The sequence below is a fragment of the Onychostruthus taczanowskii genome, unplaced genomic scaffold, assembly GCF_017590055.1.
Source record: "Onychostruthus taczanowskii isolate IOZ18803 unplaced genomic scaffold, ASM1759005v1 scaffold122, whole genome shotgun sequence".
Taxonomy (NCBI): Eukaryota; Metazoa; Chordata; class Aves; order Passeriformes; family Passeridae; genus Onychostruthus; species Onychostruthus taczanowskii.
Window position 1 is genome coordinate 979533 of NW_024498374.1, and position 258271 is coordinate 1237803.

Below are 258271 nucleotides of genomic sequence, written 5' to 3' on the forward strand. Positions count from 1 at the left end.
GACAACAAACGATGCAGGAAAGCCTCAGAGGCTCAGCAGCAGTTATCTGCACCCCTGCTGGGCAGAACAACCAGAGGCCATTAGGGCAGGAGGAACTTGACTGGAATGTGAGGACTCAAGTAGAACGCTGCTCCGTGTGGAGCCTGGGTGAAGCACCATGGACAAAAGTTTCAGCTTTGCCTGACAACCACTGTAGAGAAACCTCAGTTATTAGAGCCACAGGCTAAACCCTGTTACTTTGCAAGAGCATGACACATCCCTCATGGCCACTCTGGTCACAAGACCTCAGTCCCATCCTAAAGCCAAGCGCTAACCCTGGAATGCTGTTCCTCCCACACTCCATTTCTGGCATGCAAACAGTACCTCCAGGAGCATGTATGGGATATCTCCTTCCACTTAACCCCAAGAGGATCACCACTGCTTCTCCTGTTCCAGTGAAAGAAACTCGTTGCAGGTACATTGTCCTGATCTTCATGATAGCAGAGCCTAGAGGTTCTTGGAGTTTGCCAACTGTGAGATTTGTTTTCCTGACACTCTTTTATGTCAGTTATTTAATTTAAACTATGAGAAAGTGCACTTTAAGACAGGTTCAACAGTTATTTCAGGAAACTTATAGGACAACACATGAGTAGTAAGGTACAGGTGTTTGTTATGTTGGTAACTTAACCAAAGTGTTATACTTTCACTTTGAAATTCATTCTTAGAGCATAAGAGGCTATTGTCCTGAAATAACTATATCACATTTCTTCTGGAGCTTACAATCTGCAGACAGCATTATGAAAAGGAGTCACATCTTTATTCAGTCCATGCCAGCCAGATTGAAGCAAATTGCCCTCAGAGGCAGGTTAATGTGAAAGGGACCTCCTACATTGTTTGTTCTGCTGGTTGAACATGTAAGTTTTAGCTGTCAGGCAGAAAAAAAACAAAAAACAAACAAACAAAAAAAAAAAAAAAAAAAAAAAAAAAAAAAAAAAAAAAAAAAAACAAAAAAAAAAAAAACCAAAAAGCTATAAAAAGTTGGTAAATTCTTCTCAGCTGTGTGGAAGAGAAAGTCTCTGTGTATGGTCTTCGTGTGACACTGAAGGCCATGAGAATTTGCAAAATGACCTCTACTGCTATACAGAAAGGTGTTTGGGATCTATTTAAAATTTCCTTTTCTACCAAATGCTCTACTAAGAGCATCTCTCTACTGAGAGAATGTACTTAGTGCTAAACTTGAAAATCAGTTTACTGTTACCATATTTTAAGCTAATTAGTCATATAAACGCATTAAGATTTTATTGTAAATTCCTAGTAGGAGTATGGTTTTCACTAGAGCATTTATAAATTTTAAATTTCTTTAAAGTTAAGAACTTCAATCTGTTATATTTATATTTCCAGGGAATGCAAGATAGTGAAAGTCATGCTCTCATATCATGTATGACAAGGAACTTAAGAGACAAGCAGCATACGTTGCTCAGTGGAGTCCTTGCACTACTTGTGTTGCCTCTTTTCATACATACAAACGCAAATCACACTTCTTAAATATAAATGGATTACTGGGCTATTTGTGTGAAATAGATTTGTAAAACTCAGGAATGTTATCACTACTTTTCATGAAACAACCCATTTCTCTGGTGAAACAGACTTATAATGCATGCCAGGCAAGTTAATTGACCTGTTGTCCTCCAGCATTCAAAAACTTCTGTATTTCAGAGTAATTTCCTTTCTATTCTACACCTGCATGGATTATTAAAACACACCACACAAATGAATACAATGGCACTACCTAAGATAAAATGCTCTAAATCCCACTGATAATAGAAATATTAAGCTTTAGCTAATAATATTTGTACTATAATATGTTTACACTAATACATACAAGTGATCTTCATTACGGAGAGGAAACAAATGCAGTCATCACATGAATCCAATGTAATCTAAACCATGACATGTCCTAAACATCTAAACTAAACCTCCAGTACTTTAAAAGCTCAAACAGATTCTAGGAAGAAATTAATTTTACATTCTCTGTTGAGAGATTGCTGTCCTTCCTGTTCCTTAACAGCAGATTTCAGTCACATCTCCAAGAGGTGAGATGAGAACATTCCTGATCTTACTCTTCCACTCTGTCAAACCTCACATTCCTTGAGCAACCCTGGCAAACACCTTTTCAGAGGTCCTGCCGTTTTCACTGTAAGTTTGGTTGTCCAGCATGTAGTCTTGCTCTTCATGGGACTTTCAGAGAGTTCTTCAGATTTGCAAAGCAATTAGAGAAGAGCAGAGGCAGGAAAGCTGAGCAGCTATCGAGAGAGCCACAGACACTACTTTCAGAAATCAGCATCAGGAAATGTAAAGATACAGAAGCAGTGCCCAGAAAAAAAAAAAAAAAAAAAAAAAGAAAGAAAGAAAGAAAAAAAAAAAAACACCAAAAAACCTATTAAAAAATGCAGATTATGTTTTTCCTGAGTACCTCCTGATTCTTTCAGGCCACAAAGCATCATAAAAAAAGCTTGACACATTTAAAATAGGACTGCAATATTAGACTGCCTTCAGTGAATGCAGAACAATGCAGGCAGTACAGACCATAACAAAATGTTCTGTTAAAACATTCCTTTTATCACTATATTTATAATTCCAAAGCAAAAAGTAATAGGGCTGAAAGAAAGCAAATACCTCAAACAAAGAAAAAGCATACATTTTGAGAAAATCCCTTATATACTATATATGATTTCTTCTTTTCTATTTAAGGTTTTGGTAATCAAGAGTAAAGAGTATTAAGAGTGGGTAAATTTTAGTGACACCAGTACCTTCCAAGTCTCACTGATTGCAGCAGGACAAGTGCTACAATAAACACTACCAGGAACTCAGAGTACAAAGCTTGCATTTTTTAATCAAGTGTTCATTTCGCATCCTATTCCTAGAAAAGACTGAAGATTTTCAAGATGTGTCTTTGATCACATGCCTTAGACAAAAGAAGTAAGAATCACTTTAATAGAGATTTATGCCACAACTGAAGACTGCAGTAATTCCCTTGAGTCATTTGGAGGGAAAATGATTCCTCAGCTAAAACCTCATGACCTGAAGAAATTACAGAATCATTATTACTTCTTTTGAAATTTTTTAAATTATGTACAAAGGGAGACAACATTCACAGACTAATTCAGAATAGCCTAAGAACCTCCTTCAGATTCAGCATGAGAACTGAGCCTTTCAACAAAGTCTGTTTAATCTTTGAACAAGAAAACTTTCAAAGACACATTTTTCAGAGTGTATCTTCCATGGAGGGTGCTCAAGGGATATTTTCTGCAATAAGTTTTATAAAAGAGAGTTTTCTAGAATGGCGAATGGCATGCTGATGTGTATGTAGGCAATACAGAGTGTCCTGAGTACAATCTGAGCTTGAGTCACAGTACATTCATCTCCACTCATTTCTGCTAAAATCTGCACATACAGACAGATATAGAATTCTGGAAATTAATCTGACAGCTATGCATTATGTTGCCTTTGTATCCTAAGAAGCAGATTGCAAATCAATAGGGGTTCAGTCAGAAGGAATAGACTCTGCATAAAACAGAGTATGATACTGGATTTATTAGATCTGGTTTAGTGTTCAGTAGACTTTTGGAACTATATTTTCACTTGCCAAATGACCAAAGTATCTACTTATACCAAGAGATATATAAAAACACACACACATCCACATAGAGGGAATATAAAAGTATCTAAATTATATATAGACTATTAGTTCATTATATGTAGCCATCTCCTAGCTTAAATAGACGCGCGGAAGTTTCCCTTTCAAAGAAAATTATTACTGTTGCACTTAATTTCAGCTTATTTAATGGGAACTTGACACTGTGCTGAAAGCTGTCCCTAAGTCTTTTACACTAAGATTGGTACAATTGTATCTGTTTAAAACCAAAATGTGACTGCGGTCAGGAAAATGACCATATAAAAATGACGTCTTCCAACAGCCTTACTCCTGGTTTTCACTGAGTCATAGCTGCTTTTCCTTCTTCTGTTTTTCTGTGATTAAAATATATTTTTCCACCACTTTTAATTTCTGGTAATTGTGTGGAATCAACATAGTGGTAAGAGAATTAGGTAGATAGTTTTCCATTTACGTAAGATAAGCAGATTTATTAGTTAACCTCTGATTCTTTAACTTTTATTATCTGTGACATGGTGTGATCAGAAAAAAAAAAAACAGCTTTGATTTTTGAATACAGGTTTTCAGGAATAACTGCATTAAAGCAATATTAAATTTCTCAAAATAATAAATGCAGGGTAGAAAATCTAAGAAACAATATAAAACACATATGTATAGCCAGTACTGTATAGTTACAGTCACTTAAAATCCATATTTTAAGCACTTTCCCACATAAAATCTGTTATAAAAAATCACCAGTATTGGAAACCTGGGGTGTTCTATCACTGGACTCATCTAAAATATATATTTTTATGTAATACATCCATAGTGCTTCATACAGTCTTATAAATCATGGAAACAATGACCCAAGATAAATCTAATTAAGTTTTCCTTTTTCCAAACCTTTAAGGCTTCTTTTTTGACTTGAAGAAAGGTAGATCACTGACTAAATATCCCACATACTTTCAAAAAAATCTGGAAAATAGATGCTGACATTTAGAGGACTTGGTTATGTAAAGCATTTAAAATAATACAATTTATAAAAAGAAATGGACCAGTATTTTGGTAGCCTTTTGGAAAAACATGGTGTTTTGGGTCTGTTGCACACAAGAAATACCAAGAATAACTTAAATGAAAAGGCCTGAGGATAATAGTTATTAGTTGTCTATAAGATAAGAGCTGGTAAAATGGAGCATTTGATTTATAAGGCAGGAACACCTGGAGTATCAATACAGAATGCAATCAAGGTAACTATTGCAAGTACTTCTGAGAACCAAGGACTGGTGTTTTCACTTTACGTGTCTTTGTTTTACATCTCCAGAAAAGCTGAGAAAAAGACCAGTGCTAATAGACACTGTGTTGCAAAAAGAAGGGATCTAATACCTGAAGACCTAAGCAGGCCTGCTACACTGTATGGAATTAAATTATAGCTGGGCAGATGGATAGCCAGTTGACAGTGCTGTCCGCATAAAATGGCATGGAAACTAACAAAATGACACAAAAAATTTGCACTGAGACATAGAGAATGAGAAAACCAGGACTTAAACCTGTTTATATCCTAAATAGCGTGCACAAAACTGTGTCAAATAAATAGGTTGAGACAGGATGGCTGAAAAACCATGAGAGTTCTGTAATGATCCTCCTTTCTTCATGATCCCATATCTCCAGCTTCTGTACCCAGGCTAACTACTTTTCCCAATCAGGTAATAGGCAAACCTTCCTGTCTGCAACAATGCCCTCTCTACAGAGGTAGTAGCTATTACTGATTTGTAAAAAGCTTTGATATCATCTGGTGCAAAATGGTGTATGTGCTAGGTATATAATCTGTTAACGGAGTGGCAGTGAGTGAACCCCCACACTCTGGCCGGAAGAGCTGGCTATTAATGATCAGACCACCTTTTCTTGCCTCTTCTGTGCTATGATATGTGTAAAGTACTCCAGATTGTGTGTGCCTGTGACCGCGTGCATGAGAGAGAGGGACAGAGAGAGAGAAAGGCAGAACCACTATGTGCATAAGAGATCTCAATGAAAACTAGAACAAAACCAATCTGAGTTGCCAAGAAGCCTAATGTCCTATTATGATCAAAATAATGTCAAAGTAAATCAAGAGGTCAAGCAGCAGCAGCAAAGATTCATCACCACTCAGGGTACAAAGATCAAAAATTAAGTCTTTGGTATACTGTTTCCCAGTGCAGAGGACAGGGTCCAGTTTGAGGTGAAACCAAGAAATGTTCTTTGAAAGATACTACCACATTTACAGTGTTCTACCATCATAAGAAGAAAAAAAAATATTGAATATTAAACAGCAAATGCAAGATCGTCTATTGGTAGCAGATTTTTTCCTTAAAACTGGACAGATAGTTGTTTGTGTCATTACTAAGATGTTCCCCACTATCAAAGAAAGATTAACAATCTGAGAACCCAGTGAGATTAGAAAATGAAGAAAAACTGTAACTGTTTAGACCAAAGATTTGGCAAAACATTATAGTGCCCTGAGGTTTTGGAACATAAAATGCCAAAAGTATTTGTAATTTGAAAATTTTGACAGGCTTGAGATTTGGAATTAGAGAATTGTTAGTGTTGGCTACTTTGTTAGGGGGCAAATAACTTACAATGATCTTAATTTTGTTCTCAAAGCGGGATGTGAACAGATCTCAAAGTTCTGTTGATGGAGGAAGAGCCAGATTAGTCAGCTTCCCTGCAATAAAAAGTTACAAGAAAGCAGGGCAGTCTGCCCGTTCAGCAATTAAGTTGGAATAATAAGCAGATCTGGCTTGTTTCAAATCATCTCTGTACACATTTATATAGCACAAACTTGTAAGTGTACATGCAGACAAGGAGTCCTCAAACAGCATTTAACTTACAGCCCAGAACATTCACTTTTGAGTATGTCTTCCAAAAATAGGTGTACAGAATTGGTATCCCCTTTAGGACATTATAAGGATGGTTAAGCTGTTATATATTTAAGAGAAAATCTGAAACATCCTGAAGCAATCAGTAGTATAAAAGGAAGCTGCTTTGGTCTGGCAGACAACTACATTCAGTTAAAAATTAGTGGAAAGCTAAGGTATCACAAACCTTATTTAGGTTTTATTTCATCAAGTGGTTGTGAGGTGGGGTGTTGTTGGTTTTGGTGTTTTTTTTTTTCTTCTGTGAGTGTGCATGGGGTTTTTGTGTGTGTGTGGGCTTTTTATTTGGCTAAGAATAAATGGTAGGAATAAGTAAAAAAAGAAATAGTGGCAATTAGCACCTCCATCAGAATTTTTATCTACAAAGCCTCTTATCAGTATCACTAACTGAAGATGGCTATCCTCCAGATGAAGACACCAAGTCAGTGAAAATAAAAGGTGTTGATCCTACATGGCTTAAGTATGGCTTTAGACTTCTCACACAAGAATATATTCTTTGAAACCAATGGAATAAGTGTCATGTGAACAGCTAAACATTCAGAGGAAAGTGGTCCAGAAGTGAGCATATTTCCTTAGCCTCTGTGCTTAAAGTTGATGAATATAGCCTTTCGTAAAGCTACTGAAAGTTCCATTTCATGGCAGATCACAATGTTGTTCTTGGAGCCAATGGGACATGTAAGATTTGGGGTTTAACTATATAATCCAAAACCCTTCCCAAACTGCCTTGATGTTCATATAGGTTTTGTCTTGTGTCTCTTACATTTCTACCATATTAATTACTAACAGAGAATCCTTCAATTGTTTCTGCATGAAGAAGAAGAGGATAACATGGTGCTGTTTGTTCTGTTTTAGGAAACTGAGCAATTTGCTTCACCGTCGATGCCTTCAGTGTTTATTTTGGTGAGATTAAAAACAGAGAGCATGTGGCAGTACTTCTGGTGTTCCTTCTTGTGGATGAATCATACAGAACATCAGACACATTCAGAAATCACATTACTGTGTAATTTATTATCAGGAAGGGTCATAAGCAGTAAGTGATAGAAGTTCAAACTCTCAGTAAAAGCAGGAGGTTATATGGTATTGTGGAGCAGATATGATGGAGATCATCAGGTGCAGCCCCCTGCTCAAGCAGGACACCTACAGACAGTAGCCCAGGACTGTGGCCCATCAGGTTCTTCATATCTCCAAGGATGGAGACTCCCCCACCATCCTGGGCTACCTGTGTCAGTGCTCAGTTGCCCTCACAGTAAGAAAAGGTTTCTGGGTGTTTAGACGAAGCCTCCTGCATTTCAGCATGTGCCCACTGCCTCTGGCCCTGTCTCTGGGCACCACTGAAAGCACCAGGCTCTCTTTGCACTGTGCTTTCAAGTATGTACATGCATTGGTGGGATCCCCTGAGCTTCCTGCTCTCCAGGAGAAAGTTCTTCATAGGACTTTCTTCATAGAAGAGATACTCCAACCCTTTGTCTTCTTCATGGCTGGACTGTCTCTAGTATGTCCATGTCTCTTTTACTGGGGAGTCCACAACTTGGGTGCAAACAGTTTTAAAAATAAAATTATGCAGAATAGTATCTCATTTTCCTGATTTGGTATGTTAATTTATAGAAATTGTTAATGAAACTTTAAGTGATGTAACAGAGCAGAGTTCTGAGGAAAAAAGTGAGAGCAGCATGAAAGCTGTTATCAAGGATTGTATGTATGAGCACAGCTGCATACCTTAGTTCAACAACTGAATGTTCTCATCAAACCAAACTAAACAGCACCATTTACCATCTATATAACTTAACCTTTTGTAAGAGTCTCAGTGCTCACTTGGGTGAGAAAGAGGAATTAAAGCCCACTGCAGTCAGTCCCGTTCTGCAGGTCTAACAGCAGAATCTATAACAAATCCTGAGAGAAACAGTGTTGTTGAATTAGTCATTTGTTTTAGCACTGCTTTGCAAGGGAAAAACCAAAATCATTTGTGTATCTGTTGAGTAGAAAGAAAATGGGTACAGAAGCGTCCACTAGACTGTGAGATCCTAGAACTGAGTCTGTCCTGCTATTTTTTAGGGTACATATACATGTTCTGTATAATCTTACATAATAAACTACTTTTCTACTTTCCTTCACCAACATAAAACTGGATCTATTAATAATGAGACTTTTGAGTGAGGTGTTCTGGTTCGCTGATCCACACAATAACTGATCTACAAAGAAGAAGGGTACATTCTCTACCAGATCAGCAGTTTCACATGACCTGTTGCACAGCTGTATTAATAGGATTTCATATGACATAAAGGACCAGATAGAGTCTGTCACTTGTGGAGCATAGGAAGAGAAGGAGGGATGGGATCACTATTGGCAACAGCCCACAACTGAGTCAGATTAGTACAACACAAAAGGGCATCTTAAAAATGAACATGTAATCAATGTGGTTTCTGATTCTGACTTGTCCTGTTGCACCCATATGCACTCCCAGAAGTCTGACTTTTTTATACCCCACATCACAGACCCTGCCTCCCCCAGAGACATTTATCACTGACAGTTCCATGTTATGGATTAGTTCCCCCTTTTCAATGATCAGGGAAAATTCCTTGGAGGAAAAAGCAGATTAAGGAGAGTAGACTATAAAACCAAAAAAAAAAAAAAAAAAAAAAAAAAAAAAAAAAAAAAAAAGTAGCTGCAGTTACATAGAAAAAGGATAATTTGATGTTACTAATTGCCTATTCCTCAATACCTACAGCAACATGCAGAGAAACAATGTAAAATGGGAGGTTAGTGTTATCATTAATAAGTGAGTTACTCAGACTTGTTACCTTTTCCTCTCCAATCCTACTTATGGAAGAGATAATCTGTTGAAAAATTCTGAGTAATTAGGAGGAAACACAGAAAGTCTTGATCTTGCAATGCCCCTTTCCCTTCCTCTGAAACTCAGTAGGAAACATTTCTTTGATGACCTTAGGATGTAATGTTTCAATGATAGCTTCATACGCTTGCAGCTAAGCTAAAATTGCCTGCTGGGCTGGTGGAGTCAGGGAAATTTTCAAGAACTTTCACTGAATAATGATGGCTCTTGGCCACTAGACATTGCACTCAAGAAGGAAAAAAGGGGTCAGTAAAAGCAGCTGAAATCTATCTACAAGACTCATCTCCCAGGCTCCTGTTCTGCCATGTTGAAAGAAGAGGAAGATAGCTCTGTCATTAGGTTTTAGGTGTCTCTTGACTGGCAACTTTTGAAACCCCTACTTCTGTCCTTCTGCAGAAAAAAATTTGTTAGTAACAAAAGAGTGTTCAACTCTGATCTAAGTGACTTCTCCCTGTATCTCTCTATTTTTCTCCAAGTCCAGTTGTGCTATCCCTGTTTCCTATGTGGTTGAACCAAGGTACGAAAACGGAGTAAATAAAACTTAACATAATGCAATTAAGTGATCTATAACAACATTCCCCAAAAAAGGTTATGCCTCCATGATTCATGCCAGCAACTTTTGAGCATATTAATCTGTGAAACAGTATGAACCTGTTTTTCCTAAAACAAAGCACCCCAGATGTATTCTATTAACTAGAATTTTACTAAAGACTGCATTTTATGTCATCCCTTCTGATCCTTACTCCTTTCAGAGTCAATGGTAGCAGCCCCTAGGGCTATATGCAGTCAATGGGAAACTTTAAAACCACGTTTCTTTTGCATTCAAGTGAAAATGGAAATGGAAAGCAGGGCTAAAAAATATATATATTTCTTAGTGTACTTTTGTCTTGTTCTTATTACTTCCATCCATTCTTCTTTTTGTGCTCTTGGCATTTCTTATACAAAATAAACATGAACTACTTGTCTTTTCACTGAGTCTTCTCTTCACACTTATGCCTTATTTCCAGGATAAACAAGACTAAGTCTGTTCTCCAAGTCCTATTGAATTTACTGCACTGATCATGATATGGGGATAAAAAGTGTTGTTAAGCATCTAAGCACTCAAGATTTGATCTATACTGGTTTTGTGGCAACACTGGTCTGAATTAGGTCACAATGCAGTTTTTGACACCAGACTTTTATTCCTGAGTCAGGGCCTCCTGGAGTCAGCTTTTTGTGAAGGCAGCTCTGATGACACCTGAAGTCAAGCCAGGCATTCATGATTTCTGTTATCTCACTCTCTCTAGTCCCACGGGCATCTCCTGGTTACTTTTTTTTCTGACAATTTCTTTCAGAATATCTTGCAGTCCTTTCTAGGCTGATATATAAAACTCTGACTCTGTTTTGAAGGGCAAATGCTCAAAATACAAAACTCTTTTTTCAACAGACAATCTTTTTTAGGAGCGAAATGGAACTGCCACTGCAACTTCTGAAGTTTTACAAGTAGTTGAGTCTGGGTCAGAGATGGATGTGACAGTGTGAAAAGCCTTTTTCCTGCTCCTCAGTCTAAGAGTCCTCTTACATGGATTATTATAATTTCTGCTGCTTCAGGACTGGCAGCTGCCAACATCTGAGGTCTGGTGCTCTTTCCATTTTGTATAGATAATCTTTATAATAAAACAGAAAATAATTAATGATCTGTAGCTATCTATGATCATTTCTCTTGAGAAGGAACTTGTAGCTGATTCTGTAACAGACATCTTCCTCCCTACTTGATGCAATTTTGAAAAACACTTCCTTGGGAAACCCAGAGTTCTATTAACAAACAATTCTATTAATCTGAAGTACAATACCTTCCCAACACATCTGCTGCTCAGAAAGAAAAAATGTAGGTAATTTACAACTGGTTAGTAGACTACAATTTTAGAATCAAGGAAGTAATTTGACTGAATTCAACTGTTTGTCCAGAATACTGAGCATGTTCTCAGTCTTATAACCATTCCCTGCATCACGTTAGTGACAGCAAGTGATATAACTCATAGCAGCCAGGACTGCTCATGCCAAAACACTTGGTTTATTTTGTTGCTTTCCCCTGCTTTCCCTCACAAGGCATCACTATAGCTTCTGCAACTCTGAATGCCTGTGAAGACCCATTGAAAATACAGTTTCTATTAAATTTACTTGCCTTACTGGCATTACTGCTTGGTAGACACATACATACAAAATTAGCAGGAGATAGAAGCAGGAATTTTGGGAAGGACAACTGCTTTCTACCTCATTCCACTCACTCAGACAATACGTGGCTTTGAAGATGATTCTGCTGAAAAAGTAGATGCAAAACTGAATAGGATGCTCTCCTCAAAGCCTGAGGCAGTCAGCGTCAACCGAAGCAGCTGAGATTGTTCAAGATCTTAGCAAAATTCACTGCTGGCTTTATCAGGTACCTTGCCCAGCAGGGAGAGAGACAGTTTCCAGGCAAGATAAATGTTAAACAAAGCAGTTGTAGATACTGACACTATCTGGTTATCCAATTTCAGACAGGATGCCAAGGCTTCACTGAGTGACACAGAGCTCTGTATGCTACTGCAAACAGTATCTCAGGCAGGTAGTCAAAGCATCATCTCACAGCACACTTTTGCCCTTACTGTGATTCAGAACAAGCTAATTGCACAGCAGCTCTCTTGTCAACATCTGGATGTCTTAACAGAGGAGGCAATAGCATCCACTGGAAGATGGAGACACAGTTGTCATGGTACTGCTGGAAGCTGCTGTGGAGGGGGCTCACCATTTTCTCTCACAACTTTTGAAAAATACAGATGGAATCTGCAATGGAGCCACTGATGTATATGTAGCAGTGAGGTAGACAGATAAACGAATTTTTTTTTTTTTTAATCTCTGAAAATGTCAGTGGGAAAAGAAGAGAAAGAAGAAAAAGTGAATGCAAAGCCCTTACTTCTTCTTTATCCCCATTTGCCAGAGTATGAACTTGTCCTGTTAGCTTCTTCACAAATGGTCTGCTCCTGTTCCAGCATTCACAGAGGAAATCTTTCTAATTACTTGATCTGAAATCCATGGTCATCTTATTTACCTCCAGAAATCAGGATTAGGGCACCTTACAATTTTTCTTATTGAGACGATGGCTAAAATACAGCTTGTGATAGTATCTATAGTCACATAGTCCTATTCTAGGTCTGAAAGGGGAAGCATGAATCACACCTCTATCTTTGAACTGGTAAGACAGACACAACTATGGATAAGCTTCATTTAATCAGATCATAGCTGTGTAATGTCTCTTCTACCACTCATATCTTCTGGCAGAAAAGACCACATGTGGACACTCTTAGTCTCACTAGCAAAACATCCTTAGCCAAGTTGATCCTTAAAGTCTGCCAAATATATAAATCTTACACCAGCAAATGTAAAAATCTTACTCAGACAGAAAATGCAATTAATGGGGAAGCATCACAGACAGAAGACAGAGAGAAGAGAAGGTCAGCCAACAAGGACACTCCTGCTGGAATGCTTCACCAGAGCACTGTTCCTATGCTCTGGAATATCCTGCTCTGACAGAGGCAAACACCACTTGGTTAGAACTGAGTTTACACTGATGCTAAAGAGGCAGAATAAAGATCCAAGCTCTAATTTACATTTCACTCACTTTTGCAATTAACTTATTTTGCTTTTGTAAATAGTTTAAATCTAATTTTTTAATGACATTGTAATTTATGAACCACGCCATTAAAAGACAACACTTTAGCTGTGGATGACATTGTTTATCCTTTAGGGGAACATTTGCTGCATTAGCCATAATATACATAGCCAATGTGTTTATGAAACAAGTACCAACTTTGTCTTCATGTTCAGAAAGATTTACTGGTTCAAATTTACAGATTGGTGTCCTAAGTGTGAAAACAGTAGTTTGCACGTCACATGATATATCCATCTGCTTTTACAGCAGTATTTAAGCACAACAGTTGTGAATATACTCTGGATTTACAACACTACTGAGGTCTTCTACAAAGAGATACATATAAAGCTGTCACTTCCCTGACTATGTTGTCTGAAGTTAGAGAATTTTGACGCAGAACATTGCTGAGTCTAAAAAAGTCCTGGCTTTCCTGTCAATGGGGAGAGAGACAGAGCCCCGAAAAGGAAAAAGCTTTCCTAGAAACAAATTTTAAGTATTCATTGTAATCCTGTGTCTTCAGCAGCAGCTACAACTGGCAGTCTTAGAGCTGACTTTTTTGTGCTTGTCAGATTGATGGAAGCAAAGATGTAAAGGAAGAGAGCCGTAAAAAAGTGAGTTTCCTAGAAGCCTGCAATGCCAATGAAATCATAAGAATGCTAATGTTTAAAGGAGCCTCAACATTTTGGAACAAAGCAGTACATGGACTTTATCAATCTGATGTTTTAATGAGAACAAAAATGCCACCACTAGTTTGCCAAGCCAAAATTTTTCTATTTCTGAGAATACCATTGACATATCCTTAGATACAATCAGAGAAACATCTGCTTTGTTTCTGCTCTGATGTTGCTTCTGCTAGAAACCAGGGCTGTATTTTAAGATATGTAAAACCTGACATAAAAATAAGTCAACTTCCAGGTAGCTTTTGCGGGATTACGTTTAAATCCACCAAGATCTGTTTTGAACTGAAAACCAGTAATCAATGCACATCTTTGAGGCCTCTAATGAAGACTATATAGAATTAATGGGTTAAATAAGGGGAGCTCTCCCGTCTGTTTCACCATCCAAATCATTATTTTGTCAACCAAAACTGTGGGATATGCCATCCAAAGCATTATGATATTAGCATATGCTTCCAGACACAGAGAAAATATGGCATCCAGCAAAGCATAAGGAATCTAAAAACTGAAGGAAAAGCAATGCTTTCAATGGTGTTAACAATCACACTAAGTAATTTGGCAAAATTACTTACTTCAAAATTACTTACTTCACACAAAATACAATGTGAAGTCATATTTCCGAGAGCATTTCCCAGTGAGGTGCTATTAACACATCTGATCCTTGAGCTATTTACCTCAGGTTCCTTTGCTTGCAGTCACAAATCTGATCATCTTCATAGAATCATAGAATAGTTTGGGTTGGAAGGGGCCTTCAAAGATCAGCTAGACCAAATGCCTGCCATGAGCAGGGACATCTTAGACTAGACTAGGTTGCTCAGAAACCTGATCTGTTTGCTCGGACCAACTGAAATTTCCCAGACTGTTCCTATTTTTTTCTTACAGTTCTTCATATCAATGGGAGACAAAACCAAAAATCAATAAAACATTTCATGACAATATACTAGGAAAAAGTACTGACATTTATGGCTTAGCAGTCTTGCTTCACAGGAAATACAGAGAACACAAATGTCAAGTGGTAAACTTGCCATCAGCATCAGTTCCTGATGAATTAAATATTGAGAAGTGACAGCTGTATGAGCAAACTTTCATTCCAGACAATTGCATTTCCATACATTATGCATATATTCCATGTATTTTGTAAGATATTATTGTTTTAAAATGTACAATCTTCAGGGCTTAGGGAGTTGATGACACTTAAAAAAACCCAAAAACATTAGAACACTAGTTTTTTCAGTAGCTTAACTGTAAAATCTAAAAGCAGTACTGAAAAGTTCCACCATGGCTGAAAGCTCCTTTCCCAAAAGTGAACAAGGTATTTAAAATCCCCACCTTTTCATGTCAGACTTCCTGGTTTCTCTTTTGACAATGGGAGTTCCATGCTGAGATCCTCCTGGCAGCTCTGAACACCAGAACTGCGAATCCAGAGGTGTACTGTGTCTAGCTGGGACAGGTTCTTTTCCTCACAGCAGCCCTCACCTCGCTGTGCTGTGAGCTGGTGGCTGCAGAGGCGCTGGTCCTGCTCTGGCTTTTTTAATTTTTTTTATTTTCTGGTTAAACTTCCCTCTTTTTAACTCACTAAACTACCCCCTTCTTAACTCATTTAACTTCCCTCTTAACTCACTGCTGTTTTCTCCATCTTATATTCTTCCCCCTCATTCTGCTGAGGAGGGTGATAGAGCAACTTGGTGGGCATCATGTATGCAGCCAAGGCCCTCCTCCCACAGACAGGTCCTGCTGCCACCAGCGCAGCTCTCCAAAACTGTGAGCCAGAATGATTTCCAAATCACCTACAATTCCTTTCTCAAAAATAACCCACTGACACTTCCATTCATTGCAAGCATTACAATGATGAAATGCAAGGTTCACTGCCGGAATAAGTTACTGGACAGAAAACATAGCATTTACAAAGCACTTGAGAGTAGGATTTTTATTGAAAAAAATCACTCAGAAAAGAGACAATTGACTTGGCACGGACAATGCTAAGGGAATGAAGAATAGTTTCAATGGTGTTTATTTGAACATACACAACAAACACCACTAAATTGCCAATACATGCAGAGTTATTGTATCCTGCTCATCAGATTTTTTAATTTTTCTTTTGTGTATGAGAAACCATTACATTTTCCTAGATACTGTGACATGGAAATTCTTGATGGACATCAGTGTAGAAAATTTTACCTGTGACTGACTGTAACACTTTTCAAATAAAAGATACTAAGTAAAAACACCAACTATATATATTTGCTAACAGCTGACCACCTAATGCCCACCTTGTATGCTGGACTATTGTCCTTTCCTCAATCCTTACACAATCTTGGCAGAGTTCCTCTAGCTGTTGCACAGGTTTAATATACAAAAATGTATACAATATTATATCATATAGATAAAGCATCATGGTAAGTATTTCTCAGAAATTTGATCTCTGACTGGCAAGATCTCCAAGAAGAATATTACAGCACTAATAAAACACTTTGCCTTCTTCAGGGTGTATTTTCTGAAAGACCTGAAACATACAACAAATAGGATGGCATCTAAGTCAAGTGTAGGCACTTACCTGTATAAGAATAAGAATAAAATCTTAATAAAAGTTAAAGTAAATATAGAGGTGAAGAACTAGACATAAATCTTTCTTAAGGTAGATTAAGATATCTTTTTTATATAATGTAATCTGTCAGATAGCAAATTGATACATTTTTTTCAGAAACACTGCATCTTACTGAACAGAAATTAGAAAGAAATCAGACAAATGAGGTCTTTGACCAGACGCTACTTTTAACACAGTAATAACAATGCAGAACTTCACGGACACCAAAATTAGACTTATATTTTTTTCCCCTGTACCTTCTAACCCATATTTCCTGGACTAATGAGGTGAGCTTTGTACTTCTATCAGCACAGCAGGCTCCAGAGTGAGTTGGAGAGAGAAATATCATGTATCCTCACTTTTCACTCATCTTGAAACAAACCACCACTATATTTTCCTTCCATTTAAAACTATCCTTGCAGCAGCTTCTTCCCTTGTTCTAGATGCTCAGGTCTTTTCTAAAATGATTGGTTTTCATACAAAATATCTCTAAATATTCAATGTTTTCCTTATGATTTGTAAAGGAAAAACTCTTGTAATTTTCACTTTCTTTTTGAACAGATTCAAGTTTCGTTTTCCCTTTTTATTACTACAACCTCATCTGGTATTTGGCAGGTGAGGGTCAAACCCATTCACATGCCTTAGCACTGCTGATTATGTTTGATTTCTTCTGAGTGTTACTCCTGGGTTGCCATTTATCTCCTGGACAATTAATGAGCTTTCACTGTTTCACTCTTCTTCTGTCCTTCTCTCCCCATATTTCTCATGCTCAGCCACCAACAACAGTAATAATAATTGCAAATATCACATGAAAACAACAAACCTGTGCCTATTCTTCACCAGCGACATGTGATGGAATGCTACATTTCAGTTTCACATTTCCATATTTGAGGAAGGAATGATCTTTTTTTTCTTAAGAGCCTAGAAATACAGACTATATATTCTGATTTGCACCTCTGAGCATTATCAGGCTGGAAGTATAGATTACTGGAACTTAAATTTATTGAGAAAGACATACTTTTGAAACATCTGTGTACTTACCTTTAGGTGTAAGTAGTTCCACAAAAAAGAGATCACAGCCATAATTTAGGGACATGCAATAGTGTTTGAAGAACTGGAATGAACAATGCACTATAATTACTATAATTGGAAGTAATATTTGGGGAAGGGAAAAAAAAAAATAGAACCCTAAGCAGTTTCAGCTTTTTTTTTTTTTTCCCTAAGTTCTAGCTTTTTTTCTTGAAAACAAAGAAATCTTACTGTACATTTCCTCACAGCTATGCTTTACTGAAAAAAAAAAATCAGTTTTGCCCTAAGGGATCTTATGCAGCCACAGATGCTATGAAAACCAGAATTTAAATGAATGACTATGTGCTAAATGAGATGTGCTATTACAGATAGCTCTGATATCCTGTAAATATATAGGTTCAAAATGGTTCTGCCTCCAGCTGCACTATTTTGAAAACACATTGCTGGTATCACCTAAATAAATGCTCTGACCATTAGAGTGGAAAGGGTGGCACTTCAAATCATGTTTGGATACAAAATTTAAAAAGCTTAAAAACTATTCACCAGAAGGAAGACACTTATCCGGAGCATAGGACACATTTACTTTGCATAAGTGCATCAGATGACAGGAGCAGTCTAAGGCATTTTACAAGTGGTTTAATAGAAGAGACAGCACATACAATACACTCCATCTTTCTGAAGTCACATAAAGGAAAAGACAAAAAAAACACAAACAAAACTTCCCATAAACCTCTTCCTTTATTATTCAAGAGGGCCATATACAGTGACTTAGAATTTGCAGACCTTAAGCTGTTGTGGTTTTTTTTTTTTTAAAACTGTTGCATTTCAGAATCATAGATCACAATGGCTCTGATATTTTAGCACTTTTAACCATTTTATAATTCATAAAGTATATAAGATGTAGTGGTGCATTTCTTAGTCTTTATGGGATTAAAGCTTGGCTTTAAACCTATGATTTTATTCTGCCAGTGATACATTAAATAAACAAGACAAGTAACACTATGGCAGTGTGAAACTTTATGGACAAAGATCAGTCCTGGAAGGGATGATGCACCTTCAGTGATTCAGCCTTGAGAATCAAAAACCCATTTCACAGTGAGGAAATAAAAATAAAAGCTCAGTTACAGCAGTCTTATGGAACACAATGCTTGCTCCAAATTTTATCCTGGCAGCTGTCAAGCAGTTAACGCCAATGAAAATGCCTACAGAACCATAAAACATTATTATATGTACCAGAATTCTTTTACCTATATAACATGATGTACTAGAGCAATTTGGATATGAAATATTTCTCTATAACTACAATAAATCATAGCTCATATCATGCCATAGTGCTGAAAGGATGTCTAGAATTACTGCCAATGCCAGCACAACTAGAAATCAAAATCTGTCAGATCCTATACGCTCAATAGTTCTCTCTTATGTACCCATTTTAAATTGTAGAAAGCCTGTAAGAAACAATGAAACCATCTCATTACAGCCTATTACTTAAATCAAAGACTGTCAAACAGTAGCAAATTATTCTTTTAAAAGGTTGGTGACTTCAAGAGACAAGCACCCAAACAGCATATCTGCTAGCTCTAAAACACAACATGTCCTGTACACCATAACACACAACACCATAACACCATAAACAGTCTTTGAATGGGCTACATAATCTTTGCCACAACAGCCTTATGTCACTTGAACTACTTAAAAAAAAAGGGCAAGAAATGACAAAATGTGCTTATCTGCAGCTTCTACTCATGTGTAAGGACAAAGGTATTATTTAAACTAAAAGCTATACATCCAGATGACGCCTGCTCTAATACTTGATCTATGTGGAAAGATAGAAGGAATTGGGGTTGTTTAGTCTACAGGAAAGAAAACTGAGGGAAGAAATGATAACAGTTTTTTTTCAAATCAGCTTCACTGAAGAGGTGAACAAATTGTTCATGGCTAGGAAAGATGGAACCGGAAAGAATGGTTTTCTGTTGTAAACCCTCTCTTAATTTTGCACCTTTAAAAAAAATTTTAATATGGAGAAATTGTCTCTGTGCAAAGCCACAGTGAACTCAGTGTAGTTCTCAGCATACTGTATCCAGCTGGTGTAAAGAGTTTGCAAAGACCTCCAAATTCTTCAATAATGCGATGAATAATTAAAGCAGAAAAATAACAAGTTTTTACACATTGTCTAGCTTCATTGAAAGGATTCCTTTCTTTTCACAGCAAGGACAAAGATTACTGTTTGTCCAGCATTTCTGTACTTCCAATTTGATAGTCATGACATCAAACTCCTACAAAAAGAACATGCACTTCTTTTAGCATCAGGAAGAAATTTTCTGTGTAAAATTGACTTTTCACTGAACATATTAAGTTTCTGCCTCTTTTCAAGATTTCCTCTTTAAACATTGTTTTATCTTCTTCCAGAAATTATTTAGCAGCACCAACAGTATGCATAAACTTTCCAAGATAATATAAACCAGATCCAATCTCATCTTCTCATCTTGCTGTTTTCAAATATCTTCAGTGCTATCAAGCCCTCTTTTCATTCTTTCTGCCTCATACTGCCCTCTTGTACATGGATGAAACATATTTATATGTCAATAAATAGGGAAGTCATACTTGTAAACACCGACATTTTTATTGAAGGAGAGTGAAAGGGAACTCTTGGGAGTACTGTGACGTGACAGTGTCGTTCAGCCTACCTACACCTACATACACTCTGTATGAAGGAGTATTAAATTAAGGAGCCTCTCAGCCAGATCTTTTTTTTTGTGTGTGTCTTCCCAGCTCCTTGCTCATTCTTCTGCTGGTTTGAATCAATGCACTACTCTGACTGAATTGCTCTGAGACAATACAGTCTCATCAGCCAGCCTTGGTCTTCTTTCAAACTCAAAACCTGGAAACAGCCTTGGCACCACCTTTTTCCTTATTTCTTTACACACTCACCTGGTGACCCACATGCATTTGAAGTAAAAAAAAATGTTCTGTCCCACACATGCCAAACTTAAAAATACTTCAAATTAAAAGATTAAAAGGTTTAGGTTAGATCTTAAGAAAATTCCTTATGGTGGGGATGGTGAGGCACTGGAGCAGGCTGCTCAGAGAAGCTGTGGCTGCCCCATCCCTGGAAGAGTTCACAGCCAGGTTGGATGGGCTCTGAGCAATCTGGTCAAGTGAAAGGTGTACCTGTGCATGGCAAGGGAGTTGGAACTAAATGATCTTTAAGGTTCCCTCCAACCCAAATATTCTATTGTTCTATGATTCTTTAAACAGAGATGGAAATTGTAAGATTACACCTCCTGGATTTTAACTATTGAAACTTATGTGATTAGATATATATGTGGACTGAAAATGATTCTGTCACTATGAGACAGAATCCTTAACTATTGTCTAATGATTTTATACAGCACTACAGATTTTTTAAAGTTTATATCCAACTACTGGAACAAACCCGTAAGCCTTTGGACTTTGTTATATTTCTGCAGTAAATCTTAATGCCATAGTTAGTTGAGCACCATTGCTACACATTTGCAGTGCAAGTAACGCAGCTGAATCATAATATTAAATTCTCAGTACCTTATCAAACTGGCAGAGAATATAAACTCATATCCAGTTTACTCTGAGTAACGTCTCATATTAACATACCTGCTGAAAGTGCACTGACATACTGAAGAATATATCATATGAGACACTTTTCCTTTTGGGCCTGCTTTGATATTTAAAGGATATTGTTGTGCAATATTGTACTCATGAGCAATGGGATCAGAGAAATGCCATAACCTCCTACACACACATGAACTAGTTTTGGTTTACTAAAATGAACAGCTCGAAATAGCTATAGGATAAATGTCTTGAATCGTGCCCTGAAGCCCCACATCCCCTAGTGCTGATGGCAATCCCTAGGGGCAGGGTTTTGGTAAAACCCTCAGTTGTACAAAATGCCAGCACATAGGTCAGACATCAATGTTAAGCCCTAGCTTACTCCAGATTGCTCTTGGACTCAGGAATACAAGTATGTTTTACACCTCTTGAAGAAAAAGGATCTATTTTTGTATCTCATCAATTTAGCAAGATGATAATTTGGTGTTTCTGCTCATGTGCTATGTAATGCGGAAGCTGTAACCATGTCCTCTGCTGTGCCTGTGAAATTAATTTTTACTGTAGTCACCTGATGAGAAATCTCATTACACTCAGATACATTTGCGCAGGCAGCATGTGGGCAGAATGGGAAGGAGCAGAAAAGTTACATCCCCTGTGAAAGACAGTCTGTGATCACCCCATAAATTCAAAAGTGAGCATCAGGTTATGCTATGTTTTGGATTGGATGAGGAATGAATTTTGAAGTGGATATTTCCAATGTACCAGCTTACTGTGTTTGTTTCAGAGAAGCCTTGCCTGACATGAACCGGATGCCTGACAAATGTCTACACGAGAGGACATGTTCCATAAGCATGCCTGAACTCTTCAAGTGTTGTAGGCATTTGGTCAGCTGCACAAGCCACCTGAAAACACACAGTGAAGCCATTGTCTGTTCATGGACACCCTTTGCTGCCCAAAACCAGCTGGATGGCCAGGCCCAGAGAGTGGAGGTGAATGGAGCTACATCCAGCTCCTGGCCAGTCACAAGTGCTGATCCCCAGGGCTCAGTGTTGGGACAGCCCTGTGTAAAGTCTTTATCCATGATCTGGATGTGGGGATCAAGTGCACCCTGTGTCAGTGTGCAGATAACACTAAGTTGGGTAGCAGTGTTGATCTGCTGGAAGGTAGGAAGGCTCTGCAGAGGGATCTGGACAGGCTGGATTGATGGGCTGAAGCCAAGATTATGAGGTTTAACAGAGGAAGTGCTAGGTCCTGCACTTTGGTGACAATAACCCCAAGCAGTGGTAACAGGCTGGGAGCAGAGGTGCTGGAAAGTGGCCGAGCAGAAAAGGACCTGGGTGTGCTGGTCAACAGAGGCTGAACATGAGCCAACTGTGCCCAGGTGGCCAGAAAGGCCGATGATATCCTAGCCTGTATCAAAAATGGTGTGGCCAGCATGACCAAGAAAGAGACTGCCACCCTGTATTGGGCACTGGTAAAGCCACCTCAAAATCTGGGTTAAGTTTTGGGCCACTCAGTACAAGAAAGATGTTGAAGTGCTGAAGTGTGTCCAGAGAAGGTCAACAAAGCTGGGGGACAGTTTGTTGCTCAGGTCTGATGAGGAGCAGCTAGCTGAGGGAGCTGGGGATATTCAGCCTGGAGAAAATGATAACCAGGGGACACCAGATCACTCTTTACAACAACCTGAAAGGAGGCTGTAGTGAGAGGGTTAGCCTCTGTCTCGCAAGTAGAAAGCCTTAGGACAAGAGGAAATATGCCTAAACTGTGCCACTGGAGGTTTAAGTCGGATATTATCAAAAATTCTTTCATGAAAAGGGCTATTAAACACTGAACAGGCTGTCCAGGGTAGTGGTAGAACCACCAACTCTGGAGGTATTTAAGAGACATGTGGATGTGGTGCCTAATTACATGGTTAAGTGCTGGGTTAATGGTTGCACTTGATGATCCTAAACAATTCCATGAGTCTGTGGCTATTGTCTCTACTACTTGCGAGCTGAGGCACAGTCTCAAGCTGAGGGTTCGGCAGGCATGCAGTGCGTGTGCGGTGGTGCAGAGCACACACTCCCTTGGGCACTGCACCTGAGCTCTGGGCTGGCTTTGCAATTGTTTGTGTAAGTGCTATGCCATACACCCAGAACCACAGCGCCGCTGGGTTTAACCCTGAGTGTGTTTACATAAGCCACTGACAGCTTCCTACTTGCAGTGTATTGGCATCCATTTAAACTTTCACATGCTGGCAGCTGAGAGGCCACAAAATTTCAGTGTGTGCTACAATTTACAAATTTTCTAGGGACTGCAGCAGCAGCACTATTTGAAACAGGTCATGAATGCAAATGATTTTTTAGCACGTAATGGCTTGGGAGAAATGTTTGTGTTTGATGAATTCCTTCAGCACTGCTGTTTATTGTCCAAAGCCAGAGGTGTGAGCTGACATGGGTGCCAAACACTGCACCACCACTGCTAACACAAACAAAAACAAAAGTATTACAAGTGCCTCACAGGCTTCTGTTTCTACTCAGCACATTAAATACAGCAGACATGAAAGACCAATGACCCACTCCCAAAATCACAGAATCAGAGAACTGGTCAGGTTGGAAGTGACTACATGGTTTACATGGTTGTCATGTAAACCCTAGAGCAGACGACACAGGGTTGTACCCAGATGGTTCTTCAGTATTTCCAGTAAAGGAGACTGCAATCTCTCTGGGTAATCTGTTCCAATGTGCAGTCACCCGCACAGTAAAGAAGTTCTTGCTTGTAATCAGGTGGACCATCGGCTGTGTATCAGTTTCTGCCTGTTGCCTCTTATGCTGTTTCTATGCTTTCAAGGCTCTCAAGCAGAGCCTTGTCCATCCTCTTGACACCTTCCCTTCTGATACGCATAGACATTGATGTGGTCCCATCTCAGTCATCCTTTCTCCAGGCTGAAGAGGCCCAGCTCTCTCAGCCTTTCCTCATAAGAGACATGCTCCAGTCCCTTTCTTGCCCTGTGCTGGACCCGCTCCACTTCTCTTACACTGGGAAACCCAGAAACGAACAGAGCACTCCAGATGTGCTTTCTCCAGGGCTGAGGAGCAGCATCACCTCCCTCCACCTGCTGGCAACACTCTTTCGAATGCAGCTCAGGACATCATTGCCCTTTGCCACAAGGGCACACTGCTGGCTCAGTCTCTTGAGCGTTTAGTGTTTGGCTACTTCACCCACCTGCGGGAGCCTGCTGGGCCCTCAGCCTGAAGGCTGGGCGCTCCTGCCCCTCTCAGGTTCCGCAGGTCCCGCTGGGCGAGGCTGGCCCGGGGGAGGGCACTCGGCTCCCCTTGCACATCAGAACGCACACCACCGAGCCCCGCCAAAGCCAGCTCCCGCCCCAAATCCAGACAGGCACCGGGCCCGTCCCGGGAGCCCCGCACCCGGGAAGCGCCGGGTCTGGAGCTCATCCCCCGGCGGGTCACCCCTCCGGCCAGGATGGGTGACTGCTTCTCCAGGATGGATGACCGATCCCTGGCATGCGTGACCGCTTCCTGGCATGGGTCATCGCTCCCTGGCACGGGTGGCTACTCCCCGGGATGGATGGCCGCTCCTCTGGATGGGTGTCCTTTCCCCCGGGATTGGTGGCCTTTCCTCCGGATGGATGGCCGCTCCCTGGGACTGGCGGCCTTTCCCCGGGAGGCTGGGCGAGCGCCGCTCCCCGGAGCCCCCCGCCCCGGCGCGGGAGGAGCCGCCCCTCCCCGGCGCAGGCGCCGCAGCGCTCGGCCGGCGCCATGGCCCGCGGGGCGCTGCTCGGCGCCGTGGCGTGTCTGTGCTTCCTGGCCCCCGCGGCCCAGGCCTTCAGGAGGAGGGGACCCAGCGTGACAGCCAAGGTGACTCTCGCCCGCTGCCAGGCCGGCGTCTCCGCCGCCGGGAAGCCTCGGGACGGGGCGGGCGGGGCCCGCGGCCGTGGCGGCGGTGCCGGGGCAGCCGGCCGGCCTCTGCCCCGCGCCGAATCCCGGGCACCGAGGGCTTGGGGCGGGCTTGGCCTAACGCCAGAACTTCACCGTTTTATTAGGTTTTCTTGGTTGTTTGGTTGGTTACTTGGTTTTTAACCCCTTTGAGCATGTCGCCTTTCTGTAGGCGCTGGCGCATCGCAGAGTTCGGGCCAGCAAAGCCTCCCTCTGGCTTGCAGATGTGGAAACTTATAAATTCCTCACCCTTCCAGCGCTGCTGCAGCCTCTGCTGCTGCCAGGGCAGTTTGTGGCTGCTGGAGCTGCCAGGCTGCCCCGAGCAGGACGGGGTTTAACTGCGCTGGGGCTTGCGTGTGCCATGGATTTTATTCATTCCTGCCTGCCCTCTCTGCTGAAGCTCTGGAGAGGATCCAACGGGGCGCTACTGAGTTGATCAGGGAGTGCAGCATCTCTCTTGCCGGGAGGACTGAGGGAGCTGGGCTTGTTCAGTCTGGGGGAGGAATGACTGAGAAAGGGCTTTTCAATGTCCATGAGTGTGTGAGGGGAGGGTGCCAAGAGGATGGACCAGGCTCTGCTTGTTGGTGCCCAGCTGATACACAGGAAGTTCCACCTGAATGTGAAGAATAACTTCTTTACTGTGCAGGTGACTGAGCACTTGAACAGATTACCCAGATTACTCCTGTGGAGTTTCCCTCACAGGACATATCCAAGAACCAGCTGGACACAGTTCTCTCCCGTGTGCTCTGGGATGGCCCTCAGTGCTGCAGGGCTCCTAGGCAGGTAGGATGGATGGGCTGTGCGCCTGTTGCACATGTGGACATTGCAATGGCACTGCCCAGGCGATGGGCTTGTGGGCTGTGGGCCTGGCTGGCGGGATAGGGATGCACCTAACTACTGCAGTGTGACAGCATCTCTTTCCAAAAAATGTTTGTTTGGTGCAGGAGGTGGGATGTTTGGTCCAACCTTGGAATTCCATGTTTCAGCCCCCAGGTGTTTTTCCACCTGCAGTCAGGAGAGAATGCAGCCATGCTGGGAAAGACACCTACACTCATGAAAGTGTGGCAGGGAAGGCCGGGGTAGAACTGCTTCCTCCAGCATGGCTTCAGCATCCTAAGCCATGGACTGTGGCTTTATTTCTGTGCTTCATTGCCACTGTTGTCTGCAACTGCTTACAATTTCATTGCCATGGACTTCTAGACCACAGATTTGATTTTTTTGGGGGGAAGGGTAAATTTAACCTCCAAGTAGTGTTCTGGGAATACATTCCCATTTAATTATGCATAAAGTACTCCTTTTTCATTCCTTCTGCCTGGGCTATAATTTTATGCCCTTCTCTGATTTTTGTGGTACATAAAGAATTGCATTGCCAAACTGTCCTAGGCAGTGGTAACTTTACAAAGCTCATCAAATCACACTAGTTTTCTCTCTTGCAGGTTAAGTAGTTTTCTGTAACCTTTCTTCATATAAAAGATATTCCATACCTATTGAGCATCTGTTCTGCCCATTTTTCTACATTTTTTTAGATTGGTTTTATCACTCGGCAGTAGAGAGGCCAAAATTACATGCAGCACTCAGGGTGTGAACTCACAGTACAAATGTAGTTATGCCCATCTCTTTACTGTATCAATTTTAATTATTTCTGGTATTTGTTTTCCTTCTCTGACCTTCACAAGCCCAAAGCCAAACCTTTCACTAAACTACAGGGTGATTCCAGATGTATTTTGGCCCCCTTGTTTTGGCTTTACACCGTATACAGTATTTTTGCATTTATGAGGTTATTACGTTACCTGGTCTCTAAGAATCATGAGATCTTCCTTTCAAAGTCCCTTTAGTTTCCCTGAATAATTGAATGCTCTTGTCCATTTTTTCAATTAGATGTACAGCATCTTGTGTAAATTGTATATGAATATTTTTATGAGAACCAACCACTCTTACTGGTGTGTTCTTTTTTCATTTCAGTCTTGAAATACTTAACTGCAGATTGTAAATACGATTAAATATTTATAAAAATATTAATAAGACTGAAAATTTATAATGTTTGTTTTCTTTCAGAGTTTTTGCTGAAGAAGTTGGCCAGGTGTTTTTTGAGATTTAAAAGTGCTGTATCAACCAGCTCACAAGTGTCTACATGCTTACTGAATTTCCAGGGAACCTGTGGAAATACACTCATGAGAACATGGCTTTTCTATGCAGAAACAGCGTCTAGGGCTACCAGATATTTCCGTGCTTGATTTTGTGGCCAAAAATACGCAGAGACACATTTTTAAAAGTACTGGGTTCGTTGCTTAGGCAAGCAGCAGTGCCACATGTGAAGCCTTGTGGCTGTGCTAGGCTTGCAGCATATGACAAACTTGTCTCCTTGTGCTGTCAACAAAGTGTATGATGTTTGTTCTCTGTGAGGTGCTTGTTTGGTGGCCTTGGTCTTGTCACTTATATGTGCCTATGCATTTCAGGCAGTCCTACTAGAACAACATTTCCAGGCAAAATAGACATGCAGTGGGTTTAGAAAATGTAGGAAGGCAACACCCCTTACCAAGATAACCCCAGCGGCACAATTCAGAGAGGTTTGTTTATAAAACCGTTAAAAAGTTAGTGAAAGTGTGCTGTTAATACTTTGGGAGCCACACTTCTAAGAAGCATGTTATTCAGTGCCAAGTGTCAAGGAAATGAATGAGGTGTATCAAAAGGAACTTTATTTCCTTTATAGTGCTTTTATAGTGTTAGCCAAAAGTTCAACAGTCAAAACCACATGGAAGATCAAGAAATGATAGAAATGTTTAGTAGGAGAGCGTGAAAGAGGCATTCACATTGGAGAGACTGTGGTCATTTATTATCATTATTGGATAAATTTCTTAGCATTACAGACAAGTAATACTTGGTTGAGCGCCACAAGGAACAGCAAATACCACATCATAGGAATACACATTGCTGTTTCCTAGAAGTTGTAATAGCCTTTATGTAACTTTTTCAGAACTTCAAAATGCCTCATTTCCTGACAGCTGTTCCTATTTTCAGTAATTATTGGAACATTTTTGCACATTCAAATATGCATTCATAGATTTTGAACTATATTAAAATGTCTTGTACTCATTTGTCTTTTTGAAGTTGCTTTTCAGTGACATATACATTGAAGATTGAGGCAATCAGCTGAATAATCTGGCGTGGTTATTTCTGTGCTGTGTTTGAATTCATGTTTAGGAAGGCAACTGCTTGCTTGAGCCAAAGGATTTACTTCTCAGTGTTTGTCAGTTCAATGGAATTTAGGCTTTTGTATACGTACTGATGCCTAAAACAGTGAAGATTGTGAGTGGATAGCAAATGGTCATTTGTGGGGAGTGTCAATACTATAGTTCCTTGTTATTTTCCCCCATATGGGAATAGAATTGTTGTTCTTCCTTACTTTCATATTTCATTTTTTCCATTCAGCTTTAAAGACTTACATGTTTGGGAAAAATCTTCTTGAGCACTATCTTCAAACTTGAGATACAGCAGTCTCACCGAGCCATTAAAAGCAGTAAGAATCAAAACATATAGTCACTGGTTCTCAAACAGTTTTCTACATAACCTGATTTTGGTGGCTCTGAAAGGATTTCTCTGAAACAGCACCCTTAGATTGCAGGATACTATTAATACAGACCAGCCAGAAGTAATTTCTTACCACCTTACTCTTTGAAAAACTTGGCTGTTTGCTGTGCTCACATCTATATCACTTTTGTTCCCTTCACAAAAATATTCAGGTGTTCTTTGATGTGAAGATCGGAGACAAAGATGTTGGCAGAATTGTAATTGGATTGTTTGGAAAAGTTGTCCCAAAGACCGTGGAGAACTTCATTGCGTTGGCAACTGGAGAAGTACGTTTGCAGTTTTCTTCCACTGTGTACTCAAGTTTGGCTTGGGAAGGCAGTGTGTATTTAATGCTGTTTCAGTTGTGAACTGTCGATCTTCATTTACTGGAGCCTGTGCGCAAGTGCTGTCCCCAAGGATGTGCACTAGTGTGTGTCTTCTCAGGTCCTTGGTTCACAAGATGTAATTATGAGATGCTGGATAAGAGCACCTCAGTCTGTCCCTGCCTTGCAGATCTAGCATGTGGAGATACTGTGGTCAGATACCAGTCAAATAAAGACAGTGGCTTTGATCACCTGAATAAATATCTTCTTTGTGGCATTGCCATTTAGATGTTTTTACCTGCACTTCAGTTTAATGTCTTTCTTGACAGTATTATATCCCTTGGTGGTATATGCTGTTCACAACTTGTGTATTTCCATATGATTGTATATAGAACTGGATGTTATATTAATTTAAAGAATTATTTCGTTTTCTTAGAGGGGATATGGATACAAAGGAAGTAAATTTCATCGTGTGATCAAAGACTTCATGATTCAAGGAGGAGACTTTACAGCTGGAGATGGATCAGGAGGTAATATACTTAGTATCTTCCAGGTTCCCTTTTCTTTGTTCAAATGTCTGCTGAAAGTATGGGCAAACCAGCATATTCCTTCATAGTTTCTGCTCAAATAAATGAAAAAACACCAAACCAGCCCACATTTGGTTTAGAGCACTTTTAGTACTTTTCCAAGTGTCTTGTTGCCTAAGCTGCAGCTGTTTGGATTATCTGATTTATAAGTATGTGTAGCTCTTCCTTTGTCCTCAATTTTTGCAGATAGCTCTTTTCTGTCTGTGACTTGTCCCCATTCCAGAAGCATGGCTTTGCGTGCTGGGCTGGAGCCACGTGACCAGCTGAGCTGCTCCTACAACTTACCGTCTCCAAAAGATGGATGTCTCCACCCTTCCCCTGCTCTGGCTTTGTGACAGTGCTCCTTCCCTGAGGCACTCACTGATTGCATGTATAGGTGAACCAATTCAAGTCATCCAGCAGACGTCTAATCCGTGATGAAACAGTGAAAGCGCATAGAGGGAAGGCAGGTAGGGAAGGAGGAGGCTGTCCTCTGCCCTCAGCTCAGTCTGTTCTGAGGAACCTCTGAAATGTGCTGTGAGAAGAAATTTCTTAACAGGGAGAGACAAAGAAATTAGAAGATGAGGGTCATGCCCTCTCCCTGTTTTTCTCTTACTAAAACTGAAACCATAAACTTGCTGGTGCTGTGAGTCCTGTCTGTGTGTATCACTTTACCCTCCTGAGCCTACAGAAGAACAGTTCAGTACACTCAGGGGGGCAGTGCCAGCGCAGCATCTCTTGCACTGCACTTACTCTGGCTGCAGATTTCTTCTCTTCCTTTATATGCACATTCTTGACATGCTATGATTTGAACTGTCTGCATGAACTGTTAGTGATTTCCCTGCTGGGATAGAATGGAAAACACACATTCCTTTTTCTAGCAGTCAACAATGGGGAAGACCATAATACCAAAGATGTAGTTTTAGCATTAAAGGTAGGCAGCATTTATTTGCCTGCTGATGTTGTTTATTGAGGTAGCATCTGGTGGTGTTGGGAAAAGTGTCCCCATTGTGCTAGGCACTGCACAAGTAAAGGGTGAGACAGACAGCCTTCTCTTTTCAGAGTGATGGTGGTTTGACCATGACTGATGTGTTTTCTCTGAACTATTTTAGAAACGTCAGAGTCTTTATGTCATGGCTGTACACCTACACACCAAGTATTTTAGTCTGACTTCCATTTGGTCTTCATATGTTTCTAAACATGCCTAAAGCAATTTCTTAGCATAAGGGAAAGGTTTAAATACTGAAATTGTCACAAAACATGGCAGACTTATTGTTAGTGGCCGTAAGTATGTACTTTAATTTGCTCATCAGGATGAAGTATACCGTTGTTCAGTGGTGTCTGTAAACCAGACCCTTGAAGGTATTCAGCTAGCTTAAATTCAAGGGATAAAGCATCATCAGCTTTGACTGTTCTTTCCTTAAGTGTGGTGGTTTAGCTTAGCTTTACACACAAAATGATTTTAGTTACGGAGTTGCTGATAACCATCAGCAGTCATGGTGCTGTGTTTACTCAAACAATGAATCTTCAAGTCCTGAATTCATACTTCATTTTTCCCATTTTTGAACAAAAAGCAGCTTTCATTTGATTGTTTTTTTTAAAGTTTGCTTTCTTATTTTTTTGTCATAGGAAGAAGCATCTATGGAGAAAGGTTTCCTGATGAGAACTTCAAGCTCAAACACTATGGAATTGGATGGGTTAGCATGGCTAATTCTGGCCCAGACACCAATGGATCCCAGTTCTTCATCAGTGTGACAAAGCCTTCCTGGTTAGATGGAAAACATGTAGTATTTGGCAAAGTCCTTGATGGAATGGTAAGTTTAAAGTAGTGGTTGATCGGGACAAATTGTGCTCCATTATACCCCTGTTACCATGGTTCAGAAACAGCTGAGTATCAATGTAGTATGTACATGGTAGAAAATTATTGTGAAGAGCTCCAGCTGGACAATTTAGAACTCAAATAGCAGAAATGAAACATGAACCATGCCTTTGGCTTTCACAGCCCTTATTTCAGATTGCTAAGCACTGAAATCAACATTGACACCTTTGCAACTTACAAATGAAGAAAGTTCAGCTCCTCCTTTCAGTAACACTGTTACCTATAAAATAATTCTTTTTCTGCAGGATAAAATCAAATTTTGTAGTGCATGCTAGTTATGGGTAACACTTTCACTGTTAAGGGTTTTTAGAAGCATGTGAATGTAAAGCAGGCAAACACATACTGATGAGAGGCCAGATAGAATTTTAAGCTAAAAAATTATGTTTTCAAGTGATCATACTTTTATTAGTCTGGTTCTCCTTACAAATTATTCCTTTTTAATCTGTGTTTTGAAATTATTGGGGAAAACATGAACTGCTGGATGGACTTTGAGGAGTTTGAAAACTTCATCAGAATACTTGCCTCTCACTCCCACATTCGTACTGAATTCCATTTTCATGATCTACAGTAGTAGCTGTAAGTTTTTGAGAAGCTATTTAGACTTAAGTTTCAGTTTAGTCAGATTAATGGACAGATATCAAAAAAACAAGTTGTCAATATATATACATAATTAATTTTGTTCTTTAAAAATACTGGTACCACACTAAAAATCTGTATGTGTGTGATATATGATAAAGGTAAAAGCAGTAACAAGATTTCTGGAAGCACAGTTATGCTGTACAATTAGAAAAATAATAATGCTTTCCTTTTGTGATTTCTGGATTCACTTTCTGGTCACAGGCCACAGATAGAATCCTGTATGTGCCCGCTTAATCAGCTGAATGTACATTTTCAGTTGCCCCTTCAAAATGTTTCTGTTGGCTGAAGGATTTTCTAGGAGGGCAAACAGTCTTCCCTGTGCTTCTGTCAACTGTGTTTGATTTACAGAGTGGCACAACTGCTAATGTGGAAGGAAAAGGATGTGGGAAGTTGACAGGGTAAAGGTCTTTGTTCACAAGCTGGTTAATAAGCAGTGATGTTAGGTGCACTTTTTTCTTTCCGTGGCACCAGACTTCAGCCACTGGAATTTCTTTGGCTAAACTGAACCTTTCTGTTTGTTCTTTTTTTGTTTGACAGTCTGTGGTACACTCGATAGAACTCCAGCAGACAGATCAACATGATCGGCCCCTTCAAGACTGTGTGATTGTGAACAGTGGCAAAATAGCTGTAAAGGAACCATTTGTAGTTGAAGTTGGTGACTGGTGAGACCAATAGTCAGAATGAAAAGTAAAACTTAGTCACTTTTCTTTAATGCCAGTTTTAGACCAATCTCAATGATCCACTGAGTTTTCTCCTCAAAACATATGAAGTTACGTATAAGCAATACTTATCAATTGCCAAATACAGAAGGGATATGACAACTATAACAACTTGTTGGAGTTGCCACTCCTTGAAATTTAAGGCATATCCCACCAAATTCTAGATCTTGTAGAAAAAGCCTTTAATGAAAAAATACAGCAGTAATTCTATTTTTACAGGGTTTAAAATATAGTAATTTTGTTCTGTTTGGAAATTTTAGCCATGTTTGTTTTTGTCTTTTCAACGGAAAATATTTACTGTAACACTACCAGCATTTCTAAAAACTTAAAAAAAAAAAAAAAAAGTAAAATATAGAAGTGTTTTGAATAAATAAACTTTGCTATCAGATAAATACTTGAGAGCATTTTTTACTCTACCCCCCCAAGGTCTTTTTTCTCACCTCAACTGATTCCACAAAATATTCAGGGGCTTTTGCTTCTCAAGAGATAAGTTTGTAAGGTTAGAGTAGAGATGGTAAATTTTCCTAATCTAAACATGTCAGATAAAGACATCTCTGTCTTTCAGAGAACCACAGTATTCAGATACCATTCTGTGATCAAGGCCAAGCAGCTTTTCTGTCTTATTGAATAAGGTAGTCTGTTAGGAGCTGATTAAAACAGAAGAATTCTTGTTTTACAGCATGGTGAATTTTGTAACACTTAACTAATGCTACTTATTTTAAAGCTCAAACGCTTTTTCTTTACATTTTACTGTAAGTTTGAAAGCTTTAGGTTCATTTTTTTGTGATGCTTCATAAATAACTCTTAAGCTGACAACTGGTAGCTTTCAGAGGAGGTCACTGTGGGGTAACACTTAAGACACACCTGTGTTAAGTTCAGGGCAGATATGTGGATTTTTTTTTGTTTTGAGTTGACTGTTTTAGGACTCAAGAGGGAAGAGGCAGTGCCAAGATGTGATGAAGGGCTCATCCACCTGTAACACGGGCAGGCAGCACACCGGTGACTCCTTTGCAGTGACTTGTTTCCTGAAGGGTGTCCTGAAAGAGCTCTGAGGTATCCTGAGCCAAAGTGATTCAGGGTAGAAGAGGCTGCTATAGCACAGAGCTTGTAGGTACATACTGGCATTCCAAACTTGTAGGTAGGTACCTACTGGCATTCCACTCACAAGGAAACAGGAAAAAACTTGTGGGCAGGGATTTACCCTAGGTTCTCCTGAGATACCATTTGCAGTTAGAGGATGCTCCTGCTGGTTCTTCAACTACAGCCCTAGGGCCTCTCCTGAAGGTAAATACTGACTCTTCTTTTCAGAGACCTGTGAAAGGATGACTGTCCTCTGCAAACAGAACTGGAGGAGAACTTGGCAAGGGCCTTTAAGTTTGTCTAGTGCTAGGCAATCAGATTTCCATTTTACCCCTGATCACTTTTCTTTCTACTAGCTGGTTTAATTAAAATTCTCTGAAAAGCAGCTCTGGGAGCAGGGTTAGCAAGCAAGAGTGAGAATGCCTCAGTCTGCCAGTAGCTGAAAGCACTCCTGGTGGCTATAGACCTCATAACCTGAACAAGTGCTGCAGTCACAGGCCTAACTTTCTTCCAAGTCCCAGCTTTCCACTCTCCCCAAATGGCTTCCAAACACATTTAGTAGTTAGAGCAGGCAACCCATGTGTCTCCAGGATCTGACTTACGTTTGTGCCCAGCTTTGCCATTGCTGCTTTTGTGTAACACTCCCTTCTGCTGATAAGCCCCATGATTTACTCTGTGTTCGATTAACCTTAATTTTTTTCACCAAGACATATAGTTCAGCTAAGCTGAGACCTAAGAGCTTTAAATGAGCACACAGGTATTTTCTCACACTTCATCTGTGAGACCCATCTCAGAGGACAGAATCTCAGAAAAATTTCAATAGAAAAATATCACAAAAAAAACCCACTGAAGTGGTACATTCATGTCCTAGTAATTTATTTTGTAATGTCCAGTAGCACACATACAAATTTCCAGTTACATCTGAGCATACATACATATCAGTTTTAGTTTGATCATAATATTAATAATATTCTTGCTTTAGTTTACCACAGAGTTGTATGTTGTGTGACTTATAAAATGTTAATATATGGAATACAGTCAGCAAGTTGGTGTGGAGAGTAAACAAACACACAGGTTAGATGTCATAACTGAATGGAGATATACAAAAGCCACACAGAAGCTCCTGGTAAGTAAAATAGTTTCAAGTGAAATGTAGAAAATTTCCTCAGAGAGTGCTATCTGTTTCAGAATGAGAAAGCATGTTTCCAATTTTGCACACACTCTCTTCAGCATTTTTAATCCATCCAGTGCCAGAAATGGGTAATGTGCTGGGAAAAATCCTGGTGCAAAATGGTTTAGTGTTTGCTTTAAGATAAATTATAGAAATAATTAGTAGAACTTTTCTCTTCAAAGGTTAGCATAATTCAGTGTATGACTTAGAACATTTAGTGTTAAATAGAGCATGTCAATATATAGAAAGTATAAATAACTTCAATACTGTTGTTTCCATATCTTTTTTTTAAAAGCAGCAACTGTAATGACAGTGATTTTATTTAAAAAGACATAATGCTTGAACTTAATCTGAGGTTGTGCCTCTTGCTTCTGAGCATAATTTTCACATCACAGAATTTTATTCCTGTTAATTCTATTAACCATGACTTCAGCTTCTTCTTGCCTTGTATTACTTCTACCTGGGCAGTAAGTGAGGATAAAATATTCCATGTAGAATGCCGTCTATAACTACGTTTGGAAAGTCATCTGGAAAAAAAGGGGGAAAAAAAAAAAGAAGGAAATTTACTTTCTTATCCATGCCAGTACAATATAAATGTTTTTGTGAAACTTAACTAGGTAAGGCCTCATTTTCCTTGGGTTACTGCATCACTCAACTGTTTATCCATGTTGAGGATGTGCTATTAGTAATGCTGTTTCAGCACTAAAGCCTCTTTAGGGTAGCACTGGGCATTGCATGAATGCGCTGCCAGATTTGTAGCTTATTGATTTAAAGGGATGTTCTAATACTTAAGGCTGCTAGGCTCCAGCTCTTTATCTGAATCTTTTCTCACAAGGAAGATGGATTACACTGGCAATTCAGTTTCTAACAAAATCTCAATATACTTGAAGAAATTTCTAGATTATTACTGGGAATACTTCAAAGCTGTTTTTTTTTGTATTGTGGTTTACAGCAATGTTTAGACTGAGAAGACCTGAGGATGCCTGTACAAAAATGATTATTTGAGGCAAGAAATTTTCAGGTTATCCAATCAACATAAAATGGCATGTTACAAAATGTCATCCTACAGTACTTGAAGGAAAAAATCCCCACTACTTTCTTGTCATAGATGCAGAGGAAACTGCCAGTTAATTTTCACATTCCATTTGGCATGAAAGTACTGCTTGATAGAACACAATAAGAGATCCATGTACATGGATGTACACTGTTAAGTTGAAAAGATTTTTGAAATGCACCAACAGTCAGGTTTTAATGAAGGGTCTATTTAAATAGGCATTAAAACTAATAATTTCTGATCATATCTTACAACATTAAAATTGTTAGTATACTAGAAATGGATTTCCTGCTAAGAGCAAATGGTTCCTGATGCAGAACTTCCCAAAAAACAAACCTTCAACTATCAGCCTACAGATATTCACAAAGGGGAGATGCAACTTTTATAAAAAAACATTAGTACTTGATAAATTAGATCACTTAGTGTGGGTGTGAATTAGGGTTTGCCCCTAATTCTTTCACATAAATAATTTTGGAAGCAAAATACTGAGCAAAGGTAGATTTGGACCCTCTAAAAGCAATCCTTGTTGTCTTAAATATGTTATTTCATTGTTACTAATAAAGTGATTTCAGAATATTACAGATGTTATGAACATAGATACTTTAGGATGTTTTTATGAATGGTAACCTCCACTGTAAACAATATATGCATAATTCTTCCCAGATTCTCATAGCAAGTCATAATCATATTTTATTATCTACATTATTAAAATTATATCTTGCTAATATTTTGAATCTATTAGTGTCTCCTCAAATCCTGTAAGATCATCTGTCCCAAATTACCATGTCAGAATAACCCTATGCAGTTGTCATTAATGTTACCAAAATACACTTGTAAAGGTGATCGGATGCCTTCCTTGTAGATTAAATGATGCAGTTCCAGAAACCAGTTTTTATTGGTTCTTCTATAACATACAGTATATATAGGAAAATAAGGATTTATTTTCAAAATTATACACCTTCACAACGTTAGATTTAATGTGAGCATTTTCTGCTTAAAAAAATCAAGCATATCAGTTTAAGTTAAATACAACTAAAGTATATATATAACTTAAGTATAAACACAACAAAGCACAGTCTTGCAGATCTGTGACCCTTGCGTGGTTTAAAGAATCATCAGAACAATTTTCAAACAACTCACAGTAAATCTAAGATCCCACTTTTTTAGCTTCCAAAATACCATCTCAATTTGAAGCACATTAGGTTTTTCCTTTATTTTTCTTGAGAACAGTAATTTTTTCTTTCTCCTTATACCCTTACACAAAAAGTAATGTGCACTTGGGCCCTCAGACTGTTAAATACATCGTGAAAAAGGAAATCTGAAAATCAATGAGGTTTGTAACTGTGGATCTTATTTCTGGAAAAACTCTTGCAACTCAACAATGCTTAAAGCCCAGTCACTAGAATAATGGCAAGACTGTATTTCATAAAGACAGATCACAGTGCAATGACAGGGTAAAAATGTTCTTTGAGTTATATTCCAGAAATAGTTTTTTATTTTGTTCAAAACTCAAACTATTTCCTATTTATTGAAATATGTTAACACAGGCATTCCTGTATGCAGGAAAGACTTCTGAAATTCACCTTCTCCAAAGAAAACATAGAACAAATAGTTATTTGTAATGGACACTTCTGGTCATAGGTTGAACAACTTTGGCTGTTTTTACAAAGGAATCAGAGTCTATCAAAGTAAGAAGTGATCTGAGAGGGAAAATTTTAGAAAGCTCATCTATATTTTCTCTGTGCTGCAAACTAAAAACAAAGAAGAATTAACGGCAATGTTAGTTTTGTAAAAACTTTGTTTCTTTCTAACTAGACTTGAGTCAACTAGTAGAGGCTCTAGACTCAGGACTTGGTTTTCTTCTTTTTTAAACTACAACTCACATTCTCGTTTGTGTTTTAATTCATTTAGTTAAAGAATAACTTGCAGTGAATTTGATGTTTTAGGGTTTTCAAATACAAAGAATATTCACCTGCCATGTAGAATTCTAAATACTGTGGATGAAGGTCAGAAAATGCCTTAGCAAAAGTCTGAAATGTCCTTTATATCATATGTCATTAATGAGGCCTACTCAATATTTAAACATGTTACTCATTAGAAGAGGACTTTATCTTAATGCTTTTTTGCATTACTTCAAAGAACAGTTACAAAATTCATTGGGAAGTTCATAATGATGTCACATAAAGGAAACTTAGCCTTACTCAGAATACACATTATGTGGAAGGGAGATAAATACCATCACAGAACTGCAGAATCTTGAACTCTTATAGCAAAATGTTACATGTGGGCTGGAAATACTAAGCACCATCTCAGTTTTTTGGGATAACTGTATATGAAATTAATTTTCTCTCTTCAGAATGGTATGGAGTTACATGATGTTTGTAATTTATACCAGGCTCTTAAGGAATCAAGTATACAATTACGAGGAGCATTAAACACTAAGATTAAGACATGCAGTGTGGCTCACTCGAAATATTAGTATACGCAGCATCTGGACCAAATTTTAAACAGAAGTTACTCTGTGGGTGATTCTCCATTACTGTCGTCACTTGGGTCAGATGTGACCCTGTGCAGTGACCCCCTCCCCTTACCGTGCTTTGGTTCATCGATTTTGTAACTGCACTTCAGCCTCAAATGAACATTCAGTCTGTGAAATCAGACTAGTGCTAACTCAAAGTAAAAGCTAAACAACCTTGTAATGTGTCTTCTGATGTGGACCTGAATCACGTTGAACCTCTGTTCTCTGAGTTGCACTCTAGGTACACATTGGAGTTCAGTAAGACTTCATAGGTTCAATAGTGTTTGGCCCCACTACTAGCTAGCATGGACATTGCCTACAAGAGAGACTGCTTAACCATCTCAAAATATATGAGCTTGTCCCTGTGGTTTTGGTAAACAGCTTGAAAAAACAGCAGAACCACGAACAGCTGCTGGAGGTGATATGGTCCCAACCCCTGTTCAAGAAGGAGCACCTGCAGGCAGTTGCCCAGGACCATGGCCAGGCAGCTTCTGAGTGTCTGCAAGAGCGGGGACCCAATACTGCTCTGGACGACTTGTGTGTGAGCTTGGGAAAATGTTCCTTATCTTCTAGTCCTATCACTGGGCAGCACTGAAAAGAGATTGGCTTAGCCTTCCTTATGCCCTCCCCTCAAGTATCTGTAAACTTATTGAGAAATATCAAGGAAGTACACTCTACTATCTAGGAAAAGCAAAACTGTGTACTTTCCTAAATTTATTCTTAAAAATTTAATGGATTTTAAGGCAATGTGAGAATCTGATTTCTACACAGAATTTTGTAAAATGAAAAAAAAAGCCACATTAAAAAAGAATTAATATGCAGTTCAGGGCGAAAATGCTCTTCTGAAAGCATACTACATTTTTATATAAAATATTTACTAGAAATAACAAGTTCAAACAAGTAAAATGACAAAGCCAAGAGGAACCCACTCTGAAAATGGTACTTTTTTTCCCTGCACACATTGAATTTGAGACAGGGTAAATTCTCTGATTTATTAATTCAAAGAATTTTTTTATATTGACGTTTGTAACAATTTCCAATGCTCTTTTGAACCACGTAAGTCTAATGTAAATGTCCTGTGAAATACATCACTTACACTTAAAGTACACTTTTTTTCCCCCATAAAAAGCTATAGAGGTTATTAATGATAAGAAAAAATAATCCAAGAATCCAAATGGAAATACAAACATGCTTGCAGTAGATCAGCTGGTGTTTAGGGGAAAAGCACTTAAAAAGGACTGGGCCTCCAAGTTCAAATCCTTCAGGCAAAACAGCCAAAGGGTCAACAACAAGAAAAGCAGTGTTCTTCTTTTGATTTGAATTCTCAGTAGGTTTGCCTGAGAGAACAACTGGGGGGAAAATTCTACCCTTTTACAAATCAGCCACTCCACTTAGTGTTTTAATGGTTTCTTACACAAGAATATCATTTTATTGGCAGGTTATTAGATTTTGGACCAGTGTCATTTGACTAGGCTGGTATTCATAATCATAATGTAGTTTATGCAATGCTGTTAACAGATGACAGATTTGATTACCGTTGGCTTTAGGCAAGACATATGGATCCCTTAGGAACAGCAGCACAGGCTGGTGGGACAGTTTGCTGGAAAGGTCAAGAACAGGGATGTCAGTATCAAGGGACAGCAAACAGACTGTTCTACAAACTATCTTTGATAAAGTGAGGTGGTCGAGCTGCCAGGAGTCATGCAGTGGTTCCACACACCAGCGCTGCCCAGAAGGGCAGGCTCCATCTCCGGGAAGCAAAGCTCGCCACTCCTCAGCCATACAGTGAAACCCTCCATGTCAAGCTGGAGTGAAGGGGCTGCATCCAGGAGGACTGGCTTGCAGCTCTGAGACCTCCTGATGCTGCTCTGCTCCCTGGCACATGGTGTCATGCAGGCTATAAGGCCATCTACAACCAGGCTCCATAGGCTCTCCAGGCCACCAAGCCAACTCAACATGTTCTTACAGCCCCCAAAGCAGTTGCTGTATCCATCACAGTGGAGAGAAGCCCTTCGAAGCCCCCCCAGGCTTGACTCTCGCCCTTGGCCACAACATGGACAGCCTCCCCCAGCCCTCTCCATGCTGCTCTGTAATATACGTTCCAAGTAGTGCAACCAGATGCAGATGAAGTTCTATCAAATGCATGGGGAAGAACCCAGATCTTTAATTTCTTCTGCTAAATCTTCTTGCTACAAAAAATACATTCCCAGATATATTTCAGAGCTGGCAGTGTTCTGTCAGTTTTGTAAGGAATTTCTCAACACTAGCATAAGGATGTTCAAGCCACACTAAAAATGGATAGATATAGCACAGCTGATGGAAATATTTAACAAATACAATTTTAATGCTAAACTACTTCTAATTTGTTAGCTGCAAGGAAAAAATAAACGGCAATAATTTAAGTAGTTTATTAATCAGCTGCCCTATAAAGAGTAGAAATTAAGCTCACCTTGATTCTTCAGATTCTGTTTCATCAAAAGAGCTGCAAGTAAAGTGACAGGAAGCTTTGGTTACAACAAAATTAATTTTACAATTAAAACCCCAAAATCCTTTAAGAATCACCAAAGGGAGCAATCTTCTGGTCAGTGGCCACGTAATGCCACATAAGGAAATACACATGAGAGATTGTATCATTTTATAGCCATCACTACTTGAAAATGACAGCATCCATTTTACTGCAGCAGATTAATTTTCATCTATCTGTGAAGTGCTGAGGTGTAGTTCCATTGGCTGACGTCATTAACTGCAAGTGAAAAGTACAAGCCTAATAGCTTCTGGACACTCTGGACACTGCCCTGTGCGATAGAAACTTCCAAAGACAAGAGTGCTTCAAAATGATGTTCAGGTGAGTTTGCCTTCTCACTGCTGTGGATCCAAACAGGCTGCCCCAAAGTGAAAAAGGACCATGTGGCTTTCTGGGGAGCACGTTCTGGTAATGCTTCTGCACTACCAACCACGTCATGTTACAGAGCAGAAGAAATTCTGCCTACAAAGCTCACAGCTGCAGATGGTAACAGAGCTTCCAGTTACACTGGTTTGGGTATTTCTGTAGCTGTTACACTCATCACACCAAGATTCCCTTATGCCACTCTGGTCAGGAACCCTTCCCAGGGGACGGGCAATCGGGTCACTGAGGTAATATCATCAGAAAGATGAAAGAACCTCATTTTTGAACACACAGAGTGAGATCACAATACAATCATGGAATGATGCACTATTTTTTGCAGACATGTTCATAAAAAACATGCAAAGGCTTTCTGGGCAATTTTACTGAGTGCTTATGAATATCTTACATTTCAGTAGATACTTCATGATCTACAAGAAAGTAATATTTTTCTCATCTAAGCTCTCCTTTGCTTTCCAAGAATATTACATTAAACTTCCCTTCTGTTGTTGAACATGCTGGATTTATTTTACGACCTTTTGGGGATATATAAACATACTTAACATGAACCTAATGTCCATTTATTTTACAGTGTTAGAGTTGGCAGCAAGACCATTTTAAGTCAATGGAATTGCATCAGCACTGAGTGGATATGGGCCCTTTGGCCTCCATATATTTTTCAGTAAAAGAGAGCTTACCCACAGCTTTCTGCTTTTGGCAAAGTAGGTACATGACGAACATTCAGAAAATCAAGAAAAATCTTAGGGAGCTCTTCATTTTCTAAAATGACTGTCTGTAAAAAAAAAGGCACAATAGAAACCCAAGTTTAAAAAAATATTTTAGATATTGCACAGTTCCATTCAAGCTACTAAAACATTTCTCTATTGCACTACTTTTCAGTTATCCATTTTTTACACCTATTTTGGAATGTCTCTTTTAATAGGAAAACCACAGTTCTTGAGGAATCACTTAGAAATACATTCACTTATGCTACCACATTCTTTTTCACCTGCCATCACTGGTGCCTACCTTATTCTTCTCAAGCAGAAATGTCTGATTCTGGAACTAAGTTACTGGCATGCTCATTTGTGAATAAAATTGTGTTTATTTAAAATATAAAATAAAACAGCCTCAGCGTAGTGCTTTCATGTTCACCTCATAGAAGACTACCATCTGGCTTATGAGCAGAAGAAGTCTTCACTTTGTGCAGTTTTATTAATGCACATCTTGGTAAAAGACAAGAAGGGAAACTCCTTGCTTGGCTTGACAGGTCAGCTTACAATATACTCCATGCATCTGCACTACGGCTCTGAATGACAAAGCTCTGACCACGCAGCTGCTGGCCACACTTGCCACATTCTTCCACAGCTGTGATACAACGGCCACATATTGGCCAGACTACATCCTCTCTTTTTTCCCTTGATGAGATGATCTGTAGTTTCACAAGGCAAAGAAAAACAGTTCATAAATTCAACCAATGTCTCACCTGAAAGATAAAGCCCCTATTTCTTTACTGCTCATTCTGACATGCATTCTGAAAACGTGTACTTCACAAGAAAAATGAAGCCATAAGCTTTCTTAAAAAGATTTCCATCAAAAAGGCCTGATCTGAAGTGAATGTATGCATGGAAGAAACTTCACTGGATTTAAAATTAAATTGACTCCTAGAAGCAAAGCTTTCCATGTTCATCCTGTTCACCTTCACACCCTATGATAGAAGAAATAAATATAGAGAAGAAACAAGTCTGGAAAGACGTGTTACTCTTACATTCAGAAGCTAACTTATTCCTGTGTGTGTATTCTTTTACATTACAATATCACAAGGGAGACACTGGTACATAGAAGATAGCAGGATCACAAAAAAAAGAAAGGTTGGAAGAGACATCTAGAAGTCATCTAGATTTTATAGCAGGTTTTATAGCAAATGGTTTGGTTATTTGTGTAATGTTTGGTTATTGTGTTTAATATTAAAATTACATAAGACGTGAATGGTCTTAAAAGCATTTAAAAACCAATGTATTTGAGAACTGGCTCTTTTTTTATGTTACATTTGCAAGTGTGAATTCAGAGGCTATAGCTATACTTTCTTAACAGCTGAGGTCATCACGAAAATGTTTGAAAAAAAGATCAGGGAAAAATGCAGCTTTTGAACTTTTCTGTTCTAGATTTTAAGGGATGTAACAAACAAGGAGGTCTAAGATGTTGGTGTTAAGCCTTTCAGTTCACCTCTATATGATCATGCTGCATTAAAAAATGCCCCTCTGTTTGCATTCTGCAAAATCAGCACTCTGCTGCTGAAAAATTTATCCCGTTCTGCATTCAGGTTATGCACAAAAGAAGGTGTGGAGGTGGATGCATATTCAGAGAGTGTGTGAATTGCATAGAAATGTGTATAACTGGCTCAAATAAAACCGTCTTGCTAAATTATATGTGATGAGCATCTGCAAAAAGTTGTATAAATATGTTTAAGGGCATCTGGTGCTTATGTGCAACTTCATACATACAACTCTTGACAGCTTTTTCTAAAAGCTGAGCTGCCTGCTGAAGCTGCTGAATGGAGCAGGGAAGAACAGAAGGATATACCATGTTATAAAAGGAAAACTACTGACAGGTCTTACAAGCCTATTTGCTTCTACTTCCACTCACTTGAGATTAATATCTCATTCTATTTTGTTTTGTTTTGGTTTTTTTTTCCGCACAACATGTATCAAGTCAAGCCAAGCCCTGCTAATCCTGGCCTGACCAAGTAACTTTCGCAAAAAGATGCAAGCAAACAGTACCCATTTCAGTGTGTAATACCACACAGTTTGTTAGCGGTCAGTAACACTGCTTTGGTGATCACTAAACTTGAAAATGTAGAATTCGCAGAGAAGCAAAGGCAATTTTGCACTGCACTGTATTTATACACCACCTCTGCTGATTGGGAATTTTGTCATTTCCAGAACTTTATGAATGAACGAATGACTGCATTGACCAAAGGAGGATTTTGCAACTGATGTAATGTAATGTGACATGGATTTTTAAGCATTAAAAATAAAAATATTAAGTTACAAGTTAATTATATTAATAGGAGGCAAATTATCTTCTGGCTTGACTACATTGGCTTTGATTCAACAAGGGGTGAGGATATAATCTTGCCATTTAAAATACACAGTGGAAACCAAAGGAAAGGAGGAAAAAGGGAAAAAAAAAGGAAAAAAAAACCCCTGATAACAACAACAACAACAACAAAACTAAACCAAAACAAAGAGAAACCAACAAAATCCACACAAACCCCAAACTGACCAACCAACCAATACCAACACAAAACCAAGCACCAACCAGCCACAATGTATTAGGTGTGTGGATCTAGAAAAAAAAAAAAAAGAAAAAAGTAAGCATTCTCAGCTTCCTTTTTAAGTTAAAAAAATTACTCTTAAATCAGAAATGCTATTATAATTGGCTTAATTTACCTGGAACAATCCATCACACAACAGATTTTTATTTCTGTTTGAAAACTTGTAAGAAATACATATTTTGCAAATCTGATTATCTTTACATGATAGGTGTGCAGAAAAGGAACCAGCAGATAAAGTTTCTCAACCATGACCTATAATTTGTGATGTAATATGCTCAACTGCAGGATTTGTTCAAGTGAATATATGATATTGGCTTGTAGGCATGACTAGCTATCTTGTTTGCTCTGCCGTCAGAAACTGAAAGATAAATATTTTCAGAGAAATAAACACTCATATTTAGTTCTTTGTAATGTGAATTTTTGTTGCATCCAATTTCTATCAAGACCATAGCAATGAATTTCAAATATGGGCTCCAGAGTACGAAGTAAGCTAATTTAAGAAAAAATCCCCAGGATGTGTATTTCCTTCCTAAACTAAATAAAACTCCCCCTTCCCCCAAAACTAAACCTAATACAACCTCTAGCAAGTGATTTGGGAAGTGACTCCAGAAATACCTTTTTCAACTCATTGATTTCAGCTGAACTTAAAGTGCCATATTTTCTTAGAAAATTGTAAAGGGTATTTATCTGTTACTGTCACATTTTAATGAACTACTCGGTGCTTCAGAAGAAAAACCCACAACATAACACAACACAAGGGAAAGTCTGATGTTTACATCAGTAGAAATGTCTTTTTCATTGGAAGGGTGCAATTATTATTATGTAAGACAAATCATAAAATCCTCAATTTTTCTACCTTATCAGTTTCATAAAATCATGTTCCCTAAGGATGTCATTGATTAGTTGCACATGTTCTTTCAGTGACATCTGAAATACTTAATTGTCGGTTATCTTTTCTCTTTCAGTAAGTAAAATATAGTCACAAAATTGCAAAGGGACTTGTTCTGTCTTAACCTTAGCTAGATGCCATCATGCAGTGGAAAACAGTGCTAAAATATCACAGGATAATGCTCTCCAACAAGGGAGACATATAAACAGCATAATGATTTCCCATGAGTTTCCTTTTTAGAAAATTGTCACTAAAGCCAGGGTAAATGGTGACATATCTTCACAGAGGACACTGTGAAATCGAACACTGGCATTCTAGTTAGGCCTAAACCTACTCATCAGCCAATTATAACAGTAACTGAACATCTTGCTGAAAATCTGAACAAGATCACTTCACTAACCTTCAGAGATCATGCCACAGAAATGCATCATTTTCTATTATTATTATTACTATTATTATTATTGTTGTTGTTGTTGCTGGTTTTAATGAAGAAAGATTTAAAAATCAATTTCTTACAGTAATCTATCACACTTTCTTGAGGTTTCTGGAAGAACTGTTGGAAAGGGAGAAAAGAGAGTGGGAGCTGAGTTACAGGGTTTTTACAGACTTTTCTATTCAATCGGGTTTAGTTTGAAAAGCTGTACTGTTAGGGTGAAAAAGTTCATGACAGTTTTTCCTCTCTTCACAGGGAAAGATGCTTCACAATACCTAATTCAGTGGTGCAGCTAAACTGGGGGAAAAGAAAATCAATACATTCCAGCTACAGTAAGTAGGCTAGAGTGTCAGTCTCCACTGGGACCAAAATCCACATCTTTTAGAACATTTTAGAGTCTATATTCTTCTATTAACCTGCTTTGCCTGAACTGCTTTACACAGTCCAATGAAATGATAAAAAGGTTATCAAAAGAACACATTAGCTAAAAACCAAGTAGACAAAGGAACGAGACTTGAAAGATTAAGCTTTTCTTTTTTAAAATAATAGCAGATACAATCATGTTTTATAATATACATTGTGAAGAACTATGAAGAAACTCACTCCCTTATTCAGTGAGGCTTGTTAGAGGTTATTAACTGGGATTAATTCTAAAAGAATTTCCACTTTTCATTACTACCACAAGTATTCACATATGTAGGAATAGAACAAGGTTATCAAACGTACTTAAAAACCTGTATAAAGTTTCAAGAAGTGTGCAAACACATGCACAACAACACAGAGGTGATGCTCCATATGAAGCACCAGCCAGTTAACACTCCCACACTCTGTATCAAAGAGAAGTCAACAGTAAGAGTGACATCCATGCAGTGGAGCTTGAAAGGGAACAAATACTGACTACAGGTATTATAAGACAAAATAATCCAACGAAGATCCAGAAGTTCCGACTGAACTATCTGAAAGATAATGTAAAGTCACAAGAGTTTAAAAAAAAGAAGGACAGAGGGACCTCTGAACCTCAAGACTGAAGGATACTTCCTGTGAGCTTAAAACTCCCCTGGTATCTCATGAGTGACAAATCCATCTATCATAGTAATCTCAAGCTATGCAAAGGATAAATTAGATGAAAGGGAAGCCCAATAGGTTAAATGACTCCTGGATCATCAGTGAAAATATGTATGCAGAAATTCATGACAGTGTCTATAACTTACACTGCAAGGCAGTTTACTAATTTTAATTAAAAATACTACCACATAGGTCTAAAGATGAGAGCACTTCAGTTAGAAAGCTAGTTGAAAACACATTTATAGTTCCAACTAATATTTTACTACTAAGTGCAGACTTGTGGCTAAGTCTACATATATAACCCATATATAACCCATTTGATGTGAAAAATAAAATACTGACTTTTTTTTCCCAGAAAACTGGGAACATAATTTAGTGGGAGCAAACAGTGAACTTCTTTTCAGTAAAAGAGCAGACTAGTCCTTGAAAGATTAGAAACAATGTGCAAGAACAGTTCCTTTGAAAAATACAAATGAAAGGAAGCGGTCAATACAATTTCCTGAGACACTGCTCAAAGGATTGGAGGTTAAGACAAAGCTGGATGAGAAATGAAGAAATCAACAGAGCGAAAGGAAAAGAAACAGGCAGAAAGCTAAAAAAAGGGCAGGCCAAGTTAATGACATTATAAAAACTTAGCAGGAACAAGAAATGCTTTTAAAAATAAGTAACAGGAAAAAGTAATACAAAGAATAAATACATCCACTAATGACAGACACAATATTAGATGCTGATTTCAAAATCTCTTTGTCTCTCTCTCTCTCTCTATATATATATAAATCAATAGATCCAGAAAATACACATTCTAGGAAGATACAGTTATTAGGTAATTAGGCTTGGATAAGTTCTCTCAAGAGTACAGGGGAAGGTGGCTTATAAAAAAAGCAACCATATTTACAATTACAATACTCAGTAAATTGCAGTACTGTTTTCTACAAGCTTAAAAAAAACTAAATACAAATATGCTATAGTAAAAAAAACCACTGAACATTCAGGAGAAGCAAGGTTCCTCATTTACCCTGCCCTCTGCCAGTCCCTCTCCCACGGCAAGCTCCAACTGGCAGTGCCGTGGAGCACCAGGATGCTCACCTGTGACAGAGCCAAGATAGGCAGCATCCGAGTCCTCTTACACAAACCCCCAGACCAACAGAGTCACTGGTAAATGCCAGAATTTCCTCATAAAACACTCTAGGTACAAACCAGCCACAAGAACTACCTACACACAGTACAATTCATATCACCAGAACCGCATGTATTCTCCCTGTTCAGGAAGTTCCTGCTGTTCACTACCAGAGCTTTATGAGACACCAGTTATCATAAATTATATTTTGGAAAACGTCAAGGAAAGAGACCACCAAGACAAACAGAAAAAAAAAGAAGAAGAAAGAGAAGAAGCGTAAGAAATGCAGTTGCAAATTATAACACCAGGCAAATTTCAAAATTGATAGGTTTTTGTTTTCTGTCAGTCAGATATTGCCCTCCTTCTATGTTGATCCTTGTGCATCAAGGAGAAGGCTGCATGGGAAGAAGAAGCAAAACCCTGCAACAATTCTGACCAGATAATTAAATACTATCATAAACACATCATCTACTTTAAAGTGGAAATGTCAGTTCTACATTTTCCAAATTTGCAAGTCCTAACCTTCTTCTTCTAAATATCAGGGTTTAGTGTACATTCCTGTCTACTTGGTATGTGACAACTCTTTCTTAGAATTGTAGAATTATTTAGGTGGGAAAAGGTCTTTAAGACCAACACTTACCCAGCACTGCTGAATCCATCACTAAATCAAGTCCCTAAATGCCATGTCTATGTCTTTTAAATACCTCCAGGGATGGTGACTCAACTACTTCCGTGGACAGCTTATTCCAATGCTTGACAACCTGTTCCTTGAAGGAATTTTCCCTTACACCAGATCTAAACCTCCCCTGCCCAAGCAGAGGCCATTTCCTCTTATCCTGCCACTTCTTATCTTAGAGTGGAGACTGACCCGCATTCTGCAACAACCTCCTTTCATGTAGTTGTATAGCGATCAGGTCCCCCCATGAGAAAAATGTTCTCCAGGCTAAATCTGCCTAGCTCCCTCAGCTGTTCCTCACAGGACTTGTGCTCCAAACCCTTCACCAGCTCCACTGCCCTTCTCTGGATATGCTCCAGTGCCTCAATGTCCTTCTTGAATTGAGGGGCTCACATCTGAATGCAGGATTCAAGGTGTGGTGTCACCAGTGTCCAGTACAGGGGGACAATCCCTGCCCTGGTCCTGCTGGCCACACAGTTGTGGACACAGGCCAGGATGCCATTGCCCTTCTTGGCCACCTGGGCACAGCTGGCTCATGTTCAGCTGATGTCAACCAGCACACCCTTGTCCTTTTCTGCTGTGTAGTTTTCCAGCCTGTCCGCCCCCAGCCTATAGCACTGCAGGGGGCTGTTACAACTCAAGGGCAGGACACAGCTCTTTGCCTTACTGAACCTCATCCAGCTGGCCTCAGCCCATCAATCCAGCCTGTCCAGATCCCTCTGCAGAGCCTTCCTACCTTCCAGCAGATCAACACTGCTACCCAACTTAGTGTCATCAGTACACTGACACAGGGTGCACTTGATCCCCACACCCAGATCATGGATAAAGACTTTACACAGGGCTGTCCCAACACTGAGCCCTGGAGAACAGCACTTGTGACCGGCCAGGAGCTGGATGTAGCTCCATTCACCTCCACTCTCTGGGCCTGACTGTCCAGCAAGGAGTATGTCCATCCAAGACATGAACGGCCATTGAGAAGCCATCAGCATTCATCACTGTCAGATTTAAACTCAGAATACCCACACCACACTTCAATTTTCCCTTTTTTTTTGGACCCTCATCAAAGCATTTCCACAGTTGAGATCACAAAACACACAGAAAGGTATTTGCTTGTAACAGTAACACGTCACTATTCCTTCAAAGAAAACCTAACTTATTCATTTTCTGGATTAACAATGGTGTATAACATCTTGTTTACAGATGCTTTAGAACCAGATAAGTTAAAAAATTACAGTAATGATGATGATGATGTTAACAACAACAATAATAGTAATAATAGTAGTAGATGTAGTAGTAATAATAATAATAATAATAATAATAATAATAATAGTAATGACAATAGAGTACCATGAGAGAACTGGGTATTAAAGTGATATGCCTGTACCAGGAAGTTAGTAACTACAATAAGGAGCAGAATTACTGGCAACAAAGATATCCACATCTGAATGGAAATATATCACAGAACTGCTGTGATTGAAACAGAGACTTTGGATAGATGGTTACTAACTATATATTACAACAGAGGAAAGAGACTTAATACTTACTGCAATCCCTGAAAGGACAGAACCTACTTTCGTTTCTAAAAAGCTTTAGATAAACCCTCCCGCCTGAAAAGCCTTAAGGCAAACTCAGCCAAGATAAGTAAGTTGTTACAAGATCCTTGCAAAGATAAATAAGTTGTTATAAGATAGGTTAGGAGAACACTGCTCTGAGTGATGCATATTGGAAAAAATGTAACAAAACAATGATAGACCTTAGAATGGCCATTAGTGATTGGGGGAGTGAGCTGCTGATGGCTATAATAACATTTTCACTTCTTTTTAGCTCCATGAGGAATCTCCCACAGCTCTAACTCATTTTGCTGGCTTTGCTCAGAACAAGGGAAGAGACAGATGTTTGGTAAGATCTGAGGAACTTATCTATGAAAACAAGTCTTGCTTTCCACAAGAATGACAATTTCATGCAAATCTTCTATCAAAATTTAAAATTCATCAGAGCATCATTTCCTCATCTGCATTATTTCTATAAGATACTGTAACAAAAATCCTATTCAACTCTACAATAACTTCTTATTTTGTATCTCTGACATTTTCTTGTCAGATGTTTTGGGTCAGGGTAAACTCTTGAGAAATGATTCTACACTCCCTTTGAAACTAATTAGACTAAGCAGCAGGTACCCACTCCAAAGTCCAAACAAGAGAATGTAGAAAGCCCGGGGAATTCACTTCACCTGGGGGTTAATGAACTCAATTGTGTCATTTTTGCAGAGGTAAAACAGGGGTAACATAGCTGACAAAATATATTTAGATTTATATAGTGGAGGTTTTTGTTTTGTTTGTTAGTTTTGAGTGTTGGTAGCCCTTTCAGCACAAAATACAATGTTGAATAAGTACTCCAGGCTATTTTGTAGTGTTGGAAGTGTAGTTACCATGAAATTGGCAAGCTTTATTTTAAAAATTCTGAAGCTTACTTAAATTTTAGTCGACAAGAAAATACATGTTGTGTGCAAGAAATTTACTTACCTTAATCAGCAAAAGAAAGGTAAAAAATCTGATTTGTGTGTAGGACTGAGTTTTTTTGGTTGGTTTTTTTTTTTTTTCACCTGAGTAGTTAATATACTAACAATTTACTTTGATATCTTGATTCTGTACTTGAGGGGTGGTTCCTAACACAATGGCAAAGAAGCACAAAGTGCATTTTGACCACTGACAAACTTAGAAATGAAGAAAATGAAGAGAACTGGAGTCAGTCCTACCAGTACAGATATACATCACAGGCAGAGAAGAAGAAAATGAATGTATTTGTTTAAATTTGTGAAAGCAAAGGGCTTTCTCATAGCAAGAGAAAACCCTGTTTTAAAACACATACTTATCCATGTTCTTTATATTAACTTCTGTTTGTAAACACTCTTATGTTTCAAATATTTCCTTAGCCCCACAAGAGAGCAAGACCAAATCAACTCAGAACAACACAACAAATGCTGTGCTGATAGTATTAGCAATTGATTAAAAAACATCTGTTTTCTGAAAAAATCATGAAGGTTTGCTTTGAAAAACACTCATAAGAAATGTCTACTATGTATTGGAACCAAGTGTCTCCTTGCCTGCTTATGCTATAGAAACATCATAAGAAATGGTCAAGATGTAGTGACACAACCATATGGATATTAAAAAAGCATAAGACAGCATTTCATAAATTACACAAGCAAACTGAAATCAATGTCAAAGAGAAATTTAAATAGATGAAGTAGTAAATTTTTAAAAGATACTGATATGCATGTTTAAATTAAATTCTTGATAAATAATTAGCTATTAACTATGCTGTGACAATATTTTGCCAGGGGTCATAACTCAGTCATTATTTTCGTTAAAAAGAAACACAATATAAAAGAAATAGAGGAAAATAAAGCAGTCATAATGGAGTAAATTATTTAATTTTTTTATTCTAAATAACCTAAGAACAGGAAGATGCTCAAGACTGTCCAAAAGCTACAGTAAACATTCCCTGCAGTAAGTCACAGCAGAACAGTCAGTTAAGTGTTACATATAAAAGCCTTTGTTTTACATATAAAACTAAGGCTTTTATATGTAACACTTAACTCGTCCAGTTTTGTCACCAAGAGTCTGAACTTAACTCTCATACTACAACACCTGTGGATCTTGACGGATGGGTTATTTCTATGTGAAAACAGACTGATTAAGGACTGTACCCTGCACTTCAGTATCACCCACTAAACTACTCTTTCAGGACTAAGACTATAAGTTAACTAAAATGTTTTGTCTTAGAATAAACATGCTTATACTATATTTGCTGACACCCTCTTCTATCACATATCTGCATTTTGTTAAAATCTGCTGAAGAATTAGAGATCTTGTTCATGCAAAAATTCTGCATTAAATATCCTTCCACATACATTTTCAGAGAAAGCTGACTTTGTCATGCCTGCATGTCCTCCATTACAGGAGAGATCCAGCAGCAAATTATTAAATTCTGTATTCTTCAGTTAAATTAACTGTTTGCATAATCAATCCCAACATATTGCAGTATGATTTTGTCTTCCTAATGAATCAACAGTCTTTACACAAGTAGGACCAAACGTATAAATCAAAATCACAGCAGTTAAGACTTGTGGTGTGGAGCCTGTGATGCTAATTTCTGGCTATTTTTAAAATCCTAAGTACTTGCTTGCTCATGGATTCAATCTGCATCAGGAATTAATGTCATCAGAAATGTCAGAACTGGACAAAGTAATTCTCTTCCTCTGCAAACACAGAGGAAGAGAATTACTTTCTCTGCTTTTTGTTCGCACAAGACTTTTTCTTGTAGAAAACCCACAACCCCAAAACAACCCTCACAACCCCCCATCCTTCCTTTCTTCACTCCTGCCACCCTGGCAAAAAAACTTCACCTCTCTTTCAGAGAAATGAGCATGCCTTGTTACATGCTGCTCTGTAACTATAGGAGCAAATCAATAGCAGCTGAATGCCATCTGCTTCGGGCAGCAGAACAGCACCAAAAGTGTGAGCAATGCATCTTCCCTTATTGAAAGGTTATTTTATGCAAGTAAACAATTCATCGTCTTCTTGCACGCTTGATGCTCATTTACCACTTTTGATCAATAAAATATGCAAAACAACAAAAAAATTGAATCCTAAGAGTAGTTCTGATGCCAGTGTGATAGGTAATCAATACCAGGTCTCTGTTCAGTAAGGCAGCCAGTAGGGTAACTCCTTTATTGTATGAACCCAGGAGAAAGTGTGGAAATGTGTCTCGTTACCTATAAAATGCAATAAGAGAGTGAAAAACACAACTTCTATCCTGGAAATTAAATTAAAAAAAAAAAATAGGAAAGGGGAGCCACTATTTTAGTTGTGTTTTCCCTCTAACTATACAAAGGTTACTAATGTCAACTTGCTTGATCATTTCTTGCAAAGAATCAGCTGTTACCATGTTGATAAAGCTCCACTATCATTAACACAGATATCTGGTTAAATTGTAGTCATTACAATTGGACAACAATCCCTCTTCCTTCTGAAGCTGCTCTACCTTATTAAGCCTCAGTTTTCAATGTATTTATGGTTCAGGTGAACTCAGTTTTTCTGTTAAAAACAAACTGCTATGGGAATTTCTTCTGCACAGTGTTTCTTTTAGTCAGACCACAAACTGCCTTATTACATTAAGCCTCTTGACAATTGATTCAAGTGGAATACTTCTCTCCCAACAAAGAAAACAACATCATTTTTACAGATACTGCAGAACAAAACCTCCAATTTAAACAGTTTCCTAAAATAATATAAAATACTTGAAATAACAGCTGCTACCCACAAATGCTCTCTAGTCTAGTGTACCAGATATCCTAATGTAAAAAAAAAAAAATTAAATTACTACTCTCTCATTTGAACAGCAATTTTGCAGATTGTATCACAAAGACAGAAGTTAAGCTGCACACTCTATTCTGATCTGCATTCAAACCAAATTCTCTTCAATCTTCTTTCCTGCATGATTCTAGAAACACAGTTATTTAGGTATGTGACCTTTACATACATTTGGTTATTTGAACTGCAAAAAAGCTTGACATTCTTCTGTAGAAGAGTATCTTATGCAGAGCTTCCATTTAAGAGAAATAATCAGTACAATAAAAAAAAAAAACCCAACAAAACACCAACCAAAAAGCCTTGATTTTTTAAATATTTGCAATGCAAAGACATTTTCCAATGCACAGGCTTTGAGAAAAGTTCTATTAAAGTAAAACCAAGAAATACTGAATAAAACCCAATTTCACCGTAAGATTATAATCAAACAGTAACTTGTAGTCAAGCAGCAGTGCTTCTACACAGGAAAGGCAAAAAAATCTCTCCTTAGCAGTTCAGTTCTCATCATCATCACAAAAAGAAGGCAACTGGAAGAACATACCTGTAAATCAGCATGTATAGAATTTTTAAGGTAATTACTGGTAATTAAAAAAAAACATATTTGCACATGTGGAAAAAGTCCTTCTGAACAATCAATGAAACTTAATATAAGATAGATTTGGGTTTAGGATTTATTTAAATCTGTGAATTAGATGCAGGCTTAGAAGCAACAGTTCAAAATTTTTCTTTTATTACCTTGTAGGACCCCAAACATTTGTAGTGGTAACAAGCAACTGCCCCTTCTGTATAATGTAGCTTGGATCATGTTCCTCCTGCATCCCTTCAAAAATGCATATGAGTTTATATGAACTTCAATATACAGTTTGCACACATTTATAGAAGCCAAAACAACTCTGATCAAATTAATAATACAGAACATAGTAGTGAAAGTGCAGTAGCTTGGAGTCAATGACCCAACTAGCAGCAAGGGTATAATTTAAAGTCAGAAATTTCCAGTGCATGCACCGTTAGCCACAGTGAACCTGTTACTGCTCTGAAGGGAATTGTTTGCCTCTTATTAGATTTTCTACAGCACAGCCATAAGTGATAAATGTACTGCTGTACTCACTGTCAAGTTAATCAATGCTGCCAAAGTTTTGTTGACCTAACAGTAATCCATAAAGTGAGCGGCATTTTCTCTATCCCTATGACATCTCGGTCCTCAGTGGGGATACAAATCTTACAACAGCTTCTCAAAAAGAAAAAAAAACAAAAACAAAGCAAAGAAGGGAGAAAAAAGATATTTTCAAAATTCTGTCTTTAAATTAGCAGACTGTGAGAATGCCTTGCTTCTCTGACAAATTGCTTAAAAATGATGGCCATACAATGGAATCACTTTGATGGCTAAAATACTAGAAAATGGATGACTTCATGGAGGATAGAGCCTTGATTACTAAAGAGAAGGTAAAAAACAGCTTCATGAGTCTTTCAAGGAAACAGTTGTGAACACGATTTACATGTAACTATAGATTAGTGCACTGGTTGGCACAGAACACATTGCAGCAATTCTGAAGACAGTAATGTGAAAACAATAATAAAAAATCACCACCAATAAAACTTGTCTATTGCTGTGTCTAGCTGTAATTCACAGTCCATGTGAGGCATCACCACTACAAAGAAGAAAAAGTCAGGAAACAATCCCTGGCAGAACAAGCTGCTCTGTAACAAACTGCTGCCATGCTCTCACAAGCAATTATAGACATATGAAATATGAATTGCCATTGATTTTTCTTCTAGAGGTCACTCTGCTCCATGTTTTACGCAGTCTAGGCATTTATTTGGGTGGCAAACTGACAAGTTTCTACAGAATTAACAGACCAATGTAATCCTTGCTCAATCACAGGTACTTCATTATGGTTCTATTCCTTGACACTTGTCCCTCCCAAAACTCACCAGCAAGGGAGTCCTTCATAAAGGTGAGGAACAATGCAATTACTTGTGAAAAGAGACCATCCTAACTTGGTCAGTGAATGCTTATTTACCTTTTCTGTGCTGATGGCACACAAGCAGCATCAGCTGGAAGGCTGTGCTTGTCACATCATAGCAATTCTGTGGACAATGTTCTGATTTGGCTAAAAACTCTCCACATTCTTGAAAGAGAGATGACTTTTCCAAAACAGAGAAAAAATATTACAATTTAGCCTGCTAACAGAAGCAGAAAAGTTATCTGTATTTCTGGTAAAGATAATCATAACATTAGAATGCTGTAAGAATGCCAAGATGTTCTCTATAAATCCTGTATTTTTGATGTTATATTCTCATTTAGCAATTACTTGATGTTTCTCACTCAGCAACAAGAGAATACTTAATTATGGTCAGTAAACTCCACTAAGGAGGTTGAAATTGAGTATCACAGATTAATGAATCATGTATTCTGGCATTTTAGACAGCAATCTTCCTTTTTTCTATTACTCACTTTGGCACAAAGATTTGGTCTCCATGTTTCCCACACAAGAAGAACTCATTAAAAAATGCTGTGTTGCACCTCTTCTTCACAGTGGTTATTCTTTCTCTGAAGGCTCCTGCTTGCTTTATAAGAAAGCTGTTGCATCTGAAGCTAGGTAAAAGTGTTATTTAAGTCAAGTTTCTTGGTGCTTCAATGAAAAGGCAACACAGTACTATATACAGAGAGATTAATCAGACTCTAAACTCCACAATGAGCAAATAAAAGCGAGTATGCTACCAGATGTGGATGTAGTGTAACAGTTCAGAAAGGATTTACAGCAGAACTGAGATCAACAAAACACCTGTCATTGTCTGTTTACTGGCCACAGAGATGATCTTCAGTACATGAATAAAGTCATAGGGACAAAACTAAATATCAGGGAAAAAAAACCAGAACAAAAAAAAGTTTGAAGATGGAGAGCTAAAAGAATCTGAAGAATTTGAAAGAATGCTATAAACAGAAAAAAGATAATATGATGGTTATAATTGGTAAATATGCTACAGGGAGAATAATTTACATGTCTTCATACACACAGTAACAAATCCATGAGTCTTGTCTGATTACAGACTTCTCTCTGACTTCCTTGGTGAGCATCACTGCTCTGTAAAACTGGGCAAAAATAATTGATGAACTAGAGAAATTTTGATTTTTGGAATTTTTTGCCACTTAAAATTTGTGTTGAGATGTCAAGCCTGGCTGCTGGACCTCTTCACTGAAATGTTGTCTATACTTTTACATTAATAATACAGTTCCTGAGCTTCTGCATTGAACTCAGTTATCAAGTTATCTACAACAGTTATCAGTTATCTACAACATTAGAAGGCAAATTCATCATAAAACCCACTAATCTTTATTTCCAATACTACGAAAAGACCCCAGTATTCTGTGGTAACTTACTCATGCAGTACCTGTTCTTGTAATTCCAGCACTTAAAACTGGATAAGTAATTCAGGTCACATAATTAAACTTGCCTGAATTTGATTAATTATAAAAAAATTCCCCCTGTAAAGCAGGTAAACACTACTGCATGGCATCTAAATACAACATCATTACAGAAACACAAATTGCTTCTTAACTGTGAAGTTATACAACTGCTGCTGTTCAAAACTATTAGCACATATCACTGCTTGACCTTGACTGAGCCCAAATACACAGAGAAATGTCTGATGGGATAATGTGGAGATGGCTGCTTAAATGCTGCTGGTTGTAAGACTGTAGACTGAATTCTGTGCATGGTCTTTGTTCCTCCATACTCTCCTGTGACTTTGTGAGTGCTTTTCTTTATGAGTGTTACATCAGGAACCTTTCCCACTGAACTATGTGTGAGAGCTGGATCCCACAGTGAAAGTGCACCTGAAAATCTGGATGCCTTGACATCTGAAGAAACTAAGAGAGGTTTCACCTGTCTAATTTCCTCATGATTTTTGGGAGATTGAGTATTTTTCAGAAGCCAGCATTAAGGGGAAGCTGCTCAGAAGACCATGGTTACACAGAATACAACTGTGATCTTATCCAGGTGTGACTTGCCAGCAGGATACAAAGAAAATACTGTAAATTACCTGTATTCAAAGTCCTATGTCTGTTAAAGCATACACATAACTGGAATGACATTTTCTTGGAAGGTTTTATTGGGAAAGTTATCACTGGCCTTTTCATTTTCCTAGAATAGATGTACCCAGTGGGTTGCAACAGCATAAGAAATAAGATTTTTATCCAACCATTTTAAAACTGTAATTCTGCAAAAGTAGACTCCAGCCACATTGCTGCTGTAAAGGCCAGAGACGCACCACACAAACTGATGCTCTAAGAGAGCAGTTTTAAAAGTTGAGTCAGCTGGTATATTTGTGCTGTCAATTTACAGGAATGATGCCAACATACAGAGCAGCAATACAACTTACCTAGCCAAGGTAGTTCTATAAAAACTGAAGAAATTATTCTATTTTATGTGCTGCCTTCTTGATGGAGTACATTACTCCAAAGCAGAGTATACAAAACAATTACCAACAAGCAAACAAACTCCTAAAACATCTTTCAACATATTTATACTCTGAGCCTGTAAGTTTATTTCAATATTTAAGGTGACAGAGAGACTTTCTCCTCATGATGATGCTGACACCATCATCCAGGTGCTTTTTCTGTTTTGTCATTAAGAGAAATATCCAGAGGACCCATATGCAGAATGATGTTTACACCATGTGGACCAATGCAATTTGGCATGCACAGGCAGCTGGAAGAAAGGAACACCCATCCAAAAGGCCTAGATATATAGGAAACAAAAACAAACCTGTACTAAAAGGGAATCAAAATACAGTGCGTAGGCTAAGTCTCTACCAAACACAGGGGTTACTGATTATTAACATAAGCAAAGCACACTTGGAGATTAATGTGTCTACAAACACAAGTGTTGAAGTATATGCAGGGCTTTCTTATGCTTTAGATGCAATTAGAATAAATCTTGTGATGGTTCTGAATCACATGATCTGTGATTCTCCCGTGTCTTTTATTTCTGTATCACATATAAAATTTTCTTTTGTGCTTAGTGGCTACATTCAACTTTGTTTTGTTGCATCAGTGCTTCTTACTGCTTTACGTAAAATTTGCATTCATTGATAATGTTGGTTCAGTCTAACTGTTATACTGAGCTTTGAACTAATTGCTCTCAATTAATCTGTTCCACTCTTTGATAGCTTATTTATCAGATTGGGAAAGATAGATTTAATGGTGCTTGCTGGAAACAAGTTCTTTAATTGGAAATACCTGAGTGCTTAGCTCACTTCGTGCTCTGGCAATTAAGGACAATTTGGAAAAGCGTTTTTCCCCCTACTTGATTAGATATCCAAAGAAGTAGACAAAACAAATGACAACACCACCTAGCAATATTGGTTAAAATAAAAGCCCAGCAGCCAAATTACTTACTATGAGAAATGTGAACCATCCCCATCAATTCCAATGCTGTCTTACATTCATTTTGCTGTATCTTTGCCTCCCAAGTAGGTAAATGGCAAAATTTCTTTCAAAATGCATAGCTCTATGCCTGCCTCTATACAATTATCCCTTTCCACAAATAAGCCAAATCAACAGAAGAAATTATTTTTCTTGATTAAGCTCCCACATTTCTCTTGGGATGAAACAAAACAAACAATTAATCTTTCCTTATTTGTTCTCAAAAGAACCTGCATCCCTTAAATGTACAATAACCAGGGTACCTGTGGCAGGCAGTCGGCAGCAATTAGGCTTGTGCTGAAAACGAATGGACTAGAGTCAGAATGCCTAATCTGCTGAGAGTTTCTACAGGAGGGCAAGGTTAGACGAGGAAAATTCCCTTGCTGTGGAAACACTGTTAAAAATTACCACCTGACTTCAGCATAATTAACAAGGTTTGGGAATTTATATGAACTGAGTAATTGAAGAGAATTAGCAAGAGATATATACATTAATCTTCGCCAGTTACAACATGCCTAATGAAATTAAAGGTTCTACTTCTGCTTCATGCTTTGTTTCTGCAAACTTTTTCCATCTACAGAAGAAAAAGTATATTAGATAAAGACAATTATAATTATAAGAAATTAAAAAGAAGAAACTGCACCACAAGCCTCAATTTTTACATCAATACTTGAAAATTTTCTTATATATAACTCACAGTGTTTATCATAAGTAACCCTGGAAGTTTCTAATTTGAATGTCCATATTTTCAAAGTCTACAGGAAAAATCCATTTCAGAGTTATAAATTTAGGCATCATTCAATAATGTGTATTTGTTTGCAAATGTACCTTCACAGAAATCCAAGCCTATCTCAGTCAAAAAATTCTACAATGAATGGGTTTAGTAAAATTAGCTTTTTTACATGTAACTAAATCTATATTATATTTGGACAACAGAGACAATACGCAGGAGGGAAAAAAAAAAGACAATCAATAGTGATGTGGGTAGAGATAGACAATGTTAGAGAAGATAACAAGCATTTGTTATTCTTCTAAGCTACCCATGACCACAGGACCTTCCCCCCTTACTTCACCCTGAAATCCTTCAAGATCTTTCAGAAAGGAGTCATCTAAGACTGCATAAATGCCAAGAAAGGCAGCACACACAGACACACGGGAATTATACCTAATGCAGGAGCATTCAGTTTACTACAGAACCAAAGGAGAAGGCTCACTGACTACCCTGCCACAACCTGTCTGAGGAAGACTATTTGCCTCTTCCTCTGCTCACGTCTCATAGCTGCTGATAGACCAGCTCTCATGTTTTGCTTAGCGGTCCTTCTTGCAAAGAATTCTTCTGTTCCTATGCTCCTTCCTTTCAACACCTAAACCAGAAGTTCAAGAATTACTGCTTATTTATTTCAGTATCCTTCTGGTAACCCCCTGTGATTAGTTCCACAGCTTGCTGGGTTTTGTTTGCTTGGGTGTTTTTTGGTTTTTTTTTTTTTTTTTTTTTTTTTTTTTTTTTTTTTTTTTTTTTTTTTTTTTTTTTTTTTTTTTTTTTTTTTTTTTTTTTTTTTTATTTTCAGAATGGTCTATGTTAAATGATACAAACAATCAAACAATATTGGACAGTAAAGTTATTAGGTACACTAGTATCAAGCTTTAATTCAGCTTCCTTATGCATAAGGATTTATTTAACATTGCTTACACATGTAGCATGATCCTACTTTTTCCCTCAGAAAGAGTTCTTTATCCAAAGCACATAATAAATGGTTCAGTTATTCCATATTTTGTTTTTTTTTCCTCTGGCTTCCAAACACAGGCTGTGACTTTTGTGCAGATTGGAATCCTGATGTAAAAAAAAGAATTATTAGCTTCTTCATGAACATTTTTCCCCTGCCCTCATGCGCAATTTAAAAATGTGAAAAGAATATTAATAGTGGATCTTCATTCACACAAAGAGTGTATGCAGAAGAACGCTACCAGATTGTATAAGGTCAATGCAATCTAGGTCTAAACTACATTCTAATTTAGTGCTGTATACTACTGAACAAACTTAACAAAACATAGTGTGTTACACTACACAAGCAATAATAAAATACTGTCCAGTAGAAAATAAGTTTATCCCTTTATTAACAATTCATTAACTTTATGGACTAATTTTGAAGAAAAAGCCCTTAAGATTTAACTTGCTTTGAAAGTCTGATTCAAAAAAGCAATAGCCATTTGTATACCTAAATGTAAGAATTACCTTATGTAAAACAGCACAGAAAAGGAACTGAAAATGTTTTTTAAATGTTATAGATTGATTAAAAAGATGGGGGAAGCCTGAGTCTTTCTACCAAACTTCAAGTGGTGATAATAAGACTGCAGGAATTACTGTCCCCTCCTTCCTTCTTTATTATAATGGACAAACATTTTTTGACTTCCCTCCACCTTTGCCACAGACCTCAAGGAAATGTATTAAATATCTATTAAGGAAAAAGAAAATTTACTGCCTACACATCAAAGGTGGAGCTGCATTCAGGATAAGGAAGGTAACCACATTTTTCTTTCACCACAACTAAATTAATTATCTCACACTTTGTATGGATTTAGAAGGAATCAGGGCAGTTAGGACAGTAATCAGCAGACTACAGGAGTGTGCCAGCCTTTTGAGTTTTAATACACCTAGTTCTGCTTTCATAGACTGTGACTTAGACAGAGAACTTAATTTCTTTCTCTCTCCTCTTAAATATTTTTCACTTATTCTGAGCATGTATAGTCATGACAGAGACCATTTCTCACTGTATGGAAATGCACTGATGAACACTTTGATGTTCATCTTAACTTGGGCAAAATAATGTAATACAATATCATTGTGATACACAGTGTAATGAAAAGAGAACAAGCATTTAGACATGGTTTCTAAACCTGTCACAACTACTAATGTAAATTCTGTGCTTAACTGAGTAAAATTTATTTTGATCACCTCTAACATACAAGAGTAAAATGAGAGTTCATGCAGCGCAATTCTACACAGCAAAACCAAACAGATTATTGAAGATGAAGGAAAAAAAATTAATCATAAATCACAACAAGCACAAGTTTAAAAGCAAAAATTTAACTCCTAAAATACAAACCAGGTAATTTTCTGAGCATGCTTGAAAAATGCTTTCAATAATTCTTCATAAATCTCTGCAGACAGACACTTAATAAATGGTCCCCTTTAAATTATCTACAGAATTATTTTGCTTCCCTGTTTTCTCTGGCTTTCTGTTTCCTCTTAAAAAATATGCAATCCTGAATGTGTCAGACACACTCCTTTAAAATCCACAGCCATGAAACCCAGCTATGTATCTTTACCACCAAAGAAACACGTATGCACAACAGAATCTTAAAAAAGCTGCTCACAGCAATGATGGATTTAAGTTATTAACCGATCAAAAAAAGATGGATGGTGGTCTGCTTTTCTTAATCTACATCATCATCTAGATCTATTTAAGGATACGTGGTACACTAACAAACTTAGTTAAGGTTTCGATAAAATCAGTAGAATAATCTGCCCTGTTACATTGAGACTGTATCAATCAATAAAATCACTTGTACTAGGAAAGTACTGTTAAGTACTGACAATCCCAGCCATTAATATTATTTAACACTCTGCTCACAATCTTTAATGAGGACAAAGAACATTTTGTCTTTTTATACTTATCATACCATTGCTTTTCGAACTCCTTACAAGAGCTGTTCAGCCTCGATTACTGCACACAAAATGGAGTTAGAGACGGAAGACACTGAATAATTTTGGATAATGGAGAGAATTTTCAATGTGATTAATAGATGTGGGTGATTCAACAGACTTTCCAGCAAAACATTAGTTAAATCTTATTTCACTGCATCCAACTTTTTTTTGCAACTTTATAATGCTAGACCCTTTCTTCTCAGCATATTCTCCTGCATTTAAAATAAAACTAGTATCCAGAAACAGCAATCAGGAAGATAAGCATCTGTTCTGCACTTGATGGGAATTTTTTTTTTCCTGCAAATAAGCCAATTTGATCTTAAATTAGTTAGAAATAGATCCCAACAGTGAATGTGTACCTAGGACAAAGGGAAGGACTGCCTCTGCAGAAACCTTTGTGGTGCCTAATGAAAGATACAAGGAAGTCAAAGAAATTTCTATCCACTCCTGCTCTCAGACATGGGGAATGGTTAAGCAGAAGCCTAGTGGGAAAAAACCCCACAGGTTAGGCGCACACAGAATAAGGCAGAGAAGAAAAAAAAAATAAGCCCACATTTTGCACAAGCTTTTATAGCTTAAAATTTCAACCTCTGAATTCAGCTTTTAAGTAAATAACCAATTACCTCCCATGTGTAAAGCATTTGGCCTGCAAAAGCCTTTACAACTGGCTTTGCACAGTCATAGCACCTGCATGCCTCTTCATTATCTATCTATCTATCTATCTATCTATCTATCTATCTATCTATCTACCTATCTATCTCTACAGATACATCTCAATTATTCAAATATGTCTTCTCAACCACATAATTAACTCCTTTTTCTTTTTAGATAGTGGTCATGATATTTACAGGGTTCAGCTCCTGAAAACACATTAATGTTTAAACAAATGTAACAACAAGCAGAAACACAAGCATGTCTCTAACTGCTTTAAGGATCACATAAGAAAAGTCACTGCTTCAGACCAAAGATCCATTTACTACTGTATCCTATATCCCAAAATGGCTATAAATGGATACCAAGGAAGAGTATAAATGTGCACGACTACCATATAAGACATTTTTCTTCAAAACAAAATCAGCTTCAAAAGTTATTTCCAACTAGAGGACCTTCTATACTTGATCTAGGCTATCATTTCATATACCTTGCCAGCCTTCCAATTGAACTAACTCAAAATTTTGTGTTCACAACACCCTCTGGTGAAGGTACACAAGTATGTGGGAACAATTAAATGCTTGATACAGAATGGATTTTTGAAAATATAAAGGAAGAAAAATTGTAATGAATGGATAAATGTGATGTATGAACATGGACAGAATGGATAAATGTGATGAATGTGAACTGCACAGAAATAAAATTTAAATAGTTGAATGATCATTGAATATTTCTAAGATCATTTTGCCACTGCATTTCCATAATTAAATAGTAAGCAACTTGATTCATTTTTATTGAGCAAAGGCAACGAAATGTCCCATAAAAGTGCACGTAACACAGAAAGAGATCTCAATAATTCTAAACATCGCCAATGGCACCAGTCGTCTCTACAGATATTACATATGTAACATCAAAAACTGTTCCACATAGAAAGCACTTAGAGATTACATCTGATCCTAGAGGTACGTACCAGCCTAAGCCACAATCATGATCTTCCTGTCCTTATAGGAAGTCCTAGTTTTTGTTCTGCTTAAGAGAGCTCAGAAAACTTTTGTGTACTACTATGGGACCATTTTTACCTCTACTTCAAAGAGAAGAGAAAACAATGAAAAACCACCAAGCATTGGACATCACCAAGCATTTCTTTCCACCAAATACATTTATTTTATTTTCTGATCCTACTCCTACTCCAGAGGATTTCAGCTGCAGTTGCAGAACAGGCTATTTTGGCTACTGAAAGACAAAGCTCTAGCAAACACACTACGTGGAGTACATGCACACTGGCATCAGGAGCCGGGATGCCTCATTTTAGAGCAGAGATCTGTCCAGTCTTCTTGACAATAAACAAGGTTATAAATGGCTGAGTTCCTATTCCTTCTTGATAGACTAGCAAGAGGTTAACAGAAATTGAATCAGTTAAGCAATGAAGAACTAATGAAACTTCTCACAAGGTGATGGAAAACTTTCTTCTTCACAATTTGATTAAAATCCCTGAGAAAGGAAAATAGTACAAAAATTTTGTTCATACCCACTATCCAGTCAGGAAAGGTTATTTACTTATTTAAACTTTACCACAAGGAATTTTGTATCAATGCTTATTGAAGTAATTAAAGAAAATCATAGTGGCCCATGAAGATAAGACACCTTGAGCCAAATTTTCTATATTGACAGTTTGTCCCCTGCAGTCTAACTAACTACAGAAATAGCTAATTCGTCCTCATTTTTTGCAGTTGCAGTTGAACTGTTCCGCCAAAAAGACTAAAAAAAGGCAATATAATAATGCATGCTTCTCTTCTTTATGTTTCTGATGAGCTTACTCATAAAGCAACTGCACATTATTCATTACATTATTACATCCACTGTTTTCCTAACTCCACCCTGCTGGAAAGTAAGGCAGCTAAGGATTATAGAATTGGATTTTAATTTCTTAAGAGATAACAGATATGGTTTTACTTATGTTTTTCAGGAAGGACTGGTAGTTAAAATATTTTTAAAGAGAATTGCATTCTGAAGAATACTGAAATATAGGTCAAAAGTGCTTCTCAAATCTCCAGATTATTTCCTTAAATGGAAAACAAATCTCTAGTCCAGTTTCATAAATGCCATAATTCATTTTTAAGATTTGGATTCCTGAAACTACTGGAATGTTGAGGTTCATCAAGTCTTCATGTCTCACAGCCAAGGAGCACTTTAACCAATCTTATCTCCAGGAATCAGGACTGTTCTCTTTGTAAAAAGTTCAAGAAATAAATAAAATAAATAAAAGGCAAGTATGTTTTCTTGACCTCAGCCAAGAGAGAAATATTAGCTCTACATATTAGCTCTGGTTAGAGATGTATGTACATAGAGACCCTACATAGATACAGAGAACTTCAGACGGTCTACAACTCTCTGTTTTATATTACAGCCTTGCTAGTCACAAGAAGAATTTCTTCAGGTCACCCAGACCACATGAAATGAGTTAGTATCCTGAAACTAATAAAAAATATGGGCCTCCTTCAAAATCTCTCCCTATAAGTAAATTATTTCAGTGAAGACTAGCAGCAGCTAGTCTCATGCTGAGGTGTGGGTGCCACTTCAAAGTGAATTCTGTTAACAATGCTTGTTATCTTGTTGGACTGATGATATCAGCAAATGATGAGATTTCTTTAGCCCAAGAGGATTGAAAATATCTATTCCATTGAACTTTAAAAGGCAGACCTGTCAAAGGGCAAGTCCCTGGGGCAGACAGACTGGATGGCAATAACATCCAGTGTCAGCTTACTGGGACAAGGATATGACCTAACTCCAAATGAGCAGGTGGCTAGATCAAATTCTTCCCCATTACCAATTCACAGGAAATAAGCTCTGTAAAGACTGCTCCTCCAATAGTATAGAACATCAAATGTATTTGGAACAAATACTGATCTGAACCAAAGCAGCTGCAACTGTTCCAGTGTCAAGGTCCCTCCAGTGTCATCCCTCAACGTTCAAAATGAGACCTCAACTACCTGTTCACTTGGTCCATCTACAAAATGACTTACTGAACTCACACAGTAAAAACTGTGGAAGAAGGAGTCTTCAAGTGACTCATATCTTATTTAAATACAGATACAAATCAAATCATATTTCTGTATTGCTTTGTGATAACAGTCAGTCCAAGACTGGATAATGGATGAAAAAAACCAAAACCAAACAAATACCAACCAGAAGCTACAATGCTGGTTATCAGCCTCCTTCATCATCTTCCACACTTACCTTCACCTTCTGGTACTTCAAAGCAAATACATTTATCTACATTCACTACTATGAGGAGTCACAGGCTCTCAGGGCAAATCCTTTTGGCAGCCCTTCTCAAATTATAGGTGCCCTATACTACCAGCTGCTTAAAATCCTTATCTTCTACCTTTCTTCAACACAAAGCTCCTCATGAAGCTTATCAAGAGAAAATATTTCTCACCATAAATAAAGTCCAAATCTTACTGCAGACTAAAACTACTATCAAGAGAGAATTTTTTGAGCAATAGTGTAACCCAGTGATTTATTTCACAAATTTAAAATCAAAACCACCTGGATTCTCATCTCTGCTCTACTGCAAGCGACAAGCTCAGATATACAAGTAACTAACTATAACGCTACCTAGTGGATGGCCACCATAAGGTAGTAAAAGCTGGTTAAGTGCTCTTCTACTGGCAGTAACAGGTGTTTTGAGATTTAAAGTAGACCAAGGGGAGGACTCATTTTCAACATCCTCAGGAGGGGAAGAGGAGAGCAAGGCACTGATCTTTTCTCTGCAGTGACAGTGACAGGACCCAAGAGAATGGCCTGAAGTTGTGTCAAGGGAGGACACAACTAGGCTGGGTATCAGGAAAACTTCTCCACCCAGAGGGTGGTTGGGCACTGACAGGCTCCTCAGGGCAGTGGTCACAGCACCAGCCTGACACCAGCCCAGGAAGTGTTTGGACCGTGCTCTTGGGCACATGGGGTAACTCTTGGGGCCCTGCTGTGCAGGGCCAGGAGTTGGACTTGATGATCCTTGTGGGTCCCTTCCAATTCAGTTTATTCTGTGATTTTCTTACTTAGCAAAGACTAAATCAGCTCAGCCTTAAGCGCTTTGTGTTGTAGCTTATGCACAGGGACCTTTACCATGACAAGCAGAGTAGCAACAGCTTATTTATTCATACTCATTTGCTTAAATGTTTGGGGCCACAATCTGTCATTCTCTTATCTTTGCATCTGTTTCCTCATTAATAAATTAAACATAATCCTTCTTTCCTCTTGTCAGTCAGTTGATTGTTCTCAGTACTCACAAGGACTCTGTAAATATTATTATACATGCAGTTGAATTACTAAGCATATTAGTGCTCTAGTCAATTGTTTCACAGTATAAAAAACAGAAGTAGCACATTCCAGTCAAACTTGTAAAATATGAAAGTCTTAAAAATAGTGTAAGATAAATCATTCTTTCAAAATTCCATTAAAACTGGTCTACTATAACAAGAAAATTCCTGACCCAACCTTTCAAAAACAGAAGTAAAATAAGCAGTCTTATGATAATTAGCTGCCAGTGGCCACTGATACATTAAAAAATAATAAATAAATACTCTTTATAGCCCACAATTTAATAATACTTCATTTTTTTGTAATTTTGTTGCTCTTCAGAAAGATATAATTAATTGTTTCTGAGCTCCTGTCTATCCACTCCAAGAAACATCTGTGCTGAAAGGACTTAAAAGGGCGGTTTCATCATGAAAAGGTCACACAAAGTAACAACGTCCTGGCAACTGCAGCACCTTCTGTCTTAGACAGGGGAATGTCTTGCTTTCTTTACTATTTAGTAAGGAGTGATTCTACTACCCTCATTTCATGTCAATATTTTTATCTGCATTTAATTACAGACAACTACTTAGTTAAAAATATCTTAAGAACCCAATATGGTTAGACCTTGTCAGGTATTCTCTGTATTCGATGGCCATCTGCAAGGCATGCTAAAACAAACTCACTGAACATTACGTCTGTGCAATAGCTCAGTATTTGTATATGCTTCCGGCTGGTTTTATACAAAACAATTAATGACTGGAATGTCTCCATAAAAGTTTATCTGCTGCACAAATGTCTAGATACAAGCACCACCACTGACTAGTCACAGTAGTAGCCAAACAACTCCTACAGATAAACTGTCAGTAGCACCACCTGAAAACATGCTTGCAATATTTTAAATACATGGTATTAAATAAAAAAACAATCATATCTTCTGAAATTGTAGTATATTTCTACACTGTGCTTTGGCAAATACTTGGCACTATTAAAAAACCTCTCATAACTGAAATGCCTTACTACGAAATTTTCATTGTCTAGAAGAATTATCTTTAAATTATCTAATTATCTTTAAAGTTAAATTTTCACTGATGATTAATTCTGCTTTCTACTAGTGGAAACAGAAATTAATTACTTTGAAAAAAGTATTAACTTTTTTAATTAGTATGCACGTTAGTATGGATATAACTTAGAGGCTTTTCATGTTTTAAATAGATGATGCCCAGCAGTCCTTTCCAACCTAACCCACTGCATGTTCCTATGACATGCAACAGCAACAGAATAGAGGAAGAGTTAATTAAACGGGCAAGACTGCAAAAGAACAAGAATTGACTAACTCTTCCAGTAGGGGGAGATGTTCTTTACAGTTTATCAGCAATTAAAAGTGATAACCAGATTACCTCTCTACCTTTTTAACTAAATCAGCTGCTTAAGACTAACTGGTACATGTGCCTTGGTAGTGATTATGTCCAAAAGAAAGTTGTATGGAAATGAGAAAAACCAAAAATTCACTGCAAGTGGCCGATGTGAGTAAAAATAGAAGGCCGTTACTCTCGCCCTCCTCCCAAAACAATTATGTTTTGACACATAATTTCTATGAACCCCTTCAGTAAAACAGCACTTGCATTAGTGTAGCTGAAAGTGCAATGAACTGGGAACACGTTTACAGGAACAGCTTCATCTGGCTTTGCCACCAGAGAAACAGCTGGGAACGTACACCACAGGTCATTTTTTAAAGTAATCATGATGACAACAGAAATTCCATTTATTAAAAATGAATGTGATTTATTCCTGATATATTTAGATGTCTATACAACTACATCATTCCTGAAGACTCCTTTTATTGTCTTTATCAAAATCATGACCCATCTAGGTAGAACCTAAGACTTAAGGCAAATGTCCAAACCAACTGAGATTAATATGAGATGACAGGTGCCTATTGCAGCTAGAGGAAGAATTCATATACAGGCATGTATAGCAGAGTGATATGAATTCGATGAGCTGATGCTTCCCTAGTCTGTCTGCATAGAGGTGAGCTAAATAAAGCCTCCTTATTGTGCTTCTGCAACACTTTTGATCAGTATAGTTGAAACAACTTTGGAAAGAATAACATTATTTTCCCCATTTTAGGCAGAAGAAAATGAAGGTTCACCAAAGTCAATAAGCAGCCTTTGGAAAAATCAGGAAAAGAAGTGCAAAACAGTCTGGATTTCTAGTTAGTAGTTCTGCTAAGTGAACAGAAATCACTGCTGCTGGTAAATATACAGATCACTTCTAAAACTGCCTATCAGTAAAACACCACACTTCAGACTTTCTAATGCTGTGGAAATAGAACGCTGCTTTTTACTTTCAGCAGGCTGCAAGAAGACACACCTGCAAGTACAACTCCAAGCCTTGTCGTCGCTGCTCCAGGACCTTGGGGACCCAGTTTCTCACGTGCTTTGAAGGGATCTCTGGTGTTCTTATGAACTTCTTGAGCTGCAAGGAAAAAAAAAAAAAACAACAAAAAAAACCTATGCATTAAGAACAAAAGCATGGAAATTAAGTTACTTACAATCATCTCCCTGAAATAATAGCAGCTGTCATAGCTACAGAATCCAGTTAAAAATCTTCACTTCCAGTTACCCTGGACACTACATTATTCCTGCTAATAATTTTTTGTGGCTAATAGCCTGAAAATAAAATGGCAACCACTACATGAGAATATTTGAAATTGGATTTTCCTACTAGTCTACCTGGGACAATACCTCACAACATTACCACAACATAACCAGAAATTACCTTGCTAAGTGCAATGAACACCTGATGATGGCTTTTAACTCCAGACTTAGGCAATTATGAACAGGTGTGAAAAATACAGGGAGGAGTGCTAACCATTTCTCTAGAGAGCTGGCAATCAAGACAGTGAAATATTGATGCTCTCAAAGTGTAGCAACAGACTAAGGGTCTGTGTTTAATATCTTACACAGAGAAATAGCAAGATTGTCACTAATTCTATTTCAAAGACAGCTCCATAACTATTCCTCTAAAGATTCCCACAGGAAACCTTACACATGTACCTACATAGATCTATATCTAATATGTATCTATATAGATCTATATACACACACACACACACATATATATATTTATATATGCATACATATGATTGTATATACATAGACAAAAACATGCAACCTGACAACACTAAAAATCCTCTTGCTGGAGCAACACATTTTTTAAAATAAAAAAAATTAATGTTTTCCTCAAAATTACAGAGGAAAAATAATAACTGAAATGGACTCCATTGCATTTTAATAGAAGGTGGCATTCTTTCTGTTGGATATTGCCTCTGAGTAAATCTGAAGCAAAGAACGCAGGGAAAGAAACTCAAAATTGACTTTGACATGCATACCCATGGGAGACTGAGAATTTACATTTCATCTTTGAGCTTGCTGGGATGTCACTATAGGAAAAAGCAGTGGCAACGTATCAATGTCTTTGCAATCACAAGTATCGAAGCTGCAGCCAGGAAACCTCAATTGCTCTGGAAATATTTTGCAACTTCCTTATTTCTTAACAGTGCTAAATAACAATTAAAAGTGAAGTGAAAAAAAAACAACTCGAAAATAAAACTCCAAACCCAGCTACATTTACTAACTGATCTTAAAAACAGAATACCACCCCCCGTTTTTCCCTCTAAATTGATTTGGGATGTTGAAGAAAGTACGGTCACTGCTGTTGCGAACTATGACAGCACCTGCAAGCGAGCCACAAATGAGGAGAATGCTCCAGATGAAATCTGAAGCTATACAAGCATCCACCAAGACCTAGCTGCTCACAAGATAAATACTCTGTGGCTGGTAACTCAGCTGATGATTAACAATCCCCTGGTGCTCTGTGGCCCTGTTACATACAAAACATCCAAACCTCAAGTATTTAATGTGCTGGCATAGATACCAGTTTTAAGTATAAAGCCAACATTATACAGATATACAAAAGATATAATAAAAGCCCATTTTCTTATGCTTACAATAATCCAGTCATATATATTGCTATAAATAACAATGTCAAAGAATGTTAAGCAAAACTATATATGCATTAGCTGTATTGCTTCAGACTTGTCCCAACACATAACAAAACTTATTTATTTGAGGACTATTATTGTCCATAGTACCTTCCTGTCTGTAACACTGACCTAACGCCTACTGACATACTGCAGTCTCTACTTCCTAAAAGACTTAAAGATGGTGAACATTGATACATATCAAGTAAAGAGTCTTTTGTCCAATTGTGAAAACACAATATGATGTAGAGTATACACTAGTTATTCTAAAATTACAGACAACTTGCAAAACAAGATGTTTTACACTTCAGATTTTTGCAAATTTCACTGCAGTGGTTTTAACACTGTGACCTTCTAGCATTATTGTATTTAAAAAGAACTACCGATATTTATTAAGATATAGGGAAAGAAGTATAAAAAGATATTTGGGAATAAATATGAACAAATGGTTGCATTTTAAACTATGTTATACACCTAGAAATAATTTAATTCTTGCTAAAAAAACTTTCCACATGAGAATAATAAAACTTTTGTTCAGATATATATAATACTATAATGGGAATGGTGCATAGCCTGACAGGCAAGGTTTGCTGTTCATAATCAGGGCAAAGCATAATAATCTATGCAAACAATTTCATAGAAGCCAACATCTGTGGGTTGTTCTGTGAAAAGAATAAATTGTACTCCTGGTGTAACATGGAAGTCTTGAAAATATTTTAAACCTTTTCCACTATAGCCAGATTGCACAGGAAGTGAGGCTTTACTCTTTTACACAACTGGAATCTATGAAACACTGAACCCAAGTCAGAAATCCAGATTTGTTTTAAAAATACAATTAATCAAAACATTGATTGGCATTCTGATGAATTAATAATGTCTTCTATAAGCAACAGTTCTCCTTACTTCCCACAATGCCAGTGAGGCATGCTGTTTCCCAGCAAAAGGCACAATCTTCTCATCAGCCTCTAGGTCCATTTTCTACCATAGATGTTCTCTACAGGAACTTTGTTTCTCCTATCTACAGACATCTCCAACACTAAGGGCACCTTGAATATGCAGCAAATCTAAAGAGACCTTTCCAATTGCCATGTACTCACAGGAATTTAGAATGAAACAAACATTTTAAATTAAAGGGGAAGAGAGGAAGATAAATACCATATTGGCATGCTGATAGCAAACTGATGCAAATACTTTCTCTAGGATTTCTGTGACATTGAAAGCACTAAGGCTCAGAGCATGAGCTGTTCAGCAATATGAACCAAAAATTTTACAGCTTCAAAAAGTAAGACTTATTAAAAAGGTATCTTGTTGCCAAAATATGCTATGTGTTTTGCATCTGTGCAGGGAACAAATAAGGGAAAGCCTCTACTCATCTGCAGAGTAATATAAAGAGCAAGTGAATGAGAAAACAAAACAAATTGAAGTGTGGTGCAAAGTGCCTGGTTAGAATATCTGTTTTTCAGATTTGTTTATTTTGCTGCTATTTTTGCAGACAGAGAAAGGGGGCATCATTTATGGTTTTTCTGGTGTTATAATCTCTGCAAAAGAAGTTATTGCAATGAAAATGGTGTACAAGAAGACAAGAGTGAGACTGCAGACTCATCCATGACTTTTACATGGAGTAATTGTGCAGCTTCAGAAATTACAGCGAAGTTAGACCTGCTGTCCCATCTCTCTGAACAGCCAGGAGTATGCCAGTTATGTGATGTGGACCGTCCACCAGTTCTGCTACCTGTCCATCCTGTGATGGGCTGAGGACAAGCCCAAGTACCCCCCCTGCAAGAGGAGGATACTGTCACAGTCTTGCAATCATTTCAGCTGGACGATCACTGCTTGGAGCACATCACCATACCCCCTATGATATGAGTCATCCACCAGGTGCGAGTGGCTCTGGGACATCCAGCTGCTCAGGACCTCCATCATCCTGGAGCACCACAAAGGTGGGCTTCAAGAAGGAGTGCTCAGGTGTCCTGGGGGTGGCATCCAGCCTCTGTGTGCTCACTGAACTGCTTTCAGAACCATGCTGTGCTCCTCCAGACACTGCAACCATGGATCCATCAGGGGATGGACATATTTGGCAGCAGAGTTGGATGAGCCATGGTGGAAGACGCCATCACAACCAAACACAGGATGAATGCAGAGCTGCTGGGCTGGATGCTGAAGGTGTCCCTCCAAAACTGCATAGTGACATTCATGCTGCAATGTGCATGTGTCACTGCGCAATGCAGCAGCAGAAAGGCCAGCTCCTCCAATCCTGCTGGTGGGGATCCTGGCAGCCAGCCCTCAGCTCCCACTGCCATTCTAGAGAGCAAGAAGAGCCCCAGGTTGAGTCAGGGAAGGCTTTGCCCACGGCTGCCACTTCCAGAGGCACAGTAAATGCTCCCCTGAAGGGTCTCAGAAACTCCTGAAGAGAAGGGAAAGGGACCTTCAAGGCAGGCCTCTCCAGTAAACAAGACCCCAGCACCACATCAGTTATGTTGGAAGGTGCCTTGGAACATGGCTAAAGCAGGACTGGGCATCAGCTGTGGAATGTGCCAGCCCTCAAAAGCTCTCAGCCCCAACTCTTGAAATAAAATAAATGCACAAATCTATAGGAAAAGTCTCAGTGCTATTAGCAGTAAAGATTCTGTTCTCACTCTTTTTTGCTTTTTTGCTAGGTAGGATGGAATATTAATCCTGATGGTTCCTTCTACTTGTGTCAGGTACTGTATCATTGTTCCTCTACATGGAAGCATTCCCCAGCTGATCCTGGGACAGGAACCCCAGATGGGGGTCTCCAGAGAAAGCCCATGATCCACTGCTCATCACCCCAGGCCTGTTTCCTCTTCTCTGTACCTTCTGCTCCACATCCCTGGGCTCTGCTCTCCCACCAGCCTGCACTGCCTGGTGCAGCCTTCCTATAGCAGTGCCCAAATCTCTCCTCTTGCCTGGAGTCACAATTTGGTGCTGCTCTCTACATAATGCCAGAGTCATACCCTGCCACAGCAGGAACCCAAGAACGGGAAGTACCAAGTCCTGCCCCTGTGAAGGGGCACCATCTGTGCCCAAATGGTGAGCAGCCTGGGAAAAGGCTTCTGCCCACAACCACAAGCTTTCTCCTCCCTCTTCCAGATCCAGCCTTGGTGTTGGCTTTTCTTCTCTGCTTTCAAAGGACCTGCCTGTAGGTGCTCAGCAGATAGATGCCAAGTGGCTGAGGACACTGAGTTTGCTCAGTTTGAAGAAAAGTATGAGGAGCGATGTCATTACTTCCTGAGGAGGGAAGTGGAGTGGGAAGTACTGAGTATTTCTCTGTGGGATCCAGTAAGAAGACATGTGGGAATGGCTCACAGCTGTGCCAGGCAAGGTTCAGAGTGAACATCAGGAAACATTTCTTTACCAAGAAGGTGATCAAACACTGAAACAGGCTTCCTCAAGAGGTGGTGGGTGTCCCAAGCCTGTCAGGGACATTTGAACAATGCCCTTAATATAAAGCTGTAATTTCTGGTCATCCCTGCATTGCTTAGGCAGTTTGACTATATAATTGTTGTACATATTTTCCAACTGAAAATATTCAATTATATTTCTAATTCTAATTCTGTACCACATTGCATTATGCAATACTATACTATTCTAACACTAGGAGACTGCCTGCTTGGATAGGGCGCATTTTAAGGATATAAATCTTGATATTTCCGTCTTAATGTTTCCTAGACTATTTCAATGTATAAACTCTATTCATCTGCTTTACCTTCAACTGCAGAATTATTTTCATCTGTAAAACAAAGCACTCATATATCACAAGGCCTAGTGGTGGCTGAGTGAGTTATTTTACTATTTCTGACACTGTTGCTTATTTGGTTTCATATTTAATATGAACACAAGGATGACAATATCTGAGACATATCTGTAGTAAAACAACAAACAAGGAACTAAGTATTAATAAATGGCAGATGATACCACTACTGAGGCAAGGAGCAAATAGGCAAGAAGCACTAGCACATCTTAATTATGGTGCAGTAAAGCAAATGGGTCTTTAGATTTTGATGGGTCAAGAGTTGCCTTTTGCTCAGACAAGTTTGCTTAAACCTATTAACCTGTAAACTCCTTACAAGCCTGGCAAAATCATCCTCAGGTTAATGCTTCTTTCCTGACCTAATTCAGGACCATCAGCAAACATACTGGTGGAAATAAACTCCTCTGACGTTGCACTGAAGGAGCTGTAAATACTCATGCTGATATCTCTGATGTGTGCAGGGGAAGCTCTTCGACAATGAAGGCAAGCAGCATCAAAGTAGCTGATTGTACCCACACTCCACTGCCACTCAGACCTACAAACCATGAAACATTTAGTTAACCTAGATCCTGGGACTGAAGCTCTTCAGTACAGTCCCACAGTGGTAATGGGCTGCAAGAATACCAGAATGGGCCTCCAGAATACCTGGGCTTCATAAAGTAGAGAAAAAACTAAAGCTTGCCTTTCAGCAGCACAACTGCACAGCAGCCTTTCAGTTCAGCTTGGAGAGAAAAATTAATACTTTAATAATGGTCAAAGCAATTTAAAGAAGTATTAGTGGATAAACAGCCTTGAAAGTACTGAGCTCCCTTCTATATGTTACTAAGATGATTCAGCAGACAAGCTTAACAGATATTTTATATTACATTAATTGAGATGCTTTACACAGTCATTTTTGTATCTGGTTTTCTCATGTACAAAAGTTGTTTCCTCATCTTTACATATGGCAGATTAGCAATAAAATGTATAGAACTAACAAATTATTTGCCTAACTGGGAAAAAAATCACTCTGTTTGTGGTTGGTATAGGACTTATTTCGTGACTTTACAAGAAGACAAAAACATACTACAGACAGCATTTTAGCCATACAGCATGTAAACAACAATCAAAAAGAAAAGGAGACTTAGTAACATGTGACAAATAATTACTTCCTTCTAAAAAACAAAGAAGAAATTTAGTTAGTTAGGAATTAATTTCGAGAGGCATGAATCACAGGATGCATTTAAGATAAACCACGTATAGTAACAATTACAAGAGAGAGGAAAACATCACTGAGGCAAAACAAAGCAAAATATTATAAAGAAAAAGATCAGTACCTTTTTATGAAGTGCATGGAATTCACTATACCTCTTCTCCACAAAATGTTTCCTTCCACTCACCAGCACTTCTATTTTAAAGACCTGAAAATTATAAATAATAGAAAAGAGAGTAATGTTACTTGCACAAAACAGTTCAGTGACAATGTGTGTGACTGCACATTTTACCACAGTCATCCTTCCAAGCAGTCCCAAAAACCCTAATGCGCTTCATGAGTTGCAGAAGTACAACAGTGATTAATGGTAAATATGGCTGAATCTTCTGTTAACCTGTTCTTTCAACAAACACACAAAAAAACAGCTTAAGCATGGACTATATGCTTTACATGAAAAACTAAGTATCTCCTTTCACAAAGATGCAATATACTTTGAACTAATAGAAATAAAAAAGAATGGTAGGGACAGAAGAAAAAAAAACAAACAGGGAGAAAAGAAATACAGTTTAATTCTTTTCCCCTTCTTACACTGCAGCGTACTTACATTCACACATGTTCAGTAAGAGCTGGACAATATACGCATTACGTTATGAATGGAAATAGAGAAATAAATGCAAGTACTATATTCTAGGCTAATTTCCTCCTAACCTACAACTTCATCTCTATTCTCAATTGAACTTGAGCTATGCACATTCTATGAAAAAACAAAACAAAACGCACACATGGCAAATGCTTGTTTTCTTTGTATGATACATGTGACAGCTTTTGTTGCTGCCTCTGGAAGGTTGAAAGGCCAGGAGAAGCAACTCTCTGGATCCACTAATTAGTAGTCACTAACATGACATTTTCTTGATTCTCAGGTCAGCAGGTCAGTTTTGAGGGCAAGTGACGAGAAATATTTTGAGGTACTCAAGAAAATATGGTCTATTAAATGAAGACAAAATCAGCAGAGAAGTAATACAGAAAAGGTCCCTGTTCTACCTAGGAGTTCTTTGTTTTCTGTTTTGCCCAGAAAATGCTGGAAATAATTATTTTCAGGACAATGAGAAACAATGTCCAGCACACATGATCACATCAAGACCCAAAACTTAGCCAAATAAAATGTTCTTTGAAATACATTTGCAAACAGTGTTTATGCCTGAATGCAGAAAAAAGCGTTTTCTGTCACAACATGCCCAGCTAGCATTGATCAGAGCAAACACTGGTATACCATACTGGATAAACTATTTCTGTTGTACACTAGAATCTGCCTTTCAAACAGGTCAAAATGCTATGGTTTTCACTGGCTAGCCAAACAACATTAAAAACAGATTGCATTTTATTTAATCCAGACTGAAATGCTTTTATTTTTGCTTGAATGCAGTATGGATAGGACCATAGTAATTTCCCACCAATATTTACATTACCAAAATTCGTTTGGGTTGCTGTAATAACCTGTGCTATATGTTATTACATCTTTGAATAGGACGATGCCTGTGTCCTAACAGTACAAGCAGATGATCTTATATGGGTGCATTGATTTCCTCCCTCCCCCACCCCTGCTCCCCGCCCCCAATCCATTTGGACTACTTTGGAAGAACAGCCACTAGCTATTAAATAATCTTCCTCCACACATGAAAATCTCCAAGACACCTCTACAACTTTCGGTTCAGAGTTGTAAAGAGAATCATATGTAAAGGACAATCAACGTAGACATTTTTCTTTATTTAAGTCTCAACATACTAATTAAATGAGAGGACAATATTATTTATATTTCATATTCTACACACTAGGTGAAAGAAATGGTTCTGCAAGGAACAATTTGGTTTGGAATGCAGAAGAACAAAGGAGTTTTAAGGATAGCTTGTTAAAAAGAATGGATAACAAAATATGAAAGCAGTTAAAAGAAAGGTGATCATGGGTCTCTAGCTGAGGTGTTGCAACAGTTTTGTATTTACTTGATATTAAATCTCCAGGAATTATGAGGAACTTATAACACTCACACCTCAGTCAGCTAAGAGCCACTCACAACTTTAAGTTTAGCACTTCTGTAGGCTACAGGATTTGCCAAGCAATTTGGAGAAGTCCAAGGTGCTTCTGCCTCAGCTATAACCACTCCCTTGGCAGGTAACTTTCTTGTTACTCACAGGTTGGCACGTGCAGTTCTATTTTGGTTTTATTCATAAGTGTCTCTTCTGAGAAATATTTGTCCCTCTGAAATCTAAAAACCCATCTCTTCATAAAGGAGAATAGTTGGATTATGTGAAATGAAATATAAATCCCTATGTGGACCTTGTTTTCAAAGCATGTATCTATTTTGTCCTGTGTTTCATCATGGGTTAAGGAGCCAAATAAATGGTTTCAAAACATCAAAAACTATGTTACATTTATTCTTCCTCCTGTTTTAATAACAGTTTCATAATTTTTGCTAACATCATGACATTGAACAATGCATTTGACAGTTACTTTCACAGAAGGTGAAAGAAAGAAGTATAGCTTTGCATGCAAAGTAATGTTATTTCAAAATACAAACACTGCACCCCTTACACCCTCAACTCCTTGCACCAGTGTAAACACTTTAACTTGCCCATCACTATCCAGAGGCCTCAGATCCAGCTTTAAAAGACAGCTAAAATTTACAAAACCAACAACAACTCTGCTATGCTTGAAGTTGGACATCACTGTTTGAATGCAAATGATGTTTCTAATCTACTCACTGTGGCACCTAGACTTCAGAAATATAAAGAAATTTGTGATAAATAAGTGGACGACCCAGAAATGTTTTTGTTTAATTTAAATTTAAATATTAAACTGAATTACAAAGTAACTTTAAAGGAGAAATGCAAGAAATAGCACAATTATGTTTATAAACTTGTATGATTATATGCCTTTATTCAGACTGCATAAATTTCAGCTTTGCCTCCTCACTCTTTACCAGATAACAATTCACAAGAGCAAATTAAAAACATATAAATTAGTTTATGTGCCACTGTTTCATAAAATGTCATGCCTTGTTGTGAAAGACAAAAAATACATTAAGTTGAGAGAGAGATAGGATCTCTTAATGGATACAAAATAGCTATAAGCAAATCTGCACAAATTTAACTGTGCAATTGCAGGCCCTGGAAGAAAAACAATGTAAGGAAACTGGTGAACATACATGAAAGTGCCAAAATAAAGATGGAAGAACTATGGGGAAAAAATTGCAACAGTGCTAGGAAATTACTTTTCTAGTAAAAATGTTCATGTTCCTTGAACAGATAACTCTGAAAAGATATATGACTTTTTATAAGTGACTGATACGTAAATGAAAAATGCAAGAATTAATCTCTGAATTAGACAAGCAAAATACTTTTCCCATAGTCATTGAAATACCAGAAATTACACTGCACTGAACGATTTGCAGTTCACCCTCTAGGACACATAGGACCACAGGTTTTAAGACACCAATTAGTAAACTCGAAGAGCACTCTGAAACTAGAAACATCTCACTGCTCTTGGTTGCTGCCACAATAGTTACCAATGATGTCTGCACATAGCTAGAAGATCATTATCCATTAAAAGCATTCTTCCAACACACAGTAACAATGTACTAAAAATCTCTGGACTGGGTATCAGTATGAATAATGCTGATTTCTTAAACTAGCAGAATTGCAGCTCTGTCACTATAATTCATAACCATCAAATTTGGGATGAAAATATCAAAAGAATAATTCCTAAGGTCTTTGTTAATAAAATAGTAAAACCTTTCAGGTCTGAGTATAAAACGAATTTACACATAATTTTTTTTCCCTCTTCACTTTGTTCCAATTATATGGATTATATTCAGAACCTGGAAACCATTTTCTTTTCTTATTGTTAGCAACTATGCCTTATTTTGCCATTTTCCTGAATTTATCTGTTTCTGATCATTACCAAACCTCTAAATGAATGGTCCTTTGTTGACACTTTCAAGAAGAACATACACATTTCTCTTCTTGTTGCAGAAACGTGACAGTCCTACATAGCAACTAAACTAGATTGTATATGGGCAAAAAAATTGGTACTGTATCACTGTGAATTTTGAAGACAGAAAGCACAAATGGAAGAAAACAGGAACTAATAAGATGTACAAAAACTGCCCATGGTGCCCACAAGTGCCTATCATGTATTGTGGGTAACAGACACTGCACCCCTTCTGTTCTTACCTATGTCACATATGTACATTGGAAACAAAAGGACATATTTTACCTGATAATCTGATGCAAAAATATGCAGCTCCAGTAACTTAATCTCAAAAAATCATACTATAATCAATTTAACAAAAAAGTGCAGACAAGAATGATAAACATGACAATGAGCAGGGATGAAAACTAACAAGCGTAGTAACATCTCAGCTTGGTTTTCTATTACATAAGAAATGCACAGATGACTGTCACATTCACTCGTGGAAATTATGCCAGCTACATAGTTTACTATTATGATAAATTAATCTTAACACATTGTGCATACTTAAACATTAAAAAGTGAATTGCAATACTTTTGAAAAACTACAGTTGAAAAAGAGATTTGGGGCAGTGTCATTTAGAAAAGGAGATTTAAAAAACAGAAGCAGAAAAAGATAAATTTACAAAAACCAGATACATTTGTCTAAAATTCACCAGGAAAAAAAGACTCCATGAAATTCTGGTGTCATGTTTTTATCTCTCAAGACCAAGCTTACTGACCCTAATTCTATTTAATATATTACTTACAGAAATAAATACATCCCTTCAGATGCTTCAGTATACTTGACAGACTTTTGTCTGAGGAACAGCTAATGCATTCAAAGTGTCAAGAAAACTCAACCTTAAACCTTTGCCATGGCCATATGGAAGGAATTCCAGAGCAAATGAAATGACAGCTACGGTCCATGAAACACTAATAGGATTTCCACGTGTTTAGTGTTTCATTATTGCCCAGACAATGGCACATTTTCTGTCTCGGTTGTGCTACGACTACGACTAGAAGACCACAGAAAAGAGTAGAGATCAAAAGAAAACTTTAAGCCTATTTCCACCCTACTGTTTCAGGGAAAAACAATACTCTACACAATCAGTAAGAGCACCTGGGTGGTGGAGGTAACCACAGCTGCATGTAGTTCCGCTTCTTGGGAGTGTCAGTGCCTCATGGCAATGCTCCATACTTCTGAATGCCCTCCACAGCAGAGGCGGAGACAAGGACAGTATTCAGAGCCAACTCAAACTTCAGAGTAGCCTTGATAAAACTGAATCTCACTATTCCCCAAATGAAAACACATTAACTTATTCTGACTTCATCTTTTGGAAAGCAGGGCAGCAAAACTCAGCTCTGCAGCAGGCACAGGGCAGCTCAAGGGCATGGAGGCTGACATGGGCCAGAAAGGCATGAGGCAAAGAAAATCTCCCTTTGGCTCTCCAAACATATTCCCTCCAGTTCTAGCTCTCCTTTGTCTAGCACCCAGTGTTTACTTTGGTTATCACCACCATTTCAAGTTACTGAGACTCAAGACCTTCTGTTCCTTGAGTGGGTTACTTATAGCCACATCTGTTGACTCCTCTCTTTAGAAATTGCTCTTCTACACAAGCAGCCCTTACATGAGCTCCTGCAGTCTGCCCATAAGGAAAGGTTCCCCTTTCTGCTACAGAAGTGGGAAAATTAGTTGGGGCACAGTAAAGAATGAAGCAGTATAGCCCCAACGAGACCAGTTTGCTCTATGCAGTTTTGCTTCAGGCCCCAAAGAAGAGATGAGAGTGTCTGCCAGAGGCAGTCAAGGAAGAGAAGTCACTGCCTAAGGAACTGAGAGTGTTGGGAGGGAGTATGAACAAGCACAGAGCTAAGAGTAATCCACCCTTCCTGGTAGCATCCTCACACATGCCGAACATTTTCCTGATGGCTATGAGTGGAGGCAGAATGCCAGAGCTGCAGTGGGGCAACTCAGCTAGCACAGACATTTGGGCACCAGTCCTCACAGCTTCTTCCACCTCCCTGCTTGCTGGGGGCAGGTGCTCCTTGCACCTGCGCCTTGCCCTAAAGCAGTACAGGTACAGCTCTGCTCAACACACGTTTCACATCTACTGAGGGGCCCCAAAGAGATTCAGACCCACTGCATTACCAGTTACAAGAGGTGCTTATCTCACCTTAAGTCAGTTCAAAAGTTGGGTTACTCTGAGTCCCTTCCCTCACCCCAAGCACTGTCATGTCTGTTATATGAAATCAGACTGCTGCAGTCCCAAGTACGATGTAAGTTACAGCACAAGGAAAAAAGTACACAGTTTTATTGACTATGGAAATGAAAGCTTGATATTATCCAGTTATGACACTGCTTTGTCCAGAGTTTGTGAGGGAGAAAAACCATGACAGAGAAGTGAAATGTTCACTGTAGGACTTCCAGAGAGTATTCCCAACAGCTCCAGCCTGTGTGAAGCAGTTACACAACCCATTCTGGTCTGGGAAAACAGCCTTACTGTTTTAAACATACAAAAATACATTTTCTACTGTGATATAAGAGAACAAGTCTGTTGTTTCACTGACTCCTTCTGTTAAATCTCACGTTACTGCAATCTAACTTGGGCTTTCAGTGCTAAAAAGAATAACGAAATAAAAAAATGAGTACGTAAGAAAAATCACTTATTCTTATGAATGTGACTCCTAATTCAAATGCCTCCTTACCAATTTATACAACCTTCAGACACTTGTCCACTTAAAAACTTTTTTCTTCCCTAGCAGTTACCAGTTTTACTGGTACCAGTATCTACCTAAATCAGATTACAATCTCTTCAAGAGCCTTCCAGGTGCAGTTCATATTTTCCACCAACAATACAAAATAGTTACACTTACACTACACTCTTTTTCAGTATGAGGCTCCTCCAATTGTAAAATGGCAGTGTTAGCAGGAATAATGTACAAAAGGCATGCACAGGACTCAGCGATATTCTTCCTGAAGATGGCCTTTTAGAGGTGTCTGTCATATTTCTCAGGGTTTGGAGGAAGAGATAGAAAAACAATTTATACTGCAACCCAGTCAGGCAGTTTTGTAATTCTTATAACATGGGAAGCTCAAGGGAGGCTTCTACGGAGCTGTCACTGTTGAATGAAAGAGTAGCTGACATGTAAGAGTAAGTAGTTTTCTGATTTTTTCAACTCTCTTTAAACCAATCTTTTCCAAACACATGCTTCATAAAATCCCATAGGAACCTCTCTGTCATTTCCTGAAAAATAACTTACTTGGCTTTCTAAACTAAAAAAACTACCCCTCGCCAATGATACACTGGCTATGGAAATCTAATTTGTAACCAAACCAAGATGCTACAAGATCTGACTTGTTTTTGTCATTTTTCTTTATTGGCCTTGCAGAGGACAACTGTTACACAGATGACAGACATCATTGCAAAACTGCATTGCCACTGTGGTTACCTGTCTGGCTAACTTCCCTACAGTCAGACTTAAGGGAAAATGTGTTGAGTGTTTACTGAAAAAGGAAAAAGTTTACAATCCATGCTAAAGCCTATAGTTATGCAGACAAAAAAATAAAATCATCCTAATCTGCTCTGGATCATCTCAATGCCTCTTATCATAGATGTTCTACTAATAGAAAAATGATGAGCCTCTTTATAGAAAATATTAGCTTTCCAATAGAAACAGTAAATTGGGATAAAATACTTGAATACTGCAAAAATTAACAGATGCCAGAAGTGCATTTACAAGAAACAGATTAAATCTAAGTCGGATAAAATATAAGGAATCTTCTATTTTGTCACAAAATCCTTTGCTATTTTCTCTGGAGAGTCTGTAATGAATCCTCTCACTTCCCAAGGTAGGATGCAATTCCTAACCACAATGAAAAGTACCCTCATATTGAAGCCAACTAGCAGCAAGAACCTCCTTTTTCTGAGAGGTTAGACACAACATCAAGTTTTTTCCTAGAAACATCGATTCTGTTTGCACTTGAATTTGCTGTCTGGAGTGAATGCACCTGGGTGACCTAATGCCTCCAAAGCACAGATATTTTGTTTACAAACAGAAATGTAAATGGTGCCAAAAACCACATAAAAAGATATACAATCTGTAGAGTAATAAGCATTTCAAAGGAACTGACTTCCTACTGTCTCATTTTCCATGCTATGTCTACCACAGCACATGAATTTAGTCTTTTTCTCTCTTGGTGACTAACAAAACACAAATGAATATGAAACACAATAGGATTTAGTCAAGATACCATATACACAAGCTGTTAAAATCAGTTCCACATTCATAACGGTGATTAAATACCAGGGGAAAAAAATAAGGTACATCCACTTTGCAACAATTCTTATTAGGGTCTCTGCAGTGATCAATCTGAGAAGTCTCTGCTCCCCTTTACCACATAAGTAGTTCATTCAAGCAAATTTTTAAGAGCAGTAGTCAAAAGAGGTTGTTTTTCTAAACATCTGTGCAACTTAGCAAATAAGTTGCATGTATTCATGTACACTTCATGTATTACATTTAAATACTGTGATTATCATATTTTCAGACCCAAAATAGAGGATTCAAATGTTACTCTGTTAATAAGCAGATGAGCAGTCAGGATCCACATAACACCTTCAGGTACTTACTTTCATTGAGTTAAATCATCCATACTTCCATCTAAATTGGCATTGGTCTGTCTTCCAAAATGGAAACCTCATTACCTCTGCAATTGCCTGCCACCTGTGTTACTCCTACACAGAACTAACAACATTGCTTCAAACATCAGCACTCATTCCTGGAAAGACAAGTCACTGCATCAATTTATTAAAGAATGCCAACCTGCTCACCAAAAGTTTCCCCCGCCAGGTCAATCTCTTTGGAATGGTAATTCAAAGTGGGACAAAGAAATAAGCTCAAATAGATATAGGACAGCTTTGTTACTGGACTAAGCCTGCTGTGACTGCAACAAGACCTAAAACAGGTTACCAGGATGTGGTTATCGATGTATCCAGCTGCAGAAAATCCAATGCTTCTTCACGTGCAAGGAAGGTAGAGAATGGAAGTGACAAACTCTGCACAACTACTGAAGAAAATGCAACAGCAGCTATCACAAACAGTGCTCAAAAATAATAAAATATTGTGCCCAAATTGAGATTTATGTTTTTGAGCTTCTGAATTTACATGCTGTGACTAATAGAGTATTTATATAGTTGGCTTGTTGGACACAGTGAATGCAAATATTCCTAAGCCAGTTTGAATCTGGCTCAGGGACTGGTGACAGCATTAACAGTAGCAACAGCATGGGCAGCACACAGTGCAGAACTCATTGTACACTTTCAACAAAACTCAGTGACAAGAGGGCCAGCCTGGGTCTGTTCAAGGTATGTCTATGGGGACTGCAGTCAGCAAGGTGCAGGCATACCACAAAAAGGAGCAGGTAAGCATGAAGTTCAGAGCAGAGCACGGATTTTACTTGAACATAAAGAAACAACACAGGGAAGAGAAACAAGTATTTCCTAACTTCCCTTCCTTACAATAGAAAATACAGCAAATACATAAATCAAAGACACTTCAAAGAGAGAACTACATTGACATTAGTGGAAGAGCTAAGGCAGCACAAATTTTGACTCAAACAGCCATGTCTGAGAAAAGGCAACATCTAAACCAATTATGGAAACTACTCCTAGTACAATTGTGTCAACAGATTCTATCGCTTCAAAGGCAGTAGAAACACTAATACAAATCAATATCACCATAATATATGTAATAAAAGTATCCTATTAGTATTTTTGCAATACAAGATTGAAGCTATCCAAGAACACTGGTTGTAGAGTAATGTATTTATCATTTCAAAGATATGAAAATTGATTCAGTGAATATTATATTATTTTGCAACTGGTCTCTCAATCACTTGGAAGACGGTGAGGCAAACATTAGCTAATTACATGCCTGTGCAAGTATTCAGCCAGATAAGGTTTTATGTATCCAACACATTTCTGAGAGATTTTAAATAAGTTATAAATTGAGTCTGATAGAGGAAATGTGTAAATAAAAGCATATCTACTGCAAGCAAAGCAACAGGATATGGATGACTGAAAATTGTGCTGCTTTTAATTGCTGTATGTTGCTTGAATTGATAATACAATGTGGCAGTCTCTTCAAATGTTAACTCGAAGCATTGAACAGTACTATTCACAGGCCTAAAAATCCTCAACTGCCTTTTCCTCACTGAAGACAAAAACAGAAGACACAGCTCAGCACAGACTACCAAAGAACTAACTTGACTTGAACACTTTCGTAACAAAAGCTAGTATCAACCTAAAAACAGCATTATGAGGAAGTGTATGGATAGAATCCATACACTCATTTTAGCTCAAGTATGAGTCCCATTTCATGTCCTGGGTTCTTGGGTAAAAGAAATCTTCATTTATTTTACTACAAAACTCGATGTTCATCACCAGCAGATACCAGCCAAGTTCCCTATTTAAATACATACAGACTTAAAACCCTAAATTCAGTTGGACAAAAATACTACCAAGAAAATATTAGAGATACCACTAAGAAGTCCTACAGACAACATGATACTGTCACAGGTATCACTCCTTCCTTCATTCTGAGGCTTCAAATTTTCTTCTTGCTTTATCAGGTACTTAGCGAAAACATTACTCGCCTATCCAGACCTCTGAATCTTGCCATTTTCCTGGGTTTTACCTTTTGTACTGAATAGAAAAACTTCTGTCATTTTTATTCACACAAAATGCTGCCATAAATAACATTTTGTAATATTTTTTCTGTTACAAAGGCTCTATTACTATGAAACTGAAGTGCGCCCCTGTAGAAGGCAAGCAAATGCCTTGTTAACTCTTAAGTTCTTATTTGCAGCAGAAGTCCATTCTTCTACACATTTAGATTAAGTGTCACTTTTCTATTTACAGGGCAAACCTGCCCTACCCTCCATATGACTGAGAAGTCATCTCCAACTGCCTCAGCAAGAAAACACTCATCTTTCTGTACAGCCTCTGTCCCTAATTACCTTTTGTTTCACCTGCATGTTTTTCATGGGTAAGAATTCTAAAGGGGTAATGAAGGGGTACATTCATCTTGCATCAACTAATTCCTCACCCTCTCGTTTCATGTTGCAGCTCAGACACACTGCTGTTATTTTTCTTTTTACAATCTCAGTAACATCTGAAGAGGACCTGAGATGGAAGTAATTTAATAAAATGCATTATAGAATTCAATGGCAGAGCCAGGAGCAATTAGAATAATTTAATATTTTCCATTACAAGACTGTTCTCGGTTACTTATAGTTCTGCCAACCTTTAATTTTTGGGCTTAGATTTTCTGTATCAGGTATGTGTTTCAGACAGAAAATATTTTTAGAAAGTTACAGCTGAGACAGTCCAAACACATACTTAAAGAAAAATACATTTTACGTTATCCATGCCAAAAAACCCAATCAAAACTCCAAAACCCAATCCAAAACAAAACCCAAACTGCTTCACTCAAATTTCTCCAAGATGTGGACAAGAAGACCAGGAAGACATCTGGGAGGAAAACTTGGCCAAGTCATAAACTTCTGGAAAACAGCCTAACTACTAACAAAACTTTGCACTGAGTATGTTCATAATGTAGTTTTTCCAGCAGGATAGGCACTGCTGGTGCTCTGTTATTTTCACAGCATGTATGATCTGATTGAAAGCTCATGCTTCTCCACAAAGTTAGGATAAATTTCAGGCCTACAGAACACTTTTCTATTCAGGAGCAGCTATAATGTTAGGAAGCAGAAAAACAATTGGAGGACATTTTAAAGTTTTGTGTAAGAGATGCTGGACAGGAATCTATGGAACAGGGAAACAACACCTGAGAAGACCATACTGTGTTACTGTTAAAATAAGGTGGCCAAGAAGAGTCGGAGAAGGGGCTTAGAGTCTGAAATACTCCCACTCCTGTATTTTTAAAGGGAATGCACAATTCCACTGTGTATGAATCAGAAGTGCATGTCACTGTACCTGCGTGCTCTGAAAACTCACTGGTAGCACATGGTACTCCTCTCCCTCCCTGCACAGCTGGTGGGGCAGCTGGAAGACAAAAACCCAAGTGTCTCTTCGTCAAGAGGTAGGTATTAGGGACCTCAAAGGTCAACATCGACACATGTCTGGGGCCGTACCTATAGAAACAATATATTCCCTTCCCTTCCCTCAATTCCCAGTTACCTGCTCAGGGATGAAAGAAATAAAAGGGTAAGTAAATTAAGTAAACTACTAAGAAATAAGGGTTGTGAGTTTAAATGCTCACAGTGCCATTTAAGCTTTTCACACAACGCAATCCACACTGCTGCACATACCTACTTGCAGCACTCAGTCACATGCTCCTTTTCCCCACTGAGTGCCCACTTGGCTTAGCATGCGTGACCAACTGTGGTGAGAACAAATGAACAAAGGACAACGTCCTTATGGGGTCCTTCTGTGTAAGAACTAAGAAAAATGTATTTAACAAGAAAAAAACACACATACAGAAAAGCATGGCAAATAGTAGCATCATGGTTACTCTGGAAACTTTAGATCTAAAATCCAAGTGCTTCTGAAATGCTGAACAACTTCTTTTTTGTTTGTTCTTAGAAAAACCTACTTAGAGCATCCAGACTGGGCACAATTCAAGGCCTGAAGTTAAATGCATATCTCTCTATTATATTAGGATAGTCTGTTAAATTCTATTCCCACATCTTTCTTTCCACTGAAAACATTTTCTATCAAATCTTCTATCCGTTCTTTTTAAAGAACCAATGAAAAATTACTGCATGCAAAGACCACTCAATTTACTGAGTCAATTTTTCAAATAAGACAAGACTTAGTGCCAAATCTGCCTTATTTAATAGTTTCATTGGAAAGTGTGTATTAGATAAACACTGGAGCTGAGGCCCAGAGAAGTAGTGGAAAAAGCCAAAACATGATAGGACATGACCCTGTAGAATCTGACCTACATTGGCCCTGTGTGGAACAGGGGTGGTAGGGGATGTGCCTGGACCTCCATGGGCCCCTGCCAATCCAAATGACCCTATGATCCTGTGAAAGCTCCTTCCAAGGCAGGAGGAAAAGAAAAAAGATGAAAAAAATTGCTTCTTTTTCTATGCTCATTTTTTGGAAGACACTTAGAAGACTCAGTTATACATTCACAACTGTCACAAATTTTACTGGTTTTTGTTATCAACCAGCAATCTGCTCTTCAGGTTTGCAAAGTTTCTCTGAAGATCTTGTTGCAATATTTTGAAGAAGGTGAATGGGATGGAAGATTATCATATTCCCATTAGCTCTATGCTATTTCTCTTTCTAAGAGTCTTTCATCTTTCCCACCAGGTACAGAAAAAAACCCCTTAGGTCCAAAAGTTACTATCAAAACAGCGATTTATTTGCAACTGACAAATTCCTTCAAATTACAAAGAATGCTGGTTTGGTCTTATGGGAATTCCACTGACACAGTAAGGAAGTTCAAGCATGCCTCACCTTTCTCATTTCTTCCATTTCCTCTGTGACTTCTGAAGTGCTTTCTTATACATTTATTATTTCCATTCCAAACAAGGAAAATATTATGGGCTTTTATGGGTTCTACAAACAGAAGTGAAATGTGTCAAGATGCTGGTGATCTAACAATGGCTTCACTGCTGTTATCACCAAACAGTATAGTACACTGCCTGTAACACTAGCAACAACTGGAGCTTTCCATATGTCATAAAAGTTGCTGGATTACTGATGAAGTCTATCAGATTAGCAACAGTTACTATTAATTAACTTAAAATTATACACTGATTAATATACATGTGTAACACAATGAAAGTTACTATTTAATCCTATGCTACAAGATTATGGTTTAAGGTGAAGTTTCTAGCGGAAGAAGTCTCTTCTACATTCAGAAACCTGCAAACTATCAACCTAAGTTCAATGAGACATAATAAAAATTGAAAGTTCAGCAATATTTTGCAGTAAAATGAATTTAACATCCAATAAACGGTATAAATTTACATAATCAAAACTCTTTTCATGTTTATCAAAACTGATCCACAATGTAATAAAAATCACAAGATCTATGCTGCACTGATCTACAGCAAATTCAAATCACACAAGCAAAATGTGCCTAATTCTGCATATGCGTTCTAAAAATGCAGCAGAAGAAAGCATTATGCAGTCAAAGTAAACTATTATTTAATGTGCAGCATTTAAGAGGAATTGTACTACTGTTGGTTAAAAATAAGGATCTCCAAAAATACAGAAAGTGTCAATCTTTTTTTAGGCCCGGTGTCTGTTTAGCAGACAACTGAAGCAAAAACCAATCTCAAAATGCTACAAAAGACACAAAGATACCCATATGATCTCTATGAACAAAAACCAGCTCAGTTACAAAATGAAAAAGGAAAGCATGTAAGAGACAGAACAGTAAAAAAAAAAAACCAGGAAAAAACAAATCTTTGTAAGCACAAGCTTTTGCATCCGACTAACAATACACAACCATCAAATGATCTTTTTACACTGCCAGATCTATATACATTTAAAAGTTGTTTAGGTTTTGGGCCGTTTTTAAATTTTGAGGTAACACAAAACACCTAATAATTAATGAACACATTGAGCTTAATACATCAATCAATCAATCAATCTTGCAATCCCCTGCCTGCTTGTAATAAGAGGCATTTAAAATATTAGCATATTAGGGATAGAAGCCTGAAAACAGTTTTCATGTTTTCCCTTCTTCTTAAAATGGGAATTCAAATGCCTTAAATTTTTAGTGGAAAGTCCCACTACAGACTAAATGCTGATACAATACCTCCTTTCCTCTACCCCCTTCGTACAAGCTGACACACAGCACTGTGACACCACCCTCAACAAATATTCTTCCTCAGATCTGAAACAAGAAATTAAAACATGTTTCCTCTTTTTCCCACCTTGCCTATAAGGTATTTTAATCAGTGAAAAGTTAGCACTTTCTAGATTTTTGTTAATGTGAAGAAGAAGGTTCTCTGACTAAAAAAACCTCAGGTGACTTGCTTCCGAACCAGATTTCTACTGTCCCCTCTCAAGACACCTATTTACATGAAATCTCTTATAGTTTCTCTGCCGGTATAAAATGCAGATGCACATCAGGCCTGTGTTTGCCTCTTTGCACAGACAGTCCAAAACAGTTTTCCTGATCTGTTTCAACTTGAAATATTGTCAATATATGGATTGTCTTGCTTTCTAATTCAGTGAAAAATCTAGTTTTCCATTAGTCTCTGCCTTTCTAATTTTCGATACAGCTTTACTAAATGTAATTATTAAAGGCAGATTCAAGAAAGCAATTACTGAGCTACTGGTTTGTATCTCTGAAGTCTTAATAAGGAACAAGAAGTTGAAGTGACAGAAACACTGCAAAATCTGTAAATTAAAAAAAAAAAAAAAAACAAACCAAAACAAACCTGGTTATGTGCTTCCTTTATTATGAACAATAAAACAGAGAGAAAAAGGATAGTATGGAAAATCGGTATATGTTTGGGGCCACCACACAACCATCTGTTACCACAAAAAATGAGTTTTAATCTCTTTTATCACTCGGTCATACATTATAACCGCAAGTGTATTTCAAAACTACAGCAGAAATTGCTCTAGAAAGAATCTCACAAATATCAGATCCAGAATGGGACTGTGAACAATGGAAAGTACCATTTTATACCGTCTTTTTGTGGGGATTTTCAATGTAATCTGGAAGTTACAGTATTTGGAGGTGTTGTACTGGGCTATGAGATATCTAATCTCACTTGCCAGTATAAGGAACTAAGTAAAAAAAAAGGAGACAATTACATTAGATTGGTCTAAACCTATAAAGTATCCTAAAGCACAGGCAGGTGCTAAGTTGAAGCAGATCCCTAGAGCCCTTTTGCTAGTTTCTAGAGAACTTGAAAAATTCTCAATATTTGGGTCCAGACATAAAAGACTATATAGATAAGATATAAGAATAACATAAAATATAGAATATCTTCCTGCTGTGCAATGACCTCCTTCACTCCACAAGTCAATCACCTTGCTTTCTACCCTCCCCAAAAAAAGTAGATAATATCCTGGTCACAATGAATTTAATTACCAAAGTCCTGCTTAACAGCTAAAACATGACATCACTCTTGTTGTTACCATTATTGTATGCACACTAAGACTAGCTGTTTTTTATATGAGAAAAAGTGACATTTTTTTATGTGCAAGACCACACTACTGATTCTGAGTGGCTTTATGAGATAAATTAGAAATAAACTCAAAATCATTTTTTTATTTAAAATAAACATCAGCCTACACAGAGCTGTCCAGCAGCGTCTCTTTCATAGCAATAGTTCATAATACACAGTAAATTAACTGAAATATGCTAGCAGAGTAACAATTGATGACTTACCATCACACACTTTGCATTTCATTGTGGTCCTTAAAAATTTATAATGGCAGATGCGTACCTGGTCATTCCCTGTATACAACACAAAGCACCAAAGAATTGACAATATAAAGAAAAGGTAGAGGTATGATCTGATGTCTGAGGAAACAGGGAATGCATGTAATTTAGGATGGTTATGCTTGGCTATTCTTAATGAAGTTTCATGCCATTCTCAAGAAACCTGTTCTAAATGTTCCAGATGAGGACAACTACTGTCTGTGTTGAAAGCCCTGTAGAAAACCCTAGACACAGAGGTGATGGAAACCTGAGATCCCAAACAAAGAACTCCATAAGTCAATGGGAATCATGACACCTGCTCTGAATCCAGGCTTCTTAGCTGAGACATCCCGGTGTATATGAACAGTATGGCCAGCGACTGTTGAAGACCCAGTTTCCAATAGGTAAGCACTGACTTCATGGCACGTGCCCTAAAACTGGCACAGCAGAAGCATGGGCTTTTCTCCATACAAATTATACTTCAACGTAGTGGATAAGAACACTAAAGCATGACAACATTATTAAGGCAGCAAAGATATTAAATAAACACAAAAGGGTTTGGGCTGGAAAGCAGCATAAAGATCATGTAGTTCTAACTCCTCTGCCATGGGCAGGGACACCTTCCACTAGTCCAGGCTGCTCACAGCCCCATTCAACCTGGCCTTGAACACTTCCAGGGACATGGCATTCATAGCTTCTCTGGACAACTTGTTCCAGTACCTTACTACACTCACAACAAACAATTTCTTTCTTATGTCTAATTTAAATCTACTCTTTTTCAGTTTAATTCTATTGCCCCTTGCTTTATCACTACACACCCTTGTTAAAAGTCCCTCTTCATCTTTCCTGTAGACTCCCCTTAGGTACTGAAACGTCGCTAGAAGGTCACTCCAGAATCTTTTCTTCTCTAGGCCGAACAATCTCTGATTCTCTAAGCCTTTCCTCAGAGAAGTGGTGCTCCATCCCTCTGATAATCTTTGTATCATTCCCCAGGATTTACTCCAACAGGCTGGTGTCCCTCCTGTGCTGGGGACCCCAGAGCTGGATGCAGCACCACAGGTGGGGTCTCCCTGGAGTGGAGCAGAGGTGCAGACTGTGAACTCCATTACACTCCTGTATGCACATGCACACACCATCACACAGCAATAATACTCCCACTTTCTCAGTAGTTTTGCCAGTGGCCAGGAGAGCAAGGTAGAGTACAAGCTGGTATCAGTGTCATTGCTATTATAAGTAGGCCAGAGTTCAGATCAACACATCAGCAGGTATTACTTTATGTTACAAAACCCACATATTTTTTTAGAAACAGATTTTATTTTACTAACATATTTAGTTTCTCTTCAGAATCATGACTTCCATATTTTGCTTCTCACATAGCAACAAATATAATAAGGAAATATCTATATATGTCAGGACAGATTATCTATCTATCTATCTATCTATCTATCTATCTATCTATCTATCTATCTATCTATCTGTCTATCTATCTAATCTACTGCATAGGAAGGATTAAACCAACCCTCAAGATGAAAGGCCAAATACCATGCACCTGTTCAAAAAGCTAAAGTGTTTATCTACCCCCAACCATCTATTACAGAAACTTCCTCTCTGCACAGATAACTCTGTTCTGGAACTCATATTGTAGAATTCCAATGGAAAAACAGGAGCAAATATGTTCCACAGTGCAAGACCCATAATACAGCAAATATAAATGAAATACTCAATAGTGCTAAACTTTTTCCTCTTCATCTTAACTCCAGGCAGTTAATCTTCATTGGAATCATGAAGCATTTCAAAAAAACTTCAAACTAGAAAAACCCTGCAAATTCCAGCTAAAATTATCCACTACGGAATATAACTGTTTTCATAGTTAGTCCTCTATTGCCATTTTTAAAAGTATTTTTAAGCTTCTTCACAACTGAAAAACAACACAAGCAACCAAAACACCTCCTGTTTTTTGATTCTGTAGTGAAATACTGGAGCTCTGTAACGCTTTGAAAGAGTATGCTAGCATGAATAGATAGTTTATTCATTGTATGCTACCTAGGTGAACATCTCTAATATTTATTTATTCTTCCTTCATTTTAGCATCAAGTAGGACCCAAGATTTAGTACCAAAAGGCAAGAATAAAAATAAAGGTAATTTGTAAGTGGGCCATTCTATTCAGTGCTGTCCTGCAATACAAAAATCCTTTTTATTCTCTTTGGTCTTTTTGAATGATTTGACTTGTACAAGCCAGGACCATTCTGTTGCATGCTTACGGAAAATGAAAAATCTTGTCTCTAGCAATATCAAATCATTTATACACAGCAGACATCAGCTGTCATTTCTGTCTATCCCAGCAGTACACCCTCTCCCACACTTCTCTCTTTAGTCTAGGTGAGCTGTCAAGTTTCTAGTTTCTGATGTGTATTTACATCACTCAATGACATCTGACAGTAGTGAAAGGCCACAGAAAACTGCTTATTGATCAGAGCAAAACTAGTTGACGGAACAGATGAGGTTGTATCACAGAAATGCAGCCACACTCAGGTGATGACATTTTGCTCCCTTGTATACAAGTGCTTAATGGAATACAACTTCATTATATCATGCCACTAGTGTTTAAAGAATTGCACAGTTCTCATGAGTGTTTTGTCTATGCGGTGATGAGGACAATCTATTTGTACTGGTACCAATATATTACTAACCTGTTTTGCTCAGGAACAGTTGCAAACTACCAGCCAATGCGTCCTGATGAATATAATAAGAGACACTGAAGACTCAATCTTGCCAAAATCTAATTGAGCTGACCTTTAAAAAAAAGATGGAATTACCATTTAGGGAGCCAGATCTACTTGAGATTTAGTTCTGCAGAATACTGTGCTGCTTAGTAAAGACATTTTAAATGACCACTTTTATGCTTGGGACCGGTACAGTTTCCCAGTGGAAGTGATAACTCATCATTAGTATTTCAGAGGTTATTATATCAACTTGTATGAGAGTCTTTCAAACTGTATTGATTTAAATGCTGAGGCATTCACGAGCAGAGGCTCTCCATACAAAATGTCCTGCAGCTAAAATATTAATTTTCTTATTTTCATTACTTTCTTCTTTTGTTATCTTGGACAGAAAACTCATTTTCCACAAGAGTAAACTGTCAGAGTATAATTACACTACACAACCATTTCTTACAAAATCTATGTTTGCATTATCAGTCTAACTGGAAAACTCAGACCATGTTAGCACTAAGTAAACTGCAATGACTCAAGAAAAGCTAGTATGTTACAAGTACTACCTGAAGGGCTTGAAATCATGAAACTTCTAGAGCTACAGCACAGCCATCAGAACTTGCTTTCCATTTCTTATCATACAGAAGGCAGTAGGTTTTTGTTTCCAAGAAAAAATCCAGAAGAAGAGGCTGATGGTCCAAAAGTTGCTCTTTACAGTAGGTAAGTGATGATCAACCTTTTTAAGTTAAGTCTTGCATTTAGGCATTAATACAGTGAATATACATGAATTCTGATTAAAAACACAATTATTCACCACCTCAGACACAGAAATTTGTTTCCATTTCAATGGGGAAGAGATAAAATAAAAGACTCAGTTCTCAGAGAAGGCATTTCCTATACTTTGATTAGGCAAGCAGCATGAAATCAGAGGTTGACTAAAGCCAAATCTCACACAACTAGAGAAATCCAAGCTTTGAAAATAACAGAGAAATGCATGTGAATATGTCTTAAACAAGCAGAATACCTCTTCTGTTATCCCACAGTAGAAACAATATGGACTAATCTGTACAAACTCATTAACAACAAAGGAAAAATATGAAAGCAGTCTTGCTAATTTTCAGTCCAGTTGTTATCACTAAAACTTCTTTCAGACAAAAATAATAATGGTTACAAGTGTTTTGTTCTTTTCTTGGGCTTTTTGCAATGCACTTTCTGCAGAAAACCTAGAAGAATTTTGCTTTCAGACTCAAAAACTGACATTTTTAGAAATCATCTGGCTAAGACTGGTACAGAGCAAGTACTTTTCCCACTCTAATAAAACTCTAATTTCCACCTCAAACAGGGTAAAAAATAAGGTAACACAACACTTACATGATCAAATTTATTTTATTAATTCTGGCAAAACAATTCCTCATTTTGTTGGGGGTTTTTGTTTATTTTTTTCTTTCTCAGAAGCAGACGCATTATCTCACTGAACCTTAAGAATTTCAATGTGTATTAATTATTTGTGATGGAAAATTTCAACCCAGAAGCCAATATTTACAATTATTCACAGAAGTGAAATCAAGAACTCATTCATAGCAAACAGCTTTCAAATACATCTTTAACATTTTTCACAGCTAGCTCAGTCTGCATCTAAAAGAAACTGTGTCATCTCAGATGCTGTGGCTAGCTGTCAGCATTTATTTGCACATACACAAAACCATACATACTTAACATATACAGATCTAAGGTGAAAATGGAAGATAAAGAAACATTCAATGCATATGATGCCAAACATCTAAAAAGCAAACTCCCTGTACTCTTGAAGTCAGTGGGAAGGAAAGAGGAAGTATCCCAGAAAATGGAAAAGTATAGATAGCATGCTATTTCAGGTATATTTATGAAACTTATTTTAGCCCTGAGGTTTTTTTTTAAACAAAGAAAATAAAGATGAGTTCTGTATTCTTCGGTAAATTCTTCTACTGCATACGCTTTTACCCATAAGGATTCAAAATTATTGAGAAGAATAGAAGAATATCTTTAGACAAGAAGTTGAAGACAAATTGTATTTTGCTCTTTCCAAGTCTGGTCTTTGTACTTTGTGCTTATACAGAAAACAGGAAATTCTCTTCATCTGAGTTGTCTGATATGCATAAATATCTAGGCTGAAAGCCTTGACACTGATACTGTGACAGCAGCAATTCCTAACCAAGTATGAAAACCAAAAAATCATATGTGAACCTACTTCAAATTTAACCCTGGATCTAAAACTATTTGTTTTATTTGAAATGCAAAGTATCTGTCCAAAGCACAAGAAACATCTATCTTCATTCAATGAAGTCATCCTGAAAATTAAGGAAACACTACTCATATTAATAATTCCCAAACTGCACTAGTACCTTGGAGTCAGTTCTCTCAGGAAAAATACAGAGTCACACATGTCCACCCTATTAGAGCAGGAGCTAAGAGAAATGGAAAGAGAAACTATAATAGGCTGCTGACATAAGGATGTATAGAGGATGTGCAGAATTTGGAAGCGAATTACGATAAACACACTTCTCTCTTCCAGTCTTTAGATAACCTAAAACAACTTTACATCTCATAATGTTATTACTTAATTTATTTTAGATTCAGCTTTTAATTTGTTATGGCCGATCCTAACTGTATCATGCAATAATACAAATGGCTTGCTCACATTTAGGGCACCATTCCAATATTTCTTTATTTCCTTACACAAAATCATATCACAGGCATTTGTTTCTATTTTAGATGGCACAGAAGACCTTTTCTTCCCTGTGAATAATTCACAGAAAGCCACATCACTTCAAAAGAACAGAAACTGACTCTTTATGACAGGGATATATGAACTGGGTAAATGCCCCAAGCCATTGCTCAAAGCATGCCTGTAGCAGTATCATCACTTCTTCCTGGACAGGCACACTTAGCTGAAGCAATGACTTTTCTGTTTTCTTAGTTAAACTCAGTGGAGTTAAAGTCAAAGTCAAAAGAAAAAAACTAACACTTTGATTCATTATGCATTAGAGGTATCTTCCTTTGTTAGTGAGTAAGTATAGACGGTAGTGCCACAGACTGTTGTCTTAAAAAAGGTTCACAATACACCAAGAACCCAACATTTCTAAAAGGAATCCTGAAAGCCTAAGGAAAACAAATGCATGTAGTCACAAATATAACAATATTTACTATTTTGCAATAATTTACAGTTCTTGCTGTAATTTTGAATTCCAAAGCATGAAACAGTACAACCTGCATCAACCATATAATTACATCTTTCCATTGGCAAACATGACTTAGGAGGGCTCTTTAAAGCAGGGATTCATCTTTGCACTGAAGGCACACCACTCAAAAGGAATCCACATTGAGCACCTATGACAACTCCAGCAGTGTCAGTTTCTGATGCCTCCTTCAGGATCAGTCTTCTTACTCTGCTCCTTGACAAAATTATCAATTTTTGTTTTGTATAAAGTTCAGTGTACACAAAGTAACTTTCAAAACCAGTATGACATTTAATACTACATGATGCAACATGTTTTTTCACTATCTTTAGGTGGCTTGACTGACCAATTCTCAGTTACATTACTGCTTGGGCTTTTGAAATATTTTTCCTTTTAAAATTTTTTGTACTATTTTTTACTTTTTTTTTAAAGTTAAGTTTTAATCTTTTTATATTAAATACATTTGAAAATGAGATTGAGTTTAAAAAAGGTAAATTGATACATCTGTGATTTAAAAGCCTAAACAGAATCAAAATTTAAAATGTACCTACAGAAAAACAGACAAAAGACAAAAAAGAATCACATGTTTAAAAGAAATCACAGAAATACTGTTTCAGTCAACAAAGTGATAAAATATTTTTATCTGCTCAGATTTATAACCTGTTACCTTTATCTGGTCCAAATATACAAATTTGGTGATTCTTTTCAACACTCTTTAAAAAACATTTTTTTGATCTATTTTGAACAAAGTCCATCTCTTCTCTATGGATAAGGAAGCAAAGGAATGGTTTGGTTGGTTTTTTCTGCTATGTCATTCACCAGATTGCTGTGTGAAAACATAGTTCAATATGTTGATATTTGTCATATTCCTAATTCATATCAAACCCCAGAATTCACCAAGTCTTATTTCACTGTGACTCCAAATAGATAGCTTTCATCAAGAAAAAGGTGCATAAATTAATAAAAGTAATCACTGAAACAACCATTTGCTGTAACCAAATACTACCTTAAAAAGACCAAATCAAACAAACAAAAACAAAAAAACCAAACAAAAAACCCCAAAACAAACAAAAAAAAAACCAAAAAAAAAAAAAAACCAAAAAAAAAACCCCAAAAAAACCAAAAAAAAAAAAAAAACCAAAAAAAAACCACCAAAAAACCAAACAAAAAAAAAAGCACCAAAAAAAATCCCCCAAAACCCTATCATCTCCCAATTATCACTATTAATTTATCATTAATTATTAAAATAAATCATCTGCCGTCATGTTAAGTAATGTGGTGTGGTAAGTATTAGCACGACCTAACTGAAGCTAATAATCTCTATGCCATCATGTTAGCAACAATACTGTAAAGCTACTGCAGAATTTTACTACATGCCCCAACTGAAGAGGTGGAAATACTCACAGGTTCATTCTTTTAAAGTTACAATAAACAAAATAAAACATAATAAAGTATTTGAAATTAATTTGAAATTAATTTTGGTGGGGATCTGGAGTTAGACAAGCAGCCATGTTATGGTACACTGGGCCAAAAGGAACTGTGCTTGATCCCCACTACTACCTCTGGAATCCTCAGCATAACACAGACATGAAATTCTTGGGGTAGGGCCAACAGAGGGCTTCAAAGGTTTTTAGGGGACTTGAGATTGTCTCTTACGAGGAAGGCTGAGGGAGCTAGGACTGTTTAGCCTTGAGAAGAGACAGCTAAGAGGGGACCTTATCAATGTCTATGACTATCTGAAGGGAGGATGCCAAGAGGATGGACCAGGCTCTTCCTGGTTGTGCCAAGCAACAGAATGAGGCAACGGGCAGAAACTGATGCACTGGAAGTTCCACCTGAACATGTGTAAGAACTTCACTGTGAGAGTGACTGAGCACTGAAAAAATTGCCCAGAGAGGTTTTGGAGTCTCAAAAGCCATATATTCAAAAGCCATCTGGACACAACCCTGAATAATGTACTCTATGGGGCCCTCCTTGAACAGGGAGATTGGTGAAAGTGACCTCCAGTAGTCTCTTCCAACCTTAAATGTTCTCTGATTCTGTGAAAAGAGGAGTAAGCTTTTCTTTCAAAGATCAGTTTGGGAGAAATAAGGGCTACATATAAAGGTGTTAAAATATATTAGGCTGAGATGACCAGAACAACCAGTACACCTGGGAGCAGAGAGAAAAAAGAAAAGCTATGATTTATTTAAGCCATAATGACTTCACTGGAAATGCAGAGAAAAAAATACTGCAAGAAAAAAAAAACAAGCAGTCTCACTGAAAAAAGCACTGAAGTTGAATTAGTTTTGTGAATTCAAGTAACATTTGCTGGAAAGATGCTAATAGTTTTTATGTTACAGGATTACAAAATTTGTTATTCCGCTCCAATTAAAAACACATCATCATCATTTAAAGACATTTCTCTGCATGTAAGATATAAATTTTTGGACTACTTAAAGAAACAAAGTATCAGTTTTATGAACAAAGAATACAAAGAAAATATCAACTCTTCTTATAACTTATTTCTTCACCTTTCCCTTTCTTCCCTGCTACCACTTCTAAGTAAAGAGACAACAGTTAACAAAAAGAAGAAACAATACTCTTTAATAAAAAATTACCAACATAAATAGAATTTCAACCACTTCAATGAAAAATGAAGACAGACACACACCTGAGCTGATCTTTTGTTTTCTCATCGAAGTGCAATGTAAGCAAAAGTGATCAGCACAAGTTTTCAGATACCCTTATCAATCAAATTAAGCAAATCTCATCAGGCACAAAAAACAAGCAAATGCTGGTCCTTACTACCTTGCTATTACTTTTTCTGCTCCCATCTGCTCTTGCATCAGTATTACTGAAATTAATCACTTTATCCTTAGAGGCAGCCTCTGAAGCAAAAATCATATTACAAATAAGCTCTTCCTCTTTATCTGTTTCACTTGACTCCACGTGGCTATCCATGCTTTTATGAAGCAAACTACCAGACTACTGTGACCTGCCTGAGTCAGAAACTGAACTCTCAGATCCTAGATCTCAGCTAAGCCACCAGATTGGAGTGATTTTTGCTGGGCTTTTTCCACAGACCACTTACATTGAAGATTCTCTGTGGCTTCCAGCTCTTTTGAAATAAGAGCTGAGCTCCTGCGCACAAATGTGGCACAGAAAACACAAGTACATAAACTACGGCAATAAGTGTGGAAGAGGAGGTCATGGAAAGGATAGGAATATAAATAGCATAGCTAGTTCCATCAAAATGTGCAATGCATCCCTCATTAAGAAATTAGTAAAAAAAGTATTATGAAGTATAGATCTCAGTCTTTAATTTAAAACTGGATAAATGCCCCATTTAAGAAAGGATTATGTCCTTTCACAAGCATTAAGACACTTTCAGCTTTCTCCAATCTTATACAGAAAACATTTTAAATCCTAAGATATAGATTTTAGAAGAGAGCAGGAGGGAAAGATACATTTCACAACACTGACACTCAGAAAAACTGGAAACAGACAGATCTTATATATTGGTTTGAAGTGACTGCATTAATCATCAACTAGTCGCACAATTAACTGCCTGACTTAAGACCAGGATATTTTTACCTATCTATCTCATTTAACAGATGCATACATGCTTGATATCCTTCTGCTAGAGTTTTTAAAAATGGCCTTAAAGTTTGACTTTGAGAGAAATGAAAGAATACATCACTGAAACATTTATGTGGCACATTGACCTGCCTCACCAGACTTTCCAGCCTTTTTTATTGAGCTGGGGCATGGAAATACAGCAGCCCCAGCCAGGATCACTTTCTTTTCAGCACACTGTCTTCTAGAAAACGGTGAAACTTTTGAAACTCTTTCAAAAACTCTTGAAATTTTACCAAGAGATATCCAGTCTGTGATATAGCATGCTTCATAGTTAGCTTATAAAACGTTAACTATTGTACATGCTTTGTACAGATACTCCCAGCTCAAAACCCCCCCAGTAATTTAATAAATAATGAGTAGAATTCTCCTCTAGGATTTCTTTTTTTCAAGAGTGCTAGCATATCCAATTAAAAAGAGTAATTAAAATTACCAACATGTTCCCTAAATTCAATGCATAGAGCGACCCCTACTGGTCTGTTAGGCACCCCAGCAAAGATACAAACCGACAAGCGCCAACATTCCCAGGACTGAACCCGAGCTTACTTACATGGACAACCCTCAGGCTGAACACACATACCTTATTCAAGGTGCAGAATGACTAATACTAGTAACTCAGAAGAGGCAAAAATATTCCAGTGCTTCCTATGGCCTTTTAAACTTTAATTCTTCTTGTAATTATAAACACCCAAAATTATCAAGCAGATAGCTTGTAAAGAACACCATCTATATACCAGTATCTACAGCTGAAAACCATATTATTATGAAGAATTTTAAATAAAGGGGGAAAAAGCAACTTAAAAACCACCAAGAAGAAACAAACTTTAGTGTACTAGATGTTTCTGAAGGAGAAAAATGCATACTTCCTGTACATTCACAACTGAACATTAATGTGAAGTACAAGCCGCCATGATTCAGATTTTGCTTGCTACTCTTTTATTTTACACATAAAACACAAGTCACAAGAGCATTTAATTATTTGTCTAAATACTGTCTGCTTTAATGCCCAACTAATAAGTGAGGTAAACAATAGTGCTCCATAACACACACAATTTATCAACTAATAAATTATTATTTTAATTCTGTAGGAGAATCTATTCAAGATCTTAGCACCAATATGAGTACATTAACAAGGAAAGTAAAAGAAGGGTACAGCTGTTTATTTGAACTGCTGAATGTTCTCCTATATTTCTAAACAGACATTAGACTCACACACACATACTTGGATCAGAACCCAGTTAGAATCAAGAACTAGAAAACAGCAAAATTAAGCTAAGTGTAAATCCATTCCTTTGACCATTGGACTTTTTAGTAACAAACACAGGATTACAACATAAAGTGCAGGAGACAGAACAAACAAAACAAATATTTGCTTCTGACTTCACTTCATCTAGGAGTAATCCCAACGACCTAATAAGACAAAACAGTGCTAATTTCCTCTTCTGAGGAAAACCTTTGCTTAAAAAGCTTAAGCAATTTCTCTGCTTCAAAATTTCTGCTAATTAGAAAGGAATATTCTGTAGTGACTGCAAGTTTCCATTGCATCTAAACCAAGTCAGTCCAATGTTACTCAGTATGTGCTCATGCTAAGAGCTTACAAAAAAGGCTGCTCAGGAGTAGCTGAGTTAGTCTCCAGGTCCAGAGGCAAAAACTGGACCTCCAGCTGTTTTAGTGGCCACCAGCAGGATGATCTGCACCCTGGCTCTTACTTCTTACCACTAGTTAAGCTGTTGAAGCAAATAATTACAGTCACAAGTTATTTCTGAAATGCATTCAACCAGTTCTAACTTAGAACACCAAATCCCTAGAGCTCTCAACAGGAGCTCAGCATTTTAGAGAGATTTTATTTTTGGGAGCCATATTTAAATATTTACAGTGTTACACAAAGGAGAATAAAAAGAAGAAAAAATAAACCAACAGTGACATGTTATAAAACATTTAAGAAGCCTGTAATTCAGCTATTTTTCCCCCGAACTATACAGTGAACTTTTCTATTGTTTTCACTGAAATACTGAGTACTACAGTAAAGTATAAATTTAGACATTATTCCACCAAAAGAAATACAACAAAACCATTGAGGTTAAAAGTCAAGAACTCCAAAGTCACAGAATTCAAGAAATAATCCGATCCATATACAATTCAATCAATCCCACTGGGCTTGCCTCAAGTGATAATTAAAAACTTATTCTTCAAGATCTTTGCATTATTAATCGAACAAGTGACCTACAATTGTTGTGGCTGGTCTTGCTCATGTTTGATTCCAGGCCTTGTAAGTGCCCTCTAAACACAAAACTGAACCAAATACCAAGCTGAGCAGCGCAGTTCCTTCACTGAAGAGAAGGAATGTCATCCAGAGGGACCTTCACAGGCTTGACAAGTGAGCCCATATGAATGCCATGAAATTCAACAGGGCCAACAGCAAACACGGGTTCAGTTAATCCTCAGTATCAACACAGGCTAGAGTATGAATGGGTTGAGAGCAGCCCAGCAGAAAAGGATTTGGGCTACTCGTGAATGAAAAGTTGGGCATGACGTTGCAATGTGTGTTCACAGCCCAGAAAGCCAATTGCATTCTGGGCAGCATCAAAAGCAGCATGGTCAGCAGGGAGAAGGAGGAGGTACTCCCTCTCTGCTCTGGTGAGATTTCACCTGAAGTGCTTAGGTCCTCAGTGACATGAAAGACATGGATCTATTGGAGCAAGTCAAGAGAAGGGACACAGAATTCACTAGAGAGCTGAAACACCCCTGCTCTGAAGAGTTGTGAAGGAAAATAGTTGCGGTTGGTCAGCTCAAAATGAGAAGGGTCCAGGGAGATTTTGTGGCCTTCCAATACATAATGGGGGCTTACAGGGAAGATGGAGACAGTCTAGTTTTTACCGATGTTTGTAGTGACAGGACAAGTGGCAACATTAACTCATAAATTAAGAGGGTAGATTTAGATTGGAAACAAGAGGTTTTTTTATTATGAGGGTGGTGAGGCACTGGAACAGGTAGCCCAGAGAAGCTGTGGATATGCCACCACTGGAAGTGCCAAAGGTCAGGCTGAATCTAACCAGGAACGTGATCTAGAGAAAGGTGCTTCTGCCCATTGTAAAGAGTTGGATTAGATGATTTTTAAATCCAATCTTTCCAATCCAAACCACTTCATGATTCTATTAAAGAACACATTTTACATTTCCAAGCTGTCTATGCAAGAAAAGGGCCATAAGTCCATTGGGAAACTCAACTCCCTTTCTGTGGTAGTAAAAAGTGGTACAATGCCAAAACTATTGCCAAGCCAGCTTCTGTCCCAAATGTACTACTAGGATAGATGGCTGTCTGATTGAACTACAGCTTTTTACCTGTTTTAGTTTCAAATCCCTGACCTCTGTACAGCAGTGCATGACCTCTGTACAGCATGGTTTGACAGCATGAGTACAAAACCAAATTTGGCTGACATGGAGATTTCCTTCTTCAGCTGCTTTTCCAAGTATGCTTTCATGGCACCTTGTCTCATCTGCTCTCCGCTAGCAGCTAAGCTGTCCATGCATGCACAGAGCTCTAGGGTTAAAAACACCCAGAAGGAGATTAGTCAGTAATCGAAGTTAAATCTTGTGTCTCTGGTACTTGCAGGATCCAGCACTAGGACCTCTGAAAGGCTGACAGTCAATATATGCAGGCCATAAGCCTGGCTGCAAACTTGGATTCTCTGGGGAATGAAAAATTAGTTCTCAATGCTCTTCTGTAAGTCTGCTCACAATTTGTAAACAGAATCATGTTTTACTGACTACAAACAAGAAATTAAAAATTTTTGTAATGTAGAAGGTAAAAATAGGTTTATAACTGGGGACTGAGTAAATGTCGACTCATGTTGCCTACTTATCATGCTGCTCAGCATAACCCCACCCTGTTACCTTGAGAAGTACAGAAATAGCCTATTTGAGCAACAAGGAGTAAAAAACCAAAAATCACTGTAATCATATTCCTTGTCAGTGACCATGATTCTTGCATACTGGTGATATTTAAATCACTTAGCATCAAACCCCCAACTAATGAGAAAGACAGCAGTGAAATATGAGAGGTTTCTATTTAGCGTTCAGGACAGTGGCACATCACCATACTTCTGTGCATCCAATATTTTGCACCAAGCCTTCTGTTTTAAAGTACTATTCTTGCTGAAACTGCAGAAGACTTTTTGATGATTTCCATGGTGTGAAAGGTAAAAAGCTACATCTACACATGAGCAATAAATGGATTACATACATCAAGAATTAAGTGAAGCTGAACTATCTGTGTATGTCCTTGACTAAGAGTAGCAAGAGATAACCAGAATGGCAAGTGGCAGAGCACTATTTTTTGGCTTTGCTCTGACTTTGACTTCCGGCAAGGCACATGATCACATCATTGAATGGATCACAGCAGTGCTTAAAAGAAAGCACGTGAGAACAAGCAAACAAGAACTTACTACTGAAAGTCATCACATTATGACTTTTGCACCAAGGCAGAGACAAGGTCTGCGTTATCACTGAACATGCAAGAAACATCACAAAATGGAGATAATACTGATGTTTGAGCATACACTGACAAAGCAGCAACTCTTCCCACAAATTAAAAATAGTACATAATTCATTAATCAAATTAAAGACTAGGTGATACCTACAGCAAGTTCTGCAAATAAAGTATATAATTTGGCAAAAAATTGTTGCCCTACAAATCCCTCTGAAATAATCTTTTAAAAATACAATTTTCTCATCAGCTCCTGAAAATACCTGGGGAGTAAGTGGCAAAAATTGCTTGCTTTTCTGTTATTTCTGTAATTTAGTAAACTGAAGAGCCTTCTAACTTGTACAGTCTACCTTCAAGCCCTTCAGATGAGGCAGGCTGAGGTGAAGCACCTGTGAGCAGGACAGGGATTAGAGACTCAGACCTCTGATGGGACTCCTAACCCTCCTGTCTCCACACTGCTTTCTGCTTCACAGCTAAGCCACCAATCTAGTCACCTCTTAAAAGATCACATATCCAGCAATTTAAACACTTAGAAAGCTTTTGTTTTTTAATAAATACTATACACAGGAAGAGGCACACTAACTGAAGTAAAAGTCGCATTGAATTTTTTCATTTTCTAGACTAGCTTATAGAGGGAGATGTCAGCCCTGACACTCTGCACCTCCCTTCACTGCTATGTATATTTACAGTTATGGAACCAGATACATGCAGTCCAATTCTGAAGCAGGAAACAGAAGAAATACCAAACACAAACGTTCTACTGAATAATATTAGCTAAAAATTGGGGAAAAAATCTAGAATTTTTACCTCCCAGGAAGACCTTGAAAAAGGCTTACATGGGCAACTTAACAAATTACATTTTTTTCTCTTGCATGAAGAATCAGAGTTGGAGAAGTTCATGATTGTTTCAGCAACTGTTCCATTATGAGATGCTTCCACATTCCGCAAGAAAACAGGTAGAACTACTCCGTGTGGACTCAAATATGAGTTTTAGAAAACTAAAGAATTTGTAATAGATAAAAGATTAGGACATAGATACAAGCAAAGTTTTTGAAATAATGTAAAAGATGACAGCCAAGTGCCAATGGGGGGCTCACAAAAAGGAGCTTGAGGTCTAATCTGGCTCTATATCTCTTGGAGTTACCTGGCTCTTCCTGCTGTCTCCAGGCTTCTTACCAACTGTACTTCTTACTCTTAACAGAAACTTCTAAACCTCATACAGACAAAGCTTCCATACCCTGCTCCTGGAGAGTGTTCTGGTGCTGTAGTATCTTTAGGATTCAGGACCATTTCATAATTAGCCTTGTACTTCTGGTGGATAGGACAGAACTGCACAGCAGAAGACCACAACACTGTCAATACACAGACCACGTGCCTCTGTAACTCAGCAGCCTTTTGTTGCTGGGGATTGTCATGCGGCTCCTACCTACTGTTTTGTTTTCAATCTAAAGAGCTCTGGATCTAAAGAGCTCCTTCACATTGATCAGAGATCCAGAAAGTAATTAACTTGTTGTAAGTGCTCCTACATAACCTTCTTTTGTCTACAATTTTTCTCATACACTCATGTTTCTTAGCATGCAGTACCTAAAACTGGACAGGGTACTCCACACTTAGTATACACTTCACATCACTGACCTTTTTGTTACATTCGTATTTTGAAACCCCAACAGGCATTTGCCTTGTGACATGGCCAGCTTGTGATGCATGATAACCCCCAGATCCTTTCAGGAATATCTGTTGCCTAATCTTTTGGATGTTACTCCATGTAACTGATTATTTTTTTGATAAATATAACACTTGCTACTAGTTCCCACTTAGCACCCATTTTCCTTTCTTAAACAAACTTTCTGACTTATGAAAATTATTTTAAACTCTACTCTTGCTATTCCAGCATGATCACAGTCACTTCCACCTTGGTGTCGATGGCAAATTGAAATAAGGACTCTCTCATTCTATCATCCGCATCACGAAACATCAAGTCATACTGGAACTCGAACAGACCCTTCAGCAATACAACCCAACAAATCCTTCCAATGCTGACATATGCATGTGCTTCTGTGCATCTGCACCCATGAACATGTGTGTGTGTATGCCCATCTGTGTTCTGAATATGAGCACTGACCACAATACTTTGCTGGTTTTGATGTTGGTGTAGAGGCAACTGATTTAGGTTGCCTTCTGTACAAACAAAGCCTGTGAACACAGCATGCTCAGTGGACTTAACTAACTTGTACACTCCACAACCAGCCCTAGGAAATCAGGCAGAGAAGTTTTACTGATGCACAGTAGCTTACACAAAGCCTAGCACACTGCAAAACTCTATGTTGTTTTTAAGAAGTCATCCTACAAAAAACTCCACCAAGAAATAAAAGCAAAACATGCTTTCAAAAGTTAATGTCAAGCTTAAAAAGGAATTTTACTTCTTTCTTCTTACATGCAATATTGAACAGTGAGTTCTGCTCATAACACAGAATTACTCTGAGGAATTGTATAAAACAACACTATTTTTCTGAACATATTTAGAAGAAAAAAGGAAAAAAATGCAGGCTAATTTAAAAAATTTGCTTAGTTATGCAAAGCTGCTAAGCCAATGTGGAAGTTACTGCAAAAAAAGAAGTGTCAGACTTGCACAGACTTGCTAGCGGGGTGCTCAGAGTTACACTGCTGTCAAAAATTCTCCACGTAAACACAAAAAGAAATATTTGGTGCTGAAGCATTTTTATAAATTCCTCAGAGATACCTTAAATATTAATAAGAACATATTTTAAAACGGTCTTTTAATTATTAAGGAATATTCACGTATACTATATTAATGTATGATTGAATAAAATCTGTTCTTCCCACAGGAGTCACTTCAAAGTGTGGGGATTTTTTTGGTTTTTGGGGAGGTTTTTTGTGGCTTTTTTTTGTGTGTGTGGTTGGTTTTTTTTGTTTGTTTGTTTGTTTTGGGGTTTTTTTTTTGGTTGGTTTGGGGTTTTTTTGTTGTTGTGTGTGGGTTTTTTGTTGTTGTTTTGGGGTTTTTTTGGTGTTTTGTTTTGTTGTCTCTCCAGAGAAATCCTTGTTAACCCAAACTAACATGTTCAAACTAACAAAATCCAATGATCCGGCAGTTTTTAAGAACTGATTACTGACATGGTTTTGAATGTTTCTTAGATGAAATCACTAACTAACACCTTCACATTAATCGATTGGTGTCAGCAGAATTCTGGAGAGCTATGCTGCAGGCTCCAAGACCAAAGTAGTAATCAATTAAGGAAGTCAGCTGAAAAAAATGATGCAAAGATCAGAGTTGTCAATGGCAAAATAATCTCATCTCAGTGGTGTCAAAGGAAGAGTAAAAAAATGCCACACACTTACCTCACAGTGCAAGAAAACAACTTCAAACAAAGATTTAGCAATCAAATCATTGTCAAATAAATACATCAATAAAAATATATGAAGAAATTCTTCAGGAATCTATATTTTTGGTCATATTTATGTAATTTTATAGAAGATACATAATTAGTAGAAATTGCACAAGCCTTTTAAAATTTTTTGATGGTATAATATAACATACTTGCTAAAAATAACCAGGGATTTTTATTTAGAGAGTACTAATACTTCAAACAAATAACAAAAAGGTAAACACCAAGACAAATATAGATCCAGTTTACTTCTTCAAAACTAATTAATATTTTTACACACTTTTTGAATAGGGACAAAAAAGCCTCAGTTTTTCTGCTGTATCTCTCATCCATAAATAATTCCGAAGCACAAATAACCCTGCTTTGCTGAGCTGCTAAGTTCTTGGACCTGCTGAGTTAGCAAGGATGTCCACAACAGAGTGTTGAGAAGGGCAGTGTTAAATACTGTTCAAAACAGGGTTCTCATTTCTCCATACTCTTTGTTTGGCTATCACCATCATGAGGGCCTCCACCAAACTACATGCCATAGAAAGCTACCTGACACAATCTGTAGTGCATTCTTTACCTTCCACAAGCAAACCATCAGAATCTATTAAAATTACTTTACGCCGATAGCACTAGAGACATGACAAATCACAGGCCAAGAGTCAGATACCAAAGAATGTGTCTCAGGGCGTTGGGGCCAGGCCCATTTGCAAGCAAATGATATTGTGCAAAGCTAGCATGCTCAGTGCATGACAAACTGATGCAATTTCAGTACTGTCGGAGAAGCTGGGTGAGATTTCTCTGATGCTGGCTATGGTTAGTGTACAGAATTGTGCAGAGTTCCCAGATTTGAATCACTTGGGGCCTGAAAGGGCTTCACTTGACAAGCCACAAATAATTACACTACACTCTTTCTATTGTACTCTATTACTTTGCCTCTTATCTCTATGCTTTGAGCACTCATGAACAAGCAAGGTCGCTTCTATTTTGACCATGATGCAACAAAACATTGTTCTTTGGTGATATGATAAATAAAACACAGCCCTGCAGACTAAACATTTTTATCAGGTCAATTTTCCACTTTTATAAGCAACAACAACTTTGGGAGCTTGTTAGAAGAGTGGAGGTTGGAAATAACCATGCAGGAAAGTTCATGAGCTTTTCACTTAGGAGTGTGATATAGCTATCTCGTTATTGTAAAAACTCATTTGAGCAATAGGGCATTAAGTTCTTAGCCTGTAACAGATAACAGTTGTATCTGTGATTACTTTAAGCAGGTTTTTACCCCCTTTCAAATCAGCAATTTTTGACAATTTACAGTAGCAAAAAAAAAGCTTTGAATGTGCAGCATGTTACTATTTCTTTCCTACACACCAAACACACTTCAAAACTAACCTTTTCTTTATCACTTCAAAAAATGTATTATTTAAATACTTAGTCAACTAGGAAAGTTTTGTGTTAGTGGTATTATCTTGGCGACTGCATTCAAGGAAAGTAATGCTAACATTGACAATTTATAAAAAAAACCCAAAACAACAACAACAACAACCAAAACAAAAAACAAAGCAAGGAAAAGAAAAAGCAAACAGCAATGACTTTCATGATTTAAGTAACTCACTTCAAGTCATCTTTTCTTAGCATAGAGAACAATTTATTTCAGGAGAAATTTCCTTCTTTCTCCCACTGGTTAGACAAAAAAATCACTCTTTTAATACAGAGTTCTACACTATGAACCAGATGATACCAGGTTTTTTCACCCTTAAAACTCTGTTTAAAGGTTTTCTAAAGCTGCAATTATAAACAAGCCAAGAAAGAAAAAATTCCAATATGAAGACTAAATGTATGTAGAGAAAAAAATTATTCTAACAAGAACCCTCAAATTGTTTCTGACCCCCTTTATCATATTCTCCTTATTTTCCAGATAAATATGTAGTAGCAAGTAGGTAGCAAAAGATAAAATGGTAAAAGACTTAGCTGCAAGTTCTGAACTTCCTACAAAGTATATTTTCCTACTTTGCCTCTAATTCAGGCCAGCATAAGGACTGGGTTATTTTCCACTGTTATTATTTGAGAGAAGAAAATTACTACCCCAAAATAACACTCTCATCAAGCTCTTATTGAATTGTCTCAAAAAATATTGTCTCCCTCTTCCCAAATGGCAAAAGGAATCCATGGCAAAACTTGGATCTCTGATATTGAAACATTTCTGACAAGGGAAGGTAAAACCAAAATTAGGAATGGATTTTGATAGAGAGGAAAAATATGAAAAGGAAATTAATAAATAAAAAAACCCAACAAAACCCACTGACACCCCTGCCCCCAAAACAAACAACAAACACTAAACCAAACAAAACAACAAAAAAATCCACCTGAAACTCAGCTATACTTCAGAATCTGCTTGAGCTTTCTAGTCACCGTGTCAGAGGCAATGGTGCAAAAATGCTATTCCTACCAATCACACAATCACATCCACATTCTGAACACTCAGCAAAAGGAAAGGCCTTTGGCATTTTCTATTCAACACCAAAAATAGATATTGTCACTAATTACTGATTTTTTATGCTCTCTCGCTAGAACATAAATCCGGAAGGGAGGTCTTTGACTTTCAGTGAGAGAATGAATCTCTAACTAGAAATGAGTTTTCAAATGTTCTCCATCTTGTTTGTAAGAATGAAGCATTTAAAAATTTTACAGGAAGTATGTCATCACAGGAAATAATTTTTCTTAGAATTTGGAACAAATCAGAAAAATAACAGGCTAACATGTTTTCTGATTCTATAATGGCATAACTTTCAAATCCAATGTTGATGTGAATTTTTTCTTGAATATCCGTTTCTTCACATATTTAAAGCAAAGCTAATATTTTTATTACATTCTCTGACATTACCATAAATTTACTAGTTCATTAATTTACTATCAAACTGAAGACATATTCCTTTTTTCTTTCTCCACATCTTAAAAGAACAAGAAAGTCAGACTGCAATTGACTGTAATTACCATCACAGTTCAACTGCAAGGAAGACACATGATCAGGGAGTCCTGTTTCTGGTAAGAGCTTGATTACTAAATAAAGAATAGAGAAAGGAATATATACACAAAGAGAGTCCTGTACAAAACCAGATGTAGAGGCAGTTAGCTGTATTTCTCAACACATATGGTCCTTTTTCATAAAAGCAGTGCATTCTAATCAATGCAGACTTGCTGCTGAACAATTGACTATTTCATTACCAAATCAAGACTTTGTTTATCCTTTTGTAAAAATTATAAGGAAAGCTTTAGATTTCATTATTTTCCAATCTGAAGATACTGTATCACTTGAATACCTTCTGCTGTGTTATAAAAAGCAGGTCCATTTTTTAAAAATTAATCAATTACAGGAGAGAAAAGATGTATAAAAAATAAAATCATGAAGATCGGTAATGCTTATCTTATCATTTTCAAGGTAACCTAGTGGGACAGAAGATTTTCACGGAAGTTTTATACTGCTTACACTCTGTTAAAGAAAATATTAAGAATATCTTTTTGGATATGCAATGCTTTTCACAGCATCTCATCAGGAAACAACTATTATCAAGTGCAGGCAACACCTTTCAAGAGTGACTTTTGAAAGCCTGTGTAGCGTGTACATTATTCCATAACTGTCTCATAGAGGCCCTGGACTTAGCTGGGACCCACAAACACTGTGATATCTAAATAAATAATAGATGGAGGTTGCAGTGGAGGTTTGGCTGTCAATTCTCATAAACTACTTACCATAGTCAGTACCCTACACTGAGGGTAAATTCAACACCCAAAATCATCTTCCCAGATTTCCTATGTATACGCACCTAGAACCAAAGGTTTTTTTGAACGAGAGGTGGAGCTCTCACTTCACCAACAGAGGAGGAATGAGAAGAAACATACTTTGTTTCGAACCTGGCATGGACATGGTGCTCCTTACTCATGGTATACTCCTTCTGTCTCATCTTACTTCAATGCCTGAAAATATCCAAGCCTGACTGCTGTGCTCCAAATACTTTATTTAAAAAATCCAAAACCAAAAAAAAAAATCCCAAACCCTACAACATTTATTGGTTTATGAAATGAGAAATTTATAACACAATATATAGGTTGAAATAATTTTAAAAAGACTGTTTACAGGAAAGAGGATATTCATGCTCTAGCTGTAAGACTTATCATGACACCTCAGAATAAGTTTATTAACAGACAACATATACTTCTCCTTTCATTTTCTATTAAAAATAGAATTCCACTTTCAAAGGGAATGACAACACATCTGTTCTGTCTTTAAAATCCTCTCACAGTACATTCTCCAAAATGCTATTTTAGTCTTCCCCAAACCACAAAAATTTCAGGTTTATGGAAAACTGAAAATTAGAAGTTGATATAAGTCCTCATATAATTCCTGTAAAGACAAAAATATAATGCCTACTGATAGCAAGAGTATTCAGAATACAGTGGCTTGAAATCCTCCATTAGCACACTTCCATGGTGCATACCTAAACCACGTATTTCCGCTGTACCCAAATGCAGCAATGAAGTTATCCCACAAAGCACTTTGCACAGAAGCACCTCCTAGGAATCATATTCCAAGTGAAATTCCAAGATAACTTAATAAATCCCATAACAACGGTGACTAACTATCAATTAAACCTGGAATGAATTACATCAGGTGCTAAAAAATTCAAAGACCAATTAAAATTGCATTGCAGTAAGAAAAAGGGAGAAATCTATTCCATCTTCCCTCATGTTGCATTTTAAAGCCTGGTGTGTTCTCACTCCTGGCTAGTGAAGAATGTACTATGCACTTGTTTAACACAGTCTTTGTGGACAAGATTTTAAAATTATCACGACTTGATGCTATCTGGAAACATCACCAGGAGCAGTTAATCATGAATCCTCAGATTAAATAATTCCACTGATAGTATTACATTACTAACAAAATTTTGTCACCAATACCTCCCAAAGATACAGTGGAATTCAAATACATCTTTACTGTCATGCATGTCTGAATGCCCTGCTACCTCCAATCTTTCCGAAAATGTAAATTCCTCATTAAAACTGCAAACCAGTGGATATTGGGAGATGAATGGATAATGGATGCTTTGCAGTTGTAGTGTACTGATAGAAGGTGTCAACTTTTGCTCTTTTAGATGGAAAATTGATAGAGGTAATCACGCTGCTGCTTCTCCACTCAGCTGTCAACCCTCCCATCGCAAATAAAGCTAAAGGTATTTCCTGCTGAGAGAAATCTTACATGGCCCTTTCCCATAAGATTCCACGATTGTGAATCAGGGACCTTCAAGGCAATTGCCCAGCAACTGGAGATCACTGGAGCTACTTGGTCTGATCTGCCCACAGGTCTGACTGGTCACTGCATACAAGTTCAGCCAGTTTTTACTTTGGCCTTACCTTTTCCTATTTTCTTCTTTAGCTGCCATCATGTGCACTGCAAAATTCTTTGTGTCTTACTTTACACTCTTCAAGTTCCCACTGCATGCCAGCTGTCAGTGGTCAGTTTTATAGCACTGACAAAGTCTGTCAAACTGGAAAACTGACTGGAGGAAAGAAATTTAATCATCACTGCTGACAAAAGCAGAAGTTATTCACTAAAAAAAATAGGGGGAAAAAAGTATTTTTAGAAACAGCAATCTGGCTTAAATTAATCTATTTCCTCCCCTAATATATTCCACCTTCAGTGGAACATCAAACCCAAAAAAACCAATGATCAAAACCAATGATCAAAATAGCATTTTTCTGACATTACAGAATCACTGACATCTGTCAAATTATCCTTTATCGTCTTCACCATCCCTGTAGGAGAGGAATGCATCTGAACAGACCTACTCTGACTTCCCTGTAGAGAAAGCAGGACATTTGAAAACCCCCTATGAAGACAGTAAGACTGAAAAAGACTAATTGTATCTAATAGATTGAATACTTCTGTTTAACTTCCTCGAACTTGGAGAGACTGTTGTGTCACTGATTTCAACTTGTGGCACAAGGTTAATACATGGTGAGCTTATAAAAGCCCGAATGGTAAGCAAGCAGTCTTCACATTGGCAGATTTCACACTCAAGGCACTCAAAATGTGTTCAGATTTTTTAAAAACTACCAAGTTTACAGAATCTAGAAGAGTGAAAGGGCTAGAACACTAATGCTTTGAAATCTTTTTACATAAACTCATAATTACTCTCTCCATACGTTATAATTTAAAAAATGAATAAATATTATCCCTCTATAACTTGCTATAGTGGCTTATTCTAGGTTTTCATAGAACAACTAAAAACTTCCCTTTTTGACTCTATGTACATTAATTTTAACAGCAAAGAATGCTGAAATACGTAATCTACACCGAACTTTAGATCTTTGTGATTTTATATTTCCATAAAAAGAAGTACAGCCTTGTAGTTAAACTGCTTCTTCTATGGAGATAAAGCAAATGAATTTTCAAAATCCCACATTAGTTTATGATCTTACATGTCAGTTGTTGCTTCTACATTTGCAACTCCAGGAGCAATTTGGAGAGTAGTATTGGAAGTATTAATTAAAAATGCAGTAAGCACTTGTGTCAGTCAAGTATGCCCTCTGCTCTACAACATATTTAAATGTATGTCACTTTGACCTGCAGTATACCACTGTAAAACTTTTCTGGTCAATATAAAGCAAATGTACACTAATTTATTCAGTAAGTTTCCTGGGATCTGAATCAACATTAGAAATCTAACTAGTATTTATTATTCTGTTATTGACAAAGGGAGCATATTTAAATGACAACAAGAACACGTGGGTGTCATTTTGAAGTTGAATTGTTCTCTAGGGACATCCTTAGTAAGCGCCTACATTTAAAGGTCATTCACTGCCAAATTATGAACAACTGTTGCATTTATTAGCACAGGCTCAATAGTTTAGAAGCTAGTGTCATCAATTTAAACTGACAATGAAATTTAATTGTCCACCAAGAAAACTGACATTTCCCATACTCTGTGTTTCATCATTTTATGTACACTCCAAACAGAACTGGAACAAGTGCAAGTTTACTCTGGGTTCTTTGGGTTTTGTGTAGGGAATGAGGGAAAAAGACTTTCAAGATTTTATATCAGAGGAATAGTGCTTTAGAAAAGCTGAGCTCCAGAAACAAACACTTTTGAAAGAACTGTGTTTCCCATTTACTTTATTGACAGAACCCAATCTCAAGCACTGTATAATAATATTTTCCCCAATTTTTCTTTCTAATCTCTTATATCCCTAGTATTTTATCTCTGTGGTCAAGACCTCCCTTTCTATTTCATAATTGCACTGTAGTTTTCCCTCTGAAGCTAGAGAGAAATTTCCACTTTCTATGGTAAGCCATTTCCTCCCTCTCTGCAGAACTGATGGATCTCTGGCCATTCCACTTAACAAGTGCTGCCTAAACACACCAGGGGAAAAAAGAAAATAATCTGAAACAACAGGCTTAAGCTGAAAACAAACCAATAAATTGGTAATGAATTCCCATAAAGAAAAGGATAAATGCCCCTTTTGTGTGCTGCTTTTCTAGGAAGTAAGAACACATAGTAGTAGCCTGCGTCCAGGGGAACTGGATTCTGTTCCGCTAAAGATAAGGAACTAGAAACACAGGGATGTCAGAGAAGCATGCTATGGTTGCAATGCAGAGCCAGCAGAGAGGAACAACTCTCCCTTCAGTCTCTCATTTCATGCAGGAGGTCACCACTGTCACTGTTTCTAGCAAAGATGCTAGGACAACCACCACTACTCTTCCCAAAAAGCCATCCTTGACTGCTACCTGTCTGCAATGGCCCCAGCAGACACAGCACAGAAGGCACCCTCTGTAACCCGCTGGCATGTGACTGGGCTGGTGGGTAATCTGCAAGTCAGCAATCTTCTATTTGCTTCCATCATCCTTTTCTGCTATTCTCAGTTGCATAAGCTCTGATAGTTCCTTGTTCCAGCTACTCCAGTCGAACAAAACACTTTAATTTTGAGCAAGTTAGCACTTGTGGGAAAGACAACAGCAAAATGATCAACTGTGTAAAGTGGTACTTCTGTGATCACAGAATTGTGTAATAGTTTGGATAGGAAGGGACTTTTAAAGGTCATCTCATCCACTCCTTCTGCAATAACCAGGGACATCTTCATCTAGGTCAGGTTGCTGAGAGTCCCATCCAGTCTGGCCTTAAATATTTCCAGGGATGGGCCATTTGAAACCTCTCTGGGCAACCTGTGCAGGGTTTCACTATGCTCACTGTAAAAACTGTGTTCCTTGTGTCTAATCTGAATCTACCCATTTACTTTAAAAGCACTCTCCTTGTTCCACTGAAAAAGACATACTACAAAGCCTGTCCTAATTTTTCTAAAAAGCCCTGTTTTTTGCAAAAATGGAGCATCAGTGTCCTCTCTTCTCCAGGTTGGACACAAACTCTCTTAGCCTTTCCTCACTGAAAGATGAAAGCAGAGGTGCTTCCATGCCTCTGATCCATTTTTTGTGGCCCTTTTCTGGACTGATTCCAACAGTCCTCCTTCTTGTGCTAGGGACCCCGGAGCTGGATGCGTCAGATGCTTTCCAGGTAAGGTCTCACCAGAGCAGAGCAGAGGGGCAGAATCCCTTCCCTCACCCTGCTGGCCACCATGCTTTGCATGCAGCCCAGGGCAGGTTTGGCATTCTGGGCTGTGAGTGCCCATGGCTGAGTCATGTCCAGCCTCTCACCCACCAGCAAGTCCTTTTCACAGGGCTGCTCTCTAGCCCTTCAGCCCCCAGCCTGGACTGATAAAGGGTTGTCCAAACCCAGGGGCAGCACCTTGCATTTGGCCTTTCTGAATCTCATTAAGGTCCCACAGACACACTTCTGGAGCTTATGCAGCTCCCTCTTCATCCTGTTGTCAGCAGAGTCACCACACCACTCAGCTTAGTGCCATCTGCAAATTTGCCGAAGGTGCACTTGATCCCTTTGTCTATGTCACTGATGAAGATATTAAAAGGGTCTAGGACCAGTAATAAATACTGGTCCTAGACCCTTGAGGGCACCACTTGCCACTGACGTTCACTGGGACTCTGAGCCATTGACCACTACCCTCTGGATGTGACCCTTCTCGTCCATCCAACAGCTAATCTGCAGAATCCATCTCTCTCCACTTTAGGAAGAAGGATGTTACAGGGGACATGTCAAAGGCCTTACTGAAGTCCAGATAAATGACACCTGCAGCCACTCCATCACAGAAGGGCACCAGGCTGGTCAGGCAGGACTCACCCTTGGTGCAGTTGTACTGGCTCCCTGTCCCCCATGGGCCTTAGCAGAGCTTCCAGGAGGATCTGCCCCATGATCTTCCCAGGCATGGAGTTGACACTGAAAGGCTGGTAGTTTGAAAGGTCCTCTTTTCTATGCTGTTTAAAGATGGGTACTCCTTTTTCCAGTCACCTGGGATTTAACATGACCTTTTAAATATCAAGGAGAGTGGCTTGGCAACTACATCAGCCAACTCCCTCAGGACTCTGGCATGCATCTCATCAGCATCCATAGTCTTAGGTATGTTCAGGTTCTTCATGACCCTTATCATCTCTTACAACTTACTTCTCCATTCCCTGCCTTGCAGTCCATCTGCTCAAGAACTGTGGGAAAGAGACCCACAAATGAAGATTGAAGCAAAAAAAGTTAAATAGCTCAGCCTTTTCTGGTCTTTTGTTACCAGTTTGCCAGTAATGTTCATTGGGAGTACACTTCCTTTGGCCTTTAAACCAAACTGTTAATATTGTAAAGCTGTTGATGAAAACTAACACAAAGTGGATTGCCTGTATAATTTCATAGCTAGCGCAGAGCAATGGTAAGCTTTCAGTAACCTCAGTTTTACTGTAAGGAGGACATTTTGCATACCCCTTTGAATTTCTGTACCTGTAATGATACTTATTCAAATTATTTACATAATCATAAATTGGCAATTCGACTGGCGTAAGTTTTTCTCATGAATAGTACATAAGCCCTTTAAAACACAAAGGAAAGACACAATGCTGTTATCAGGACAGTTTTCCATATCCTCTCCTACATGCAAGCCCAACTCAAGACAAACGTTATCTACAATTCCTCATACAGTTTCATGGTCAGCATAAAGTACGAAAATGTTTCATACGGGATGTAGAATAGAATCCCCTCCCCTGACTAAAATGGCAAAACAATCATGCAGGAAAAACTACTAAAATCTACTGAACTACAGCAGCTTTCAGATCCATGAGGCTGACTCACCACCAGTAAATTAACTGTGAGGAAACAATCAACAGTGTTGTCACAGAACATGTTCACTCTCAGGATCATTTTCTTAGAAGACTCCTAGAATCATATAGTTTCACTTCTGATTTCTTTGAAGCTTACACAGCTTAACATTTATAAAATTTTTAAAAAAACTCATATCCTCTAGACAGCAAGAGTCACAGACAGTACTACATTTAAAGAAACAGAAACTCACTAAACGCAAATACTAAAAATAAACATTACTATGAAAAATCCTATTTGTGTAATATGCACATCTTAGAAATCATTCTATCATTTCAACTAACCTGCTCAACTAGGATGTGGTGGAATCAGTCTTTGCTATTGTAATTACACTCAATCACATTCAGTCAAAATGTGTGACAGCCAAGTCCCCACATCACACAGGTATCTACTTGCAGAGAGTCACTTACATTCAAGTTCACCCAAGAGGCAAAAATATTAATGCTGCTACACAGCCATTCTAACACAACTAAAGTGGCTTACCTTTTGCAAGGCCTGCAAACACTTGCTAGTAGTGAGGCCCAAACAATATAGAGCATTAAGCATAAGGAAGATGAGCTTGCTTCATGGAACTATGCCTACATGGATTAATCTTCTAGAAGCTCTACACGATTAATTTTTTGTTTTCTAAGCTACTAAATGAATTTATTTGATAGGGGAAGCAAGCTTTGAATATCCACTTTCAGATAAATACCTTGGGTTTTGGTCCACCTGTCTCCACCCAGCACCATGTGAATGTGCTACTGTCCAACAGTTTTGCAGGGTGAGAAAACTACTGAGAACCAAAAGGACCTCCAAAAACTGTGCAAACTAATCTGCCTATTCAAGGAGAGCCAGCTATACAGCTGGCTACCCAGGATAGTGTCCAGGCAAGTTTTGAGAACCTGCAAGTATGGAGAATTCACAGTCCTCTGGGCAACCTATGCCAGTGCTCGACCACCCTCATGATAACAAACTAGTCTTGCCTTATGTTTAAAGGGCATTCCCTGTGTTCTGATGTTTGCCCACTGCCACCTCTCCTGTCACTGGGCACCAGCACAAAGGGTCTGGCCTCCTCATTCTGGCCATTCAGATCTTCTGTACACATTGAAGAGACCTGTCCCTGCCCCTTTTCTTCTTGAGGATGAGCAGTCCCTCTCTCAGCCTTTCCACATGCAAGAGATACTCCAGCCCCTTGACCGTGTTTGGCCTGTGCGGGACGCGGAGCCCGCAGGGCCGAGCGGCGCGGAGCAGCTGCCTGCCCTGCCCTGCTGCTCTCGCTGCAGCCGCCGCTGCCGCTGCTGCCCCGCAGAGCAGCGCTGCTGCGAGGCAGGGCTGTGTGGCGGGCTGGGGACATCTCTCCCGTGCCCAGAGGGGCACAGCAGGGACGGGCTGCGCTGGGCAGGGCACGGCTCTGTCCAGGCCGGCCCGGGCAAAGAGGACAGGGCTGGGGTGCGCAGAGTAGGAATGGGATGGCTCTACAGGACACGGTTAGCAGGGCAATGCTGGAGAGGGCAGGGCGGGGCAGGAGCAGGGCAGAGAGCGGGAGAAGAGAGCAAGGCTGGGCAGAGCTGGAGAAGGCTGGCGGGGCAAGGACGGGCTGCGCTGGTCAGGGCAAGGCTGGCCAGGGCAGGGAGGACAGGACGGCCCCGGCACGCGGATGTCTGCCCAGCGCCCCAGATCAGCCCCCGCCGGCTGCCGGCACACGGCCACCCCGAGGCGCGGGCGTGCCGTGCCCCGCCCCGGCGCACCTCACCGTGTATCCCCGCTCCAGCTCGCTCTCCTCGTATCGGAAGGACGGGATGAACACCTCCATGCCGCCTCTACTTAGCGCGGCGGCAGCGCCGCCGCCATCTGCGCGTCCGTCACGTGACCATACGCCACGTGACAGGGGCGGGCCGGGAGACTGCCCCGCCCCCGCGGCCCCGGCCCCGACCCCACCCCCTCGCGCTACCGGGATGAGGCGGGAGAAAATCCCTGTGGAAAAAACGTGGGTTAAAACAAACGGTGTTCGACAGCGTCGGCTTCTGGTTCAGCCAGAGCTGCAGCACTACTGCGGAGCACACAAAAACGGAGGGGAAAAAAATTAACTTCCAGAGGAATGAGTTTATCCAGTCCTAAATTCACACCTCAGCTCAAACCTGAATCATAGAATCGTTAGGGTGGAAGGGACCTCTGGAGATCATCAAGACCAACCCCATGCCAAGGTAGGGTCACCTAGAGCAGGTGACACAGGAACACATCTAGATGGGTTTGGAGAGAGGGAGAGAGGAAGACTCCAGGCCCCTCTGAGCAACCTGTTCCGGTGCTCTGCCACCCTCAGTGTAAAGTTCTTCCTCACGCTGAAGTGGAGTTTTTTGTGTTGCAGTTTATGGCTATTACTCCTCATACTACTGCTGGGCACTACTGAAAAGAACCTGGCACCATCCTCTTGGCACCCACCTTTGAGATATCTGTATGCATTGCTGAGATCCTCTCAGTCTTCTCCAGACTAAACAGGCTGAGCTCCCACAGTCTCTCCTCATAAGAGAGATGATCCAGATCCCTTATCATTTTTTGGCCTCCACCAGACCCTCTTCAGTAGTACCTTGTCTTTCTAGTACCAAGACTAGAATTTATCACAACACTCCAGATGTGGCATCACTGGAGCTCCCTACCCTGCTGGCCACACTGTTCCCAATGCACCCCGGGACACCACGGGCCCTCCTGGCCACAAGGGCACTGCCAGCTCATGGTCAGCTTGGCATCCACGAAGACTCCCAGCTGCTTCTCCACAGAGCTGCTCTCCAGTAGGTCAGCCCACAACCTGTGCTGGTACTTGGGGTTATTCTTCCCCAGGTGCATGACCCTACATTTGCTTTTACTGAACCTCACACCACTTCTTGCCACTCAACGCTGCAGTCTGCCAAGCCCACTCAATGGCAGCACAGCCTTCTGCTGACTAGGTCAGTCAATAAACAAATGCAGCACCTTTAGTAGTGCCTGTTGTGAACAGACATGAAATTAAGAGCGGAAAAAAAAGTGGCACTCAGGAAGTTCCCTGTGTTGTGTGTGTTCCCAAGAAGCCACCTCTTAACTTTGTTATTTAGCAGAGAAAACCATACCATTTCAGAGAACTGTAGGTGATTCCTAGCCACTGGAGAAATTAAATAAGACTCCAAAATAGGCAGCCGTTTTGACAGCTTAAAGAATAATGGAGGCAGAAACAGAAGGTGTAATACCAAGTGCATACAGGAGGTCAGGCTGTTGGCACAGGCAACTGCCTTGATTTCACATAAATTTGCCAATTCCAAGCTTCAAACCATTTGGAAGCGCTGCAAAATGTCAACAAACTGCCACTGTATTAGACAGTCATATCTTAAAACTCACCTTGTGAGTCCGGAGAGTCTCAGACACTACCACACTGAGACAACCTCACGCTCTCACTGATCTTTTAGAGTAGCTACTGTGATAAACCCATGACCATAGAGGGTTTGATCTTCATAAGTAGATTCAAGTATGAAAACATACCTCAAAAATGGGCAGAAAACAAATTTATCTGATGTCTGTGGCTTATGCTATGAGCTTTTTGACATTTCTTTTGAAAACTAACTTGTTTCTTTCCAGATTAATAGCACTGGAGAGGGCGAGGGAAAGGGAGAAGGCAAGGGAGAGTGGAACATTACTGTGGTGGTGAAACAGCAGGCCAAAGGCGTACAAACTGAATTCTGACTTGAGCCAACAGAAGCCAAGAGAAAGCTGACAGCTCTTTGTGAGAAGAGTTCTGCAGTAGTGGAAAACAACTTGTTTTCCCTGAGAAAGAGCTCTAAGTCTGTGTGAAACAACTTGCATTCCCTGAGAATGAACTCTAGGACTGTGATAAACACTAGCCAGCTGTATAAACTGTTTTTACACCATTAGACAGAAAAATGAAAACTATCTCTCACCAAGAACTTTTCCTGCGCATACACCCCAGGAGTGTCAGTGACCAATAAATACAGGGTAACAACTTGTTACTGGCTAGTTGGGGATAGACATGGGATGTTCTTTAAAAACACTATAAAAAGAGATGTGCGAAATAAACCAAGATTGATCCTTTCCTTCTTTGCACCAGAAAAGCATGTCCTGCATCTTTACTGAGCACCACAGCAACACATTACATGCTCATTTCCCCTCCATTTCTCTTTATTTTACTGAAAGGTGAATTTAATTATATTTTGCTCTAAGCAAAGAGCTGTGACTTGAAGGATGCAATACAAAGTAGACATCGTATACTTTGTTAAGCTAAAGCCAAGTAACAAACCAAGATTTTTTAAAAATTACTTGAAGTCAAAGCCAGATATTTCTCAAGCATCTGTTTCTGCACAACACAATCCTGGGCCAGTGTCCTCAACTGACAACCAGCAGGATGGTCCTAGCACTGCTTTGTGGTAGTAGTGACAAGAGAAATGTTTCCAGCCCCTGTGTGCTCTCCATCATGCCCTTTTACTGAAAGGTATGTGAAATGAAATCCCATTCTCCCACAAAGCACCCACTGTTAAAGACATTACAATAGTCCTGAGGAAAGAGTAGCCATATGATAATAGTGTTATCAGTCTGGTAAATGTGGGCATACTAGATAAAAATCACCATGCTATCATTACTGTTATTTTCTGGTTAAGAATCCAGTCTTTAGACATAGTTTCTGTTCTCCCTCTAATAAAATCCAGAGGAATAAGTCTTAGGACACCACTTGTGCCATACTGCATTTACACTGAGAAGTCAGTAGAATTTCATAGGAGCACTGTTTGTGGCTGTTTGCAACCTAATAAGCAGTAACTTCAAAAAGATACTTTTCTCTTTAATATCATTAACAAAGAAAAGTTTTAGACTAATCTGGTTTCAAATTCAATAGGATATAATGGAACTTTTGACTGTGCATCAGCCAAGAGGAACAAGGAAGATTACATGGTGAGCTGAATTCAAATACATCAATATGTTTTGGAATGTTAAATACTTAATTTACACAATATATCATCATTACTTGGCTAATCTTTAAAGTTACATCTGAAGAAAGAAAAAGGATTTCTCCCCATGGCTGGCTGGCCAAGATTGTCTTTCTGTCTAACACACCAACGATCAAAAATTTAAGAAACATTAGTTCATAGAATGCTATCAAAGTGTGTTCAAAACCATCCAGGACTTTAAAAGCTAACCACATAGATGCTACAATAATTCTTCCCACAAAGCAAGGTGAAAATACTTCAAATGTAGCTTGACTTGAACTGGCATAACATGTATTAAAATTATGTTAGTAATCCTGAAAGCAAAACTGTAAAATGGTTGAACTCTACTGCTAACAGTGACATAGACTGTCTTCAAATTCATCTGTTGAGCAGACTCTCAAAAGTACTCCAGGAGGTGTTGGTCTTCAGTGCCGGGTGTTGTTGCACCTATCAATATCTTGGATTTTATTCTTAAATTACGTGCATGCAGAATATAAAATTAATTAATAATATACTGTAACTCCAGCTGTAACTATTCCCTGTCATCAGACTCTACCTAACCATCTATAATTACAGAAACTGGGAATCATCAATCTGCCCCTTTACTGGCCACTTCTATGTTTTACTTTTTTTTCCCGAAAGAATCACTGTGCAATTCCTCATACAGGGAGGGGGAGTTTAACATCCATCATGTTAGAATGATTCACAGGAGAGAAAAAAGAACAATTACAGGCAAATCTGAAAGATCACTTCCCACTAATTCTCATGATTCAAGGACTTTCTGAATGGCTAATTTCCAGAATAAACCCACACAAAAATTCTAATCTAAGTGATAAGTAAAATACACATCAAAACAAGAGGCCAAATCAAAAAACAGTCCTTAATTGGATCACAATCTAAGTCTGTGAATTTTTCAATTGCTAAAAAGCTCATTTTAAATCAGCCCACAAAATTCATCCACAGGTTAATTGTTTATCTCTAGTCTTTTCTTGCCCTTCAATTTCCATTGCATATTTCTTTAACTTTAGTTTGCATATGAATATCCTAGGACAGGTCTGCCTACACTGCTTTGTGTACACTTCTTTCTTAATGAGAGAAAAAATATTTGGATTATTTTATACCCCTCCCCTTTGTTAATAATTTCCTCATTGATCTGGTGTGGGGGAGGGGGAAGGGAAGGAATGACTTCAGCAGTAAAGTCAAAAGATTACTAGCAAGTTACAACCACTGCAATCACTATCATTGATTCAACTATGGAAGACAAGAATTTTAAAAAAAGGAGGAATTGTCTTAGCAGGTAACAAGTAACGTTCTGAACAACCTGAAAATTCAGCTTCTAACCTGTTAAATTGTCTTTTTTTTCCTCACATAGTGGACTCATATTTTGCCACAAGATTATTACATAGCCTGTTCTACTCTAAAGTGGAAGGAGAGAAAAAATATAACCCCAAATGTTTTTTTTTCTATTTATTTTTCCTTGAGACAATAATTTCACTGTACACATAATTTTAGCGGATGTTGCCTGTTCTCTTAAATGTACAGGACCTACCAGCCAGCAGCTCGTCTCCACAATTTGAAAGAAACTGATGTATTTGGGGCATGAACTCCACAGATGCTGAAACAAACTCCCATATGAGGCTTTCAGAGGGAAACAACTTAGGAGAGGTAGAATAAAGAATAATTGATGGGGAAGCAGAATATTCTGTTTTAAAAGGGACAGTGACGGAAGAATTACAGACTTACTATACACTGAATGTCAGCTTAAGAAAGAAATAGCAATGTCTTCAATTTGTCACTTCATTTTGTTTATATTAAATTTAAAAAGGACTATGGACATGATGAATAGAAGAATTTGTTGCCAATATCTGCATTTTATTTTAACCTAAAAGGTAAACTGGAATTCAGTAGCACCTTGTCTTTCATACAGTATTCCAAATGCAGTTAATAATTTTGCAAACATTTACTTTTTGCTTATGCTAGTGATTCTTCAGTGGTACATTGGCTTGTAGTTTCAATGAAATACACACTTAAAGTTAGTACAATACCTAGCACTGAGGTCCACAGAGGAAAGACTTCAGTAATACCTCCATTCACTTTAGCTGAGAAACATCAATTAATATGGATGATAATCACACCAGGAAAGAGAGTAACCAAATCTCCAATCTTCACAATGCAGAGGAATAAAAACAAAATAAATTTCCAGATCACAGGATATTCTGAGTTAAAAGGGACTCATGAAGATCATGAAGTCCAACTCTTAAATGAATCATCCATCTGGGACTTGAACCCAGAGCCTTGGCATTATCAGCCAGCTGAGTCAATCTCAGGATTATTGACAGCTTCTTGAAGCAAGAGTTTTATGCTAGCCAAATATAATAGCTGATGTGGATGTTCTGCTCAAGCTAACCTTGCGATGCTAGAAAATCCCTAGAATCTTTTGAATTAACAGCCAACCCTGTGTGAACTCCAGAAATGCCATTATCCATGTTCCCGAAAAGGCTTCAGGTTCTGAGAAAAAACGTGCACAACTCACTCTTGTTACCAGTTTAATGGTATGGATGGCCACACTAACCCTTGCTAGCAGACTTTCTCATTCTCTTGTCACAAGAGAAGAAAACTGATCTATCATTCAAATGAATTCTAACCCTGACAGAAGCAAAAAGAGATCAAGAGCTAAGAAAGCTGGACACTTACAGGAAAAAAAGAAAAAATAAATAAAGAAAAAAGAAAAAAAAATATTGTGAAAGCATATGTCCATCCGTTTCGACCTCGGCATGTCCAAACTGAGTCTTTTAGTTTTGGAAATATCAATTTCAGTGTGAGCAGTATATATCTGAAGTTTAATACTGAGCTGTTGTTCAATTTTAATTAGCAGCAAGTAAGCTAACATTAAGTACACTGCAACACTTTACAGAGTATTATGCCTAGATCAGTTTCTTCATCATAAATCTCCTGCATACTCTTCATAAATCATAAATCTCCTGTTTAAAAGGCAGTTTTAACATCAATGACTGAACAACACTGATGCATAAGGTATTATTCACTTAAGGCTTTAGCATTTAACCATTTAAAAAGAAGCTTGATTTAGGCTTGATAAATTTTGGTGAGGGCTTTTCTGTTCTAATTTCCTTGAAAACTCCTCGAAATACTGAGTTATGAGAGGTATGTAGAGAAACAATAGCAAAACCACTAATCTGTCAAGTTTATACTAACTTTGTCGTAAAAATAGAGTATGACCTTCCAGCTGAATGGAGGTTTCCATTCTGTTCAGAAATGGTATTATGTGCTCTTTTGTATTTGACCCCAAAAAATAGAAATTCATGTGTTTATCCTGCAGTCTTATGATTAGCTGAAAGCAACAGCTTATCTTGCTTTTTTCTGTGATTAATATTTGTCTAAAATTTGTTCACATTGATACTTTCCATTAATACTAATATATCAACAAGCTCAGCATGTCATTAAAATGACAGGACAACACATCTTATGTTAATATTGTGTATTTCAGAAAAATGTTCACTGTGGGATCTCAGCACATCACTGTGGATGTGCAGAGACACCAGGGGAGCCCCTGGGGGGCTCAGAAACCCTGGAATGCTGCCAAAAGGGTTTGGTGGTTGGATTTTGATCCATCAAAAGGAGAAGAACCTGTGAAGGAAAAAATGAGAGCTTCTTGGGTGTGAGTGATACCTTTATGGAGGGAAATATAAATTTTAGAAAAATAGGTACAGGGGGGTCATGAAGGCAAGATGGAGGATTCAGGGCGTGGTCCTGTGTTCTTCTTTCTTCTTCATGTCTTCCATTTTGTGTGGTGATGTTGGCACTTGGGGATTGGTTCATGGTGAAGGTACACTTGTCTATAAGGGTGAATAGTATTGGGAAATAAAGGTAAATATGTCACACGTAATTTTTACTATAAAAGACACAGCCGCCCTGAGGGCGGGGGAGAGTGCACTTGACTGTCCTGCTGAGTGGACCTCGGCTGGGCAAAGAGAAAAACTTTGTAGATAAGAGATAATAAACAGAACTGAAGACCGAAAATCTAAGAGTCCAGACTCATCCTTCGCAATCGCGGCCACCCAGAACCACCTTTCCCCGTGTCGGGGCAGAGACACATAACAGCGGACCCCGACAGTTCACGTGCTCTGATTTCTTGCAAAAGGTATAACCAGGCCCTTCAACATATTTTCTACTGAAGAAAATCCAAACAGAATACTAGCTCTTACAACTATCGAGCACTCAGCTGAATCACCCACTTGTCTTCCTCAACTATTACCAGAATTATTGCAAGACTTTTTTTTAATTTTTGTATCCTGAGACCACTGAATAGAACTGATGCAATGTGTCAGTCCAGCAAGACATCAGTATTTGACTATGCAGGTGATTTTAATTCTGCAGAAGCTTTGTAAAAACTTGAAGAAGATTTCAGTTTACATCTGTCTGTTGCTCAAGCATGTCTTTTGACCCTATGAGTACTAGCACAGTAGACTTTGCCAGGGCAGTGGTACTTCAATAATGAAGAGATTCAGAATTAAAAACCAGAACAGTTTACCACGGATAGTTGTTTGTGCATCTTTAACACCTTCTCCAGCACTCTTTGTGAAATGTTGGGTTTGCCCTGGCTACATCTTAATTTGTTCTAGACAGTACTCCTAAGAACACCAGTAAGTATCACTTAGTAAGAACACCAGCACAGAGTGTTAACGTTTCACAAGGTACATCCCTTTATTATTGTAATCACAAAAACATGATTTTGTACAGGAATGTTTAAGTGAACATTAATCAATGCAATTAAATTTGTTTCATAGAGATCAGGTAAACATACTACAGAACATTGTGTTGCAGAGAACAAAAATATCAGCTTTCTGGCCTTGCAGTGCACATTCTAGTGCAAGTATTAAGACACAATAGTGTTCAATTCAGCAATGTATTGCAGAACATCATGCCACAGTCCACTTCAAAGAGGGTCAGGACATGCAGCTTGTTAATAAAATGCTGTGGTATATAAAAAAAGCCACATGTTAATTCATAAAATATATAGTGGTTTATTTGGATGATTTAGTGACTTCACTGTGGAATTTAGTTTTATCCAGGACAAACATCCAGAGTGTCTTGTCACTTGGAATATTCTTCTTTTAGGCAATGGCTTTGGCTTCAGGTAGGAATGCCTCCCAGTATTTTATTAGCTTGAAGAGAAGGGAGAATCACTTATTAGGTACTAAATATTGAAAACCACAATGCATACCTACCTCCTCTTGCAGTAAACTTGCCTCCACAAGAGAAAGTAAGAACGTAGGTCCTTATTCATTAATATTTTTACATAGTGCAAGAAAAAACACAAGTAATAAATACACATATCTGCTCATAACTATAGATATATTGCCACATGTTGAACACAATGTTATAGAATAAAATTATACAGATTTTTTTTAAAGATCAGTCACTTATTCTTACCACTAAAGATACTGTTTTTTCAGGTTTTTTAGATTAAACAAAGCTGGAGGGTTCTATTCCTGCCATGAGCAGAAGAAAGAGCCCGAACTTTTTCTAGTAACAAGACCTACTTCTCAGACTGAAAACTGTTTTAATGCTTTCCAATATTCAGTACTATTCTGTACTTTTTAAAAAGAGCAATAAATGTTTAAGAATCCAAATCTCTTCAGTAAGTGTAAGCACTTACTGATTACAATTTATTCCAATCTCTAAGTAAAAGTACTAATTCAGTTGGAGAAGATAACAAGACCCTCTGCTTGCCCATATCCCTGAGGGAACTTCTCTGTTGCTTCCTTGAATTACAGTTCTGCATGGGCTGGAAAACTGCAATCATGATGTCATTCACCAATACCGTACAGACTAGTAGCACTTAATGTTTTAGAAACAGCTGTGCTTTAAGCCCATATTTTTCTAACTAACCTAATACGGAATGTATTATTTATTAACTTGTACAAAGCTTAAAATTTATCTTACCTGCTGCTGTGTTTGCACTAACGACTCTAAGTACTCGATAATAACAGTTTTAAAGTCTTTCACTCGTTCCTTCTGTTAATAAATAAATTATGGCATATTAACTTCTTAACAAACTTGACTTGTAATGTCAATATTATGTATTGTAGAACTGTCATTTACTTGGAAAAAATTATACATGCCTCAAATCTTCCCACTTCCTTGCGAATGGTTTTGGAGATCTGTTCAAAATCTTTTTCCCCTTGCTGAACTTTTGTCTCCCACTGGCAAAGGAAAGACATACAGAGGTAAGATTTTGTGTTGTCCATTCAGTCTACCTGTAATATTTTTAGCACACTGATAGTCACTTAAGAGCTAAAAGGACCTATTTGTTTTGGCCTATTTAGAGGAAAATTTTACAATAACTATTTCAGATTTGTGTTATAGGATGTCATCAGATCAATTACAACAAGGGTATATTTAAGGTAATGCTATCTGTAGATAAAACGTAAAAATATCTAATATTAAGAACATTTAACAACATTTTAAAAATATTCTTAGGAAAACAGATGGATCTCAAAGGCTTTACCTACTATTCCCTTTACAAACTTCATACAAAGGAACCTAAACTTGTTCAATCAAGCTTGGAAGAGTCTCAAGTTAGTTCCCCATACTTTCCTAATTCCAGAAGAGATGAGTACACCTTCATCTCTGCCTCTGGTCAAGTATTTGATTATTGCTATCATATTTCTGTTGCAAATGACAAGCCTCTGAGGATGTGTTTATCTGCTTTCCAAAGCACAAGCCTTCTTTTTCAGTGGCAACTGTTTTCACAGAAAGCTGGACTAGAAATGTTACTGCAGGTAAGAAGATCACTAGAAGAAAATTCAAAGGAAGAGATGTTTCTTATGGGTTTATGCCATATTTGGAACATTGCATTTGTATAAATTGTTACATATATGACACCAGATTGTTTCTCCTTGTTTCTGTGGAAAGACATCCAGCTAGACAAGAAGGGATTATCAGCATCTACATGGCCCAGTAACTGCTTTTACACACCTATTACATTGTTAAATTTAGGTTAGTTGTGTAGATAAACGGAGAGCCCCACAGCAGGCAAGCAGTTCTTTGAAATAAAAGTTGAGATCTGTTCATCTCAACGTATTAACTGAGAACAAATGCATTCAGTAACATTTATCTTCATCAGAAAAAAGAAGCAGGGAAGCAACATGCTTCAATGTAGAATCTTGCTGTTAGCAATCCAGTGGTGCTACTTATTTCTCAAAAGCATTTTGTGATGCAGCGTCAAGTTTCTACTGTGGTATGAGATAAACATCATCTATGTTCCAATAAACATCTCCATATTTATATTTTTAGTATATATCTATTCACAGTTCCCTGACTGCCCTTTTAGATATACATTTTGAAGTTTTTTAGTAAGTCATAATAGTACTTTCTTCATGGAAGATCAGCCTGAACAGTTAGCTAATAACTGACATAGTATAAAACACAGCTAAGGAAAAGTAGATTAGGATTGCCCATACCTTCCTACCACATCAAACAGAGGTGCCTGAGATTTCTGTGAAAGCTTCTACAGGCCTAATGAATTCAACACTTCAGTTTCATCATGCCCAGGTATGTGAAGTATCATTGGGTAACAGTTTGCCACTTTATAGTATCTCACAAGGAGAAATTTCTCATTCAATAAGGTATCTCTAGGACTGTCTATTGTCCCTTTATCCACAAAAAACAAGTGAGTCATAGAAGATGCTCAAGCTGCTTAGGCTTCCACTTTGCAATTCCTCTGCCAGAGGGTCCACTATTACAGAATTCAGCAACTCTGAACACATTTCAGTGGCAGTGAGAATTTTTAATTGGCACACTTAAACTGTGTTTACTAAAAATGTTCTCTATCCAATAATGCAGAAAAAAGAATTCCTTGAGAAGAAAGCAATTGCTTTAATATTGGGACTGGGAAAGGACCACTATTTCCCACTACTACCAGTAATCAGGAAATTTATTGTGCATGGTGACATGAGTAGAGGCAATCAACAGGAATGTGGTCACACAAGAGTAACTGTCGGTTTTCTCAGTAAACAAAGGACTTCTTTAAGGAGAAGAAAATCAAGTTAATGAGTAATTTAAATACTGTATGTGAAATATATCAAAGGGCAAAAAGAACAAAGGAGCATGTGGTTAGTGACAAATGAGGAAGCCAAACAAAGCAATTGTGTTAAAGAGCTTGAAATCTGCAATAACATTCTTCCATTATTTAATGGGAGAGCACTAGAGCATACTCAGAATGCATTAATGTTAAATAATTAAGTTGTCCTACCTCTTCAATTTCCTTAGTGAAGCATGATAGAAAAAGTGTATAAATTATGACACTTCAACATGTTAGATTTATTTTTACTGAAATTACACCATATATACATGCACATATATATGGGTAGAAAAGCTGTATATTTAAGAAAAACATGGGAATAGCTCTCTATTAGTTGTCTTTGCTGGATTTACCCAAGTCCTCTTGGCTTTAGAAACCAAGAAATGCTCCTCTGCCTATCCAAGTGAGCTGTTACAGTTAAAAGCATTAACTTGCCCATGTTCCCTCCCTCCCATCTCCCAGACTCTGTAGAGACAGTATTAACTGTCTTACAGATCTTACGAGTAAAAATTGCACACATTTAGTGTTTTAAGTAAATTCCTTTTAAAAATTTCAGTAAACATGGGAAACAGCAAGTAAGTGATTTATAAACAAAAATGGTATAAAGCAGCATTAATGCAGAATGAATGAGCCAATGCAGAAAGTCTGACCTCAAAAATAATGTTTGCTAACATTACCTCTTTTATCTCATCTTTAGCTTGCTGTAATTTATCAGGTTTGTTGGCTAGTTGGAGCTTTGCTTCAGCTTCACGTTTTTTTTGTAAAGTGACCTGAGCATCTTGCCACTTCTGCCAGCATTTCATTCGATGGTCAAACACACCCTGTGAGAACAGACAAACTTATTGAACAACTGGAATTGTTAAACCTATCTAAATTCCCAGTAGGAAAAAAATAATTCTAGGATAAAGCTGAAACAAGTGGTATACTCAAAGAAATCTTACTACCATGTATTGCATTTCACTTGACATCATGCTTGCACAGTTCAATACCTTTCACAAATGACAGGCTGTTCAAGAACCCTCTTCAGAGCAGACACTTCAGTGCTCCAAATCACTTTATGCCCCTTATTTTATCAAAACACTACCAAAACAACCACTATGAAGTGCTCTGTCATGCAGACAATTCTCTAACTGCAGATACTAGCAAACTGCTCATGCATATGTATTACATGCATTTTCAGCAACACGTTTATGTTAGCAATGACTAAGGCAGCACAAGCGAAGTACACGTACCAAAAAAAAAAAAAAAAAGGAGAAATGAAGTCAAAAGAAAAATATGTACTTCCAACAGCCTGGTAAGTTCAAAGGTATTTCTGGAAAGAATTCATAGATACCTGTTCTCATGTCTAAACCTAATCATGCTGTGCACCATAACTTACACTTAAATTCAATATTTTCTTTAATGAGATGTAGATCCACAAACTGATTTTTTGTTCTTATTTAAAGACACTACTGGCTATCTACTAAATATAGAATATCAAATTATGTTCTTCCACATTTATGTATGCTTACTGTAACAGTAAGTAATCTGAAATAAACAGGTGCTGTATGCTTAGACACTGAGTACAGTATCCCCAAATACTGTACACAATCAGTATTGCTCAAAGTAGATTTGCATTTTTTCTGGATCTAACCACTCCATTCACACCTTTGATCACAGCCATTTTTATAATTCGAGTAACTCATGAATGCTTTCACTTTACCCCCCTAGAACATCAGGCAAAAACTTAACTGTGTTACATGAGCAAATGCATACATTCATTTACCCTAAACTTACATGCTGAGGAATGTGGCTTTAAATGCTAAATCAGTATTTTTCCTAGTAGTACTCACTTTTACTGCAGCAATCAGACGAATGTAATCACCAAGCAGTTCTGAGAACACATAGAAATCAGCAAAAGCTTGTTCTTGATGCAACTGATCTATCTTCTCCTCAACCTCTGCAAGCTGAGACAAAGCTCTAGATAGAGCAGTGTGGTCTTCCGAGTTACCTAACATGGCAGCACTTTTAGCAAAGGCAGCAGTGTTGGCTGAAAGCTCTGAAACACAGGAGAAATGTTCAGCATGATTTAGTTAATTTATTATATTACCCTGCAGCACACCAACTGAAATGAAGGTAAAGATCACAGTAAGATACATAAGGACATCACAATGATACCACATTTAGGAGAAAGACTCCTGTGCAAAAAACTCTCAATCAGTAAATGCTTTGCCAAGTCTGTTAATGTCATGCTTATGCCGTTCAGCAAATTATATGAAAAAGAAGTCCCTTCAGTATTATCCAATTGCCTACTTCAGAGAAAATGCAAACCAACAAAAGCAAAGTCACCTACAGAGCAAATTTTCCAAACAATTTTAACAGGTTTACAACACATATTTTCCATTTAGTTCAGTGTAGAAACAAAACCAACCCTTTCACAAAATCACCACTCCCATGAGTGGAATTTATTTCTGTTGGGCTGTTTTATTGACTTAAGTAACTTTTATGTGTGCATACTGTAATGCATTGTCACATTCTGATATGCCTTAAAAACAGCCAAAGCTCACACATCATCAACATCTGTGGAAGTGAAGTTTTGAGCTTATTTATTAACAAATACTGGTGCAATTGTCTCAAATCCCATGTAAGTAATCCTGTACAAAGTTTAGTTCCATGAAGGACCTTTGAACAAATGTTTGGTCCAAATTACTTCAGGTTAGTTTGCAATTTTGCTGCTCCTGCAGAACCATCAGAACACCAGAAGTGATTGCAGAAGGAAGCTGTCTTCGGATATTTAAAACCTTTACAATTTTGACACAACTCGTAGAAAAAACCCAATGATCCAACACTTCTTCAAATCTATAAGGTGTCAAACCAACCGTGAATAAAGATTTCCGTTTTCCATTACTTTTTAAATACTCCTTAGCCTTGAGGATAGGTGGCTAAAGATATTTTTACTGCAGAGAGTAATTCTGCATTAGAATTATGAGAAAACAACTTACTTTTCATGTACTTTTGGAAACACTCAAAGGTGACACCATATTTTAACATACTACAATGTTGTTAGAAAGCACACTTATGGTCTTCTTGAGCTACAAATTCATAATTTAGGGTTTTGTCTGGTTTGGTTTTTATTATGTTTGGTTTTTTTTATAATCTGACAGAAATCTATCTCTGATAAAGAGCAGCACAGATTATTACAATATAAACTTACAGGTTTTGCTTCTCTCTAAAATAAGCAAACAAAAAGCTCATTTACAGGTATTGCTTCTATCTAAAATAAGCAAACAAAAAGCTGATATTCTGTGACTACTTATCATCCCAGAAAAGTTTACTTTAACAGTAGCTTGAGAGTATATCATTATGCAGACTAAATTAAGATTAAGAAATTCCTGTGTAAGCACTTAAACTCAGTTAACAGAGCAATACTGAAACAAAAGATGCTTAAATGGATTTATGCAGCCACTTTTTGTTCAGAAAGAAATTACTCTTGCCATGAGATCTAAACATAAATTTCTGGATTTCTACTGTAGTAGAATCACTTGTTAGGTGTGATAATGTAACTGTGCAAGGGAAAAAAGAAAGCTAGATCATTATAGTGACTCTAGAAATGACAGATATCCTGGTTAAATTTAAAATTAAAGGCAGGTATACAAAAATACTAGAGCAGTTTAAAATAGAAAATACAAGTAGAAAATTTTTGCACTAAAATATGTTGTGCAACTATTTTAGTTAAGAGTTCTGACATGCTGAGCTCTTGTTTCATCACCATTTCCTAAGGTTCATGTAAAAGTAAAGTTACCCTTTCTGTGGCAGACTAATGCTTCAACACTGGCATGAAGCTTCCTAAGTTGCTGATCCAGATTCTCAAATTGCTGCTGTTTTTCTTCAAACCACTGACAAAAGATGAAAGAGTCAAGTATTACAAATTAGATTACCAAAAACATTTCTGGTTCTAAAGAACCAAATTATCCAGGTACTTCCAGGGTGGTCAACTGATACAGCTAAGAATTCAAGCCAATAAGGAAATTAATAACCCATTTTCTACTTCTACAGCTTTAAAATGCAATTGTTGAGGCTCATTAATTCATCTCATTATTCAAGCTGAAAAATCAGCTCTTACTGCATCCGATTCATTCATCTTGATTGTCATTTTGTTGACAGCGTCGGCAGCCTTGTTCACCATTCTCAATATTCCTGCTCCACTCAGAGCCTGGGTGTTAACTGCTCTCGGCAGCTGGAATTGAATGACAAATAAGGGCAAAGAGACTGGTTAAAAGGATGGAGGTTTAACTGGGCGCAAGGGGGAAAGAAAAGGATATAGTGTTTTCTTTGTTCCTACGTGTTTCAATATAGTGGAATCTAATTTCTCAAATTTACGACTTCTACATTCTCAAGAGGAAAACTTAAAAATATAGACTATTTACTTTTCTTCTACATCTTTACATTTAAATGGAACAAACAAACCACTTGTCCAAAGCTGTTATGAACTAGCCAAATGTCCTAAATGGCCACCTATATGCTACAATGAACAGACTGCCACTACAGGAACAGAAAAGCTTAGGTTTGTAACAAATTAGATAAAGGAAATTCTGTAACACATTTAATTGCAATGCAACACATGCACTGCATGCTGATAATAAAAGGTTGATGACTTTTTGCTTTTCAATATAAGGCTATAAACATACCTCAAGTATGTTATCTGCTTAGGTACTGAGAAACACTCGGAGATAAATTAACAAACTTTAAATTTAATTGACATTATTATTCAGGCTTGATAGTATATGCTATACAAGGTGGTCCCTATGTCAGACCATTTACCCTTCATATGATGTTTTGTCTGTCAGCAGCATTGGCAAACCCACTGTAAGTTATCTATTGATGCTGTTGTCAGCAGGGAGGCCTCTGTGACTTATTAGTATGACTAGGATACTGACATTAGCCAAAACACAGTTCAGTATTGGAGTGAAACCACTATGCACATTTATAAAGAGATATGTTGTACCTTTAACAATGAATTTAATATTGTGAAAGGTACCAGATTAATAGTACAGGCGACTGAAATCCTTATACACAAAAATACCTAGCCTGGCCAGCAGCACTGCCAGCATTTTCACATTATCCTACCAATATACCTCAAGCTGAATTCCTAGAGGAGAGAGAGCTGCTTCCAAGCCAGTTTAATTTAAGATCTTACTTAAGAAGTATCAGAACTGAAAAGACTGACTCACTTGAGAAGTCACTATACAGCAAATAGGTTTTTGTCACTAGCACTGTAAGTTGTACCAGAGCCTTAGACACACCATTACCTAAGTAGCCTCTGCCATTCTAGCCCTTGAAGGGTATGGTCTAATTTGATTTCATATTAATTTAGGGGATTAGGTCTCAATACAAAGTGAATATATTGCTTGGTAGGTTACCATACCTAGAAATAAATAAGAGAAGATAAAGGAACATAAATACCTCAGAACTTTCCAAGAATTGTCTCAAATCTGGATCCTGTAGCAAGGTTGGGTGCTTTACTGTTCGTTGTAGATACCTATGATTTTAAAAATTAAAATATCAGGTAAAAGAACAGATTAAATGTGCCTGATTGGACATAATGCAGTGCCATGCAGTCCATATCACAATGTAACATACCAAAGGCTGGGTAGTGTTTCACAACACAGTTTGCTTACACCAGAAAATCCTTAAGGTGGGGCCTGCTGTATCTATATGTTGCAAGTGGTAAAATAATATGGTTCTTATTTTAAACAGCTGAATGAAGACTCCTTTATTAACCAGTTTATGCCAGAAAAAAAAAAAAGAACTTGTTTAAACACTTTTGTACACTGCAGTGGACTGGCTTTTTGTTACAGGTAATTCTTGCTGATTTATTTTAGAATTATAGGAAATCTTGGACAAGTTAGTTGATTCTCATCTAGGTATAAACTATTTATGTGCTGCATAGACAAGAATCTTCAATCCATTTAGTTCTCATACATGCACAAGTACAATTCAATGTAACTCATTCTTTTTTTTTTTTACACTTCTGCTTAGACCTCAAGTGTAATTTTTTATCCACCCTCCATTAGGTATGACCACCAGATCCTTATCTGTTCTTTCCTGAAGAAGGTAAGGACTGCAGTTAAACTATTTTACACTACATTTTTTTTTTTAATTCCTCAACTTTTTTTCCTAGTTCCATACTCTGTATGAAGTACAAGTTAAGGTTAAGGTGGCAGTATACCAGGGATAGGACCTTGTCCTGGCAAAGATACTTGGGCAGTATCAGCTGTGTATCAATGCTGGGTGAACAGAGATCCACTATCTCTAATGCCAAAATTCAGCAAGTCACATCAATGCCATCAATGCACATCATCATAAGCCCATTTTACTTTAAGTATCAAAGGCCTCTTCACTTGCCTTCCTGCCCAACAGCTGATTTGCTATAGAATAAATACATTGCTGTAATTGTCTTAATTCTTTCAACCCAAAATGTCTACAGAAGATGGTAATGGTAGTTTTACTTTCTGAACCTCTGCAATCTTAAGTCTGAAACAAGTCAGCTATAATCATTTTTACGAATAGGGCTACTCTTCCTGTTATTAATGGGAATTAGTCAATTTCTACACAGAAATTTGACAGTTGTATATAGTTTCCAGAATTCACTTAAGTACAGATCACCAGTGTTGCAATCACAGAATCCATACAGTATACTGCAAGTATGTCTGAACCTAAATAAATTTTAGTTAGATACACACATCACCTTTCTAGAGCTGCTCTTCTTTTCTCCACAAATTCAGTAGATGAAGAATCTTCTTTGCCTACTTTAACCTTGGTCATGCCTTGAAGGAAACAGCATCATATTGATCTTATTTTATCACAGATAAATCATTAACATAACTGATGTGATTAGAATATAAGGCTCACCTAAGTTTATATATTTAAATCAAATTACAGTGAAAAACACTAAATAGGAACATAAAAAAAATCAACTCCATGCTGCATGGTTTTGAAAGTAGCTCTATGAAATACTCAATTTCCTGTGACATTAATTGCAACTAATAGTTAAGTAAAACTGGGTTAACTTGCATTTATGAAAACAATATAAACACTGATCAGTCTTACTGGCAACTAACATCCAGAAAAAGAAAGCAGTTAGCCATATAAAGCAGAATACAAAAATGTTATCAGATTATAAGCCTATTCACTGGTAAGCTTATTACCATTATTTTCCTTCTACTATTTTTTCTTTTAAGTTCTAAAACTAATAGTTTTTTTAATTAACTAATGCAAACTAACAAGTTCTGAAAATTCTGAATTGAACTGCATAAAAAACAGAATCAGCAGAATAAAATGTATGTAGCCTTACAGTGCTTTCTCTGATCAAGACAAGAGTGGCAACTAGTTATTGATGTGTCATGGCATAGGAAATAAATTCAACCTCAGCAACAGAAGAACCCTAAGATAGTCAGACTGAACTCACTATTTGCCATGCTAAAGATCTAAACTTGGAATTTAGCAATCTAAGTCCCATCAAAAACACCATGAAACATTGGACATCAATAATTATTCTTATTTCCTGAAAAACAGGAAAAGTATTTTATTAAACATCCAGATGTCTGATTTCTAGCTGTAGTACATTTATTATCTATTGCTTTTGTGTCTCTTTAACTAAAAGTCTTGAGATTCTGACAATGTACCACTGATCTGTCAATTCCCTAAGTTCCTCACCCAATCTCCTTTCTGGACATAGAAGTTTCACACAGTAACCCCTGGAGAAGATAAGCAAGCAAAGCCTTACACAAACAAGAATGAACCCTTAAACTCTCAGCCTTAGTTTTTCCCTCCTATGCAACATGATGGAAATAAATCTGATAAAGATTTTTTTCCAAAAGTATTCTACACAACATAATGTAACTAAATCAATAGATTTGTCAGTAAAATTGAGGATGTCTTCAAATAGAAACTATTAAAATATGCAAGGGACGTTGAGGTAATTCACATGCCTCATCTTTTTACATTACAGTATTACTATAATAATATTTTACTGCAGAAAGAAGGAAATCATGTGGCATAATAAAAAAGAGCCTTCATAGATGAACTTTGAACAGAAGTTCACAGGGAAAAACTGAATACACAAACAAATGACCCACATGACAGTTATTTCTAAATATCTTGCCACATTTTTTTCTCTGCTAATATAAACCTATTTTAACACCAGTGCAAAGACTGCTTCTGTAGACCAAGCGCTCTTCCTTTACCGGAAAAGATCCATGACATAACAGATTATTTTCTTTAAAAATGAAAATGTGATTTTCATACAAACTTATGTAAATAGTGAGATACCTTAATGAATGTCCAATTCCATTTCACAATTGACTCATTTTCATCCTTTTGTTCCACAGTCAGTAACTGAGGGACTTGAATTTGTAGCTAAGATCTAAAATTCCAGCCCCCACCACTCATCAGCACAATAAAACTGGAGCTTTAAACTCCAGGTGTTACCAACAGTGTAACAGAATGAACAGAGCAGGGACTTCTCTACAACACACACTGCATAACACTGAATGTATGACATTATGTATTAAGACTTTAAACATAAACATGCAGAATGTAAGGACTATAATCTTACTTTCAGCTGTTTTCTCAGCTCTCTGCTATAACATGCATTATTTCAAAACAGACCAGAATCAACTCCTCCTTTTCTCCAGAACTGGAAATGTACTGACTTCATGCTCTTGAACAGAACTAAGTAACACCTGTGAAATTCAACTTTAAAGAGGGAGTTTCATGCTCTTTTGAAAATATTCTACAAAGTCGGAGTTTTCCCAACCTACCTGTAGCTTAAAGTCTACACATAAGGCTTTGAAGCATCAGCCAGTGCTTGCTTGTACTGCAGTATGTCCCACCATTTTACCGTCTTCCAGGTGTATCAATTTTTATGCAATTTTTGTTCAAGAGGTAGCTGAAATCCAGTCTAAGCTGAATTTGACTGTGATGAAAGCACTACATTTTCATGTAAATGCACACTGTCATAAATGCCTTAAATTTTGTATTATCCAAAGAAAGATTAGAAACCTCATTCCATTTCCATAAGCCCTGTTAGCACTTGGAATAAAACTTATTTTTATTACAGGAAAAACTGATTATTATGGAATTACCCATAAATTTCAAGAACTACCAAAAAATCAGGTCAAATTTTCAGTCTCACAGCCTTAAAAACAGTGTTTTTCCACAGAAGTAAAATCATGAATTTTCCAAGCCTCTTGCTGTCTCTGTCTACTCAATCTGCCTATCTCCTACTTACATGAAAAACTGCTGCTCTGATTATCTTTACGGACTAAACTACTGAAAAGAAGTTCTGCCATTGTCTGCATATCCAACAGCATTCTAGATCTGAATCACTTATTTATATATAGTAACACAAAAGTGAGTAACACAAAAGTCTTTAACAGGCTTTACTGTTTTAAATATTTACCTATTTTGAAAGAACCTCTCCTACTTAGAGATCACAAAACTAAAGATTGTTTTAATGCACCAGGCATGCTTCTTAGCTCATGGAGAACAGATCTGATCCTTTAAGATATTCAACCCAAGAGTCATTTTTTTGCGTTAAAACTTTGCAAAATTTATGAGAAGTTTTGCATTCACCATGATCAGAAGAAACAAAAACAAGTATGAGAGACCTGAAGTATGTATGAAGCTCTACATATTGCAAGCAACTGATAACAGCTCAACTTAAAAAGAAACTTTCTTTTAACAATCTTGTTTTGGTAGACTCATCAGCTCTTGAAGGGCAACAGCAAAGAAAGAATCATAGATAAGAAACACAAGGCCATGCTTAAAGAGATATCCTTCTCATTATCAACACTAGTCTGAGTTTGGAAGAGGCCACTACATATCTTTCCAGTTTAACATGAACTTTTTGAAAATACAGAACATGAAGACTATTTGGACCACCTGAGAAGAAAGCAGTATTTATGCAGGAGAGTAATTTGTATTCAGTACTTAACTGTCACCATATTGGAACTGCACTTACCTACAATACTTTTTTCTGGAGCTGGAGGCACAATATAACCAATATGCATGTATTTTGTTGCTAATTTGCTGTGCAGGCCAAGAAAATCACTGAATCTTCTTTTAACAGAGAATTCATTTTTGTGGAATATTGAAAGTGATGTCTTAAAAAAAAAAAATTTTGTGAATTACTGATCCATCTCAGCTACAATACAAAGAATTGACAAATTTTTGTTGCACTACCTACCTTTGTTGTTACTCTGTATGCCATATAAGCATTCATGCCATCTCCTGTAAAAAAGTTAAAATACTTATCCCAGGGCAAGGTAGTGTAATCCTGCCATACACTTTTTAGTCGAAAAAATACATTAAATAGATTTCCATTTAGATACTAAAAACTGCCAAAGGAAAACTAAAGAGGAAATCATGCTAAAATCTAGGAATAGTCTTCAAGGAATAAGACAGTCTACAATCTGAATTTTTAGGCTCAGGGAACTTACCAACTTTCTCTGGGTCTGATACATTGATTTCTATATCAAACAAATCTCCATTTGCTTCCTCTTCAATCTAGGAAAAAGATATACCACATTTAACAAGGTAATGGACATCCATATTATCTATGGGTACAAGGATAAGGATATAGAAGGAGGAGAAAAAGTGAGTATGTTTGTGTAATTATGAAACATTTCCAGTCCCCAATGTTAATATACTTTCTAACACTGACTGTGACTGCAACCAAAGTTCTTGGGGTAAACTTGGTAGTTCAAAGTTTACAGTTGGACTCAAATGATCCTAAGGGTCTTTTCCAAACTAAAACTGTAATTTCAGTTTCAAGACCTACTGCAAAAGCTTTCAATACAGGAGATTAGGGGTCTGTGCATTGTATCACCTACAATGCCAGCAGACACTGTGGTTCACAACCAGTCTCATTTGCAATGCTGCCATGTGCATGTAATCAAAGAACAGACATTCCTTTTCATTAACAGTATCTGTAGCAGAAGAGCTTGAGAAGGGAAAAGCAACAGATAAAAAAATTTCTGAGACTTGATTCAGAATACTTCTGAATTCTGTTCTTCCAAAATTTCATGATCCTTCATGTACTATAACTAAATTTTATAAAAAGAGAGATCTTAAGAAATGCCATGGCAGAAGGGACAGTACCAGGGCTGAAGGGGGCAAAATCAGAATCAAATGCCATCATGTGGTATCTGGGGAAGCACACATCATTGAGTCACAGGTAGGTCTTGTATACAAAGTCACTGTCTGGTAAGAGAATGCTCTAGAATGAATGGCATTCAGCAATGTCCATGCTTTGACTGGAACACCAAATGTAAATAGAAATGTTAAGACTACAATTACCCTCAGCTGTTTGTTAGGACGCAGGATAATGCTAAAACCTGCTTGTTCAATTTCCCTGTTAGGAACAGCTTCAGAAATACAAGTTTAAACTGTAATATGCTAGTCAGAGTTATTTTAATTAACAATGTTTCTTATGTATCAAGTTCACAGCTTACTCCTACACACACTTTTTAAAGTTTCTATTCTGAAGGAATAGAACTTACTCCTAACACTACATATCTCAAATATAATCACCTCAGTAGTGAATTCTTACAGCACTTCCATTAGTCATATTCCCACTATACTTTTTTTCCAAAACAAACAGCAAGGTATAATGCCATGCACCAATGTTTAGGATCTGGCATTTCAAAACAAGGTAAAACTTAAAAATCCAAATGAAACATTTCTGTAGTTTAGAGTTTACAGCATACCTCTTCTCTGGATCTATCAAAAATCACTGGGGCCGTTACACTTTTTGATTCCATTCTGGGAGCTACTAATGCGGTAGGTGTTACAGGAGTGACTGCAGGAGTAGGTTCTGGTGAAAGTATTGGATCCCTCTCCGGACTGTCCAATGAAACTTCTTCTGTTGCTTCTAGATAAACATATTGAGTTAGCAATAAGTTTCCTGTGCAACACAGATGGATATGCATCACAAAGACTACAAACATGCATGATGACAAAATAAATAGCACACATTTGTGCAGGATAATGTTTTTCAATACACAGGTAAAACCAGATATGGCATTGGACTTGTAGTGCAGAATGGGTTAAATTAAGACCAATATTGCCCTTTTTTTTGTATACTGCTCAGTAAAGAGTGTTTTAAAGCAGTCACAAGCTACAAATAGTTTATTTCTGTATGACATATTGCTAATTAATTTTTTTTACCACTGGAGCAAGTCTTTTTCATCACCTCTTGAACAACAGCTGATTTAGTTACATAGGATGGTAACTAAGCAGACTAAACCATATAACAAATGAAGCCACACATCCCCACCCCTGCCAAATACCCCACAAACTGTAAAGTAGCAGTATTAGCAGGTGACATCAATATAATCTTTAGTCTATCTCCATGCTCTGTGGAGCTTAAAACAGCTCACTAGAAACTGAGTACTTCCTTTAAACAATGGCCAGTTCACCTACCTTTAAAGACAACGCAAACCCCTGCTCTACAAATCTCACTAACCGGTTTTGACCACTGGCAAACTACACATTTCCTGGGTATACAGAAGTTCCTGTTCTGGCTCAAATAAACAAACAATGTTGTGTTCTCACTAGACATGCATATTCAAGAATTCCAGTTTCTTAAAAGATAACATCAATGACTGTCATTTGATACCAAAATTGACTTTCCAATAGACCTGAAGTCCTTCCACAAACTAGACTTTTGCAGGTAATACTTACCAAACATGTAAAAAGGCATTAAACCAAAGCAGATACTCGTTCTGGCTTGAGACTAACAAAGTTTACTGTCATCATTTTATTTTGGAGGATATCTCTCAGAATTGCTGAGTTTGGAAAGGACTTTTGAAATCATCTAACCTCTCTGCTCAAGCAGAGCTCTAGCTAGAGCAGCTCAACTGGATCACATCCAGATGAATTCTGACCATCTCCAAGGAGGAGAATCCACCTCTTGGATAATCTGTGCCAGTGCCTGACCACCCTAACCAACAATGAAAAAACCCAAAAGCCAGCATCACCCCCTCTCCCCCACCGAAGACAAACAAAATCATAAGATTTGTCTTATTATCAGTGTGTAGCCATTGCCTCCTGTCCTGTCAGAGGGCACTACTGAGAAGTCAGGCTCCCTTTTCTCCATTCCCTACCAACCCAGTATTCATACCCACTATGTTATCCTCCCCACCCCAAGCCCCTACTCAAGGATGAACAGCACTAGCTTTCTCAATCTCATCTCTTATGCCATACATTTTATGTCCTCAATCATTTTCATGGCCCTGCATTGGAGTCACTGCCATCTGTCCATGTCTCCCTCGTATAGGATAGCTCAGACCTGGACTCAACACCTCAGGTGTGGCTTCAGCAGGGTTGAGCCAAGTGGAATGATCAATTCCCCCAGTCTGTTGGCATTGCGTTTCCTAATTTTAAATTACACAGTATTTTCAAACTAAAGTTAAAACCAAGCAGCTCATTATAGTCTCAATTTTTAATACGAATGCAGAATCTACAGCCTTTCTTTGAAAATAATTATTTTCACAGTATTGCTTTATTCTTACTGCTGAATCTTAAAAAACGTAAGTATCTGCTAATGGTTGCTTTACTCAAATGCCACAGGAAGGACACTGAGTCTTAAATCAATAAGGATTTTTAATTCAGAACCTAAGATCAGGTAGGAAGTCATGCTGAGGCAGTTGCAAAAGAGCTTTTAGACCGGCAACACAGCAACATTTCAAGAAAAGGCAGTTCTCTCCTTTGATAGCTAACAGCATTCAACATTTCAATGTTGAACAGCATTCAATATTCCACAAAAACATTTCTCAAAAAAATATGCACATACATATGTAACACGGTATACTATATACATGATAGAATGTAAAATACAAAATATTTCTGAAATAAAGCAGTTGCACTTCAGTTCTTCCTTTTTTCTATCACTAGCTGTATTCCAGCACATTCAGGAAACAAATCATTAACCACCACTATCTACTTCTCTGTATCTTCAAGTTTTAGACAGGTTTATAAAACAAGTTGCTAAACAATTCAATCATTAGCTGAGAACACAATCCTCTTACTGCAAAGTATAACTTCATGAAAAAACTGTACTTAAGGTAAGAAAGCAGCGCTGCTATCAGATGAAACAGAAGAACACTTCTTCTCCAGGACTCCTCTTTTTCAGACTTGTATCCACACACTCTTTAGTATCACAAAGTGATCTAGGTTGTGCATCAAATGAATTCCAAGCAGGATTAGCAAATTTTTAAAGCTGTTGCCTGGTGTTTCTTTTTTATTTTTCTGAAGGAATTTACCCACAGAAAATAGTATCTGTTTGATAGCAGTAAGTCAGTTATTTGTTCAAGAATTGGGAACTTTTGCCTTACTCTCTCTTATTACCTCTCACCCCAGGTTTGGCACGCCACCAGAAACTATACAAATCTAGAAGCATGACATGGAAGAGACATGGAAGGGGATGATGGGACTGAGTTGGACAGGGAGAAAGTTATCATGCTTTTTGTTTAAAACAAAAATATTCAAGGATTCTGAAAGGAAAAAGAAGCATTAGCTTTACACAAAACAACAGGCTCTTACTTCTAGCTGTATTTCCTCCTCAGAAAAGCAGTCTTCAAGTAGTACAGCAGCTGAAGATCTATTTCTTATGAACTCTGGCATTTATGCTTCTTACATATATCCCTTTACTTTGAGCAATCAGATGACATAGTCTGATTAAGAGGTTTTACTGACAATTCTTCTGCTTGTTTTACAGGTGGGCTTTTCTTCCCCATGGAAACATTAATATGGCAGGCTTCACAGTAGAAACCACGGCACTTCCAGAAACATTTCCTTAATCTATTAATTTTAGATCTTCACCTGAAAACTTAGTATGAAGTTGTGGTTTTGTGGTGTAGTTTATTTTTGGTTTTGGGTTTGAGAGGTTTTGTGTGCTTGTGTGGGTTTTGTTTGCTTTTTAAAATACTATCGTACGTATCATTATTAGCATGAAAAATGAAATCTAGATGTCTTCTTTTCCAGGACAGTTCTCAAGAGCTTAAGTTCTCACTTAAAGAGGCAAGCAACTGCTCTGTCCAACTTTTGGGAGGAAAATACTGAGATCTAACACTTAATATCAGCTACGGGAGTTACCAGAACATATTAAGAACTCCCACCAACCTAAAAGTGTAGACTGCTAGACATAAATACATACTTTACAATCTATAAACAGTCTTTGTTAGGGATCACTGTCAAGTTGCTTAGCTCCAAAAGAACATGAAGACATGTCATTCTGCTGTAGGAGACAACTACATATGCTTAATTAACATTCTACAGCCAACCACAACAAATTTCTATCAACACTCAAGCACAGGCCTTAATCTCAGCATTACACAGAGCTTCTTTCTTTATTTTTCACCAGCAGTTTTTGTGAAATATCATCTTAGAAAATGCAAGTTTGCAATTCTTCACTAGCAGCTCACTTCGGCCACAAGTTATTTTTACTAGTCACACTTCCAAATGTCAGACCTTTAACATTCTGACATAGCTTGAATGATTAAATTGGTTTATTATCTTTGAAAGTTTGTCCATTTAAACATATAAATTTGGAAGTAAACTTAAGCAGAAGCTGTTACGTAGAACAGAGAATGAGCTATTAAAAAAGGCTTCTCTGGGCACTGCAGTATTTCAGAGACTTTATTGAACTGAACTGACTGTAAGAACTACTACACCTAAGTCACAGCCTATGGTCCTCATCATTGTACCAGAAGTACTAAACATAACCTTAATGAGAACAGAAATAGTTTTAATGCAACAGTCACACACTAAAATGACCACCTTGTGGCTTCAAAACTGTAGGTTCACATGCTTTGTGCATTTATTTCTTGCAAAATAACTGAACAAGCAGATTCTAAAAAGCAGCAAGGCATTTGCACAAACTCTACATATCAGACATTACATGACAACGGTCTGACAGACACCATCAGCTAGAAGCTTTCCTGTTCAGATGTGCCTAAAGAACATGTCTGGATCAGAAAATTACCACCTCCTTTTCTGTCTCAAATCCCAAGAAAAAAGCCTAAAGGGGGAAAAAAACCCACAAAACCAAACAACACAAAACCCACTAAACAAAAAAACAACGCAATGAAAACAAACATCACCCCAGTCCCCAACACAGTGACTTTTCCTCAGGACACAACAGCTAGACACTTCCATAACATGATCCGCTCCCAAACACATTTCAGAGCTGAAAAAACAAGCAACAGTAATCTTTTTCCCGACAGAGGAGAGGAAAAATTATATTTTCCACTTTTTTGAAGAAGGTTGAACATTGATAAAACTTTACCAAAAAATTCACCATAATGCTCTTCTATGAGAACCAGAAGTAGAAGGCTCATAGAAGAGCCTTCTGACAACTGTGCCCTTCATGGGCAGTCCATGGCATATTTGCGCAGTTATACATTGAATTTTTGGGTCAACATTTTGGAAGACTAGTTCAATATGCAGCTCTTCACTGTACAATAGCAGGTTACTGACAACCAAGCTTTAAGACGTATTTCCAAATCCCTTAAGAAACACCTAATACTGTCTCATTTGAAGCACTGCCCATTAAGGTCTCTGCATATAAGAGCTCTATGAGGTAAGATAAAGTAGTTCTTCTGGCCAAATAATCAACATAGTGACTTTTATTCTAATGGTGAAAGTTTTTATGTGGGTTTAGCAAGACAGTTTTCTTTGTTACAGAACCAAGAACCACAAGAAAGTAGAAAAATTTACTCATCTCCAATGACAGCAGGAAAACTCATTTCTTCCATTTCTGAGACCCCGTTTTAATAGTTCAGTTATAAGCTGCCAGAGAAAAGGTAATGAATATCTATATTGCACATATTTTGTAGCTGCCACAGAAACATAACAGCGAAGAGGTTTTAAGGATAATAAAAAAAGCATAAACCATTTCCCAGGTTCTGTCCTGCATTAAAGCCATTGAGAAAATTTGCACTACTTCACCTGCTTTTCCATTAGGCTGCAATATGAGGTGGAACAATAGAAAATTTTATTAAGTGTACAATAGCTACAGAGGCATACCATCACAATTTTTACGAGTCTGAAAAATTGTCATTATTTCTGACCCTGAAGAATGGCAATCAATCCTCTCAGGAGCAACAAACATGATTTAGTTTACCTGGATTTTAAAGGGTCTAGTAATTCAATATGACGGAACAACAGAAGCTACAAGCTGTGGAGCTTCATTTTTTTCTCCTCTCCACTTAAGTGCTCCTGTAAGATGTGCCAAGTTAAGATTCTTTGGAATTTCAACATGTCAAAGAAAAACCCTGTCACAATAATTTTTAAATTAAATTCTGCTTTCCTAGAAAGCCAGACTTTTGCAATCATGCTGGAAGCAAGAAATTAGGTATCTCATCTTGCCTTTCTCACACTGTTTCCATATTGTCTAGCAAAACAGCCCTAAGAAAGAACAGTTACACTTGTGAGTGCACAGCACTGAAACACAAATTCAACACAGTTTTTCAGAATGTCATTTCAGAATGGCATGAAGTTCATTACTTGGGTTCAACAGCTTTACACAAACTTTTTGCTTACAACAGGAAACTGTGAAAAACATCATATTTTATCTCATGCTCCATAAATCACACTTATTTTTTCCTCTATTTGAGAGTGTTAGACTCACTCTGTACTATAAATTTAACTTCAAACAGTCTCAGCTGAGGTAGATGTGCAGTGTCAGATGCCTTCAGGTCAGTGCTGCAAGTGGTTAAGAGAACAGCAAAACCCAAACTCATTAAATTAATTCCTTGTGTTATTCTCACAGCATTCACTTCAGTTGAAACAATCTGGATGCAAATATTTGTTCCTTCTGTCTGACTCCCTGCAATATTTACTCCAGTCTCCCTTTTACTTTTCTTAATATTATCCAAAGGACAACTGACTTTCTTAAAATATCCACTCCAGATGGCTCTATGGTTATAAAAAGCTGGCTTTATATACTGAAGCTAAATAATCAAATTACTGACTAGTACTAGAAAGCTACATTGCTAAAGCACTTATGGTCTTTGTAAGTTATAAGGCAAAAAAAATGCAGAAAAAAAGCAACATTACCCCTCTATCCTTTATTCCTTTTTTCTCTTAAAACATTTACAGAGAGGTATTAAACTTGTTAATATATTCTAACAGTGTCATGAACAAAGACGTTCAAATACATGGAAATACAAATTATGGAAGTTGAGAACAAATGTAATGGGCATGTGTATATATGCATTTATACAAAATAACCCAGAATTAAAGGTTATAAAGTTTCTTTTGGAATGATTACATCAGGTAATCATTGGATGAGATGACTGCATTCAAAGCAGACTGTCAGCATATTAACTCAACTGAAGTAACAGGGAAAACCATAGTATTGAGATGTGCATCTTATGTACGTATTCCAAATATTCCAGCTCCTTTCTTGAATAGTTAATGTTCCTACAACTGTAATTGACAGCAACAATAACCCATGTTAGTTAGGATAGATGAAAACTGACACCGAAATAGCAACTGATTTGGGAACCTTTAGAAATGTTCTGTCAATTAACAGATCACTTATCAGAACTTTCACATCTCTTTCTAAAGCATGCAATACTGTCAACCATCAGAGACATAACCATGCACTAGTAAATTGATAGCACTGGTCTCATGTGTCAGTTTGTTATCTTTCCATTAAAACAAGAGTATTAACTATACCTGCAATACAATCTGAATTATCTCTCTCTTTAAAACTGGAAAAAAGACTGGGGCAGCTTATGCATGACTATTGAGTAGAAAACAAGAAAGTAACTTAAGTCATGCATTTCCACACAAACAGATTTGAACACTTTGTATCACAAAATTATAAAGACTATTCTTACTGTCACCAGAAAATGTTAGTGACTAGCTTAATGCTCCCACACTACACACTAACAGTACACACCACAGAGAAACTCATAAACAAACTCAACTAACAACACTTTTCACAAGAAAAAACCTGTGCAACACTGTCAAACTACTTATAAGGTTTAAATATTCCCTCTCAGAAAAGCACATTTCTTTCAGTCCAAGAAAGGGTTTGTGCAGGCATGCCAGAAGAAAATAGTCATTACCAGCAAAGAGGTCTTCTCTGTCACCATCCAGCATGATTTCTGCTGGCTTTGGACCATTGGAGTTTGTGCTGAGGTCTTCTGCAGGAAGACTTGCTGGCTCTGGAGATGAAGGACTTGACTGTGTTTAAAAAAAAAAAAAAAAGTGAAATGATTATAAGAGAACCAGTTGCCATGTGTCAGTATGTAAGAATTATTGCAACATTGTTTCATTGCAAAAAAAACAAAAGGAGATGTACAGAAAGGGAACTTTGTCAGCTATTTCCATTTCCTATTCCTAGCACAGCAACAATGAATAAAAGATATGAGCTAGTCAACAGCTCTTAATTTCTTTGTTTGAGAGAAAAAACAGTCAACAGTTTCTTCAGGTTTAATTAATATGAAACAAAAGCTGCTACAAAATAATCTAGAATAAGTTTTTTGTAATGCCAAATGTAACCTGATTATTAGGTTCCTCCTGGAAAGGCTTGGATTTAAATCTGGATTTGTACATAGCCAAAAATCAATAAAGAAATCTTCAAGTGCTCTGCGATTAAACAGAATGTATTAATGACATCCAAATAATTAAAGGCTGTTTGGAGATGTAAGAAATTTTGCTAGTTTACAGGGTTACTGCCACAGAGGATCACAGGATCACACTGTATTGTACATGGAAGCTAGGCTTGCCACAGATACAATTTTTTAACTCACTGAAGACTAGAACTTGCCCTGTTGAAGACACTAAGGAAAACTAAAGCAATATTGAAACTGGGCCACAAATGAGTATGTGTTATACCTAATAGCTGAAGGTTTTAAGCAATTTCACAACTCAAAAGTTGCGTATTTCAGAAGAAATGGTCTGTCTCTCCAGCCAGCGCTGTGTAGAAGTGCTAGTTCAAAACCAACCAAATGTATTCCAACTAGAACAGAAAAGCACGGAAATGCTTGATTTCTCAATGCTCGAGGTTCAAAAAGCTTAAAGTTTTATCAGCAATAGCAGTTCTTCACTGAAACATCACAGGTACTCATTCCAAACCAGTTTTGCTGCTATTCAGCTTTGAACAGCAATCCATTTACATTTTGATAGACTGGAGTTTTAGAACACAGTGGGAGTCTCACAGTGTCACAGATGCAGAATGCATGTAGGTTTGTGCTTGTCAAGTCATTACCATGAAAAACAGCCATAGGGAAGAAAAGCCTTCCTGAACCTTTATAGTACACCAGTAGAGAGCTTTCTGCTTTATCACTTTATCTTCTTGCTAATGAACAGTAGGAGAGAGGCCTTGGACAATGCTTATATCTTCAAGCTACTCCCTCAGTCTATCTTCTCAGTTTTACTGGAAATAGCTATTTCGGTTACTAATGGTTATTTTTGACTATACCTGGCTTCTAATCACAAAACTATTCTATCAGATACAAAATTCACTTTGAACACTTAAATCTGATCAACCCATGGAAAACAGCTGCATGCCTAAAGTTACAACTAACCAAAGGTCGATACAGGGGTATTCCCACTTTAAAGAAAGACACAGATTCCTATAAGAACAGCTATAAATACATGCCACCAACTCTCCTTCTGTTACTGAGCCAGGAAAGATCCTGTCCAATGGCACAGTTAAAGCCAGTATTTCTGTGCTGGGTATCAGGCTTCACAGCTGTAGTTAGTAGAGCAGTTACCAGCAGCTCTCTCCAAACTCCGTACGAGAATATTCGCAAACTTAAACAGACCATATGGGCACCTCAGAAATCTGAAGAGCAAAGCTGACCAGGCAGACATCCCATACCTTGTAAAACCATGCTCAGCAAAGCTATGATGCAGAAGGAGGACAGAGAGGATATCTGGAGTTAGAACACTTGTCTAAGTCACCATTACACTTCTCTCTTCTTGGAGATGGCTAAGCACAGGCTTGCCCATGGAAGAGGTGAATAAATGCAACTTTTATTCTACTCATCAAGTTCTCTTGATCTCTGTCCCCTGGTCTTCTCATTTTTACCCTTCCAATTCTTCTCTCCCATGCCAGGGGGAGTCATGAATGCCAGGGAGAAATATGGAGATGAGACTAACAAAAACCTCACGGTCCAGACAAATAGCATATCTGTTTAAAAACTTTAAACTTACTCAATGCCAAGGATTCACAAAATGTCACAAACACAACAATTTCATGAAATGTACACAGCTGTGAAATTTCTGAACAAGTCCTGAGCTGAAGGTTTGGTGACGCTTCCAATAACTAAGATACTCAATGGCCAGGACATCCAGGTATGCAGGACAGTCAGGATCCTGCCACGTTTTTCTTGAAAACAAGTTTCTGGTAAGATGCCCGTGGGCCCATTTCAATTTACAATGTCAATAGCAAGCTCTATTTTCTGGTTTTTTATTGTGCATTACATCTGGAGGCAACACCCAAGTATTTTACAGCTCTGACTTAGAAAGAAACGAACAAGATCTTGCATTTTCTGCTGGTTGAAATTTTAGCTCTAGACACTTGGACATCATCCTTTCTCTTAACAGTAGGGTACCCCCCAAACTAGTTCTGCTTGCATGAGCCCTTCCTAGCTTCCCTCAGTCAAAACAAAGAAGGCTGACAGAAGGCAGCCATCATAATATTCTAGTTGTTCAGGTTAACCTAGATCACTGTCTGAAACACGGTTACAGGAACTCACAAATCACAGCACGACCAGAGACAATACACTCAACGGCAGGACAGTGTCATTTGCAGCAGAAAGGAAGATGACACAAGCAGCCACACTGGAATGAATTTCCACGTATTTCCATTACAGCTTGGATTTAAAATCAAGCAATGAGACATACATTTCCAGTAGAATTATCCCAATTAATCTTGGCTATAGACTTAGCTTTCTGCAAAGGTATAGTGCTTTTCTCTCTGATATTCCAAAGGGAGCTTTACTGCTTCCTCAGTAATGGCCACTGTTAAACTGAATGGATATTATAAAAGCCAGCTGGACTTCTGTGGCTATCTAGTGTTTTGCCTCATGTACAAAAACCAAAGAGATACTGCAGATCTTTGACATAAAGTGATCAACTGGCAATTAGATTATTACACAACCTGCCTGAAATGACAGTCTGTGATAAATTACCACATCTACTGCTTACTGATTATTTTCAAGTTTCTCCATGTATTTTTCCATTAAAAAAAAAACAAACTACCAACAAACAGGAGTATGGGAATGTAAACGTATGTTTGAATGAGCAGATGGCAGCTTAGGTTCCTGTGTTCACATGGCACCTCCACAAATGAGAGACTGGCAATACAGACGTAAGTGGGAAGTTTTGGGAAAATGAAATAAGAAATGGTGCAACATATAAACAAGGAAGATGACAAAGACATAGACTGGTGCATGAAGGAGTAAGAAGGTAGAAATGGTGAAAAGAGAGTAACAGTGACTGTTTTTTCATAAAATCTAATGTATATCTTACACATGTCAGCAAATTTGACTTTCCTGCAGTTGTTTGTGGATCCTTCCAAGGGGAGCAGAGTACAAAGACAGCAAATTAGCAGTCTGGTGATTAAACTTGTAATAGGGAGTGATTCTTCTCATAATGCACAACTAACTTCCAGAACTTGTTGCTGTGCAAGACACTCTTTTAAAAAAAACAAAACTCAACAACAACCAAAAAAACAAAACAAAACAAAAAACACAAAAACAAATATTAAAAAACCACAGCATACACAAAAAAAAAAAAGACCAACAAAGCTAATCAAAAAACAAAACACCCAAACAAAACCAAAACAAAACCCCACTAAAATCCACACACTTGAAATTTTAGCAAGTAGATAAGTCTACATAGACCTCAGGAAGACACTGGGCTACAAAAACCTGATACCTACAAGAGCACTGCAGATGCCAACCAGCACATATATACAATAACCAGCAATATTATTCACATGGAACTCACCACTGATTATCACCATAAATGCAATTCTAGCTTAAACCATTTACATGATTCATCCTGGCTGTTCTCACTAATGAAAGCTACTCTGGCAGCTAAAAGGAAATCAGTCAGTAATCTTGAATGTAAGAGAGGCAGTTGTCCAGACTCACAATACAGTTGGCACAATGAAAACAAAATAATCATTCTCATTCTACCACTCATAGGCACAGTGGATATCTGACAGTAAAATGAGCAACCCATCAGCTCACACAAGTTGCTGCCCCACCTGGTTCCCAGTTCATTGGTGTCCTAAGACCACAGGAAGGAAGAATCCTCATTCTCTGCCATACAGGAAATTTTCAAGTCCTAAAATGTGTTTCCACTGCACCCTAGAAATCCCAGGTACTACAGCTCAGTGAGATCTTTCTAATGTTTTATTTTCTACAATTGAGAGAGTTCAATTCAAGACATTAACTTTTTTACAACATGCACAGAGAAAATATTCTCCATTTGAAGCCACTGAAGTACCTAAGCCTCTCTGTACTTAAATGGTACATATTTGCCATTTATATACCTACACTGAATGTATATTTTGTCAAAAGCAACTTAGCTTATGTTTTCCAAATGGAGACTTTGTTAATATGGAAGCTATTTGACAGATGTATTAGAAAATACACAGCTTTTCCACTGCACAATCAAATTACAGACAGGAAAGGCTCAGTACACATTTTGTGAACTCCAAAGAGAATGAAAGAAAAATGAAATGGGAAGGAACTGAAACTAATTATGCTAAAAGCAAATAGACCGCTCCAAGATAAAGCAGTTGGGAATCCTTTCAAAGTACCAAAGTCCTCATGTAAGTTGGGTTTGGACCTCAGTGTCCCTTGCCACACTCTCACTTCTGGAATCAGCAACCAAATACATGATTACCTACAAAAAGCATGACACCATTCTGTTACTATACAACTCCCACTGCCATTTACAATCAGTTCATCCACAAATATTTACCAGATTAAAGTAAGACTCAAGACAAAAGTTTAACTAGGCCTACATCATCAGAGAATCATTCCCCTCTGGACTATGGTACTCTATACACTGAATGCACCAATTTATGTTCAAGCTAGTAAGAAGTCCAAAGTCAATTTTCTTCCTTCCAAATTTGCAAAAAAATCACAAGATTAAGGCAGTGCCCTAAATGCTGATGTCAGAAAAAGCTTACTGACACAGCTTGAAAAAGCTTCTCTTTAAGCAACAAGGCTTCCCCTTTCCACTTACTCTATCCCAAACAGACTGTGTAGACAAACAAAGCAGCAGAGTGGAATTGTCAACAATTGATACAAAGCCCATTTCTTTGCCAACGTTTGCAGTTAGAAGAGTTTCAGTAACTTTTTTATCTCATGGTAACTGTGATTTGGACACTAAATCTATCTTATCTCCTGCAGCTTTAGTTCCAGACCACATCAATAAAAACATTGTTTGTGTTACACTGCAGTCTTTCTCCGTGCACTGAAAAAGACTCCAGTAATACACACTGTGTCGCACAGAGATGCACAGAAGACTACTCATGCAATTCTTGTCAACTGCAGATTCACATAATTTCTTGCTCCTTCAGTGCATTTTTTCCACAGATCTTTTTCTACCAATGCAAGAAAGAAAGAAAGAAAGAAAGAAAGAAAGAAAGGCAAAGCTTGAGGAAAGGCAAGTGACTTTAAAATACATTTTAAAGTGACTTTAAAATACATTTAAAACCTCTTTGTATACTGCAGGGTTTCATGTTAAGGACAGACAACAGCCAGAGCAAAACCAAAGAAACATGCACCAATCCTATTTCAGTAAAGGTCAGGGACAGAAAACTCTTCAGGAAAAGAGGAACAGAACAATTTTATTTTTAAATGGTTATCCATGCACAGGAAGAAAGAAGTTCTTGCAGAAGATACTGGCAAGACACGTAGGTGGAACGTGACCACAACAACGTGCCAAAAAGGCTCCCGCTATAACGAAAGAACACACAAGCATTTCTCATGTCTCCTCACGCTTCTTTCCCAGCAGGTCCCAGCAGCCGCCGCAGCCCAGCACTGCGTCGGCTCCCTTGGAAGAAACCTCAGACAAATAAGTTTCTACAAGATTTGCAAACTGAAATGGAGTGAAGCCTCGGAAAGAGGCCAAACAAAGAAAATGGGTCGTTATTAATCCACTCAGAGTCTAAGGCGGAAACACACCCACCCACACACAAATACCCCAGTGAAACTGGAAAGAGGTAAGATGAGAATATTTCCCAGGCAGCACAGGAAGAGGTTAAAAGAAGGGAAAACGGCGGTACTTGGATAAAAGTGTTTTGAGCTTTTCTTGGCAGCAGAAGGCCCCTGCTCTCCGTGAGGGAAGCACCGAGGAGTCGAAGCAGAGGAGGGCGGTGGGACCGCGACCGGGTGGAGACCAGGTCGGCAGGGGCAGCGGCGGGGCGGGGGCCCTGGCAGGAGTGAGGGGGGCCTGGGCAGGAGCGAAGTACCGGCGGCCCGACGGGGAGGGGAGGGGAGGGGAGGGGAGGGCCCAGCGGGCGCCGGGTCGGCCACGGGGCGCAGGGCCTGCAGCGGAGAGCGAGCTCTTCTCACCTCCAGGGTGGACACGGTGCTGGTGAAGAGGTCCTCGCCGTCCTCCAGCTCCTCGAGGTCGGCGGGCCGCATCTCTCCCAGCGGCGGCGGCTCCCGCTCCGCCGCCATCTTCCCCTCCGGCCCGGTCCCCGCTCTCACGTGACCACTCCACCGCCCCGCCGGCACGTGACCGCGGCGGCCGGGCCGGGGCGGGGACGAGACAGCGCCCGCAGGGCCTACTGCAGGCAGAACTGCAGCTCCTGCCATATCCACAGCCCCTGCTGCAGCCACAGCCAGTGCCTCAGCCTCAGCCCCTGCTGCGGGCAGAGCCAGTGCCACAGCCTCAGCCACAGCCCCTGCTGCAGCCACAGCCAGTACCTCAGCCTCAGCCCCTGCTGCAGGCAGAGCCACTGCTACAGCCCCTTCTGCAGGCACGGCCTCAGCCACAGCCCCTACTGCAGGCACAGCCACAGCCCTTGCCATATCCACAGCCCCTGCCGTATCCACAGCCACAGCTGCAGGCACAGCCGCTGCCGTATCCATAGCCACTGCCATAGCCAGAGGAACAGCCTCTGCTGCAGGCACAGCCCCCGCCACTGCCGTGTCAACAGCCGCAGCCCCTGCCATATCCACAGCCACAGCTCCTGCCACAGCCACTGCCATATCCACAGCCGCAGCCCCTGCTGCATCCACAGCCACTGCCGCAGCCACGGCCTCTGCTGCATGCACAGCCCCTGCCACATCCACAGCCCCCGCCGCATCCACAGCCCCTTCTCAAACCCCTGCCACAGCCCCTGCTACATCCACGGCCCCTTCCCCATCCTTAGCACCTTACCCTTCCCAAGAAGAGGTAAAAAGGCAGAATTCCCTAAGTTAGCTTGGTTGGTTTTGGTCATTCATTAAGGTATGTGAGAAGTTCAGCTTCTTTGATTCAAGGTGGCATTGTAATTATAGTCAGGCTAAAGATAACTGTGGCCACAGAAACCTATTATAGGGTTGGTTTATTTTTTTAGGTCAGAGGGATCAAGAAATTACCCGAAGATAACTATATACCTGGATTTTTAACTAATTGATATTCCAGGTTGAAAAACTGGATTAGTAAATCTGTATGGAAAAAGAACCAAAATTAGAGAAAAGCATTCAAGGAAATAAATTGGAAAACAATTAATGCTGCAGGAAAATTTAGAGGGACTGCAAAAAGCCAATCACATATGAGATTGTGATATGTGACTGGAAAAAGCAAAACCGTAGTTTAAACTCAAGCCTCATCCTTGTCAGTGTGGGTATTAATATGTAGGTCATTTGACAAATACATAAGAGCTGCCAGCTCTACCTCATGCTACTAAGTGAAAATCCAAGAGGAAGGTACTTATGGATCCTAATGGAAACTACAGCCACCCCTTCTTCTGCAGCCAATAAATCCACCTCTGTAATGCTGTATGAGATGGATATGAACAAAGCTGCAAAGCTGCAAAGCTGCAAAGCTACTGTAGAAGTAGAAATACCAAAGCTAAGTTTCCATGTGGAGCTTGTGTATATTCCATGTGTCTGCTTTAATTACCTGGTTATGTGATAAGATTTTACAGGAGCCTTCTTCCCAAGGAGCATTTACTACAGTCACAGTTTTTCCTTGTTTCCCAACATCTCCGTATTCATTTTATTATATGCAGTCTCAAGTCTACACTGAAGACAAAAGGATTTGTCTTCTCACATCTATTTCCCTGAGGTCTGTCACTGCCTGTTTCATAGGCACTGATGAACTTTATCTTCAAGGTATGATGCCCATTACACAGGAACTGAGCAGAGATGGAAAAATTTAAACCTAAACTCTTTACTGACCTTGATGCCCTAATTGAGATCACTAGGATTTGGTTGGTGGGGGTTTTTTTTTTGGCTTTTTTTTTTTTTTTTTGGTTTTGTTTTGTTTTGTTTTGTTTTTTTTGTTTTGTTTTGTTTTGCTAGAATACCTAACATTTCAACAGTTTTGTCAGTTTTGTCACCTAGGCAGGAAGCCCCAGTATCACAGTATTGTCCTCACCCTCACCCATTTTTAGGAATAGGCTTTTATTTCTTTCCTTCTCTATTGTGTCACTTTCTTCCCTTTATTGACCCTTGTCAGGTCCCAAACCTTCTTGATTAGCCTTGGGAGCCATTGAGAACCCTCCAAAAAAGGTAATTTCTGGTTTTGGCCCACCAGCCAACAGTTCCTCCAAACCAGTACACCTGCTGCATGAAACTGTCACTGCACCACTCCTGCTTCTGCCCCCAGCATCTGTGGGCTCTGCAAGCCTCTGTAGTCCAGCACGTAAGAGGACATACAGAGGTCAAAAATGTACTCTGCATAAACACTCTTGGGAGCTCTTACACAATAAAAGGCTTCATTTTTTCCCTGCAGAATCAGGTTTCACTCAGGAGTATAATCCCCTTGATTTTAAATGGCTTTTAAAATGAACAGTATACCAGTATTACAGCTCCATGTCATTTCCCTGGTTCAGCTCACAGAGGTGCTGAAGCCTTGAAATAGTTACAAGAGGTTATCTGGGTTTGGGCACTCTACCGTTTAATACCTTCTGCCCATCTATCAAAAACTATTAAGTTAGATGCAAAATAAAGATGGATATGCTCTAAAGCAATGTGAATCAAAGTTTAGAATCAAATACATCAGATTTTCAGTCTTACCTCACTGACTCTATTTTTGGATTGTACTAGTGCAATAGCCGCTGTAATATTGTGTTATTTTAGTAACTGAAATATCAATGAAATGGAAAGAAAAGCATGACTCATGATTTAGAAATAGTTGTTTTAGAAGAGAGAGTGATAGGGAATTATGCAAGTTCAAGGACAGCCTGTGTGGTTTGGATTTGGAGGCAGGCACAGGAGATCACTTAGTCTGTTTGCTGGAAAATGTTTGTAATCTTTTCTTCAACAGCTCCAGTGATGAAGAACCCACAGACAAACTGCCTTAATGCTCTGCTCTCTAGGATCAGAAAAGAAATTCCATCACTATCCTACCAGTCAAACCTCTTCAAACAGTTTGAGGTATGATTTTGCAGCAGCTTGATACTGGCCTTGTTTGGTTTGTAACCATATTAGGACAGATACTGGCCTCATTTTATATGTAGGAAGTGGTTATTCAGACTAGATAAAATCTCTCCCTCTTTAATTTTGTATTTTTACCAACATTACTCCAGTTTGTTTTGATAATTTTGAATTCTTTAACTAAGCTACAGCTGTTTGGTGTCACTCATAAATACAGTATGCATTCTTTGCTTTCTATTTCTGGTGAGAATATTAAATTGTATCAGGCCTATGATAGATCACTTCATTCATCTTTCATTCAGTTCATCCTTCCATAAAAATTGTAATCACTGAAAAATAGCTCTTGAATTTGTTTTCTACACTGGTTTTGTACCTACTCTATAATAGCTTAACATCTGTTGTTTCATTAGCTTTCTTACGAAACAGTCATAAAAAATAAATGTTCAAGAAATACCAAAGGAATGTTTCCTCACTAAGAGATTTTTCAAGAAAATGGCTAAATACAGTGGAGGAAAAACAACCACCAGAATGCTTAGAATTAGAGGAAATACATTTTTGAGATTTTATTTTCCCCTTATATAAAATATGTAAAAAGGAATATTGTGCTCTTGTATAGTGACTGCACTTGCACACAGCAGTAAAGACTTTCAGTGAGTCAGCCTTCCTAAGAAAAATTGCAAAGCACAAATATTTACCAAATCTGTCTATTTGGTTTCTTTGCCCACTTATCCTTTCAGACAAATAAACTTTGCTCTTCAGACCACGATGACTGTTCTTTTGTTCCATCTTTCCATCTGAGTATTTAATTGCATATCTTATTTTTAAAAACCCTTTTTCTGTCACCTTTTTTTTGCCAGTGAGTGGTCAGTGTTCTCATATACTACAGAAAAATACTTTTAATATATGTGAAAGAAACCAGTTCTTCTATCAGTTAGATATTTCATTTGCTTTTGGAGTAGTGGCATGTCCCTCTCTAACAAATAATGGACTGAGAATGTCTATTCCCTAGTTTGTCTGATGTTCCAGTACACTTAAATATAGAGCTCTACTGGCATTAGCTGGGTATGTTTACCCTGTTAAAATAGTGAGATTGTGTACAAGTAGGGGTTTTTTTAAGATTCATAAGCACTAACAGCAGGTGAGAACTAAGCACTGGTTAATGTGATATATGCTGGCCTGCTATTTAGATTTTCCTCCACTGTTTATGATTTACAAGAGAGAGTTTTGATTTTATTTTGCACTGCTAATCTTAGATAATCCAGGTCATTGCAACTTGATAAAATACACAGCAGCCTCTGAGATCCTGATTTGCTTTGGGCTTCAGACTCTTGCTGCTTGACAACTGTCTGTCACATTTCATGGGTTGTGTTCTGATACAGGAGTCATGCTGGAGACAAATACCAGCATGTTGTTAGCGCCTGTTGATATTTACCTGATGTCTCAGACCCGAGACATCTCTTGCCAAAGTAGAAAACATGTATAAGACTCAGAATGGATGGAGGTGGGACAATACTTGGAAGAAGCATCATATGCACTTGCCTGAAGTTAACACTTCTTCAATGATCTGCTTTTGTCCACAGAGAGCAAGCATAGTCTTAATCACATTAAAGGGAACTAAGGGTTCCTAAGTGCCAAGTGATTCTGGCATATTCTGCATTGAAAGAGACCCACAAGGATCATCAAGTGCAACTGCTTTGTAAATGGCCTGTGTGGGTATCGAACCCGCAGCTTAGGGTTATTAGCATCATGCTCTGACCAGCTGTTAATCTCATCTCCCTTACCTAGTTTTTTCAGTTACAGCCCAGTTAAATTTTTGTGCCATGTAATTTCAAACCTGTGGTACATGAATAAGTCAATTTCATACATTTCTATAACTATAAACTGTCTATAACTGTCTTGACCTGCTTTCAGAGAATGTAGCAAAATCTTGTAAAATTTGCAGCTCGTCTCATGTAAGGCATGATCATTTGCAGCATTTTATTAATCAGTTTCAACTCATTTTATCAGGGATAGATTGTTACAAGGTTTTTTATGTCAAATCACTGAAGTCAACGTACATTTTTTTACCATTTTCTGACTTGCTAGGACTTTCAGTTAGATATAAGAACATTAGAAGCCATCAATCTCTTCAAAGATTTATATGCAATCTTAGCTGTTGTCTAAATGATATTTGTATCAATTAATTCCAGTGGCTATTCTTTGACACCTTTTTTTTATAGCTATCTGTTCATATTTGTGTTGTGAGTTGTCTTAATTCTTTCATCCAAAACTGGATGACACAAGAAAAAGGGAACAGTGAGGAAAGGAGGTTGGACCTTCCATATAGTGTCAGAGACAAGTCAGTGCACAGTATCAGTTGGTGCTGTCCCACCACATGATGGTGGCACATCAAAACTTACCATTGGAAAATTCCTCCAGAAAGAGAAGAGGTTTCATGTAAGACAGGCCTTGATCTAAGCAATTTTTCTTGATCTTTGGAATTTTTCTGTAATAGATTCCATGTTTCTTAAACTGTGGAACATTTTCTTTTCCTCAAATGAGAGACAGGGTGAGAAGTGATCCTCTTTTTTGCAGCTAGTTTCTGGTACTGCACTAGGAAATGCTCAGTGCCTCCTAACCCTTAACCATCACCACTTCACCAGTGGTGAATGTAACACTGCTATTCAAACTCAGTCTAATTTGTCTAGGGAAAATTTAATCTAGTGAGAACTTTGAGGTCAGAACCATAATGAAAACAGTTTCAAGGGGAAAAACCAAATCAAACAAAACCCACCAAAAATAAACAAACCAACAATTCATTTCCAAGTGTCTATTTGTAGAAGAATTTTTTTTTAATCACCTGCTGAAAGCATGCACTTTGTAAAAAAATTCCTGAAATTAGATCTACATCTTGTTGTATCTCTATCAGCCAGCAGTACTATCTCCATCTAGTGTAGGACTTACTAAGAGGAGACTTTAAAATGATTTTGTATTATCACTTGATAGATGAAGAAAGTCTATATTGTCTTTCTCTTTCAAAGTGTTATGATTCCTGAGCTGATCTTAGTTTAGGAGATTTGAGGAGCAAGTAAGGCAGAATGTGAATGAAATGGAAATGTTTTGCATATTTTTTCTTCATTGGACAATCATGGAAGAAGTCTAAGGGTAGAGAAGGTGGCATGGAAGAAAATGAAAGTGATATGCAGGAAAACCCAGTATAATAACCACTCCAGCTCACCACTATAAACCTTGGGAGAACTGTATTATTCCATCAAGTCTGCAGCCTGTGGGAAGGAAGCTTATTTCCCTGCTTGCTTGGCGCAAAGTAGAGGCTGATATAAAGATGTACACCAGCCTACTCCTGTGGTATGGGATCGCAGTAATGGGGGCCTTGGTCCATTACAAGGTGACTGAGAGTTTTCAGATGTTACCATCAGAATATATGCAAGTTTTACTGATCACAGTATTTTTATAAAAGATCTGCATTCTAAAAACGTTAAACTATAGTGCTGGTTAATTAATTAATTAATTAATTAATAAAATGTGTGTGGAAGGCAAAGGTGACATTGCAACTATGTCTTTGGGATATATAAGGAACAATATTTTTTATTTATATTCCAGGCACTGGACACAATGTATTTTGTATGTTTTCAGGACTTTGAAGTCATTGCTAGGGATTTGCCAAGAGAGTCTCCAAAGAGATTGTGGAAGGTCAGCTTTTTGGCTTCCAGGTATTCCCTTTCTGCAATTACCTACCCATGTACAAAATGAGGGAGTGGTTGCATCTGGTCTTCTATAGGTGTTTAGTGCTTTTAAATAGTTTGTCCCTTTCAGCTTGCTGAGTGTGGTTTATTAGAGGCAATTCACCTAGACTTTAAAGCAGAAAGTAAGAGAATGGAAATCTGCTCTCTGAAACCATGGCTGGAATTTATAGAACGTGCGTTTCCGACACTTCCTTCCAAAATCCTACACTTCAGTTCTCCCTTTGGTTTTTCATATGCATTTTGGGTACAGATCACATTGAATAACTTCAGCTGGCTAAAAGGTAGCAATCTAATGAAAGCTATTCCACTTAGTTTGGGCTGTGGCAGAAGATAATAAAAATAAATAGATGATTTCTCGGGCATCCTATCCATCTAACTCTTACACTAGGAGCAATTTAATGATGAGTGCCTATTTCCATTGCCAAGAGAGTAAGTTTATACTTAGGTAGATGCTTGACTTTAGATCAACTGTGATTAGGTGAGAAAATCTCATTCTGCAAAACATATGCACATAATCTAAATTATAAACTCTCCAAGTTAATGAGCCTTAATCTTAAATGTAGCTTTCTGGCTGATTATGGTATTTATCATAATAAAAATTATAAAGTGACTGCAGAATTAACTTGAGACAAAATACTATTAATAATACTCAGTCCAAAATTAGCCTGAGAAAAAATTTCTTCACTCCCTCCAGACACACTGGTACATGTCTGCTGCTTTAAAAGAACCAGAGCCCTAAATAAAAGAAAACAAAAAACACACTCCAACTTACAAATATCTCTCAAATATTTGCATTTGCATAGATTATGAGAGTTAGGCACAAGAAAGATTTGTTTCAAATATCTCCAGTCATTTTGTCAGAGTATAGCCTCCAATCCACAGAGTATTTTTTTTCCCCCCCACTTTGTGGATATACAAGATAAAGGCATGTGAAAGCAATTTTTCATTGAAAATTGCACGGTGGATATGCATGAACCAGAATTTGCTCTATTTCAAGTTTCACAGTCCAAATGCAGCTGTAATTTGCATCATTTACAATTTTGCTGTAAACTGACTTGGGGCATCTGTCTACATTATAGCCAAACCAGGCGAAAGATAAGTAGGAAAAATGGAAAACTTCTAACATAATTGATTTCCACCAAATAGCACTGTCTCTGGCTGTTATAACAATTAGTTTATCAATTTAATGTTGATTATGGCTTTCCCATTGAGAAATAGGAAATATTGCAAAACAGCAATGCAAAAGAATCTGGCACTGTTGCCACTAGAGCTGATACAGTATCTAATATATATATTTACTTTTCTTTAAGATATTTCCAGACACGTTAAACAAAAATCTGGCTTTGCAACATAATTCTCCTTTGACAAATTTTATTTCACTCTGCTCTGGCTAATTTTATCCTCTAGAGGCATAAATTTAGGATTTGAAAAACCTATTTCCTTCAAGCTTTTAATTCAAGTGATAACAGATGCTAAAGACAGACTAAGAAAAAAAAAAGATTAATCTCTCAAGAGTGTTGAGAAAACGATCAACATAGTTTCTAAATAAGTTAATAAACACATTTTCAAATTTCTTCATAAGAAAACAGCTTCAAGAGCTCAGTGAAGTAATAAGTTAGAAGGAATCCACTGATGAATAGATGGGAACATAAGTAACAAACCATTGAAATTAAACTGATATCTCAGAAGGGATTTTTTTAAATGCTTGACCTGCATAAACGACAAATTTAGCTATGGACAGGGTATGTGGCTTTTTAATAATCTATTTATCTATATTGCATTGCATCCTAGAGTATATTTTATTTGCCTCGATTAATTTAGTGTTGCATATATCAAAAAACAGGGCATCAAGCATCTCATTTCAATAACAGAGGCTACAAATATGATTTGGCAGTAAGATAATTAATGAAATCACTGACTCTGCTTAGAAATAATTTTTGTGTAAACTGAAAGGGATACTAATAAAATTCAGCATGACTATTCCAGAGTAGCACATAGTGGGATTGTTTTAACTCAACTCTTAAAAAAAGACACCACCACCATAACGAAGCTCATTCTATCTTAGGTTTATTTTCACATTCAGATAAAGACAGTTAGTAAAGAGCTTTTCCTTATCTGTTTTTAACCATGATATTGAATTTCCTTTAATGTAAGTATCCTCATTTTTATATTCCCCTTTTAGTTAGGAGATACGCACCTACCAAGAGGAATCCCAATTTACTCTAGATCACTCCCGCTATCTCTTGTACCTCTTTTAAATGACCATACAGGAAACTTATAGAAAAACTCACCTTACCTTTGGTCCTTTCCTTGGGTAACTGAAGTAGATGTCTACTTTGACACAAGCTACATTTTAGCTTTTTTAGCTTTGATCTTAAATCTTTTACAAAAATATGGATAGCCACTTGGGAAAATCCACATGAATCAATACATAGAGAGCGAAAAGTTGTGGAGGTAAATATATATCACTGCATATAGATAAAGTACTTATACATAATCTATAGTCTATATTTGTGGTGTACAGAGACTCTCTATATATTCTCTCTATATATTCTCTCATTTGAGTACTATATATGTGCACTCTCTAAATATCTATATATATACTCTTTTGGTGTACAAAGTATGTCTATCCATGTATATCTATCACTGTGTGTATTTATCTAGATATATCAATCAAAAGAGAAATATAAATGTTTGAGAAAAATCAAAATATTTAATTAAAACAAAAAATGCTTGTCCTGGAGATCACTAAGTTGTCTTCCTGTCATTGCTAGTGTACTGGCACAATAGTATAAAGATAGTGGACTGATGTCTCAGGTCCTCCTGTTTTTGCAGTTCTAAGATTAAAACGGAAGAAGGAAGAGCCGCCTCCCACTTCCTGCCTGATTCTAGGAATATAGGTGTGAAACAGCTGCCATGCTGATTTCTCAAAAATAACAAACACAACCAGTCCATGGAACTAATTATTTGAATGCATTTGAAATCCTTGAAGATTTGGAATACTTTCTTCCAAGAAACATATGAACCTTCCTCTTCACAGACCAGCTGAGTTTCTACAAAATATGTGCTCTCTTCAAGAGATGTTGAGCTCTGTGGTGTCACAAAGCTGTTTCCCCAGCTGCTCACCTGGGAGCTGCCTCTGGCCATTCGCCTCAGTGGACCTGCCTGCCGTGCCAGTGGGAGTGATCACTTTTGGAATCCATCAGGGGAATGGTCAAACAAGTAAGATCCACATACTGGGAATCACTTGGTGGCAATCATCAGTTCAAGGTGTAGGTTGGAAGCAGTACCTGCTCTGGGCAAATATGTCACCTGGCTCAGCCTAAGTTTGGCCCAGTTTTTTCTGTGTTAGCAGAGGATGCACTTGTGCTCTGGGGTTTTTTTGCCCTCTCCTATGGGAGGTTAATGCTGGCTGAACCAGACATCGGAGAGGCAAGGTTAAAAATTATTTTGGCAGGTCAGGCAGGATCCAGATGGGTTTGCACTCCAAAAAGCCTGACTGATATTGTCTCAGGTGGTCTGAAAACAACTCCGACTTGCACTTGGAGACACAGGACTAAACATATCGTATAGTTCTTGTGTAACACATAAGTAATTAATAGCATATGTGGGTAGACATGAAGAAAACATGATAGTTTTGGAACAATTATTAAGAATAAAGATTCATGTTTAGAGAATATTTATTATGTCATACCTAATGATTGAACTGTTTTTCAGTTGCAGCAGTTTTAGATCTTTAAAAATGAAATATATATGTCTCACTACTAAAATCTATATCTAGACATAGTTGTTGAAATTTTCAGAAAGGCTTGGACATTCATGTGGTGTAGTGTCACCCCCAGCAAAAACAACTTAAATGTTTATAAGGTTAATTAGTTTTTAAGTTTTAAAATATAAATGATCCGGTTGTTGAAATTTGGAAGATTTACCCTATACTACTTTTGGAGTACAATTTTTTTAGTGGTTGGGATAAGACCATAACTGTGTTTGTTGTGAGTGTTGCTCTGATTCTATGTTTGGCTAAATGTCAGTAGCCTACTTAGAAAGGCAGTGTATACAACTCTGATTTGCATAGACATGCAGTGACATCGTGCTATTTTTATCTAAAAACGTAGTTTTCTAGTTTTTTCTAGTGGCATCAAAAGGATTGTATATGCACACTTGTGTGTATTGAACTTTAGTTTCTTTGACTTTTACCTAAACACTCCAGAGAATTCATAAAAGTGCATACTGCCATGCTGGCAGCACGTACCTGCTGGGAAGGGGCCTGCCTCCATCAAGGTAAAGTTCTACCTGGGGCTTTTGGTGCAGCAGGAGCCACAAGCAGAGCAAGCAGTGCCTTCTCTGTGTTTTTGGGACAAGAGAAGTCCTGTCTCCTGCCCAGAAAACAGGGCTGGTTACATGGAGCAGAAGAGGATGAAGCACAGTCCGTGCAGGCACAGGACATGGTCTGCCCCCTCAGGAGACAGTGTTGGTTCCTGTTGGTTGGTCATCCAGGAAGAGACTTCAGGACAGTCTATGTGGTCCTCACCATCACTGCTGTCCCTGACAACATATTAACAGGGGTATATATTTGGTAGGTACTATTACTTCATTTTGTGATAGTGGCGTGTGCCCCAGCATTTACTGGCATCCATCCAGTCCATGTGCCAGGGTGACTTCTATGTGCCTGTTCATCAAGGAAGGGCTGAAAAAGTAATTCTGGCACATATTTCTCTTGCAGCAGGCTGCTGCTGTATCAGGGCTTGTCCAGAGCCAACACTGTCTGTAGAAATGATGTTGGCTGGGGGGACTGGAAGAAATGCAAGTGCACTTCTGGCGCCAGTGCTTTTGCACAGGTGTCCAGGCAGCAGCGACCTATGAAGACAGATGTTTGCTGTGCTCTGCAGCCTGATACACGTTGTCAGGTCCAGGCACTGACTGTTCATGGAGAAAAGATGAGGAAGGCTAAGCATCTCACAAAGAACTGGATCCTACCCTGCTCAGCACTTGCTCGTGTCCAAGCTCCAAGAAATGATGTAGCAGGATCCCTTCCATCCTCTCACTGGGCACAGATGAGTGGATGGGGATTGAAGAGGAACGGTGCATCTTGGGGTGCTGTGAATTCTTGAGATTGTATTTATGGCATACTGAGAATACAGCTGGAGCATTCAGGAGGTGCCTTGAAAGCTGCCAATAAAACATAGGGAGGTGTATAAAGATGTGATTATTTGCTTAGTTTTTTGCATATACAATGTGAGATTCAGGGTAGAATTTAAAAATATATGATACATCTTTCTATATGATCTAAAAAATCGATGTATGCTGAGCTAAGATCATTATCAGTGTGACTTGCTTGAATGTTACATGCTTGACTTCAATTTTTTAGAGGCTCATACATTTTTACTTAAGTTTTTTAAAATATAGGAATCTGTAGTAATTTCTGATGTTTTCATGGATGGAATACTTAAATGCTGACATTTAAGTATCAGAATATTCAAATAAAATAGAATGAAAAATGTTAGTGGATTTGTAATTATGACTTCAGAATGATGAAAATGCATTATGGATTTTCTGGTTTAGAGAGTAAATGTTGTTTCAAAGTCACTTCTCTTAAGAGATCCTGAACATAAGCCGTCAGCATTAAGAAATTCCCATACTATATTTTAACCAGAGTATAAAAAAAAAATGAAGAAAATGCTATCTTGGTGACCTTTTTGTTCTCTTATAACAGCTCTAAGCTATTGCCCACAATATATTTCTTTTTGCCAAGTCTGTATGTTGACATGGAACCTATTATTTTAGATGAAAATGTTACTTCTGAAAAAAATTCATTGGTTTCAGTCAAAGGATTTTATATTATTCTTTCTCAAAGAAAAACAATGTGTTGGCCTTCATTTTTATCATGTCAAAGCTGGCATAAGCAGTAGGTTACTTCATTAATTCAGTAATTTAAGATACATCAACTTGCTTTTCTACCTGCACTTGGTAACACAGTTTATATTCAGAACATACTTCAAGGTTGCCACTCATGTTATTATATTTTGTATTTTCTCAGACTTCCCTGTAGAATCTATGGTCTGAAATTGTTAAATCAGAGCATATTTTGTCCTACATGTGACACTAGGTAGACTCCCTCTGCTGGTAAATTTCAACTTCAACTGTACAGGGTTTACCATTACTCTATGTTGATCAAGTACCTGCACTAGCAGAGAACTATATGCACTAAAACTTGCTGTGAAAATAATGTGACTGGAGTCTGTCTTTGTCCTTCTTTACAAAGTGGGTAACAAAAGTCACAAAGATGTATTACAGAAAAATATAATAAAACATGTGCACCCCTTAGACAGGTAAAAAGTACTTCTCACATTTTCTGTCCCAGAAGATGAGGAATATACAAATGAAAAAAGGAGTAAAAATAACTTGCAATATTGAAAAAATACAAATCTACTGAATCAAAGCCATTGCATGTTACTGAACCAAAACTCTAAGTAATTTTTGTCTTTAGATAAACCATTTCCCTTGATAGCGGTGAGTAATTACCATAATATGTATTCTCAAATACACAACTGCTTCCCCAAAAGTCTATCTGAAACTGGTGGGAAGTGGTCATCCCATCCATCTACCACAACACGGAGTCAACAAGCCGTATCAAAAAGGAACAGTCATTACTTTACATCCAAAATACCAAGATGATATAAAGCTGGTATCACAGGTGTTGGCCAGTCCTTCAAATGTGATTTAGTTGATGAAACAGGTTCAGGATTAATAATATTACACTTACTCTATAGATAAGTGAAAAACTGAAAAATTATTAAATTCTTAATGTAAGAACTTGAAAATTGTCTGCTAGAATTTTAAAAAAAGTATCAGTCAGAAAGAAAATTTGAAACACATAAATGCAAAACAAGAACTAACCATAAGAAAACAAAATGTCATCTGCACTTTCATTATGGGTTTATTAACAGCAGCATTTTACCTAAGGCATGAGAAACAGATTTTTTTTTTAATATATAATATTTAAGCCTCAGGCCAAGAATACTTTGTGTCTGCAGAGGACAGCAAAAAAGATCTACATTAATTAAAAATACTTCAAGGAACAGCAACAAAAAGGATAAAAAAATAAATTACATAATCTCTGAAGAAAAACTAGGGAAGCAATGAAAGATGCGTATTAATGTAATACATGAGAAGTTTTAAACAATGGTGTAAAAAAAAGTGATGGTGAAAAATGTCACATTTCCCTCACAATGTCAAAAGAAGTAAAGTCATATTTGTATATGGGAGAGTTTTGGGCAGATAATAAGAAAACTTTCTAATATGTGCAGTGTTGATGAAATGTGAAGCAACTCTTTCAAGAGATACTGTACAGTATTTTGGACATGTTTTTCATGAATGATCTATGTATATGTGGCCTTAGAATAGTGAGTGGATTGGGTCACTTTCTTCATTCTAGGTGGCAGGGTGCCATGTCTTAATGCTAGACCTACACAACTGGGGTACCGTACTACAGGGTATGCTCAGTTTTAGACTGTAGCTCTAAATGCAAGGGCATCTGATTTCTCTCATTACGTTGGAGATAACCACATTTTATGGATTGTTGAAAAGTGCTTATCAAGAGACACAGAATTATACTGTTTTTCTTTTCTTGCCTCAGAGTTTTTATGAGAAAGGTGACTATTCAGTAATACTTGTAAAACTTGTTATGTTTGGCATCTTCTGCCACTGAATGGTACCAGGGAGTCTGGATCTGTTGTTTTTCCTCCTTCATCCACACTCCACATATTTTTTTCAACTTTATTTATATCTGAAAAAGAAGCCACAGGGGATTTTTTTAAAAGGGAAGCATCCAACAGAAATAAGTGTTCCAGTTCACGTGAAGCAAATAGTAATCCTGAAACATAAACCAAAATCACTTAGGTCATTCTGTCACAATATAAATCCTGCACAGTATTTTCTTAAGAATTCTTTAAAGAATGATCTTGTCTCTCACATTTGTTCAGCACGATCAGTTACTTTTCTCAGTTTGGTATCTGTCTCTGATAACATTCTGCCTTATCATGGGATTGTAGGAGATGGAGTTGGAATGGACCTCAAGAAACTTCTGGTTCATCACACTGCCTTATGTTCATCTGTCTCCTATCTGACAATATACACAGATCAATTTTTAAAACTTAAATTTTTTTTTCAATCTGATTATTGAAGAAGACTAATATGAAAATTTAAAGGTAGAGGGAAAAGTCCTTAACCACACCTGGGACACTGTAGTGATCCTCCCTGCCTGCCTTCCACCTTTCTGCTCTGTTTGAATGTGTATTTTGTTTTCGTTTTATTCTTTATGCTATTTTACAGATTATTTTTCTAGAATTGTAATTTTCTAGCTTCTGTATTTCCTTTGCCCTTATTTTCTGTTATTTTCACAGATGATGGTAGAAAGAGAACTCAGCAAAATGACCATCTATAGATGAGATGTCAGAAGTACAGTATCTGTTCACTGAAGAAAATAGAAATGCAATAAGGACAGAAGTGATGCTGGTAATTGGTGATAATCATCTTGAGACATTCCCAGTCCATTTTTCCCTACTCTGGTTGAATTTATGTTGTGGTCTGGACATGCTGCATAAGGACGCAATGATTATCCAGTCTTGTGTACAAGCAGTTCATTCCCTCCCTCTTTCTTTGGCAGCTGCTTGTGGTTTCCTCTGGACATCAGATTCCCTTGTCTACTCTTTTGGGATGAATCTGATGCCAGTAGCATGACTGAAAGCCAGGCCAAAAGTGATGGCTAACCTCCCACCCTTGTACTATAGGAATGTAGTGTTGGAAAAAAACTCTAGGGAAAAATCCAGCCTGTTTCTTGGAAGGTTCTTAGGTGCAATGTAAACCTGAAGGTAAGAAATAACTCTGCAAAAGAGAATAGTTAGTAAAATTATTGAAAAATGCTTGGAGAATAGCATCCTACCATTCTATGCTCTATGATGATGCAGTATGGGCCGCCCATTATTTATCAGAACTGTTTAGTTGTGCTAAGTTTGGATTTCAATAATGTAAATTTTTGCAGAGTTTTTTGCAATCAATTTTCAACATCCTTTATGATTCTTTTCCCCTCCTTTCTTTCTTTCTTTCAGCAACTGTTGCTGTATCTGCATTGTTCTGCAGCCAGTGCCATTGTCAGGTCTGTGACCGGCTGGAAAAGCCAGTAGCATCCTCTGCTACAGCTGGACTGCTGTTCATTCAAGTGCTGCTCTGGAATGGATACCCAATGTTAGTAGCTGGATTGTGAACCTCCAGTTTATAAATTATGATTAAAGTGAAGAAGAACAAAAAAAAAAAAACTGTGCACAGAGGGAATGTTAAGCATGCTTTTTTTTTTTTTTTTTTTTTTTATGGTGTACCTCAATAGGCTTGGACCTTTTTGTTTAATCTTATGCTCTGTTTGCAAGAAAAATAATTTAAAAAGTTGAAAAGTCTGTTGAATTTCTGAATTTTTTTACCTGACAGCAAAGACCCCTCTGCCCTGAAAATAGAGAAGAAAAGAGATCTTAATGCACATGCAGTAATATAATGCACGTCTTGTAATATGACATTTTCTTGTATAAATGGAAGAACTATGTTGATTTGCAGTTTTTTGCTCTTGACTAATCCATTTTTTTGGGTGGGGACTGTCCATTTCAGTGTGGAATCTGGGAAACACCCACAAAATATTGGGAATTATTCAAAGTACATTTATTTTCTGTGGCAAGAAAAATGAGCTGCTGCAACAGGAAAGTCCAATAGTACCAGCAAGAAAGCGCATAGATCCTTGAAGATGACAAATTTAAAAAAAAAAAATTCCATGGTTAAAAAATTCACAGGAATTCCATTTTTTGGGAGCTGTTAGCCAGCTTTGATGCTGGAAAAGGATTCTTTCTTACCAGTTTTATATGTCTTCACAGTATACATTAGAGAAGGTCTGCTATGTATGAGCTGAAACAGAGACGAAGTGAAGTACCGGAGCCTATGTCTTCATGGATGAAATTGATAAGCTGGTTAACCAGAAAACAGCTAGAAATTTAATCTTTAGTGAGTTTTTCTCTAAGAAACACTCTAAGAGTTGGCATGGACTTTGGGGCAGGACATTTACTTTACTTCAGGATATTCACATCAGCAGTAAATTCAGTGGTGAATTTAGTTTGTTGATAATAAAGTTCAGTTTGGAGATCAGCTCCATCATTTTCTCCTTTGCCACTATAGGAAAGTAGATAAACTTGATACACTTTATGTTGTGGAAATAGTAAAAATCTTAAAGACTTTCTTAATTGATGGCCTAAAAGCTATGAAGAAAACTCTTACATTATAATTCCCAGAATAACAGGAAGTCAAAAACCTAATGTCAAATATGGGTTTCATGAGCTGATTTTCCCCAGCCGAACTACATCAATTTGAGTTTGTTTTTCCAGCTCCTTGAGCATGATATCTCTTTGCATGACTTTTAGTGTTATGAGATACAGAAAGGACTCAGGACAAACCTATAGGAGAGTTCTGCCATGAGATATGATGATGTGAAAACCCTTTCTTAAAGTGGCTGGACCCCAGCTCAGTGGGAATTCAGAAGGGCTTGGATGCCTCTGCTTGTAATTAAGATTGTCTCCTTTTGCTCTTGTAAAACCATCATAAGGTGTTACAGCATCCCAAGTGCCTGGGAGTAAATGTGGCAAATACTGGGGGCATACACATTTTTCTTACCTTATATGCCTTTGCCTTCTGCAGCTGCATCCAGGACTTTTAATACTCTATAGTCTTTTTTCTTTATTTCATCCTCCTACCCTTTGATTTATAAAAGTACTACAGAGGTGAATATTTTGCTTTCATTTCATTTAAGAGCAAAAATTCTTGGTCTGCATTTTGCACTATGAAATTTTTTGACCTCAAAGCAAGAGATCAGGCAAGCACATGTAAAACATATTAATGCTCTATAAAACACAAAGAGAAAAGAGTAACAAATGGAGAAGATTTGATTAGTCAAAATTAAATAATGTGTGGTTTTCCTATGAAAATAATAGTGAGCACTGTCTGTATATTAATTAGAAGAAATAAAGAAAAATAATTATAGTATAGTTGGAACAAAGGGATATTTGCCACAGGAGTACTTAGAGCCTACTGAATGAACACACATTCTGATCCTCAGCAACTGTGTGCACAAGAGTTAGTGACTTTCCGTGAGTAAACCCATTAACAAAATAAATCCATGTTTACTACCCACAGCATATCTGTTTTATATGAACAGATCTCTTAACTGTCCCATTTATGAAATATGTTCTATGCATTAAAGAAAAGGCAGTGCATACATGCTGGTTTATGGCGCATGGCTTGAAAGCAGCACATTTGTCATGTCACTAGATGGTCACCTGCCAAAATTTGCCCACATCCTCTTATCTGCTTATGTGTCAACAATATGCTTATCCTGGTTGTCTAAAGTTCAATGAAATCAGTCAAGTTTCCAGGGAGTATGGCACAGTTTGTATGCTATGAGAAGACTGAAAGGGAATTTGGGTGCAGTGAAAGGAGGTGAATGTATACTTTTAAACTTTTCTAAGACATTCAAGCCTTCAAGCCTTTTAATGTCAACAAAATACCCTAATTACTTAAACAAAAGGACCTTGAGATAAGAGAAGAACTCAGACATTGGGCAGCATCTAAAACATGGAGCTGCCTAACAAGGTTAATATTTTTTATGTGTGCTGGATCTTACTCTGTATAACTATCTACAGTAATGTTGTTTGTCACAAAACTAATGAATCTGTTAAAACTAGGAAAACCATGCGATACATGGAACTGCACAGACATATTTAATAAAGACTGTACATTCCAATAATGAGAAACTCAGACTGATGCACTAAGCTGTTCCCAAAATGCTATCTGAAAAAAACCTCAAAGCTATTTTTCCACCAGACCAGGCTGATAAATGCTATGATGCATCATGCAAGGACAAGCAGTATTTGGAGCAGTTCTGGGAGATGTCCTGGTGGCCTTCCACTCTGGGCAAGCACAGGCAAGGTCAGCAAGGTCCCTGTGGTGTCTGGAGACCACCGACTTGCTGGATAGTGCTCTGGACAGATTCAGCAGGGAGCAGTTGAGTTGGGTCAGTGTAAACACCTGCACTCTATCTGACCTGCTAACTTCTGAAGAGGAATTTCTCCTAATTGGTCTCTATAAAGAAAACTAATGTTAGGCAGCAGGGGAGTAGAGAGCTCACAAGTAAGCAAGGCACATTTCCATTAATCATTTTGGTCAGATAGTAGGTAGGAACCTCAGTCTGACCCAGCTGTGTCTTGTCTGTGACAAAGAAAAGTGAAATGAATTGCAAGGTCATTGCACCCTGCCTGTATCAGACTGTCTTTCATACTCAATAAATGATGTGTGATTACAGTAAGCAGTTGCCTTTGAGGGAGTATATTTTGGCAAAGCCTCTCCCCTCTGTCTTCAGCACTGGTACTATGGCTTTGTGCCATGGTATCCTCTTACCTGTGAAAATACCTCAGTCTGAATGCACTGACTGCTACCAAGTCAGGAGCGAGCCTGGAGTGAGGCAGCCACTGCTAGAATGCTGACAGTGGTGAAGTCTCTGGGCAAAGAGGTCACTCCACCCATACTCACAGTGGTCATTCTGATATCTTTAGGACATCCTTCTCAAACACAGGGAGTGGTGGTTTGGGAACTAACAGGTTGTTTTGTCTAGATGTCTGGTTCATACAGAATACAGCAAAGCAGTTGTCTCCTTTACTTATTTTTCCATTTTTCCCACTGCAAAATGACTCAGTCAAGGTGTGGAGGTTTTTTTTTTCATTCATTTTGGTTCTCTTTTTCTTGGTTTTGGGTGTTTTTGTTTTTGTTTTTTTTTTCATGGGGGTGATTTTTTTGTTATGTTATGGCTTAGGTTTTTTGTATCTAAGGGTTGATTTTACTCATTTCTTTCCCTCAAAAGCTCAACACTTGAATTTCTTTTATGGGTAGCATAAACTGAAGACAGATTTTGTTTGCTTCCCTTTGTTAAACTTCTCTTGTTAAAAATGACTGATGATTGTTTATCCTTTCTTTTGTGCTTTGAACAGATATCAAATCCCATGCTTTGAGAAAGGAATATAGAAGGGATCATGGATTCATCATCATTTATCATGCACTTCATTGTGCATGTGTGTGCCTGCACTGCAAACTGAGACTGCAGATAAATTCATTTGTCTCTTTGCAGTGAGCTGTAATGAGAATTCTGACTGGCTGGAAAGTGACTATTCATTACACTGCAAAACTACAGAGCTAGATTAACTTTTTCTGGAGGCTTTTCAAAAACACCATTTGCACTTTCTGGCATGCACTGAATAATAATGACACAGCGTAATAGCTTCTTAATATTTTGTAATGCAATAGCAAATATGAGCCCATGTCATCCACTGGGAGCCCACTGGCTTGGGTCATGTGTAAGCATCATTTGTTTTGGCTCCATCTAAAAGATGTTATGATCAAGTGAGCAAGACTAAACCTGGGAGAATATGTGTCCTATGCAGTTTTTATTGCCTCCCCCCCAGAGCAGACGGCTTCCTTAGGGCACAGGCGGAGTGCCCCACCATAAGCAGCATGTGGCAGCACAGAGACAGTGGACTAACTGGTGCTGGCCTCTCTTTGGCTGATAGCACACAAGGATGGACACCTTTTGTGCTCACAATCTTTGGCTATCATCTCCATCCATTAGATATGCTAAAAGTTGAGTCAGCCTCAAAAGATATCAGAAGAGAAAATAGTTAAGTGCCCAAAATGTATGAGTGGCTTAAATGAGACTGCCAGTTCCTTTGAAATACAAAGGTGCTCTTGAGACATATCCAAGGATTTAGAACTTTCTATCTAGTCCTTGAAATAACATGGATAACCTTCCAAACCTGTTCTGTATATAGCAGATGCAAATTTCTATTCCCTTGCCTGCGAACATCTTGAAGCAGGAATTCTTCTAGGTCAAACAAATTACATAGCAGCCTTTAATTTGAGGTGTGTTTTCCCCTGTAACTATGTCAGATTCTTATATTTTAGGCTGGAATATGCAGTTCTTTTGGAGTAGTCAGTTTTTCTTTAAAATTTGAACAAAATCGAGGCATGCTTTTAAAGGAGAATAAAATAAAATTGCATGTCTGCTGCTAAAGAAAAAAGAAAAACACAGGAGGGATTTTTCTTCACATCTTTAATACTGAAGCCTAAAAATGTAGAAAATGTAGGAATCTTTGAAATTCCAGTAATAACTTTTAATGCTCAGATAAGATTCTGTTTTGATCAATAGGGTTATCACGTTAAATAATTCTGTGTATATTTGAAACACAGCTGATAGGGACTATTATTTAATTATGTTTTCTCTGTGGTGTTTGTTTGTATAGATACATTGAATGAGTTTCGAATCATACTAAAAATCAATACAGGGAAGTTTTGGTTCTCAATGTGCAAGAGCTTGTGTAAATGAGTGAAGGGATGTAAAGTATAAATTAGGATATTTAGCAGAATGGAAGATGGAGAGTGGTGCTACAATACCTTGAACAAAGACTCAGGTTTAATAAAGTCTGATCTTTCTCCCTTTACCTTTCTCCCTTTACTCTTTTTTTGGCCATGAGTTCTGTATACTGCAGCACTTGACACCATCCAGAGGTGTTCTTCGGTGTCACCAAGTCCTTTGGAAAAACATATTTTTAATGTTTCTATTACTGTTTTAATGTTTCATGTATACCAGGCCTACTGTACCATTTTGTTAACCTCTTCTATTTGTTTGTCTATTGTTCCTTGTCCTGAACTGTAGATGTCTAAAGGCAGTGGATGTCCTTCTGTGCTGTACTCATTAAGGGCCAAAAGAGCCCTCGTTCCCTGTGACTGGGCACCCAAAGTACCGTAATATGGAAGGTTTGCTGTGACCCATATGGAAGACACCTGATTGTTACAGAAGCTGCTATCAGAAGGACTGCTGTGCTACACTGGGAATTAACTCATTTCATCCTGAAAATTCTTGAAAAGATTATCAAAACTAATCTGCCACCAAATTTCAAACTTGAATAAAGGAGCTTGAAACCCTGCAAGGAAACTCACACAGATGCTGTGATTTCTACTGGAGGAGAAGAGCTTACCATGCTATATTTGCACTCCAATTTCTTATTAAGATTGAAACAATTGAGTAATTAAAATAAAATGCAATATAATACCAATAGTAATAGTAGTAGTAGTAGTAGTAGTAGTAGTAGTAGTAATAGTAGTAGTAAAGAAAAGGAAAGAGAAAGAGGAATAAAAGTCAAGAGAAAGAAGTGATGTACAGTACAGCTCACCACCTGCTGACTGATGTCCAGACTGTTCCCCAGCCATATAATCACAGAATCAGCTAGGTTGGAAAAGACCTTTGGGATCAAGTCCAGCGTATGATCTAAAACACCCTTATCAACTAAACATGACACTGAGTGCCACATTCTTTGCTTTTTTAAACACCTCCAGGGACCATGACTCTACCACCTCCCTGGGCAGACCATTCCAGTGCTTAACCGTGCTTTCAGTAGAGAATTGTTTTCTAATGTCTAGCCTAAATTTCTCCTGTCACAGCTTAAGACTGCTGAGCTTAAGTTCAGCAGCTCAGGGCCAACTCCCGCCCAGTTTAAATACTGGACAAGACATTCTGTGGTATGGAGGTATGGAATGGAAGGCCTTCTGGCCTTCTCAGATCAGGTGTCCTGGTTATGCTCCCTCCCAGCTTCTTATGCTCAGTGTCAAAGCAGGGAACTTTAAAAAGTCTTTAATTTAGGGCAAGCACTACTTACCAATGACTGAAACATTATTGACATTATTCTCATACTAAATCCAAAACACAGCACAGTACCAGATACTAGGAAGAAAATTAACTCAATCCCAAAACAAGGACACACTCCTTGGTGGTGCAATACACATGCATAAAAATCTGTTTATGATTAAAAAACTACAGAACTCACTCAAGCAGGAAATTCAATGTTAAAGGTGCCACAAATGGAGCAAGTGATTCCTCAAATAATACTATGTAAGGAATCTCTATGTCACCGATTGATTATTTTCATAGAGGAATAGCAATTACGCCTACATTTTATTTGCAGATGACAGATAGGAGGAATTAAAACATCTTTATTTCCTTTGTTATGGTAGGAAAACCAGCAAAATCTAGACATTCAAAGTTCAGTAGCTTTACTGGTTTTCCACTGAGCACAATCAGAATGAGTTCCTCATTCTTAATTTTGCTGGTTTTAGTGACTTGCTCTGTAGTTGGACTTCACATGTGGCATCATATAATGTTACTTTGTGCTGACTGTGCAGTAGAGGTGGTGTTCATTCCTGTCCCTCAAGGACAACACCAGCTGTGCAGCTGCAACACAGGCTCAAGCACAGTCCCATGAGATATTCTTAGCTGATAAATCACTGTATTTGCCAATGGTTTAAACTAACACCCTTGCACTGAGGCAGGGTCCTAACACTAAGATAGTAAGGCACTGTTCTGGGAGAGCTCAGGGAGCCCTTTTTACCACTGCTGAACTTCCAGGTGCCTGTTCAGAGGATTGCAACCTGCTGGTTGCAGCCCCAGACTGTTTGCACTCTCGCAGTAGGCTTGGTTTCACAAACAGCTCTAATCTTAGCCTTGTTTTGGACAGCTTTATTACAGCTTAACTACAGCTTGCAACATGCAGTATATGTTAAATACCAGACCACGCTGACTGATCAGCTGTAGCCTTAGCAGATCAAGTAACCAACATTAAATAAACTTCCTATGTCATGGAGTTGGTACTGATGTTTAATTTTTTCAGTGAATATGCCCTTTTTATTACTATTTCAATTCAGCAGTTACAGAGAAATCTTTCTACTTTCAGGGAGAAATATTATATAGACTTTTAAAATAGAAAATTGAATCAATTCGCTCATAGTTGATTAAAAATTTTCTGGTTTTTCAGTGTGTTTTATTGTGTATTAAATTATCCTTGTCTTAGAACATATTCTGGAGAAGGCACATATAACATTAAGAGCTGTGGGGTAGCACACAAAATATGACATGAATGTGAATAATAGGTTTGTCATCTGTATATTTGTCCAAAAATGACAATTTTTTACTCTCATGAGACTTTGAAAAGCATTGTAGGAAGTCCCTTAGATATTGAATATCCTTTACATAAATAGCCACAAATAAATATTAAAAAGCAGTTCTGAGCCACAAGAACTGACTTTGGATTCAAGATATGTCTTGAACACACTGAGAGCTTAAGTTTTTGTGTGGCTTCTAGACAGGCTTGTGCTAAAACTGAGATTAACTTGCTTTAGATCTAAACATAACACTTTGCTGGGCATTCTATATTTGATTTTGGAAGATTTAATACATTTAGCTATTTGAAATACCACCTGATCCAAAAGAAAAAGATAAGATTTTTAGGCCAGATGTTAAAGTTTTGATGTATTAAGCATGAAAATATATTCATACCTCTACCCTGAATTTAGGCATTTAAATTATTCCATTTGCAAGTTAATTAAAGAATTCTTATCCCATCTTTCATAACTCAGATTTTAAAATACTAAAGTTTTCCTACCCCTGACTTTCACAGCCCAAATTTTTTTAACCTGATTTAAATCTTTCTCAAAGACCCTTTTCTGTTCAGGTGCAACTGCACAATCAAATGAAGGCATGGCTGTAATTTGTGGTAGTTTTTTCACACCAACCTCATAGAACAAGCGCTGGTAACAGTAACAGTCATGGCATCAGGGCGTTCTTCAGATTTATCAGAAAAGAAGCTCACCAGGGACCCTTAGTTAAATTAAAAGCAGTATACTAGGATAAGGTGCAGCTGCACTTTAAGAGGCAGGCATATCTTTCCTTTCTCATCAAAACCAACAAGAAGTTTAGAAGCACAAATCTTTATTGACCAGCGGTAAACTTTGTTACACTAACTCATTGAGGCACTTCATATGTCTTCCTCTAACTTATCTTCACAGGTTATGCATACCAAAAATATTGTTTTCTGTCCATCTATCAATCAATCAATTAATCAGCAAATGAGGTTGTTTGGGGTAATGGTGAACTAACAATATACTAATGCTTCTCTCTGAAAGAATACAGCATGCTTCAGCTTTGTAAAAATAATTGTTATTTTGCTCTGAATTTGGTAAGTAGGTAAAATATACTACATGATATCATGCTCTAAGAAAATACCATTAACTACTTCTGTATTGATAGGGGTGGGGTGGTTGTTAACAAGAATCTTCTGCAATCATCTTTTGTGCTGCATTTTGTTCTGCTGCTGTAAGAGCCAGTAAATAAGTGTGTGGCATTTACAGCAGTCCAGCAGTTAGTGTGGATCTCTGCTGTAAATGTTACACATTGTAGTCCATGGCCATTATTTTTTAATCTAAGGGGAGCTTGGATCTGTATTTATGCGTGTATGCTGTATTAATCCCACCATAACTTCTCTAAACCAGCCCAGCTTGCCTTCTTTTACTTACATGTTCTTTATGGCCCTGAGTTCTGCTTTGTGCTGGTTCAAGATGTAATAATAGCATGTTAATTTCTCTTCCTTCTGAAGACTTGCAACAGCTTTCAAAGCCTGACATAAAAGCATTTATTTTAAAAACACTCAGATACTGCTGATCTAAGGTCCAGGGAGGTTGAGTGGCATACCTGTAGGAATAATAATGTAGAAAATCATGACACAAACAGTATTTTGAGCCTTAAAAAAAATATCTCTAGGTATAAGACATAGGCTGCAGACATGCAGAATAATTCTTAGAAGAACTAGCAAGTAACATTTTACACTAGACACCTAAATGAAATAGGATTTCACATTTCATTTAAGACCTGATGTTTTTGTCTAGAACATGCAGAAAAATCAATCTGAATTAACTTTTAAAATAGATTGGCTAAACCACTTTAAGTTTCTGTGTAGCCAACTCTCATTTAGAATGTATTAATTTACTTTGGAAGTAAAGGTAGTTAGATTGAATTAGGGCCACTTTAATTTTGAATGAGAATGTGCACATAATGCAGTTAAAGTAATCACAACTTTAAATTCACACCTTTAGTTAATTTGTATTAGTTTTCTTGAGAGTTCCCAGACATATGAACTCTAAATCTCACTGAAGTCAATAAACATTTCTTCAGATGTGCATTGTTACATATCCAGATAGAACAGAGCAAGCCAGACAGCCTAAAGGAAAATGTCCTGACAGCCAATAATGCTGCAGACACGAGGTGAAGGTAGAGTTTCCTATCTAGTAGCAGCTATGGTGAAAGCAACTGTGTCTTGTGAGTGGTATGATCCAGTACCTGAATGCTGAAAACACTTAAAATCACCTACTGTCAACATTTCATTATAGCTGTGATAGCCAAATTTTTGATGGGGAAATAATGTTATCAAAATTGACTGTAGTGGGTTGCTCCCCCTTGTCAGGCAACATCACCTTTAACAACTGAGAGACATTTAATGAACCGTGGGTGTTGATTGCACATGCCAAATTTCCTCCTTTCCCTGCAAACTGCAGGTCTTAATGACCTGGTTTGCTGTAGGCCTGATGGCCACCCGCTGGCGGCGGTGCCTGCACTGTGTACAGCTTGCTTCTTTCAGGAGCTGCAAATGGAAAAGTCTGAAAGAGCATTTATTTGAGCTCCTGAAAAAGCAGTGGGAGATGTGAAGGAAGAAGACAGGGGGCAATACAGTCTCTAATAGGTCTCATTTTTACTCTCACAGTGCAGATTAAAACTTACATGACAACAATCCACATTCCAAGTGAACTACAGGATTTCTGCCCAGAATCTCTGTTCAGAGGTAACAAAATGCAATGGCTGCATGACTGAGAAATGCCAAGGTATGAACATGAAGCAAATCACTTGGCAGTAGCTGCATATGGATAACAGACTGTTCTGAGAAATAAGAGAAAGCAGATGTCTGGCCGTCAGGGCTTGGTTGATTGAAATTTGCTTTTACACATGCAAATTGAAAATATGGTAGCACTATGAATCTCAAAATTTACAAATTAAAACTGGATGGCTTGCAGTGAATTTAACTATGTTTGCTATTTCAATAAGAGGAAAAGTAATCAAAATACTGTTAAAAATTACTGAGTTGCAAACACTGCTATCACTGATTTTTTTGGAAGAAGAAGTTGAAGGTATAAGCAATTCTCATTAAAATATTTTTAGCACAGCTATTCTGCTTCAGTTTGGCTTAATTTTACTTTTAAAGGTTGTCATTTTAAAAAGTTGCATGTAAATAGTCAAACTAAATTCTTCTTTCCCACACATGCATCAGATTTGTAATGAGGAGAGATTTTTTAAACTGTATTAGCTTCTGTTCTAATCTTGCATAATATGAAACACAAATCCTAACATTAATATTTTTAACGCATACAAACCACCTGACAATTTCATCTTAACATGAAACTGTGCACCTAGAGTTAAATGAAAATTTATAGCAGGTTACCGTATTAATAAAACATAACATTCTAAATCCACACTTAGACATTTAAATATAAAACAGTCTTCTTTTAGAAGAGCAACATTACTGTATTTCTAAATTAAAAAATCACAGTGTTTGGTATTCAGGGGCCTATGGATAATTTATTTTAAGTACATCAAGCTTGCTCATACATATAAGTTATTAATGAGAGACAGGAAAAGAAAGAAAATATAGCTGATAGAAAGAAGAGTGTATATATAGAATGCAATGCATGACAGATTACTTTTCTTGCACTTGTTGTAAAATTTTTCAATTTCCACTAAGGCATCATTTTAATTATGCTTGAAAACTAACAAATTTCAAACTAATAACAAATTTCTCTCAGTAGCAAGAAACAGATTAGGGACATGGACTGCAGGCAGCTTGCTCTTGAGTTTTTCAAATCTGTGATCCTATTTTATAGCTCTAGTCTGGTTAAAAGTGTCTAATAAGTCATCAGAAGTTTTGTGTGTATGGGAGTATGAGCTCCAGGCAGCACTGAGCCCAGGGCATCCTTTCACAGGTGTGTCTCCCACTCTCTTCCATGAAAGCTGGCCAACAGAATTGATCCTCCTTTCTTTTAGTTCAGCAGTGAAAATGAAATAGATTAATATAAAGATTTTGCCTGATTTGACTAAATGTTGTTTATACCAGCCTCTTCTTGTAAGCAGTTTATTAGAAGAAAATGTTCAGCAATCTTTTAGTTCAAAAGCCGCATCTCAAGGTTGAGGAAACTTCATGTACTCCAGGGCAAATCATAATGAAAATTCGAGGTTTAGTACCATCATTTTAATGGCAAAATACTTATTTTTCCTGTCCTTGTTTCATTTAAGCCATGGGCTTTCTATTATGATTATTTATGGTTATCATTTTGGCTGCTCTGAGCAGCAGTGTCTTGGCTTACTTGTCTTCTCTGCTCAGGATGAAAAATGAAGTTTGAAAGAATGTTCATTACCTTCACGGCATGTGTTGACTGCACTGATTCTTCATCTGCCAAACTGCATATGCTGGCTTCTGGCTCATCTGGAGACCTCTGGAACTAAAAGTAATTGATCAAATTAATTCTAATATAATCCCACACAGACCCTGCTACCACTGCAGCTTGTTAACCTTATATGCAAACTGTTTATTTAAACTATCTGGATGACATCATGAAAACTACCTTCAATACATCAAAAAAGAATGAAATTCAAGCCCATTTTAACATTTTTTTCAAAGATGTGACTTGTGTTATGCTACATTTTCTCTAAAAAACAGTATTTGGAACCTTAGCGCTTACAGAATTAATTTCAAGTCAGTTTGCCCTACTTCCCAAATACTTGGATTAACCACAACTTTCAAATGATCAAGTTTATCACAGTAGCTTTGTACACAGTGTGAAGTAGCAGTTGAAGGATCCAGGCAGCAATTTTCTGAACTGTGCACTCCCTTTTATATCATATAATCACAGAATGGCCTGGGCTCAAAGGCACCAGAGAGATCATCTAGTTCCAGCCCTGATGCCATGAGAAAGATGGTGATTCTGATCCTTGGATTTAATGATTTTTACATCTAAGTCAACTCCCTGGTAGATCTACATCACACCTTACAAGCTCCAGTCCACTCATTACCTCCCTATAGCAGCTACAATTTCTGCATATGCAAAACATTAAAGCAGTTCTAATAAACACCTTTGCAATTGTTTCCACCACCCTATGTATTTCCTACTTTCATGCTGGCTGCTGGAGGTAGGGTGCTGTTGACACCAGTAATAAATGGTGGCCTTTGCAATGACCTGGCATAATGTGTGAAAGACAAAATATGTCTGATCACTTTGGCACAGCACAACATATAATTCGGTATGAGAGTAACTATTCATAAACCATCAGAAATGCCAAGGGTACATAAGACAACAGAAAATGATTCTCATAACAAAACAAGAGTGAGGAAATAAGTGTGCACATGACTGGTAGTGATTTATAGGTACAGAATGTTCCCTACTGATTCGGGATCCCAGCTTCAACTAGACACAACATGGTGAATTAAAGGTAGCACAGCAGTCTCAGCTTGAAGATTTCCTATAATTTATCACTTTGGCCATGATGAAGTCATGTATATATATATATATATATATGTATGTATATATATATATATATATATATATATATAATTACTTTGTATAATATTGAAAAAACAAAAGGCGAGTTTAAAATGCCATAAATATATTAAGATGATAATCAAAGTATAAAGTACTGTCTTTCAATCATTTGCCTTCATCACTAGTGCTTAGTGGGGTAGCAGCTAAGAACCTGTTAGATATTGCAGTATTGCCTCAGGGTAAATATTTAATTCTGGATGGGCACAATGAAGATTATCATAAGAGCACTCCTAGGAGGATAATACATTATAACCCTGTCCTGTGATTATTCTTCTGCTTAAAAAGCAAAATTGTCCTTTGCAGGTAAGCCAGGCTCATTCTCATAGGCTTTCATGACAGCTTTTTAAATTCTCTTGCCTCTAGCCTAGTAGGCAGTTTCCCAAAACACCACAGCTGTAGCAGAAGGATGTAACACTCATTAAAGTTCATTTCTTGTAGAATTGCTCAATGCTATATATCACAATCTATATCTACTTAGGACTAAATAACAACTTTTAAGTTTTTTCTGAAAGCAAATACTGAGATGCAGCCTTTTTACAAAAACAGGATTTCTTTTTCAGATTTAGGATAAATCTTACAGTCAAAATGAGAGATAAAATTCTGAAACTATACTTCTTGTCTGGGACATAGGAGTCCTCAGTTCAAGTCCATACTCTATTTCTCTTGCAGTAACTTAGGAGCACAGTTCCACCCTTTTAACAACAAAGGAAGGTAATATAATGATTGAAAAAAATATATTATTCTTTAAAAAATTAAAAACATGATGATTTCTTGTTATTCATGCCAATAGCTTCAAAGAGAATAAGATACCAGGCAATAACAGTATGCAAAATGCTCTAGCCAATTATTGAGGATATCAGGATGTGAAATGTGAGGTATGGCAGTTGTTTTTTAGCTTACATTAAGCAAATCCCAACTGTGGAGATATATGGCTACATTTCACATACCAAAATTCCCAAATCTAGTTTGTGTGCTGGAGTCCTACCCTGTTCGTTTGGCGTTTTTTCCTTATTGGTTCAGTTTTTGCAATAAAAATGAATGTGTTTTTCCCACAGACCTTTCTCCAAGTACAGACATTCACAGTAGCCCAGTGATCATTTAGACTGCTTCTCAGGGACAAGTTCTCTAATACCTTAAACTTATTTATTGACAAGCATAATAGGTTGCCTTCTCCAAGCCCTTGGTAATCACTAAAAATCATCATTCAATACCTAAAGAGGGAAATTTAACAGTCTCTCCTTGTGCACAGAGCCAGTTAGTTAGAATAATTTGAAAAATATATCCCTCAAGAGCAAAACTGTGGGTAGGAACCGTAGATTCCACCTTGACGATCCATACAAGGGTCTCCACAAAAGCAGGGACAAACCAGGCTCATGTGGAAAGCATGGAGCCCACCATACTTACTAGCCTGCAGGAGAAGCAAATCCAAGTGTTTCCAGTCTTACAAAGTCAACAGGTCACTCTATCTATTTTTCAGCTGAGCACATGCACAGGCTGGCAAAGTTCCCTGTGCATGTGCTCAGTTCGCCCAGTCTTTCTTGATTTCTTTCCACACAGGCCGTAATTCTATATTAATCTTCTATAAACAGTTCATGGTAGATACAGGCACTTTCTGTCTAAAGCTAGTGATTCTTCAATGCTTTGTGCATATATGAATTCCTCTTGCTTTTTAAATTTTGAAAGGGTAACTAATCCCGACAGAAATATTACTGCAATAAAAAAACTCAGAGGATTGTATTTATGGGCACATCAGTTTCAAGTTCTTGATGGATTAATCAAGAAAATTTTTGCAAGAACTGTAAGAAACAAGGAAATAGGATTATATTTTTATTTTTCTTTAGAAAACAGAAGCAGCATGGGCTACTTTTTTGGAAAGTGCCACTGGTTTATGCATCATTGCAGTTAATAACTTATTCTAGGTATTAAATCTGTCACATTCCTTTGACTTAGAATAGAATTGAAGAATTTACAGCCAGAGACCCAAATCTGACCTAGCAATTTGAAAACATAACAGAGATATGAATCCAATTTTTCTCTGTCCAAACACTGACACACATACCTTGAATCAGAGAAACGTCTGAACAAGTCGTATTTAATATCAGACTGAGATTATTATAAAAATGAGAGCATGAGGATTATTAAACACTCTTTTGCTGAAGAGACTTCACTCCCAAAAAGACATCACCAACAGGCTTTAGTTGATAATGTTAAAAATTTCTTCAAAATACAATACATTTGGTCTTCTCTTATTTCCCACATTCCATGCTCTCATATTTAAAAAAAAAAAAAAAAAAAAAAAAGCTTTCTTTTTTGGCTTTCTGTAAAAAAAAAACCCTAATACACTCATCTTTGCAGATACCTTTGTGACAGCAGCATTATCAACACTACACTAGTAAGATCCAAAGGACTATTCACCAGTTTGGTTTGGGTTTTTTTAATATAACGGGATTATGTGAGAAGAAAGGGTGAAAAGACAACTTTGAAAATCTCATTTTGCAGTGTTTTTTTAAAAAAAAGTACAGAGCGTATTGTCTTCTGCTGGGTTATACTGAATTTTACAGTTGCAGCAATGACTGTAAAACCCTGAGAGCCTATGTCTTCTCTTGAACACCAGCCCAGGGATAGAAGATTTTCATATTACCAAGTAAAGGTAAAATTAGATGTATTCAGTGAAGCACCACTGAAGCAGGGAAATAACCTGCCAAACACTTGCGGTCCCTGGGGACCTAATGCTTGAGCAAGCAGGAAGGCAGGAATCAGGATTGTGACAAAGGTGTACATGTGTGGGTCAGGAAGGCCTTTGAAGGCATGGAGTCGCTTTCCAACTTTTTCCCAGGTAACATTTTCACTTCAAGAGGGTGGAAACGTCCTTGTAAAAAACCGGCGAAACACAGGGTCAGGCCCTCACCTCTTCCCGAAGAGCAGCGAGAGATAGGGCTGCGGCAGTAGCAGGGAACATCTCCTCCCCCTGCATATTTGCCGGGTAGGTCCCGGCGTTATCTCATCCCGCAGGCCATCCTCGCCATCCATCCATCAGCCCTTATCTGCCGCGGGCCCCGCGCTGCCGATGCCGCCGGTACCGGGGCGGCGGTGCCAGCTGGGGCAGGGGGAACGGAGCTGGGGGCTGCTCCCCCGGCCCATCCCCGCGCCCTGAGCCGGCTGAAGTGTCAGTGCGCACGGGTAGGACAAAGTCCCTTGAAAAAGGACAGAAGATGAGGACTTTGACACATTTCAGTCACGTTTAGTGACTTTGAGGCTCAGATGGGCATATCTAATCTCTCAGGACGTCTGCACATTTTCCCTCAGCGGCCAAAAGCTTGCAGACTAGTGCATCGCCTCGTGTCAGAGCAGGGATGTTAAAAGCGCTGAGGATGCCAGCCTTCTCATTGTCTTCATAGGCTGATATTGTGGTATCCCTTTATAAGAGCTTCACTGTGGCACTGAGGATGGAGTAGTTTGCTTTTCAGGCATTCACACGGCTCAACAGAGAGAAAAAATGAAAACTACTTGATATTGCTCAAACAGCAAGAAAAACCCAGGAAGGGACTTTGCTTTTCAGATTGCAGATTCAGCTCTGCTACTGTCTGCTTAAGTTGGGAACTGCAAGTATGGTGTGAATCCTTAGAGGGGCAGCTCTTAGATTACATGAAAGCAGGAAGGTGGTTTGGTAACTAAATACCTTTTTTGTTCTCCAGACGAGGAAAAGGGAAAGGGAAGGACAGCCAAAACAAAAGTCAGGGGTAATTACAAAACAATGTAAAGTGGCAAAGGAATGCTTTTACTCTCCATGGCTGGCAGCAAGATATTTCAGCTGCCAGGTATGACAAGGAAAATTGAGTGTCAGATCTCAAATGAGTGTACCCAGCATAAAAAGCACTTGGTTTCCAATAGATTAGTCTTTACATATGTACAGTGCAAAAAAGGTCAGGTAGCATTTTACATTCTGAGAATTCTGGGAAAATTTCATAAATTAAATATGTACAGAGCAATGAGGGATTAGGCTCTTAAGAGTGTACACAGTTTTTCATGACTGCCAAATTGTAATATGTAATAGAATAGAATAGAATAGAATAGACTATTATAACAATATAAGATATACCAGTAATAGCATTATAATAATTTATAATTGACTTTCATTTTCAGTATAGAAGCTCATTCTTTTCATAGACTCCCCTGTGGGATTCCTGATTTGGTCAGTAAGGGAAACTGAAAAAACTGAAGTCAGAACTTCCTGGAGCACAGGTCCTGAAATTAACATTTTTGAGGTCAAAAGATGATACTAGCATCAGACATACCCAGGGAACTAAATCACAGAGATGAGACTTTCCCAGAGGAAAGACATTTAGTATTTTCCAGAGGTAGTCATCAGGCTCACTACCAGGTTGTTGCATTAGGAAATGACAATGCTTTAAGAGGGGATTTGAGAGGTCCTCTACTTCACGAGCAAGACAGTACACCTTCTGCATTTTACAAACTGCTAGCACTGCGGGCTGTTGGCTTGCCCTCCAACCTGTTTATGTGCCATTCACAGGACATACAGGCTTGCCTCTGCCTGCCTTAATCTCCTGAGTGGCTCAGGTTCCTGTATCTGGGCTACACCGGCTGCCTGTCACTTCTGTGCCAAAGTGGTCCAGCCCAGACACTTTTCTCTGTAGCACAGCTCTTCACTGTCTGATGTTGCAGAGCGTGTGGAAAATTGGCCAGTGCCAATACAGGGACCAGAGGCAAGGTGTTTTGGGCCCCCATCCCGAATCTCAATTTTCTTGTTTGCAAGGATTGGATGTTTATCTGGAATGATGCAACTCTCTGCTGTGGGTCAAGCAAAGATCCTCTGATGTAAACCATTGTCTAAGTGTTAAACACTAAAAAGGAGTAAAATAATAATAATAATTTATCTTGTCATCTAATTGAGTCCAATTATTGCTAAAAGTATCTCACATGCCATTAAAAACTACTTTCAAAATCCTTATGTTTTCCCAATAGGATTCATAGCCCTCAGCTGATTTTTTTAAGTAGTGGTTTAGAATATTCCTTTGAAGATACTGAATTATTGTTTTTGTATTTAATGACCCACATGTCCAATGAAATAATAAAACTTTAATTTGCAAATGAGGGCTTTGTGTTACAACTATCTTCCATTTAAGAAACTGAACTAATTTCTGAGTGCTCCATATATATTTAATTTCTTAACAAATAAATAGGAAAAGCTCAGTAAAGGAAGTGTGCAGCTTTGGATTATCAGCTTACTTTATAAGTGAGAGAAAAAATTAAGATTCTCTCAGAGGAAAATATTATGTAGTAATATTGGGAAGTTTACATGAAACAATGCCAGAAAACACAGATGTTGACAATAATAAAATCCACTATACAGTAAAATCGTTAAAAAGTTATTTTTCTAAGGAGAAGACAGGAAGTGGTTGAAAGCAACATAATATTAGCAATTTGAAGGTGATGGTTTTGACCCTAACACTTTGTTTTATTCTGTACAAGCAAAGGAATATTTTATGCAGACCATATGAAGCAGTTTTATGCAGCAGTTCAGTGCCTCAGTGCTGAAATTGCACATGAGAAAGCAAATGCAGAGAGAACCTGTAGAGTTTTGACACTTGGAAAACTGGCTGGGATTTGTGTGATGTGGGATTAGACTGGTCCAAGATAGAAGCACAGAATATCTAGACACAGAGTACCTGTTGTAAGAAGATAATGCTTGGCTGATGCAACAGCTGCATTATTGAAATGCTTTTTTAAAAAAAAACAGCACACGGAAGAAATCTTGAGGAAATCTCTTGGCTGAGAAAAGAGGGATATTAATACTCTTCTCCTTTTGCTGACACAATGCTTATGAAAAGCTGTAACACCAGTCCCCAAAAGGAACATGTGTACAGCCTGCGCCTTATTAGAAGCAATGTGTTTCCCCAAATTGGCAGGGCTAATGAGAACTTACAACAGTAAACTCATTCATGAAAACACTTAAGAGCAAGAGACAGGAAGAACAGGGAGCATCACTGCTGGTCTGCTGTGATAAAGCCTGAGCTGGGAGAACTCTGTTTAATCTTTTTTAATCACTTCCAGAGGTGGGCTTGAGTGAGAAACAGATTTAGATGATGAATATTTTCAAAGTGAGTTAAGAAAAGGCTGATAACAATCTGCTATACTTTTACTTGTGGATTTATTGATAGCATAATACTAATGGGAAAAAAAAAAAAAAGGTAGAAATAACTCCATTGTATACAGTTTAGGTTGATCTGTATCTAATCACTAGGACATTTTTTGACTTTATTGTTTGGTCTCATGCTTGAGTTATTCTCTTGCATCTGTTCTTCTGAAATTGGGAGCAACAGGTACCTAGACTGAAGAGATCTCTCTGTTTCACTTTTCTTTACAAGTATGTATTAAATGTATTGCTAGGATTACTTCTGTTGCAATTTTACAGAGTATATGATCAGAGGCTGCTACTTCCACAGATACAAGAAAGGTTGTGAACTGATAAGCCAGCTCCATGCATGACCTTCAATCCGTAAATAAAATGGAGATAGGTTTTGTAGGAGAAAACACTGAAAGACAGCCAGATGGCAAAGAGGTCTCAGTTCAGACTTCTCCAGCATTTAGGGTAATGGACTCAGAATAAGGCTATAAGGTTTTGGAGGACAGCTCACCTTCTCTGCTATCTCCTGTCGATGCTGTATGCTGAAGACTGCACTGCTTAACAAAATGTATTGTCTACACAGGTGTCTATTACTAAATAATATTTTTTATGTAGCCCTATATACAAGATTTACTGCAAAGGAAAGAGGCATTAATAGATGCAACTAAAAGTTCAAGCAGCAATTTGCATTTTGACATGGCAGCCTGGCCAGATCTTCAAAATAAGCCTGTGCAAAAGTTAACATCACCCTGGTATTAATAATTTTTTATAACAATTATAACAGTTATAACACAGGTAAGAACGAAATTATGTCGGAAACAGGCAGGAAGTAAGAAATAATAAAATAGAGGCATTATAAAATTCCTATCTTGTGGATTTTTGTTCATTGTTGAAGTTGTTGTTTGTTTGTTAGGGTTTTCTTCTTTTTTTTTAGTTTGTTTGTTGGTTGGGGCTTAGTTGGTTGGGTTGGGGTAAGTTGCTTTTTGTTTGGGTTTTGGGAATATTGCCTGAGAATGTTTTTTTCTCTACTTATTGAATAAGTTTCATCTCAAAAGAATACTGAAACAATAAACATGCAAATAATAAAAATAAAAGTCCTATGGGAGCTAGCAAAAAACAAAAAAATGTCTAAAGCTGATCATTGAGTCTGACTGAACTAACAATTGGTCATACTCCTCTGGCTGATTTAACTAGATAGAATTATAAAAAGTTTGATGTTTCTACTCAGATATTCACCAGAATCATTGCTGTCAGAAGTGCAAATAATGTTTTAGGCAGAGACGTGTTGTGGGGAATTCTTAAAAATAAAACCCGTGTCAGCTCAGTTGCTATGCTGAGGTTTGTTCTGGGGGTGAAACACAAAATCTTCCTGTACAGATTTTGCTGTGCTCATTTTACCCTTGCAGGAAATGTCTGGCAAGTACCTGGCTCACGCCCAGGGGCAGCCAGCACTGCTCTGCGGCTCCAGCCTTCCGGGAGAAGAGAGGGGACAGGGAATAATGCTTTGCTGTACTGGGAAATGCAGGACAGCAACGATGGCCAAAGGATTTAATGCTGTGACAGTGGAGAGCACTGGTCTCTGGGCTGTGACAAGCTGTGCAAGGGTGGAATAGAAATGCCCACCTGGCACTGGCAGGCACTGTCTCCTTGAGCAGAAGAAGGATTGGCACCTGAGAAGTGCCAGGTAAGAGTCACTGACCACCAGGAGATTGGATGGGATGCAGGAGCACAAATAAAATAAGGAGATAATCCTGATTTAATGCTAATTTTCCCTCTAATGACAGTACAAAATCTCCTGGGAAAAGACTGGGAATGAAAAGGAAAGATGCTCAAAATTGCATCTTCTAGAGGAAAGGATGACAAAATGTGGAAGGAAGTCAACTACACAGTTGTTTTCTAGAGAACTTCCCCTATTGGCAGACAGACTGTCCTTGGGCCCCAAGGCATGCAGATAAAAGCACCAGCTAAAGTGATGGATATATTTCATTGAAGAATTTAAGTGTGACTGAAGAGAAGTTACTTAAATGTTTTTGTACTTGTGCAAGAAGCTTACATAACATACTGCAAGAACAACCATTACCAGTTCAAGAGGTGAAATAACAGAAATAAGAGAAATAAGAGAATTGGGCTGGACTAGTAGTCAATCTCAAAGTATTTAAAGGGGTGCTCACCTTGGGGAAGAAATAAAGAAATAATTATAAAGGTTGGGTACGACAGTGACTATAAAGTTTTAAATATTATGCTCTCAGATTTATGCCCTCCATGGCACCATTTTTTATCATTTCTTATATCTTTAGGATTGTTTACCAAAATTAAAGCCAAAGTTACAAAAGACTCTTCTGTAAATACAGCTAGGTTTAAATACCTTCTGAGTGAGACCAGCTATCTAAGGAGAGTGTTGATACAAGGAAAAATAAATATGACCTGGCGAAAAATAAACAGAGACTGGAATTCAGAGTCACACTGGAATTTCTGTCAGAGCTGAGAGGTCTGGAAAAAAGTTTCAGATGTGTAATTAGGGTAAGAAAATGCTTCTTTGACCAATAACATGAAATACTATGTAGCCTTTAACAGCATTCAGTACACAACTTGCCACATGCTCATGCTAAGTTTGAGTGTGGGATTTTTTAAATAAATTATTTAGGTTTTTTTAAATATATTTCAGGTACTAACAATGAAACTGTTGCAACCTGGAAAATCACAGAAGCATCGAACACTTGGTACAGCCAAATCACCTCTCTTCAGAGAAAATCACAGAAAGAGACAGACAAACTATAATAAGATGTTTCCCTACCAGAAAAAAAATCACCTACTAAAGAGTGGTTTGGGAAATGGACCAAGATAATACCACAGGCAGGTAGCAATAGAGGAAAAACCTGCTGTGAAGTATTTCATTTTTGTGATTCTTTAACAATTTACAGAAGAAATGTCACGTAATAGAAGTTTGGCTCTCTTTTGGGAGTCATAAATAAGATACAGTTGTAATCAAAGGACAGAAGAAAAAAGACTTAGCAGATATTTAATTCTTATTTATGCTTACTTCCAGAAATTATGACTTGAGTGTAAATGTGGAAGGTTGCAGCAATGCAATAATTCAAACTCTTATATGTTCTCCTGCTGCACCCTGCCTGCTAAGCATTTCCAAAGCCTGAACTGGCTGATTTAATTTACAGCTTTCTACCCAGTGATTAGAGAAAGGTTTGAAAAGGTCTTCAGAACAAAAAAAAATGGTGAGCTATCCCTAGGATTTGTTACTGTAGACTGTTGGTCTGTGATCAATAACTCTGTAGCTGTCTGGGTCTCCTCCACAGAGAACCTGCACTTCAGCCAGGGGAGCTGCCAGAGAGAGGGTTTCATGCAGGCACACAGATGGTTCATTTTCTTCATGCTGGGGAAGAGATTCTTGAAGTGTAAGGAAAAATTAGGAAAAAGTAGTGTTTCTAGATGAACTGTTAGTACAAAATATAATACTAACCACCAAATTCTATCAAATATCATTTAAACTTAAATAATAAATCTGTCCACTTTATTGATCTCCATTGTCAGAAGTAGACCAAGGAGCAATAAATATACTGAGGAAATGACAAGCTTTGCAGGGATAAACTGTGAAAAACCAACGGGATTACCCTTGATTTATCTCTAAATTTAGTTTGAATCCTGTAGGTTGCATTGATGGCTGGACTGCAAATTGCCTCTAGAGTATTCCCTTATGCTTTTTACAAAGAGCAGAGAAAGACAGTGCTGGGGAAAGAACTGGAGCCTGAGAGATCTGCTTTGCCTCCCTGATCTCAAGACCCAGTATACCCAGACTGAAAATAAAGCAATCTCTAGATCAGTTGCCAGCTGAAAGCTTCCTGAACAGAATTTCATTTCAATCCACACCCAACCCAACTCACCCTTTACAGCAGGAGAGCTGTCAGATGCATTGCATCTGCTGGCATAAGCCTGCTGAAAACTACCTTCTTTCTCTGCAAAGTCAGACATTCCTCGTGGCAGCACAGTGGCATTTTGTACAAGCACTGCCCCTTTGTACAAGCACTAGGGGGAATGGGATCTGTGTGGGACAGGGAGCTAGGAATGTACATTTATTTTTCTTCTGATGCCACAGAGCAGTGCTCTTTGTTTAAAAGGGGTAAGCCCTGCACTTGTCCTTACCTATTACTACTCATCCCTTGGTGGCTGTAGCAAGACACAAGCAAAATTTCCTTCTAAAGCCATAACAAACAGGCACATTTGCTTAAGCTCCTTCTCAGCTAAGAAATATATTGCCATGCTTACATATTTCATACCTTATAGAGGTCCACTCCTAGACAAAGATGACACTTCTGATAGACCTGGCAACTCACTTCAGATAGGTTGTGCTGAAAAGATCCTTTTGCAGTTTTACTTTAAGGTTTCCTCCTAGTGTTACAAGGTCTGTTCAAGTCAGTGTCTTTGCAATTCCCTCAAGGCAGGTGAACAAATGTGAAAAGAAGAGAACCTGTCTTTGAGGTGATTATATTTGCTGGACACCTGGCAGTCAGCCAGGACCAAAGTGGCATTGTGGCACCTGTAGTAAGAAAGAAGATAGAGCAGCCCAAAATAAGTCTTGTTTTAAAATGCAGAATAAGCCAGCATCTTCTGTGTTAATCAACAAAGGTGCAACATATAGATGATTGTCAGCTTTGCCCCCATTCACTGTGGTTGTGTCTTGCCCACTCCTATAAATTCAGAATATGTTGTGCAGTCACTAGTTCTTCCCTCTTTTCTCAGTTCTTACTATGCTGTCCTTATTCCAGTTCATGCATGCATGTCATACCATGGTCAGGTTTAGAAAACAGTTTATATTCGTTTAATTTAGATTTTGCAATGACACTGTTACCATACCTCAAAAGCTGAAATTTTTGCAGAATGAGACATGGAAAGAATAAGATTTGCAGCATCTAGGGGACTTCGCTATACAGTACATCTTTACTTCACATGGAAATGTCTGTGTTCTGTTGGAATATAGCAATAATTATGCTTCTTCACAGAACTGCAGGCACTGCTGTGACCTGTTGCACCCCCAGAGAGTACAAAATGCTCTTTTTCAATGGCCACTGAACTGCTCCCATGCTGTTGATTCAGAACTCAAGAACACTGCAGTGATAGCAACCATTACAACTTTGAGGAGATTTCCTTCAGCTCATACTTAGGAAAGACATAAATTTCTTCAAATGGTCCAGCTTCAGATAAACAGTGTAAGCACAGGCAGCCAAAGCAATACTATGCAGGAATTTATGCTGGTTAACATAACTTCTTGGTACTGAGTACTTAAGAGATTAACCTGCACATATGAATTTACTGAAAGATCATATGGACATCTGAATAAACAACCTATCTGCATCCCATTCCAGCCTCTCACTGGTAAAGTTCCTGCTTTTCTGCACACAGAAGTGCAATGAAGTTTAATGGGTGGTACCAGAATATATGTGTGAGTGAAGGAGGATGCCCTGCAGTGCACAGAGTGGTCCATTTAAGCAAATGTAAATGGAAGAGGCAACTTTCCCTGGAAAGGCAGCTGGCTCATTTGTGTTTTTAATTACAATTTGGTTTGCCTTTTCTTTGTTCACACAGAAGCTAAGGCTGTTCTGAGAGGGCAGGTTTCATTCCTTGTAGGATGTGTGGCCTGAATATGAAACACTTGGTAAGACCTGATTGGTTTATGTCCTTAGGGTGTCTTCAGTATACTAAAACAGTCCATTTTAAAAACAAACAAAAACCCAATGAACCAACCAAAGATACATCATCTTTGAAGCACTGCAGAACAGACAACATTCTTCAAAATTTCTTGCCCTTTTCCTTCCTCTTATGAAGTCTATTCAAATAAACCCTTTCCTACCCTACTGCCCAAGTAGAAAAGGCAGAAAGGCATAGCTAAAATACTAATAAGAGAACATCTTCACTGCTCAGTCAGAATGATAGGGACTCAGCATTGTAGGACTGCACACACAGAGCATGTATGATAATGTTTGTTACTGTGGACATGAGTGAAGGACAAATAACTCATAATATTTTTAATTTTACTGGTGGTGTCACAGGGAGGAGTTCTGGGACTATGCATCAACATTCACTGCAGTTTTACAGAGAGGGCAGAACAAAAAAAAACAAAGAAGAACATAGATTTCAGCTCTTTTGTTGACTTTGACCAGTGATTGTTGGTTTCTTCGATTTCCGTATGCATCTCCACAACAGATATTAATATTGCTAATTGCTTAAAGAAAAATATTACTAAATTCTTAGATATGCAATAAATATGTAAAAATCAAGCCTGATATGTAAATCTCTAATACTTACTTTTATACTTGAACATTTCCCCATTTTGATGTTAGTTTCAAAACAGACCACAATTTAATTATATCCATATATTATTCCTTACAATCATCAGATAATTTAGTTTTGAAACTTCTATATAGTTTGTTTTCCACATACACATAAAATAGTACATTCTTATGTACACACCAAAGCAGAGAAGGTAACTTCTCTAGAATGGTTTTAATTCTTAGTACACTAAAAACAAAGAAACCCTACAAAAACCAAAAACCCCAACCAGCCAACCAACCAACAAAATACTGGCAGAACACAACAGGGAGATTTTTCTAAATCACTGTGTGTGAATTCAAGCATCTTTAATGTTATCCTTAGTCTTTCTCAAAATTGGAGACCCATTCTCAAATAATTTTTTTCCTATATATAAAATGATATTTCTTCTCCTTGAAGGAATCCGTGTTATCTGTTGGCTTCAAATGACCTTCATGTATCACATAACCATGGAAGAACTGAGGTAAGAAGAGACCTCCAGAGGTCATCTGGTCCAGCTTTCTTGCTCAAGCAGGGTTGGTCAGAGCCAGTTACCTAGATTTGGAATATCTCCAAGAATGGAGACTCAGCCATCTCCTCAGGAGACCTGTGCTAGCACTTGGTCATCCCCAGCAGTAAGTTTTCTTACTGTTAGAGGAAATCTGTTTCAGTTTGTGCCCATAGACACTGCTTCTGTCACTGGGCACCCCCAGAAAGAGCCTGGTTCCATCATCTTTGAACCCTCCCTTCAAATGTTTATATAGATTAATAAAATTCCCCTGAGCTGCCTTCCTTTCTCCAGGCTGAGCAGTCCCAGGTGTCTCAGCCCTTCCCTATAGGAGAGGTACTTCATTCTTTGGTGCATTCTTCGATCAAGGCTTTCAACATGAAACTCAAGCCTTTCAGACTGATCAAGAAAGAAGCAAATGGTTTTGTTGGGACAAGTATGGAAGATTAAAAGGGGTTCATACTGGAAAGGTGCTTGCTGTGTTGGGAACTAAACTAGACTACCTCGATAATCTGCAAGTTTTGTGCATGCTGGCATTATATCTGATGTCCAAACAATGGAATTTACTATGGTTAACCATGATGGAGCAATCAGCTAATTTCCAAAGAGCTGTGGTATTAATGATTGGTTCTCAATGAAGGGATCCTTTCTTCCTAAAATTAGGGACAACAGTAATGGGATACTAAAAAGCTAGGATTTCTAAATGTCAGTCTTATTTTGGGGAGATAAACACCAGTTAGTGAACAAGACAGCAGACAGAAGGGTGGGCCGTGGTGCAAGGATGATGTTACCCTGGTGTGCAGCATTGTTAGCTCTGGTAACTGTGCAGGAATGAAGAATGAATTCCTGATTATTTACATTTGTTTTCTGCTTGAGAGACAGCCCAAGAAGTAAAATAAAATGAGAGCCTACTCAAATACCTGCTATGTTTCCCCTTAAATTGAATTTCTCATTTTATCAGGAAGCAATACTTGCACTGATGTTAGACAGGCAGCTAAAAGGTCAGCAAGTTCCCTTGGTTGCCTTTTGTCAAGGGTTTTTGACTTGTCTGTGAATAAAGATCTCCCAGGAGGACAGCAGACCTGGATTTCCTGTCATCTTGAAGACAGCAATGAATTTGAAAATGTTACAAAAAGCATAAGGGACTTGAAGCACACCTTCAAATGCACTGCTGATGCCAATAGCTTCCCATGTAAACATGCACACAGAGTTGTTTTGGATTTGTTCTGTCAACTTTTTGTTGTGAAACAAATTGTTATACAGCTGCTTACCTTGAATACTGAATGAATCTGATGGTTTTCCATTACTGCACTAAGCCTAATCGGGGCTACAATCTCTTTGGGTTAGCTGTGGTGCTGGCACACTCCTAACAGAGGTGGCTGAACCACTTTTCTTTTTCTGTCACACGCTCCTGTGACTTGCATGGGTGTCTCAGCCCATCCTGCTTGCTTACAGCTCTTGATACCCTAAAAGTGCTAGGGGTTGAGAAAGTCTTAACAAGCATCTGGGCAGAAAGAAAAAGCTTTCTCATCATGAGGAGCATTAATCATTACAGAGAGCACATAAGTTTCTCTCCAATGGTCAGAGCTAGAGCTACTGGCTTTTTATTGTCTATGGGTCAGAATTCCTGTTCTTGCCACGTTAATAGGAGATTGTTTCTCAGAATTTACTTCAGTTGTTAAAGCCTCTATTACTATAATTTGTTAACTTAGCTTAGTTGGTGAAACACAGTAATGTCTGTGAGCATGTTTTAAATGCACACATATTGCATATGGGAAAAAAAATTCAATAACGTGAATGATCCTGTATTTTAACATCCAGAGACCCAGCTTGTTTTCCAGTGTTATGTCATGCAGCTAATAGTGTAGAAGACTATTTACTTAGTTCAGAAATTCAGTGTGATGCTAAATTTACAAGAAAATGAAAGCCCTCTGTAATCAGAAAGAGATTGCAGTGTTCACAGGATCCTCAGGAAGTTGCTGCATGATGACCACTGGTAAACTTTCACTCTGTACTCATGTCACTACTTAGAGATACATTCTTACTAAAAACAAATCAGTGCTTTGAGGTAATTGCTGTCTTCCTGAGTTACTGATATATCCATTATACGTTGCTGTGAAAATAAAAACAAGCAGGAATTAGAGAGAGGGCTGTCCACTACTGCAAATTGTTGACTTGGATATTTGAGAATCCTTTTTAATTTTTTTTTCCCTTTGGAAAACAGTGTTTCAGGATAGATTCACAGGAGAAACAGGCACTCTTTTTGCATAGTTTGGAAGATTTATAGAAGAAAGAAATTTAGACAGGAATTGTGAAAGTTTATCTTAGCTGAGAATCTAATTATTAACATTATAAAAACTGTTCTATATAGTGGAGAACTTGTTTCTTTAACATTACTGTTCATTTTGAGTGACTCCTAAAGTTGCTTGTGACAGTTCTAGGCAAGTCTAACACACAGAAATGCTGAGACCATGGCAGAATGGGAATAACCAAGAAATAGGAAGGCTTGCCTCTTACTTTCATCTATTTTATAAACACGGAGGTACATATAGAAATGCATATTAAAGCAAATGCTTTTCACAAAATCTTTGATGGATTTTCAAAAGCTCTAGATCAAGGATTCACAAGGTACTTCAGTAATGTTATGAATTAAAATAACTTTTACAAGTGGCAAGCCTGGGACTTCTGGAATTCATGCTGTAGAAAACCTTCTTCTATCCCATAGATTGCATATAATGTGAGATTATTCTACTACTGAAGGCTATATTGTATAGATATTTACCTACAGATATTTACCTGGTCCTTGTCTACAGTTAAGACCTTTTTATATCTGGAACTTACTTTGCAGTCTGATACAGTTCTAAATGTACAAAGAGGTTGGTTCAAAAAGAAATAGTGCAGCAGACATTCAAACCAAGTGATTTTAGCTCCTCCAGCTTTCTGATTTCTTTCTAAAGTTAAATGTTACTTTAAAAAATGTTCACTTAGTGCTATTTGATTTGTATTGTCTGATAAGTTACATAGGACTCTGATTCACTGAAATTATGTAGTGCACTTATTTTTTGGTTATAAACAAAATGCAAAGCTCAACACATGTTAATAGGGCTCCCATAAGAGAAAAAAACCAAGCAAAACTATGTAAAAGCAACAGAAGTAATTTGGTTTAATTAAATGAGGCCTAACATTTTTATTTCCCTGATGGATGCATTAACTGAATCAATAGGAATGTAAACACACTAAGGATAGAAGAGTACAAATCTAATCACAAAGTCTTTTCTTTTCTTTTAAGTATTGTAATGAATAACTACAAAACAGATCACCTGGTAGCACTTTCAATTAAAAAGCCCAAAGACGTATTTCATGTAGATCTACAATGAAAGCAAATGGTAAATAAATATCTATTTACAAGTACAAGGGAAGGATCCCTGCCCGTTCCTGCTGGCCAGACTGTTGCTGATGGAGGCCAGGATCCCACTGGCCTTCTGGTGGAGCTGCCTGCCATTGCTGTGACTGAAGTGTAGGAGGACCTGGACCTCTGTCCCCGAGAGGCAATGCAACAAGAAGCCCTCACTCACGCATCCACTGTCACCCACTGTGAAAGCAAACACAGCCTGGGATGAGAGGATGCTCTCCCTGTCTAGCTCACGTGACAGTTTTGGCTTGTCCTTTGGCTGCCCACCTTCCACACGCCTCAGCGCCCACAGGCTGGGTACCTACGTCTTGAAAAGAAGGAGCACAACATTTAAATAGTTTTATAGCTGCTTCCAGTGCCCTAAAATAATGTCCAGTCATCAATCAGGAAACCTCCACAGAAAAATAGAGGCGCAGCACCTTCCTCCACCAAAGGAAGAATACTGCATGTTTTCTTGGAGGCAGAACAAAACCCTAATATTATCCAGCGCTTATATCAGCTGTGTCTACATGGACAACATGAAATAAGATCCTAAAAATCATCCTGGCAGCTTTGTAAACAAATAAACTATACGATTTTATCAGTTGTATAATTTTATCTGCTCAGGTGATAGATTTATTGTGTTAATACGAAACATGACTTTAAAAAATTGTGATTGCTTGTAATCTAGCCAGTCTTGATTGTATCAACATTTTGCTGTGAGGCAAAAATGTGACTCTGAAAAATTTCCTGATCTTGTGCAATCTGGAACATACATAGAAGAGATGTTATCAGAATGTATCCAAACATTAGTTACAATTCAAAAAAAAAAAAAAAAAAAAAAAAAAAAAAAAAAAAAGAAAGAAAATAAAGAGAGGGAGAGGAAGGGAGATGGGGGAGAGAATGAGAGAACCGTATGAGAACACTAAACTGTGTTTATCTTCTTCAGGGCATGGACTCTAGAGCATAGCCTGGCTTATAGGCTTAAACAATATTACCCAACATGACATTGTGTTCTCTGCTGTGACAGAAAAATGTGGTACATAAGCAGGTTTCCACCAGCCTGTTCTCCCCCTTCTTCAGGTCTTTTTCTGTGAAAACAATCTAATTAATATATTAACTAAAAAAATACTTACAGCCACCTGCGGACAGATTCCTTTGTATTAAGCATCTCTGTAACTCCACTCGCTTCAGTATAGAGACTCAGTTTAATTTAGTGTAAGGTAACACTGAAACTTTCTTCTTAGATTAGAACAAAGGTCAAAAGGGGAGCGTAATGGAGCATCTAGCGTTAGAAATGTTCAACAGCCCCATAGGAAAATACCAAATTTAAAAATGCATGAAATCCTGGTAGACAAGTGAAGAAAGAATGTTAAAAATATCCAGGCTACACAATATGAAAGAAAAAAGATGATCAGTGTATTTGTAAAACATCTTTTAAAATAATCTCTTTATCTAGAAACTATTTTATGGCTTAATATATTTGGTAAGTGTCATATTTTAGTCAATTTCCTTTGGAATGTTATTACCACTGGTGCTGCTTAGACATCAAGAATGAATAAATTAGCTCTTAACCCATGCCAACATTTTTTTTTCATTTTTTAAAAATGAGATTATGCAAATGCAAGGAATTTAGAAAAAGTAAAAGGTGAACTTGCACAAAATGTTGGAGGGAACCATGTTTACCAACAGATCTTTGCATTATTTATGTACAAATTCCAAATACAACAACTTTGTTCACTGTGCCTGTCAAGCTATGTCTGAGCACAAACCCATTGTACTGGTTTGCAAAAAAGTCGTCAAATTGCTCCAGTGATAGTATTTTGTGTGAATTCATATACTGTAGGGTACTCACACAAAGCTGCCAAATCTTCACTATTACTTCTTAGTCCACTGGAAGGTATTTACTCCCTCTAAATTATTATTTTGTGGTACCTACTTTAAACACATTATTCACATTACCTAAATATTTATTACAGAGAGTTTAAAGGTGGATTTCAAGAGGATGAGGCCAGACTGTTCTCTCCAGTGCCCAGTGACATCACAAGGATCAACAGGCACAAACTGGAATAAAGGAAGTTTCATCTGAATATGAGATTAAACTGCTTTACTGTGAGAGTGGGAGAGCACCGAAACAGGCTGTGAGGAAAGGTGGTGGAATCTCCTTCTCTGGAGATTTTCAGAAGTCATCTGGACACAATCCTAGGTGAACCTGCTTCAGCAGGAGAATTGGACAAGATGATCTCTAGAGCTACTTCCATTGAAACCATCCTGTGATTCTGTGAAATTAGCAGATGCACATTGCAGTTTTTGAGCCATTGTTGAACATTCCCCAGGGAAGCAGCTGTGGAAAGTGGTCTGGCTGGTTGGTGTAGCCCCTTGCTCACAGCCTTCTACTCTGGCATGCCTGGAGCCTATTTGCTCTCTAGGGAATTACTTGATCATGTTTTTTCTTAGTCTGTGTTTGTATTCTGCTCACAATGCCGCTGCCAGTGGATTGCAAGCATCACCTTCAGCAGGCAAAAAAGTTGCCCAAAAAGGGAGGATAATGAAAATGTGTTCATGTTTACAGGAAGAGAGATTCCTGGGCTTTCTTGTGGCTATTCCCTGGGCTTTCTTCTGAGCTCATCCTTTGTCTATTGAATCAGTGAATGAATACACCCTTCCCTTACCTGCCAGGAAAAGCAAGCTGTGTTAGTCTTTTGTCAACTGCTTCTGACAGCTCCAGCTTTCCTTTTGACCTGTTTGGAGTAACAAGATCCTCATAGTAACCTGTGAGAGCATATTGCTTGTTTGAAATTCACAGGCTTAATGTGATGCAGGTACCAAAGCAAGGAATCCTGCATGCCTGCCCTCTAAAGAGTGCACCATAGGTATGGACTGGATGCTGCTTTCTGTCTGCTCTGCTGTGGCTGTCCTGGGCTTCAGCCATGAAAGGTGTGGTGTGTGTGCTTCCAGACCATGGTAGATGTTGGCTGGTGTGTGACCACGCTCAGGGGCAGGCAGTGTGGGCAGCTGCATGACACCCATGTGTCCCACAGCTCCAGCTCAGAGTAACCTCTTTTGTAACAGCCACAGGAGCCTTGGACATTAGCAGAGTGGTGACAGCTGCGTGTGGCAATACCGCCATGTGGTCCCTACTTCAAAAGTCACTCTCAGGTGTTGTGGTTTAACCCAGCAGGCTGCTTGGCACTACAGAGATGTTCACTCACTGCCCTCCAGAGGGACGGGGGAAGAGAACAGGAAGAAGGTAAAACTCATGGGTTGAGGTAAAGACCGTGCAATAGGACAGAAGGGGAAAGGGATAATTACAAAGATTACAAAACAAAATAAAAGCATAGAATCACAGACTATTTTGAGTTAGAAGGGTCCCACAAGAATCATCAAAGTCCAACTCCTAGCCCTACACAGGACAGTCCTAAAAATCACACCATGTGCCTAAGAGCATTGTCCAGAAACACTTCTTCAGCTCTGTCAGGCTGATGCTGTGCTGAAATATCTCAGGGAATCTCATCTCAGTGCCCAACCATCCTCTTGGTGAAGAACTTTTTCTTTATACCCAGAAAAAACCTGTCCTGACTCAGCTTCAGGCCATTCCCTCATGTCCTGTCACTGTCACCGCAGAGCAGAGATCAGTGCCTGCCCCTCCTCTTCCCCTCACAGGGAAGTTGTAGCTGCAGCGAGGTCTGCCCTCAGTCTCCTCCTCTCCAGCCTGAACAAACCAAGGGACCTCAGCCACTCCTTGAATGGCTTCTCCCTCTAAGCCCTTCACCATCTTCTATACAATTATTTTAATGTACAAAACAAGTTTAAAAAAAAAGGCAGAAACATTTTCGGATTGCATTCAATTGCTGACTCTGTCAATTAAATAACTTTTTTGCTATTTTCTGGAAATGGAGGTGGGATTATCCACTCAAATGGGAGTGACAGGGTACATTTTTCTTTTTTGGTACTTATGAGAACAACAAATGTCTAAATCACTGTTTTGAGCAGAACCTGATATATTTGGCATCTCTGTTTTCTAAGTCTGTAGATCTTTCTTTCTGTCATTGTTTCCCACTGTGCCATCTCCCATTTGCTCTTGTCTTGTTCTTTGGTCATTTCCCACCCGCGCCATCCACCTTCTCTCTTCTAACATCACTGTGTATGGAAGGCAAAAGGCTCTGTGTGCTATCTTAGTGCTACCCTAGTCATTTTTCCTCTCACCTGGAAGACAGGCTGGTTGTGCAAAGAGTCAGTCATGCAGAAACATTTACCTGCAATTCATTGTGCAAACAATGTTATCAAATGCAAAGAGAATCAAGAACAGAAATCAAATGCAAACAGATTGCATGAACAAACTGGAAAAGTCAATAGTATAAATAAAAATAAGATGGTATAAATTAAAAAAAAAATCACAAACATTAAAGGGAAATAACATCAGCAAAGGTGCAAAAAAAATGTTGAAAAAAGTAATAAAATGCAAATAAAGCAAAAAATAAGCAACTGTGTCTAGACAGGGGTAATTCTTGTAGTGCAAATAATCTGTACTGTTGAGAAAGCACAGGTGACAACAATCATGTTACTGTAAAAGGAAGATAAAACTTAAGAAATAAACCAAAGGGTGAAAATCATAACAACTTGTGTCAACACTTGAAATAGTGACCACCACTGCACATGACAACAGCCCCTGAAATTCCTTCTGTGGAAAACTACTGCTCCCGTAAGAGCAGAGAGGTCTGAGGGCAAGGTGCAAGGGCTGGAGAGAGGCACGCAGGCTGTGTGGCTGGAAGGTGGCTGCCACAGCCTCCACAGCAGAGTCTCAAATGACCTCTTGCTCCGGCAGCTCTGGCTACTGGGATAGGGTGACAGAGGGTGGGAGACGTGCAGGTGTTCCTGCTATGCAGAGAACAGGCAAGTGCTGGAGCTAAGTGAGTGCCTAAATGAAAAATCAGCCAACCTGTATAGCCCTCTGGAGGGGACACTCTTTCAACAGAGCAGGCGTACTGCTGTGAGGTAGAAGAAGGAGAGCTGGCTGGGTGTCATATTGCTGGCATGATCCATCTCCTCAATAAAACAACCCACTGGAGATGTTGGGAGAATTTTTGGCTGGTATCAAAACTCTGCAGAGCTCTCCCATGTTGGCCACTTTTTTCTTCCTTCTTCCTTCCAGCCATTTTCTCCAGCAGACCAGGAGAACATCTTTTGCCCCACCTCTTCCTCTGCTGAAGCACTTGCTTTGCTGAGTTCTAGTTGGCACTGACTTGCTCTCAACTTGTGGGCCAAACAGATCTGCTGCATAGACAGAAGTCCACTCCAGCTTCTGCCCTAGGCACTTCTTGGCCTTCCCTCCTCTTCTGCTGCTGGACTGCAACACACTGTTGTGCAGTATTTCTTTTGTTCCAACCTCTGCACATTCAAATCTTCAGTCACAGGGAAATCAGTTCTATTTTGTCATTAAATAGAATCGCATGAACCACCGGCCTGCAGCTTCTGAGTTTGGTAATATTCTGCCCCCCCCCAAAAAAAAACCAAAAACAAAACCAAAAAAAACCAAACAAACAAACAAAAAAAAAAAACCAAAAAACATTGTTCCAGGTCAAGGCAGAGTGCTTTCTCTCTGCCTTCAAATGCTGTTAAGGAGCAGAGGAAAATACTGGGTAAATTCACACAAGTGGTGACTCTAGAAGTCAGGAAATTCTGTCATCCAGATTTGGAGGGGGGAAAATCTGTGTACTGGTTTCTGTCTTTGATGGTAAGGAAGCCACCAAGCTCTGACTAAATATTAGGAAGCCTGTCCTTACTTGCTCTTCTTCCCTTTCTTTCCTGACCAAGAACATATTGGCAATATTGTGTATTGTATTTTTTCTATACTTTAATTCTAATTTCAGCTAGGATTTTAAAAATGCAGGAAAATGTATCTACTTGGAAATAACCAAGTGTTTTTATGTCTAAGGAAAAAGAAAAGTTATTTTTTGTTGGAAGGGAAGCTGAAGATTTAAGTCTCTACTGCATACCCTTGTCAAGATTTTGTATCCAGCCATTAGATTTAGTTCTTTGTAACACTAGTTACTCATCTCAGTTTATTCAGTTTTATGACTACTATAACTTAGCCATAACAAGATACAAACACAGATGGAATATCCTGTCTAAACAAAATATATTGATATTTGTACTATGTTACAAAAAGTCCTTCTAATATAAATGCCTTGTTATTTCCACTCTGCTGTGTTTGATTTTTCAGTGTTAAACTGTTTCTATGATTCATTAATACCATGTCCAAAATATATTCCAGCTAAAATATTTAGGTACACTTTCATGATATATGTAAGTTTATATAGCCATATCTTGAACACAGGAATAGTAACCACTTAGTCTTGAGGAGTGTAGAGATCCAAGAGAAATTACCTACCATACCTGTAATTGGAGTTCTCTCAAAGGTCATAACCCTCTATAGATCCATACTTACCCTCCTTCCTCCTCTTGGGATTTGGAATACATTAGGCTTAGGATGGATTGTTTAGTTCTCTTTAGACCATAAAGAAACTGATGGAGAATAAGTCACATGGTGCTCCCTGTAAGGTTTGTATATAACTGAGCATTATATAAGTCAGTCTGACAGATGGTTAGAAATAAGCTTTCCAGTAACATTACTCAAATATTGCACTTAAAGCAATCATGATCTTCAAGTTATTTCAGTTGCATAAAATTAATTCAATTTCCTTCTACTGTTATAGCGCCTATAAAGCCTCCTCTTTTGACAATATGAGAGTTGATTTGGCTAATAAACAATACCACTGTTTCATCAAACATCATACAAACAAAAGAAACACAGATTTTTTTTTTTTCTGTGGGTTTTGGGATTTTGTTTGGGTTTTTTTTTTTTGTTTTTTTTTTTGTTTTGTTTTTTTTTTTTTTTTTTTTTTGTTTTTTGTTTTTTTTTGTTTGGTTTTTTTTTTATATAGAAGGATTGCTTAGAAATCAGTGTAGGTATTATGTTTCCTAACAATGACAATGATGCAACACTTTATTTGTCATCCCAGATGGGACTCATGCTTTCTGTGCAAAATATTGCTACTTTACCTCTCCAATGTTAACTGCATGAATATAAAGGGCTGGCTTGAAGTTATAGCTTTCAGTGTAGATGGCAGGTGCTGTATTATAACTCTGATTTCATCCTGAAAATAAACAAAAATACCCACTTTTTCACAAAGATTTTCCCTCCCTTTGTTATACTTATTTCAGCATCACATAGTATTAAAATGCCTACATATAAAAGGTCACTCTTTTTCCTTTCAAAACATTTCTTTGTGGTTTATGTTCCCAGAGGTACACATAGAATCAACAATCGATAAGAGAACATCACATAACACTCTGACTTACCTTTGAGGAATATCATTTAGGCCAACATATTTTGTCAGGGAAAGTCTTTTGCAGACAATCATTTTGCTTTTAATGACATTTTCTAATCACTAGGTAGATTTTCCTTGAATAGCAATAATACAGTTCAGTTATTCAGTTTGATGCATTTTAGCAGGGAAAAAAAGCACTGGAAGACTTCATTTTGAGCAATCCAGCCAGATTTTTATGAACTGAAGCATTCCATTTTTATAATTCTGAACATTCCTGAAGTGGAGAGAGACTTGGTTTCCTAAAGGATAGCTTAGCAAGTTTCCACTGACCTGCATAACCAGTAGAACACTAACAGAATCCTAGCTGTGATATTCTGGATCCTCTTACCATCTCTGAAATCTTGAATTTCAGTGGAGAAAGTAAAAATTTATAAGTTCTGCTACTTAAGTTCACGTACATATTTTTAAAATATTCTTCAAAGTTCAGGAATGCTTTTTGTTGATGTGATCACAAAGCAGCACAGAAGAGCTCTTTCAAAGGCATGGTATGGGTTGCTGTGAACAGGGTTAGTGTTTATAGCCCACTGTCAAAACCAAATCCAAATGCCACATACAATAGTAAAGCTCGTGACTTTTTCAATTTATTGAAGGACACAGAAGAGACAGAAAAACAGTGATTTTGGAATCATGTTAGTCCTGATACAACATTGCAGCCATTGATTTCAATGTAATAGGAAAAAGAATTTTAAAATACACATTTGTAAGTCACTGTAATACTTTTCTATAATCTAATCTATGCTTTCCTATATGGTGCGAACAAATATTGCTGTCCATGGAGACATATGTGAAAGACATTTGAGGAAAAATATCATCTGTACTAACCACCTAGTCAGTTCTTGTATTGAAGTATTCACAGACTTTCAAACTTGTTGAAATTACGTGTTTGTTTTGGTGTACCATGACTTCAAAAGTCTGGTTACACCCACCACAAGGTTATGCAACAGTTCCTGTGCATTATGATCACATATTTTTCATAGGTTCATTTTATTGTTCAGTACAGAGAAACAAGCATGTTCAATTTTTTTTTCTCTTCATTGTTCAGAGCATAACCCTGTGCTTAGGATACATTTCTCACACCCTCTATTGCATTAAAAATGTTCATTGCCTCTCAAACATTACTATGTCATTTACCAGATTATGTAAAGGATGTAAAGAAACTCTAACATAAGTTAGAGTAGTATTTATTAGTATTTAGTAGTATTTACTATGTTAGAGTACTCTAACATAGTTAGAGTATTTATTACCTTTACTTCAGCCTTCCTCACACAGTGGAAGAAAAGATTAAGGACAGATTCAACCAACAGGAAGAACACCAGTCGGTTATGCAGCAGCACAGATAAGAGAGACTGTGGCTGGGGCTGAAAATAGTGTAGGTTTAGTTCTGGAAAGCCTTCTTTTGCTGCTCTTGTGAAGCAGTCCCACAGAGGAATTAGGTTGCCCAAGCAGCACAGAGCACGATCTGGATTTCCCACACCCACATGTAATTTTGAATCTTCACGACTTGGTACTGCACTGAGCCTGTGCTGTTCTGAGCATAGGCTTGAGGAAGTTACAGTATGTACTTGTACTGCTAATAAAATTTTACTGGCTGAGAAGCTCACTTTTTTAATTGTGGAAATTAACTCAGTGATTTTATATTGTGGCATCTCTGTACTGTGATATCCAGGCTTAGTTTACAGACCTGAAAGATCCCATATTTGCCTGGATGCTATGCAGCCAGGCAAAATAGAAGGGGTGACTCAGAAGGATTTGATTTGCAGAACAATAAATAAGTAAATAAAACATAACAATTCTGAGGTCAAAAATAACCTTAACAGTCTGCTGATAGTATGGGAAAAGAAAAATCAGTTGTGCCATAGTGACAGAGCTTCCTTTTCTTCATTTCTAGCTGTGCATGCTGAGTTCAGTGGGCTGCAGGCCACGTGTGTGAAGTTTAGTACTACTGTAAATCATTCTGTGATGTACCTGGATAAGATTCAGTGTGCCCTTCTGGCAGTAGCTGACTTGTCAATTCAGGTTGGGATGCAATATCTAATGTAAGATGTTGAAGAAATCTGGGAGAGGCACAGGAAACTGTCTAGACCAGAGACAAAAACTTGATGCCATTTCTGGTGCTAGGAGGGTCCATATATATTTAATTTATCCAAATTTGTGTGGAAATTAGAATAAAATAACAGGAATCAGTTGAAAATACCATGACCGCCTAATGGCGTCGAGCAACGAGCATCTAAGAATAGGTTCCGTTGTTAGCTGATGTCTTTTGCCAATGTGCTGGCTGTGAGCATTTCCCTTCTGAAGGAACAGATACCCAAAGGTGGGTGGATGCTGTAAGGAACCTCTCTGGTTAACCACTTGGCTTCTGTGAGAAGAGGCTTCCCAGACATGCTTTTGGAAGATGCAAATCAAACAGAACAGCCAGAGGACTGTCATGCTGACTCCAAACTTGACTGGTTACCTCTTAAAGCAAGGATGAGTTCCAAGCTGTGGGCACGTTGGGAACCATACAGAGAAGGGAGAATGCCATGCAGACCAGCTTGATTGAGGATACACGTGTGACCCCCAAAGCATTTGATTACTTGTGTATGCAGACAGCTCAAGGGCCCTCCCTGACTGGTCTGAAAAATGAAGAAAGCATAAGAATAAACTCCTTTTTCTGTCATCTCAGTGGCTTAAAATGTGCCTCTCACCATTCTAAACTCTGCAGCTTCTGATGAAGGAAAGGAACTATTCGAGGAGATCAGGCATGGCAAAAGTGGAGGTGAGAGAGGAAGATTTTGGTGTTTCTTCACTACTTTTATCACTTTTTTTTTTTCCTATGGAGAGGGCCAAGGGCAGGATCATCTCAAAGGAAGATTTTCTAATACAGAGTGCCTGCACTATGTTTGTGAAAGACTGAAAGTAAGAACAGCAGAAAGAGAGATGATATCGTGCAAGGGTATGCTTCCTTTCTCCTGGTGCAGGTGTAATTTAGGAAGTGAATACAGAAATTATCTGTCATTTGTGACAAAAGGCAGCTAGGATCAGAAAAGGTTGGCCCTGAGTGAAAATGTGCTTCCTTGTGATTACAGGATGACAAAGTACACAGAGAGGACATCACAATTTATGGGTTATTTAGAGGTTATATTTTTTAAATGTACTCTATTGGACATAATATCTATGACAAATGGCTCTGGATTTGCACCATTAATAGAATCAGCCTGCAAAGGTGGCAGTGACATAAAACTGGCATTTTAAGATAAGATCTCATAAGTCATTCAGTTCTGTTTACAAGATAAATCTTTTTTTCATGCAAACAAATCTACAGAGAACACAGTTGTGTTCTGAGGCTAAAGTGATGCAAGGGGAAATTATGTGTCATATTGGTAAGTCTGTGCTCTTTTAAAAAACTATATAATATTCAGCTAAATACAGTTGAAAGGCAGGTATCTTGAAAAATGCGACCCCTGACACTTTTCCTTAGTTTATCTAAGAACTTGTAAAGTAGTTTGTTTACTGTGGGCAAAGAACATAAGGAAGGCACACTGACAGCATCAAATTCATCTGGAAATATTTGTGTTAGCATAAGGGACCCCTTGTCCTCCCCACAACAACATGTCTGCCTCCTCAACTTGGCCTCTTAAAAGACGGGTGGAATTGTATTTGGTGCGCTGGGTCTTGTGGAATTACACAAGTCTAAAGAAAACTACTCCAGCATCTGTCTTCTTTCAAGCAGATTGTCAACAAGAGGAGGGGGGAAGGGAAGAAGGGGAGACTTTGCAAGGATGTTTTAAAGCCTGGAGATAAACTGTCGCTTTGAGCCTTGACAGCTCAAGAGCCTGACACATGCGGCGGCTCCCTGGGGGCTGTCCTGTGGCTTGGCAAGCTGATCACAGCCGCTGGGCTGTGACGCCACAGTGCCTGCCTGACCTGACATAATGGGCAGCTATTTACTGCAAACAAGGTAGATGGAAGAACATAGACTTAAATGATGCTCTGGTGTAAGAAGGAATACACCAGGGCCTCCAGTCAATCTTCAGGGTTTTTTTTTTTTCTTCTTCCCCTTCTTTTTCTGGGATTGTTTATTCTTTCCCCAAGGAACAGGTGACTGTGGCACAGTACAAAGCTTCCCCTCTCTAGATCAATAGAAAGAGATGAAGAAATTATTGCAGGACAATAAAGAGAAAGAGAAAATGAATTTTGGAAAAACATACCAACAGTTTGCTTTGCTTGTTTTTCATGTATTACTGTGTAAAGTAAAAACACAAGCCCCCTGGGGAGCCTGCAAGAATGCTGTGAGCTTAATTCCATCATGGAAGCATGATAATAATAGGTGAACAGTGGGTGTCAATGAACCCTTACAAATATTGCGTATTACATGACCCCAAGCACATCTGTTTCAAGTATTTCTTGCACACCATGTTCAGCTATGACTGTGTTAAGGCAGATGCACCCTACATTTCTGCTCCCTGCTGTGGCAGGGAAGGCAGTGAGTTGAAGAAAACCCTGGCTTTTTTTCTTGTAGCATACCAGCTGTCTAGTACAGACATCATTCTCCACTGATGTAAAACATCAGTAGCATTGATCCAATATGCTGGCTTAAATCAGATGGAAAAGTCATCCTGCTCAGCCAATGCAAGTTTGTATGTGAACATGGTGATTAAATAAAGTTTAAACTTACATGACATTGGTGTAGCTTCAGCAAAACCAAAATGAAATGACAACCCAGTGAAAGTCTCAATTTCATTGTATGTTTCCTGACCTTCATCTGTTTCGATGATATCACTACATTTCATTTTTCTGCACAAGTGACTTTATTTTTTAGAATAAGTTTAGCAAAAAAGTGTAAAGATATTTATACAAAAGCTGTTTCTTCATTTATTTACTAAAGAAGGTTTTGGTTTTACAACGGATTTTGACAAATGCCAAAATTATTCATACAAGCCATATTAACATATTTGGATATATGTCCAAGCACCTGACTTGTCTAGGAGTTAGAAACCAGAAATTTAAAATGTTTTGTTGTGTTTCGATATTTAAATTCCACGAGCCAAAGAATTTTACACTGCAGGTGTGCTTATCTTAGAATATAATAAACTGTCAACAGTTTAACTCAAAACATTATCAGAAGTAACACACTTCCATTACATTCTCCAAGTGCGTGTAATGTTTTCTACATGCCACCCTTTAAAATATTTATTTACTCTCTTGATGCACTCTCCAGACCTAGATGCTTTGAAGCCTTACAAAATTTGAGGTAACTGACATAGTGTAGATGTTATTTATGAAGTAGGAAGGGGAAGTGCTTGCTGATCAGCTCTATTAGAAAAGTCTCAATGCAGAGACATCTCAGTAGTGGGTATGTTTAAAAAGCCAGTGCCCATACTTCTTACTATGACAGAATGGAGCCTAGGACATGTGGATGGGAACAACCTTGCCACAACCCTGGTATGTCATAAGGTGTTAAAGATCCAATGGGCACACATGGCTCAGCTACTCCATCCTTCTCTGTCTTGACATAAATCCTTGTTTTACATCCACAATTTCAGTGAACGTTAGTCAGGATCACGTTGTATCTTAAAATGAATGTACCTATTGAAGACCTTAAAGAAGTAGCACAAAATACTATGAGTAAATTTGGCAAGTGCTTGTCGATCAGGCTCACTTCTGCTTATGGCAGATCTGCTCTCTGAATATGCCACACACAGTATAGCCTCATCAAATATGTATAAAACATAACTGCAGCCTTTCCATTCCTGAAAATCTGACTAGCTGGCTTGGCACAAAAACCAAACACACACTTGCACTAATAGATAAAGCAAAACTGAAATAAACTTATTTACTGAAATAAAATTGTTGAGATATTTATGGTTATCTGGCATGAACCAATATCTGTCTTCACATTGGTGTGGCTCACAAATTACGTGCATCCAAAAGATACTATCAAAGAGCATGCAACTGGCTGTTTGGAGAAGAAAAGTGTTTTTGTTCAGAAACTTCAGCATATATGACTAAGCATGAAGGGACCAACAGCAACCTGAGATTGCATTCCTCAATACTACCATGAAGAATCACACATGCATTTGTTTATACTGGGATGTATCCACTGTAGCCTCTATTTTTGTCACTATTACCGTGATAGAGCTGAAACATACACTGAAAGGCCCGTGAATAAGTGGCACATTTTTCCCATGTCTTCTGTGAAGCAATCAGTATACATCACGAAGAATAATAAATAACAACGCAAGGATTTTTTTTCAGTGTGTGGTGAATTGAATGATGAGCTGTTCCTTGCATTAGTGAGAGTTCCTAACAGCATCATGGTTTCCACAAATGACAGGTTATGGGATATTTTAGGAAACATCTTGCTTTGAATGAATTCACTCTTCTTTGCAATTTTTAGTATAATTATAATAGTATAATAGATTAATTTTAATATGATGATTCCCACTTGCCTTTTTTCATATGGGTTTAACTACTGACCATACAAACAAACACAGAATAACTGGGAAAAAAAAAGTAATAATGAAGTTAGGAAGTTCACCACCTCAAGAAGAAATATGAATAATTGCCTTTTTTTTTCCTTGGGTTTTGACTGAAAGTCGAACTCATTCCACTATGAAGACATGCTAGAACCACAGCTCACAAGCTGTACTGAATTCTGTCCTCCTAGCACAGAGAAGTATTGCAACTTCATAATGTAACACAAAAAAATGCTGATGACTGGCTCACACTTGTTGCCAATGTTTTGCAAGCTACCATAATTACACTGGGAAAATTAATGAGAGAAGAACCCCAACACATCTGAGGGAAGAAGACTCTATACATTTGTTTCATACTGTTTGTACTAAGACTGTGGAGTTATTTAAGTTTCAGGAAGGTCTGAAAAGAACTCCCTCTCTCTTCCTATGAGAGCTGTATAGACTCTTTTTCCATAGGAAGGGAATAAACTGACAGATTTGTTCAGTGATTCCATGCCATGCTTTTACTTTGTGCAAAAGTAACACAACACATGAGAGAAACATAAATTGATACATATATGATCAAACTTCTGAATTATTAATTTTAAGGTCAACTCCAGTTGACACCAATAATCCCTGAAGTATCTGGAAGTGGAGGGGAAAAAAAGTCAGGATTATAGAAATTATTTAGACCCTTTTTTACCTGAATGTCTCCAAATTACTGTTTCTGTGTAGGTCCTTGTCTTTGACAGACCTGTACCGATGGACCTGCAGGGGACTTCAGAGGACTTGTTACCAGTTACTTGGTGCATTGTAAGAAATCTACAATTTGGATGCGTTATTTTTTCTGACAGCAGGAAATGGCTGGTTGCATTTAAACATTTTAGAAGCTACCTGCTAAACTACAAGGACAGTAACATACTATTTCTCTCATGGGATTAGCCATTTGAAGTAAGAGTACCTTTCAAAAGACAAGGCTTTACACTGGTTTCAGAAGAACAGAGTCCCAGATTTGGTTCAGCAGTTTGCTGTGTATATCATCTCAGGGAAATCACCTGCATCATAGTCCACGTGAACATGGAGGACATTTTTATATCCTAAAACATCACAAGTGTGTGACTGAAAGTTTAATGAAATTAATGGAATTCAAGTAATTTTAATGTAGGAACTTGCCATCAAAATTGAAAGTATCATCAGGTGGTTTCTGTTTGGTTGGGAGACCAGCTTTCATGCCTTCTTTCAAGATATGAGCTTTTTCTTCCTCATCATTTACAACTTCCCATGTGAGCTAGAAAGTCCCTTCTTCTCAAATGTGACACATCTTTTGTGTGCCTACAGGCTTAGAATTATATCCTAGTATTTTATAGCATACAGAGAACCTTCAGTGCCATCAACTGTCACTGCTGAAATGCATTTCCATTGAATGTGGTGATGCCCACTCTCCCATGGCCTATGCAGCTCTAAGAGGTGCCTGAGATCCTTTGCCCAGTGTGGAGGAGGTTCTGAGGAGATTAAATATTTCAGGTGTCCCTGGGCATTTTTTATAGTCTTGCCACATCCTTGGAACAGGAGCATCATGTTGTCTTCTAGTTCATTTAACCCACTAATCAAAGCAGGCTAAGCTTAGTAATTATCCATAAAATAAAATAACAGTTAGAAATATTACACATACAATAGATGAAGCTGAAGAATCTACAACAACGATAATTCACCTCTTCATGCTAAGGCTGCATCAAGAAAGGGCCTTCTAATGATCTTATTTGACTGTAGTCCTCCTCATAAAAAAAAAAATTCCCTTCCACAGGTACACAAACATCCCAATTTTTATATCGGGAGTCTACTCTGGTAGGTGGACAACTCTATTCTTCAATAAATTGTGAAACTTATGGATCTCCCGTTGTAGCTACTTGGCTTTCTTCAAACTAATCAGCTAATCAGCTAATCTCTAACCACCTTTTCCATTCCTGTCGGCTTGTGCAATATAACACACAACGCAAACATCTAATTGTATGCAGCTTATTACTGGTTTATGACCAAGGCCAGAAACAATAACAGCTTAATACTTTGAAATGATCACAGATTTGTGTTGATGAATCTCCATTTTCCAAATAAGGAAGCTGTATCAATATATACCAAAGCAATAATAAGAAAGAACTTATTACTCTTTGACAAAACTATAAAGATAATTTTACACTGACATAGTTTACTTTGTTTTAGTATCTGCTTTTGGTTATTTACCACTTAAATTGCAAATGCTTACCCTTTTTTTTTTTTTCTGGAGGTATCTGCCCTGGCAGGAGACCCAACTGTTTCAGATATTGCACACTACGCATTATGATAAGGCACACCAAGCCATCCAAAGGGGAAAGCTCCGAAGCTTTCTGAGGCAAAATCTGAGGCAAACAATGGATTTTCTTTCCTGTACTTTTCCTGGGGATTTGTGGAAATAAGGATAAAAAAATTTTGCGGTTTTTAAATGCAAAAAGAGGCAGTGTCCAGATTCTTACATGTCTGCTGGTAAAGCTGATGTGCTGCTGCCCAACGAGACAAGCCGTGACAAAAAACTATCCATAGTTCAGAAAGGTGCCCACAGCCATTACTAGAAAAAGTCAGGCTTCATGCTGGCTGGATCTACCTGTCCTGAAACAGCTTCAGCAAGCCAATGGAATCGCATCCGTCTGGTGTCCTACAGAGATCTGGTGTCATGACGCTTCCCCAAGTCCATTCCCCAAATGTTGCTCCATATCAGGCAGAGCAGGGCAGATAAGCCATGACCCCATAACCAGACACCATTTGTTGTGATCCACTGTACCTCTGACACACGTCGTGGTGTGAGAAGAACCAGCTCAGAAATCTACAGAAAAGAGGTTGCACCTGGCTAAAACCTGTCTAAAAGAGGTGGCCCTCAGAGAAGAGCTGTCACTCTCTGTTCCACATACTTCCTTTTGCTTGTTTTGTGCCTCTCACCCTAAATGGCCACCCTCATAAACAATGTCTCTGATAGAGGAGGAAGTGAATTCAGATCACTCAATCTCTGGGCACAGGTCTTCTATGTCAATTTGCTAAAGGATATATTTATGGGACACTCATGGGAAAATGTATTTGTGAAAAAAAATCCTTTGGTTTTCTTGGACTTGCCTGAATTTTTTTCATGAATTTCTGGATCTGTATGAGATCTTAGGGAACAGCTTTCTCTAAAATTAACACATAGAATGTGTTTGTCATCCCAGCCTAGTAACCATAACCAAAGACAATGAATAAATGGAAGAGTATGACTGGTAAAATATTCATTCAACCTGTGTGTTCGTAGGTGATACCTATGCTCCCCCTAATGTTGATTTACAGGTGTATATACATTTCGTGTCAAGGCCCCAGTCTTTCTTCTTTAGAAGTCTGGACTCTTACCAACTTCCATTTTATCCAGCTCCTCTGAACGTAGTCCTGAAGCAAGGAACTGTCTTAGGATTCTTTTCAGAAAAACTATACTTTTGATTATGTAATTCACCTTCTGAGACAATTCCAGAGATTATGTCCTTCAGGCAACTGACTGATTGATGTCTGTGTTAACTCAGATCAAGCATTCAGAGGCAAAGCTGTGCTTGTGCTACCAGATTTTTTCTGCACTCTGCATTTAGTCACGTGCACATGAGGGCATCTCTTTTGTGCTGGAACTATAGTGTCCTCTGTGGAAAGCTGGGAGGCAGAATAATAAATGCATGTATGTATGATTATGTCAGCACTCTCACAGAAAAGCTCAGAATAGTTTCTATATTGTAGTGATTTGAATCCAAGGACCTCCTGCCCTTGTCAGTACAGAGCTGGGAGCCAGGAACCCAGCTGTAGGGACTGTCTGTGGAAACCTGACCTCCCCAGCCACTTCAGCCAGGCATTTGGGTTTCCAAGCTGAGTTTGGAGATACTTCAAATCTGGGGAAGAGCCAGATTAATCTTAATTAAATATACCCCTTGAATTCATGGAACAAAACAGTAAATATCAAAGTTTCTAACACAAGGGGAAAAAAAATCAAGGTGGGAACATGGTTATCCTGAGTAAAAGTCTGTCCCAAAGAAACATGCCTTTTTCATTTTGTGGTGGTATTCAGCTGTGACTGGTGAGTCCTATAAACTTGGTCTGCAGGTGCTAAAATCTTCATCTTACATTCCTACTGGCTGCATTCCTACTGCTTGCACAAAAGCAGAGTTTATGTTAATGCCCAGATACTTAAAAAGGAAAAAAAAAAAAAAAAAGTGTAGTGATCAGTATCCATCATCTTTCCAACTGCCTTGTCACTACATCAATTAATACAATTGAGCAAAAAATGTCACAAGCCCAGTGGAAAAACCTTTACACAGCCTTTCAGGGGGAAGTTTACTCCCAGCTTTTTCTCCCTTGCATTAGCTCCTGTCATCCACAAAACAACAGAACCCAGTGGTGTCAATTATATTTGATTGACTGAGTAAAGCACACACACAAATAAGCAAAAACAATGGACACAAAAATCTATATATGACTCCCCTTGTCAGTGAGAATGCTTGTCTTCTCCATTTTCATGCTGCACGGTGTCCTGCTGCTACAGGCTTAAATGTTTCCTTCAGCCCCCAAACTATCACCAATTAAGTTAGCAGGGTCTTCAAAGGTGTCAAATGACTCCCAGGGCAATTGGCTGTAACTGCTGTTCAATAAATGAGGTCTAATTTATCAGTTTAACTTCACTTTTAAAAACCTAATGTCTCCTGGTACCATGTGCCATTTGCCCAGAGTGTGAAGGGATGCCTGCCACGTTGCATTTTGAAAGTTGGATGAGCTCATGTTAGCAGTCACGTGTTTTGTCTGTCATGCCTTTTCTCCCAGTTTGAAAGATGTATTTGAATAAAATATGCTTGAGTGCTATGGACTTGTGCAGTATGGTATCCAAATAAATCCTTCATAGAAAAATTAATAAAAGGACCTAAACACAGCTCATTGCTCATTTTAGCACAGGAGGATTTGATCACACCTTAAAATACAGCTCCATGTTACTTTTTCTGCAATGCTTTTTCCTTGACCTTGTGCAGAAACAACGGAATTTGTGTTGAGCTGCAGGAATTCTGTGGCCATCACAAGAGAAGCTCTTTCACAGGATACTCTTTTCAAGGAATAAGGTGCAGGGTGGCTTACAACCAGCACTTTAAAGGTGTTAGGCAGTGTCTCAAAAGGTCAGAAAGACAGGATAAAAATTCAGGAAATATACAGGGAGCAAAACTTTAATGCCAGAAAAGTAGTGACTGGCTGGCATTAAAAAGTAAAATAAGCTTTCATTATAGACAAAGCTTGTGCTAGGAACAAAACTTTTGCTTTCACATGTGTCAACATTAATATACATCTGTGGTAATGGTAATTCTGGTAACACAGGACAGATTTAACTGAATATTTAAGTAAAACTGAAACGATACTATTATGTGGTTTAGGGTTTTTTAATATACAGAAGCCTAACTGTTCAGTAGGCAAAAACATTCTTATGTGAGCTGCTACTTCAATCCTTTTTCTTTATTCAATCCTACCCTACCCAACACAGGATCTGAAACCTTTGGAAAAGATATCTTGCTGATGAACTAAAACTGAACTAAAAATGACACATACTACACTGTCACACCATCAGATGAGGTGTAATACATTTGTTGTGTAACTTTCTCAACTTGCAAACCTCTGTTTTGATCCAATGGTATCTGCAACACGCCTACTCCTAATCTGAAACCGTCCTTTCATACTATGCAAGAGCCTTAAGTTAACATTGAGGTTCATTATACCATTGATATTAGCATGACACAAAGGAAGCATTTTAGACTTTAAGTCTGCATCCATATGCATCCACTCTGAAAACTAGTGTGGGAAGACAAACCACAGAAAACCTTAAAATAATAAAGACAAATAATGAGCTATTTTTAGAATGCAAGTAAATAGCTATAGAAGCAGGAGCATTTGGTCAATACCAGTTTGGGAATAATTTTAAAAAAAAAGACATTCAGAACTATCTATGTGTGGTGAAGTACTTTTTCATCCCTCACCTCCCTGAATATGAGATATGTGTCTGACTAATTCCCTACTGCTTCCTGATCCATTTTGCCTCACCAGGAAAGGTTTGGTAGGCAGGTATAGCTCTTCTTCGATGTCAGGGAGAGAAATGGTGTTAGCATGTAACAATAAACACTGCATAGTCTTTATTAAAAAATATAATTTATGGAAGCACAGAAGAATGACACACAAATAGCTTCAGTTTCCTTCTTGTTTTTGCCCCGTGTCAACCTGCTGTCTATTCAAGCTTTGCTTTGCTCATTGTATGATTAGACTTGTAATGGTGCCCATGTGAGTTCATTTCTGCCTAGAGCAGGAGCGGAACGGGGAAACCTCCTCTGCACAGTGGGAGAAGAGGCACAGTACCTCCAGGGACAGGGTGGGCAGTAAACATCGTGGTGAGGAATTAAAATGACTCCTGAGCTCCAGGAATTAGCAAAAGCCACAACAGAAGTGACCTTCTGAGGGAAACTTGAGAGTGCTTTCTGGTATTGCCAGAGACAGCCAGAGTTAGAGTGATTTACTAAAAAAACATGGGCCCCATCTAGTGTGCCTTTCAAAACAATAATGGCATTATTAATGTATTTAGTAGTACTGAAGTATTTTGGCTCCTAGCTCAGAGTCAAACATTATGTTGCATTAACAAGACTGTGCAAGAGTTTTTGCAGCCTGGATGGTGCTTGAAAGAATTTCTGTTTTCTTAATGTGTGAAAAGTGCAATATTAAAAATTAAAATCAGAATAAATAATCATAATAAAATTATACACTTGCTGCACTCATCTTAATGCTGTTAGTAAACACCCATCAGGACTTATCTGAATTACACAACACTGCTTTCATTACCTATCTTCTCCTCACTTACATCCTATCCTGCTTTCCCTCAAGCATGTCACTGAGCTTGCATTTGACTATTTTCAGAGGGAAAGTGTCCCTTTTTTCCCAAAAAGGCCCACACTGTGTTACCAGCTGCGCTTCTGGCACAGCTTCTGGCAACCCTGGCTGACCTTCTGCACCCACCAGTACTGTGGGTCTATTGACACGATGGTAGTATCAAAGAAATTATTGGAAATTATATTTTAAATTTTTTTTTGTTTTGTTTCGTCGGGCGTTTTTTGTTTGTTTGCTTGTTTTGATTTGATATATATTGTGTTTTGTTTTGGTTTGGTTTTAGTGAACACACGCCTACATACCCGTCGTGCTGTGGACTATTGCCCTCTGGAGTTCAAAGCTGGGATGAGCGTTTTCCCAACGTGTCTTCTTTCCCGTTCAGACAGGAGACTGCACCCTTCGCCTCTTTTGCCTCGGTTGAGTGAGTTTACAGCTAAGCAGGAATTTTTCTGGCTTTCACCGAGCCTGGTTTACCTGCAGGGACAGCACTGAAATATTTACTCCTTGGAATTACATCTTTTTCTTTGGGGTCAAGCCAGCAGTGGAGCTAATCCTTGTTCATTACATCAGTAATGCTTATCTCAACCATAGAACTATTTTAAAGACTTTTAGAAGCCTTTGACATTTTTGGACATGAGTGGTTTCTTGTTCCCACACATTGCCATTAGTCATGGAAATTACTGTTCCAGCCTTAATAGACAACCAGAGTCATCACAACAGGGTTTGTGTGTGAAGACAAGAAACTCACCTATCCTTTCAAAGCACACTTTTAAGAAAAAAATATATGAAATTAATTAAAAAAAAAAAAACCAAAACAAAACAAAAACCAAAAAATCTCAAAACCTTGATGTACTGTTCCAGTCTGTGTAAATTTGACCATACAGAGCCACAGAGTTTTTGTTTGCGCTTTGAGTTGTTCACAAAACTTAATTAGTAAAAGCTCTGATCTAGAAATACAGATCCAAGAAAGAATGACATTTCACTTTCAGCTTTTTCTATGTCTTATGGAATCATGTAAGTATGTTAGTGTTCACCTGTGTATTCCCTTTTAACAGCATTTGAACCCTTGATTGCTTGGAATTATGGGGGATGCAACAAGAGTGGTATGAAGCTGGGTTAAATTCCTTAGGGTTTAATGAAAACAGGTGCCAAGACATGGCATAAATCAGATAGGGGTGGTAAGTGTGCCAGGTACTTCCCTTCTTGGACTACTAAATAAATTAACCAGGAAATTCAAATCCATAGGAAATCATCCTCCCAACATTCTGCTCACCCTGAAATTAGCTATTTTTAAATTAGGGTTTGGTAGGAACGTGCCACCCGTAGCTCAGGTTTAGAAACACTTTCAGAATATTTAGAACATACTTGACCATAAGGCAGACTTCCCTCCCAGGCTTGGAGATACGTTCCCTCTCCTATTTTTCTGCCAGAAATAAACTTTCATTTGCTTTGATTTTGGTAGGGTTGGCAGGTGGTGAAATTGGGCAACCCACAGCCTGTGCCGTCAAGGGTCTGTGGGAGTGCAGGCATGAGGGAGGCAAAATGTCTGATGAGATTTCCTGTGGAGGAGCAATTTAGGCGGCGACCCTGCTGCCATCAGCAGCTCCACTGAACCAAACGAGACCATTCACAAACAGGCAGCAGGACATAGATATTTAAATGGCATTGGAATATCTGTTCCTTAAAGTCACTGATAAGGAATACTCCACTTGACAAGAACATAATAGCATCCTTGCTTTACTGTGGCATCTGAATAAAATTGCAGGCGGACAGTGTTGTTAGCGCAGTTCCTAATGAAGATATACAGGACTCTATTTTTGGAGAGTCTATAACAGGTCTTGTGACAGCTCATGGAGATTTATACTGCAGGATGTCTTCAGGCATCTACTGGTTTCCCTTCTGCAAAGGTATTCCACGGTCCTATGGACTTTGTCCTGATGCATCTCAGGAGAGAAGGCTGCTTATTAACTCATCTAGTGTGAAGTAATAACTTATGGCCTTGCACTGCGTTTTGTCATGCATTAAGCTTTATCCAGTCACTTAAAAAATCAAATCCATGCCCCTGTATTCTGAATTCTTAATAGATATTTTACCAATAGTAACAGGAGCATTTCTTGGCTTAACACCAAAAAAATCAGATTTTAAGAAGCTGAAATACTAATCAATGATGCTTTAAGCTGGCTTGTTTTTATACTACATTTAAAAAGTTCTGAAAATGTTTGAATCCCCAAAAGTCTGTTGAAAAAAATGAAATCTTCTTCTCCCAGACCACAGTGTGGTGAAATAAATTAGTATAATGATTTATGTTTACGGTTTTAGTCAATTCTGATAGAGATTATAGAGACAAAATGACAAACTGCCTTAGAGGTAAACTTAAATCATGTCAGCCAATCTTTAGTTTTTCCTTACTCTAATTGCTCCTCTTGTTCATTTATCTTCCTAGGCAATCTTTAGGAGAAATACTAGTTTAATCAGTGCATGTGCAAACCACCAGAGATAAAAAGTTTAGCCTAATTTGTCTCACTAAATTGTAATGCCTCTAGTAAACAAATCTTGGCTTGAAAGGAAACCAAGAAATCTAAATAAACACCCTCCGCAAAATGTTTCTCTCCTCTTTGTTACATGTAGTATTGCTGATATTTTATAAACTTTGGCTTTTGATGCAAGCAAAACAAAAACATATGCACTATATGCTTTTGCAGTTATGCCAGATAGTTGCTTTCAAATATACATGAGAGCTTTTAAGCATAAGTAATTTCATATTATTGCAGAAAAGTAATGCAAATAATTAAATGGCAGAATGAAATACTATATTACAACAACTGTGCAGTATATAATCAGAAAATATTAATTTTCATTTCCTTTTCTCTGGTTTTGAAATCAATACAGTTTTGCAGCTCACACCATGCAGAATTTCTTAGCTTGGTATAGCTTTATTGCTGTTAATCTTATCTTCCTCTCACTCAAGAGAACAGTTTTGCCACTCACTTTGAGAGAAGTAGCGTCAATCCATTAAGCTCTGCTTCCACAAATGTGGAAGTGCTTGGCATAAAAACACATGCAAGTGTGTGAATCTTTGCAGAGTAGAGACGTAAGACAACGAACAATCACTGGCTTGAAAACATCCCAGGAAAAAATTCATTCAGACCCCTCTTTTCATTTCTGCAAATTTAATGTCCTTGAATCCAGACTGCACTTTCTTAAAAAATCCACAGGTCTAATTCACCAACAACATGCAGTGGCTCAATTTTAGAGAACTATTTCAATGGCTACATTTTGGTTGTTTTTCTAAAGAGGCCTACCAATTGAAGAAATCTCATTAAAGGGAATTTTGCCCTTATAAGGCTTCCAGGATCCAGACTTTCTGGGCAACTCAGATTAGAATCTGATCTCAATAGCTAGGTTTTTCAAAATACATCTGTGTGTCATTACTCATAAAATTAATCTCAGCAACTTGAATCAGGCCTTATTTGTGAGACAAAAAAAGCACGTATTTTCAAGTACATGCTGGATTGGGCCCTAACTTTTTTTTTTTTTTTTAAATGTCTAAAATGTTTTGGTGTATATATATATATATATATATATATATATATATATACACATATATATATATATATCTGCATAAACCTTGATCCTGTGTCTCCTGATCTACAAGAAGGAGAGACATTTTTAAGCAAAAAGAGTACAGCAGTATCTATAATAAGGTCATTGGCTGGCTGACATATTTTGTTATTACAGAGCATCCTCGCCAAATATATATGCAACGGGTGGAAAATATGCTTTCTTCCTAATTAAGAAATTAGAAAGGAAAGATAAAAGCAGAGCATCTCCATTTCTGGACAACAAAGACATAACTCATGTCAGATGCTGCAATTCTTATCACTTTCTCATTATGCACATTTATCATGGTCATTCATCTACTTATCAGGTCTGCACAACGGTACAAACATCAAAAAAGCACAAACAACCATAAGGCCTCTAAAGGAGCATGACTTTGTGCCTGACCTTTGAAAATATATCAAAAACACTTAATGTGCTGTCTCAGAGACGGTAAATTATGTAAATTTCAAAGATTAAAGACAAGCCTGAAGAATATTTATACATAAAACTCTATTATCAACATCTTTTTAATGGTCAATGTCTCTTTTTTTCATTGCTTTCCTTGGTAAGCCAGTCTCTCAAGTGTTTTAAATTGTCACTACCTTCCCTACAAAATCAGGTCACAGCTGTGCCAGTTTACACAAACTAAGGATTAAACCCATGCTCATTTCTGAAAAATGGTCAGGTCTGGATCCTGTTGTTCTACAGCTTTAAGAGAGCCTGACTACGCTCTAGGAGCAGCACAACTACACCAGTGAGAAAGCAGGAGCGGGTCCTCTCCCATCCCCTCGATACTACTGCGTGTGGAACCACCACAGCTCTTTTCTCTGTGCTGCAGGGCCTTCACACAGAGGCTCGTAGCCTGGCTACATGAGTGACCAGATAAAAATAAAGGTTTCTCTCTGTTGGCTTTGCCAACTGATCAGCAGGCTCAATAAATCAGAACCATATTCTCTAAGAAAACTACCTCTATTCCCAGGGCGCATTGACAAGATGATTTTTATAGCTGTTCTTTGTAAGGATGACTGTCAGAAGAGCAGTGCACAGGGAATAATTAGGAAAGACTGGTCTGAGACCTGTTGGTTGCTATGACTGGAAGCTTGTGGGAAGCAGAGGAAATGGCTGAGCTTCAGCAAGCTGGTGTCCTTGTATCCGTGTTATTTATCTCTTGATATGTGGTCATATCAGCTGAGTAAGGGCATCCTGCTTCCTCACCCTGTAAGGTACAAGCAAGGTTGTGTGGAATGGTGGAAATCACTGAAGCAGACAACTGCCCACCCTCTCTGGATTACTCCTCACATCTCCTCAGGTCTCACCTTGGGAGCTGGCAGCCAGGGGAGTGTGCTAGGTACAGGCAGTTCTCATTGACACTCAGAAACTTTCTGATACGTTGCTTCTGAGTAACTTTCTACAAGTCTATCTGAATGAGATGGAAGAAACAGAATACTGTCCAAGCATTCTTCTTACAATTAAATTAAACAGGTATGAATAAGGCACCTGACATGCAGGTCATTTCTGAAAGACACACAGTGATTATGAGACCTCAGACACAATTTTAGATTTCTAGGTGTGACTTACAGAGAATTGAACTGAAGGTTGAAAACAATCACACAAATGTAGGCTTTTTGTGATATTTTAAAGAATATATTACAGTTTTGCAAAATAATAAATAGTCTAAATTTTGTGGTGAATAGTTAATTTACTTGATTTTAAATGAAGGTACACGTTGCCTACTTACAGGTTTTGCTGTAAGTGTTGTATCACTCAACATGCTGCTAAGCACCTAAAACATCACAAGGAGTTGGAAGGTGATCAGACAAGAGCAGGCAAGATCTCTTGACTTAAGCACTGCTTTAACTTCCAGGCACTGCAAAAATACATGGGCCCTGGCTGCTTTAGTCTTTAAAGATGCTGTGCCACAAGTGCCTAGCTAAAGGGATGTTGGTGTTTGTGGTCCTAAAAGAAATAATTTCAGGTGGGAACAGTGTCACTGGAAGCTCCAGCTTAGACCCCTTTGATTTGATCTTCCGAAGACGTGGTGTGACACTAAACACAGAACACACTGCTCTTAGCAGTTCCCCAGTGAGTGTCATTAAATTATATGGGATATATGACCCATAACAGAGAGATGAAGATGGAACAGTAAACGTGAAGGAAAAAAGAAGGTAGAGTAGTAGTCTTGGAAGAAGGATCAAGCCTTTCCCCTTGATCCAAGAATCACAAAATGGTCCTTGTCAACGTCTCCAGCCTAACAATGCTGCTTGCAGAAACAACCTTTGTAAGAAAAGCCATAATCTGTAGAGCTATTAAAATTCAGAACTTATTTTCCTGAAAATTATAGCAAAAGTCCAAATAAAAATGGTCATGCTTTTGTTATAGGGATGATTGACTATGACAATGCTATTATAATGACATGTAAAATAAGTCACCAAAAACCTACCCTTTGGTACATACCACTGCATAAACCTTGATCTTGTAGAAGAAGGCTATCAGTGGCAAGAGAAGGCACACAGCAAAAAAAGCTTCTGAAAGAAAATCTGTGTTTCTGTTACTGATCCCTTGAGACCACGCAGCCCATTGTTTCTGTTTCCACTGAACTCTTGCTGGGGCTCTGCAAGGATTTACAACTTTAGCTGAGGACAATCAATTCAAATACTCTGAAAGCACAGCTCTGAAACTATCCAATCAAAACCAAACTGACAGTGACAAGAGAAAAAGCGTGTGTTTGGAAGCTGCACTCTGACATTACCAGAACTAGTCAGTGTAGTGGCATTGCATCATCAGGTAGAATCAAAACGTACAGGCAGGAGACAGGCTACTAATGTGCACAGCAGAAAGAGATTAAAACTGCAAGATGACAAGCTAAACATCACTGTTTTACGGACTGGAGGCTGTGTAGATGGCTAATGATGCTGATCCTTTTACACCATTTCCCACATGCATGTAATGGGCCTGAAGCCTTGGGGTAAAAAAGAAACACCCCTACATTGCTGAAGTTGTAATATAACAATGAGTTTTCCTTTTTGCCCGTGTTTGTTGGGTTTTGGTTGTGTTGAGAGAGTGTACCATGTACAACCTATTAGCATTTTACAGAAAACACTGCACGTGTTAACCTAAAGGTCCAATAAGTTATACACAGAATATTCTGAGAGGGTTTAATGAAGAAAAATAGACTTTAAAGTTTAATTCACAGCAGTTTGCTCATTTGTTTGTTTGTTTTTTTTTTTTTTTAAGAGAGACTTACAGTCCCAAATGACTATAAACAGATCATTCAAGCCCTAGAATGGAAAACAGAATATAATTGCATAATTGGCAATGCATGTAATTGTATAATCTTACTTCAGTGATGGTGGCAAGATGACCTGTTGTTATTAAGCATGAAATCTGTCTTGAATCTCAAATCTAATTTGGGGGAATCCATTTGCTACTATTTTTGCACTGCTGTAAGCATAGACAATTTCTTAGTTTCCTTCTCCTAAAATATTTACCTTTCTGCAAGGTTAGGTTGCAGGGTAAAATAACACATAATCAAGAAGATGGTAATAAGTAATAAATAAGCAATAAATAAAAAGCAAAGGAGTGAAAGCTCTCATCTAATAGACCTGCTTTGTAGATATGCAAATCAGAACAATTGAAATAAATGAGTAACTCCTGCAGCTTTGTACAGCTACCAAATAACAGCAGCAGAAGCTCACACTGAGACAAGATTCACAATTCTTCTAGGCAGATCATTGGCAACATTTATTCAATCAGAACAAGATCTGTGTAAGTATGAAATTTTAAACACACAAAATTAACGCCTTGAGATCACTATAGGAATATATAAAGGATAGAATTTAAAAATGAGTGCTATCTTGGCCAGTGACAGAAACCCTCAGTTGTGTTGCGGGCTGCAAAATGGTATAAGCAGTATAGACAAAGCATGATGGGGCCATAGATCACAGTAATAACATTTGCAATAAACAATAACAGAACAAAGCAGACATCTATAAAAATCCCATGAGGAATTTGCCTTATCCATAATTTTTCTTTACATTTGAGAAACTGTGTCAGGAAAGCCATTACAGCCAATGGCACCAATTAATTTCTGCAACTTTTAATGACATGTTTCTGGGTAAAAACCTCAGATAATACCCCAGGCTCATGATTGATAGAAGCCTGTGTTTGATTTGTACCAGACTGTTGATTTTTTAGTATTTTTAAAGAGTCCCAGTGCAGCCAATCAAGCAATCAACATGAAATACTCAGATCTTCCCTTGTAAAGTACAAGAAAACAGAAAGACAATGGGACTTCCTTCATAAAGTTGACAGAATATTGGTGATTTTACTTCAGTAGCTCTCCAGATGATGGATGACCCAAATTTTTATTCCAGAAGCAAATGATAGCAAAAAAGAAACCCTCAATTCTCTTGCCATTCTGGATATTATTTTACATCTAGAAGGGCTGTTGAAATGCAGAGGAGATGAAAATAATTGATTTTGAGGGGTGAAACATCAGAATAAACTGATTTCATGTTTGGTTTTATGGTTTTCAGCTAACCAACAGGTTTCAAGCATATAAAAAAATCCAGCTTGGATTTTTTTGTTTCTCTCTTATACAAAAATATGTGGAGAATTTAGAAAATTTGAATACATTTCCCTATTATTTTCCAGAAGTGTTTATCAACATCATTCTCTTATACTTTGAGATCAGTTATAGAATTAAACTGCCTGAAAGCAGAGGTAGGTGCATCTTTGCTGTCTGCTGAGCTTTGTACACCCATTGCAGATTCTTATATCCCAATCTCTGTCACAGTAAGACGTGTATAACTGCTGTGATACTGAAATTACCTAATTATTTAAATCTCTCAGTGAAGACGTGGAAAATGATGTGTTTGTGAATCGATTCCACGGGGCAGCAGGGTGAGCAGGAGAAGTGTTTGTGCGTGTAGCTCTTTCTACGCGTGTGAGTGCTGCAGGTTTTGCCTGGACACCACAGCTTTCAGAGTGAAAAAAAACAGAGAGAAAGTGGCAGGGGCTGGTTTTCTTAGCTACCTGCTGGGCAGTGAGTGCTGTAATCAGCCCTCGCTGTTCTCATGGATAGCCAGCCAGGCCTACAAGCAGCGCCGAGATATGGCCGAAGGCCTGTGGAATCTGGTTTATTGCACTGGCATGGCCACGTCCTGCTGGAGCACGGGGAGCAGCAAACCCACAGCCACAGACCTCCTACCTTGTCAGAGAGCCTGTGGAAGGCAGACTGCCCATGTCCAAGGCTTCTGATGGAGGCTTGGATGCATATCCCTCAACTGCTCAGGTGCTTCCCGCAGTCTCCGTGGTGACCTGCCTGTAGCTGCTGGTGCCTGCCTCCACATGCCTAAATTCCTGCAGATGGGATGCGTGCCCTCACATTCTCTGGAGAATACAGCTCAGGATGACCCCCCTGAAACTTCGCTCTTAGGACAGTAATGTTCCCAGTTATGAACTCAGTTTCATTTCTGAGATCTGTGGCTTTGACATTCGGCCATTGTTAACTGCAGGTAAATATGCAACAAGAGCATGGATCTCATTCATGAAACTGCCTCGGAGGGCTTCAATAACACCAGTCTAATTGATTTGTTTGGAATATTTGCTGAATGCTGGAAAGTTTTGAAATAAATAAGAAGATATGTAACATGAGCAGCAAATAACCGTTGGCAGTAATGATCATTGATGCATTGTACTTTTCACGATTGGTACTGATACTGGTACCTTACTACTGAGACAGTATTTATTTTATTTCCCTCTCACTGCTGATTAAGATCTCAAACTTCAGGTGCAAATGGTAAGAAACTGTTTAGCTAAGCCCTCTCATCTGGACTGCCAGGAAGAATCATGCCAGCTCAAAGAAAAGGGCAATTCTACCAAATTTAGTATATGGTGCGGAGTTCAGAACTGCAAATCCTATGAAAAGAATGTATCTCCTTCCCTCCAAGCCTGGCATGCACAGTAGCAGAATAACTCCTTTTTAAAAGACCCCTCTGTCACATTGAGCTGATTTTAATCAGTACTCTCAAGCTCTTAGAAATCAAAATAACTCTCCCTAAAAAAAGTAATTTCCTTTTGCAGTGTTTGTTCATATATATATATATATATTAAAAAAACAATCCTGTCTATCAGTCCCTCCCTGCCTTAAAAGGTTGCAGTCTTCCCTCCACAAACAAGCAGATTTTTTTCATTTCCTTTGGACAAAAAACATTTTCCATTAAAGTCTTTATTTAATACTTCTTTCTTTACAGGAAATCCTTGTTACAGGGGTCACATCTCCTATCAGTGCCTAAAATAAAACTGTCATATAACTATGATTGCATTTGAGGTTAAAATTTGACTCTCATAATATGTCTTCTACAAGAATTTGCAAGTTCTTCTTGTCCCAAGCATTGTCCCTTTCAATTCCTTAGTGCTTTCTCTTTGAAGAATAATTATCTACCATAGAAAAACAGTATCTGCTCTCATGCATATCAGATATGACAAATTCAAAGGCTATGAGTGTTAATAAATAACCATGTTTAATTTTAGTGTCAGAGTTATGCAAAAGAATTCCCTGTGAACAGCACTTCTGATATTAATTACTCTTTAATGACCAGAAAAGAGATTCTGGAAAAAATGCCACTAGATTTTGGATACAGGCATCCTATTTTTCTTTCTTGTTGCCTTTGTGGCAAGTACTGGGAATACTCAAATTAAATAATGAAATATGTCACAGATGACTCAAGTAAACCTGCATTTGTTTTGTGAAACGAGTGTTTCATCCCAGAGCCTAATTCAGTAGATTTATCTGCTACAATTACAGTGCTTTGATCACTCCAGAATAGGTGGTGTAGTGTGGGGTGTAGCTGTCCTTTTCCAATTCACTCTCCTTATCAGGATACATGTCTGTTGATTTGTGGGAAGCTGGCTGTTTTTCGTTCCTGACAAACTCCAGTGATTAAAATGTAGTGGCTTGCTCTTGTTCCCCTGATAAAGGTGACAGCTGCAGAGTTTCCAGTGTTAGTGGATATGGTCCATGCAGATTGCTTTTTAATGAAAGCAATATATTATCTTACCTAGAGGCCCTGCAGCCTTACCTTGTTAATGTATTCTAGCTTGGCACCACATTCATCTATAAATTAGTTGTATTAAACACTAATTACTAAAATTACTATTTATCCAGTCTCTAAAGAGTTGTGGTTCTTTTGGTTGGGATTTTTGGTTATTTGTCGTTTGTTTTTTTTTTTTTTTTTTTTTTTTTTTTTTTTTTTTTTTTAGTTTATTTCATAACTTTGCTTCATACCTCCTCCAGCAGCACCATCATACACACAATGAACAGTGGTGTAGAGTTTTCAGAAAAATATCTAGGATGAAATAATGCAGTCACAGATACTGTGTACTCTGTACTTGATGACTTGATAATCCTTCACATTTATCCATTAAAATATGCACTAATGGATGTGGAAACAAAATCACTTGATTATAAAAATCATATCTGGAAAGGTTTTCCTCTTCAATTTTAAAATCAAGATGATCGGGGTAATTAATAAAATAAAACAAAACACAAGATAAAGCTAAGCAAAATTGGGCTTAAATATCTCCTTTGAATTGTCTGAAACACAGCAGATTGAAAATTCCAGTTGCGTTATATTTTTTAAGAAAATACTGCAGGTCTCTGAAACACTCAAATGTCAAATTCATTATCACCAAGAGCAGTCTGTTCTTCAGATATAAGCAGTGTCACTGCTAGTAATTTATATTATTTTCAACAATCTTCATTTTGAACAAAGTTTCAAAAAAAGACTGGAATAGGGACCAACTTCTATTCTTATATTAGATGTATTTTTCTAGCAAAAGATAAATATATTAGCCAAATTTATTTCATAAAATACACATAAAAATAAAAAAAATTGAATTACATTTCTGTTACTTATTCCTAAATTATAATGAGAATTTAATGCATTGGTATAAAACAAAGGTGATCAATACTTTATCTTTACAAATCTTTTGTATTTATCATAATTAAAAAGTGATTCAATAATTCCGAAATATGTGAGCTGCTAATGACTGTGAGAATGTTTTATTAATCTTGAAAACTAAGTATGCCTGGATCAAATCACAGACTTTTTCAGTGGTGGGCATTCTGCATTTTGTATTTCAAATACTGGAATTTAACTCCTTTAGCATATCTGTGTGTCTTTGCTCTGCTTGTTTCTTTTTTAACAATGTATGTACAGTAGGCAAGATAAGGGATTAGTAAAGGATTAAAGGAAAGCCTTTGATTTATACACAGTCTGAACACTGCCTCCACAGTTAATTTTTTGAATTTTTGCATTTTGTTGGAAAGATAACAAAAGGCAGTACCTGTTTATTTCCTCCATCTAAACCAGCACTCTCTTATCTTCTCATTTCCCTAAAAAATGCACTTTCTAGATATTTTATTAAAATAAGGATACTCTCAGCAGAAGCTTTGATGTGAAGTATTTATTTATTTTCTGTCTTGCTTTTGTTTATGTTGTAAATTTTAAAGTAATCTGGACCTGTCAAGTTTTCTTGTTTCAAGTGAATAAATTGTCATCTTTTTTGTTGAATACCTAGCATCCACTGAGCCTGTGAATGCAGAGATAAAGACAGAGAAAAGAAGGCATGTAAACCTGTAATTCTGAGAAGGGCCATAAAGCCTTCTGGTCACTTAACCCGGAAATACCAATTCGCAGCTGGGGTGGGGACTGCACTTTCTCATGCTCCCTTTTTTTTTTTAGCCAAGGTTTCTTTCTAAAAACAGATTCACTTTTTCCCCATGACAAATATGTGAGAGGTATTAATGATATAAGTACACTTCATTCAGCCTTGCACACTTTTACATTCTCTTTGAAATCAACAAAAAGGCTTCACCTTGTTAAGCTACTTTAGACATGTTTGTTCCCTCTCACTCAATACAATTTATTTCTGTTTTCTTTGTAACCTTCTAAAGTCCTTCTTATAGCAGGCTGACTTCTAAATCATACATAAATAACTGAGGTCACGGTCAAAATTCGAATGCTTAAACTGGTAAATTAACATCATGGGTGAATTGGAGTCTTCATAAGCCAATTTGACTTTTGCTTTTGCTGGGAACAGTATGAATTCATACTGGTACAAACCTAAGCAGCACTAATTTAACACTTTAACTTCTGCAGCTATCTAAGAAGGCAGCTTGTGCTCAAGTACTTCAACTGCTAAGTACTCAAGTTGATTTTCTGAATGAGTGCCTGTCTTAGTAGAATTGGTTCTAATAAAATTGAAAACATTATAATTGAAAATTTCTTCTAAGCATTAAATTACAGATTGCTCTTTCAATTTTGTATGATAGTATTTGTATGGCTGTCACTCCACTGCCATATTTTGTTCATAGAAATATAGAGAGTTCCTAGAAAACCACGTTTTACACGTCTGAAGTGCATCTCATTTCAGTAAATTCTTGCATTTCCTTTTCATAAATAAAGAACTCAGTAAGAAAACTCAGACTGTAAAATTTAAAATGTTATGAAGTGCAAAGTTTGATAATTGTGTAGAAAGCAATCAAATGGAGCACGAGCATTCTCATATCACTAGGAGATGCTGAGGACTATAATATATTAATATATGTTAATATATTCTACATCTTGCCTTTGGCTTCCTTACATAGCCTCTTGAGCACACAGCCTCGAGCCTTTGGGATGCATTCAATCCTCTTTTTGCTCATCATCTGTGTCTCAGGAGCACACAGCCACCAAACCAGACAAAACGCTCTGGACCTCCCCAGCCTCCATCAGGGAAATGCAACAGCCAGGCCCTGGATGTAGTCCTTCTGTTCCATAGAAGGCTAGAAAGACGAGGCGATGTGATGCAGCAAAGACAGAGGATATGACTCCACCATCAGGAAAAAGAAGGGAAAAGTACAAAGGCTCAAGAAGAAAAAAAAGAGTTTTAATTTTGTGCCCATTAATCATTTTGATAACTGTACAGGTCCACAACACGTACACAAGCAAACCCATAGAGTGCTGATTGCAGCATTTGTTCTTTACATATAACCAACCATTGCTTTGCAAATTGGTTCCTCTGATATATTTTGCCATAAATAATCTGTTTAAAGTAAACATTAGACACACTATATGGGCTGTTCCCCACTATCTTTTTTGTATATTGCCATTGCACAAAGAGAATTTGATTGACAAAATAACACACTGGTATAAAACAAGCAGAAATGCCATGTCATAAATCACAACAGAAAGAAAAGAGATTATCAAACAACTAAATAATGCAACCTACAGCAAAACATACCAGTAAATCATACAAAACAGGGTAAATTAGATAACACTGTCCATATACAATTACATCAGTTGGCTCCCACAACAGCCTTTAAATGTGACATGTTATTTGACATGTATGCAATTAGGGCTTAAAATCAATTTTTTTTCTATTCCATTTAAAATAAAAAATGTATTATTTCCAAATCAAATGCTACCTTTTTAGTCAAGATGGACAAGAAATAGTATCAGGTTAGCAGCAGCATCTCGGCAGCATAATGCAAGGCAGAAAAGGATGGCTTCCTTGAATGCTGTGAAAGACCAGACCTCAGATCATTATTCAAGCACCATATACATGCTTATTTATTATTCCAATCCTTTTCCCCCCACCCAGGGCTTATTGCAAAACCAGAATCCATTAAAAAGTACAAATTCTAAAGCATGATTATATAGATGGCACATAAAATATCAAAGGTTTAGGTCTTTCCAGGTAGATGTGCACTGTTAGCATGCCATTAGCATCTCTAGTGTTCAGCCCATGGTAAAGTGACAGAAGTACAGCACTGAGCATGGAACAGGGAGGAGGAACATTGCTGATGTGATGTTTCAGGGCTGTCAGATTCAAATATCCTCTCTGCCACTGTACTTTTAGCAGAAAACTCAAAGCAGCAGTGCTTTGCTTCTTCACCCAGTCTAGGCAAGCATTAGAGACATTGACTGGTTTCAGTGAAAGTTTGAGCATGAAGGCCACTAGAAATGAGTTCAGTGTTTAGCATCACTGGGTGATAATTGCCAGCCTAGTTCCAGCCTCCTGGTGCTTTTTGGGTATCCACAGACACGTGGGCACATCAAATGTTCCATGGCTCCAGGCTGACAGCTGGGTGACATGATGTCACCCGAAGGTTGGAGAGACATGATGGTGCAGGTAAATGGTCTAGGTTTCCGGCTTTTTCTCTTTCAACTTTCACCTGTTGTTTTTCCAGCCAGACAAGCAGACCATGCGAAAAAAAAAAACCAAGGGGTTTGCAAGGGTTCCTGAGATGCAATGAGCCACAAACCCCATTTTAGATCCCAATCTCTGTGGAGTTTATGTTGTAGGGGCACACTGGTATATCCATGCTGTGCTGTGGCATGCTGTGCAGCAGACTGGTGGCCCAGCTGGTCATAAGCAGGTTCTAACTAGGTGATATCTTCTTGCGCTTTCCCAGAGATGGATTTGCTGGAGAGCCCTGGAGAAGAGAGGTAACTTTGATCTCAAATTCTTGACTTGTATTTTTCCTCATTTTTACTTCTCTTGCAGTCATCTTCCAGCTGGCTTCTCCCTGTTTATCCAAAGCAGGTTGTGCTGACAAAACAACAATTCTGACAGTTTGAGGACTCCATTTGAATCATTAGCTTAAATTCAGCATAATTCTCTCTGTCCTCCCTGCACTTTACAAAGAAACCAAACCTTTCTAATCCTCAAAAAAGAGAGATGATAAAATTATTCACAAACACACACACACACACACACACACACACACACACACACACATGCACACAAAATTAAATATACAGATAGTTTCCTTATACTTAAAAAGACATACTCCATAAGGATCAGCTGTACACTAATGTTCTTGCACATTTTCCTATACAGAAAAAATTCTCTCATGAAATGCACACTGTACATAGATTTTAAATCATCCAATGACTACTTCAAAATTCTCAAAACCAATATTAGCTCCTTTACAAATAAAAAATATTATTATTAGAATAGGATTATATACATCCTGGTGCTTCTATCTCTTTTTTTCTTGCAGTTTTCTTTTGCAGATGGTTTAAAAAAAAATAAAGAGGAAGCAGTTCACAGTTTCCGCGCAAATTTTTTTCCAGGTCATCATGAAACTTTCGGCTCATTTGAGGAATTAAATATGATATATTGCACCTAAAAAGACCCCCAAAAGTGAGATGGTTGCACAAAGTAGAAACCCAGGGAAATGTTGAACATCACAGGTAAATAAAAATGGAGGGGGCGAGGGTTGCCATTCATTCTTCCTTCCCTTTCTGTGTCTGTCTTGTCTCTGAATACTGGGGCTGTTGCATCAGGTATTGGTTTTATTTTATCATCAGGTAGATAGTACTTGCTTATTAAATACAAATGGAACAAGTTTGAACTATATATAACAACTCTTAACTCTTTTATTCCTGTAGGGAACATGAAATCTCAGGAAATTACTGAAACAAATTGTTCTGCAGTGATGGCTGTAATCATGATCGTACTTCAGGTATTACAGTGGCTTCCTCTAAAATGCTTCTGTGCACTATCCTGCTGGCAGTAATGCTGTGCTGTGGAATCAGACTCAGAGATAAAATTAATTCTAGTGATGAGTGATAAATCAATTCCTCACTGCCTCTCCTTTTATTCTGTGTATGATTTAAAAAATGCTGCCTTTTTAGAGACAGCTCTTTCTATATCCTTGTTATCATTTTCATTCAATACACTTGATAAGCAAAGGACAAATAATCTGGAGAGTCGTCATTTCAAACCCTTGATTTCTGATGTTGCAAACAAATCATTTTCCTGGAAAATCATACTAAGACTTAGAAAATTACACCGTTTGAGGAGGATTTTCCTAGATACACAGGAAGAAATTAAATCTCACTGCATTTCTTATATTATCTCTTTGAGGTCTGCCGATTCCAAAAACGTGCAAGACCCAACTATGCCTTAGTAAACTTGGTGAAACCACCAGATGTTCTTGCACAAGTCACTGGGTGTGATGGGGAAAGGCTGTGCCCAGATTGCCTGTTGCAGGGAAGGAGGATCGAGAGGAGACCCAGTAAAACACAGCTGCTCACAGTAACGCGTCTTCTGGGTTGATAAGCCTAATTTTATTTTTGCAGAGGACAAGCACGCTACCTCCTGCAGCAGAAGCCTTCCAGCTCACCCTTTAACTCAGGGACAGCACTTGAGAATTCTGTGTCCTTCCTCCGCTTCGCCCGGTCCCCGCTGGCAGGCGGCAAAAGAAGATGGTGAGCCAGAAGGGCGCTGCTGCTCCCGGCTCCCGTGGGACGGGGACAGCCCCGCATCCTGCCCGCCTCGCCTCTCCGCGGGCCGAGGGCCCCCTCTGCTGCTTTCCTGGAGGAAACGAGCTTCCAGGGAAATGTGCGCTCCCGCACACGGCCGGCGGCGCTGCTCCAGGACAGAGGCTGCAGACTCGCCTCTCCCCTGCCAGGGGGATGTCCGAAGGCAGGTTTGGCATCTCTTCTTCTGAGTGGGAAGAAAGAGGTGATTAGGTCACATCACAGGATATTTTCACCTACCTGGCCCTTCCCCAGTCTGATGCTCTGTCATGTCAGATGGCTGGGCATTTTTTCTCCTCCTTCCTAGCTGCTGCTACAAAAGCCTGAGTGTGCAAACACGTAGGGCACTCTTCACGTGTAGGCAATTCCCTTTCCTAGCTATGAAAAAGCAGGCAGTTTGCAGTCCTTATTTATGGTGTTAGCAGTAAGTCAATATACCATACAATCAATACACAATCAATTTTCATAACTGGAGGCAGACAGAAGGGCAGAACTCAACAGTCATCTTCCCAGGCCTGAAGTGACAAATGACTATATGGTCTGTTCTATGACCATACGACTATATGGCAGTTCTGCTTATAAAACACTCCTGATGGATCACATAAAAGATCAAGTCACCTACTTAATGCATGAGAAGGGACACCGATCTTACCACACCTAACCAATTCTGGGTCAGTCTACATTCAGTGTTGTGATGGCAGACATATTTACTCAAGAAGTAACACAGCTTCTTATTGAACCTCCTCGCTTTGCTACTGTCCCTTGATATGTTTATCTGCTTTCATTCTGTGCATGGGCATCTCATTGCTCATGACTACAGAAAGGGTTCAGATAAGGTGTTACCAAATATTGGAGATGCACCCGCTTCTGACTTTTACTCTTTGATTGGCAGCTGCAGGCAATCATTGCTGTAGGAAGCTCAGAGACTGACAGGAATTGAAAGTTCATCATACCACACAGCAAAAGAGCAAAAGCAGAGAGGATCCAAACTCAGACAAAGAAAAGCCATCACATTACAGAATACCCTCACCTCTCTATCTCCTATGGGCCACTCAAGATAGTCTCGGGGTTTTACCAGGTGGGTTATTTAAACCTGATGCATTCATAAAAGTACAGCAAATGTAACTGGAGAGACAGCCCCGTCTCAAAGTATGATAAGCAAGCTTGTGAAGGCTTGTGGTCATTGCATAAGCAGAAACAGAGCGGAGAAGGTGTTGTGAGAGAAGTTGTTACTATTCTTGTGTCTTTTTTAGGTAGCAATGAAAGAGAAAAGATGTTTTAGATTGGGTCAGCTGTAATAAACACATGGGTTGTCAGGTACTGGTGTAAAAAAAGCCTTGAGAAAATTGTAGTCCTCCAAGCTGATTCCTCTATAATTATTTGACATGCACCAATTCTTTTGGCTAGGAGAAGAAATCAAGGCAGGACACTACATTTTTCTCCATGGCTAAAAAGGCTGTCTTGCTGCCTGAGAAAGGGGAGGGTTTTCTCAGTCTTCTACTGAGATCCTTTGTGGTTTTCATTTTGTAATAGGTTTGGTTCCATGCTTTAAAATGCTCTTATAAAGGTGATAAATTTGGGTGTAATTTGTCTCTGAAACAGATTGAAAGCAGAAAAGCAAGTTCATCTCCAGCAGAGGCCAGTGCACATTTCAAAACACAGCATCTTGCCAAAGGGTGTTTCAGAGACCTGAATAAGCATGTTTCTTGAAGTGCTCTCTGCACTCGCTCACACCAGACACAGTACTAACATGTGGCACTACCCCTCAGTGCCTTGTTCATCATTTCTTAGTCCTCTCTGCCAACTCTTTTCTTTTTCTGCAGTTCTGCTTCACAGTTTCCTTTCTGACACTAAGTTTTGTATTTGTCAGTGCATAAATAGAACCAGGATTGTAAAAATATTCTGCTTGGCAGCCAGGCTTGGCAGTTCCAACCAATTAGGGCTGGAAGTCATGATGGGATGGAGAAGGCAGCCCAGGCCCAGCGTGTATAAATGTTCTCATGGCCCAAAAATTCTCTTGGCAACCCCAGCCCCAAGCTATTCAGTCTGCTTAAATTACTGTGTTTTCCAGTGTGCCTGTGCTGGTTGACTTTTTTTGCCTCATACTTCTCGGGTTAGTGGTACCTCAATGATTGTTTCTGTGGTCCTGACAAAGCATCTACTTACCTTGGGGCCTGAGGGTAAGAGAGGTGGTTGACCAGGGACAAGAGAGGTGGTTGACAGATCTCTGGTGAACATTCCTTGTAGATCTGTGTAAGGGAGTCTTGACAGCAGTGGATCTGCAGAAGTGCACAGCTTCTGGACAGCTTTCTGTGGTTATGGTCAGTCTTCACAAAAATGGGGAAGGTGGCACTTCTAGCTCAGCTCCACTTGCAACCTGTTTAGCTTCTACAGAGAAGCATGGTGCAGCCCAGACAAGCCGTGGAGAAAAGCCCCTAGGAATTACATGAGAATAAAGTAACAGTGGTGGTGGTCCAGCCAGCAACACTCTTACACAATTCCTAGCACAGATTTTAGTGGCATGTAGTGAAACACACAGTAAACTAATATTAGTCATTCCTCAGAACTGTTCCGGTATCTACTACACAAGTGACTTACAAGATAAGATAATTTAACCATACATTTACTTACATGCGTTCTACAGATTCAGCCACAAGGATGAATAGTATTTCCAACATCTATCTCTCTGTCCACAGCTGGGTGCATGCAAGACAATGCTCTGATAGTTCATCTCAGCTGCTGGGCAGAGCAGCAGGGAGAAGGCAGGACCAAAACCAACTACATTACCACTGCAGCTATGGATTCCTTTGATTCATTTGGCAGCTGATGTACCTTGCCAAACATAGGTTCAATTTCTCCCATGGGTACTGCCTTACCTGATACCAGCTCTTGCTGGATGAGGCAGAGTGTAGTAGTGATTAAGTCAAGAACAAAACAATTCAAACTCATCAGCTGGCTCAACAGAGTTTAGTTTTGAATTTAACATGGTCTATGGCCAATATGAAAAAGAAAGCATTGGTTGTCAAATCTCTGTCTGTGCTGCAGCCACCGGGTACCTGTGTGCAGCACTGACTCAATGCTGTATACACAGATCTGTGTGTGTTCCATACTCATTGTAACAGCTGCTTCTTTCTGTCAGATCCTAAAATGTTAGTTTTGGAAAACCATTCTGCTGGAAACCATGCTCTGGTTTCAGCAGCAATCTTACTTTGCTGAAATGGTGGTTTCAGACACTGTTCTTGAAGGCAGATTAGTCTCAAACTATGGGATTGGCCAGATGTGACTGCATCCTGATCTTCAGCTCCCTTTCTCAATCTGGTAATTTCAGGTAGGCCTTCTCTGTTCTTAGTACAGTTCCTAGAGTTTCCACCTCCAAACAAGCCCAAGACCAAAATTATAATCACGGGATCCAGGCAACAGATTCAGATAATCTCTGAGATTAACTGCAATGGGAGTTCATCCTCTTGGTTGCTGGCTGCTAACTGCAGGCATCTCCTGTGAAAATTAATATCAGACTTGTTCAGTGGAGTGAAGCATTTTCCCAGTTTACCTTCTTGCCCTCAGAAAACATGCCTGAAATTACCTTTTTTTAATTTTTTTTTTTTTAAACTCTGGTACTCCTTGTGTTAAACACAGTATGTTTTAACACTGACCTTTTTGGTCTACTCTTAATTTCTTTTCTCCTGTAAATGAAGTCTACTTTATGTCCTTGTACTGTGAGTATTCAAGTTCTCTCTTAGGCCCTGTTTAAGCTTTGTTCAACCTTGTATTGCTTACTTGCCCAACAAATACACAGGCCTCATTTACCTTTTACAGTAACCAAAACTGAAATTATTGATTACCTGTTTCCTTCAGGACACAGTGTTAAACTGCTTCACTTCCAAACCAGAGAAACTGCACAAAGCAGAAAATCCCCCAGAAAATGTAAAAAGGTCAGTGGTGCATTTGATGACATGAGTGCTTATGAAGCCACATAATTCATCATTTGTTACTGCAGAACTTGTTCCTAGGGGGATTAACATTTGCCAATAAATATACCATATGCTGGATTCTGCATAGAGATTTTTTTAAGCTACTTTACCAAGTCATTATGGATCTCCCATGACAACTATGACTAAAATGGGCCAAACCCACCAGGGTTCCCTAGACCAGCGAAGCATGTAGGTTAAAGGATGAAGTCATGTCTCATTCGTGTACCAATTCTTCAGTGAGACGTTTACAATTAAATAGTTTGGTTGTGACTTGGCTTTTGGGCAGAACTATTACTCCTCTGTGAGGTTGTGGACTTAACCCTTCCTTCTCTCCAGAAGAAGAATAGAGGAAGAACACAGACAAAAGTAATTAGTGTTTGGTGAGTTTTAGATTCCAACAAGAATTGTGGATATTGAGGAAAGGCTATTAATAGTTTCCTATTACAATTAAATTGTAACTTATTTTCTAAGTCAAGGGACCAAATGAAAGAAATAAAACTAGTTTTTGGAAGTTGGTAGGAAGCTCTTATATGTTCCACTTTCATGTTGTCATAGTTCTTCCTTAGCAAAGTTGCCTGAAACTGCAGGGAAAGAAAATGGGCTTTCCAGCCACTGCAGCAGGAAGCTCTATGAGACAGACACAGGCATGAGCTCACTCATGGTCTGTAACTGGCGGTACCAACCAGCTGAGAAAAATCCTTTTGCAGATGGTGAAAAAGCATCAAATTGCTTCTTTGGATCTCAGCTATCTTCCTGACTCTTGTGCCAAAATAGTTAATATTTCCGTTGCCTCCTGTCAGCCTCTCCTGTGTTATGCTCTGTCAGTAAATGAAAAAATCGCTCTTTAAAACACACAACCTGTCTTTGTGCATGTGCAGATTCAAGCACTCACACAAAACGTGCTTGTTTTTGGCATAAAAACACTATATATACACACCCAACACTGCATGTGCTGAACTAAAACCTAAATTACGTCACTGGAGGCAAATTCTTTGAAGAATTAAGTAAGACTAGGGGCAGGTCCACAGCATGTGAGAAACTCTGAAGATCTCTGGAGATGAAAGACATTACTTAATTTTAAACACTGGGAAGAATTCCCAGTATAGCTGAAAATTAATGACAATATTCCCAAGGAACTTCATTAGAAGGAATATTTGGCTCATGTGACATAGTACAGATGGTTAAATTTTATCATGATGGATACTGTGTAAATGACTAAATAAAGGAGGAAAAGACATGATGAAACAAAAACAATAGTACTATATATTTTCTAAAGTGATCTTAAAATGATTGCTCAAAATAGATGTAATTCTAGGCTTTTGCTTTCCCCAGAAAAGTTTCTGTTTGCATGAACAGAGAGATTTGTTAAAGCAAACCATGCACTAGCAGAGTAAATTCCAGTTCAGGTAATATTCATGTGAGCGCATGTCCTACCTGTAGAAATATATATGGCTTCTTTTCTCTGGCCACTATAGAATTCATTCTGCTAGTGAGAACCAGCACGAACTTGACATATCTGAGAGGAAATATAACAAGAGAACAGTACGTGCCTGCTTATCTATTTCGGCTTATTTTTAAATGTGAAAAACTTTCAGTAAAGCCAAATGTCAACAATTAACAACCAGGTAATCCTTTTGGCCTGACTGATCAAGAAATGGCATTATTTTAGTGCTACAACAGAAATGGTTCATAGAACTGGCAAGTGGGACACTTTTTCCACACTAAATTTAAAACAGTTGCAATAGCCAAAATTAGACAAGGCCACAGCCATATATGAAGGTGCTATTTTGAACAGAAAAAATGAGCTCTCTGATTAAAAAAATATTTTTTCCTTTGCTGTGTTTTGGAAGCTTCAGTGTCTTTCCTTGTTCTCCCCTATTCTTCAAATAACTTTGCATACCACTTTTATCTGTTTGAACAGATAAAAGCTGTTTGTACCTGGTAACTTAAAATGAATGCTGTGCAAGCAATCCATTCCTCCTGCAATCATGGGTGGTGCATGGAAGAAATGATAGATTTCCTGTGTGTGTTTTGAAAGACAGAATACTTGAGAGTCCACATTATCCTGACCATTACAGAATGGCTTTGCTCCAACACATGTCAGGGAAATGACACTGAATGGGCTTTCAGGGAAAAACTGTCTGACAGCACAACTACTTGCAAATCATTAAGTTGCCAGTTTTTTCTTTCCTATCAATAAAGTAAGATAGAAAGCAGAACGAAGTAATTTAGCCACATAGGCAGTTAGCAAATGCAGGTTCTTGAGAGCAGAGGATGTTGATTAGCTATGGGACCTGTGAGAAGCCATCTCATCCAGGTAATTATGAGGCCTCTGAGACCAGCTGGTCTATTGCCTGGAGCAGTACTATGATTTTTGGCTGCTACATTTTTTCCAACAGTCATTGCTACAGCCACTGTAGACTTCTAAATCATTATTTTGGCTGATGAAACAGTAAAGGCTTGAGTTCATCATCCACAGGATGATCTCACTGCTCTGCAGGTGTCAGGCAGAGATCATCTCTGCTGTCTTTTCAGCCTTATTGTAACACAGGTTAATTACAAGATATGTGGCTATAAAAGAGAATGTACTTCTTAGTATTCTCACCACTAAAATTTACAACATATTAAGAAGTTTTGAAATAATTGAATATAATTGTAGACACGTCCTTTTTAACAACAGGTTCCCTCTGGTGTGAAAAGAAAGGGGTCTCAAACACCCCTTTTGTTCTTTCTCAACAAGGCAGCACCCCAAAAAGCATATATGCATATGCTTTTGTGCTGATTTCATTAAACCATTTGTGTTTACATATGTATTTCATTAATTTAGAATAAAACAAGATGATTACTAGTAAGTCTGCCTATATTCAGAAATATTTTGTCCTGCGCTGGTATGAAATTAGTCATCTGTCTCCTGTGATATGCATGTCCACCCAAAAGAAAACAGAGCAGAGCAGTCAATTCTCATTACTATTCCTAACTGTCACTGTTTTGGAAACTTGCATAAGCTCATGCTACCTTTACCTTGAGCATTGCTTGCCACTTTCAGCGCTATCTCGAAATGTTACACGCTCTGTCTCCCTCTGGTGATCAGCGAGGCCACAGGGCAGCCGGCATCCCCATGATGTGTTTCTGTGGCCTACACACAGGGCACTGCTCAGCTGCCACTCAAAACCCAAACTACGGCATGCAAACAATATCTGCATTCTTGCACACATACCTTCTATTTTAACAGCTTAGTCCCTGAATTTTGCCGACAGTTTGATGAAAATTGCTCCTGTAATACTTTAGTGCCTGAAGCTAGAGAAAATGTTAGACTTATGCTTTAAAACCTGGAGTGTGCTGCACTCAGTGTTGCATAAAAAATACCATCTGGAATACGGGAAACAATACTCTGAGGATAGTTACTAATTGGATAATCATACTACTGACATATGATTTTACTGAGTTTCAAATAGAATTCCAAAGCAAATGGTTTGAACTTGTCTCCTAAAAATTTTGTATCTAAAATATTTCCAAGCCATTTTGAATCAAGTTCTAAATATATCATTAGAAGAACTGTGGCTCTTAAAGAGACTTTTATGTGAAATATTTCTGCAAGAGCTCTCTATTGCCTTGCACAGCATACTTTCAGTTCTTCGAAGTTACTGTTATTCTGAATAGGCAGTGTTTGACTGACATATGTTCTGATCCATAAATCTGGGATCACAAAATGCCCTGTTTGTTTAACAGTAGCTGCCAAGTTATATTTTGTGTTATGCCTGTGTGACATCTTCTTCTGATGTGTATCTATACATTTACATATAAATATACAGATGAAAGAGTGTATATCTATCCACATCCATCCACATACTTAGAGGACAAGGGTAGAAATGAAAAATCAATCTCTGTAGAAATGGATTTCTCCTGTTTCTGGAATTCTGTACTCTCCTTACTGTCAGAACAAATTCATTCTCTTCCCCTACCCGACTTAATAGTCCTAAAGGTGGTGGTTTCCAACTGCTTCAAAAGGTGCACTTACAGGAGAAGCATGAGTGGCCTCTTGACTGCCAAGCACTTATCTGAGAGACAGCAATAGAAATCTCCATGTGGCTTAGCTGCTTTTGTTTTAATCAACACCAAACTCTCTTTTCCTTAGTCTCTGCTGGATATGGTCCAGTCTTTGTTCTAAGGGCTGATCAGAACAGATAACTGACATGTTAAACACACAGAATCTGGCCTAAAATGTTCATGTGGAAGTGCAAGTCTCTCCCATCTTTCAGGAAAAAGGCTGTAATAGGCTTTGAAATGCCTCCCTATAGATGCCTACTATTTGACATGTGGCAAATTTCTATACCAAACAAAACCAGAAATTCCAAAAGAGCAAGTTCACTACTTTTCCAGTAGAGAACATTCATAAACACAACCTCAAATTAAATTGAAACATACATTTGATGTCCAGATGAATATTTTGGTTTTTAACATTGACTAATGAAATATGTGCCTATCTAATGTTAGTTTTAAAAGTATAACAAAAAGCAAACTAGGAGAAGATCTGGGGTTTTTAATTGCTGTGGCATAAAAAGGATTTTCTGCCTGTTTCAGCATATGCTTATCCTGTTCATATGAAGACAGTAAAGGTTTTCAAGGTGAATATATACAATGGGATTTCTTTGTAGTAATCTTTGTTCTTAATTTCTTTTAATTCTTTGTAGTACGCTTTAAAGTGCTTACCTTCAGTATCAAAAGATTTGTGAAGACATATTGCTATTCTACTAAAAACTATCCTCAAAAAATTATCCTCAGTGCTGACACTGGATGTCACTGGATGGCAGTTTTCTACCACAGAATTAGAGCTGCTCATGAATATGTTTGTTTTCTATTCCATACTGTAGAGGGAAAACAGCTTCAGAAAAGCCACTTAGGAGTGTATGCCCAGGAACATATCAGGCAAATACATTGAAGACCCTGAGACATCCAAGTGACTTTTAGGTGAGACCAGTCAGCACTTTTGCTGACTGGCAAAAGTCAGAGACCTGACATATTTTTTTTTGTTTGTACTATTTTAAAAGCAATGCATGTAAATTTATTTATTGCAAATGCATTCCCAGTGGATCCAGAAATTATAGATTATAGATTTTGCAGATATTTATTTATTCTGTTAAGATTTTAGGAAATCCAAGGACAATTGTGATCTGTAACATCATCTGTAAGGGGTACACAAAGGATTTTCTCATTATCAAGTGTCTCAGAAAGTGGTTCACACAAATGCAACTGCCCTCAGACATGTTTTTGAGATTTAATTCTTCATGGTAAGAGGAAGTTTATTGTCTCCCCTAGGTCAACTGTCAGATGTCGTGCTCCAGGAAATAAAAGAATTGGCTGATTTATTTACTTTTTTGTTTGGTAAATAAAGGACCTGGAATAACAAAGATCTAATCAGCATCCTATCGTGTGCTGCCAAGTGAGTTCTTCTTGAGCAACACCAGTGAATTATTCCCTGACACCAGCAGGAAACAGTGAGCACTGCAGCATGTGGGTGCACTGCACCCAAGAGAGCAATTGTACCTGTGGCAAGTTCAACCAGTGACATATTACAAACAATTCCCTCTGAAAAACAGGAAAAAACCTGTGAACAGCCTGTTTTACACACGCACTTTTAGGGTGCAGCTCCTTTCTGTGCAGGCCTTGCTCCCACTGCTAGGAAAGCAGGCAGTTCATGTACAGTGAAACATGAGATTCCTGTAAAAAACCCATTGCTTATAGCTCCTGGTGCCCAGTGAAAAGTGGGCATTGCACTGAACAAAAGGATTTTATTTTAAAAGACCAGAATAATATTTTAGAAGCTGTCACATTTGGGTAGACATTTTCAAGAAAGCCTAAAGTTAAGTCACTTCTTTGATTCCTTAGCAAACCTGTAGGTGCATCTTATCTGACCAGTGCTCTCAGAAAAAAAAAAAGCCGTATCACGGACCACTCCCAGAATTGTTAGTTGTTTTGACAGTGCTATAAAAGTCACAAGGTGTGAAGACCTCACAGTTTTCCCTTTTAAGTTGATTCTTACAAGGGAAAATCACAGTAGAATCACAGACCCATTAAAGGAGAGCTGCCTGAGAGGGATCTCAGAGGGAGGTCATCCAAGTCCAGCTGCCTGCCTCATGGCATTTCTGATGGTTGCTGCTGGCATGTAATTTCAGACAGTTGCTTCTCCCACCTGTTCTTAAAATCCTCTGATTACCACTCTCTCCCATTTTCCCCCTGGCTATTGTTTCCAGTGCTATCATTACTTGTGGAAAATTTTGCTAACACATGACCTCTGTATCATTTGCTACAGTTCTATATTTACTGCCTCTTGTTCTGCCCCTAGCAGACAATGTGCAGGCCAACAAGGAGAGGTTATTTCCAAGGGAGGATTATTTCCAACCTCCTTTTTAGCTATGTACTGGAGGACAGTGGCCTTAACATTTTCATGCATTTGCAAACACATAGGTATATGGCCAGGCCACAGCTTTTTGAACTGCAAAGCCCCTAAATTTGTCCCTAAGCTGCAGCTTTTCCATACCCTATCTAAATGTAAGGCTATGTTCATGTCTGAACAGGAAAGAGGGCAAACTCTTTTTGGGCCTTTTCCTTTCACTTCCAGACCCACATGATTTTCTTTTCTTGGAGCCATATTGCCTTCTGAAAACAGAGATAAAAAACTAGTTCTGTGTTCTAACAGCATCAGGATTTCTTATCTGTTTCCCAAATATACCCTGAATAATTATTTTCCTTCTTCCTGTGCACTGTTTGCCAGTAAGCACGCTGGCAAAACACCTAACTGTTAGAGTGGGAAAGGAAGTGACTCTGCAGCTGTCAAAAAAATGTTCTCCAGGAAACAGATGGCTAGAGCTATTATTTACAGCTGACCATATATGTTAGACAAAAGCCATCCACGCTACAAAATCTGGAGTATCTGGAAAAGTGGTGATGCATTACTAAATGTGTGCAAAGAGGACGGGTTTGTGCTGCGTACGCAGCACCCTTCTTTACTTGGAAGAGGTTGTGTGGCATATTAAGAACCTATTTGCTTTCTCCTATCTAAAGTCTCTGATATTTGGATCAAAGCTACATATTGAGTAGCCATCATAATGAAGAAAAGATGGGTACAAATAGTGAATAGTATGTCTGGTGTATGCAAGAAGGTGATAGGGCAGTGATATTCTACAGAGGCAGAGGATGGACTGTGGGTAATCCCCTGTCTGGGCTTTAACACTTGGGCATGGAGTGCTCACGGTAGTTCTATGTCTGAAAGGCATTTTGGTTGCAGGGTATGTGCTGCACTTCTCCTGCACAACTGTTTGCTCACTTCCCACCTCAAAATGAAGAGATAAAGTTATACAAAAGCTAACTAAGGAACAGCCCATACTTGCACACTGCTGTACAGTGGGAAAGACATTTCAGAACTTATGATAGGAAATGAAATATATTTTGAGAAATCATTCCTACTATGTCATTGAAAAAAACATTTCATACAGACAATTAAGCCTTGCAGTTTGATGCTACAAATGCTGGGACTACATTTTAAACAAATCTTTCTGTTGATTTTTCATTAACTAGGTTTTTAAAAGTCTAAGAAATTTTTCAAGCATATGAGGTGAATCTTAGTCTACATGCAAAGTTGTCTCCCCTTTGAGATCCCTTCAGTAATCCATTAACTCATACCTGGCATATAATGTGCTGACATTTTTACTTTAGTTTTGATCGTGTTGAATGATCATATTCTGAGGTTTCTTGTGATGGTAGGTGATGAAACATGCAACAAATCAGCTCTCAGCATATTTCTGAGACAGTTACCATCTTGTTATAAATAAGTGCATGTTGGAGTATTTTTTTACTGTTATGCTGTCAGTCATATTTTGTTATGCTATTGATCTTATGCCAGCTTGATGTTACAAAAAGGTTTCTGAGTGACAGTTATAGTGAAGTGAATATTAAATCTAAACTGTCTAACTAGTCTCTTCTATCATACAACTATGTTGACTACAGTTTACTTATTAATACCTTTCTAAACCAATGTATTTGACCTCTCACTGGGACACTTTAAGGCAGACAAATGGAGCATTATGAAAATGCTGCTTTACTAATGCAGGACAAAGCACAACCCACCAATCTGCTGATGAAATTAAAGCACCATTCTTGCAGTTTTGATGCTGCATGTCTGTCCATATGATGCTTGTCTCAAATACCAGAACAAAATAAATCAGTCAACCATGAAAAAAATCACAAGGCTCTTAGCAAATTATTTTCATTTTTCAAAAAAGGAGTCAGAGATTACCTGAAATTGGGAAGTCACTACTGCTCTCTGGCACCCTGTTTATCACCTTTGGTACAGAACAGGATAAACACCACGAGGCTTATTCTGACATCTTCTGGGTGACAGACCATAAAAAGTTATTCTTTGTATCTGTGGTGTCCACAGGTACAATTTTACTAGGACATACATTGGTTCATTAGCAGATCACTGATTTCTTGTATCAAAAACTTCTGAGTGGATGGAGGAGGATCTTTTATGTAAGAACTGTAATCATAAGGGGTTTATGTTCCTGCTAAAAGCTTTGGGTAAATGACATTTTCTGAAGACGTTTGATGTAAATTCCCTGATCGTCTCTTCTGCCTCTGGGAAATGCTTATGCTTTGCTGACAGAAGCCTGACTTATACTCATGCCAGAAGGGATATGCTTCGAGGATTATAAACTAAACAGGAGAAGTAACAGCACCTGGATTTTATAGCTACTAAGGATACAAATACACAAAGCACACAGGCATCAGCCAGCTGGAGACCACAGAATCAGCATTTCTCTAAAAGGCATGACATCAGATTGTACCATGTGCAGGCTCTGGGGCCCTGGGTAGGAAAGAGACTACAGGAATAAGGAGCAGTAAGGAACAATAAAATCAGCAGTTTATACAACATGAGTTCACAAGCCTTCCAAACACTACTTTTCATGTTTACATCAAGCTGGCCTCTCTTTTGCACTAGCTTGCCCCAAAATATCTTTCTGTTGCAATGTGCTCAGGAGCCGTGTCTATCTTTAAGCACAGATCCCAAACATCTCCTGGCATCATATTATCTCATGTAGTAATCTGCACTGCCCTAGCATACTTGCATTATACAGCAGATTCTCCACATGCTGTATAAGTATATAATTTTTAAAATTGCTACATTGCAGAGAGCAGATAACTTTTAAATCCTACTCTCCAGAGTAGGCAGTTTCTTACTTCCAGGGTTTGACAATATTTACATCTTGGTCTGCTTCAAACCCTTTCACTGAAATTCAGTTTTATCCCCTCCTTCAGCTAGGTACAACAGACTGTGGCAGACTTTACACATCTCCAGTCATTCAAGATCATTCAGCAGGATTGCTGCTTCTGCCATTCACATGAACACGGTCAACTCTCTTCACATTCTCAAAAATGCAGATTGCCACTTTGTTTTAAGCCCCTCTACCAGACACAGAATCTCTCCTTTTTAGCTCTCTTTCACCACTCTGGCAATTGCAGCACATGTGTCTCTTCTCATTTTGCTTTCAGATTTTTCATATGCACACAGATGACAGGAGGCCCAGTTAGAGGTATTGCTGTTCCTGACTCACAGATATTTTTGGAGGTTTGGTTGTTTCTTTAAACAGGTCAGCTAGCGTGCGAGGTTTATCACTTTAACTAAAAAAATCAGAGCGCTGCCAAGTGGCAGATAAGAACTGTGGAAAGAATTTCTGAATTTAATTTCTGCAAGTTCAGGCTTTTATTTTTTTTATATTGTGTGAGCTTTGGGGTATTTTTTTGTGTGTATGTGTGTATTGGGTTTTTTGTTTGTTTGGTTTGTTTTTTTGGTTTTTTTTTTGTTTTTTGTTTTGGTTTTTTTTTTGTTGTTGTTGTTTGGGGCTTTGTTTGTTTGTTTGTTTCTTGTTTGTTTGTCTGTTTTTCTGATGTCTCAGTTGGCCCTGTATTTATCCAGTAGTACTCTGTGCTTACCCTGGGGCATTCAGCCATCTTGGCCCATGCAAGCTGTGTGGCCAAATGTGACATTGCCCTGAAGACTGACACAAAAAAAGACATTTATCACACCTAATTAAAGGCATCCAAATAGTAAGTAACTATTCCAATAGCTTTACTATCTCAGCTTCCCTTAATAGGAAGGGATTAGCTGATTCTCCTGGCAAATATGACATATCTAATAGGTAGAATGAATCATAAAGAGGAAGCTTCTCTCTCCTTACTGATCATAAATGAAGCCAAACAGTCAGGATAAACACAAAAAAAAAAGCAAGAGAAACAGCACAAAAATCAACCCCTCATGTGCCCACATTTTTTTAGTTACTAGTTCTGCATTTGCAGGAATTTAATTATCACAAGATCATAATTTTTATGTCCTTGCTCACTACTGGGAGGTTGGAACTTAATGATCTATAAAAGTCCTGTCCAGCCCATACCACTTCATGATTCTATGACTGTCTTTGTGACAAAGAAAAAATTTCCTTGGCAAACTTCCCTTGACTTCCCTGTGTTATATTAGAACAGTCAGCAAAACAAATCCTCATTAATTTGAATCTTTCTCAGCAAACTGTAGTAGTCTTCAAATGGAAATAAATCAACATAACCAAAACATAATAAAGCAAATATACGTACACATATTTGCTATAAATAAATGTTGACAAGTAAAGATTGCCTAGTAGTCTGCTTTTGGATGTTGTGCTGTAACATGCATTTGAAGCATGTACTCATAGTTTACCAGAAACAAAGTGAATTGATTCATTTTCTCTGAAAAGTTAAAAGAACATTCAATAAAGGAATCATGACAGTTTTGAGGGAATGTGGACTAGAGTTTCAGCAGTCTATGCAGTAACTTCAGCAAAGGTGAGCACACTGCCAGTGCTTGGCA

At 38.1% G+C, this 258271-nt stretch overlaps 3 protein-coding genes across 8 annotated transcripts; 1 reads left to right on the forward strand and 2 right to left on the reverse strand.

Annotated features, from left to right (window-relative positions):
• The first annotated feature begins 24630 nt into the window (after nt 1-24630).
• Nucleotides 24631-32944, forward strand: PPIC (peptidylprolyl isomerase C). 2 transcript variants are annotated; one of them, XM_041395994.1, is made up of 6 exons: nt 24677-24787; nt 25568-25648; nt 28606-28719; nt 29192-29285; nt 30951-31135; nt 32377-32944. In XM_041395994.1, the coding sequence occupies exons 1-6, from the start codon at nt 24689-24691 to the stop codon at nt 32503-32505; spliced, it is 702 nt and encodes a 233-aa protein (XP_041251928.1). In that variant the 5' UTR covers nt 24677-24688; the 3' UTR covers nt 32506-32944. The 2 variants fall into 2 exon arrangements, with proteins under 2 accessions (XP_041251929.1, XP_041251928.1); XM_041395995.1 differs by lacking the exon at nt 25568-25648 and having other exon boundaries at nt 24631-24787.
• Nucleotides 32945-34497: 1553 nt separating this feature from the next.
• On the reverse strand, nt 34498-123201 carry SNX24 (sorting nexin 24). Of its 4 annotated transcripts, none has more exons than XM_041395991.1 (8): nt 123083-123201; nt 77369-77452; nt 70609-70713; nt 44587-44613; nt 41964-42058; nt 40831-40863; nt 39917-39981; nt 34498-35336 (listed from the first exon to the last, which is right to left on the reverse strand). In XM_041395991.1, exons 1-8 carry the CDS (start codon nt 123140-123142, stop codon nt 35266-35268), a joined length of 540 nt encoding a protein of 179 aa, XP_041251925.1. In that variant the 5' UTR covers nt 123143-123201; the 3' UTR covers nt 34498-35265. The 4 variants fall into 4 exon arrangements, with proteins under 4 accessions (XP_041251925.1, XP_041251924.1, XP_041251926.1 ...); XM_041395990.1 differs by having other exon boundaries at nt 44551-44613; XM_041395992.1 differs by lacking the exon at nt 44587-44613.
• A 7793-nt stretch (nt 123202-130994) lies between these two features.
• On the reverse strand, nt 130995-160129 carry SNX2 (sorting nexin 2). Of its 2 annotated transcripts, XM_041395955.1 has the most exons (15): nt 159996-160129; nt 153516-153633; nt 146145-146308; nt 144876-144942; nt 144623-144666; nt 144398-144539; nt 141122-141200; nt 139837-139912; nt 138497-138610; nt 138176-138269; nt 136227-136432; nt 135072-135215; nt 132434-132514; nt 132255-132326; nt 130995-131473 (listed from the first exon to the last, which is right to left on the reverse strand). In XM_041395955.1, exons 1-15 carry the CDS (start codon nt 160101-160103, stop codon nt 131423-131425), a joined length of 1560 nt encoding a protein of 519 aa, XP_041251889.1. In that variant the 5' UTR covers nt 160104-160129; the 3' UTR covers nt 130995-131422. The 2 variants fall into 2 exon arrangements, with proteins under 2 accessions (XP_041251889.1, XP_041251890.1); XM_041395956.1 differs by lacking the exons at nt 132255-132326; nt 132434-132514 and having other exon boundaries at nt 159996-160126.
• Between the last annotated feature and the right edge of the window lie 98142 nt (nt 160130-258271).

Bases quoted from the DNA above. Each gene is read 5' to 3' on its own strand.
- PPIC (XM_041395994.1), top strand. From the start codon at position 24,689: ATGGCCCGCGGGGCGCTGCTCGGCGCCGTGGCGTGTCTGTGCTTCCTG. The intron at 24,788-25,567 runs GTGACTCTCGCC...TTTCCCTCACAG, and splicing joins GACCCAGCGTGACAGCCAAG to GACATATCCAAGAACCAGCT. The intron at 25,649-28,605 runs GTAGGATGGATG...AAAAATATTCAG, and splicing joins GCTGCAGGGCTCCTAGGCAG to GTGTTCTTTGATGTGAAGAT.
- SNX24 (XM_041395990.1), bottom strand. From the start codon at position 123,142: ATGGAGGTGTTCATCCCGTCCTTCCGATACGAGGAGAGCGAGCTGGAG. The intron at 77,453-123,082 runs GTGAGGTGCGCC...TATAATTTTCAG, and splicing joins AGCTGGAGCGGGGATACACG to GTCTTTAAAATAGAAGTGCT. The intron at 44,614-70,608 runs GTGTGTCTTCTT...TTTTTTTTCTAG, and splicing joins GCTTGGAGTTGTACTTGCAG to ATCCACACACCTAATACATT.
- SNX2 (XM_041395955.1), bottom strand. From the start codon at position 160,103: ATGGCGGCGGAGCGGGAGCCGCCGCCGCTGGGAGAGATGCGGCCCGCC. The intron at 139,913-141,121 runs GTGATGTGTGTA...TTAAAATCATAG, and splicing joins AGAAGAGCAGCTCTAGAAAG to GTATCTACAACGAACAGTAA. The intron at 138,270-138,496 runs GTAAGAGCTGAT...ATCTTTTGTCAG, and splicing joins AGATGAATGAATCGGATGCA to TGGTTTGAAGAAAAACAGCA.